The sequence below is a fragment of the Myotis daubentonii genome, chromosome 12 (genome assembly GCF_963259705.1).
Source record: "Myotis daubentonii chromosome 12, mMyoDau2.1, whole genome shotgun sequence".
NCBI lineage: Eukaryota > Metazoa > Chordata > Mammalia > Chiroptera > Vespertilionidae > Myotis > Myotis daubentonii.
In genome coordinates this window covers 54427253-54715610 of record NC_081851.1, presented here as the reverse complement: position 1 = coordinate 54715610, position 288358 = coordinate 54427253, and the positions used below count along the sequence as shown (strand labels likewise).

General features: G+C 42.1%; 3 protein-coding genes, 1 non-coding gene and 4 pseudogenes across 11 annotated transcripts; 5 read left to right on the top strand and 3 right to left on the bottom strand.

Annotated features, from left to right (window-relative positions):
- Nucleotides 1–60266: 60266 nt before the first annotated feature.
- LOC132213698 (RNA exonuclease 1 homolog) lies at nt 60267–70057 on the top strand. The gene is given in 7 exon segments (XM_059660658.1): nt 60267–60290; nt 60733–60861; nt 62208–63872; nt 64907–65179; nt 65280–65409; nt 66822–66855; nt 70012–70057. Coding segments are annotated over 7 exon segments (2301 nt in total).
- Nucleotides 70058–75116: 5059 nt separating this feature from the next.
- LOC132213697 (protein FAM204A-like) lies at nt 75117–85599 on the top strand (annotated as a pseudogene).
- A 12284-nt stretch (nt 85600–97883) lies between these two features.
- Nucleotides 97884–117507, top strand: MSH6 (mutS homolog 6). 5 transcript variants are annotated; one of them, XM_059659899.1, is made up of 10 exons: nt 97885–98230; nt 103998–104197; nt 107546–107712; nt 110368–112912; nt 114298–114566; nt 115711–115828; nt 116060–116149; nt 116480–116634; nt 116736–116935; nt 117058–117507. In XM_059659899.1, exons 1-10 carry the CDS (start codon nt 97986–97988, stop codon nt 117137–117139), a joined length of 4071 nt encoding a protein of 1356 aa, XP_059515882.1. In that variant the 5' UTR covers nt 97885–97985; the 3' UTR covers nt 117140–117507. The 5 variants fall into 5 exon arrangements, with proteins under 5 accessions (XP_059515883.1, XP_059515882.1, XP_059515884.1 ...); XM_059659903.1 differs by having other exon boundaries at nt 98044–98219; XM_059659900.1 differs by lacking the exon at nt 116060–116149 and having other exon boundaries at nt 97884–98230.
- LOC132214006 (U6 spliceosomal RNA) lies at nt 115189–115282 on the bottom strand (annotated as a pseudogene).
- On the bottom strand, nt 117197–219011 carry FBXO11 (F-box protein 11). Of its 4 annotated transcripts, XM_059659905.1 has the most exons (23): nt 218015–219009; nt 155173–155300; nt 154962–155043; nt 152944–153088; nt 150256–150385; nt 148967–149050; nt 148756–148888; nt 147144–147250; nt 146950–147061; nt 146766–146872; nt 146545–146682; nt 132064–132281; nt 128910–128995; nt 127923–128017; nt 126769–126891; nt 126595–126680; nt 125373–125449; nt 123591–123734; nt 121133–121243; nt 119618–119725; nt 119200–119308; nt 118649–118747; nt 117197–118534 (listed from the first exon to the last, which is right to left on the bottom strand). In XM_059659905.1, the coding sequence occupies exons 1-23, from the start codon at nt 218238–218240 to the stop codon at nt 118405–118407; spliced, it is 2778 nt and encodes a 925-aa protein (XP_059515888.1). In that variant the 5' UTR covers nt 218241–219009; the 3' UTR covers nt 117197–118404. The 4 variants fall into 4 exon arrangements, with proteins under 4 accessions (XP_059515888.1, XP_059515887.1, XP_059515889.1 ...); XM_059659904.1 differs by having other exon boundaries at nt 117197–118747; nt 218015–219011; XM_059659906.1 differs by lacking the exon at nt 119618–119725 and having other exon boundaries at nt 218015–219010.
- LOC132214027 (U6 spliceosomal RNA) lies at nt 135743–135843 on the top strand (annotated as a pseudogene).
- Nucleotides 219012–261479: 42468 nt separating the features above from the next.
- LOC132213988 (U6 spliceosomal RNA) lies at nt 261480–261586 on the top strand. Its single transcript, XR_009448100.1, has one exon. It is a non-coding gene; the product is annotated as a U6 spliceosomal RNA (small nuclear RNA).
- An 8674-nt stretch (nt 261587–270260) lies between these two features.
- On the bottom strand, nt 270261–270768 carry LOC132213696 (small ribosomal subunit protein uS19-like; annotated as a pseudogene).
- Between the last annotated feature and the right edge of the window lie 17590 nt (nt 270769–288358).

The following is a 288358-nucleotide window of genomic DNA, read 5'->3' as shown; positions in this document are numbered from 1 at the left end:
TGCTCTGATATAACCATATAATAAAATATTCAGCAATAAAAAGGAATGAAGTACTTACTGATACATGCTACATGAGTGACTCTTGAAAGCATTATACTAAGTGAAATAAGCCAGTCACAAAAGATGACATATTATATGATTTCCTTTGTATGTGATGTCAAGAATAAGAAAATCCATAAAAACAGAAGTAACTTATTAATTGCTAAGGGCTGGAGAGTTGAGGAGGAATGGGAGTGACTACTAATAGTTATGAGTTTTCTTTTGAGGGTGATAAAAATATTCTAAAATTGATTGTGGTGATGATTGCACAGCTCTGTGAATATGTTAAAAAGCATCAAATTGTATTGCTAAATGGATGGATTGTATGGTTTGTGAATGATATATCAATGAAGCTGTTAAAAAAAAAACAAATACAAATGTGAGCAAATCTTTTTTTGGGGAAAAAAAGAAAATAGAAAATAATTTATCCCCCCAAAAATGATTTCTTTAAAATAGAAATATAGAAACAATTTAATTGTGCTAAAGAGAACATTGATAATGAAACTAAAGGACTTTTCTCCAGAAACTACTTTCTCTCAAAAATTAATCTGTGTTGGTAAAATTTTGATGGAAAATTATGCATTCCAGGTAGCAGATGGAAAATGTCCTGAGTGCTTCTAAACTCTTTGATCTTCCATATGTTAGAACTTCACTAATATTCATTGTCTGCATTACTCATTAGCAATTAGTTGTGCAACAAGATATAATAATTTATATAAATGTCATATATATTATATATAATAATAATAAAAGCATGATATGCTAATTACACTGGACATTTCGGACATCCTTCCTGACAAAGCCGCAGCAGTGGGGGCCAAGGCAGAGGCAGTTAGGGGTGATCAGGCAGGCAGGCAGAGTGGTTAGGGGCAATCAGGCAGGCAGGCATGCTAGTGGTTAGGGGCAATCAGGCAGGCAAGGCAAGTGAGCAGTTAGGAACCAGCGGTCCCAGATTGAGAGAGGGATGTCCGACTGCCAGTCGGACCAGGAGTTGGACATCCCCCAAGGGGTCCCAGATTGCAAGAGGGTGCAGGCTGGGCTGAGGGATCCCCCTCTGGTACACAAATTTCATGCACCGGGCCTCTAGTATGTGTGTGTGTGTGTGTGTGTGTGTGTGTGTGTGTGTGTAGATCTATCTATCTATCTGGAGAAGTTGATTATTTCTATCCTGTGAAGGGTCACTTGAGTTGCCTTCTTAGTTGTGCAAATGCAGAAATCCTCCTTTTTCCATTCTCCTGAAATCAGGGTTTCATAAGACCTTTTATGTCTTCTGTGATTTGGCAAAAATTTCCTCACACCATGTTTTACAGAGCTGAGAGCTGGTGGCTGAGGAGGAGTGAACCAGCTTTTCCTGGGGCCTTCTGGGACAGAAGGAAAAGATGTCTGATCTGTCTTCCTTGAATTCAAATTGGTGCATATGTTTTTTTGAGGTCAGAGCGCTTAGCTGAGGAAAGATATGGGCAGTGTCTAACTCAGCCCCAGAGCTGGGAGAAAGGTCCCTTGGAAAGAAATTATTGAAAAAGAGGAGTCTGACTTGAAGCGAGGCTCAGACAAGTGTCTACATGCTTTGGTGGCACAGGATGTAACTCATGCTGGGTGGCCCATAGGTCCATCTCCCTGGCACTGTGTGGGATTTGAAAACAAGAGCTGAGCCCCTAGACTTATGACCTGAGAGCAGAGCAGCCTTGGTGCCTAAGGTTGCCCTTCATGGAAAAGTTCATCTGAACAGCCGTAGATAAGCGATGACACAAACAGTGCAGAGGCGGTTCCTATAACAGGGTGGCCTTGCTCCTTCTCTCTCCTTTTGACATTTAGAGGAGGTGGTTCCTTTGGACTGAATACAACTCTATTTCCTTATCTTCTATCTAGCTGTTCTACACATTATTAAAAGTGGGTATGCAAGTCTCCAATTATTATTGTAAAACTGTCTATATCTCCCTTCAAATCTCTCAGTGTTGATTAATATATATATATATGTATATATATATATTTTTTTTTTTAAAAAAAACTTATTTTTATTGATTTCAGAGAGGAAGGGAGAGATAGAAACATCAATGATGAGAGACTCATTGATTGGCTTCCTCCTGCATGCCCCCGACTGGGGATCGAGCCTGCAATCTGGGCATGTGCCCTGACTGGGAATCGAACCGTGACCTCCTGGTTCATAGGTTGATGCTCAACCGCTGAGCAACACAGGCCGGGCAATTAAATATATGTTGGGGCTCTGTTATTTGGTGCATATCCTATATAGTAAAAGCCTAATATGCAAATCGACTGAACAGCAGAACAACCAGTGGAATGACCGGTCACTGTGACGTGCACTGACCACCAGGGGGCAGATGCTCAACACAGGAGCTGCCCCCATCCTGCAGGCCCCACGTCAGCCAAGGCGGGTTGCCAGCAGGGGCCCCCCAATTGCCCCGCCAGTTGCCTCACAGATAGACCTTGATTGCCGGCCAGGTCTAGGGACCCTACCTGTGCAAGAATTTCATGCACTGGACCTCTAGTGTTTTTATAATCATGAGGTGACTTTGAGGATAGAAGCCACATTGATGAAATGAGCTTGTAAAACAGAGGAAAGCCCACCTTTAGTCTTCTTTTACAGGAGAAAACGAACCTTCATGTATTTAACCCATTGTTGCCACTAATATCCCAAATATTCAGAAGTTCCAGCTTGAAATCAGTCTGCTGTAAGAATTTAGACCTTCACATGTGGTGAAACAGGCCGGATTCCTTCTATCTATTTCCTTTTTTCCCTCCCATTCCTGAATATCCCCTCTTCTCTCAGGTATCTTATGCTTTGTGGTCTCTTTATGGCTGACTTTGCTGTAAAGTCGATTCTTCCACGTTCTTGCAATTGAGAGAACTAAAATGTCAGCAACTATTCTAATTCAAAAACACTAGGTTAACAGAAATAAAAGCGAAAACAAAGCAGAGAAGGAGGGCAGGAGGAGAAAAATGCTCTGGGGTTGCCACAGCTAATGTCTCATTGTTCCCATGAGTCAGAGGTCTAAGAATATTGAACTGAACTTTCGAGATGAGAGCATTTGTTGCAGCGAGGCCACTCTAAGAAAGAGGACTAAGCCCAAGAGGAGAGAGGAATGGAAGGCGGCATTGGAAACCAGGCAGTTTTTGGAAGCAATTGTTCTCATAACCAAACCATTCTTCATATTATTAACTTGTCTGCAGGTTGCAAAACACAGGCAAAGACAAGAGATTTGTTCATTAGACATCAATTAAAACCCCTGGGCTGAAGATGGGTCACAGTACAGATCACACTGAGCTTAAAGCACTGACAGGAAAATGTGTTAACTCTTTCCCTTGCTGTGGCCCAGAGATGAGCCTTGGTCAGTAGGGATATTGGGGGGGTGGGGGGGGAGTGAGGGTGGTGTCCAGAGAAATAGGATTAATAGAGACAGGCGTGGGGATGGGGTGGGGAGAAGACTCCTGGGGACCCCTTCCAGGTGTTACATAAGTAAATGGGGTTCTGGGGAAACAGTGTTCCTTGTGGAGATAAATTCTTCTCTGCAGATAAACATGAGAGTGTGGTCAGCCCACTTTGATTTCCCCCTCTCTCCTTCCTTCCCTTTCTTCCTTCCTTCCTTCCTTTCTTCCTTCCTTCATTTCATCTATGCAACAAATATTTCTAAACATTTACTTGGTGCCAAGCAGTATGCCATTAAGGATCCTGACTCATTTCAAATTGCCCTTATTTTAGGATGGGGCAGGAAGGAGGGCGGGAGTGCACTGAGGGCCGTCAGAATCTCAGGCCCCTCAGAGAGGCAGTCAGAGCTGCTCACATCCTCAGTGCATTTGCAATCTTTTTTTCTTTCTTTTGCACTTGCATTTGCAATTTTCACCAACCCAAATGCCCACTGGACTGGCTGGGCTTGAAGTAGACTGTATTCTACCTCCATGTGGTCCTAGGCCTTCTCCACCCAATATCTGGGCGCTGGGCCTGGGAACTTGCAGGCTCACCAGACTTCTCAGGTGAGTCTCCTGCACCACGGCATTTGTGGGCTTGGGCCCTTGGATCAATTGAAATGGGCCTTACAGGGTTAGAGTCTGAAAAATACTTGGCCATTTTCCTGTGCTGTGAGGAAGGTAAATGAAATGCAAAGCGAGGTCCAGGGCCCGTTTTACCCCTCACTTGCTATGTGACCTTGGCCAGTCTCCCTCCCCCCTCCCTTCCTTCATGCCACCTATGGGTTATTGCTTGAGCCAGATGTACCAATAAATACCACCTTCTTTGCTGCATAATCATAATCATGACCAAGTAACCTGGATGCTCAGCTCAGGGGCAACGGGGGGATGTCATTAAAACCTTTCTTATGATTGACTCAATGAGACACCTCTTCAGAGTTTGAAGAAAACATCTTTTTTATCCCAGACTCTCCTCCCCTGTTGTCAAGGGGGTTCCTGGAGGCCCAGGAACCCGGGATTTTGGCTCTCCCAGGATTACAGCCATGAGTGTGAATCTGCATCCGCTCCAGGGCCCCTGAGGAGGGCGGCCTGCAGCCCCAGGGAGTGGTAGTTTCCAGACCCTTCTGCTCAGCATTTAGCTCACTGCCTTGTAAGAGAACAATTGAGATGTGAGAGAAAAGTGAGAATGAAAAAGGGAAAGGGAGGGACCAGCTCTGGAAAAGTTTGCCAGAAAGTTCCAGTCTCGCCCTAACCGGTTTGGCTCAGTGGACAGAGTGTCGGCCTGCGGACTCAAGGGTCCCAGGTCAAAAGCATGTTCCTTGGTTGCGGGAGTGTGCAGGAGCAGAAATCTCATCCATGTTTCTAACTCTCTATCCCTCTCCCTTCCTCTCTGTAAAAATCAGTTATATATATAAAGACTGGAATATATATATAAAGTTCCAGTCTCTTCCCTGCTTGTTGAACAGGGAGGAATGTGCTGAATAAATGCCCTCTTGCAGGTTGGTTACAATCTGGGAGGTGTTTTCTCACTATATGAGTCCTCATTATGTTACATGTAAAAAGCATAATATACTATAGCCTGAGAGCAAAAGGCCAGCGAAGCACTGGCTGGATTCACCTGGGGAACTGTGGCTGCCCTTGACATTTCTTCTGAGCAGATTTTATCAGGAGTAAAGCCCAGGTGGGGGCTGGGGAGGCCCCATGAAAATGCCAAGATTCCCGTGACTCTCTCCTCTTCTCCCTGCCCTGCACAGAAACTATATTTCAAGGGGCTCATTTGCTCATTTCTTTTCCCAACAAGTATTATGGGGCACCAATCACGTGCCAGGTATGCTGCTGGGTGCTGGCTATAAGAACCAAATTGTTCCTGCCTTCACAGAGCTTTGGGCCTTTGGGGAATAATAAAAATCACACAAGTATAAAAGAAAAACAAACATGTGACAATAGCTACGAGGGAGAACTGCATGGTTCTGTGAAAATGCAGATAGGGGAGCTGGGCAGGGCCAAGATGTACAGGCACTGACCAGGAGTGGGGTGTGTGAGTGCCGGAGAGAAGCTATCTAGCCCTGGTGTGTCATCTGTAATACAGCCATCATCTGCCTTGCTAAAGACCAAATTTGAACTGATAGCAATAAAAAAAAGTCATCATGTCCTAGCTGGTTTGGCTCATAGGATAGACCATCAGCCTGCGGACTGAAGGGTCTCGGGTTCAATTCTGGTCAAGGATACATGCTTGGGTTGTGGGCTCAATCCCCAGTGGGGGTTGTGTAGAAGGCAGCTGATCGATGATTCTCTCATCATTAATATTTCTCTCTCTCTTTCCCTCTCCCTTCCTCTCTGAAATCATTAAAAATACATCTATTTTTAAAAAAATAAAAGTCATCATTAGGATTGTTTATAGTTAGACTATGACTAAAATAAATTTTCAAACCCTGTCATGCACACGGGCTCATTGGTTCATCATAAAAACCTCCTGGAGAGGGGCTTCCTTTTGGTGGAATGTGCCCTGCCTGGCTGGTGAGTGGCCTAGGGGACTGAGCTGTTGGTCATTTCTGCTGGTGAGGGAGAGGGAATGTGCTGGACATTTTTTTTTAATGTGTGGGTTGTATTTATTACTCTTGTTACTTGGATTATACTTGTTACTCTTGAGTAGAGTGCCCCGTCCCTGGAAACATCAGGAAACACTAGAAGGTAGAGCCATTGAAGACATCACTGTGGCCATTTCAGCAGAGAATAACAAGACAAGCCCCAATTAATGGAGTTGCTTATGTTGACTGCACTTCAAACAACTGACTCAAACTCTCATCTTCAGCCCCAAGAGACCTGTGAGACACACTGTTATGTGGAAATTACAGCAACCTCCTTCACCCCAAGATGTGACAAACATCCTTGTAATGAGAGAATTCTCAGCTGAGAAACTTAAGATGTGCTTTGCAAAAATGGATTGGGGAACCAGTTAGTCTATGAAAAGTTCTGTAAATATTTCTCCTGGATGAATAAGGAAATCCCCACTCACTCATATTACAAAAGAGAATTTCAACCGCATCGCAGACAAATTATGTAAATAATTTGGTGTAAGCTAACATTCTCTTAGAACATACTATATTGCTGGCACTATTCTAAATGCTTTATGTAGATTAATGCATTTAGTCCTTATAACAACCCTATAAGGTGGATATTCCTGTTGCCCAGATTTTATAGATGAGGAAATTAAGGCACAGAGAGGTTAGGCAATTTGTCCAACCTTACACAACCAGCAAATGGCTGAGCTAGAACTTGAACCTACGTAGCTTGGCTCGAGTCCATCCAACAAATGGGGCCCACGGGGCTGTGGTTAGTGGATAGGCAATCAATGGGAACGTGCGGTTTTGGCTGAAACATTCCCAGTGGGGGACACAGCACACAGAGGAAAATCTGCATTTAACAGGATCTCACAGGAAGTTAATTTGTGATTGTAAAAGGTTTTCTGCGGTGCAGTTGCGTGTTTTCCCTCAGAGAGGAGATAGTCTGCATGGACTATTTTCATACATTTGTGAACTGACCAGGTGGGCCAGGGTAAGGGTTGGGAGCTGGTGGGGAATGGAGTGAATGAAGCTTAGTGGGCTGGGCAGAGTGAAGGTTCAGGCATTGAGGACATCGCACTGGAGTCAACATAAGCAACGTCACTACCTGGGGCTTGTCTTTGTTGTTCTCTGCTGAAATGGCCACAGTGATGGCTTCAATGCCTGTACCTTCTAGTGTTTTCACTGTTCAACTCCCACCCCAGCCCCCACACAACCATAGTCTTCATCTGCCTCCTGCCCTTTCCACCAGCACGCTCGGCAGATTCCTCCCCCATGACAGAAAGACTGCAAATCACCTCCCTTGTCCTCTAGAGAGAAGTGCCCTGTTTCTTAGGCAAAGAGCTAGACAGTGATGGTTAATTAAATTTTCAAGTAAGTAGACAGTGGCTTCCTTGGTTCCTGATTGGGGGTGGGGGGGGGCAGGGAGGTGTCAGCACTAATTATTTAAAAAGAGCGTTGTAGAGACTCAGCAAGTAGGTTGGATGCTTGCCTGGCTTGGGCCCAGACAAAGGCCTGGTACCCACATTCTCCTTGCCCGAGCCCCATTCCCACATCCTTTCTTCCTCAGACGCTCAGAAGAAGGGCACTGGAACTCCTGCCCTTTACATACGGTTGATGTTGGCCAGGGGCTGAGGGCTGGGATGGGGGCAGGGGGACAACTACCCGACCCCCAGGCAGTTCCCCACCCCAAGATCCTGAGCTCTGTGAGAAAAGCTCTTTTTTTCTTCTTTCTTTTTTTTATTTTTATTTATTTATTTTTATTTATTTATTTTTTATTGCTTAAAGTATTACAAAAAGTATTACATATGTCTCCTTTTTTCCCCCCGCCCTTGACAATCCCCTGGCCTCCCCTTCCCCCCAGTGTCTTATGTCCATTGGTTATGCTTATATGCATGCATACAAGTCCTTTGGTTGATCTCTTACCCACCCCCCTCCTGCCCTCCCACCCTCCCCGGCCTTCCTGCTGTGGTTTGACAGTCTGTTCGAGGCAGCTCTGCCTCTGTATCTATTTTTGTTCATAAGTTTATAATGGTCTTTATTATCCAGAAATGAGTGACATCATGTGGTATTTTTCCTTCATTGACTGGCTTATTTCACTTAGCATAATGCTCTCCAGTTCCATCCATGACGTTGCAAATGGTAAGAGTTCCTTCTTTTTTATAGCAGCATAGTATTCCATCGTGTAGATGTACCACAGTTTTCTAATCCATTCATCTACTGATGGGCACTTAGGCTGTTTCCAGATCTTAGCTATGGTGAATTGTGCTGCTATGCTTCTTTCTTTTTTTCTTAATTTAAATTCTTTATTGTTTAAAGTATTACATAAGTCTCCTTTTTCCCCCATTGACCTCTCCCCGGCTGCACCCACCCCCAGCACATGCCCTCATCCCCACCCCCCATTTGTGTCCATTGGTTATGCTCATATGCATGCATACAAGTCCTTTGGTTGATCTGAAAAGCTCTTTAGGCCCAGCGACGTGACTCAGTGGTTGAGCTTTGACTTATGAACCAGGAGGTCACAGTTTGATTCCCAGTCAGGGCACATGCCCAGGTTGCAGGCTTGATCCTCAGTAGGGGGCGTGTAGAAGGTGGCCGATCAATGATTCTCTTGCATCAATGATGTTTCTACCTCTGTCTCCCTTTCTGAAATCAATAAAAATATGTTTAGAAAAACACACACAACAAAACAGAAGAAAAAGAAAAGCTCTTTAGGACGGCAGGCCCCGAGGGTTTTGTGCCATGTGGCTTCCCCTGCCCTGGAGACACTCAGGCTCTCATCTCTAAAGCCGTCTGTATCTCCCCACAGAGGTGCCCTTCCCTACAGAAGATGGGCCACAGCAGGCACACCGTGCCTACAAAGAGGACTCCCTTTTGATTGGTTCATTGATTGTGCATGTCAGTGTCAGGAGTGGGCAGGTGTGCAGGAGACCCCTGTCCCATCATTACCCTTATCCCTCTGGCCTCCAAACACTCTGCCAGGTGCAGGGCAGGATAAAGACCCAGAGAAGATGGAATTCCGTGTGTGTGTTTGTTAGGGGAGAGGGGCTGGGGACATCCATTCATCAACCCAGTCAGACCCGTGCAGCCTCCTCTCTGGCCCCTCACTGCTCTCTGTCCCTCGGGCCAGGGGTATGGAGAGATGAGGGCCAGTTTTTCCAAAGGGAAAGAGAGAGCAGAGTCCATCAGACCCTTCCTTCCCACTCTCCACGGAGTCAGGGGTCTCTGGCCAGTGGAGGACCCTCCAATCATGCCGACCAGGAGTCTGTGTTGCCCTTCTGCAGAGGCAAAGCAGGTGACTGCCTATGGGGTATGATTAAGGTGTAGGAAAGGGTCTGTGCCACCCTCAGTCTATGCCTCTTTTGTTCCTGATATCCCATCAGTAGCAGCTCTCACCTTTGGGTTTAATGGTTTAAATGTTTATGGGAAGAGGAGAGTGTAACACTTGAAGACCCCTGTCTTCGGCATTGTGTTTCTCCTCGGGCAGAAAGGCCCTGGGAGGCACACATCTCCCCTCCCCAGGCCTGGAGCAGGGGGGAGTGGAGGCCCCTCGATCGATTGGGGCAGGTCTGTAGGAGACTAACTTATTTTGCTGTGAGTGGCACCGCAGTGCATGAGGAGCAGAGAGGCAGGGGAAAGCGCTAGGCTTGTTGTGAGTGGCTGCTGTGAATTTTAATTCAATCCCGTTTAGCTGGCTTATTGAATCAATGTTGGGGAAACACAGTGCTCTCCTGGGAGGAGAGGTGTTTGTTATAAATAGAAGGTATTATCTCTGCCAGGCAGTGGGGGGACGTCCTGTCACTCAGCAGAGCTCAAGGCAGTCTGGAGCCCAGCCGTGGGCTGCAGGGCTGCCAGTTACTGCTTTCACTTGCTTGTCCCAAGAGAAAGAGCCCTTCCTCCATTCAGGGCTCACCACCAGGGGCCCAAGCAAGCCCAGCACCCTCTCTGGGCCCTTAGCCCCTTCTCTGGTGGGCCCATTGTGCCACCTGCATTCTCAGGGGGCACTTGATAGGGTTCTACCCCTGCCCGTGAACTGACAGGAATCAGAGATTGGTACTCTCCACTCAAACCCTGAACAAGAGTGCCTCCCCTGACACGCCACCGTGTTCTATATTTATTTATTTAGTTAGTTTTAATATATATTTACTGATTTCAGAGAGGAAGGGAGAGGAGGAGAGAGAGAGAAACATGAGTGATGAGAGAGAATCATTGATCGGCTGCCTCCTGAACGCCCCTTGCTGGGGATCAAGCCCACAACCTGGACATGTGCCCTTGACTGGAATCAAACCCGGGACCCTTCAGTCCCCAGGCCGATGCTCTAGCCCCTGAGACAAACCAGCTAGGGCCATGTTCTAGATTTTAAATAGCTTTATTGAGATATAATCTAAAAAACAAGCAACTCACCCATTAAAGTTTATGATTCAACGTTTTTTAGTATATTCACAGATACATGCAACCATCACCACAATTTTAAAACATTTTATCACCCCCAAAAGAAACATTGTACCTTGTAGCTTTTACCTGCCACCCACCCCCACCCCCCATCTCCGCAGCACTCTCTCTATAGATTTGTCTAATATGGGCATTTTGTGTGAATGGAATTGTATAATGTGTGGTCTTTCTGCCTGGCTTCCTTCACCTGCAATAAGTTTTCAAGGTTCATCTATGTGGTAGCATGTGTCAGTGCTTCATTCCTTCCTACGGCCAAATAATATTCCATTGCCGGATACACTACATTTTGTTTAATTTGTCACTTGATGGACAATTAGGTTGTCTCTACCTTTTGGCTATTATGATCAATTCTTTTTGTGCGTGGACATGTGCTTTTATTTTTCTTGCCAACATATCCAGGTGTGGAATTACTGGGTCAGGCGGCAACTTTATGTTCAGTTGTTTGGGGAACCCCACCATGTTCTTAACAATTGTTGTCCATAGTTAAACGAGGGCCTGCTAAGCAATCATTCAAGAAATACTTATTTGGCTTTTCTCTGTTCCGAGCACTGTTCTGGAAGCTGGGGAAACAGCACTGAGCAGAGGTCAGTGGGAGCTTTGCCACTGTAAGGACTTTGGCTATTACTCTGAGTGGAATATAGAGAACTTGGGGGTTTCCCCCCAAAAAAAGTTATATCGAGGTGTAATTTACAAACAACAATCTGTACACATATAAAGTGTACAACGTCATGACATCTAACATGTGTATGTGCCCATGACATGATCACCACAGATAGTGAGCGTCATCCCCCAGAGTTTCCCTGTGCCCCTTTGTAATTCCTCCCTCCTTTCCCTTCCTCTCCACCCATCCCCAGGCAACCACTGATCAAACTACAAATTAGACACATTTTCTAGAATGAAACAGTGTGCTCTTTAGTGTGGCTTCTTTCACTTAGCATAATTATTTTGAGGTTAATTTATATTGTTGCTTGTACTAATAGTTTATGCTTTTTTATTGCTGGATATATATGGCTTGTCCATTGAAAGGATGTATGACAATTTGTTTATCCATCCCCAGTTGATGGACATTTGGGGTATTTCCAGTTTGGAGCTATTATAAATAAGGTTGCTATGAACATATGTGCACAAAATAAGGCTGCTATGAATATATGAATATTTGTGTGTGTGAGCGCACAAGTCTTTGAATGGACATATGCTTTGGTTTCTCTAGAGTAAACACCTAGGAGTGGACTGGATCTTATAGTTTAACTTACCAGAAACTAGCAAGCAGTTTTCTAAAGTGATTGTACCATTCCCTACACCCCCACCAGCAGCGTATGAGTGGTCTAATCACTTCACATCCTTTCCAACACTTGGGATGGTCAGTCTCTTTTACCCATTCTAGTAGGGATGTAATGATAGCTCATAGTGGTTTTAATTTGAATTTCTCAAAGGCTAGTGATGTTGAGCATCTTTTTATGTGTTTATTTGCTATCTGTGTCTTCTTTGGAGAAGTGTCTGTCCAAATCTTTTTTATTTTTTTTATTTTTTTTTATTCCTCACCTGAGGATATTTTTCCATGATTTTTACAGAGAGTGACAGGGAGGGAGAGGGCGGGGGATTGAGCCTTCAACTGGGTATGGGCCCTTGAGCAGAACTGAACCAAGGACCCTTCAGTCCACAGGCCAAAGCTCTATCCACTGAGCCAAACCGGCCAGGGCTGTTCAAATCTTTTGCCAATTTAAAAAAAAAAAAAATGTGTCGCTTGTTTTCTTACTATTGAGTTTTTAAAGTTCATTCTATATACCAGATATAAGGCTTTTATCAGATATATATAAATATTTTCTCCCAACCTGTGGCTTATCTTTTCATTCTTTTATGTGTCTTTCAAACAGAGGAAAATTTTTATTTTGATGAAATCTAATTCTTTTGTTTCTTTCTTTTTTGTGTCATGTTTTTGGTGTTAGAGAAAACTTTGCCTAACCCAAGGCACGAGATTTTCTCCTACAAAGTTTCTAGTTTTTTATGTACATTTAAGTGTGTGGTCAACTTTGAGTTAGTTGGTGTGTTTTTTATATGGTGAGAGGTATGGAGTGAAGTTCATTCTTTTGCACCATTTGTTGAAAAGACTGTTCTTTCTCCTCTGCATTACCTTTGCACTTTTGTTAAAAATTGCTTGTCCTTATACATTTAGGTTTATTTCCGGACTTCCTATTCTGTGCCGTTGATCTATTTGTCTATCTTTATGCCAATACCACCCTGTCCAGATAAACTTTATAGTGAACTTGAAGTCAGGCAGCTTTCCTCCAACTTTCTCAAAGTTGTTTTGGTTATTCCATGTAAATTTGAGAATTAGCTTGTCTATTTCTACAAAAGAACCTCCCAGGATTTTGATTGGAATTTCATTGACTCCATAGAAAGATTTGGGAGAATTGACATCTTAATAACACTGAGTCCTATGAGCCATGAACACAGTATATCCCTCCATTCGTTTGGATCTTTGATTGCTCTCAACCATGTTTTGTAGTTTTCAATGTGCAGGTCTCTGCAGGGTATCTGTGCTCTCACATATCTTAACATGGGATGGTCGCCGACTAGGTAAGCTCCAGGTCTGTAGCAATAGTTATTCTGGTGACTGATAGAGCAGAACACCTCTGGGGCCACTTGCTAGGAATAAACATGTGATATCAGCAACTGCCCATTTTCCTTGCCAGAGAGCACTCTGGGGCTGCCGCTTGGGGATTGATGAGCCTTTCTGGCTGCCATCCTGCAGAACTGCAAGATCAGCCTAAATTCCTTGGAGCTTCATACCCAACCCAAGCCTGGCGCTCTGATCCCCAGAAGCAGGGCTGAGCCTGTCTTGCAGAAAGCCTGCGCCTTCCTCACAGTCAGCTTTGTGTACATCTTTCCTGACACGGGCTCGTCACCTCAGATCTGCATGTGTCCACTGAGTCATTTTCTTGGAGACGACTCTAAGTTTTTCCAGGAAAACACCCACAGATGAGGAATAGCCAGATCAGTGCCGTTGATGCCAAAAGCCAAGAAGTGGTGTTAGAGCGAGTCTGGAGCCCAGAAGAACTTCTGGGGATTCTTCCACCAGATGTTTCTAAGATGAATTAGTTCCCCTCACCCAGGCCCCATCAGCTCATGATGGGTTAAAGCCACAGATGCCAGGCTGGCCTCCTTGCCTCTAGACTCTCAACTGAAAATAATTTCTGCGTCGAGTGGGCTAGTTTTATCCTTATACTTCTTATGTGCATGAAATTGATCTTCTGCTCAAGAACCATCTGTGACTCCCCAGTACCCTCAGGGTAAGGTCCAAACTTCTTGGCCTGGTAGTCAAGGAAGCTCAACATCTGGTCCTTCCCCATGTGCCCCAAATACTCTGTTCTAGCTAGACCAGTGTTCTCACTGGCCCCGGCATGCTCCCACCTCTAAGCCTTTGCTCATGTGTGCCTGTCCTGCCTGTCCCTACACTCAACTGCCCAAATCTCATCTTTCCTTAAAGATCAGTAGACAGGGTTTGGGCTGATTCTATCGCCCCAGCCGCAGACCCTGCTCAGCCTTCTGCAGGTCAAGCCATCAGCATTTGAGCGTGTGTAGCTTCCCATATGCAGGCTCTGCGGGGGTTGGGCTTGCACCCTCTCCAAGGTTGTACTGCCTGGACTGGGATTTTCTCTGAGTGTGAAGCTGCAAGAAGCTGCTTGAATTTTCCTCCTACTCTCTTTTGATTCCTGAACGTCCATGCGAAAAGTGTCAGCCATAGGTGCGAAGGCTGATTAAGTCTGGGGCTGGTGCTAATACAGCACCGCGGCTAGATGATACTGGATTAAATGAGTGCTGCGGTCCTCTGCCGACTTGACACCAGGAGGAGCAGGTGACAGCTTCGGATCTTCTGGAGAGCACTGCCCGCCCAGGTGTGAGCCCCTCTTTCAGCTTTCCTACCTGGAAAGCAATCCCCAGCCATTCTTGCCAACCTATTCACTTACTAAGCCAGAGAACATATTTTGTTATGAGGGATTTGAGCATGATTTTCTGCTCTCAAAGGGCCTCCCACATCAAGTCCAATAACTGTCACCTGAACCCCACCAATGAGACGGCAGCGGGTCTTTTTGGTAGAGTAAGGCACTGCCCTCTCTATGCTCCTGGTCTAAGTGCCTACTGGTAGCTGTGAGGGTGGTGAGTTATAATCTCCATTTACAAATAAAAATACTGACACAGCTCCGCCCAAGTCCACCAGCTTCCTCTTCAACCAGATGGCTCTTCAAGCCCTTCTATGTAGACATCCCTGAGCCACCTCCAAACCTCAGTGTACATGAGTTTATCTGGCCTTTCCCCGGGTGGGAGACAGGTTGCAGGCCTGTTCTAGTTGCTGGGTTTCTGCATCTCAAGCTCTGGGCACAGAGGTGATGTTAAGTTCGTCACCTATGTCCTGAGCTTCTGTGTACCTGGGAGCAGGTGTGCAATGAACAGCCGCAGGCCACCGCTGTTCGCCCCTCTCGGGCAGCTGGTAGACTTTGCATCGTGCATCTGGCACTGGCTTAAGGAGCTATGTGGGGGATAGATGCCAAGTGCTGCAGTTGGCTTGAGGTCTCCCAGCCTGGAAGAGCTACTGGCATGCGTCCTCCCTGCTGCCTTGCCCTGAGTGTGACCTGAGAGTCAAGTGTCTTTACTGGGCGTTTCATTTGTTTCCAATTCTTACACTATTATTATGAATGATGCAGCAAGGGTCATCTTTGTGCATGCTGTCTGTCTTTGAAATGGCCTCAGTGAAGCCAGACAAAGACAGGAGGGATGTTCAGAATCCAACTGAATTTAAATATATTCGAGAGGTGTGGCCCTGCCAGCTTGGAAGAGCATGAAAAGAATTCAAAATAGCATTACAGGAATTGAGGAAGGAATAGGGGTGGGGGCTCAAACCAAACTTGGTAATTAGGGAAGGTGTAATCCAGGGCCCACAAGCTGAGACCACCCATTAGAGGGTGTGAACTGGGAATCACAGTTTAAGCAAAGCTACTGTATAATTGGGCTCAAATTGTCCCTATTGTCATGAGAAAAATCTCCTTAGGAGTCCATAGCTCCAGATCTCATGTTCCAGCCCCAAATGTGGTCTAGGGGTAACCTCAGCCTAGCAAGAAAGCCATCCCAGTTTGCATGGAATGGTAAAATCATTGTTCCTTTAGTGAGTTAGAGTTTTTAACCCAGGAAATTCTTAGAATTAAGTATGACCGTGAAAAAGCAAATCAAAATCATGCATTAGTAACCTTCTTTTATTATAAAGTTTGGACATAGCCTATGTCAGGGGTGGGCAACCTTTTTGTGAGTGCGTGCCAAAGCCAGCAAAATCTCTGACTCAAAATTCTTCTGCATGCCAATCCTAATTTTTTGAGAACATGTTACGCCTACTTGATATCTCTTAAGGTGTACATATGTAAAGAACCTTGAAGAAATAATAAAATTCATTCGAGCGACAAAAACACAGTATATGATGATGAAAAATACATTTATTTTTTAATGTATACATGTACACTGATAGTCCGACAGAAAACTTTATGATTCCGTTTGATATTATCAGTGGGACTTTTGCTGCTGCATCACTGATGACAGAGATTTAACATCAGGTTTATATTTTGTGACCTTCAGAGATTTGCACGAGCTACTACTTTCATCTGTCAGGTTACTCCTATTATGAGACTTAACAAAATTCATCACTGAGAACAAAGATTCACAAGCGTATGTGGATAAAACCAAAACACTGGTCGGATCTAGGAAGGCAGGGAGAGTTAAGGCAGAGGCATAGAAATTGCTCTTCCCCTCTCTCGTCAATCCATGTGTATGGTCTTTAAGATAACTTGTTATGTAGCCGAAACCGGTTTGGCTCAGTGGATAGAGCGTCGGCCTGCGGACTGAAAGGTCCCAGGTTTGATTCCGGTCAAGGGCATGTACCTGGGTTGCGGGCACATCCCCGGTGGGGGATGTGCAGGAGGCGGCTGATCGATGTTTCTCTCTCATCGATGTTTCTGATTCTCTATCTCTCTCCCTTCCTCTCTGTAAAAAATCAATAAAATATATATTTAAAAATAAAAAAGATAACTTGTTATGTAAAATTATTTATTTATCTCAGATGCACCTACACTGAATTTATCTGAAAAATAAAAAAGTCAATATTAAGAAAAAAATTGTAAATGGAAGATTATAAGAGAGGGTTTCGTGTGCCAGGGGTTGCCCACCCCTAGCCCATGTATATTTGTGGGTTTCTTTTGTTTGTTTGTTTTAAATATATTTTTATTGATTTCAGAGAGGAAGGGAGAGGGAAAGATAGAAACATCAATAATGAGAATCATTAATCAGCTGCCTCCTACACACGCCCCCCTGGGGATTGAGCCACAACCTGGACGTATGCCCCCGACCAGAATTGAACCCGGGACCCAACATAAGCTAAAAATCAACCACTTTTTATTTGGTTTTTAAAGTGTTTGCTTAGCGTACTGATAGATTAGCCCATGAGTCAAATCCCCTGCCCCTCCCCTACAGTAGCTTTTAAAAAGTGACAGTGTTAATGTTGCCCTCTTCCATCAGGCGAACGGGGGGGGGGGGGGGGGGGGCTGCTCATTTCAAGGGGAGGAGCGCGTGGGACTGGAAGCGCTGCTGGGGGCCGCCAGCTTGCCCTGACAGTCCCTTTGAAGCTATTTAGGTTTTTATTAGCTGTTTCCTCCAGGTCCTTCCAGCCTCCATCCACCACCCAGTGCCAACGTTCCATTTTTAGGCTTTTATTATGTAGCCCCTTTCACGCAGGCACCTTAATCTAAATCAGGTAGCTATTGCTGCACAGTAAACCATCTGTAAACATAGTAGTTTAAAGCAATGACCACACATTTTTCTCATGAGTCTTTCATGTAGGCAGGACTTGGAGGGACAGCTCATCTCCTCTGCACTTTGTGTCAGCTGAAGGCTGACATGAAACCCCCTGGAGGCTTACTCACTCTCATGTCGGGCAATGCATCCCATCCGGCTGCAATGCATCCCCACTAATTCATCCATACCGTCTCCCTGTGGCCTGGGCTTCCTCGCAACCTGGTGGCCGAGTTCCAAGGCCAGTGAACAGAGAGAGAGGCAGATGGGAGCAACATTGCCTTTCCTGGCCTAGCCTCATCCATCACACAGTGTCACTTTCTCCACATTCTGTGATGAGGTCCTCACTGAGGCCCGCCCGATTTCAAAGGCAGGGGAGGGGAAATAGACTCCAGCTCTCGGAGCAGCCATACGGTTCCCAAAGACCATGTGGGACCAGAGATGTTGCTGTGACTGTTTTTGGAAACTGTAATCTTACCCATTTCTGCCCGGGTCTGTCATTGGCTATGGGCTACCCCAGGGGGATGCAAACTTTCAGCTGGGAAAAGTAAGGACCAGGGCTGTCTGCCTAAGATAGTCACTGGTGGGGGCTGTTCAAGTAAAGGCACGTGGAAGTTGGGGACGGGGTGCACAGAAACTCCTAAGAGTAGGTCTAGGAACTCTGAGAAGTGCTGTTTCAGGATAATAATACAAACAACCGATGGATCAGAAGTCGAGGTGAATTATATGCCTATCCCTTACCTCATGTGATCACAGGCATCTCAGCCTTTCAAGGAACACTAAGTGACAGAAAATGTGAACCCAAGATCAGCTAGAGGCTCATTTGTAACCAAGAGCTGGCCTGACCTGGCATGTCCATCTCTTAAATCGGATGGTCTCTGACCACTGAAAGGATGGACCAGTGGCCCTCCCTTAAATCATACTGTTACTCAACCATGACTCCTTTTGATCCGACATAAGCTAAAAATCAATCACTTTTGCCCTAGCTGGTTTGGCTCAGTGGATAGAGCGTCAGCCTGAGGACTGAAAGGTCCCAGGTTCGATTCCGGTCAAGGGCATGTACCTTGGTTGCGGGTACATCCTCAGTAGGGGGTGTGCAGGAGGCAGCTGATCGATGTTTCTAACTCTCTATCCCTCTCCTTTTCTCTATGTAAAAAATCAATAAAATATATATTTTTTAAAATCAACCACTTTTTTTTTTTACTCATGGCCCTACATGCAAGCAAAATGAAGCCTTTGTCCACTGTACATGTTGTTTCAATAAGGTTTTGATAATAGCTAACAAGATACAGATATGTTTTCTCATGTTGATCTCACAATAACTCCTATGTAGAGTGGGTCTTACCCCCATTGTACAGATGAGGAAAGTGAGGCCCAGCAAACAGTTTGTCTAAAGTCAGTCAGCCAGTAGCAGACACAGCTGGGACTGGAAGCCAGCTTGGACTGGACCAGAAGCTGTGAGGATCCAAGGCAGAGGAGAGAAGGGGGCCAATAGTGTCAGAGGGAGGGTGGGAGGACGCAGACAGCAGGTGTAACATCATTAGGCTGTGAGCAGCCCCAGGATTTGACAGAGAAGCTGCTCCAATTTACCCTCCAGGCCTCATGTGTGCTGCACAGTGGTTGGTGCTCTGAAAATAGAAGGAAAAAAATCTAGAGCAGTGATTCTCCATCTTGGGTGTGCCTCAAGGGCTTGTTGAAGCACAGGTTGCTGGGTCCCATCCCCACAGTTTCTGACTCAGTAGGTTTGGGATGAGGCATGAGATTTGTAATTAAAACAAGTTCCCAGCTGCTGCTGCTGCTACTGATGCTGATGCTGATGATGCTGGTATGTGGTCCTCACTTTGCAAACCACTGACTTACTATGTGTCTCGGGACAGGATATGCACCTTTAAATGAGCATAGAGAGCTTTGTTAGATGGGAGTAAGAAGAGGCTGCTGTGATAAAAAGACCCAAGGAGAAATCAATGGCTTAAAGAACACAGACATTTCTCCCATCGTGACAGCTGCAGTGGGTGCTGTGGGGCACCCAATCCCTCCTTCAGGACTGAGGTGCCATTTCCCGTTTCCTGAGGAGGCGTTGGTTGTTGAGGGCTCATAGGTCCCTCTCTGGGAATTGCCCTTGGTCAAAGGAAGCTGCCTCATGCAAGCTATACCCCTTGCAGGGGCAGCTTGCATGTAAGAAGGACTGGTAGATATGGAGGACAGAGTCCCGCCCGCCTGTCCCAGTCTAGGACAACTCTGAAGGCATCTAGCTCCAGAGCTCCCTGCTGGGCCAGCTGAGGCCTCTCATCTCACTTCATTGCCATTCAGCTTCTGCTCTGCCACTGGGGGGTGCTGTCCCTGACCGTGCACCCCCGTAACCTCCAGAGCAGAATCTGTTCCTGAGACACCGTCCGAGGTGAGCATTCCTGGTCGGCAGGTTCTTTCCATCTTGTTTCTTTACCATCCCCTTGGCTTTGCCTTTGGCTGCCGCCGAGCTGCAGGCCTCTCCATGCTCCAGTTTGTAGGAATTGGAAAGAGAACGTGGAGGAGGAGGCTCGAGTGCCTTCCACCGCCAGCCTAGAAGGGCATGCCTCACGTCCGCCACGCCACTAAATCTCTTAAACTTAGTCACATGGCGACACACCACCCCAGGGATGCTGGGAAGGAGCATGCAGCCACACCGGGCAGTAACTCCTACTTTGGAAGAAGCGGAAAAGAGATGGCGGTGGACAGTCAGGAGTCTCCATGACAACCTCTAATTATGAATATGTGTGGCCCTAACTCCATGCCCCATAAAACTCGGCAGCAGGAGCAGCACAAAGGCCCCTAAAGCATTGCCATTCACAGGGACAAAAGCCCCAGAGTCACTTGGATGTCGCTCAGGGCGAGCTCTGCCTACGAAGCTACACTGCAGATTTTGTGCACTATCTGGAGTGCTGGCTGTAACCCGTCATTTCTCTCCCGTTCAAGAAAGCTTAGCCGAATGTAAGTGAGATAAAGTGACCTGATGGGAATAACCTCCAATAGGCTCAACGAAAGGAAATTCATTCCCGGGCTTCAATTTTTCATTATTAGCCACAAATGACTTGTAAAAATCTCCCCTATGGTCACGACACACAGTTGCCTGCTTTCGCCTGTCCCCTCCCCCTCCAGGAAGCGGGTAGGAGGGTGGCCTTGACAGTGCTCAGGTGAGGAACTGGCTTATTGCACTTGGATGGGGCAGACGGTCCTCAGTGGTCCCGGCAAGTCTCGCCGATAGGCCTGGGGCACAGGGTCACGTCATACTGATGCTGCCTCTCCTTCTGCCCCCGCCCCCACTCGGCCTAGAGTTCATGGCCCATTTATTATGCTTCGGTTGCAAGTACCCTTAACTTCCTTGCCTCCCTCCCCCCTGTTACACCCTAGCTCCTCCACCCTGTGCTGGAGAGGCCGAATGCTGCTGGGAAAGATCTTATACTGGGGCTGACCGTGCTGCCTCTTTCTGTTTAATGATCCCAATCTCACATATGCGCTCAACGCCATCAGGCAGCCTGTCCACCTTCCTCAGGGATCCCTGTCCTGCCCGCCCACACAGTGTGCCACCCCTCCCTCTGCTCACATCCGTGTTCCCTCTCCTCCCCAGTCCTCAGAGGTGCTCTGTCTTCATACAGGAAACACACCTTTGGAGGGAACTCCTCCACTGACCCAATGCCACCAGCGCCCATCTGCCCCCACCTGCCACAGCTGGAAGAACTATCCCTGTTCCTGTCTGAATAACAGCTTACCCCCACACTTAGCAGCTTAAAACAGCAAACAGGTGTCACTTCACCCTGTTGTGGATAGGCGGGTATTTGGAAGCACTTGGTCTGGGTGGCCTGGCTCTGGGTCTCTCCGGAGGTTGTCAACATGTGGCTGAGGCTGCATCACCTGAAGGCTTGACTGGGGCAGGGAGACCCACTTCCATGATGCCTGCCATTAGTACAGTCTGTTGCCTAGTAGCTTCAGTGCATCACCACGTGAACCTTTCCATAAGGCTGCTTAAGTGTCCTGACCCTTAACCTGGCAGCTGAACTCCTCCAGAGCAGGCGATCAAGAGAGTACGAACCGGAAGTCCCCATGTCTTTTATGACCTTGCCTGGGGATTCGCACGATGTCGTTTCTGTCCCATCCTAGTGGTTGCACAGGTCAGCTCTACCTATTGAGGAAGACTAATGGGGGAACGAGTACCAGGAGGTTAGGATCCCAGGGGGCTATGGGCGAGGCCAGCTACCAAGTGCTGAGGTCTAGTGACCTGTATGTACATGTGAATCCAGAGAAGGGATGAATAGGATGGGTTTTACGGGAGAGGCTGACTTGCTCTGTCTCCTGAAGAATGACTAGACATGGGAGAGTTGTCGATGAGTGGAGGGAAGGCAGGCCAGGTGGGAGCACAGCATGAACCAAGGCCCCGAGGCAGGGCCTGGGCATCAGGAACTTGTGGATCGAAGAGCAGAGTGGTCTGGCTGGGGCAGAGAGTGCACGTAGTGAAGGAGAGGTCTGACGGTGCAGTTGGGACACTGAGTTAAAGAGAGCTCTGGGAGCCAGGCAGTGGCATTCGCTTTGTTAATAAGGAACAATGGTGAGCGCTGTGATGACCTACTGTGATGAAAGCAGAGCTTTAAGGAGCCTAATCGAGGGGCAGCGTGTGGATGGCTTGGTCTGGGGAGAGACTAAAGGCAGCGACGTGAGCCTTGGCCCGGTGAGAACTGCGTTAAGACGTTGGCATTAGGAGTGGAAAAGGAGGCAGAGTTTTCGGTGTTGTTACAAGAAGAATCAACACTACCCAAAACGCCCGGGAAATAGAGGATGAGGCAAAGAGATGGGTCTGGGCCTCACTTTTCATGTACAAAGGGAGGGTTAGCATCTGTCCCATCTGTCCCCAGGACTGAGTTGAGCATCTTGTGATACGATGGATATGAAACCACTTTGATAGAAGAGAAGTTGGAGATGCTGAAAAGATTACTGTGGTTGTAGGAACGATTCACTTGGTGGGCGCAGTGTTTATTTTAGGACAGAAGGAGGTAAGGTTGGGAAAAGAATAGAGACTATTTAGGGACATGTCTGCCCAACTCTCCACCCGGATAGATCTAAACCCCAGCACATCTCTCTTCCCCTCTCTTTGTGCCCCACTGTTCTCCCAGTTACCCAGCTGCCATCTGGGTCCTTGACTCCATGTGTCCTGGGGTACTAAAATCTTCCCCTTCCCCTCTACCACGCAGCCCTCAGCAGATTGTGCCAGGGGACCATGGCCCTGGCCAGCCCAGCCCAGCCAGCTACTATTATTGGCTAAATAGCCTGAGAAACTGGGTCTCGTGGACCCTGAAGCTGTACCCAAAGTGGCCTGCTCAGAGGAGAGGCTGACCAGGCCAGCCGACTCTGACCTGCAGCATCTTAGCCTCCACGTCGGCCTCATCTCTCCTGGCCCACTTAGCTCCTTGCCCCAAATTCATTTGCAGAGAAAACCAAGCTATTTCCTCCTTGCTGTGCTCATTGCACAGAGTCCTGTGGTTACTTATTCTCATTATGTTAATAATAATGAGATTCTGAATTTGTATTGTCCCTATCAGTTCCAACTACTTTCACCAACATTGACACTAAGGGGCATATAACAAAGGATAGCACCTTTGTGTATTAAGCACCAGCTTCACAACTTACCAATTGGTTACTTTTGTCCTGTAGGCCTCAGTGTCCCCATCTGTGAAATGGGATAGCAGCGGAACCTACTTCATGGAGTGACTGTGAAAACTGAATGAGGCTGGGGTGACTGACAGGTCATGGCCATGGTGCAGAGCTCCCGTTCAAAGTGCCTACAGGCTGCTTAGAGAGACATGTGCAAAGGAAAAAGTCTGCTTTTGGGGGCTGCCTAGGCTTTTGTTAATAAATTTCCAGTAGGACGTTTCCTCCACTTGCCTTTTTTTAGAGACAAGAAGAAAGAGGAGAATTGAAAACATTTCCTATGTTGAAATGAAAGGTACTATTTAATCTTGTCACCATCTGCCTTCACTCCAAGCTGGGAGCCCATAGGCCCATCCTTGTTTCCTAGCGACAGGGCAGGCACACCTTCCCCATTAGAGAAAAACACCCACTTTGGAAATGCTCTTGCCCCAGGCAACTGCAATTGAGAGACACTCCAGACCAGGGCGGGGCCCTGCCTTCCCTGGATGTGTGTCTTCAAACAGGTCACCCTGTTCCTCCTGCCCAGGGTCACCCTGCAGCAGGGCCAACCCTTCATTTGCACCCTGAGGTACCTGCCCCTCGGTGCCCCAAGCCCTCTCCTCTTCCTCAGCAAAACTCACAGGCTCTCTTCGTTTCCTAGGCTTCCATAACAAAATACCACAGATGTGGGGGTTGCAACAACAGAACTTTATTTTCTCACAGTTCTGCAGGTCACAGGTCCAAAATCAAGGTGTTGGCAGAGCTGCTCCCGTCCTGAGACCGAGGGAGAGCCCGCTCCATGCCTGTGTCTAGTTCTAGTGGCTCTGGCACCCCTGACGTTCCTCGGCTTGTAGAAGGCATCACTCTCGAACTCCATCCCCCTCTGTCTCTGTGCATCCTGTCTCTTTTATAAGGACACTGGTCTTTGGAATTAGGGCCCACCCTAATCTAGGATGATCTCATCTTGTGATCCTTACCTTAGTATATCTTCGGAGACCCTCTTTCAAAAAAAATAAAATTGCATTCTGAGGTTCAGGTAGACAAATCTTTTTTGGGGGGATGGGGCCATTAGTCAACCCCCTGCAAAGGTGATCATGTCACCAGGGCTCCTCCTGTCTGGTGTGATAAACTACAGTTAGGAACAGCATATGGGATGCCTCTCAATCCACAGCCAGGGGGGTGTATATTTTGAAAGTGGAGCTCAGGACAGGGTGACCCCTTAACCAAAGAGGACGTTGCCCTCAAGGCTGCATGCAGGGATCCCCCAGGGAAATGCTCTCCCACCAGGTATCTTCCTGGTGACTCTGCTTAAGCCAGCCCCGGGCAGCACCCTGCCTGTGCAGCTGTGCAAATAGCAGTCACACCTGCACTGTCCTGGCAGGAGGGGCTCCTGCACCACCTCCCACTTCCTGCTGGGCTCTAGGAGCCCTTCTTCCTGGGGTTTTGGGGGCTGGGGAGTAAAGGCCAGTGCAGTGCCCCACCAGTGGTTCTGGCCCACGGGGAAGGGGGTCCCCTTCCCAGGCTCTTCAGCTCCCCCTCTAAAACAAGACAGCCACCTGCAGATCTGGGAGGGTTTCCAGTTCCCCAAATATCCCCCTGACTGATGGCTGGAACCTGACCACCGGAAATCTATTCCTTTTAGTTTTTATTTTTATTTTTTAAAACATCATATGCAACAACAAAAAACTATCACAGGCATTTTTATAGGTGATATATTCTCCTAGTTCCAGATTCCGGAGGAACAAAAGGATATTCTGTGAGAATTCTCCCTCCCACTCCCGCCTCCCATCCACCCTGTTTACCTCTCCAGAAGCCACTGACGTTTCAGTCTTATGTATTCTCCAGAAATACATAGATAGTCATAGATCTTTCCCCCTCCTTTCTGCATTTTTAAAATATCTATATTTTTTATTGATTTCAGAGAGGAAGGGAGAGGGAGAGAGAGATAGGAACATCAATTGATCAGCTGCCTCCTGCACACCCCCGATTGAGGATTAAGCCTGCAACCTAGGCATATGCCCTGACTGGGAATCCACCCGTGACCTCCTGGTTTATAGGTCAACACTCAACCACACTGGCAGGGCTTTTCTGCATTTTTTAAAGCAGCTGAAGTATCCACAGTATGGAAGTACCACAGCACATTAGCCTGCTGATGGACATGGCCTGTTGCCTATGCTCCCTGCTACTACAAACAAGGCCATAGACCTTGTGTATGCATCATGTCGCATGTGTGGGACCACATTTCTAGGGTAAATTGCTTGAAGTAGCACTGCTGGGCTCCCCGTGCCTTTGCCATAAACCTCCCAGGCTCTTCAGTCCCGGACTGAGTGGCGCAGCCTCCAGGGCCTGGCTGGTTTATTTTAAGATAATGCATGCTCTGCAGGGGAATGTGAAGCCTGCCTGGGTGAAGTTACCGATGCAGCATATTAATTTGGGTGCGTGGAGACCGTAGAATTTTTATACTGCTGTTGGACCTGCCACAAGTTCCCGAAGCCTTCCTCCTGGCACAGCCTGTGTAGAGGACTGGGGCCAGGGAGCGCAGGTCTGGGGCCTGGCTCTGCTTCATGTGACCTGGGCAAGTCACGCCCCTTCTCTGAGACAGTGGTTACCTCAATTCCTGTCACTCCTTTTTCAGACTTGAGAATGGATAGGAAAATGTTTTCCAGAGCTCACTGCAAGCCATACCCCAACAGCAACCACACCCTGTGTATTAATAATAACCATCCTATCTGATAATAGACAAACATGGTAATTGACAGTACCTTCGCTATGCCTCCCATCGGCTAATCAGCACGATATGCAAATTAACCGCCAACAAAGATGGCGGCTAATTTGCATACTGCAGGCGGGACCGGGCCCCGGACCCCTGACCCGGCGAGGCGGGGCTGGCAGCGCCTGATGCTGCCTGCGGGATCAGAGCCTTGGATCCGTGACCTGGCGAAGGAGCAAAGTGGCTGAGAAGGGAGAGAGCCCAGGTGGCAGAGAAGGGAGGGAGCCGAGGGCTAAGCAGCGAAGGGAGGGAGCGAGGCAGCGGAGAAGGAGCGCAGCCTGCCTCGGTGGGCTTCGCTCCCTTCTCTGCTTCGCTGTGGTCTCAGGAAGCCCTATTCTTTCAGGAATCTTCCTGCAATGGGCCTTTAGTGTTTATAATAAAAGCCTAAGTGACCGTTAAGGCAGAAGGACCAGAACAACCAGTTGCTGTGATGCGCACTGACCACCAGGGGGCAGATGCTGGTGGGAGCCTCTTCCGCCTCCCCAGCAGCGCTAAGGAGCAGCGAGCAGGCAGGCGGTAAGGAGCAAGGGGTCCTGGACTGTGAGAGGGCACAGGCCGGGCTGAGGGACCCCTCTGCCCATGCATGAGTTTCATGCACCAGGGCTCTAGTATTTAATAATAATGGCCATGAAATAGAATGAACCCCACTTCAGCCTTCCACTGTGTATTTATTTCCAATTTTAGGTCCTTGGCTCTCTGAGAAGGAGATGTGGTTGAGGGAACATCTTCCATTCTGGGATTACCTGGCCTGCCAGGGCAGTGCAGACTCAGGCGGACAGATCTGTGGGGCCCGGCCCTGCAGACCGTGAGGGGAGGCGGAGGGTTGTGTGGGAGCTGTCAGGGCAGGTGAGGGGTGGGGCATCTGTGAGAGAATTTGCTACCTGGAGGCCTTGAATATTGACAACTAACATTTTCCTGGTACTTTACAAAGTGCTTTCTCAGTTAATGTATGACTCAGTCAGATTCTTAGTAATAGCCAATTTAAGCAGAAAAAGAATCTAGTGACTATGTTTAGGGGCAGCTCAGAAATCAGGCGGGAACTCATGGAAGACGAAGCAGCCAGGAACTCAAATCACTCCCCAGGAATGAGGAGGGGAGGACCCCACAGCCTCCAACACTAGCTGTCATTACAGGCAACAAGGCTACTCCAGGCTGGACACAGGACCCCAGAGGCTGAGGGGACCTGCCACCACAGACTGTCATCAACATTGCCCACCTCAGCCACCATGGTGGGTAGACTCTGTGCCAACTCTTTTAAGTCACTGACCCCATAATCAACACCCCTTCTTCCCAGGATGCCTGGAGTGAAGCCTGGGTCACAGCCCCCACCCTGGCCACCCAAGGTGGAAGAAAGTGCGTGGTCTTTTCAGCTTCTTGAGTGGAAAGCCAGCCAGCTGCCATAAAGGTTTGTGGAGGGGGACCCCTCCATCCTAAGGAGGGGAGTCAGACATAAGGCAGCAGAAGGCAACTGTTCACAGCTGTCTGCACTATCCTTGGTTTGGGCAAGCACGTCCTACTAGTTGAGGGATGCTGGGGATGGGGGCTTTACCTGACTCATGGCTACCAGGATCTTTACATCCAGAGCTCTGTGTGGTTCTGTCCTGGAATTGTCATTTATTGCCCACAATCAACATGCCATGAGGGGGTTATTGGCTGATGCCCCATCTTTTCACCATCCTTTCCAATGTTGCTAATGATGGTGGAGCCTGGAGCACAACCCACATCCATTTGAAACTTACACCCCTTAAACTGTCATAACAGCCCTCTTTAAGCAGGAAAATGATGCTAGGTTTGTTTGTCCTTTGCAAAATATTGGCTGGGAAACAAAGACCCTCAGTCGAAAAACAGGACGTTAGAGACCCGGGAGATGCAGCTGAGGGACATCTGGCAGACTGCTGCCTGGGGCTCGGCCACTGAGGGTGGTGGTCACTCTTTCGGGCTCAGCTTCGGCACCACCTGGAATCAGCTCTGTGGGAACAGCATGGGGAAGGATGTCTGCGCTTCACTGTGCCGATGAAAGGACACAGCTCTGTCTGCACTTCATGGGCCCCAAAAAGAGGTGGTGGCAGGGGCTTCTGGGGGTTAAGATGGGTAGAGCCTGCCTAAGAGGGAGACAAGGAAGGAGGCAGGTGGGGAATTGTGGAGCAAAGGCAGGGAGGCAGCAAACACTTTGTGTGTTCAGGGCTGAGTGATTTGATTGAAGGTGCCAGTTTTGGGGGGGGGGGGTTGGTGAGGGGCAAGTGGGGAGGGCATGGTGGGAAGTAGCTTGGGGTTACCTTCTGGAGGTATTTCAATGCCAGGCTAAGGGGTGTCTCCTTGGATCTCTGGGCTTGAGGAAACTCTTCACCATGAAGGTGTGTGAGGTCATCAGTGTTTTAGATTTTACCAGGCCTGCCTGCCTCCTTACCTCTCCTTCTTTTCATTGACTCTTCCCCACGGAGAACCCCTACTGAAAATCAGTCTTGATGGAGGTTGCAAAAATCACATTGAGACCCAGACCCACCTTCTTCGACAGGGGTGGGCAAACTTTTTGACTGGAGGGCCACAGTGGGTTCTGAAACTGGACCGGAGGGCCGGAACAAAAGCATGGATGGAGTGTTTGTGTGAACTAATATAAATTCAAAGTAAACATCATTACATAAAAGGGTACGGTCTTTTTTTTTTTTAGTTTTATTCATTTCAAACGGGCCGGATCCGGCCCGCAGGCCGTAGTTTGCCCATGGCTGTTCTAGGAGCTCACATCTGGCTGGAGAGATCATAGGCAATAAACACCCTTTAATGTGGTCTAATGGGAGCACAAAGAGGGAACCCCCAAATTAGCCAGGCTTCTCAGAGCTGGGGTCACTTGGACTGAGTCTTGAAGAATGAGTAGGTAAAGCCCCCATCCCTCAATGAAAGAACTAGAAAACATGTCTGATGAAGGGAATGGTCATTGTCAGGGTTTCTGAGACCCTGTGGTGTGTGCTTATGGACGGGGTGGGTGGGACAGTGGAGATCAGACTAGAAATACAGAGCAACATCCGATGGTAAAGGGCCCTGAATGCATCAGAAGGGACTCTGCCCTTATTTGTAACCCATCAAGGTCAAATACAGACCTTTCCCTTTTGCCCTTCACCAACTTCTCAATTCTTTGTCTCATGAATGATTAGCTAAAATTAGAACTGTTTGTCCCCCTGACATTAGCTAGAGACAGATAAACACTGCCTGTTCAGCTGAGACTTCTGTTGATTGCACAGCTTCAACTATGAATCAGCTATAACTTGTCCACTCCTCCCTATAAAAGTCTAAACCACTGAGACACTCTGATCTTTGCATCCCAGGTGCTCTGTCTTGCTGCAATAGCCTAAATAAAATTAATCTCCTTACTTGTCTGCTTTTTGACCCCTGTGGTATGCTTTTTCCAATGTCCTATCATTTTACCTTCACTCCTGGGAGCTTCTGAAAGGGCTCCTAAGAGATGATGAGATCCGGGCTTCATATTTTAGAAGTGCCAGCAGACTTATGAGGTTTAGTAACATATTCAAGGTCACACAATGAGACAGGTCTTCCATAGAACAGGGTGAGCAGTGGTATTGAGGAAGACACCTCAGGAAGAGATGTGACCCCTGACCTTGCAAATTACCTCCCAGCCTCTGGATCAGCCATTAGAACACGACTTTCTTTTGGCCCCGCCCAACCCATTCCTACCAACCTGTTCTCAGGGTTTGGAGGAAACTCTTCCTTCTAGTTGGCTAGTTCAGCTCACTCACATAAGCTACCTGGCATCTCCCAGGCCCACAACTGCAAAATGGGTTCTACCTATACACATACCCCTCAAGATGAAGGACCGAAGGACGCTCTCTCTCTGTCTCTCGAGCATGATGGCACCTTTCCCCTTCTCCTTCCCCCAGGCACGTTACCTCTGCTTTCTTTCTCCTGAGTTCCAAGGGCCCTTCTTTAGCCTCTGTAACTTTTTCCTGAGTCCATGCAGCCCAGCTGGCTCACTTCTTTCATGGCTCACGTCTACCTCTGTGACTTTCTAAATAAACTTTTGCTTGTATTTGAGTCTTGGCTCTGAATTCTTTCTTAGCGAGAACACAAGTACTGAGGTTGCTGAACCAAGGCCCAATCACCAGTAACATTCTGGTGCCATTTTACTGCTAAGAGTTTCATCACTTGCCTAAGATCACACAGCTGGTGAATCAGCACTTCAGCCCAGGCAGTCTTACTTCAGAATCCCTGTGCTTGACCACTGAGCCTGTGCCACCTAACACCCCCCCCCCCCCCTACTGCCATGAGATTATAAACTCTGCCTCTCTCCTCAAGAATATAGAGAAGCCATGGGCAGGGCCAGCTGTGGAATGGGATTTCAAGGCCATGATAAGATGACTCCTTAGGCTAGAGAGTGATCTCAGTTCACACCTGGTCTGTACATTGTCCCGTGCCCTTTCCCCAACCAGGCACAATGTGGCTTTGCTAAATAATACTGCGCCCGAGCCCTGGCTGGTGTGGCTTAGTTGATTGGAACATTGTCCCATGCACCGAAACGTCTCAGGTTCAACTCCTGGTCAGGGCACATATCTGGGTTGTGGGTTTGATCCCCAGTTGGGGCACATAATAGCAGACAAACAATCAATGTCTCATCTCTCTCTCTCTCTCTCTCTCTCTCTCTCTCTCTTTCTCTCTCTCTCTCTTTCTCAGATAAATGAAACATATCCTCAGATAAGGATTAAAAAAATAACAATAATTTAATCTAGTTGTCCAGGAAGTAGACAGAAATTATTGCCTCCTTTATGGATGAGGAAATTGGGACTCGCAGAGCCTGTGGCTTGCATGGGTTACCTAGCTGGTAAGTGGCAGAATTCTGAACTGGAACATGAGATTTGTTTTCTTTCTACCCCACTCATCAAGTTAACTACTTTAAAAAGCATTACCACCGCCCCCTCAAAAAAGAGCCCACTCTCTAATTTTCTTTCCATGTTGAAAGCACAGGCCCATTTGCAAACAGCCATGAGCTGAAAATAGCACAGTATCAGGATAATCTCATCGGGTTCCAGGGCAGGTCTCCTCTGCTCAGGCATTAACCACTACATAATCTTGGGTTTGTCCTTCCGGAAAAAGGACTCTGGTCTGGGTAATTGTTGCATATTCATCCCCAAGGTCCTTTGTATATAAATACAGAGTCAAAGGCCAAACTCTCACTGTTCTTATTAACACTGTTCCTCACAAAGAAAGAAAACAGCCTTGGATTAGCTTACTCGGAGAGGCGAGTGCAATCAAAAACCACTTCAGCTATGGAAGAAACAGATGGAACAGAGTAATGATCTCCCTGATCCTAACTGACTTCTTTTCAATTTCTCTTTTACTTAAGGACCTCTTCCTTGCAAGTGACTGATTGATGTCACTGCCTTGTATCCTGGGACTTTATCAGCACATGCATCCAAAGCTCAGAATTGAAGGGCACCCGTCCATCTATTGCAAGGGGGGGGTTGTGGGGGGTGCTGCTTCTCCCATAAAACCTGAATTGAGCACTTACTGGTTCCCATGCTAGGGGAGGCCAAGACATGGTCCCTGCCAGCAAGGAACTCACAGGCAAGCATGGGGGGATTGGGCTGAATCCGTGTACCGGGCCTCCGACATCCCCCGAGGGGTCTTGGATTGCGAATCCATGCACCAGGTCTCTAGTTCCTTAATAATGGTTAAACCACCCATCTCAACCTGCCCATCTGATTCTCTAAATGTGTTACCGTCATCCCCAAAGTCCAACTCCTAGACCAGACGGAATGAGCCGGCCGGGTGGGAAGCCCTTCTTTTCCCTCAGCATCTGCCAGGACCTGGCCTGCTGGGCTCTCACTTGCCTAACAGCTCCAGCCCACCCCTCCCTCTGAGCCATCTCCCAGACTCTCCCAGAGGAGCCAGGCACCAAGCACAAGAGCCTCTGACAGCTCAGAGCCAGGTTTGAAAAATGACAGAACTGCCCAAAGGGCCTTCTCCTTCCTGCTTCCCAGAAACTTCCCTGAGATCAATGATCTGACACGCAGGACCGTAAGCCACGGGAACACCCAGTCCCAGAGTCCAGAGAACATCATAGCTCTCCTGAGAGGCCCAGGTTCCCAAGGCCAGCTGCGCAGGATTCTGCACCTGGCGGTGCAAAACAAGTGTTCTTGTTTTCATGTGAACGACATCACCTCTCTGTGTTGGCTTTGGAGGGGTATTGCCGGAACAGAAAGAGCATTTAAGTCAAGTCTCGATGCACCTTGATCGCTGGCCAAGGGCACCTGGGTGCTAGTTCTGTTCACTGGGGAGAAGGTAGAAGACAGAGGGGAAGGAAGGAGGGTAATAGAGGGAACTGCCCTCCCACCAGAACCTGCAATTCCTGTGCTGAGTGTCATTCTCAGTCTTTCTTCCACCAAGGATGCCTCTCTAGAAGGCAAATTGGATTTTTTCCCCTAATATTTTGTTTGCTTCCAAGTTTTAATTACCCAGTCCAAGCTTCTGGGGAGTATGAGATGAGCAAGATTGTCACACAGACAATGTCATTCCAGCAAGAATTAAGAAACTGAAGCTTTAATTAGCAGTAGAGCCTCATCTCAGAGCAACTCAAGCTTCTACTTAGGCGTTTTCAAATATTGTATAAGTGGGGCCAGTAACACCCCCACCATGTTCACTCCAGCGCTTGCCCAGGGCCCAGTTTGGGAATCAGTGCCTTAACTCTAAGAAGTGCTGTTTGTTTCAGGCGAGACGAGGAGACCTCAGTTCTTGTCTTCTTGAAGGAAAGATTTCAATGAAGAGACAAAGTGTAGAAAAGCAAGAAAGAATTTATTGACCGCAGCAAAATATACTTAGGACAGTGAAACAAGGAAAGGCCTAGAAGAAGCAATAGCAGAGCCTAGGCTGGGCTGCTTTGGCTCACTGGAAAGTCAGAGCAAAAGGGGGCCTTGGAAACAGCTTCAAGGAGTTAGCCCGGGACGAGCTGCCACTGCCCATGGCTTCGCTGGTTGCAAGTCTCATGGGGTCCCTTATAGGTTAAGAGATGTGTGCCTGTGGGGGGAGGAGAGGGGAAAGGAATGGCAGGGGCGTGCTCCCCAGAGGGGGAGCACTCTGGAACCTTCATTTTCAGGGGTTGTAAAGGCTGGGCATTTAAGGGAGGTCTTAGGGGCAGATTAATCTAATATTTATCTGCTTTATGCTGATGTACCAAATGAGATTTATTCTCTTCATATGTCTGTCCTTGGGTATGGCTGGCAAATGGCACTTAATTGGATTTCTGTATCTGTTTCCCTGAGTAGGGTGATTTAAGCCATCTACCCTCTGGTTGGGGAGAAGGGCAAATCATTTACTCTTATGTGTCCTTGGTTTAGGGAAGACAGGATCTACTAGGTGGCTGCACACTGCTGTTTAACTATCTGTCTCAGTTTCCCTATTCCGTTTGCCCTGGAGTTTTCCTAGCTTCTTACTATGCTATAACACTTCGAATATTCATGGTGTCCTAGGGTCCTCCAACCGTCTGCCTCAGGTTGAGTCTTGACCTGGGGTGTCCCATTCCTATAAATTCCAGCAGGTTCTTCATACCCTCAGAGATGCTGGGAATGGGAAAAGTAGGTATGTGTGCAGTTGAGGGGTTCGGGTTTCTTGGTAAAGCTAATTTTGTGACTAATCAAATCCAAAAAGATGTGGAAAATCCTAGTACTGATTGGCAACACTCTTTACAATATTCCTCACACCTTTGGGTTTCCCAGAGTGCTGTTTTTATAGGAAGAGGAGCAAAGCAGGCTGGAGATTTTCTCCAGTGAAAGGGAGTAAGGATGCTTGCATTTCAAGTTCCTGCTCCTCCCTTACTTACTGTGTGACCTTGGGTACATCACTCAACCTCTCTCAGAGCCCCATTTCCTTACCTGAAAAACTGTGTTCTTTATAAAATCAAAGGAACATTTCTTTAGAACATTTAATCTCTCAAGCAATATTAGCCATTACTGTGTGTTTATTACATACTAGAGGCCCGGTGCGTGAAATTCATGCATGGGTAGGGTGCCTAGACCTGGCCGGCCATCAGGGCCAATTGGGCCCTTCCTTCCTCCAGCTGCCAGCCAGGGTCTTCCTTCATTCTGCTCCACCCCCTGGTGGTCAGTGCACGTCATAGCAAGCAGTCGAACTCCCACTCAGTCGAACTCCCGAGGGGACAATTTGCATATTAGCCTTTTATTATATAGGATAATGTTCTTTACCTTCCCCTTTGGACCAGGGCTCCTGCAGAGCTGAGGAGATGGCCTCTCCTTCTTTACTGTCACCCATGCTCACGCCTTCCCTCAGGCCCAGTGCCAGGCTCAGTGTGATGATGAAGGGGTTCAGACTATGCCACTGTAGGGGCAGAAAAATAATTTTCCCTCTACCCTTCTGAGTTCTTGGCAGATACCTCTGAAATAAAAGACAGATGAACAAGAGAGAAACAAACAGAAGTTTATTAACATGCATACTCATGTATAAATGGGAGATATGCAGGAGAAAATGAGTAACTACCTGAGGTGGCTTAGTATTTAGGTTTAAATACCATCTTTGTAGAGAAAGGGCAGAGGGAAAGTAGGCCTCTTGGGGGAGAGTAAATGATTTGTAGGGAAGATGAATGGGCCTTTAGAAGAATAGATGGGCGGTAGTTTAGGATAGTTTATGACAGTTGTCTGGGTGTGCTGCCCACCTCTAGTCTCCTCTCCTGTGATGAGAGTCGAGCTTCCCTGGTTGGTGAAACTCCCAGGGTGGAGATCTAGGACATAAATTGAGTTCCTTCTGGAGGATGACTTAAGTAGATAAGGGAGTTCAGAGAAAGCCTCTCCTTGTCTTTACTGGTTTTCAAGTGCCTACAGCTCAGAATAATCAACATCCCAAAGCAGCATATTTGGGGGGTAGTATGTTCTTCTGCCCTTCACCATAGTGGCATGAGGATTATTTTGAGTGAAGATATTTGAGAATGAATAGCTTCAGGAGGAAGCTTTTTCTGAACTTCCTTTATCTTCCTAAAAACAGTCTCCCAAAAGAATTCAACTGTCATAAATCCCCTCCCCAGGACTTTTATAACAGGGAAGATTGACTTTGATCACTAAAGGGAAGAAGTCAGCACAAGTCAGCACCTGGATAAGAAATCACCTAAACAGACAATGTGATAAAACAATCACAGCTCCCATCTAGTCTCCTGAGGGCATATTTATTTCTTCAACACTCCTTTGTTCTCCCAGCAGTGTCCCTCTGCCCCTCCCTCTACCCTATTAAGATGGTATACGAGCCCCAGCGTATAACCACTCCTCGAGTCACATTTTTTGTGAACTCCCTTATATAGAGAAGTGAATAAAAATCTACTTTTTAATGAGGGAAGAAGTGAAATGGTAAGACTGATAAATTCTAGGGATCAGGGCAGGTAAGGTAGAGATGGAAGGGAGGTGGGTTGGCTATAAAAAGGCAAGGGGAAGGATTTTTTTAAAAATTTTTAAATTAAATCTTTATTGTTCAGATTATTACATTTGTTCCTCTTTTTTCCCCCCATAACTCCCCTCCTCCCAGTTCCCGCCCCACCCTCCGCCCTCACTCCCCATCCACTGTCCTCATCCATAGGTGCACGATTTTTGTCCAGTCTCTTCCCACACCTCCCACACCCCTTTCCCCCCCCAAGAATAGTCAGTCCATTCCCTTTCTATGTCCCTGATTCTATTATGATCACCAGATTATTTGTTCACTTGATTCTTAGATTCACTTGTTGATAGATGCATGTTTGTTGTTCATAATTTGTATCTTTACCTTTTTCTTCTTCTTCCTCTTCTTAAAGGATACCTTTCAGCATTTCATATAATGCTGGTTTGGTGGTGATGAACTCCTTTAGCTTTTTCTTATCCGTGAAGCTCTTTATCTGACCTTCTATTCTGAATGATAGCTTTGCTGGATAAAGTAATCTTGGTTGCAGGTTCTTGCTATTCATCACTTTGAATATTTCTTGCCACTCTCTTCTGGCCTGCATGGTTTCTGTTGAGAAATCAGCTGACAGTCGTATGGGTACTCCCTTGTAGGTAACTGAGTTTCTTTCTCTTGCTGCTTTTAAGATTCCCTCTTTATCTTTTGCTCTTGGCATTTTAATTATGATGTGTCTTGGTGTGGTCCTCTTTGGATTCCTTTTGTTTGGGGTTCTCTGCGCTTCCTGGACCTGTAAGTGTATTTCTTTCACCAGGTGGGGGAAGTTTTCTGTCATTATTTCTTCAAATAGGTTTTCAATATCTTGCTCTCTCTCATCTTCTGGCACCCCTATAATTCTGATGTTGGTACACTTGAAGCTGTCCCAGAGGCTCCTTACACTATCTTCATATTTTCGGATTCTTTTTTCATTTTGCTTTTCTGGTTGGGTGTTTTTTGCTTCTTCACATTTCAAATCTTTGCCTTGATTCTTGCGCTCCTCTGGTCTGCTGTTGGGAGTCTGTATAGTATTCGTTATTTCAGTCAGTGTATGCTTAATTTCGAGTTGGTTCTTTATCATAACATCGAGGGTCTCATTAGATTTCTTGAGGATCTCACTACATTTATCGGCGGCTTCTAGACAGTTCTTAAGAGAACTTAAAAGTGTGGTTCTGAACTCAATATCCTCCATTGACAGTTTTGTCCTGTTTCTTTGTCTCCGCATTTTTTATGCTTTCTTGGTGCACCCCCTAGTGGTCTTTGTGAGCAGTCTTGTTGTAGTTAAGCCTTGATTGTCGTCAGCAATACTGGGGGTGATTTGACCTCCAGGCTAACTGGCTATGAGAGTCAGCTGTGTCTGCAGTGGGAGAGCTTCTGTGCTGGATCTCTAGGGCGGTGCTAATCTAGCGTTTGCCTGAGGCTATCTGGCAAATGGCTCTGCTCAGGGCTTGGGCGGGGCGGGTCCCCGGGGATCTACAGGGCGGGCCGGAGTGAGTAGTTATGGCTGCTCTCAGTTCCGTCCCTAGGGGCTCTGCCTCACAGAGTCCCAGCAACTGCTGCAAACCTTGGAGAGAAAGCTGCCTTCGAGTTCCGACTGAAGCCAGACAGTCCCGCTTCTCCTGTTTGAGTCTGGGTCCCTAGACACTCGCCCGGATCTGGAGCTCAGAGTCTGAAACTCCCTCCTGATTGAAAATAACAACCACGCCCTCTGCCTCCAGCCTGCTCTGCATGCACTCCGCACCTGCGTATTTCACTTCAGCCCTGCGCCTCCTCTGAGTCTGGGTATGATATTCTCTTTCCTCCTAGTTGTAGAATTTCCACTCAGCCAGCCTTCCTGTGGTTCTGGATGATGTCCGTTCCGTCTTTTAGTTGTTTTTTGAAGTGGTTGTTCGAGGCAGCAATCTCCGGCGTTAACCTATGCAGCCATCTTGGTTTCTCCTCAAGGGGAAGGATTTTTATGGTGATGGATTTGTTCTGCATCATGATTGTATCAGTGTCAATATCCTGGTTGTGACAGAGCACTATAGTTTAAAAGATATTACCATTGGGAGAACTGGATAAAGAGCACATGGAATCACTACTGTTTCTTACAGTGGCATGTGAGTTTACCTGTAGTGATCTCAAAACATGAAGTTGGATGTTTATAGACAATTTAATAAAGAAACGTTAGAATAAGATTGCCGAGTTATATATAAAAATTGCTTAATGTCCTATGGGGCAATAAATAATAACATTTGAGGATATTTTTTCTCCTATATGTAAATCATACACATTTCTACTGGACCCAAATCTTCAGGTTAGTATGCAACTTCACAGACCATGAGCCCTTAATTAATAGTAAATAGCAAAACCAAATAGTGGTATATTTTCTTTAAAACTTTAATCTTTAGTCCTGGCCAGTGTGGCTCAATTGGTTGAGCATCAGCCCATGCACTGAAAGGTTGCCAATTCTATTCCCAGTCAGGGCACATGCCCAAGTTGCAGGCTCAATCCCCGTTTGGAGTGTGTGTGGGAAGCAGCTAGTTAATGTTTCTCTTATATCGATGTTTCTCTCTCTCCACCCCCCTTCCTCTCTCTCTCTCTCAAATCAATACAAACATGTTTTTTTTAAAAAAACAAAAAAAAAACAAAACCAAAACAACCTTTAAAAGAACATGCTATCATCAGAGAGGAAAACCTTTTCCTCCACCCTCTTAGGATCACTCTTTGGGGGCCTCTGAATTAAACTGGCAAATGGCAGATTAGAAAGAAAAACATTTTTATTCATGTATGAATGTGGGAGTTCATAGAAAAATGTGACTCGGAAGGTTAGAGTTCTGGGCTTATATACCATCTTAATAGGGGAAGTGGATAAGAAAAAAAAGGGTACTTATGGGAAAACAAATGACTTTTAGGAAAGGTGAATAGGTCATCAAGAGAATAGACAGAAGATATGAAAGCTTTGTGACAGTGTCTGTGTAGGTGATTTTTTATCCCCGATCACAGAGCTCCTAGAGGAGGAAATTTATAACAGCTGAATTCTTTTGGGAGGCTCTGCTTGTACTGTAGGAAGATAAGGGAGTTCAGGAAAAAATAACCTCACAGTAATATATTCTAGATCCTTTTCCAGTCATCTTCTTGGCCTTAAACAAGTTTAAAATATAGTATATGCCTGGCCGGTATGGCTCAGTGGTTGCTGGGGTCCAACCCCAGCAGGTCCAGGGGTCCCCAAAGGTGTGGACAGAGTCGGTGAAGAGGGAAAGACTCAGAGGCAGCGTTCAGTTCATCAGCATAGTTGGGTTCTTTTGCCTGGTTCTATCCAGGATCTCCAGCCAAGTTCTGGTCAGGATCTCCAGCCAGGTTCTGTGTCCATGTTCTCTTGCTAGGTTCTCCAGCTAGGTTCTGTCCAGGTTCTCCTGCCATGTTCTGTCTAGGTTCTCCAGCCAAGTTCTGTAGCCAGGTTCTGTTCAGGATCTTTTGCCATGTTCTCTCGCTAGGTTCTGTCTCTAGGTTCTGTGTCCTATTGTCTTGTTACATCTGTATTTATACCAGTTGATTCCAATCCTATCAATCCCTATTCCAAAGGTTAGGGCGTTTCTTATCTCCATTCCAGGGAGTAAAGATTATGTAGCTTAAGCATGATTGTTCATAGTTAAAGTGATTAACTACCCGCCTGGCACTTAGTTAAGGGGTTTTATTCCCTCCCTAACTTCAGGGAAAAATCCCTACCTGGGGAAACAACCTTTCTCGGAGAGGTGACCTTGGTTAAAACACATAGCACCAAGAAGGTGAGAAAACATATTAAGAACAGTATGCCATATACGCCAGGTCCCTTGAAACATATGCTGTGCAGATGTTTATTCCCTGCAGCGACTGTGTCAAGCAGCAAGGATGGACCGGCTCCCAGCAAGTGGTTGAGCATTAACCTATGAACCAGGAGGTCAGGGCACATGCCTGGGTGATGGGCTCAATCCCCAGCAGGGGGCATGCAGGAGGCAGCCGATATCGATGATTCTCTCTCATGATTGATGTTTCTATCTCTCTCCCCTCCTCTCTGAAATCCATAAAAATATATTTTTTTAAAGTATACACACACACACAGTAGTCTCCTTATCCATGGTTTCAGTTACTCAAAAATATTAAATAGAAAATTCCAGAATTAACCTGTAAGTTTTAAATTGTGTGCCATTTTGAGTAGCCTTATGAAATCTTATGCCATCCTCTCATCCCTTTATCCAGCAGATCCTCACTGTACACCAGCCCTACCCAGAAGTCGCTGGGTAGCTATCACAGTATCTTGGTTACCAGGGCATGACTATCAAGGAACTACAGGGCTTGTGTCCAAGTAACTCTTACTCTACTTACTAGTGGCCCCAAGTGCAAGAATGGCGATGCTGGCGACTCGGACATGTCGAAAAGAAGCCGTAAGGTGTACGTGTGCATAGGAAACAAGGTAGTACGTATGAGTAGGGTTCAGCACTGTCTGCAGTTCTAGGTGTCCGTGGCGGTGTTGGAACACACCCTCCACAGATAAGGGTAATACTGTGTGTGTCTGTGTGTGTGCAGGCGCACGCGTTTTTCAAAACATCAAGTCCTGAAATTCCAGCTTTGAGGACTGCCCACGCCTAGTGATTACAGGCCCAGCCCTGGCCCGCACGGGCCAACATTCCCTCCCACCTGCGCTCATCACAGCCCTATTATGTTCACCCACAGGTGACCCTCCTCAGTTGAAGTCTGTCTGGTGGTGGGGCTGGGTACCAATAGTCCTCTCTCTGCACACACCTTCTATGCTCAGGAAAGAGAAACTGGAACCCTTTTCACTCAGTCTCTCAAAACAAAGGTAATACCGATCCAGCAAGACATGCATTGCCCAATTTCCACGGGGAAGATTACTACACAGAAATCATTCCCTCACTCTGCTCCTCCCTCTCCCCCTCCCTTCCTCTCCGTCCCTCCCCTGCCCTTTCAGGAAAGCCCACTGGGCTCTCTGTCTGCCCTGCATGACCCTGGGCGTCCTCATCACTTCTTCCCAGACTTGCCCACACTGTCAGCTCTCCCCAGCGTCCAGATCAGCGCTGGCTCACTGGCCTCTGGGCACCCCAGCCTTGAAATCAGAGAGAATCTGTTAGAAAAATTAATGTGTCCAATAACTGCTGCCTGTATTTTTATTAGAACAAACTTGCTCAGGAGTGGGGAAGCTGTCCCTGCAGGCAGCTTTTCCCGACAAGTATACTGTCTCCATCTTGTTTCTGAGATTAAAGCGGCCTCTTTATTAGAAAGAGGTGATTCCAGTAGAGGTTTTTCTTCCTCGGGCACTGCTCAGGTCCAAAAGGTTCCAGTTACCCTGCGTCCACTCCTCTCAGACTTCAGAAGGGGAAGGGGCGTGGAAGCTCAAGGGTGCGCCTCCTGCCGGGTGATGAGTCCTGAACCCCTGGCCAGCCTTCTGTGCACCCAGGGGCACTGCATCCTCCCTGGATCTTGCTCAGGGCCTGGGGAACAGTAGGCACTCACCAGGGAATGATATTCAGACTTACCTGATCTGTTGTACCCAATCCATTCCTGGATTCCCGACACAGGTCTCTGAGATTCCACCCTCAGCGTGGATAAATAAACAACACTTCTCTTTTGGGGGATTCTATTGCTGGTATAGGGAAATGTACAGGGTGATGTATACATTCATTATTTTGATCATGATGGTGGTGTAGGGGAGGAAAAAGATTCCCTCGAATATTCGTAGGGTCCCTGGCTGGGTCTGAAAATTTAACTGACAAAGACAGATTCACTGGAGAAAAGCATACACATTTATTTCTACAAGTTTTATCTGACAGGGGAGCCTTCATGAGGAAAAGACGACCCAAAGAAACAGTTAGGCCTGAGAGTCTTTATTGGAGAGGGGCAGTCAAGGTTTCCCAGCATCCGCTAGCCACCCTCACAGGAATATAAGTCAAAGTATGACATCAGGATAGGAAATCCGGGGAGACTGAGCGAGGCTGCTCGCTAGGATTTTCCGAGTTCCTGTGTCTTAGGAGACAGGATGCTCCTTCCCTCCAAGATAGGGAGGGCACCCCTCACACTAGGATTTGACCTATTCAGGAAGAAGGGTGCCATTTTCACCAACTCCTTCAGTTTAAAGTATTCAGTGTGCCAGGGTGCCATATTTAGAGGTAGCATGTCCTGAACCCCATCAGTGGCTTCAGGGGCATATACAGGTAAGAATGATCAATCGGAACACTTTAAATATATGTCAGTTATACCTCAACAAAGCTGTTTTTTTTTTTTTAAAAGTAAGTATTGCCCTGGCCTGTGTGGCTCAGTTGGTTGGAGCATCGTCCCATTCAGTTCCCAGTCAGGGCATGTTGGGGTCCAGCCCCAGCAGGTCCAGGGGTTCCCCAAAGGTGTGGACGGAGTCGGCGAAGAAGGAATGACACGGAGACAGCGTTCAGTTGATCAGCAGCCTAGCCAGGATCTCTAGCCAGGATCTCCAGGCAAGTTCTGTCTGGGTTCTCTTGCCATGTTCTCTCGCTAGGTTCTCCAGCCAGGTTCTGTGTTTTATTGTCTTGTTACATCTGTATTTATACCAGTTGATTTTAATCCTATCAATTTCTATTCCAAAGGTTAGGGCATTTCTTATCTCCATTCCAGGGAGTAAAGATTATGTAGCTTAAGCATGATTGTTCTTAAAGTGACTAACTACCCGCCTGGCACTTAGTTAAGGGGTTTTATTCCCTCCCTAACTTCAGGGAAAAATCCCTACCTGAGGAAACAACCTTTCTCAGAGAGGTGACCTTGGTTAAAACACATAGCACCAAGAAGGTGAGAAAACATATTAAGAACAGTATGGCATTATACACCAGGTCCCTTGAAACATATGCTGTGCAGATGTTTCTTCCCTGCAGCGACTGTGTCAAGCAGCAAGGATGGACCGGCTTCCGGCAAGGTCACTCATGCCGTATGAAAATGGCTTTACTGTATCCCTTGAAAAACAATGTCTGTGCTTACAACTTTGATAACCTGCTTTTTAGGATAGAGAGGTAGAAATGAGAGAACGAGTCTGCTTTGAACAGATTTGCCTTTCCAAGAAGCAGCTTTCTAATCTTCATCTTGTAGCCTTTGGCCCCAGTTTATCCTGTGCAGGCAGCACATTTAAACGCCCTCCCTCACTTCTCTACCAGAAATAATAGAAGTTAATCACTGAGATTACTGTAGACCTTTATCAGCCTGGAAAAGGCCCTAGAGGAGCTGACATAATAAATTTTACTAACTAGCCCTTATCTTCCATTAGTTCCCCCATATATTTACCTTTCCAAAATTTGCCACCCCTAGAAACTCAAAGTCCTTTGTCTTTGTCTTGTCACTTCTCTAAAAATGTATTGTTCTTTTGTTAAGATGCTACATAAGCCCAAGTTCTAACCACTCCTTTGAGTTACTCATCACTAAGTTTCCTCCCACACGATGTGCGTTGTACGTGTTATTAAATCGCTTGCTTTTCTCTTGTTAATCTATATTTTGTCAGTCTCGTTTACAAGGCCACAGCCAAAGAACCTAAGGTGGGTGGAGGAAAAAGAGATTTTTTTTTCTCCCTGACATCACTGACTTCCTTTGGTACTAGGGCAAGTCCCTTGAGCTCTCTGGGCCCTACCTTCCCTACTTCCCAAATGACACAGCCTGAGTGAGATCCATGCAAAGGTCCCTTATAGCTCTAGGGGTTCTATATGCCTGAGAACTTAAGGAGAGAAAGGGGCTTATATTATATTGTTATTATTTTGGTGACCTCGTCTCCTGCATTTAAAAGAGCAACCACAGCAGATGCACCAGGCCAGAATCCTGATGTTTTAAACTTGCTGATTCCATCCCAGATAAGTTGGTCCTCCTACTATATTTTTTGCCCACATTATTGCTTCTCTCTCCATTAATATTAATTTGACCAACTTACACTGAGTGCCTACTACGTGCCAGGCACTGGGATGCAAAGATGAGGACTCTCAGGTCTGCTTCGGAATTCATCCATGGGACACGACCCATCTACGCACAGACAGCTGCAATGCAAAGTGAACAAGTTGGTGAGAGATCTCTGCTTGGGTAATGGAACAGCAGAGACCAAGCATGGGCTAGGGGTCAGGGAAGGCATCCCGGTCCACTTCCTGTTTCATTTTCCTGGCCTCCCACTTCCTCCTTCCTGGGTCAGTGAAAGGGCTAATTCCTGTTTGCAGCCTCTTTCGGACTCCAGCCTCTGTTCTCTGGCTGAATTTCATGCCTCCCACCCCCACCTTCAAGTCATCAGCTATGATTCACCTGTGGGCTTCTGAACGTTGCAAGCTTCCATGGTGAGGCAGGAAATGAGTTCTGAGTAACTGGGAATAGTCCCCAGCTCTGGGATTTGGGTCAGGAAGCAACCGTTCTGTCTGATCGTTGCTTCCTCTGGACTGGTAAATTATTCTAGCAAACTCCAGATGCTCTGCAGTGAGATGTTCCAAATGATTAGTATTTTTTCAGAAATTACCTTTTAAAAGTATATGTGCCTTTAGTGGCTTTGTGGCCAATTTCCTCCCCCAGCAGAAGCCATGTATAATTTTAGATGAAAGTAGGAAGGAAATTATGATTCCATAATCATAAGTCTAGTTTTAGCAATGGACCTACTTCGGAGAATCTCAACCTCCCTGAAGCAGGCCCTGGGTGCACAGAGCAAAGCCACTGAGTCCAGGCAGGATTTGGGCAGGATACGCACAGAATTCTGGCAGGTGACTGTCTCAGGCCTGAGATATGTTCCAATGTTTGGAAAAGGAGAGCTATGGACAGATCTGCTGATTTTGAAAGTGTACAGACAGATGGGGCACAATTAGCATAACCACTCAGGTATTATTAGTCCACTAGAGCCCCGGTGCATGACATTCATGCACTGGGGGGCTGGGTGGGGGGAGGAAGCCCTCAGCCCACGCTGAGCTCTCTCACAGTTCGGGACCCCTCAGGGGATGTCCGCCTGCTAGACATCCCCCAAGGAGTTCTTAGCGCTGCCATGGAGGCTGGAGAGGCTCCCGCCACCACCGGTGCGCTCGCCAACCATGAGCCCGGCTTCTGGCTGAGCGGCGCTCCCCCTATGGGAGCACACTGACCACCAGGGAGCAGCTCCTTTGTTGAGCGTCTGCCCCCTGGTGGTCAATGTGCATCATAGCAACCAGTCATTCGCCGTTCGGTCGATTTGCATATTAGCCTTTTATTATATAAGATGATCATTCCATTTTCTGTGGCAACTTACTTCCCTCTGGGTTTCCTCTCACCTGAGTGACACTGTCAAGGCCTCACTATGTCCAGAAATCACAGCACCATCAGTACTCACTGAAACAAACTGGCGGTTTCCTCCCCATTGGTGGCTTCCCATCGCTAACCAAGGGAGGGACCCAACAACTATTCTAATGTCCACAGATTGATTTTCGGGCGTTTTTGTTGTTGTTACTTGTCATTATTATTACCTTTGCCCAAGGGGAAAGAAAAAGGACCAACTATGTACTGAATGTGTCCTTCCCCCAAATTCATATATTGAAGCACTAACCCCCCAATGTGACTGTACTCGTAGACAGAGCCTTTACAAGGTAATTAAGGTTCAATGAGGTCATAAGTGTGGACCCTAATCCAATAGGGCTGTTGTCCTTATAAGAAAAGGAAAAGACACCAGAGTGCTCTCTCTCCACCAGGTGAGGACTCAGCGAGAAGGAGGCCATCTGCAAGCCAGGAGGAGGGCTCTCACTAGGAAACAAACCAGCCAGTATCTTGGTCTTGGACTTCCCAGGCTCCACAACTGTGAGAAAATTAATTTATGTTGTTTAAGCCGCCTAGCCTATTATTATGGCAGCCCGAGTAAAGGAATACAGGGCCATTTTTTCTTTCAGTCTCTATCTACTGAGCATCTTTTTTGAGGCAGTATGAGGTCTAGCTTTGCAATAGACAGACCTGGATTGAGTCCTGTAGGACAGGAAAAAACATTTTCTCTACCCTCCTAGGTTCTGTGGCTGGAGGCCTAAAAATCAAACTGACAAAAGACAGTTTAAACAAGAGAAAAACAGAGTTGATTAATGCAAACAGTATGCATATACATGGGAGAAACTCAGTGATGAGTGACACTGAAGTGGCTAGAACTTGGGGTTTATATAACAACTTAACAAAGTTGTAGAAAAGTGACAAGACAAAAGAAAAGATGTTTAGGCTTTTAGAGATGGCAAACTGTGTGAAGGTAAATATATGGAAGGAAACCAGTGGAAGATGAGGGCTATCTGAGTAAGATTTCTTATGGAGATTACCTTTAATGCCATCTCTGGGCTGATAAGAGTAGAATTATCTCTGGTGATTAAGAGTTGCAGGCACCTCCCCGGTGGGGAGTGTGCATGATGCAGCTGATCGATGTTTCTTGCTCATCGATGTTTCTAACTCTCCGTCCTTCTCCCTTCCTCTCTGTAAAAAATCAATAAAATATATATTTTTTAAAAAGAGTTGTCCTCCTCTTCTGGTATGGAAAAGAGAGACACCTTTACAAATGGAAATGAGTATCCTGCTTTTAGCCAGGTAGGAGGAGGGCAGAGAGCTTTTTTCTCCCTGTGGCTGCTGTTTCTTAATTGCCTTCAACTCAAAATAATCCTCATACCAAAGTGACATATTTCTAGTTCTCTTTGTTCCTGACTCCACCAGCTAAGTGATCTTCACCAGTTTATCTGGCCTATCTGAGCCCCGGAGAGGTTTATAAAATGGATTAAATTGGAGTATTTTGTTCACAGAGCTGTAATGAGGAGTAAATGAAATATTGCATGGACACTTTTAGAACAGAGCCTAACATAGTTTGTTATTTTGAGAGGAAGGATGGTGCAGAAGTTAACATGGCTTGAACCTCAGCTCTGTCACCATGTGACCTTGGGCAGATTACTTTACCTCGCCAGGCCTCAGTGTCTTCATCTGTAAAATAGAAAATATACTTCATAGGGTGTTGAGTTATGTAAAAAGTGAATATATGAGCCCGACTGGCATGGCTCAGTGATTGAGTGTCGACCTATGAACCAGGAGGTCTTGTTTCCATTCCTGGTCAGGGCGCATGCCCGGGTTGCAGGTTCAATCCTCAGTGTGGAGTGTGCAAGAAGCAGAAGATAAATGGTTCTCTCTCATCATTGATGTTTCTATCTCTCTCTCCCTCTCCCTTCCTCTCTGAAATCAATAAAAATATTTTTCAAAAAGATATTTTTTTAACAATTAACTAATTAATTAATTAAAAAATGTATATATGTAAAACATTTGAAACAGGACCTGGAGTACAGGAAGTTCTATGGAAGCTTTAGCTGGTCCCATCATCCAGGGCTCAGGGGAGGGGAAGTCAGCCAGCAGCAGTGATAGGTGGACCTTTCTGGCTGAGGTCAGCGGAGAGGACAGCACCCCCTGCTGTGAGTCAGGATCCCTCAGTGACTGTCCCCACCTGCCACCCAGGGTGTGACCTTGAGAGTCAGTCCCTGGTCTCATCTTGCCTTCTGTGAACTGTGGGGACTGGTTGAGAGGGTCTCAGAGATGGGGCTCTCATCTATATATAAGTAAAAGCCTAAGCGAACATTTGACAGTTCAACCGTTTGACCAGTAGCTATGATCCGCACTGACCACCAGGGGGCAGACGCTCAATGCAAAGGCATGGAAACATGGAGCAGACTGATGAATCTCAGAGGGAAGGAGAAAGGAGGAGGCGGGAAGAGATTAACCAAAGATCTTATATGGATACTAGAGGCCCGGTGCATGGATTTGTGCACCAGTGAGGTTCCTTCACCTGGCCTGCGGAGATTGAGCCGAAACCAGCAGTCCGACATCCCCCAAGGAGTTCCTGATTGTGAGAGGGCACAGGCCAGGCCGAGGGACCCCACCAGTGCATGAATTTGTGCCCCGGGCCTCTAGTATTCAGTGATGGGACAGAAGCAGAGACAGGGACTAAAACGACAAAGCAAAAATCCAAGTGATGTTTTGAAGCACTCAAAGGTGGACCAGTGAGCAGGAATGACTGCTGGCCTGGTGACAGCCACCCACTCACGTTGCTGGGAAAGGTTGGGTGCTCCAATGAGGGATCTCATTTCTGCATTGGAATGAAAGAGATGAGATGCCCCATCCTCTCCCATCACCTCCATGCCCCAGCTCTTGACCAGCACGCAGCCGTGTGGCACAGATACTCCTTCCCTGCTGTAAAGATCTAGTTCACTGCAGGAGTGTAAAATATTCATGTTGTGAAAGGCCTGGGAAGCGGCAGTAAATGCCTCCCAGCGGATTATTGGTGCCAGGGGCTTGAATTTGGGGGTGTGAGGGGGGAATAAACTGCCTCTTCCTCTGGGAAGCGATGCTGGGAGAAGCAGGACAACTCTCAAGAGGACCCAAGGCCCAAGACAACTCTGAGCGGTGGCTCCCTAAGGAAGGGCCCAGAAAAAAGCCAGTCGAGTGCCACAGGGATGGGTTGTGAGAGGTCTTCTGAGATCACACTTCATGGTAACCTGGAGGACCCAGGAGAGAGTGGGAGGTGGCTGCCTCTGAAGGGGTTAACCTGCCAGCTGAACCAGGAGGCGGCAAGAATTAAGTAATATATTAAATTAAATTAAAGCTGGGGAGACCCTCCCCTGGAGAAGGAGCAACCTGGAGGACTAGAATGAATCCAATTCATTGCTTTTACAAGGACAGAGCCACTTGCTGGATATACAACCAAAAATAAAATGCAGCCCTTGTCCTCCCCAGATAGATTAAAAACACCGTCCCAGACAAACAATTAAAATACAACTCAGTCCAGTGGCAAAAGACAGCACCGAACTAAATGTCCAGCAAGAGAGGACTGAAGTAATAACCTCTGTGCGCCCACCCAGAGGAACACCAAGCAGCTGTTGAAAGAATGAGGTGTCATATCTGCAAAGATGTACAAGGCCCCTGAAGTGGAAAAAGCAAAGGATGTAATGATTTGTAGAGCAAGGTTCCATTATGGAAAAACAAAAAAGAACATATGTGTGATATGTGGGCTGTGTGTGTGTGTGCGCGCGCGCACGCACATGGCCAGGGATATAATATTTCTTAGAAAAATCACAAGAAAATTAAAATGGTTATCTCTGAGATGGCACCAGGTTGTCTAGGGAAGAACACTGTAATTTCTCATTTGTACCCTCCTTCATTGCATGAAGGTTTTCATCACCAACAAATTGTCTTCATCTACTCGAGTTCCTATAAGAGAATATCATAGGCTAAGTGGCTTATAAACAACAGAAATTTATTTCTTACTGTTCTGGAGACTGGGAAGTCCAAGGTCAAGTTACCAACAGATTTGGTGTCTGGTGAGAACCTGCTTCCTGGTTTGCACATGGCTGCCTTCTTGCTGGGCCCTCACATGGTGGGAGGGATAAGAGAGCTCTCCAGGGTCTCTTTTACAAGGACATTAACCTCACTCATGGTCTCATCATCTCCCAAAGGTCCCACCACCTAATACCATCACCTTGGGGGACAGGAGTAGGATTTCAACTTATGGATTTCGGGGGGGACACAAACACTCAGACCATAATACATATCACTTTAATAATTTTAAAATAATTTAAAATATTAAAATGTGATAAATGCAATGACAGAAATGTACACAGAACACTTTTGGGGGGTACAGAAGTGGGAAGTAGAGGGGCTGGAGTCTGTAAAAGAATTTTTCTATAAATTGAAGAAGTTGGGTAAGAGCTTCAAGTGAGGAAGTTTTATCTTCTTTTTCCCCTGGTATTAAAGAGGTTGGGCAGGCAATAATGTTTGGAGAAGCCAGGGAACAGGGCATGGAAAGGTTACCAACTTTTTCAGGTAAAGGAGTTTTTGAAGACCCAAAGACACACTGGACCAGGGTCACAGATACCTGTAGGAGCATCAGGATGCAGATTACAGTCAGGACCAAGGATGCTTAGGGCTTTCTATTTTAATCCTCATAGCAACCTTTAGAGATAGGCAGTATCTTTGTTCATCAAATGATATCATTAAGAAAATGAAAAGGCAGCCCAGCTGGTGTTGCTCAGTGGTTGAGCATCAACCTATGAACCAGGAGGTCTCGGTTAGATTCCTGGTCAGGGAACATGCCCAGGTTGTAGGCTCATCCCCAGTAGGGGCTGTGCAGAAGGCACCCAATCAATGATTCTCTCTCATCATTGATGTTTCTCTCTCTCTCTCTCTCTGCCTCTCCCTTCCTCTCTGAAATCAATAAAAATATACTTTTTTTAAAAAAAGAAAGAAAATGAAAAGGCAAGTCATGGACTAGGATATGTCTATATCCTACTCCATATTTGTAGCTCATATTCTGACAAAGGATTTATATCCTGATTATATAAAGAATTAACTCATACATCAATTTTTTTAAAAAACACAATAAAAATAGTGAAAAGACTTAGACATTTCCAAAAGATATGCAAAGGGTCAATAAGCATTGGTATATACATCATTAGTTATCAGAGAAACACAAATTAAAACCATTTTACACTCACTCAAACTATTAAAACTCAGACTGACAATAACAAGTGTTAGCAAAGATGTAGAACAACAGGAATTCTCATAATTGCTCATGGGAGTGTAAAAATGGTATAACACTTTGGTAAACAGTTTGCAATTTCCTATAAAGTGAATCATACCTACTCTATGATCCAGCAATCCCACTCCTAGGCACTTACCCAAGATAAATAAAACTATCCCACCATAAAAATAATTATGGCCAAAGGTTGATAGTGACCTTATTCCTACTCGCCTAAACCTGGAAACAACCACTGCCCTTCAGCAGGTAAATAGAGAAACAGATTGTGGTACATCTATACAACAAAATACTAAACATTAAAAAGGAACAAAATGTTAATATATGCAACAACATGAAGACACCTAAAAAACATGTTGAGTGAAAGAAGGTAGAGACAAAAGAGAGCATAGTGTATGAATCCATTTCTATAAAATTCTACAAGACACAAAAGTAAATCAGATGATGGAAATCACATCAGTAGTTGCCTGGAAGGGGGAGAGGGGTGTCATAGATTGACCACAAAGAGTCAGGAAGTAACATTCTAGCGTAATGGGAAAGTTCTGTATCTTGATTGGGGGTAGTGTGGATGACATGGGAGTATGCATTTGTCAAAATACAATGAGTATATACTCTAAATGTTCATGTTATTGTTTGGAAATTATACATGAATAAGTTTGATTTTATAAAAAGATGTGTTGAGCATCTACTTGATTCCAGTTTTGTTAGCTGTGAAGAAAGAATGAACAATGAGGAACTAGTAAAGACATACAAAAGAAATAAAAATAAATAACTGACAGGGTTCCCACAGAAATGAGAAGGCAGGAGACCCAGAGCCCAGATGGAGGAGTTAGGCATGGCCAGTGCAGTAGACAGAGAGGTAGAGTAATGGAAGAGAGAGCTGACAAGAAACAGGTAAAAGTCCCTGGCCCTTTGGTTCAGTGATTAGAGTGTTGACCAGGAATGGAACCCACAACCCTTTTGGTTCTCGGACCAAAGGGTTGCGGGTTCCATTCCTGGTCAAGGGCACATTCCTGGGTTGTGGGTTTGTTCCCTGCCCCCATGATAGGTGTGTGCAGGAGGCAACAACTCAATGTCCCTCCTCCCCTCCCCTCTACTGTCTCTGAAAAAGCAATGGAAAAAATATCCTCTGGTGAGGATGAACAACAATGAAAGAAACAGATAAAAGGATTGTCAGGCCATGCCACTCACCCAGCTGAGCCTGGCTACCTGCGACCTGTGATCTCCCCCAGGACGGGCTTCCCCAGCATTGCCCTGTAACCTGAAGGAAGAAGCAGGGAGAGGGTACAGATTGGGATCTGTAGAGCAGGTGGCTCAGAGGGGAAAACTGGTCAGAGTTGAGGGCAGTAGTTGAAATGATACACAGGGGCTCACCTGGAAGAAGAAGGAAGTGAAGCTCGAGGGCAGCAGACTGAGAAGGAGGCTGAAGGGGCAGGTGGAACACGGGCGTGGACTGAGGCGGGAGGCTGTGGTCGGGCTGGATTGGATGTGAAGATGTCTGACCTGCTCCTCTTTCGCTTACGGACAAATTACTTACGATTTCCTTGACACTGTTCACTTCAGTGAACTCCCCACATTTCTTGAACGCCTATTGTATAGTAATCCAAACTGTCTTGTAAAGGGAAGTGTGTGTAGGCTGCCTCCGCCTAGCAGAAAATAAATTCTCACGAGGCTGTATTCATACGGCTGTCTGCCCACCTTGGCAGCAGGCTTTACGCTGCATTTTTAAATGGAGAACATAAATGCCCACCCCAAATTCAAGTTCTCATGCCCTTTTGCAGCAATTTCTCTTCTAAGAATTTTTTCTTACTGGTGTGCTTGCACGTGTGTGCAAACCCTTCTGTACAAGGCTACTCATGCTGCTGCCATTTGTAATGGCAACTGTAGAAGGGATAACATCACCCAGAGGCAGGTTAAATACGTAATGGTCCTCCCATGCAGTGAATTACCTCTGCATCCATAATAAGAGCAGAAAAATTCTTTAAATACTGATATAAACTGATTTCAAATATGTAATATTTAAAGTAAAAATGAAAATAAGTGGCATTTTACCATTTATGTAAACGTTTAAAAAGCATATGCATGTAGAAATTAGAAGTTAGTTACTCCTGGGGCAGGTCTGTGCATGAAGAACGGAGGAACACTTGCTTTTTCCTGTATGCTCTGTATACCTTTACTTTTTTGGTACATCTTTTTTACATTTATGATTTTGTGTCACTTTATTCTTAACATTTTGAGAGAATGGGAGAGAGGGAGAGCGGGGGGGGGGGGGGGAATAATGAAGCCCTTGTTAATGTCTGGAGAACAAGGGGGAACTTCAGCTCAGGAATGAAGCTCTAATGGTGGAATTTTAGGACTTAACCTTCCCAGGACCCCTCAGTAGTAACTGTGCTGCTTCTGGCCTTTAATTTTCTCCTAGAACAAATGCAGGACATGTCTCCAGTTCTAATTAACTGGACAGCAGGAGGCTGGCCTCTGGAAATAGAGTCTACAACTTGTCTCTGTACAGATACCTAACCTACCCATTACTCAGCTACTTGGCAACGTCACTACTCAAAGCTCAGGTAAGCCCAGGCCCGTGTGGTTCAGTTGGTTGAGCGTCACCTTGTGTACCAAAAGGTTGTGGGTTCCATTCCCAGTTAAGGCACCTGCCCAAGTTGTGGGGCCTGGGTGCATATGAGAGGCAACGGATGGATGTTTCTCTCTCCCCCTCCCTTCTTCTCTCTCTAAAAAAATAAAATAAAATAAAAAAATCAACAAAAACATTTAAAGAAAAAAAGAACACAGGTAAGAATCAGAACATTATTTCCAGGACTGAAGCATCACCATAGATGTCACTAAAGCTCAGGCATTTCTCCGAGCCTCACCCAGAGCCCATTTCCCCTTTGTGGAGACCCCCTTGACCCCTCTCCAGAGCTGGTGTGAAGATTATTTTCAATGGAAAACAATTGAGATAGAGCAGACGAGAAAGAAGCCTTTCCGGGGCTTCTCTGTCTGACTGAACGGCAGAACCTTTGGAAAATGAAGCTGCGTAAGTCCGCTCCCTGTGGGAGCTCCACTCCGAGGAGGGCCCACCACTCTCACCGACGAGAAACTGCACCAATGAGCATCATCACAGATTGTCAGGCCTCCCACTTTCCCCCTGAAAGTCCATTTGTCTAACCCCACAAAACACATAACCCTTTGTTCTTCCCCTAGAAGTCCTTCCTCCCCCTTCCCTCCCCTATGAAGTTGGTCTGTAAGCCCCTATTTCTAATGTCCAATGAGCTACGGCCATACCACCCTGAACACACCCGATCTCGTCTAATGTCCAATGAGCCTCTTCATCTCAATGCTTGTGAGTAACCCTGTTCTCTTTTCTCCTGTTACTCTGTCTACGGTCAGGCCCCTGACCTCCGGACCTCAGTCAGCAGAGAAAAAGTTTTCCCCCAACACCTTCCTTGCGGGGGAGTGGGGGGGGGGGGGGGGAGTGTGTTTCACCAAGCTTACCTAACAGTCTCCAAGCCCAGAGTGGGAAAGAACCATCAAATGACAAGGGGAGAGGGGTGTTATCTCAGACAGAGAGAGGCCTTCCTTCAGCTTAGCTTCACAAAATTGTAGTGGACAGCCTAACTGTTGAGGAGACAAAATTATCTATCATATATATATATATATTTTTAAGCCTAATATGCAAATTGACCAAACTGCAGAACAACCAGTCGCTATGACACGCACTGACCACCAAGGGGCAGATGTTCAATGCAGGAGCTTCCCCCAGCCCGCAGGCCCCAGGCCAGCCAAGGTGGGTGCCAGCGGGGGCCCCCTGATAGCCCTGCCGGTTGCCCCACAGATTGGCCCTGATCACCAGCCAGGCCTAGGGACCCTACCCTTGCATGAATTTCATGCACCGGGCCTCTAGCTAAAAAATAAAACAACCTCTAAGAAGTCCAGGTCATTGACCACTACTCCACACATCTTCTTGGATGTCACGAGGGCACCTGGAGTTGCCCCGCAGCCCAGCCACTGGTGTCTGTAACCAAGGCTCTCATTTAGCACAAAGAGCTACACTCTCCTTGGGGTTCTCTGATGGAGGAGACCGAGGCAAGAGCAGTGAGTGCACTTCAGAAGGTCTCTGTGCAAACTTTTAAAGCTGCCTGAGGCTTAAGGGATAAACTGCATGGCCTAGAAGTCTTGGATTTTATAGAATGACTTATTCCTCCAAGATTTCACATCAGATAAATGGGAGGGGGCAGGAAGGCATGTCAGTGCTTAGAGATAAGATCACAGAAGGAGCAGCAGCAGCAGCAGCTTGCCTCGTTGGGGCCCGCCAAACAGCCTGGCCAGGGAGGAGACCATCCTGCCCAAGCGGCTGAAAGACAGGGTCCCAATTCCTGCTCAGCAACAACCCCGAGATAAACAGCCACTTAACTCTCTGGGCCTCTGTTTATCTTCCGCGCCACGGGAATAACAGCCTTTAAGCTTCCACTGTTGCCAAATCATTGTCATGATTTAATTCAATTCAACTCATTGTAACAAACATATGTTGAGAATCTACAGTGTGCCCTGCGAGCGGCCAGGCAAGCCTCGTAGGGAACAGAAAAATGAATAAAACACCGTCTTTAACCTCAAAGGGCTCGTAATCTGGCGGGACCAAATTAACAGGTGGGAAAGTGCTTTAGAGAGGAAACCCTTCTCTACAAAGGAGAAGTGTCCATCCTTTTTTCTGGAAGCTCAGCGTTCGTAGTGATATGATTATCAAAGGAGCAGCATATTGAAGCGGCACTCAGCAAATCAAGGCCCCTGCCCCTAATCCGGCTCACAATTGCTCTGCGCCCATTCACTCTGTCCGTGGCTGCTTTCACATTCTAACAGCAGAAGTGAGTACTTAGTACAGAGATTGTGTGGCCCTAAAAGCCCCAAATATTTTCTATCTGGCCCTTTACAGTGGGGAAATAAACACGGTGGGTCAGCTGCCATCACGGTGATTGGCAGAGACTCAAAGGTGGGCAGAGGAAGCAGAAAGCTTCCTGGGGGAGAAGGGGAGTCTACAGGTGTGCTCGAATTGGAGCTTGTTGCCATGGGAGGCTGAAGATGAGCTAATGAGGAGTGGCAACCTATGTGACTGGTTAGGGACTTATATTTGGCTTTCTATGGTTGGTTGTCAATTGGGAGCAGGGACAAAAATTAGGGAAGCTGCCAGTTAAGAATCCGTCTTTGATCTGTGGGGTCATTGTTGCTGGATGATTGTTTGGTGGGTAGAGGTAGTGGTGTAACTTCCTACTCGTCTGACTTATTGATAGCAAGCTGGCTTCCTGGGCTGGTTACTGTAGACAATGAGTTGGTTTCCTTGGCTGGAGGCTGCATATAATGGGCAGGAGGTCTACTTTTATACATGGTCTAGCCATTGTCTATTTGTATAGTCTCTCAACAGAAAATATTCGCCTACTTTGGAGTTTAGGGTAACTATTTAAGTGAGTGGGTTCTGGATACTTGAGTAAGTTATTTAGGTCTCTGTGCCTGAGTTTCCTCATCTATAAACTGGGGGTCATCACAGTTCCTACCTCACAGGGTTTTAGAAAGATCAAGTCCACATAAAACGCCGAGTGCCTGATGCACAGTGAGTCCCAGTGAATGTTTTCCACTGTATTATATCATCTCACAAAACTTAGAGCTCCCTCAAGGCAAGGTCTATGGCTTTTGTTCCAATAGGCCCAGCAGAGGGTTGGCACATAGTAATTGTTCAATAAGTATTTGATGAGTGAATGAATGAATCATGGGAAACAAAGGCTGGAGGGGACATTGGTAGCCCTTCTCAGAGAATAATGTCTCTGGTTACTTTAAAAAGTTACTAGTCTTGGGGTCCCCCATTTCCACCCTGAAATCCAGGCTGCTCAGGAGATTTCTGTCCTGAAGCTCAGGGGAGTCTGCTCCCCACCCATTCCACTGAGGAGGCCCAGTGAGTAGACAGTCTTGACTCTCAGTGATAGTGACTTTACTAAATAACTCAGGTGTTCTCTTAATTACCAAAGGTTTTATCTGCCTCTCTGTTTCTTGGGAGCCTTCCCACTCCTGCAGTTGGTCCTGTGGAAATTGGTGTTAATATTTGCAATCTGACCCGAAGCTGATAAGATCCTTCACATGAACAAGAAACAGCAGGCAGGCAAGATGTCTCTTTGACCTACATCTTTGACCTTGACAGAGCCTGTCTTGTAGGGAAGTGGGGCCTTGAAATTCAGCAGCTACTGCAGGACTCTCTCCAAACCTCCCTCTGCCTGGGAGCAGCACCCCGTCCAAGCCTGCCACCCAAGATTCCATCTTTCTTGTAAACCCTCCACTCTCTAAAACTAGACTACTTGATCCTGCCGATTCCATCCTCTTAAAGCCTCAGGTATCAGTCCCCTCCTCACCAGCCCTCAGCCTTTGCCATATTTCAGATCCTTATAACTTCTCCCTCGGGCTACAGGGATGTCCAATTTTCAGTCTTCCTCTGCTCCATCCAGGTCCTGGTCCAGGTCACCTTTCAGCCCTCCAAAGACTTCCCATCGCCTACAGCAGTGGTTCTCAACCTTCTGGCCCTTTAAATACAGTTCCTCATGTTGTGACCCAACCATAAAATTATTTTCGTTGCTACTTCATAACTGTAATGTTGCTACTGTTATGAATCATAATGTAAACATCTGATATGCAGGATGGTCTTAGGCAACCCCTGTGAAAGGGTTGTTCGACCGACAAAGGGGTCGCGACCCACAGGTTGAGAACCGCTGGCCTACAGGTTAAAGTCCAACACCCCTAAATGGCCTCTCCAGCCCTTTGCTGAGCTCTCCTAGCTTGCTTAGCCCCTTTTCCCTCCCTGCCTTACAGATACTATCTAGAGCTGCTACACTGTCCAATATGGTAGCCACCAGCGCATGCAGCCTTTAAATGTTAATTAAAATAAAATCAAATTTTAAATTTAGCTTCTCAGTTGCACTATTTACATTTCAAGTGCTGAATAGCTATACGGTACATAACGGACAGCATGAATAGGACATTTTTCATCAACGGGGAGAGTTTCACGGACAGCACTCCTCTAGAAAAACCCAAAGGTTTGTGTTTCTCTGTGCACATCATGCTGTTCCACGCTGCCGGGCCTTTGCTTATGCCTCTGCCCAAAAAACCCCCTTCCCACCTGGGTGATGCTTCAAGACTCAGCTCAGCTGTCACGGTTCCTGCCCTGGAGGAACTCAGTTTCATAGAGGAGCACATGTGTCAGCTGCCCCAGGCTAGGAAAGTGCTGACACATCTGTCTCCCTTATGAAACTGTGAGTTCCTCTAGGGCAGAGACCGTGTCTTCACGGGCCCTGTGCCCTCGGTGCCTGGCCCAAAGCAGGTGTCCATGTCCATTGTCTGAACTCACCTGAATGGAACTCTCAGTGCATGACCACGGGGAGTATTTAACTGTGACAGTGAAGACCCAGGTAAAGAGACACTAGCCAACAGGAAAGGTTACTTAATGGTTCAGTAATTGGAGAGTTCAGAAGCGGTTCTTGCTTTCTGCAGAATTGGAGCCAGGGGCTCAGAAGATGTCATCAGGGCCCCCTAGTGGTCAGCACACATCATAGCAAGTGATCAAACTCCTGGTGGGTGGAACTCCCAAGGGGACACTTTGCATATTAGGCTTTTATATATATAGATAACGTTTCTTTGTATGGATGCACCACATTTTATTTCTCTATGCTCTGCTTGAGGGGCACTGGGTTGTTTCTAGTTTCTGGCAATTATGAATAAAGCTGCTATAAACAGATTTTCATTTCTCTTGGGATTTTGGGATGGTATAGTACAGCCGTGGGCAAACTACAGCCCGCAGGCCGGATCCGGCCTGTTTGAAATGAATAAAACTAAAAAAAAAAAAGACCTTACCCTTTTATGTAATGATGTTTACTTTGAATTTATATTAGTTCACACAAACACTGCATCCATGCTTTTGTTCCGGCCCTCTGGTCCAGTTTAAGAACCCATTGTGGCCCTCGAGTCAAAAAGTTTGTCCACCCCTGGTATAGTAAAATGTTTAACTTTATACAAAACTGCCAAACTGTTTTCCGTTGAGGCTGTATTATTTTGCATGCCAACTAGCAACATAGGAGCATTCAGTTGGTTTGCATCCTCACCGGAACTTGGGTTCATTAGGCTTTTAATTTTAGCCATTCTAGTAGGTGTAGTGGATCACATTGTGGTTTGAATTTGCATTTCCCTAATGACTACTTATGTTGAACATTTTTGCATGTGCTTTTTTGCCATCCACATATCTTTGGGGAAGTGTCTGTTCAAACATTTTACCCATTTTTATTTTTTTTTTAATTAAATCTTTATTGTTCAGATTATTACATTTGTTCCTTTTTTTTTCCCCCCATAACTCCCCTCCTCCCAGTTCCTGCCCCACCCTCCGCCCTCACTCCCCACCCACTGTCCTCATCCATAGGTGCACGATTTTTGTCCAGTCTCTTCCCACATCTCCCACACCCCTTTCCCCCCCAAGAATAGTCAGTCCATTTCCTTTCTATGTCCCTGATTCTATTATAATCAACAGTTCATTCTGTTCATCAGATTATTTATTCACTTGATTCTTAGATTCACTTGTTGATAGATGCATGTTTGTTGTTCATAATTTGTATCTTTACCTTTTTCTTCCTCTTCCTCTTCTTAAAGGATACCTTTCAGCATTTCATATAATCCTGGTTTGGTGGTGATGAACTCCTTTAGCTTTTCCTTATCTGTGAAGCTCTTTATCTGACCTTCAATTCTGAATGATAGCTTTGCTGGATAAAGTAATCTTGGTTGTAGGTTCTTGCTATTCATCACTTTGAATATTTCTTGCCACTCCCTTCTGGCCTGCAAAGTTTCTGTTGAGAAATCAGCTGACAGTCGTATGGGTACTCCCTTGTAGGTAACTGAGTTTCTTTCTCTTGCTGCTTTTAAGATTCCCTCTTTATCTTTTGCTCTTGGCATTTTAATTATGATGTGTCTTGGTGTGGTCCTCTTTGGATTCCTTTTGTTTGGGGTTCTCCGCGCTTCTTGGACCTGTAAGTCCATTTCTTTCACCAGGTGGGGGAAGTTTTCTGTCATTATTTCTTCAAATAGGTTTTCAATATCTTGGTCTCTCTCATCTTCTGGCACCCCTATAATTCTGATGTTGGTACGCTTGAAGCTGTCCCAGAGGCTCCTTACACTATCCTCGCATTTTTGGATTCTTTTTTCATTTTGCTTTTCCGGTTGGATGTTTTTTGCTTCCTCGCATTTCAAATCATTGACTTGATTCTTGCGCTCCTCTGGTCTGCTGTCGGGCGTCTGTATAATATTCGTTATTTCAGTCCGTGTATGCTTAATTTCTAGTTGGTTCCCCAATATAAGATCGAGGGTCTTATTAGTTTTCGTGTAGATCTCATTAAGTTTATTGGCAGCTTCTAAACAGTTCTTGAGAGACCTTAAAAGTGTGGTTCTGAACTCTATATCTTCCATTGACAATTTTGTCCTGTTTCTTTGTCTCCGCATTTTGTTATGCTTCCTTGGTGCACCCCCTAGTGGTCTTTGTTCGCAGTCTTATAGTTAAATCTTGATTGTTGTAGCTAATTCCAGGGAGGGTTTGACCTCCAGGCCAAGTGGCTATGAGAATCAGCTGTGTCAGCAGTGAGAGAACTTCTGTCCTCTAGGGAGGTTCTAATCTAGCCTTTGCCTGTGCAGGGCTTGGGCGGGGCGGGTCGCACAGGATCAACAGGGTGGGCCGGAGAGAGCAGTTATGGCGGCTCTCAGTCCTGTCCCCAGGGGCTCTGCCTCTCTGAGTCCCAGCACCCACTGCAAAGCTGGGAGAGAAAGCTGCACTCGCTCTGACCGAAGCCAGACAGTCCCGCTTCTCCCGTTTGAGTCTGGGTCCCCAAAGACTCGCCCGGATCTGGAGCTCAGAGTCTTCGACTCCCTCCCGATTGAAAACGCCAACCGCGCGCTGCGCCGCCAGCCCGCTCCACGCACTCCGCACCTCAGAATTTGACTTCACCACTGCCCATTTTACCCATTTTTAAAAGTTGAGTTGACTGGGTATTTTTTACTGTTGAGTTTTATGAGGTCTTTTTTTAAAATATATATATATATATATTTTATTGAGTTTTTACAGAGAGGAAAGGAGAGAGATAGAGAGTTAGAAACATCGATGAGAGAGAAACATCGACCAGCTGCCTCCTGCACACTCCCCACTGGGGATGTGCCCGCAACCAAGGTACATGCCCTTGACCGGAATCGAACCTGGGACCCTTCAGTCCGCAGGCCGACACTCTATCCACTGAGCCAAACCGGTTTCGGCATATGAGGTCTTTATATAACTGCCCTGCACAGTTTTCTCAGTGGTTGGAGCATCAGACCATGGATCAAAGGGTGGAAGGTTCCATTTCTGTTCAAGGGCACATACCTCGGTGGTGGGTTTGACCCCCCGCTTCCAGGCAGGGTGTGAGTGGGAGGCAGCCAATCAATATCTCTCTCTCTCTCTCTCCCTCTCCCTCTCTGTCTCTCTTCCCTTCCTTCCATCCAACTCTCTCTAAAAATCTATAGAAAAAATATCCTCTGGTGAGGATTAACAAACAAAAACTTAAAAATTAAATAAAATTGCCAAATGGTCCAGCAGTGCCACTTCTGGGTATATACACACAGAAATGGAAAGCAGGGTCCTGAAGAGATATTTGGGCACCTGTGTTCACAACATCTCAGATGGAAGCAGCCACTGAGGAATGTGCCTGGAGAGATGAATGGATAAGAAGCAAAATGGAGCCTAGACATGTACCATGGAATAGTGTTCAGCTTTAAAAAAGGAAGGAAATTCTGACACATGCTCCAATATGGATGATGACCTTTGAGGATATGATGCCTCATGACATCAGCCAGGCCCCAAAAGGCAAGTTCTGTAGAAGTCCACTTCAATGAGGTGGTCAAATTCACAGAGACAGAAAGTGGAATGTTAGCGGCCAGGGACTTGGGGGAGAAGGAAGGGAGAGTTATCCTGTTTCATGGGTTCAGAGGTTCCGTTTAGGAAGATGAAAAATTAGGAGGGACCCTTATGGAGGGATGACCATGTGTTTCAGCCCCCCGAAGAAGAGAAGGCGGAGGACAAGGAGCCATTGTGTCTGGCCACTCTGTCCCCTGGGCAGGAGACATAGAGGACCTCTCATCTCACCAAGCAAGGCAAGGAGATTCAGTCCCACACACCCGGGGTCCTGGCAGACAAGTGCCGGGACCCACATTCAATCAGAGTTGTGCTCCATGCTGGGTCGGTAGATCAAAAGGGACAAGAACAGGGAGAGTGAAATTCGGGTGTCCCCTCCCACAAGGTCACAGTGCCTGATCCCTGTCTTGCTCCCGACCTGAGCTGTGTGGTCTTGGACTCTCTGAGCCTTGGCTTCCTCCTCTTGGCCCAGAGACAGGCATGGTTGTCGGGTCACTCTGGAGCACTCAGTTGTTGGGGTCCAGCCCCAGCAGGTCCAGGGGTTCCCAAAGGTGTGGACGGAGTCAGCGAAGAATGAAGGACACAGAGGCAGTGTTCAGGTGATCATCATAGCCAGGTTCTGTGTTTATTGTCTTGTTACATCTGTATTTATACCAGTTGATTTTAATCCTATCCATTCTATTCCAAAGGTTAGGGTGTTTCTTATCTCCATTTCAAGGTTACCCTATTGTTCTATTAAGCTACAAGGAAGTAACTGAAGGAGATTATCCTAAGTAAAGATTATGTAGCTTAAGCATGATTGTTCATAGTTAAAGTGATTAACCACCCACCTGGATTTAGTTAAGGGGTTTTATTCCCTCCCTAACTCCAGGGAAAAATCCCCAGCTGGGGAAACAACCTTTCTCGGAGAGGTGACCTTGGTTAAAACACATAACGTTAAGAAGGGGAGCAAACATATTAAGAACAGTATGCCATATACGCCAGGTCCCTTGAAACATATGCTGTGCAGATGTTTCTTCCCTGCAGCAAATGTGTCAAGCAGCAAGGATGGACTGGCTTCCGGCACTCAGTGACCTGGCACTAGGAGAACTAAGCAGGGGATGGGGCTCACCCTCTGCACTCAGAGCTCCCTCCTATTGATTCGGTCCCGAGAGAGCTCGGGATTCTAGAAGCCAGTCCAGAGAATATCGGATTAATTAGGGTGGGATCAGTGTGTGCATCTGATTCGAGGGGCCCTGGCTTCTGAAAACCAATCTAGAGAAGATGAGATCAAGTAGGACTCATTGGCTTATCGAGTTAATCTGCTTGGAGACAGGCTTTCTGCTTATATAAGGGCTGAGGGCACCCAGCCTAGGCCATTAGACACCAGAGCCCAGGAGAGCAAGGACCATGTCGCCACCCGGGAGAAGTGAAGCAGTGCGAGCTCCAACCCTCCTGAGGGCCACGGCACCGAGCTGGTTTCCTCCCGGCCATCTGCAAGCTCAGGAGGCCGAGCTGGGTGCCTCCTGCCCTGCCCCAACCCTGGTGCACCGGCCTTCCTGCCAGTGGCCCTGCCATCAACCTATTGGCCCTGGTGGCCTGCTCCCGGTGTCCCCCACATACCTCATCAACCAGCCAGAGTCCGTGAGGAGAGGCCTGGCCCCCTGCACCCGGCTACCTCCCGCCCAGGAGCTGTGTGACCTGCTGCAGGGAGCAGACAAGCCTCCCATGGAGTCAGCCAGCCTGCCCCAGGCTGCCCAGGATCCGGCCCCAAAGTGCCCTTCCATCCACCGCTCAGCTGCCAGAGACAAGAGGAGGATTGCCCGCGTCCTCATGCCCTGCCTGGCTGCAGGTGCCAAGAGGCGCTTCCCGGCCAGCAGCAGCAGCCCTCCTCCCAAGGCCCAGGGGTTGGGCAGCCAGCTCCCAGAGGCCCGCGCCCTATCAGGCCAGGCGTCCATGGCCACCAGCACTGTGCCTCCCAAACTCGTAACCCGCGGCCCACCTGAGCAGAGTTCTCAGAAGCCGGTTCCTCCAAAAGAGTGTGGGGGCAAAGTGCCCGCCATTACCCGTCAATGCCATCTCAGCCTTTTTACGGACGAGGGTCTCAAGTTCTGCTCCTCCACCCAGGATGCCACAGAGAAGGAGCTGAAGGAGGAGAAGGCGGCCGACCACCAGAGCCCCAGCAAGAGGATGGACCCCGACGTGGCGGCAAACACCTTCCACAAGATGCAGGGCCTGGAACCCGGCCCTGGAGCCGGTCTTCACAAGACCCGGGACAGAGGGGCTGTGTCCCAGGAGGTGGTGCCGGGGGGCAAGTTGGCCGCCCAGACCAGCTTCTCACTCCAGTGCCTGAACAGCCCCCCTGAAGAGGATCCTTTGCAAGGGGCTGCCCTGTACCAGCGCCTCAAGGAGCACCTGCTAACCCAGGCCCAGCTCAAGGAGAATGGCTACCCCTTCGCGCACCCCAAGCGGCCCGGGGGCGCTGTCCTCTTCACCGCCCAGGAGAAGCCGCCCCAAGATGCCTCCTGCAGGCTGTGCTGCCGCTGTGGCACCCAGTACCTCGTAGCCCCTTCGGGCCACTGTGTGCACCAGGAAGAATGTCACTACCACTGGGGGCGGCTGCGCCCCACTCCAGCGGCTGGGGGCTGGGAGATTCAGTACACGTGCTGCTCGGCCCCCATCGGCTCCCCTGGCTGCCAGGTGGCCCAGCAGCACGTGCAGGACGGCCGCCAGCAGGACCTGCAGGGCTTCGTGCAGACCTTGGACAAAGAGTTGCCCCCAGGGGCTCACCCCGGCATCTATGCCCTGGACTGTGAGATGTGCTACACCACCTCTGGCCTGGAGCTGACCCGCGTCAGCGTGGTGGACAGCGCCCTGCGGCTGGTGTACGACACCTTCGTCAGGCCGGACCGCGACATCGTCGACTACAACACCAGGTTTTCCGGAGTCACCGCGGCTGACCTGGCCCACACCAGCACCTCCATCCGCGACGTCCAGGCCGCCCTGCTGACGCTCTTCAATGCCCACACCATCCTCATCGGACACAGCCTGCAGAGCGATCTGCTGGCCTTGAAGCTCATCCACGGCACCGTGCTGGACACAGCGGTGCTCTTCCCGCATCGCCGCGGCCTCCCCTACAAGCGCTCCCTTCGCAACCTCGCCGCTCACTACCTCGGACACGTCATCCAGGACCGGATGGACGGCCACAGCTCCAGCGAGGACGCCAGCGCCTGCATGCGCCTGGTCATCTGGAAGATGGGACAAGACGCCGAGACTCAGCGCGGACGGCAGCCCAGCATTGTGTGGACAGGACTATGACTTTGGAAAGTGCTTTGTGATCACATCTATCTCTTGCCTCACATGTCTAACAATAAAGGAATGGTTCGGTAAACTATAGTACATCTGTTGTGTTATTTGTCATCATGTTATTTCCTATCGACTGCCATGGCTCTGGGTTTCATTTGGATCCAGGAACCTGCCTGGGTTGCGGGCTCCACCCCCAAGGTGGGGCATGCAGGAGGCAGCCGATCAATGATTCTCTCATCATTAATGTTTCTATCTCTCTCTCTCCCCCTCTCCCCTCCTCTCTGAGATGTAATTTTAATATATATATATTTTAAAATCATAACGATGATAAAATCTAATTAAACTTAATAGCCCTGTCCAGTTATCTCAATGGTTGGAGCATCAGCCCACGGATCAAAGGGTGGAGGGTTCCATTTCCACTCAAGGGCACATACCTCGGTGGTGCTTTTGACCCCCAGCTTCCAGGCAGGGTGTGTGTGGGAGGCAACTCTCTGTCTCTCTGTCCCTCTCTCTCTGTCTACCTCCCCCCTTTCCTTTCCCCTCTGAGATACTATTTTAATAGTAGTAGCCTGGTGCACAAAATTCCTGTACTTTGAAAGGGAATTAATTAACAGAAATATTTTAATATTGCTATTTACCCTTTCTCTATAATAGAAGTGTGAGAGATGAAAGGAAATTAGTAAACTGTATATGAAATAATATATAAATTTATTAATAAACAGTAACAAAATGATATAACAACAGAGGCAAGTGAAGCAGTGCGAGCTCCAACCCTCCTGAGGGCCACGGCACCAAGCTGGTTTCCTCCCGGCCATCTGCAAGCTCAGGAGGCCGAGCTGGGTGCCTCCTGCCCTGCCCCAACCCTGGTGCCCCTGCCTCCCTGCCAGAGACCCTGCCATTGCCTATTGGCCCTGGCGGCCTGCTTCCGGTGCCCCCCATATACAGCTGGGCCCCCAAATGTCTCATCATCCAGCCAGAGTCTGTGAGGAGAGGCCTGGCCACCCCGCACCCGGCTTCCCACTGCCCAGGAGCTGTGTGACCTGCAGCTGCGAGCAGAGCAGGCTCCCAGAGAATCAGCGTGCCCCCCGAAGTCCCCCTTCATCCACCTCTCAGCTGTCGGCGACAATAGGATTGCCCGCATCCTCATGCCCTGCCTGGCTGCAGGTGCCAAGAGGCGCCTCCAGGCCAGCATCAGCAGCCCGCCTCCCAAGGCCCAGGTGCTGGGCAGCCAGCTCCCAGAGGCACCCTCCCCGTCAGACCAGGTGTCCATGGCCACCAGCACTGTGCCCCGCAAGCTTGTGGTCCGCGGCCCACCTGTGCAGAGTTCTCAGAAGGCTGCTTTCTCAACGCCATCTCAGCCTGTTTATGCACGAGTCTCTCAAGTTCTGCTCCTCCACCCAGGAAGCCACAGAGAAGGCACTCAAGGAGGAGAAGGCGGTCTACCACCAGAGCCCCAGCAAGAGGATGGACTGGCATCTGGCCACCAACACCTTCCACAGACTGCACAGCCTGGAACCCGGCCCCGGGCAAGGTCTCTGCAATCCCTTCCTCTCTGAAATCAATAAAAATATATTTTTAATTCAAAGAGGAGGATCCCAGTGGAATTACAAGAATGACAGCAGGGCCCTGGCCGGTGTTTCTCAATGGTTAGAGTGTCAACCTGCACTCTGAAGGGTGGCGGGTTCGATTCCCAGTCAAGGGCACATACCTGGGTTGCAGGTTTGATCCCTTGCTCCAGTAGAGGCACGTGTGTGAGCCAACCAATTGATGTGTCTTTCTCACATCAATGTTTCTCTCTCTCTTTTTTCTCTCTCTCCCCCTCCCTCTTTCTTCATTTCCTTCCACTCTCTGTAAAAATCAATGCATAAAATATCCTTGGGTGAGGATAACAACAGCAACAAACAAGAATGACAGCTGGGCCGTCGGGAAGCTTTCTGTGTCTCTCAGGTCTCAAACCTTCGTAGAAACCTGGTTATTTGTGTATCTGTATACATTCTGGATCAATACAAAATCCAATTGGGAACATGATCTCTCCCTCTTGCACCCCCCCCCGCGCCCCCCCCCCCATTATCCTGAGAGGGATGTGCTCAATTCTATTGCATTAAGAAAAAAAAAAATTAACATCTCAAAAAATTATTGTTAGAACAATGTCTACCAACAGAAATTGCTTCAATAATGGAACCCAAAATAGAATGGACAAATAAAGCTGTGAGACGTCTATGGATTTAGTTTCAGCAAGTGTTCCCCACTATTTAAAAGACATAAAAATGATCTTTGCAATGAGTGAGTAGTGTTTTATTTCCGTAAGGGAAGTATTTATCATTTAACCCATTTTATTTCCTTTATGAAACAGGAAGCAAACCTCTCTTTCGGAGGGTGGTAGCCACATAAAAAGGCATTTGAGTGTAAATGTGAAGCTATTCTGTTCATTACAGTTAAAAGTTTGAAATCTGAGCTAATGTTTTAAATGTAAGAAAGGAGAATTGAGCCCCAGCCTCTGTGGTTCAGTTGGTTGGGCGTCGTCCCATGGGCCAACCTGCATTCAGGGGACATGCCCAGGTTGCAGGCTCCAGCCCTGGTGGGAGGCATGCAGGAGGCAGCTGATGGATATTCTGCTCTTGCACCCATGTTTCTCTCTCTGTCCCTCTCCCTTCCTTTCTCTCTAGAAATCAATAAGAATATTATAAAAAAAAGAAGAAGAAGAAAAGAGAATTGATAGTACAGACAATGTGCTTCAATTCAGTCTTCAGTTCTGAGGTCGTCCAGAATGTATTTAGGGCCTTTACAGCACAAAGGAAGTTTACATTTCATCACAATTTGGAGCTGGAAGCCAGTCAGGACCCAGCCAGGATGCTGCTCACTCTTCTCTTACTGTCTCAGGACCTGGTAGATGAGGGAGAAGCCCAGACTGTAAGCCCCTGGTAATTTTCCATTCTCCTACAGACTGCATTCCCAGCTGCTACGCCTCTAATGCCTGGTATCTGCCTATGAACAGGAGGAAATCATTATTTTCTCCTATATGGCAATGTTTTCCTTTTCATTCCTTATTGAGCTATCAAGTCCTGGTATTTTCTGGGGAAATCACTTTAATCTCTTTGGGGATGTCTTGCAAGCCCCTGGAGGTGATTAAAGTACATCCAGGCAATATTTCACCACTGAATCAAAAGATGAGCTGCTAGGAAAACTCATTAGCTGTTTCACTTGAATCTCTCTCTCTCCAGCAGCGGCCCTTGGCTGCATGGCCTGGCTGACAGGCACGGCCTCCTGCTGCCTCTGAACAGCCGCCTTCCCTTTTGTGCTTCCACTGGCTGACTCCTAATTCCTGCTACTGTCTCAACGGCTGGTGGCCAGAGGCTCTGGGGGACCGCAGTGGAGCAGGACCCCCTTTTCGGGGGTTTCTGCAATTAAAGACACAAGAAAATCCTGTCGGAATCAAAGTGGGAAAATATCTTTTACTTTCCGCCCTTCTGGGTTCTCTGCCGGGTCTCTGTAACAAAGGACAGATTAACAAAAGAAAAGCACACACATTTATGTCGTGTGAGTTTTAAGAGAAAGGGAGTCTTCCAAAGGCAATGAAGACCCAAAGAAGCCTTAAACATCGATCTATTGGCCACCTCTCCAACGCCTGGCTGGAGATCGTCAGGCATATACATCGACCAGCAACCCTTCAGGGCCCTGTATGACAAGGCACAACCAGCTGACCCAGTCCGCCAAGGCTCAATTATATTTAAATGAGCCAGGGCAGGGAGTTGGAACTCCCTGGGTGAACAATGGGAGCCATTCCTGGCCTCCCTATCATCAGAATGCCCCCCAGGGATAGAAGGGCAGCTGTGGTGATGGGTTCTGCCCATTCTGGAGGTCTGGGCCTGCCTGGAGGCCTGGGCTTGGTCCCCTTTCCCCTCGCCCCTTCACGCAGGAATGGAGACCCGTGAGCAGCCAACCTTACAACCAGGGGAGGGAGGAAAGGTGCCTGTGGGACACTGGCTCCTTGAAATGATCGCTGAAACGATGTTGAAGACCATGTTAGGTGGCTCAGGAGGCGGCGTAGGAAACAAAGAGAGTCGAGTCAATAAGAAAGAGAGAGAGAGAGAGAGAGAGAGAGAGAGAGAGAGAGAGAGAGGAAGGAAGGAAGGAAGGAAGGAAGGAAGGAAGGAAGGAAGGAAGGAAGGAAGGAAGGAAGGAAGGAAGGAAGGAAGGAAAAGTTTTAATCTGCATCCCGGCGACCCACGAACCCCAAGGGCAGGGCCAGTGGATTCGCGCCAACAGGGAGGGAGGGGCTTCTTTTTATACAGTTGTTTGGTGAGGGGCGGGGGGATGAGCTGAGGAAGTCCCCCCCCCCCTCCCCCAGGGGTCAGCAGGGGTCCGCTCGGTATTCAGGAAGGAGTCAGTATCTGTGTGGGGGTCCTTGTGGATTCAGGGAGGAGCCGGTATCTGTGTCTGGCACGCTGATCTGTTAGAAATTCCAGGGAGGGTCCATTATCTCGTCACACATCTGCATGCACCTGACCCTGGGCTCCCTCGACCTAACAGTCCACATTAAGTTTGTTCTCACTGTGTTGAGGCAGACTCTACCGGAGTCTCTGGAGCATCTTGGAGGAGGGAGGCCAAGCCTGGCTGAGGTGGGTATTCTCATGTGGGGACTTGATTAGAATCGAGTGAGGATCATGTTATCATAGTTAAGAACTGATGAACCCAGCAAGGCTAGGATTTTAAGGCAAAGATTTTAAAGAGTCTTGGGGGAGTAAACGGCCTCTTGAGGTTTCAAACTGCTAAAAAATAAAATGAAGCATGTTAAAATTTAAAAATTTATTTGAATAAAATGGATTTGATTGGGCAGTGCCAAACCAGAAGTGGTTAGAAGCCTTCCACAGCTGTGAGCGGAAGGAAAACTTTTATAGGAAAAGTAGAAGCAGACTAAGGAAATTCTTGATTGGCTAGTTATTACTTGTGATTGTTGTTCTTAGGTTTCCATTTCACAACCTTGAGGCATTTACTGGCTTAGATTTCGCTTTGATTATTCAGGACTCCTCAGCATTCCTGCCACCTCAGTCCACTGGCTTCCTCTTTTATTTATTTGACTTCTCACTATTGAAGAGTTTGACATCCATTTAAATCGGAGTTTCTCAACCTCTGCACTTTGGACTTTTTGGGGGTGGCCTGTGCCCGGAAGGATATTTAACACAATTCCTCTAGCTTCTAGATGCCAGTAACCCTTCCCACCCACAGTCATAAAAACCAAAACTGTCTTTTGCATTGCCAAATGTCTCCTGTGGGGTATGTAACTTTAAATGGATCTTTCAGGAAGCTCCTAGCATTGACAATGAAGTTATTTGTAACTTTTATCCTCGTTGGCAACCCCTAGCCTCCAGGCTCCTGCAGTCTCCTTTATGGTCAGCTTTTAGCTAGAAGATATCACATCTGTCAAGTCAAGCTTCAGTGGCATCTAAGGAATGAAAAGAAAACATGCTAAAGTTTATTGAGCCCATACATGAACACCATAGACTTTCTATTACCCCACGAAGAAGTGCCATGACCCATTTTATAGACTGAAAAACTGAGACTCAGAAAAGTGAAGAGGATTGCTCCAGAGGCTCAATGAATGGTGAGGCTGGAATCTGATTGCTTGGGTCTGCCTCCAGATTGGGTGGCCAGATTTAGCTAAACTTTGTGTGGGACATATTTATTCACAAAAAGTGTATCTGAAATTCGAATTTAATTACGTTTTCTTGTATTTTACCTGATAACCCTACTTCAATACCCTTTCTCTGATCCCACAGCATCAAGGCAAGGAGGGTGGGAGTGCTGGCAGCTGAACTGTTGGGTGGAGGACAGTCCCGGGAGCCCAGGAAGCTTTGGCAAGAGAGGAGGTGGGGTGAAGCCCGGCCGCGTGCTCTCTGGTTTGAGCGCCTGGAGAGGAGTGACCCCTGGTGGCCGCGCGGCGCCCTGCAGCCACAGCCAGCCCAGCCCCTGCACTGTTTCTAACCTCTATCCCAGAGCGGAGGGTCTTCCAGGGACCATGGGAAGGAAGCCAGGAAGGCCCACCTCGCTAAGACCCACCTCGGTGCTTTTTCAAGCCATGCAGTTGGACTGGAGGTCCATTCCCGCACTGAGCCCGCCTCTCTGTCGCCCCCAGGCGGCTGGTCTGCAAAGAGCAGATCCTCAAGCCCCTAGAACTTTAAGGACCAAATGAAGGGCTGCTGAAGTCTATGCCTCCCTACGCTCTGCCCACTCCAACGAGTGGAGAGTCAAATCCAAACTGAGGGCGGCACTGGAGGGGAATTCCTTATTAAAATCAGCGGGAGGCCGTGTCTAGGGGGGAGTCCTATAGTTACCTTTGTGTAAATCTGCTTTTTAGTAGATGTGTTTACTGCCATACAAGCTCCACATGTCCCCTTGTGGGGACTCATTCCTGCCCCAGACTTTCCCGGTGCCAGGGTATGTCCAGCGCTGAGGGTCGCAAACATGATCCACTGTGGCCTGCTTTCCTGGCTGTGAGAAGACAGGCCTGAGCGCAGTCACAGCACACGGGGGCCTCCCAGCCAGGCCCTTCCCTCTGAGAGCTGCAGAGGCCAGAAGCACTTGGGAAGGTGATGGGGGTGTCTCCACAGGAGCCCCTCCTCTGCCTGGACCCGCTGACCTTTTGCACTCTTTGTGTATTTGGCCAAAGGCCTCACGGGCAGTGCTAGCTTGGCCAGGACGCATCCTGCTGTGTATGGCCCAGGCTCCACAGGGCTTTGGAGGGCCCACACTCAGTGCCCATGCTGCTCCTTCTCCTTCCCTTCACATTCCCTCTCATCCTGCTCTGTGCAGGAGGCTGACCGCCTCCCCAGGCCTCCCTCCTCCTCTGGCTGCAGATTGGCTTCAGCCTGAGGGGTAAGAGGGTAGGCCCCCACCTCCTCACTGCTAGTCTGAGGGTTGGCAGTGGCTGTTTCTCTACCTGAGGCCACAACTTTATGGATGACCTCTCCTGCCTCCCCCATTTCTGCTAAGGACTCTTTTCCTTACCCCTTTTAGAGATAAGGGGTAAAGAAAGGAGAGGGTGCTTAGTTAATCAGTAACCAGGAGAGAACAATGAGCCTTTCTAAAATCCGTTACTAGGACAAGCCATGGGGGCAGTCAGGTCTGTGTTCCACAGCTTCAACACCAAAGATCAATGACTATAGAAAACAGTGCCTGTTCTGAAGACATCCTGATAAAAATCACCTCAAAGAGTTTTGAAGTGATTTAATTATTCCTAAACCCTGTCCCCAGACTCCCTGATGCCAGGGGGCCCAACGGCCCAACCTTATCTTCCCCGTACATTCCTTGCACTTGATGTACAACTGTTCATCTTTGAACCATATGTACCTCAATTGGTTCACACCAGATGTACTTTTGGCTTACTCCTCTGCCTATGTAAGCACCCCAACATTTCCAAAGTTTCAAGGTTTCTTGAAACTCTGCTCTTGGGCTATAGTTCTCAGTTGGCCCAAATAAAAACGTTCTAATCTTTTCAGAGATTCACGTTTCTTTTTCTTAATAGGGGTAGTGGCTTGAGAAGAAACAAATACTCTCTCAGGTTAAGTTCCTGAAGGCTTGCCAATTAAATTTTTTAAAGGTAGGGAAACAGTCACACAAGTTTTATTAATATTTATATGCACAGGAGTTCACAGAAAAGAAACATGGAGGGAGGGGAGCTTCAGAACAAGCCACCCAAAGCTGTGCTTCTGCAGTTCTAACATAAGAAATATTCAGCTCTAGTCGGTTTGGCTCAGTAGATAGAGTTTGGCCTGAGGACTGAAGGGTCCCAGGTTCAATTCCAGTCAAGAGCACATGACCAGGTTGTGGGCTTGACCCCCAGTGCAGGAGGCAGCCAATCAATGATTCTCTCTCATCAACTGATGTTTTTGTCTCTCTCTCCCTTCCCGTCCTCTTTGAAGTCAATAATATATATATATATATATATATATATATATATATATATATATATATATATATACATACATTTTTTTAAACTTGCAATCAAAGGAGGAGATGTAAGTGGGTTACAAGAAATCCATTAGTGTTAGATTACGGAGGTGGGGGGGGGGCATGGGGGGAGGTGGAGGGTACCTCTGGGATTGGATAAAAAGTAAAATGATAGATAAATGCTTCTTTTATATAGGTGGGCATAGTATAGTTAACAGTCAACAATTAACATGATAACAGTAACAATGAGGGAATTTGTGGTCTTTAGCCCTGGTGCCATTTGTTGTGCCCTGAGGGGTCCAGAAAAAGGGAAGTTACAAGTTACCCTGACATTCCACAGGTATGTTATCTTTTTTAAAAAATATATATTTCATTGATTTTCCACAGAGAGGAGGGGAGAGGGACAGAGAGTCAGAAACATCAATCAGCTGCCTCCCGCATGCCCCCCACTGGGGATGCGCCCGCAACATGCCCCTGACCAGAATCGAACCTGGGACCCTTGAGTCCGCAGGTCGATGCTCCATCCACAGAGCCAAACCGGTTAGGGCAGGTATGTTATCTTAAATGCAAAAAGACAATAGTCTCTGTAAAGATCGAAGTTGATTTTTGTTGGGGGAAGATACTGGCCTAGGACATGACTACCCACTACAAACTGCTTTTTTAATGAAAAGGTTTCCATTTCAGACCGTCCTTGTGGTTACTTTAGGTCTCTGAGTTTGCAAGACCCTCACGCAGGCCTCTCGAGCTAGTCAGGTTAGCATGTGGCCCCTTTCTGTCCACAGTGGTATGTGGATTGTTTTGAGGTAAGAGCAATTTTAGTTTCAGGCTGAAGAGAAACTTCTGCCCCTCCCTTTAATTACCTAGAAGACTTGAATGATGGTCCTTGTCCATAATAAGGGATGATCAGAGATAACCTTTTTGACACACCTTATATGACAGGGAGAACATTTATTTACTAAATATCTGCTCTTCTTATCCTGCAATGACTCTTTGCAGGCCCCAAGGCACCTTCCCTCTTCCCTAGCTCAGGGTGTCTTACAGACAATGTTCTCTCTCTGTCTCTGAACCTCTCGTGTATGTGGGATTTCCATGTATATGTATTAAATTTGGTTCTTTCTCTTGCTAATCTGTCTGGTGTCTGTGTGATTATTAGACCAGCCAAAAGAATCTGGAGGGTAGAGGAACATTTGTTTCTCCCCCACAAGTGAAACTCAAAGAAGTGGTTAGCTGTGTGTGTGTGGGGGGGGGGGGGTTTATATACCATTTTAACAACGGAAAGAAGAGGGTTTGGGCTTGATGGGATGAAAAATTGTGGGGAAGGGACGAGGAAATATATGAGGAAAACCAGTGGATGATAAGGGGTATTTTAGTAAGTTTTGTTTGTGCAGATTCATCTTAGTGCTGATTCTGTCTCTGGTGATGAGTCACTCTTTTCCTGGGAGAAGGATACCTTCACGAGGGAAATGTATGGCCTTTTAGGCAGAAAAGAGGGCAGAGAACTTCCTGCGCCTGTTGATTCTCAATCGCCTTCACCTCAAAAACATGCGTCTGCTAAAGTGGAGTGTTTGGGGATAGAAGTGATGCCCTTCACTTCTTTTCCCTTCTTTTTTTATTTTGAGAGTACGTTTATTAAAGCTGGGACAGTGAGACAAGGAAGGGCCTAGGAGAGAAGAAGCAACTGGAGGGGGGGGGGGGGCCTGCTTTGGCTCCCTAGAAATGTCCTGGGAAAGAAGTGAGCCACGGGAGAGTCACAGAAAAAGGGGGCCTTGGGGACAGGTTCAGGGGGTTAGCCCAGGACAAGCTTCCACTGCCCATTGCTCCCCTGGTTGCAAGTCTCCTGGGGTCCCTTAGAGGTTCGGAGATGCGGGCCTGTGGAGGAAGATGTGTAATGTGTGTGTGTTGGGGGCGGGGTTCAGCCATGCCCATTCTCCCACCTTCCAGTGCTGTAGAGGTGAGTTTCTTCTCCCACCTTTGTTCTCTGGGGACCAGCAAAAGGTGTCCCTTCTAAGGTCTTAGGATCTGAGCAGACCTAAGAGGCTGCCCTCGTGAGGCTGTGGCTGGTTTAGACTGGGCCAGCTGGCTGCCTGCAGGAAAGAATGGCTTCCGGAGAACGCGGAGGAAGTGGGAGCCAGGGGCTTGCTCAGGCCCACCCACAGCTCTGCAAATCCCACTGCTGCCTTCTGTCCTCTTCTCCTCCCAACATGGTCAAATCCTGTCAGAGGCTCACGGAGAGCAGCTTAGAAAGGGAAACGGAGACGGGGAGGGAGTGGGAGGAGGGCAGCGAGACATCTGCTCCTCCTTTTTTCCTTCTTGCTGGAGGCAGGACCCCAGACTGACTCAGGGGAGCGTCTCACACCCCATGTTATTTCCCCCATGAGTGTGAGCAGAACCTGTGACTGTGAGGGAATATCACTCCTGTGATGAGGTCGCTACTCCACTGACCTTGAATTAAGCGGAAGGAAGACCATCCATCATGGGCATGCCCTGCTCAGGTGAGCCCTTTAAAGAAGGCGACAGTCAGAGAGAGCCTCTCTCGCTGCCTCAGGAAGGAAGCAAGCTACTGTGTTGGGAGGGGGTCTCTGGAGGGGGCATGTGGCAAGGACCTGGGGCAGCCTCTGGGAGCTAAGAGTGACCCTCATTGCCAACAGCCAAGGGAAAAGCAGGGACTTTAGTCCTACAACTGTGGGCAACTGAATTCCGCCCATAATTCAAGTTTGGAAGAGAATCCTGAAACGGGTGAGATCACAGCCCTGGCTGACAAGAGGCCTTGATTTCAAAGGGGTGAGACTGCCAGAGGGCACGGGCACCTCACAGAAACTGTGAGATAGTAAGTTTGTGTTGTTTTAAGCTGCTAAGTGTGTGGAATTTGTTAGGCAGCAACAGGAAATTAATACAGGCAGTGTCCATGGGCCTTACTATCATCCTGGGTGCCTCCATTTTAGAACATTCCCACTAACTCCTGGCTTTCTTCTTAGCCAGAAAGAGCAGGAGAGCTAAAAACCCACAGAGAGCTGCCCTTCCTCCCCCCCCCCCCACCAGAACCCCGACATGGGATCTGCTGAAAGGTCCCCTCAGCCCAAAGGAATCTGCCTTATCTCCTGCCTGGCTCTAGTGTCTAAAACTCACCAGTACTCTCGTGGCCAACAATTATTCATTGAGTGCTTTAGCAGTTATCTATTTTCACAGTCATGCAGTATAATAAATTACACAAAAACATAGTGAGCTAAAGTCATAACTAGTTCTTATTATCGGTGAGTCTGTAGGTTGGCTTTTTGGTTTTTGTGGTCTCAGATGGCTCATTATGAGTCTGAAGTCCGCTGTGGGTCAGGTAAGTGGTTCTGCTCCTCTTGACTGGCACATCTGGGAGTCAGCTGGCCATGGATGGCCTCAGCTGGGCTGACTCAGCTCTGCTCTACATTCCTCTCACATCCCCTCAGCAGACCAGCAGGGTATATTGTCATGACAATGGCAGAACCCAAGAAAAATAAGCCCAGTTGTTCAGGAGGACAAGTGGGAGTGCATATGTGCTTTCCAAACCTCTGCTTGCAGTCATGTTTGCTAACATCCTATTGGCCCAAGCGGGCACACGTTGACCTCAGGCACAAAGTGCCAGGGGCCTATACAATTACAGGAAGAAAGGAGGCCATTGAAGCAATCAACATGCCACAAAGGCCAAATATACACAGGCATTGTTCTGGGCTCTGAAAGGCAAAGACTCTGAGTGTAGCTGGCAAGGCGTTGTGCAGTGAACAAGGACAGTGAGGGCCTGAAATAAGATTGGAGAAGCAGCAGGACCAGTGACCGGAAAGTTGGATTGTTTTCCAAGTGTGATGGGAATCCACTAGAAAGTTGTCATGGGGGTGGGGTGACCATGTGATCTGATTGTGCTTTTCCCTTTGGCTGTTACATTGAGAGTGGATAAATGTTAGGGAGACAAGAGCAAAGGCAAGGAGGTAAGTTAGTGGAGGAGGGAGGGGAGTGTTTTGCACTGTGTTTGGAGGCGGAGCTGGTAGAAATTACTGAGGCTTTGGCTGTGGAGATTAAGGGAGGAGAAAGAATCAAAGTTCCTGGCTTGAGCAACTGGGTGACCAGGGAGGTGCCACTTATAAAGACCGAGTAGAAGCACAGAACAGGTTGGGAGGAGGGATCAAGAGTTCAGCTTTGAATGTACTGGGTGTACTGGTTAACGATGCAGATACCGGTTAATAATGTGGATTGACCCTTTACCGGTTAAAAGTTCGAATTTTATAATCAAAGAAAACATGGTAATTTCAAGAGAAACATCAAAAAGTGCTTTATTTAAAGTAATGTCCATCGCTAGCTACACATTTCCCTCATCTTTCAGGTAATTTGTGGATATTGTCCCAATAGAATTTTTCTTGTTTTGAGGCAGACCATTCAGAGACCCAATTTTCCACATCCTCGTATGTTTTGAAGTGCTGCTCAGAAAGCGCATGTGCCATTGATCGGAATGTAATCTGAAGGGGCCTTTGAGGAAGGCAATCAATCAATAAATCTCTCTCACATCAATGTTTCTCTCTCTCTCTCTCTCTCTCTCTCTCTCTGTCCCCCCCTCTAAAAGAAATGAGATATATATATATTACAGCTTGCTCATCAAGACTTTCAATACCCTTGCCTCCAGGACCCACCAATCTATTAAGTCAAAAATTCTGCCCCACCCAACTAGTTTTCTGCCTTGCAAGACCCAACCTCTGGGCAAGTCTTCTTTCTGAAGTTCTAGACCAGTGATGGCAAACCTATGACACACGTGTCAGAGGTGACACACGAACTCATTTTTTTGGTTGATTTTTCTTGTTAAATAGCATTTAAATATCCTATCTAATAATAGACAAACAGGGTAATTGACCATACCTTCGCTACGCCTCCCATTGGCTAATCAGCACAATATGCAAATTAACTGCCAACAAAGATGGTGGTTAATTTGCATACGTAGGCTCCAAGTGGCAGAGCGAAGACTGAAGGTGAGCCGGAGCCGTGAAGATGGAAGACAGAAGGTGGCTCCGGCCAGGTCTGCGAAGACAGAGGATGGAAGGCGGCTCCAGCCAGAGCGAAGGCCTGGGTCCCAGTGCCAGAGGAAAACCGATGCCGGCAGCCAGGAGAAGGGAAGGCTTATTGCATGAATCTCTTCATGCAGCAGGCCTCTTGTATAAAATAAATATCAAAAATATAAATCTTGCCGAAACCGGTTTGGCTCAGTGGATAGAGAGTCGGCCTGCGGACTGAAAGGTCCCGGGTTCGATTCTGGTCAAGGGCATGTACCAGGGTTGCGGGCACATCCCCAGTAAGAGGTGTGCAGGAGGCGGCTGATAGATGTTTCTCTCTCATCGATGTTTCTAACTCTCTATCTCTCTCCCTTCCTCTCTGTAAAAAATAAATAAAATATATTTAAAAAAAAATATATATATATATATATAAATCTTTGTTTTACTATGGTTGCAAATATCAAAAAATTTCTATATGTGACACAGCACCAGAGTTAAGTTAGGGTTTTTCAAAATGCTGACATGCCGAGCTCAAAAGGTTCGCCATCACTGTTCTAGACCCATATGTCCAATGGCCAGATTGTCTCACAAGCATCTCCTACTTAGTACAGTCACATGTTGCTTAGCGACTGGGATATGTTCTAAGAAATGCATCACTTGGTAATTTCATCATTGTGCGGACATCACAGAGTACACTTACACAAACCTAGATGGTATAGCTTGCTACATGTGTAGGCTATATGATATAGCCTCTTGCTGCTAGGCTACAAGCCCATACAGCATACCTATAAAACAACACAAGATTAAATCAGGCACCAAACACAGAGCATTGTCTTCTTTCCAAAGCAATTTGGCCCTGCAGTCGGTGTTGATGGGTGACCTGGATCAACCCATGACTTCGTGCGTTTGGGATTCTCAAAATAAGTCCACTTTTCATCACCAGTTGCAATTCGATGCAAAAAAAGACTTTCTTTCGTGCCGTTGAAGCAACATTTTACTGATGACTTTTTGGTTTTCCATTTGTCTTTCATTCAGTTGATGTGGCACCCATTTTCCTTTCTTTAAAATCTTTCCCATTGCTTGTAAAGGATCAGAAATAGTTTGCTGAGCAATGTTTAATCTTTCTGCAAGTTGTGTTTGAGTTTGACATGCATTTTCATCCAATAATGCTTGTAATTGTTGGTCTTCAAATTTTTTTGGTTGACCTGAACCAGTGGTTCTCAACCTTCCTAATGCCATGACCCTTTAATACAGTTCCTCATGTTGTGGTGACCCCCAACCATAAAATTATTCTCCTTGCTACTTCATAACTGTAATTTTGCTACTGTTATGAATCGTAATGTAAATATCTGATATGCAGGATGTATTTTCATTGTTCATGACCCACAGGTTGAGAACCGCTCAACTTTAGAGCCTTATCTTTTTTAGGAGCTGATATTTCCTGGAGCAAGCAGCTGAATTATTTTTGCTTGGTCCTAGTATTATTTAACACAGGGACAGGAAAGTGTGTTCATTCAGTTCTCATTAAGTAATGGAGTATCCTCAGGCAAGAGCTTTTTTAAAAAAAACGAAACTATTATATTGTGTTTATTCTGCTGGGCAGTTCTCAGTACTTTATGGATATTAACTCATTTAATTTTTACAACAACTCAGTGAAATGGCCACTGTTATTTGCCCCATGTTGTAGATGTTACCCTTTCAAACACAAATTAAGTAGCCTGTTTGAGGTCACACAATTGGTAAATGGCAATGAATCTGGGCCCCAGAGTCCAAACTCTTAATCTTTCTCTTGTTTAGCTGCTTCACTTCTGTTTTTCCTCATATACAATGAGGGGGTTGGCCCAGATGATACTGGCTGGGAATTGGGGGGAAGGGGAGGTATAAAGAAAGAATCACTCATGACACTTGTGAAAGTTGGTAAGGCAGACTTTAGTCAAGATGGGCTATTATAATGGTGTTTGGTAGTAGGGGAAAGATCCTGCTCAACCGTGAACACGATAAGGAAAAGTAGAGATTTATCACCCAGGTGTGGGTGGGTGGGTGGGATCAGTGGGTTGAAAATTACTAAGAGGCAGGGTCATACTTTGCTTAAATGACAGGCAAAACAGGGTAATTGACCGTACCTTCCTGCCTTATTGAAGGCAGGCCACAGTGAAAAGGTATCAAGGTGGTCAGACAACAGTGGGAGGTTTCACTAAACCGACTCAGCAGGATTCTTGATAAAAGTGGCAATACAAAGATGAACTGCAAACCCAAAAGTCAGGGCCTAGTTGAGAAGAGAGTTCAGAGGAGTCTGACTAGAGTTTGGTCAAGGAAAGAATCTTTGTTAGGAGGAAAAACTTCCTCTACCATCTGATGTTAAGAGATCAGGGCCTGCAGCTCCTGGGCAGCAGCTCCTGACTGAAGAGAAGATATGGAGTGGGCGCTACCTCCTGGCTTAAACGAAAGTGATGTTGAGTTGAATTCTGAAGATGAAGACACATTAGACTCTGGACTTCACTTACAGGAAGATAAGGAAGATGGCACCATTTCAAAAGCAGAGATCTCAGATTTCCCTACAGATGGACTAAAAACTAAAGCAGAAGCAAATGTAAATGCCTATACAGAGTGTTCTTCTGGAATTCCCTTTCTTATGTGGAATAAATTTCAAGAATTCATAAAAACATTGTGAACTTCAAGATTCAGAAGGAAAAAAAAGAAAATGCTCTAGAAAAGGTAAATTGAAGAATCTCATAGTGGACAGTCCTCAAGTGAAACCCAGTGAAAGGAACTAAGAATTTTAGAGTCAATGGCAGGTTTGAACTTACTGTTAAAAAGGAAAATATTGAGCCCTAGCTGGTTTGGCTCAGTGGATAGAGTGTTGGCCTGTGAACTGAAAGGTCCTAGGTTTGATTCCGGTCAAGGGCACATGCCCAGGTTGTGGGCTCGATCCCCAGTTGGGAACTTTCAGGAGGCAGCCAATCCATGGTTCTCTCTCATCATGGATGTTTCTATGTCTCTCTCCCTCTTCCTTCCTCTATGAAATCAATAAAAATATATATATATTTTAAAAACCACACAAATGTATTTAAAAAAAACTATTGAGAAGTTGGGCCTTGAAAAGAGCATAAACCAGGCTATGGATGAGTAAAATATAGAGAAGGCTGAGGAACTGAGCCACCAACTATTTACCCAATAGCTTGATGTAAAAATTGCCAAAGTGATTGCCTGCCACAAATTTGTAAAAGTCCAAAGGGAAGTTGAAAACTCACAGGTTGCTGGGGGGAGGCGGGGGGGGGGGGGGCCGTGGAGAAGAAACTTGCATGGGGAATTTGAAGCAAAGAAGAGATGAGAAACCAAAAGCAACATGGGATATATGTCACTTGCCAGAGTTCTTAAAGACATTTATCTGAGTTTTTACTTGAGTCTTCAATTGCTCAATTTACTGAAAAGATTTTACTGCTTATGTTACATACTAGGGGCCCAGTGCACGAAGATTCGTGCACCGGGGGAGGGGGGGATCCCTCAGCCTGACCTGTACCCTCTTCAATCTGGGAGCCCTCAGGGGATCCCTCTCCAATCCAGGAGTTTCTGTCTGTCTTTGCAATCATATGAGCGAATTGTCTGAAACCCCCAACCCAGTTTGGTTTGTTGCTCACAGCATAATAGAGGCTTTATTTTTTCTTTGCTTCATTGGTGATGATTTCCTGGAAGTTTTAGGATATCTTCCCTTTATTTTTCCTAGACACTCTGATTTAACTTATGTCTCTCACCTTTGCTTTCTCTCCATCCCCCACCACAACAGTAACTTGCTCCAGGCTCACTTTGCTCTAGTGTCTAGGAAATCCGTCTGCCACCAGAACTGATTCCCAGCATTCCTGATGTTCCCCGCACTCTGGGCTTCTGCTTCTAGTCCTGGGGCTGCCACTAGAACTACTATTCCCAGAATTCTTGGTGCTCCCCGCACTCTTGGTTTTCCTTTCCTGCTCTGTCTCCGTCCCACGACCTCCCACTCTGCCAAGTCCTCCAAGCCACCAGCTCTCCCTCTCTGCTCTCCGTCTGGTGGCTTGGGGAGCCAAGTTCCCCAAGCCACTCCACTCTCCGCTGGCTATCCCGCTCTGGTCTCTGCCTGGCACCTTGGGGGAGCGACCAAGGAGCCACGTCCCCCAAGCCACTGGCTCTCCCATTCTGCTCTCCACCTGGTGCCTGTGTATCCAAATCAGCCTACCATCTTTGTCAGGTTAATTTGCATACGCACTCCTGATTGGCTGGTGAGCATTGCAGAGGGACGGTCAATTTACACGTTCCTCTTTTATTATATAGGATGTCAGGAAATTGATAGAAGTGGAAAAATTAAGCATAAAATTTGAGAGTTAATTATCAAATCTTTTCAATCTTTTTCTAAAGAGTTCATTCTTTTGAAGTGAATGGAATGGAGTGTGCTGTTATTTGTACAAGGCATCTAAGTACATATACAGGGAAGAAATAGGATTTTATTTAGTTATTTATTTATACAGTGTGGGGCAAAAGTAGGTTTACAGTTGCTCATATGGCAAATAATACAATAACACAATAATAAATACTATAAGAATAAACTGTTTTGTGTACTGACCTACAGTATAAAATCAATTTTACTTTCCATCCATTTGGTATAGCACAGCCAATGAGTTCATGTACTTTCTTTTTTTAAAATATGTTTCTTTATTGATTTCAGAGAGGAAGAGAGGAGCGAGAGATAGAAACATCAATGATGAGAGAGAATCATTGATCAGCTGCCTCCTGCACAACCCCCACTGGGGATCGAGCCGCAACCTAGGCATGTGCCCTCGGCTGGAATCGAATCTGGGACCCCTCAGTCCGCAGGCTGACGCTCTATCCACTGAGCCAAACCAGCTAGGGCGTTCATGTACTTTCTTATCTATACTCAGTGTAACTGCACTTTTTTTTGGAATTGTGTTTTTAAGATTGGCATTTGTTTATAATGGATTAATCACAGTGCAAGAAGGTCTCAATTGATACTATCTTTACAAGTGACTATTTTAATGTTACAAAAGTAATCTTTGGTTCTTTATTGGATGCAGTAGAGTCGATACTTCACAGTCACATAATAAAAGCAATTGATTTATTTTTGTGTACCTTCAGAGAAAATATCACAGAGAAGAGAGAGAGAGAAAGAGAGAGAGAGAGAGTGGGGCAGTTTATTTACGGCTGGATCACATTCCCATGGGCATGCTCTGTGAATGACTCAAAGGAGTGGTTAGAACAGAGGTTCTCAATCTGTGGGTCACAACCCCTTTGGGGGTTGAGCGACCCTTTCACAGGGGTCGTCTAAGACCATCGGAAAACACATATATAATTATATATTGTTTTTGTGATTAATCACTATGCTTTAATTATGTTCAATTTGTAACAATGAAAATACATCCTGCATATCAGATATTTACATTACGATTCATAACAGTAGCAAAATTACAGTTATGAAGTAGCAAGGAAAATAATTTTATGGTTGGGGGGTCACCACAACATGAGGAACTGTATTAAAGGGTCGCGGCATTAGGAAGGTTGAGAACCACTGGGTTAGAACTTGGGGCTCATCTAACTTAGCTGGGAAAAGTGATGGGGAGAAAAGGCTCCTATGGGAAGAACAAATAGGTTTCTTTAGGAAAGACAAGTGGGTTTTGGGGAGAACAAAGGGAGATAAGAATGTTAGCTTCTGTAGGTGCATGTGTTCTCTCTGTCTTCAGAGCCATAAAATATCCCTGGAGAGGGGATTTATGGTACATTTGCTCTTGTTCTTTCTCCTGGGAGCAGACTCACCCGAAGGAAGGAATTTATGGCAGTCCTCACTTCTCAGAAGTTTTTGCTTTTAGTTAGATAAGAGATGTTTTGAGAAGGCTTCTATCTGCTTCTGTTGACTCTCAAATGTCTTCAGCTTAAAATAATCTTTATATCAAGTCTGGGGTTCCAAGTGGGTCCCCATAGGGCTTATCCAGTTCCATCTTTCTTTGGTTCACCATGAAATGGCAAATGACAACCTGAGATATGTTGCAGGACCAAATGCTGGGGCCACAGCTGGGAGGCTGGGACCTGAAGAGGCTGTTCTTTGAAACTGAAACTCTCCTGATGGGAGAGGGGGTGTGTTCAGAGGAGGGGCTGGGCTGGGCAGGAACTTCCATTGAGCTCTGAGGCTTTTTGGATTTGGATTGGTGAAGGGAAGTGGGCAAGAGCATTGCAGGGGCAGAAACAGCACCAGGAGGGAAGGGATTTACACTTACGGGCACACAGTTTATGCTTGGTAGCCATCTATACTTCATCTCATTCTGTCCTCCCAATAGTCCTGTTGCCAGTTCAAAGTCCATGCGCCCCACACTTCAAAAGGCCAAAACTCAAAATGTCAGAGTTTGGAGTAAGGGAATGTTTGTTATCAAGAAGGCACCAACAGAGAAGATAGGAGCCTTGATCCTCAAGTCCATCTTTTAAAAGTATGGAGTTTAGGATTCTTTTATATCAAGGGGAAGGAAAATGGGAAAGGCTGTTTTTATAAAAACCCAAACCTGAAACACACACACACACACACACACACACACACACACACACACACCCCCAAGCCTGAAGCTTTAAAGATTAGCACCTCTAAAGAAGGAGCTATTGTGCCCTGGGCAGTTTTGCTAAGTGGTTAGAGTGTGTGATTCCCCATCCAGGGCACATACTTCCCTTTAGGCACTTTCTTGTGCTCCATTATGCTCTGCTTGGGGCTCTCACCCCTCCCAGCGACTGTCCTGTTATTCTCATTATAGGTCTCATGATTTACTGCCTTCGGCTTCCAGTAAACCACCTCACCCAGTTTCCAGTGGACCTTCTACCCCTGTCCCCCACCTGCACCTGGTCTGACCGGTTACTCTGACTGACCCTTACAAGAGATATAAATATCCTGTTCCCCCTACTCTACCTTCTGATGCCAGTTAGGTCTCAGCCTTTCTGCTAGTGTAACTGGGCAATCAATGGGTCCTTACTGCTGTCACTACTTGAGCCAATTAAGCAGAGACAGGGTTGAATCATGTATGAGTGTTTATTCCAATACTGCTGGCAGTACAGGAGAGCAGCAGGTCAGCCACAAAAGTCTGCTCTGCACCACACCTTAAGCCAGCTGCTTATATTGCGTAGAAGGACAAAGATTACATGGGGAAGGAGCCAGAAGGGTATGCCAGATGGACAGTTTACAGATATGGGGATTTGCAAAGGCCTGCAGGTATGCAAAGGCTGGGGTGCCGGGAGCCGGTCCATCCTTGCTGTTTCAAGGGCCTGGCATATATGGAATAGTGTTCTTAATATGTTTGCTCACCTTCTTGGCACTATGTGTTTTAACCAAGGTCACCTCTCTGAGAAAGGTTGTTTCCCCAGGTAGGAATTTTTCCCTGAAGTCAGGGAGGGGATGAAACTCCTTAACTAAGTGCCAGGCGGGTAGTTAATCACTACAAACAATCATGCTTAAGCTACATAATCTTTACTCCCTGGAATGGAGATAAGAAACGCCCTAACCTTTGTAATAGAGATTGATAGGATTGAATCAACTGGTATAAATACAGATGTAACCAGACAGAGAGACAGAACTTCAGACACAGAACTTAGAACACAGGGCTTGGAAGACAGGACCAAGAGAGACAGAGCCTAGGCACAGAACCTACACAGAACGTTCTCTAGGGACAGAAGAACTTCGCTGGCGAGAGCATGCCGGAGGATCCTGGACAGGGACTGGCCTCGGAGCCTGGAGGCGGAGCCCGGCGAGAGAGCATGGCAGGGCATCCTGGACTGAACCTGACTGCGGAGATTGGCAGGAGAGCCTGACTAGAACCTGGTGACTGAACCTGACTGGAGAACCTGAGCAGAACCTCTCTGGAGATCGAGACCAGAACTTGGCTGGAGATCCTGGCTAGGCTGCTGATCAACTGAACCCTGTCTCCGTGTCCTTCCTTCTTCGCCAACTCCGTCCACGCCTTTGGGGACCCCTGGACCCGCTGGGGTTGGACCCCGGCACTGGGGGTCTTCAAAAGGCTGCTGGCTCTGGTTTCTACAACAAGGTTGTTAATCTTTCCATGATAATGGGCAGCTCCCAGTTGGAGAGGATGGGCCTAATTTCCAGGTGAGCTCCCAGTCCCAGGTTCACTCTCTCTAGAAATCAATGGAAAAAAATATCCTTGGATGAGAATTAAAAAAAAAAAAAGGAAAGTGCTATTATGAAGGCCCTGGGAACAAAGAAGTCTTGAATAAGATGGAGCCAGAGAGGCCGAGCATTTCACTCTGTTAACAACCCTGTAAGGTAGATATTAGTTGAGTCCCATTTATCAGATTTGGCAACCAAGGCACAAGTGCAAGCAATTGATCCAGGTTGCCAGAATCAGTCGGTGAGGTCAGCAGGATTGAAACCAGGTCTGTATGGCTTCAAGGTGGGGATTATCCCAGAACAGTGAAGACAACGGGCAGGGATGCAGTGAGCTGGGAAGGGAGACTGTGGCCAGACCTTGGAGATCAGAGGCTGAGACCATATTCAATGTCAAAGTGCCACTCTAGTCATTAGAAAAGCACCTGGCAACTCCACCCAGGATTTCTCTGAGAGCCAGAGACTGGCTGGTGCTAGTTCTCCCAATACAGGTGTTCACTGTGGTCTGAGGTAATATGGAAGTTCCCAGGAAAGCTAGCCAGAAGCCAGAGAAGAAGGTGGGGGGTAGGGAAGGGGAGTGCCTCCAGGCTGTGAAAGCCCTCTGGCCTGTCTTTCCTCTCTCCAGGTGATCTAGGCCCTGCCCATCTGCCGGGAGCCGGTCCATCCTTGCTGTTTCAAGGGACCTGGCATATATGGCATACTGTTCTTAATATGTTTGCTCACCTTCTTGGCACTATGTGTTTTAACCAAGGTCACCTCTCTGAGAAAGGTTGTTTCCCCAGGTAGGGATTTTCCCCTGAAGTTAGGGAGGGAATAAAACCCCTTAACTAAGTGCCAGGTGGGTAATTAATCACTTTAACTATGAACAATCATGCTTAAGCTACATAATCTTTACTCCCTGGAATGGAGATAAGAAACGCCCTAACCTTTGGAATAGAGATTGATAGGATTGGAATCAACTGGTATAAATACAGATGTAACAAGACAACAGGACACAGAACCTAGAGACAGAAGAACTTCGCTGGAGAGAACATGGCAAAAGATCCTGGACTGAACCTGACTACAGAAATTGGCAAGAGAACCTGACCAGAACTTGGCTGGAGCTCCAGACCAGAACTTGGCTAGAGATCCTGGCTAGGCTGCTGATCAACTGAACGCTGTCGCTGTGTCATTCCTTCTTCACCGACTCCGTCCACACCTTTGGGGAACCCCTGGACCTGCTGGGGTTGGACCCCAGCACCCATCCCCAGCTGGTCACTCAGAGCACCCACCACACCGTGGGCACTGGGGGGTACACAGGCCCCTTTGCTATCGGCCTCCTTGCTGCTGGAAAGGCGGGCTGCAGTTGACATCTCCTCCTACCTGGCTGCCACACAGTTCCTCCCCTCCTTCTTTCTTGGGACTGAGAGAATGAAAATTAACAAGAAATGAGAAGTTAAAAATATGCCCTGCGATTCATTGGGCTGGGATAACAAATATAAGGCCAGCTACAGTGTAAAACAGGAAACACCATTTTCTCCCAAGGACAAGCTGCAGCTGCAAAGTGTCATGAGAACTGCTTCTTTCTTTCTTTTAAAATTTTAATTGAATTTATTGGGGTGACACTGGTTAATAGATTATATGTTTCAAGCGTACAATTCTATAATACATGGTCTGTATTATTGTCTTGTGTTTTCACCACCTATTGCTTTCTTTACTCACTGAGAAATCTTGCTCTCTAAAATCACAGACAGAACAGAAACTTCGCTGTTTGGAGCTGTATTAGTGAAACATCCCAACCTTGCCTGGAGCCCCTAATTCACTTTGACACAGAGAAGCAGCTTCAAATTACAACCCAGGTAGACAACGTTAGATAAGGGATTTTTGGACCCTCCCTTCCACATCTATCGTAACATTGTAGTTGCTAAGGAAATGGGACCTCAGATCCACTTCGCAATCTAGATTTGACTACACACAGCTTTGCTTTGAGCCTACTCCACCCTGTCCCAAAGCACACAACTTTTTCTTTTGTTTCCCTTCAGTTTGGCCAGATGCCCCAGGGCTCCTCACTGTGCTATAGAGTGTCCTTTGCAACTGACCAAAACAACCTGCCTGCCTTTGTCAGACTGTAGGCTTCTGCCGGGGTCCAACCCCAGCAGGTCCAGGGGTCCCCAAAGGTGTGGACGGAGTCGGCGAAGAAGGAATGACACGGAGACAGTGTTCAGTTGATCAGCAGCCTTGCCAGGATCTCTAGCCCGGATCTCCAGAGAGGTTCTGCTTCGGATTTCCAGCGAGGTTCTGTAGCCATGTTCCCTCGCTAGGTTCTCCAGCCAGGTTCTGTCCAGGCTCTCCAGTCAGGTTCAGTGTCCAGGTTCCAGTCAGGTTCTCCTGCCAATCTCTGTAGTCAGGTTCAGTCCAGGATCCCTTGCCATGTTCTCCCGCTAGGCTCTGTCTCTAGGCTCCGAGGCCAGTCCCTCTCCAGGATCCTCCGGCATGCTCTCTCCAGCGAAGTTCTTCTGTCTCTAGGCTCCGTGTAGGTTCTGTCTTCTTGATTCTGTTCTAAGTTCTGCGTGTTTCTGTCTTGTTACAACTGTATTTATACCAGTTGATTCAATCCTATCAATCTCTATTACAAAGGTTAGGGCGTTTCTTATCTCCATTCCAGGGAGAAAAGATTATGTAGTTTAAGCATGATTGTTCGTAGTTAAAGGGATTAATTACCCGCCTGGCACTTAGTTGAGGGGTTTTATTCCCTCCCTAACTTCAGGGGAAAATCCCTACCTGGGGATTCAACCTTTCTCGGAGAGGTGACTTTGGTTAAAACACAGCGCCAAGAAGGTGAGCAAACATATTAAGAACCGTATGCCATATATGCCAGGTCCCTTGAAACAGCAAGGATGGACCGGCTCCCGGCAGGCTTCTGCCTGTGACTAAGGGCTGACTGGGCTAGGACAGGACCCTCGCACAGTACCTGTTTCCAGATTTGACTTTATCTCCCAAGGCCCAAGGAAAAAGGTTGTTAGGTCAGCCTGTTCGTTGGACAGGTGGAGAAGGAATGCAGAACACACTGCATTCTTTTGGAAACCCGCAGTTTTCTTTATAGAACTCTCTCCCCTTTATCTGGTGTTCATGGTGGGGCAGGCATTGGGCTGAGGGCTTTAACAATGCCATTTCACTCAACCCTCATCACACCTAGGTGAAGAAACTGAGGCTAGGGAGAGGTTAGGAAACTTGCCCATCAGTCATGCAGCTAGTAGGCAGCTCAGCTGGGACTGGAACACATGAAGTTTGGATATAGAGCTTGAGGACAGAATTTGCGTATAGAGCTCTTAACCACTAGGCCAGAAGCTCCTAAACCTCAACCTCTGGCGCTCTTAATATCTCAGTACTTTCCTCACTAAACGCCCAGGCCACAAGAAGTACTTAATAGTTTCATTCATTAAGTGTTAAGTTCATATAATTTAATAAGCACTTATAATAATTTAGTAGCTGTTTGAAAAAAAAATACATATAAATTAAAAGAAAAAATATTTTTATTTCATTCTTAAGTTACCCATACATAGTGTCAACCAATGGTCATCGATTCCAATTCAGCCTCAGCAGGAATCCCCAATTTGGGATGCAGCAAAGAAGAAAACTTAAGTGTCAACAGCTCAGTTGTGATATAGCATAGCTATGGAACAGCTCATTAGTGTTACAGCTCAGTTATGAGGCTTCATGGCTGTGGAACAGCACTGCTGTGAGGTTGCCCCTGGGCAAGGTGGCCCTACCCTGATCTGCTCTGTTCCACATTGGTCTGCGCCTCTCCACTCTGGTCCAGTGAGGCTTCTTCGTCCTTTCAGCTCCAGAGGAAGAAAGACGTCTTTCTTCCGTGTGTGCTCCCAGAGCCAGGGGGCAGCTGGTTTAAATAGACAGAAGCTCCTAATCCTTGAAGTGTGATGAGTCCAAACAGCACTGTCCTGACTGGCAGAATGAAGCAGTCCTGATTGGTTGGTGAAGATGCTGATGGGGGGAGAAGGGGGGGGGGGGGGAAATATAGCTGCACAACTCTGACTGGATGGGGAAAGTCTCGGTCCTACTGGTTTAAATACAATTCCAGGAACTCCTTTAGAAGGGCTGGCTGAGATGGCAGGAACACAGTGCAGGAAGGCAGTTCAATGCAGGCTTCTCTCTAAAGTGTGGATTGGGTGAGAGGCTCCTGGTTGGAAATGATTGCGAGGCTCTTTCTAAATTTGAGCCCAGTTAACCACCAGGAGCCCTTCTTGGTAGGTATCTCCTTTCCCGGTGTCCATAACAGTAATGGGATGAGTGAGCTGGTTGGGCACTGCACAACTTCTCAAACTTTGGAATGAGATTTGGATACCACACCCTCATCCCACATTCATTTTTCTCATGGTACTTGCTTTAAAAAAATTATCTTTATTGTTGAAAGTATTACAGATGTCACCTTACTTTTTTGTTTTTATCCCGTTGACCCCCTTCACCCTGTACCCACCCCTCCCTGGCTGTGCCCACCCTATTGTCTGTGTCTGTGGGCTATGCATATATGCATATAAATTCCCCAGGTTAATCATTCCTCGCTCCCCGCACCTCTACCTTCTCTCTGAAACTAGCTTTTTATCACAGAAGCACCAAAAGCTCAGCTTCACAAAGATATCATGTTAAGGGGACCCACTCAGAACTCTAGATTTGTATAAAGATTATTTTAAACTGAAGACATTTGAGATTCAACAGAACTTCCTTTATCTGAGTAAAAGCAGCAACTTCTGAGAAATGAGAACCACAAATCCCAGAGGAGTTTCATGGCCACAAAGAAGACAGAAAGACCACTCATACCTGCATAAACAATTATCACAAACTTTTTTGTCGCCAGTTTGTTCTCCTTAAAACCCATTTATTTTTCCTAAAGAAACCTACAGGGCACAGCCGGTGTGACTCAGAGATTGAGCATTGGTCCATGAACCAAGAAGTCACTGGTTCAGTTCCCAGTCAAGGTACATGCCCAGGTTTCCAGCTTGATCCCCAGTGGAGAGGAGTGCAGGAGGCAGATAATCGATGATGTTTCTCTCTCATCGATGTTTCTCTTTCTTTCCCTCTCACTTCCTCTCTCTCTAAAGAACAACAACATTTTTTTTAAAAAACGAAATCTACAGGGTGTCCCACCCCCCAAAATGTATATACTTTTTTAAAAGAAAAATATTTTTTCCCCATTCTTTTTTTTTTTTATTGCTTAAAGTAATACAAAGGGTATTACATATGTGTGCATTTTCTCCCCCCCCCCCGCCCTAGACAGTCCCCTAGCCTCCCCTATCCCCCAGTGTCTTCTGTCCATTGGTTATGCTTATATGCATGCATACAAGTCCTTTGGTTGATGTCATTTGTTGATTTGTTGATGATAGCCAGTCTGACAGGTGTAAGAAAAATATTTTTATTGATTTCAGAGAGGAAGGGAGAAGGATAGAGAGATAGAAACATCAATGATCAGCTGCCTCCTGCATGCCCCCTACTGGGGATCGAGCCCACAATCCAGGCATGTGCCCTTGGCCTGAATCAAACTTAGGACCCTTCAGTCCGCAGGCCGATGCTCTATCCACTGAGCCAAACTGGCTAGGGCAATATATATACTCTTTAACAGTTAATAGCTCAATTTTGAAAATGAAATGTATTTTAATAAACACTACCTTTATAACTATTCAAAGTGTATGTATACATTTTTTGGGACACCTTATATTTGTCTTTCCTACAGAAGCCTTTTCTTCCCACTCTCCTTCCTGTACTAACCTAGAGATATAAGCCCCAAATTCTTTTTATTTTAAATTGTTTTATTGCTTAAAGTATTACAAAGAGTATTACATATGTCTCCTTTTTTCCCCCGCCCTTAACAATCCCCCGGCTTCCCCTACCCCCCAGTGTCTTATGTCCATTGGTTATGCTTATATGCATGCATACAAGTCCTTCGTTGATCTCTTACCAGCCCCCCTCCCGCCCCTCAACCCTCCCCGGCCTTCCCGCTGTAGTTTGACAGTCTGTTCGAGGCAGCTCTGCCTCTGTATCTATTTTTGTTCATAAGTTTATAATGGTCTTTATTATCCATGAGTGAGTGAGATCATGTGGTGTTTTCTCTTCATTGACTGGCTTATTTCACTTAGCATAATGCTCTCCAGTTCCATCCATGACGTTGCAAATGGTAAGAGTTCCTTCTTTTTACAGCAGCATAGTATTCCATCGTGTAGATGTACCACAGTTTTCTAATCCATTCATCTACTGGTGGGCACTTAGGCTGTTTCCAGATCTTAGCTATGGTGAACTGTGCTGCTATGAACATATGGGTGCATATATCCTTTCTGATTGGTGTTTCTGGTTTCTTGGGATATAGTCCTAGAAGTGAGATCACAGGGTCAAATGGGAGTTCCATTTTTAGTTTTTTTGAGGAAACTCCATACTGTCTTCCATAGTGGCTGCACCAGTCTGCATTCCCACCAGCAGTGCAGGAGTGTTCCTTTTTCTCCACATCCTCTCCAGCACTTGTCGTTTGTGGATTTGCTGATGCTAGCCAGTCTGACAGGTGTGAGATGGTACCTCATTGTTGTTTTGATTTGCATCTCTTGGATGATTAGTGACTTTGAGCAAGTTTTCATGTCTCTTGGCTTTCTGAATGTCCTCTTTTGAAAAGTGTCTATTTAGGTCCTTTGCCCATTTTTTGATTGGATTGTTTATCTTCCTTAAGTTGTATGAGTTCCCTATAAGTTTTGGAGATTAGTAAGCCCCAAATTCTAACCACCCCTTCGAATTACTCATTACTGAGCACTCCTGCATGTATTGGTGTTACATTCAAAAATAAACTTTTTCTTTTGTTAATCTGTCTTTTGTCAGTTTAATTTGCAGATTCCCCAAACTGAATCTAAGAGGGTAGAAGACATGTTTTTTTCCTTCCCAACAATGTCATCAAAAGCAATGTAACATGATTTAATATTGAAATTGTCAACTACATGAAGTTAGTAGTTTTCTGCAGTGCCCCACAAATATCAACGAGTTTTCCTTGAAATTTAAATATGCTATACTCGAAGGTGTCCCTGTGAATTTACTCTTGTTCACTGGGGTGCCTTGGTGCTCAGTTTGGGAACCATGGTACTGTCCTAAATCAAAGTAATCTAACATAATCTATGAGTTCGCTGGGACTGCCATGCTGTAACTGCTTGTTTCTCAGCAGTCTCCATCTTCTCTGGGTGTATCTGTCTGGTTCATGGCTGTCTCCCCTGTGCCCACATCAGTGACTGGCACAACTAAGAACTCAGTTGAAAGAAGTGTCACTTGAGCGTGGGGAGCACAGGTGCAGATCACACACTGAAGAGATGTTTCACCCTCCCAACTCACGAGTCACCCCAGAGTAAGTGTGTCCAGACTTTTGGATATAAATACTGCTAACTCCTGCTCTTCTGGCTCCTTTCCCCCCAGACTTTATGGAGACCACATTCTCCCTATTTCCACACTCTTTTTTGTGTAGAGAACAATACATCTGAATTAGGTTACTGTTTATTATACTACAGTCTATTCTCAACACAGCAGTCTGCGTCAATTAGGTCACACATCTGTTCAAAACTTGCAACTGCTCCCCAGTTTACTCAGAGTCAAAGCGAAAAGTCCCATAAGGACTTGGATGAGCTGCCCTTGACTTTCTTCCCTCAATTCATGTCCTGCTGCTCCCCCAGCTCATTGTCTCTCAGCTGTTTGGGCCTTCTTGCAGTTCCCAAACTCAGGATGTTTACTCTTCACTTAGGAGTTGTTTTCTCTCCCTGGGAGGCTCTTCACAGGGACATGTGGAAATAGTTAAGACCACCCAGGGAACAAGCAAAGGCTGTTTCTTCAAAGCATGCTACAGCAAGGGCGTCAGCACCATCATTTGTGTTTGGCAGTGACTCAAAGGCATTGCTACAGGGGTTGTTGTTTGGCTCCCTAGACTGGTTGCTACAGACATGGCTGAGTTCCTGAGCTAGCTGCTGCAGACTGAAGCCAAACCACCTCTGCTGCAACCAGTCCAAGAATGACTCGTCAATGACTGGTCAGCTTCTTTATATTTTGTTCCCACTTCAAACTCAGGACCAATCAGAGAAAGCGAAATATGCTCCCCAAACCAATCACAGAGCATGCTCCCCTTTCAGTTGGCCCACCAGCAGCCATGCCAACTGCCTCCAATTAGGGCGCACCTGAAGCCTTCTCTGTGTTCACTATGAAGCTTTCCTGCTCCTCTGCCTGCCTTCGAGTCTGCCAAATGCAAGTGATAGTAGCGGACTTTCTTGCTGTGGCAGGCTCTGAATACGTATCTTGTTCTGTTCATTTTTATTTGGGTGCTGCTTATATCTATACACAGTATATACCTCTGGAGTTGGCTGGGTGATCTTGCCTATTAAGGGATTGTGTGTTTGATGCCTTATCAAAGAAGAGGTTCAGGCTATAATAAAGAACAAAAGGCATTTATTTGAGCAAAAAGATTGGCATTTATTAGTATTTGGGCAACCTAAACTGCATTCTGGAGAGGACAAAGAAAGGTAGGGTTTATGAAGCCAAAAACCACAAAATGTAATTCTTCCACATAAATGAAGGATTGCAGAGATTGGTTAGTTCTAATATGCAAATAGAGGAGGGCTGCAACTACAAGAAAGAAAGTTAAGTCCACATATGTCCAGGAACAGTTGTTGTGCCAGATGTTTATGGCTCCAGGATGTTTATGGAGCCGAGTTTGGCAACTTAATCGTGGCTCTGAGAACTGAGGCTCAAGGTGTGCATAGGCCCCTAATAGCCTCCTATTTTAAGTGACTCTCTTAAAGATTTTTAAAAAATTGATTTTATTTTCTATTATTAGCGAGAGTGGAAGGGAAGGAGAGAGAAACATCTATGTGAGAGAGACACATCGATTGGTTGCCTCCAGCACGTGCCCCATCCAGGACCTGCAACCTGAGTACTGGTATGTGCCCTGACTGAATTGAATCCGCGAGTATAGGAGGAAGCTCCAACCAACTGAGCCACATTGGCCAGGGCCTTTAAGTGGCTCTCTTAGCAATGTTTATTCCATTTTATTTTCTGCATTATCAGATGATTCTAAGATATATAACTTCTTACTTGTCTAACTCTTTAATAAAACTTGTGGGAGGCAACATAAGAAACGTCCAAACCTGTAAGAATTTTTTTTAAAAAATATTTTTATTGATTTCAGAGAGGAAGGGAGAGAGGCAGAAACATCAATGATGAGAGAGAACCACTGGGGACCGAGCCCACAACCTGGGCATGTGCCCTTGACTGGAATCGAACCCAGGACCCTTCAGTCCACAGGCCGACGCTATATCCACTGAGCCAAACCGGCCAGGGCTATTTGGTAGCAAATTTTGACGTTAGCTGACCTGAGGCTATTTATATCTATATGGTTAAAAAGAAACAACAACCCTGGACAGTTGCACAGTGGTTAGGGAGTCAAGGACCAGAAGGTCACGGGTTTGATTCCCAATCAAGGGCACGTAGGTACCTTGGTTGCAGGCTCAATCCTGGTCTAGTTGGAGCACATGTGAGAGTCTCACATGCATATTTCTCTGTCTCTCTTCCCTTTTTCCCTCCCCTCCACTCTCTCTAAAGAAATCAATGGAGCTAAAGGAAGACCAGCCCCTGGCTTCCATCATGGTGATGGACCAGGAAATGCAGTTCAAGAAATAATGATTCCAGCTAGGGCTCCATTGGCTCAGTAGATAGCGCATCAGCCTGCAGGCGAAAGGGTCCTGGGTTCCATTCTGGTCAAGGGCACGTACCTCGGTTGCAGGCTCCTCCCCGCTCTGGTCGGGGCTCATTCAGGAGGCAACCAATCGATGTGTTTCTCTCACATTGATATTTCTCTGTCTTTCCCTTTCTCTAAAAATCAATGGAAAAATATCCTCGGGTGAGGATTTAAAATAATAATAGCCCTAGCTGGTTTGTCTCAGTGGATAGACTCTGTGGTTCTCAACCTTCTGGCCCTTTAAATACAGTTCCTCATGTTGTGACCCAACCATAAAATTATTTTCGTTGCTACTTCATAACTGTAATGTTGCTACTGTTATGAATTGTAATGTAAATATCTGATATGCAGGATGGTCTTAGGTGACTCCTGTGAAAGGGTCGTTTGACCGCCAAAGGGGTCACGACCCACAGGTTGAGAACCACTGGAATAGAGTGTTGGCCTATGGACTGAAGGGTCCCAGGTTCGATTCTAGTCAAGGGCACATGCCTGGCTTGCAGGCTCGAACCCCAGTAAGGGATGTGCAGGAGGCAGCCAATCCATGATTCTCTCTCATCATTGATGTTTCTATCTCTCTCTCCCACCCTCCTTTCCTCTCTGAAATCAATAAAAGTATATTAAAAAAATAAATTAAATACATTAAAATTTAAAAAAATCAATGGAAAAAATTTCCTCAGGCAAGGATTAAAAAAAAAGAAACAATAGGCACAAAATGCAATCACTTGTGTTAAGCTCCACGTTAGCAAACCAAGGCTTACTACTTAACCTAATTGCAATTTCAGCCTTCCCCAGGAATGTAATCTTAACAAAGCAGTCTGAAATTGTCTGGTCAGTAGAATGACGTGATCCTCCTAATAGACCGATTGTCCCCCAAAGAAGATGAATAATCCTTTTTCATTTATGACATCCTTTTCTCCATTCCCTCGCTGTTAAAAACCTTTCCCTTTCTGTAGTCCTCTGGAGCTTTGTACTTGCTAGATGGGATGCTGCTCAATTTAGGAATCCTCCTATCTAATAATGAGTGAATATGCAAATTGACCATCACCACTGTCACAAAGATGATGGTGCCCACAGTGGAGGCGTGGTTTCCGTAACACAAGATGGCTGCACCCACAGCAGAGGCCCAGTTCCCGTAATGAGCCTTAATGAGCAATCAGCAGGGACCTGAGGCTGCATGGTGCTGGGCGGGTGCAGAGGACCTGAGACTGCGCCCCCACTCCAGCACCAGGCCATGCCCCGCACCCGGGGGGCGGGGGGGGCTTGACAGGGGACCTGAGGCCACACCCCCTGTCCGACAGGGCTTGACAGGGGACCTCAAGGTGCGCCCCCCGCCCCAGTGCTGGGCCAGGGGACCTCAGGCTGCTCCCCCCGCCCGGGGGGACCTGAGGTTGTGCCCCCTGCCCAGTGGGGCTTGACAGGAGATCTCAGGCCGCGCCCCTTGTCCCGGCGCCGGGGGACCTGAGGCTGCGCCCCCCACCCTGCGGGGCTTGACAGGGGACCTGAGGCTGCGCCCCCTGCCCGACGGGGCTTGACAAGGGTGGGGCCGGCCGGGTCTGGATCTCGCCCAATAGGGTGGGGCCAGTTGGGTCTGGGTCTCGCATGATTTCAAGGTACACGCAGGTGGGAGGGGACTTGACTCTGGGTCCTGCAGCATGCCCCAGACTCTGACAGGAGGAAGATTTTCATGTGTATTTTACTAATTTTCTTTCATCTCTGACACTTCTATTATAAAGGGCAAGTAGCAATATTAAAATATTTCCTCTAATTAATCCCTTTTTAATGTGCACAGATTTCATGCACCGGACTACTAGTCATTCAATAAGGCAAATGAAATCTTTAAAATTTACTGGGTTGAATTTTTAATATACTTTTTCCATCACCACTTATCCCTCCCATACCCTTTTCCACCTCCACCCGTTCCCCACCCCTCTCTCCCCCATCACCATACTACTCGGTTTAATTTTTGTTAACAATATTTATCTCACTTAGTGTGGATCAGCAGAAAGGTTTGATTGCAGGGTGTTGCCCCATCTCTCTGGGGGTGTCACATATCTATCCATGGAGGGGAGAGTACCTCTCAAATGTATGTGAAACAAACCTGATTTTATTATTTGCTTAGCAAAAAAACCAACCAACCAAACAAAATAACGTGTGGCAGAACACAGCTTCCCCTAACAAAGCAAAGAGCTGACTTTACATAGGTTTTTATCAAAATACAGCTGTTGCTGATTGCGGTTTCCCTGAATTCTGGGTTCCATAGTTATTAACTTACAACTTGGGATTGCCAGTCTTCTAATTTCTTTCTCGAATTTGGAGGTTAGGAACTTTTTATTCACGCCCTGTTACTTTTCTAAAGCCTGAGAAAAATCTTGCCGTCTGAGACACACATGGCCCAAAAGGTTCCGATAAAGGTCTGTGGACCTGAAGTACTATAGTATTTACCTCCTAGGTTGAGAGGATTATGTTCCCAGAAGAAAGCTAGCTGGCAGGTTTTATCATAAACACGTAAAGGACCTGCTATTTGGGATTCATTTAACAAATATTTACCAAGTGCCTACTATGTGCAAAGCTTTGAGAATATAACGTGAACAGGTTTGACCTACTGCTGACCAAAGTCTGAGTCTTATTTTCCGGTTCCAAGGGCAGGATTTTTCAATTCGGCGCTGGTTGGAAGGCATTTCCCTGCAAGGGTCTCTTCCGCGGCCCTTCGGTTTGCGCCCAGGACCTCAGCCACTCTCGCCTTCAGGCGGTGAGGACACTAGGCACACGCGAGCCAGCCTCCAGCCTCCAGCCGCCAGCCGCCAGCCGCCAGCCTCCAGCCCGCAGCCCGCAGCCCGCAGCCCCCACGACCATCGCTCCCCTGGCGGAGAGGAAAGGCTTTTCGCGACCCGTAGCCCTGCTAACGGCGAGGTGTTCCAGTCCAGACCAGCCCCCCGCGTCTGCGCGCCAGGCTCAAGGCCGTTCCCACCTCGGGGGCTGGAGCGGGGATGGGGTCGGGGGTCAGGGGGTGGGGGTTGGGGGGGACACATGGGTAACGGCGCACAGCGCAGCGCGCCGGCCCCGCCCCTCCCCACGTCGCCTGGAGGGGGCGAGGCCGGCGCGTCACCGTGACGCCGCCCGCGCACAGCGAGGCGCCCGCCGATTGGCTGCCGAGGCCCGAGTTCCTCCAGCGCAGCGCGCGCCTCCCCCCCAGATTTCCCGCCAGCAGGCGCCGCGCGGTGGATGCGGTCCCTCTGGTCGCTCGCTCCGACGAGAGCAGTTGGGCCTCGCCGTCTGTCGCCATGTCGCGACAGAGCACGCTGTACAGCTTCTTCCCCAAGTCTCCCGCGGGGCTGAGTAATGCCGGCAAGGCCTCGGTCAAGGCCTCAGGTGAAGGCGGCGCCGCCGCTGCCGCCGGGGCCTCCCCTTCCCCCAGCGAGGAGGTGGCCCGGAGCGAGGTCGGGCCTGGGCGCTCCGCGTCGCCGTCCGAGGCGAGGAACCTCAACGGAGGGCTGCGGAGGTCGACAACTCCTGCGGTTTCCTCCAGGTAGCGGGGTGGGGGTGGGGCCGAAGGTGGGGGCGGCGGCGAGACCACGGCGCTCAGGGAAGGGAGGCTCGCTCTGGGGGCCTGGGCAGAGTGCGGCCAGACCCTGGACTCGGAGGAGGTGGGGCTGCACGCTGGGCTCGAAAGTCTGTCGGGGCTGAGTTTGTAGCCTTGGGGGTATAGATGGTAAACAAGGTCGGAGGAAATGGGCTGCAGGAGGAAGGCGGGGGAGGGGAGACGCGCCGAGTTGGAAGGAAGAGGTTGGGGGTCTGGGTGGAGGAGAGGCATGGCTAGCTGCTCGGGATGCGGGGAGAATGGAGAGATGGGAACACCGGGGGTGAGTCGGAGAGAGGGAGGGGCTCTGCATGCTCCTTTTCGGGGTGCATACCCCGTACGAGGCAGGGGGTGGTGCCCGCCCGGGGCCAGGGAGGCGTGACGGGGGCAAAGGAGTGCCTGCGGGAGGGGGAACGAGCATTCTGCAGGGTGTGCGGCGCGGCGTCCAGCGAGTGGGGGCCGGGAGGAGGCTTCCCCTTCAAAGCTGGGACAGTGAGTGGGGCTCCAGTAGACCTTCGGGGCACTCAGCCTGACGTTTGGATAGGAGGCTCCGACGCCAAGACGCTCTGGGGGCGATGGGCTCGCGGCCTGGTGGTTGAGTGTGTGTGTGGTGCGGGAGTTCGGCGTCGGGCGGCCCTCCAGCCGAGCGCGCCGGGGGTGTGTCACTCCGCACAACCGGGGCCTGATTGGTCCCCGCGAGGACTGCGAGGTGTAGGGACGGGACGGGGTTGGGGGAGCAGAAAGTGCTGGGATCCGCCTGCGTTATCCCCTAGGTAGGTGGCGTGTACACCAAAACAAGTGAGAAATTGGGAATCTGTTAATGAGAAGAATATTTTTAATCCTCACCTGAGGATATTTTGTAATTGTTTTACAGAGAGAGTGAAAGGGAGGGAGAGAAACATCAGTGTGAGAATGAGAGACACGCTGGCTGGTTGCCTCCTGCATGCACCCTAACCAGGGCGGGAGCGAATCTGCAACCCAGGTACCCACCTGCCTGAGACCGGGAATCAAACCCTTGACCTTTGGGTGCGCAGGCAGATGTGTGACCACTGAATAACACAGGCGAGGGTGAGAACCTTTTTTTTTTTTTTTTTTTAGATTTTTTAATATATTCTATTGATTTTTTTTTTACAGAGAGGAAGGGAGAGGGATAGAGGGTTAGAAACATCGATGAGAGAGAAACATCGATCAGCCGCCTCCTGCACATCTCCCACTTGGGGATGTGCCCGCAACCAAGGTACATGCCCTTGACCGGAATCGAACCTGGGACCCTTCAGTCCACAGGCCGACGCTCTATCCACTGAGCCAAACCGGTTTCGGCGAGAATCTTTTTTTAAAGATTTTTTTAAAATTGATTTCAGAGAGGGAGGGAAAGGGAGAGATAGAAACATCAATGATGTGAGAGAATCATTGATAGGCTGCCTTCTGCCCGCCCCCGGATTGAGCCCACAACCCCGGACGTGTGCCCTGACTGGGAATTGAACTGTGAACTCCTGGTTCATAGGTCGATGCTCAACCACTGGACCACACTGGCCGGGCTAATTTTTATTAATTTAATTTTTCCCCCATCACTATTTATCTCTCCTGTACTACCTCCTCCACCTCCACCCACCCGAGAATCTGTTTTGATACATGGGATGTATGTGTCGAGTTGAAGAAAATATAATTTTATAAAATAGTGCATTATTTGTTGACGGTTCCATGGGAGGATGGGATACCGTAATTTTTTTGGAGTTGAGTGAGTCCGTAAATACTTGATCTGGCCCTGGGTAGCCATATACCAACGGGATTGTGGGGAAGCCTGCCTGGAAGTGTCCTGTTTTCTGGGCAGTTCAGTGCTATTCCAGGGTTTGGCTGCCCTTTTGTCAGAGTAGAGGGTGATATTTTGAAAAGCTCACATTTACTGTATCCCAGGTGTTTTAGGCCTAAAGTGTAATGGTAGCTATTTGAAAGTGAAGAAACAGAGGTTCAGGGGATATAAAGTGTCAACAAATATTCAAACCTGTAGATAATTTTTGTGAGTTTATTTGAGCCAAACTATCCACAATTGCCAGGAAGCAAAATCTCAACTGATTGAGATAATGCTCCAGAGAAGGACAATTTTGCACCTTATTTTATACATTGCAATTAAGAAAAGCATGTGGGTTACATGAAATCCATTGGTGAAAAATTAGGGAGATGGGAGAAAGCAAAGTGGGGAAACCTCTGGGATTGGGTAAAAAGCAAAATGACAGACACCGACTTCTTTTACATAGGTGGGTATAGAATAGTTAACAGTCAACAATTAACTCAAGCCTGGCCGGTGTGGCTCAGTGGTTGAGCGTGGACCATGTAAGGAGGTCGTTGGTTAGATTCCCAATAGATTTTGGGCTCCATCCCAGGCAGGGAATGTGCAAAAGGCAGCCAATCGATGATCATGGTTTTCTCATTGATGTTTCTATCTCTCCCTCTCCCTGCCTTTCTCTCTAAAATCAATAAACATATTAAAAAACACACAAACATTTAACTCAATAACAATGGGGATTTGTGGTGTGTGCAGAGCGGTGCCTGTGCTTTGATTGGTCTGGAAAAAAAAAATTACTTTGACATTCCAAAGATACGTTATTGTAGATGAAAAAAACAAACACCCCACAATAGACGACTCAGTTAAGCTACTGACCTTTTATCAGGGAAGATACTGGCCTAGGACATGGCTATCCACCATAAACTGCTTTAAGTTAAAAAATTTTAATTTCAGACCATCCTTTGTGGTTACTTGAGATCTCTTGAGTTTGCAAGGCTGCCACACAGGCCTTCCCTGAGGTTAGCATGTGGTCCCTTTTCCTCCATCAAAGAACTCCAAGATCGGAGAGTTGATCAGTGGTTCTGAGTAGTTAATTTGAAATGTCTTAAGTTTTTGATGTTCTACAGCTTTTTCCATAGTCCAAGTGTAATTATAGTGTTGCCCTCATTTAAGCAACTCTTTCGAAAGTTTATATAGTTATGTGAAGAGTAGCAGGATGTGCCTCCTCAGAATATGCGTCTTTAGCATAAAAATTATTTTGATCTGATTATTTTTGAGAAATAGACATAAGAGAAGCTAGAAGTTACTCATCTGTACAGGAAATTTACATTTATAAAGGCAATCTCCATTTGTAAGGATATTTCCCTCTGTGTACCAGTAAGAAGGATAACTAAATTACAAGAAGCTGTTACTGGAGAAGGCACCGGCTTAAATCTGCATAACAACCTTACCCTTGTTAACTGTTCTTTTCCTGGTAACTTTCCTTAATTAACTGCCTCACAATCTTTCTTTTGTCTTTAACTGCAGGTGATATTTAAGGTGGTGACTTGGGCTGCCCCTGGGAGTTACTGAGTTTTCCTTAGTATCTCCCATGAATACAGGCGGTCTGCATGTTAATAGTCTTTTGTTTACCTTTCTTTTGTTAATCTTTTATTACAGAAGGTTTCAGCCAAGAATTCAGAAGGGTAGAAGGGACAAATACTTTTTCCTTCTCTACATATGCATCCTTATTAACAGACAATTTACTTGAACATGAATAGATTCTTCCTGCGTCCATGTTAAACAGACACATTTATTGTATGGTTGTGCTGTGTGTATTGTGTAGGGAGCATATGCTATTTTTTCTTAAAATTATAGGAAAGTTTATTTAGAAAGTTAGAGAGATAGTAGAAGTGAGCCAGCTGGGCTGCATAGGCAGAAGAAGGGCCCTTGGAACTTGGAGAAAGGCAAGGTAACACACCTGGGGGCACGGAGAGGGGCAAGGGAAAGTGAGAAGAGAGGGAGAGGGAGCCGATTTGCTTTTTGAGGCCTGACCTCAAATGTTAGGAAGGACGTCAGGAGACCTTTAAAAGCATAAACAATGTAAAAGCATAGCATTATTTACACTTGACCTCCTACTATGGAGACCATTTCCACAGTACTTAAGAAAGATGGGAATTTGATACTAGATTTTTTAAAAAAATGGTTCTTTAAATATTGATTATAGAGAGAGGGGGAAAACACTGATTTGTTGTTCTGCTTATTTATGCAATCATTGATTGATTGTAGTATGTGTTCTGACTGGGCATGCAACCCAGAACCTTGGTGTATTGGGATGATGCTTTAACCAACTGAGCTACGTGGCCAGGGCAGCTTGTGGTTTTCTGATACTAGGGTGATAGGCTTTATGGTTAAGTGGCTTTCTGCCTAAGTTAAGGGAAATCCTGCTTGACTGTGGGGAGGCTTGTAAACAAACCATTCCTTACAGTGATGCACAGTGATAAGGGTCTTTGTCTCTTGTTAATTAATAGATATGTTAGTAAGGAAGAAGCTATGATAAGAACTTTGAATTGTACAGACAGAGCTTCCTGTTTGAAGATGACCCATGTGGTTAGCTTGGTGGCAATATTTATAAACTATAGGTAGCTATAGATTTCTATAAATTGAGAAAAGACTATATGTATTCATAAAGGCCTTTGAGACAAGTACTAGCTGAAGTTATGCTCTGGTTTCTTTGCCTACATATTTTGAAGAAAGGAACACATTAATTTCATGATTGGGTCTGAATAAGGTGGCCTCAATTGACTAATGATCACTTTCTAAAATGTCTAAAATGTTAAAAAAATAAAAAATAAAATGTCTAAAATATTGTTTGTAATGTGCTTATTCTAGTAGTTATTCAGTGAAAACCGTTAGGCAGGGTTTAGTATTTGAGCAGGGTTTACCAGCTTTGTGGCCTCTACATCACTGAGGGGCTCTTCTGTAGTCTGTTAGCTACATTCTTCTCTCCCCTTACTCTTCTCCCTTTCGCAGGAAGTTTTCAGGGATAAATCAGTTTTTGTGAAGATTGAATCTATTTTGCTTCTGTAGGCATCTGCATTCTATATTTTGGGCACTTATCTGTTGACTTTTTCCCCATAAAACTAGATTTTTAATAGCAGGTGGGCAGTAGTGTGCTAGGTAGCTGTTGTAGTGTTTGGAATATAAAGGAGCTTAACTAAAGAGCACAAGCAAAGTCTAATAAGGTAATAGTTAATATAATTAGCAAATTACATAGTGGGCATGTTTGGTATTTTATTAATAAATACGGTGGCCACTTCCTGACATATACCATATTGGACTATAGGTATGATTTGTAATTTGGAGAACAATATGTACATTGAATCTATACCTTTTTCTTGCCATCAACATTCTACCAAAGAGTCTAAGAAAGTTTCTCATCTTTTTTTTTTTTTTTAATATATTTTTTTGATTTTTTACAGAGAGGAAGGGAGAGAGATAGAGAGCTAGAAACATCGATGAGAGAGAAACATCGATCAGCTGCCTCCTGCACATCTACTGGGGATGTGCCCACAACCTATGTACATGCCCCTGACTGGAATCGAACCCGGGACCCTTCAGTCCGCAAGCCGACGCTCTATCCACTGAGCCAAATTGGTTTCGGCAAGTTTCTCATCTTAATACCAGAATTCATTATACTTGTGTTTGGCTTATGTCTTATGTATTTGCTTATTGTTTAAGCAAGTGATATTTGCTTATTGTTTAAAAAAATAACTTGAAAATTTGATTTTGAAAAATCATTAAGTCTAGAATTTCTATGCTTGAATGTTAATGCCAGAAGACTTCAGAGGAGTTTTAGCAATACCTTCCTTAGAATTGTTTATTCATAGGTAATTCCCTTTAATGAAACTTAACCAAATATTAACCAAGTTATGTATTTCCTTTTGGCAACAGTTCTTGTGACTTCTCACCAGGTGATTTGGTTTGGGCCAAGATGGAGGGTTATCCCTGGTGGCCTTGCTTGGTTTACAACCACCCTTTTGATGGAACATTCATCCGTGAGAAAGGGAAGTCTGCCCGAGTTCATGTACAGTTTTTTGATGACAGCCCAACAAGGGGATGGGTTAGCAGAAGGCTATTGAAGCCATATACAGGTAAGAGAGTCACTTTGAAAAGTGAGAGTGTATGTGTGTGTGTTTGTGTGTGTGTGTGTGTAGGTATGAAAATGACAGAGCCCATACATGTGAAGTGTCAGCATCTCGCGTACAGTGAAGTTAAGTGTATTTTATTTCAATGAATTGTAAGAGTGGTGGGGCAAAGGTTTTAGTATGGGAAAAGGATTAAGATGCATCTGCTCTTCAACTAGTTGGTGTGTGGAGTGGAATATTTGTGTCCTTTAAGTGACTTATAGCAATATCATTCCCCCTCCCCTCCTTTTAAATATATTTTTATTGATTTCAGAGAGGGAGAGAGACATCAATGATGAGAATTATTGATGGGCTGCTTCCTGCATGCCCCCTACTGCCCTGACTGGGGATAGAACTGTGGCCTTCTGGTTCATAGGTCAACACTCAACCACTGAGCCACACTGGCTGGGCATATCATGCCCTTAAAGGAAAGATGATATCATAATTGGATCTTATGATTTGGACCAAAATATCAAATTCAGACATGAAAAGAGTAAATTAAACAGTATGCTCATCTTAAAGGATGAAAAAGAAAGGCAATGCAATCAGGATACATAGCATATAGATCAGCCGTGGGCAAACTACGGCCCACGGGCCGGATCCGCCCATTTGAAATGAATAAAACTAAAAAAAAAAAAAAAAAAAAAAGACCGTACCCTTTTATGTAATGATGTTTACTTTCAATTTATATTAGTTCACACAAACACTCCATCCATGCTTTTGTTCCGGCCCTCCGGTCCAGTTTAAGAACCCATTGTGGCCCTCGAGTCAAAAAGTTTGCCCACCCTTGATATTGATGAACGGCATTCTCTAGGACAAATGGAGATGTATGCTTACCTGGCCTTCAGAATCCTCACTTATGCCCTGGCCGGGTAGCTCAGTTGATTAGACCATGGTCCTGATACACCAAAGTTGCTGGTTTGATCCCCGGTCAGGGCACATACAAGAAATAACCAAGGAATGCATGTATATGTGGAACAACAAATCAATGTCTGTCTCTCTCTCTCTCTCTCTCTCTCTCTCTTCCTCTTCCTCTTCCCCTTCCCCACTTCTCCCCCCCCCTTCCCTTCCTCTTTTTGTCTCAATTTAAAAAAAAAAAAGGGTTAGAAAAAAGTCTTCACCAGTGAGCACATCTGAGTTCACTCTCATATCAAACTTCTGGAACTTGAACTTTCTCTTCTCAGGTCCAGCCATATTTCACAGATACCAGCAGACTACAAGTGTGTAGCTTCACTTGGGTTAGTTGTGTGCACCCTGTTAAATCTCTTGAATTATATAGCGCATGCATAGTAGGATTGCATAACACAGTGACTATACACTCAAGCATGAACAAGTCTTTATCCTCAGAATTTCCAAGCTAGGACTTTTTTTTAGAGAGGGAGAGAGAGACAGAGAAACATCGATATGAGAGAGACATTGATCAGTTGCCTTGCCCATGCCCCAAGTGGGGCTTGAACCGGCAACCTGGGTATGCATCCCAACTGGGAATCGAACCCACCTTTGGTGTACAGAATGATACTCCAACCAGCTGAATCATACTGGCTGGGGCCAGCCTAGGACATTTTTGAACTCATTGTTTTGGAATCAGAAGAGGCAAGAAGATTAAGTAAGGCCCAACAATTTGGGCAGCTTGTTAATTGCAAGACCATACCTTCCCTAACCAAGGACACTTAAGAGCATATGGTTGGTTTGTACCCTCCTTCCTAACCAGAAAATACATAGCTTAAGTCACCCTGGCCTGGGAAAATAGAAAACAAAGACTCAAGGCCATTTGTGTCAGCTAAACCCAAGGACAGATGAAGTTGGGGAACAAGATCCCCATTAAAGCCAGAGAGACCTAAGATATAAGTAAAACAGGACACACAATTATCCAAAACACCCCAATATACTCATTTTGATGCATTAGCATATTAAAAATGCATCTGGAAAGCTGATGAATAGTCTACTGAAGCTCTTCCCTAAGATTCTTGCCTGCAGGAAAAAAAAAGGATAAAAAGCCTTCAGGACAAAGAATCAATGTGGACTCATACAAGAGCACACCTGTGGCCCTTCCCAGGCATGAACTTTTTATTTCTAAAGGTCCCCGTGAGACTCGTAGCCAGAGGAGCAGTGGGCAGCGGCAGCTTGACTTGAGGCTCACCCCCTGATCCTGTCTTCAAGTCCTTCTTTTCTCTGACTTCTTCCCAGTGAGCTAAAGCAGGAAATTTAGTCTGTTCCACTAATTTGCTGTACCATCTCGGTCAACCAAAGTAATTTCTTAAACATTTTTTAAAATTGACTTTTAGAGAAAGGAAGGGAGAGAGAAAGAAACATTAGTGTCAGAGAGAAACATCAATCAGTTGCCTCCATATGCACCCCAACAAAGGATCGAACCTAAAACCTGGGTATGTGCCCTGACTTGGAATCAAGCCTGCCATCTTTTGGTGTATGGGAGACGCTCCAACCAACTGAGCCACAGTGGCCAGGGCCAAAGTAATTTATTTCTGATACTGTTTACTCATAAAATGAGTGAGTTGGACCCTATGTTGAATGAGGTCTTTTTCCAGGAGTAATTTTGAGATTCTAAACACAGCTTTGGCAAATGAATTTAGATAGGTGAGGGGTGAATACAACTTTGGGGAAAGTTCAGAGCCTCTTTCCAAATGAATTAGATTGCATTTAACCTTTTTGCTCAGTGAATATTACAGCTTTAAAAAGAAAAGTTTTTATTGATTTCAGAGAGGAAGGGAGAGGGAGAGATGGAAATATCAATGACGAGAATCACTTATAGGCTGCCTCCTGCATGCCCCCACACTGGGGACCAAGCTTGCAACCCGGGCATGTGCCCTGATTGGAAATTGAACCGTGACCTGCTGGTTCATAGGTCGACGCTCAACCAGAGCCAAGCTGGCCAGGCCGGGTAAACTTATTTTTAATATCATAGCTTCATTTAACAGACAGTGTGAGTAGTCTTTGCGTTCCTGAAGTAATTTTTTTTTAAAAGGGTCTCAAAACAAATCCCTTTACATCTCATGCCTCACTTGAAGAGGTATACCTTACCTGTTTGTTTAGGCTATAGTCCCAGGTCATTAGAAGAGACTACGTGGTCCTGGGTGATACAAGTGCAAGAAAGTAAAATAGGTAATTGCAGTTTCATTGGTAGTTTTACCCTGAAGATAACTTCCTTGTTATCTCAATAAAGATCTAGCTATATTAATAAAAATAATGGTATAGTAAAAGTTATACTTGATTGTTGTTATTTTTCATTTGGGCAGGTGTTGTAGGTTGAACCAACTATCTAGCCAACAATTCTTATTTATACATATATATTTTTAGGTTCAAAATCAAAGGAAGCCCAGAAAGGAGGTCATTTTTACAGTGCAAAGCCTGAAATACTCAGAGCAATGCAACGTGCAGATGAAGCCTTGACTAAAGATAAGATTAAGAGGCTTGAATTGGCAGTGTGTGATGAGCCCTCAGAACCAGAGGAGGAAGAAATGGAGGTGAGACATTGCAAACAGTTATTTCTGCTAGGAGAATGATGGAAAGGGGTGGCATATTAAAGTGACATTCTCTTGCTTTACATTTGCATGTACTTTAGTACTCATGCACACATACATCTGTGCTTCCCTGGATTGTAGGGTAAGTTAGATTACATAGTCTCTGCAGCCCAGCACCCCATTATATTAGTGTCCTCAAGCCTCTGGAAGACACATGCTACAAGAGGTGGCAATAAGTAGAGAGCTAGGGCTGGTAAGGAGGTAGTGATAAAATTGGTCATGTTGTCCGATAGCAAGCTTAGGAAATTCATTAAATCATTTACATGCTCTAATACTTTTTGTTGTATTTTGGATTAATAAGGATAGAGGTTGAGTAACCTTGAAGTACAACCTTGGTTTCAAATGTTAATGGTCATTATTTGATGGAATTAAATCCAGTTAAGAAAATGAACAAGTAATTTGTTCATTTAAAACAAATAACTTGTCCATTTAAAACATTTTCTAATTTAGTAAATTAATGAGGTATTTGTTTAAAAGAGATGCATCTGTAAGCTTTTTGTTTTATTCTGTTTTATAGATGAGGGAATATGTGAGTTAACATAATGAGTATTTTAAGAGAAATGAAAGAAAAGCTTTTAATTTTAATTTTGAGGTTGAGACCAGGGGGTCATAACATTAATCAGGTTTAGAACTGGATGGATAGTAACTACAGAGATCACATAGCCTTATGCATGTGATAGAGATCCACAAGTAGATGTGCTTTGCCTAAGAAGATACTGTTGGTTTGTGGAAGATCAAGGGGCCTAGAATTAGTATAGATTACTTACTGCTTTATTATACTAAATATATAAAGAGGCCCAGTTGGTTGGAGTGTCGTCCTGTGCCGGGGTCCTGCCCCAGCAGGTCCAGGGGTCCCCAAAGGCGTGGACGGAGTCGGCGAAGACTAAATGACACGGAGGCTGAGTTCAGTTGATCATCATAGCCGGGTTCTCTTGTCAGGGTCTGGTCAGGATCTCTAGAGAGGTTCTGCTCTGGATCTCCAGCCAAGTTCTGGTCTCGATCTCCAGAGAGGTTCTGCTTAGGATCTCCAGCCAGGTTCTGTGTCCATGTTGTCTTGTTAGGTTCTCCAGCCAGGTTCAGTCACCAGGTTCTAGCCAGGCTCTCTTGCCAACCTCTGCAGTCAGGTTCAGTCCAGGATCCCTTGCCATGTTCTCTCCAGCGAAGCTCCTCCATCTCCAGGTTCCGCGTAGGTTCTGTCTTCTGAATTCTGTTCTAAGCTCTGAGTGTTTCTGTCTTGTTACAACTGTATTTATACCAGTTGATTCAATCCTATCAATCTCTATTACAAAGGTTAGGGCGTTTCTTATCTCCATTCCAGGGAGAAAAGATTATGTAGTTTAAGCATGATTGTTCGTGGTTAAAGTGATTAATTACCCGCCTGGCACTTAGTTGAGGGGTTTTATTCCCTCCCTAACTTCAGGGGAAAATCCCTACCTGGGGAAACAACCTTTTTCGGAGAGGTGACCTTGGTTAAAACACAGTGCCAAGAAGGTGAGCAAACATATTAAGAACAGTATGCCATATATGCCAGGTCCCTTGAAACAGCAAGGATGGACCGGCTCCCGGCAGTCCTGTACATCAAAAGGTTGTGAGTTTAATTCTCAGTTGGTACATACGTAGGTGGTGGGTTTTTTTTTTCTTTTTTAAATATATTTTTATTAATTTCACAGAGGAACAGAGAGGGAGAGAGAGAGAAGCAACAATGATGAGAATCATTAATTGGCTGTCTGTCTCCTGCACACCCCCTACTTGGGATTGAGTCCACTACCTGGGCATGTGCCCTGACTGGGTATTGAACCGTGACCTGGTTCATAGGTTGATGGTCAATCACTGAGCAACACCGGCCGGCTAGGTTGTAGGTTTGATTCCCGGTCGGGGTGTGTAAGGGAGGCAAATTGCTAAATGTTTCTCTCCCCCTTACTCTCTGTGAACATACCCTTTGGTGTGGATTGAAAAAAAAAAGTATATAAAACAATAAACATCTTAATGTTTATCTGTTGAAGAGGAAACCCTGGAAGATAAACAGAGGGAGACTTAAAGATTTTATTTCTACAGCTGTGACTAATGAATACATCATTTATGGGCATTTGTGATATATATGGTCATGTTTCATCACTATTGTATAGGGTAGAACTGTCATGACAGAATTGCTTAATCTTGTAGTGTGATACTTGTTTTAATGTTAGGTGAAACAAATCGATATTCCTTAAAGAGAATTGTTTATCATTTTTGAAGGTTAGTTTTTGTGGAGAGCGGCCACAGCATTTGGACAGGTTCAAGCCTCAGACTGATGAGAGGGCATGGTCCTCTTGTGGCAAAGCCACATATAAGTCCCAGCTTGGAGGGCAAAGCCCTCCCAGCACAATTAAAGACTTGGCTAATAGGCTGTGTCACTGTTTCCTCATCCAGGCGCAGTGGTCCACCTGGCCCCAACTATATTCTCGTGTCTGTTTTCTTTAATCCTTCACTGCCCCCCCCCCCCCCCCCCACTGGCGGTGCTGGATGCAGTTCATTGGCACCCAGCTTTGCCACAAGTTTTCACAGCAGTACTGTACTTTTCCAATTTTTGTTTTTACATGCTCTTTCCTTGCCTGCCAGGTAGGTGCAACTTATCCATCAGATAAGAATGAAGAAGATAATGAAATTGAGAGTGAAGAGGAAGTGCGGCCTAAGGTGCAAGGATCTAGGCGAAGTAGCCGCCAAATTAAAAAACGGAGAGTCATATCAGACTCTGAGAGTGACAACGGTGGCTCTGATGTGGAATTCAAGCCAGATGCTAAGGAGGAAGGAAGCAGTGATGAAATAAGCAGTGGAGTGGGGGATAGTGACAGTGAAGGCCTGCATAGCTTTGCCAAAGTTGCTCCAAAGCGGAAGAGAATGGTGACTGGAAACGGCTCTCTTAAAAGGAAAAGTTCAAGGAAGGAAATGCCCCCCGTCAGTAAACGAGCAACTGGCATTTCCTCAGAAACCAGGAGTACTCTGTGTGCTTTCTCTGCCCCTCAAAATTCTGAATCCCTAGCCCACATTAGTGGAAGATGTGATGATAATAGTCGCCCAGCTGTCTGGTATCATGAAACTTTAGAATGGCTCAAGGAGGAAAAGAGAAGAGATGTGCACAGGAGGCGACCCGATCATCCAGATTTTGATGCATCTACACTCTATGTGCCTGAGGATTTCCTTAATTCCTGTACTCCTGGGATGAAGAAGTGGTGGCAGATTAAGTCTCAGAACTTTGATCTTGTTATATTTTATAAGGTGGGGAAGTTTTATGAGCTGTACCACATGGATGCTCTTACTGGAGTCAGTGAACTAGGGCTGGTATTCATGAAAGGCAACTGGGCCCATTCTGGTTTCCCTGAAATTGCATTTGGCCGATACTCAGATTCTCTGGTTCAGAAGGGTTATAAAGTAGCACGGGTGGAACAGACTGAGACCCCAGAAATGATGGAGGCAAGATGCCGAAAGATGGCACATATATCTAAGCATGATAGAGTGGTGAGGAGGGAGATTTGTAGGATCATTACTAAGGGTACACAGACGTACAGTGTGCTGGAAGGTGACCCCTCTGAGAACTACAGTAAGTATCTTCTTAGCCTTAAAGAAAAAGAGGAAGATACTTCTGGCCACACTCGAGTATATGGTGTATGCTTTGTTGATGCCTCACTGGGAAAGTTTTTCATAGGTCAGTTTTCAGATGATCGCCATTGCTCAAGGTTTAGGACTCTTGTGGCACATTATCCTCCAGTACAAGTATTGTTTGAGAGAGGAAATCTCTCAACAGAAACCAAGATGATCCTGAAGGGTTCATTATCCTCTTCTCTTCAGGAAGGTCTGATACCAGGCTCCCAGTTTTGGGATGCAGCCAAAACTTTGAGAACTCTTCTTGAAGAAGAATATTTTAAAGAAAAGTTAAATGAGGACAGTGGGGTGGTATTACCCCATGTGCTTAAAGGTATGACTTCAGAGTCTGATTCTCTTGGGTTGACACCAGGAGAGAAGAGTGAATTGGCCCTCTCTGCTCTAGGTGGTTGTGTCTTCTACCTCAAAAAATGCCTTATCGATCAGGAGCTTTTATCAATGGCTAATTTTGAAGAATATATTCCCTTGGATTCTGACATGGTCAGTGTTAAAAGACCTGATGCTGTTTTTTCTAAAGTCAATCAACGAATGGTGCTAGATTCTGTGACATTAAACAACTTGGAGATTTTTCTGAATGGAACAAACGGTTCTACTGAAGGTACCCTACTAGAGAAGATTGATACTTGCCATACTCCTTTTGGTAAGCGGCTCCTAAAGCAGTGGCTGTGTGCCCCACTGTGTAACCCTTTTGCTATCAATGATCGTTTAGATGCTATCGAAGACCTAATGTTTGTGCCTGACAAAATCACTGAGGTTGTAGATCTTTTAAAGAAGCTTCCAGACCTTGAGAGGCTATTGAGTAAAATTCATAATGTTGGGTCTCCGTTGAAGAGCCAGAACCACCCAGATAGCAGGGCTATAATGTATGAAGAAACTACATACAGTAAAAAAAAGATTATTGATTTCCTTTCTGCTCTGGAAGGATTCAAAGTAATATGTAAAATTATAGGGATTATGGAAGAAGTCATTGATGACTTTAAGTCTAAAATTCTTAAGCAGGTCATTACTCTGCGGACAAAAAATCCTGAAGGTCATTTTCCTGATTTAACTGTAGAACTGAACCGATGGGATACAGCCTTTGACCATGAAAAGGCTAGAAAGACTGGAGTGATTACTCCCAAAGTAGGATTTGACTCTGATTATGACCAAGCTCTTGCTGACATAAAAGAAAATGAGCAGAGCCTCTTGGAATACTTGGAGAAACAGCGCAGTCGAATTGGCTGTAGAACCATAGTCTATTGGGGAATTGGTAGGAACCGTTACCAGTTGGAAATTCCAGAGAATTTCACCACCCGTAATTTGCCAGAAGAATATGAGTTGAAATCCACCAAGAAGGGCTGTAAACGATACTGGACCAAAACTATTGAGAAGAAGTTGGCTAATTTGATAAATGCGGAAGAACGGAGAGACGTATCATTGAAGGACTGCATGCGACGACTATTCTATAACTTTGATAAAAATTACAAGAATTGGCAGGCTGCTGTAGAATGCATCGCAGTGTTGGGTAAGATTTTCAACAAGCTTCTAAGGCTCTGGTTAGTAAAGTTCTGTGTTCCAGTTGTGCATTAAAATTTAAGTCCATTGGAGAGTCCCCATTGATGCATATCCCTAAAACAAGGTTATGTATACTTTTGACAAGTATAAAATATACTTGCCTATTCACTAGGCAAAATGAGTAGGTTGGCCATAGTCATGTAAGTTGTTCACTGGAAACCTATTAGTAGCCTTCTGGCCTCCAGCCTTAAAAAGATTTTGTGTGTTAACCTTCATCTGAGGATATTTTTCCACTGGTTTTGAGAGACAATGAAAGGGAGGGAGGAAGAAAAACAGATTTGAGAGGGAGACACATTGATTGGTTGGCTTCCATACATGCCCTGACGGAATTGAACCCAGGCCATTCTGGTGCATGGGATAATGCGCTAACCCTTGAGCCCCACTGGCCAGGTTTGAGACAATTTACATCGGATTTCATGAATACCGTTTTTAATCTATTTTTTGTTGCATTAATTTAAAACTATCCCTTAACGCATCACTTAATTTTTTTCATGACTTGCATTTTCTGTTTTTCAGTGAATCTTGACATGCCTTTTCAAAAGATTTTAATCTTTCCTTTTTCTTAGAAATTGTAGGAAAGTGACAATTTGGGCTAAGAGCCCTAATTTATGTATTTGTAATTTTATAATAGCTTCATAAATTTTTCTTTGTATTTCATGGCCAACTTATTTGGAGTCCTACTGTTTAGGGGTGTTTTTTGTGTGTATAAAAAATATAGCTACCAGTTTACTTAAATTTGTAGCATAATTGTGATCTGAACCCAACTGTCAGAAATAGTATATTTATGTATTGTGTGTGCCACATTTTTTCCTTAAGCCAATACAGTTTCAAACAGTTTGGTGGGTATATTAAAATCCTTCCTTTCCCTGGCGTGTGTGGTTCAGCTGGTTGCAGTGTTGTCCTGTGCACTGAAGGATCATGGGTGTGAGGCAACCTATTAATGTTTCTCTTTCTCTCCTCCCTTCCTCTCTCAAATCAACTAAAAGAAAAATCCTCCCTCAGTACCGGTGTTCAAAATTGGTGAATTTTCTTCTTACAATTGTACCTATGTCAGAATGTTGTTTCTCCCCAAAAGTGATAATTTAGCTTCAGAATTATAAAGTCCATATGAAGCCACATACTATAACAGATTAACACTCAGGAACAGTTAATGAAAGCATGGTATTGTGCTGTTACTGATAATGATGTCACTACTGTTTGTCTAAACTGGAAGGAAGTAGAACATAGCACCCCCACTGAAAAAGCATTTTTGGAAGACATTTTATAGAAGTTGGGTTTTGATGATCAAGAAACCTCAAAAGTGATGAGCCTCACTCTGACTCTTTCTTTTAACAGATGTCTTATTGTGCCTGGCTAACTATAGTCGAGGGGGTGATGGTCCTATGTGTCGTCCAGTAGTTCTATTACCAAAAGAAGACACTCCTGTCTTCTTAGACCTTAAAGGGTCCCGTCATCCCTGCATTACGAAGACTTTTTTTGGAGATGACTTTATTCCTAATGACATTCTAATAGGCTGTGAGGAGAAAGAGGAAGAAAATGGCAAAGCTTCTTGTGTGCTTGTTACTGGACCTAACATGGGAGGCAAGTCTACACTCATGAGACAGGTAAACTGACTTCAGGTTTTGCTACAGAAAGTTATTTATAACAGTTTAAGAATGAATGTATTTACCACATGAATTACATAGGACTCAATCAGTGACTTAAAGGGAAACTCATTGTGCTATATAAAATTGAGAATTGTCTTTTTCTCATGAACCAGATATCTATCTGCCTGATGTTAAGGGAAGAATACATTAAAAAGGCAAGGAAGATTTTAGGTCATGGTTTCTTTATAAGATTTTTGATTTGAATTAATAGATGCATATAATGAATGAAAATTATGCAAACGTTTCAGGCAAGCCCTTCAATTAGACTAATTTATAGGAATTCTTAAAAAAGAACCATGATAGACTTAGACAGAAAACCAAATAAAATTTGTGACCTAGTAACTGTTGGGAACTGCTTTTAGGGAAGACAAATATATTTTTGTCTTCCCACCAGGGATTGGCCTATGTGATAATTTACATTTTTAATAGGTTGTAGAAAAAATGAGTGTGTGACAAAGACATTGAGCCCTTGACAGAAATGTTTGCTGACCCTCCTGCTCTCCTGTACTATATTATACTACGTTCACCAGATTTGCTAACTAGAGAGACATACAGTGTAGTATAGTGGTTTTCAACCTTAAAAAAAGTGAACAACTTCATTAATTTGCATGTCATCCTTGTATAAGGACCATGCTAATCTCTTGTTTCAACTTTAGTATCTGTTGCCAAAGCACTTTTATTTTTAATTAAAAAAAATCAAATCACTTACAGAGTAGAACAAAAATGTACAGGGAGGATTCCATCCTCTGAAATGAATTCATTTGGTTTGGAATTGGTTCTAGGCATTGGTAGTTTAAAGATCGTACAGCCAGAGTTGAGAATCAACTAGTGTTGTGGGTTAATATACAAGCTCTGAGATTTTAAAGTCAGTCAGGCCCCTAAGCCATTTTTTGCCTTCTAAGCCTCACTTTTCCTACTTAGGATTTTGAAAATTTTTCTTTTTTTATAGTGTTTGACTCTTCCTACATGATGTTTCTTAGGAAAGATTGCTTAGCTTGGCTGTCTTTTGTGTATCAATAGAGATATATTTCTCTGTATGTCTATTTATCTTATGATATTCTTTAAACCAGTTATAAAATATCTTTTCCTCCCTCATTCACAGGCTGGCCTATTAGTTGTAATTGCCCAGATGGGTTGTTACGTACCTGCTGAAGTGTGTAGGCTTACACCAATTGATCGAGTGTTTACTAGACTTGGTGCCTCAGACAGAATAATGTCAGGTGAGGTTTTTTTATTTTTCTGTGTAAGGCTTGTTGTTATTTGATTATTTTTCTGGTGTTATGTGAAGCAGAATGCTTTCAGGCTATTCAAATAGTAAATTACTTTTAAGTAATTTCTTGAAATTTAACTGGACAGCTCACGATACATTCGAGTAATATGAATTTAAAAGATGAATTTACTGTTGCAGTAGGATTCTCAAAATGATCACCCATTTGTTTCCCCCCCCCAAGGTGAAAGTACATTTTTTGTTGAATTGAGTGAAACTGCCAGTATACTTACACATGCAACAGCACATTCTCTGGTGCTGGTGGATGAATTAGGTAAGACATTAAAATTTCCATCTGAAGGCTATCTTTAAAACAAATTTTTAAAAACAGTATTAACGGACTCACTTTGTACCTTAGACCCACAACTGGAGATAATGTGAAAAGTCTGATTATTAAGTTTCTTAATCCTATTCAAATTTAGTTGTGATAATACGGGGATAATGAGACTAACAGGAAGTTTCTGAAGATCTGTGATACTTGAGCAGTGCCACTCCAAGGGCTAAGAGACCTATTTGGCCTAAATACAGAAAACTTTTAATTGATGTATCGTGATTTTTTTTTTTTTGCATTACTTTGTAATTTATGCTTATTTTACTTTCACAGGAAGAGGTACTGCAACATTTGATGGAACAGCAATAGCAAGTGCAGTTGTTAAAGAACTTGCTGAGAATATAAAGTGTCGTACATTGTTTTCTACCCACTATCATTCATTAGTTGAAGATTATTCTCAAAACGTTGCAGTGCGCTTAGGACACATGGTATGTGCAAACTGCTTTTTCAGAAGTTGATTAGGTTTCTGAGAGAATCAAATTGGATACTTCCATTGCTAGCATGTGAATGTAATATTTCTCATTTTTAGGCATGCATGGTAGAAAATGAATGTGAAGATCCCAGTCAAGAGACTATTACCTTCCTTTATAAATTCATTAAGGGAGCTTGTCCTAAAAGCTATGGCTTCAATGCAGCAAGGCTTGCTAATCTTCCAGAGGAGGTTATTCAAAAGGGACATAGAAAAGCAAGAGAATTTGAGAAGACGACTCATTCACTAAGATTATTTCGGTAATTATAATTGGATATAATTTTGCCACGCAGCTTACCTTATTAAAACAATAAAGAGGGATGGATTGATGCAGTGTGGAAAATGTGAACTAAACCCTCCCCCCCCTTTTTTTAATTTTAAGGGAAGTTTGCCTGGCTAGTGAAAGGTCGACTCTAGATGCTGAAGCTGTCCATAAGTTGCTGACTTTGATTGAGGAATTATAGACTACAACAGAAGCTTTGAGTTGGCTTTTTTGACAAAGGTGGTAAATTCAGACAACATTATGATCTAATAAACTTTATTTTTTAAAAATGACCATTTTTCCATTTTCTTTCTAGGAAATTAAACCCTTTTAATTCTTACCTACCTTCTACATAATGGTTATTGAATACTTCACAATATATTAAGTCTAGATGTTATGGTACATGCATACACTTTCAGGCTGTTTATACCCACTGTCACCAATACACATAAATGGGGGAGGGAAGCTATGAAACTGTATAGGGCTGTATATATACTTGTCTCAGCTTAATGCAGGAAATTGTTTTAATTTCCAGCAGTTTGTCTAAACTGTTCAAAAAAAAAACAAAAACTATGAACAGAGTTCAAATACAGGACTGTTTTGAAGAGACTTTCTAAAGTGTACTTTAAAACATAGTAGTTTTTACCTTTCACAAAACTGAGTTACAAGAATACTTTTGTTTTACAGTGCATCCCTTCCTAGGAAGTCTCATTAAAACACTCACTTTTCTAAGGGTGATTTTGAATGCTGCACAGGGAAGGGAAGGAAATAATAGTCTTAACTTTTCTTAAAGGATACCAGAAACATTGCTGGATATAATTTAAGATTAGTGTTTTCTCTTTCATAGAAAGAACGTACATACTGGGACATGAGTACAGTTACAGCAAGTCTAGGTGTGCTAACAAAACAGGGCACATTCAAGTACAATAAGATTTTGCTTGAAATTAAAAAACAAACTACATGAGATTAAAGCATTAAAATCATATTTTTCTCAATCTGAATACATGTTAAAAAAAATCAAAAGTAACGCAGAAGTGCTAGCTCACATTTTTTACCATATTACAAAAAGCAATTGGTACCCATGTCCATAAAGGCAGCAACAAAGCTGCTTGTCTATTGATGAGAGTACTACTGCAAATTGGACTGCATTCAATGCTAGTTGTAAAAACACCAGCTTTTTTTTCAGAAGTTGGTATCTGTACAAAATTGCAGCTTTTTTTTTTTTTTTTCACTTCTGTCCCTTCAAATGTCTTTACACAGTAATGCTAAAACACCCAGCTTTGAGATCCTGAGTCAATATATTGCCACTTTCTTTTTGGTAGCTTGAGCTTCATAGTGTCAACTGACCTCATGTATCCATTTTTAATACAGTCTCTTCCTGTAGCATGGGCAAATACTAAATCTTCTTCCAAAAATGTTTTAAGTTATGATGTTAGAATGGCAGAACTTTTTCTTTAGGGAAGGAATTCAGTTGTGCTGCAATGTATTAGATTCTATAGGTGGAGCAGAGTCATATAGTGTATCTGTATCATGTGTAGGCTCACCAGCTAATGTACAAGGATTAGACAGTGTTCCAGCACCACAGTCACAGAAAAACCTAAAGCAAAATGAAAACCCAAAAATTAGGAAGGGGGATAATTGGGTAATAGAATAGGCAAGAAGGGGGAGGGGGGTATAATTGGGTGATAAAACAGGCAAGTATGCTACATACCTATCATGTCTAATAAATTCTACATCATGTCCCTGATGGCACTTCTTAATGCAGTTCACACATATGGCATTTCGATCTGTGGTGTTACAAGTGTGACATCTAAAAAGTAAAAACATGTTAAAATAACTATATTTTGTTTATATATATTACCCTATGAGCTTTGGCTTACAAAAGAGGACTAAACATTTTTGTGGCTCTAGCCTACAATTCTGTAGAGACTAAAGTGGATTAAATGGATTGTCTGTTCTGTCTTCTGAGGAAAACAATTATAGAAAGGCCATTGAAACTTGCCTATTAAGCACTACTGAATTATTTTCGGGAGAGGAATTAACACCCACTCGACACTTAAATAACTTGTGCTTTTCTGATATTTATGGTCTCAAACAGGATCCTCTAATAGATTGATCATAGAACTCAATGTGGACAATTAAGTTATATTGTTTTTCCACTGGTAAATACCCAATTTACTCTGTCTTTACTCACACATGTAAGGGTGGGGGGGGGGGGGAATCACCATCTTTTCTGGACTAACAAATAATTTAGAAATATACCTGTAGAAGTCATGCATGGGATAGCTGGTATAACTTGATATTTTATATAAACATTGGCCTCTACTAACAGCCTTTTCTATGGCATCTTGATTGTTCATTATTTTGTTATCTGTAATAAAAGAAAAAAACAAGTAAAATTCTAGAGGACAAAGATTTAAGATAAAAATATAGATTACAGGATTATTCTAATAAGTCAAAAGAGGTTAATGAAGTAAATAAGCTAAGCAAAGTAAGACTTCCCTTGTATAAGATACTCCAACTAGAATAAGTCAAAACTTTTCTTTGAAAATAGTTCTTGAGCTGTCGTAACTTTGTAGAGTGACAGAAGGAATTAAGTTATCAAAGAACAGTGGCTTTTGAATACTGTCTTCATGGCATAGTTCATGTATTTATAAGCAGAATGTAGACTCCAACATACCTTTCATTGTCACATTAACACCAGATGCTAAAAATAAGCCTCCAAACCGGTTGTTAAAAATCTGATTGCCTTCTAATGTTGCAGTTGCATGATTTGTAATTTCAATACCTGAAGTAAAATTTAAACAGCAGATGTATTACTTTATCTAGTTTCTTAAAAGAAACTGAACTCTTAATGGGAATAAAGTGCAAATGTTTATTTGAATCACCGACAGTAACATTTTCCACTGTTAATAATGGCATTAACGACTTATTACTTTTAATATTTTAAAATTTCTTTGCAAATCAAGAGAACAGTACCTAGAAATATGATTAGCAGCTGGTTTATATGCTGAAAAGGCACTAGATGGTTATTTGAAGTATTAAAAGTGTCTGCACTAGCAAAAAGTTGAAATATATATGAACTAAAGGCCCAGTGCATGAATTCATGTACTAGTGGGGTCCTTTGGCCTGGCCTGTGGGATCAGGCTGAAACCGGCTCTTGGACATCCCCCAAGGGGTCCTGGATTGTGAGAGGGCACAGGCCAGGCCGAGTGACCCCACTGGTGCACGATTGGGGCCTGGGAGGGATGTGGGAGGTTGGCCAGCCAGGGAGGGACCACAGGAGAGCTCCAGGGCATGTCCAGCCCATCTTGCTCAGTCCCGATCTGCTGGACCCAAGCAGCAAGCTAACCTACCAGTAAGTTGGAACATCTGCTCCCTGATGGTCAGTGCAAGTCATAGCAACTGGTCAACCAGTCAACTGTCTGCCCCCTGGTGATCAGTGCACATCATAGCAAGCAGTTGAATGGCCTTAGCATATCATTAGCATGTTACTCTGGTTGAATGGACAACTGGACACTTAAACACATTGCGTACCGCATAGAAATCTCTTAAGATATATGCCAGGGACCGCACGTTTTTGGGCAAACTGCACGTTATTTAAATCATAATGCATTTTAGGTGTTGTTTTTCAATAATTACAACGTTTTTATTTACAAAAACAAAGTTCCTAGTACTTTCTTAACGTATGGTACTGCGTAAAACATTTTCCTCTATGAAGAGGGACCAAACAAAATTTACATAAGTATCTAGATTCGCTCTTTTTTCCATGGGCGTGAAAAACGAGAACACTCTTGAGCGGGCCTTAACAGATGGCACGCAAAACACGAGAAAACTGAGCGGTACGAAATGTGTTAACATATTAGACTTTTACCAAGATGTAAAAAAAATGTGTTTGTGAGGCCAGAGGGCTAGAATTTTTCTGTATTCTTAATAGTAGTACAAAGCCTGCATTTATTTTATCCCAATTAATGTTTCATAATTACTGAACAGCAAAGAGCAGTATTTCTTACAGGTTTATGGAAGAATCCAGAACTTGGATTAGGTACTCTCATTGTTAACAGATAGGCATTCTGCCACGTTGGCAGCACACTTGGCACACCTTTAGTTATTAAGCAAAAGATAATATACTAAAAACCAACCATTTTTAATTTATAGAAAAAAAACGCTACAGGTAACAGAAGAAAATACAAACCTGCAGCAAATCCATCAAATATTCTGTTTTTCCGTAAGACTGGATGACTATTAGTGCTGATGAGAACACCTGCTTGAGCATTCCTGAAAATATCATTTTCTTCAAGGAGACCTATAATAAAATATTTTCTCAGATTAAAGCTAATGCATATAATAAATTTTACTAGCCTTTTTGGTGGCATTTAGGGTTTTTTTTTTTTAAGTTTCTTATTTAACTGCATTGTAAAATTCACAGGATTTTTCAGCCAAAAAGAAAGTTCATTAGTAATTCAGCATTTAAGGTAAGGTTTAGCCAAAAATTGCAGGTAAACATTCTAACTAATAAACTTCAAATTCCATGGTTGCAGGGACCATGTCTAGTTTACTCACCACTGCATCCCCTGGCACATAGATGATTTTCACTGAACACTGCTGAATTATAATTAATTCCTTTGAAATATTTTTAGAACTTTTGTACCCTCAAAAGTTTCAGTTCAAGTTCTGATTATTTCTGGCCATTATTACTATGATTCTTTGATCAATTTCCTTTACTCCAGTCTCAGCTGTCCCAGGTTCCTACACCTCTTATCATGTCCCTTCTCTGCTTAAAAAAACGTTCATAATAAAGTATTAAGTTAACTTGCCATTAAATGCTTTTGAAAATATTCCCCCGCCCCCCAAACTACTTGTCTCATTTACCTATGCTCTGAATATTTTAACCCTTAATACCTTTGGTTTATATTATTTCCTCTTCTGGAATGTCCTGTACTCTATTCTTGCTAATGTCACTTCCTCTGGGAAATTTTCAGTTTCCTTTAATCAAATTTATTATTAATTCTCTTGACAGTTTAACAATTACTAAGAGTCAGCCAGGAATCAGACTTCAGGTCTTCAAATATTGACTCCACTACTTAACTAGCTCTGAGTGGGCAAATAACTTCCTTCTCATGGTCTCAGTTTACTTATATTTAAAATGGGCACAATATCACCTACCACATACAATTGTTATAAGGATTAAATTAATATATATAAAAGTACATTGCACTAAGTAAGTATTAGCTAGTATTGCTCCTATAAAACCTACTTATGTACAATGAACTATAGTTAGTTGTGAACTAATGTTTCTCTGCTCCCTAAAGATATGAAACATGGTCTTATTTTTATAGATATCTGACCCACCTGGTATTGACCCCTAAATTCCCTTTCCCCTGAAAAGAGTGTTCCAAGTTCCTGTCTCTATTCTTACACATGTCCACTAACCTCAATTGTTACTGCATTGCTAAGATCTTGTCCAAACTCCATACTGCATATAAAAAAGCCTTTTATGACTTGGGTCCTGCCCCCTCTCTCCAGCCTTAACTTCCAGTACCTCTTGTCTTACTAAAGAGACCACTTTCAGTTTCATTTAGACGTTTGTTTACAATGTGCTACTCCATTAGACTGTAAACTTTCTGGATGTAGTACTGTTTTATTCACCATTATATCTTTAGCATCTGTATCACAGTGGTTGGTACAGAGGTGTTCAATTAGGAATAACAAATGAAAGAGTGAAAGAATATTTTCTATACCTGGAATGGCCTGCTTCCCACACGCCCTCCCACCTCCATTTTCCTGTGAATACTCAATTTTCAAGAGACATTTCAAGAACGATTTTACTCCATAAATCTTTTCTCAGCACCTTGCAAATAAAACCACCATTCTGTGTTGTTTCCTCATTATATCTTTTAAAGACTCCTATCAGAGATATGTTACTTTATTGAATTACTAGACTGTAAACTCCTGGAGAGTCTATGTCTTTAAGAAAATCACCCTTGCTTGGTTGCAGTAGTAAATTTTGTTGATTAAATCTTGGTATGTCATAGTAATAACTAGCTATCTTTCCACATAAGGTGAGCACACAATGTTGGGTCACTGATATTTCAGGTATGGCGATAAATTTGCATTAGACATTCTTTCCCAGTCTTTATGAACATGAATTTTCAAAGGGCAGGGACTGTGGAACTTTTGCCTCAATACAAAGTGAATTGGCCTTTATGGATACCAAACCCAGCACACCATAGCTTCATTAATTCCATTATCCAACAAACATCGTTGTAAAATAGATACAAAGCAATACTTATTACAGACATTTCATATATTTACAGACCAATTAAGTTCTCACACCTAGTTCTATAACTTGACTTTGAAGTTTATTATATCACTCTTCTGAATAATAAAAAGTCCAGAGAGGCTGTGAACAAATTCTGCTACCCTAAGAAAGCCTTACTAACAAACTGGCACACTCATGGTGGTACAGAAAGAAAAGAAAAATACTGTAAACATTTGTTTCCTTTAACTCTAGTGCCTAAACCATCTCAAGACTTGATAAGAAAAAAAAAATTGAGATTCGTGTTAACTGGCAATGCCATTGATTGTTAAAGATATAGAAGAAGAAGAATTGAAAATTGGAGTTTTTACTAATGCAAAATTAACAACAATACCTCGACCCCCATTAAATATACAGATGCCACCATCTCTTCCATCATGGATTTTATTTCTTCTTAGTGTAGGGTTACTATCTGTCTTAATCCAGACTCCAGCCATTGCATTGTCAAATATTTCATTGTCTTCTATACAGCCTAGACCTATAAATGCAAAAATTTAGGTTATGTTATTTAGAAAGTATATTCTTTTTTTTTTTTAATCTTTATTGTTCAGATTATTACATTTGTTCCTCTTTTTTCCCCCCATAACTCCCCTCCTCCCAGTTCCCGCCCCACCCTCCGCCCTCACTCCCCACCCACTGTCCTCATCCATAGGTGCACGATTTTTGTCCAGTCTCTTCCCGAATCTCCCACACCCCTTTCCCCCCCAAGAATAGTCCATTCCCTTTCTATGTCCCTGATTCTATTATGATCACCAGATTATTTGTTCACTTGATTCTTTTTTTTTTTTTAAATATATTTTATTGATTTTTTACAGAGAGGAAGGGAGAGAGATAGAGAGTCAGAAACATTGATCAGCTGCCTCCTGCACATCTCCCACTGGGGATATGCCCGCAACCCAGGTACATGCCCTTGACCAGAATCGAACCTGGGACCTTTCAGTCCGCAGGCCGACGCTCTATCCACTGAGCCAAACCGGTTTCGGCTGTTCACTTGATTCTTAGATTCACTTGTTGATAGATGCATGTTTGTTGTTCATAATTTGTATCTTTACCTTTCTCTTCTTCTTCCTCTTCTTAAAGGATACCTTTCAGCATTTCATATAATACTGGTTTGGTGGTGATGAACTCCTTTAGCTTTTCCTTATCTGTGAAGCTCTTTATCTGACCTTCCGTTCTGAATGATAGCTTTGCTGGATAAAGTAAACTTGGTTGTAGGTTCTTGGTATTCATCACTTTGAATATTTCTTGCCATTCCCTTCTGGCCTGCAAAGTTTCTGTTGAGAAATCAGCTGACAGTCATATGGGTATTCCCTTGTAGGTAACTGAGTTTCTTTCTCTTGCTGCTTTTAGGATTCTCTCTCTGTCTTTTGCTCTTGACATTTTAATTATGATGTGTCTTGGTGTGGTCCTCTTTGGATTCCTTTTGTTTGGGTTCTCTGCGCTTCCTGGACCTGTAAGTCTATTTCTTTCACCAGGTGGAGGAAGTTTTCTGTCATTATTTCTTCAAATAGGTTTTCAATATCTTGCTCTCTCTCATCTTCTGGCACCCCTATAATTCTGATGTTGGTGCGCTTGAAGCTGTCCCAGAGGCTCCTTACACTATCTTCGTATTTTCGGATTCTTTTTTCATTTTGCTTTTCCAGTTGGGTGTTTTTTGCTTCTTCGCATTTCAAATCTTTGACTTGATTCTTGCAATCCTTTGGTCTGCTGTTGGGAGTCTGTATAGTATTCATTATTTCAGTTAGTGTATGCTTAATTTCTAGTTGGTTCTTTATCATAACATTGAGGTTCTCATTAGATTTCTTGTGGATCTCATTAAATTTATCAGCAGCTTCTAGACAGTTCTTGAGAGACCTTAAAAGTGTGGTTCTGAACTCTATATCTTCCATTGACAATTTTGTCCTGTTTCTTTGTCTCCGCATTTTTTTTTATGCTTTCTTGGTGCACCCTCTAGTGGTCTTTGTGCGCAGTCTTGTTGTAGTTAAGCCTTGATTGTTGTAGTTAATACTGGGGGGATTTGACCTCCAGGCCAACTGGCTGTGAGAGTCAGCTGTGTCTAGAAAGTATATTCTTAAAGACTATTAGCACTGCGAGACAGATGAAGGATTATACATACCGGAATTATAAACTAGAATTCCACCATTCTGTCCTCCCCAGATTTTGTTGCGCCTAATTTTGGGGTTGCTTCCAGTCCTATGAATAGAAAACAATGCCATTTTAATTGCTTCTGTTCCTATATCCCATGAGGTAACAGTGAAAAAGTACACATTAATCATAGAATTAACTATAGCCTGGCTGGTGTGGGTCAATGCTTGAACGTCAACCTATGGACCAGGTGGCCATGGTTCGATTTCTGGTCAGGGCACATACCTGGGTTGCAGGCTATAGCCCCAGTGTGGGGTGTGCAGGAGGCAGCCAATCAATGTTTCTTTATCATCACTGACGTTTCTATCTCTCTCTCCCTTCCTCTCTGAAATAAATAAAAATATATTAAAAGAAAAGAATTAACTATACAATGGAGTCCTTCAAAATGCTCTGAAAGCCTGTCAATAAAGAAATTTGTTTAATTTAGCTTCTTTTTTTCCTTTTTCTTTTTTTAAAAAAATATATTTTATTGATTTTTTACAGAGAGGAAGGGAGAAGGATAGAGAGCTAGAAACATCGATGAGAGAGAAACATCGATCAGCTGCTTCCTGCACGTCCCCTAGTGGAAATGTGCCTGCAACCAAGGTATAAACCCTTGACCGGAATCAAACCCGGGACCCTTCAGTCCGCAGGCCGATGCTCAATCCACTGAGCCAAACTAGTTAGGGCTAGCTTAATTCTATTTCCCACAGAACACATTTAACTATACTTTATGTTATTACTATAGAGTTTCTTAACATGTAAACTAAATGGAGGGGGTAAGAATAAATATTATTATTATGTACTCCCCTTATGTAAAATGAAGGGCTGAATTATATGATTAGGACTACTATAGTTCCAAAAACTGTTAAAATATAGGGAAGAGGGGTGTAAAAGACTATTAATTTTGCACAAATAGCATAAAAACAAAAGCTTCCATTTACGAGTACCTACAACATGTCAGACATAGTTCACCAGTATTATATATAGCCTTCCATACTATCCAAGTATGATGGAGTACACTGAATGCTGTCCTCAACTAGTCCAAGAAAAGTTACAATCTGACAATTTAAGCCAAGAGTACGACAGAGTGTGAATTACAGACACACAAAGGAATAAAGACTGAGCACTGAATAACAAGAAAATTTCTTTTACGGACTCCACATATTCCTCATTCCCTCCCCCCAAAAAAGCCAAATGTGAAAAACATTTACCTTATCTGAACCCCTGAATACATATGATTATAGATATCATTGTCTTCTAGCACTCCATGTCCATTGTCATAAAAATAAACACCAACCTAAAATTAAAAAAAAAATTTTTTTTCATATGACAAAAGTGTTGAATAAAACCATGATTTCTCATACAGGAATCCAAGGCCATCTTACCTGCTTGCCACTGTGTATCCTGTTTCTTCTCAGTACTGGAGTGCTGCCAGTTGTCACCCAGACTCCAGCCAGAGTATTACTATAAACTTCATTCTCTTCTATTACACCTTGTCCTTTCTCATGCTAAATAAAAGATACATTCATTAGAATATCCATTTTGTATCAGGATAATATAGTGTGTTCCCCTCTTTAAAGACAGTTTTAACAAAATTTTAAAAAAATTTTGTTCTCTAGGTAAGGAGGCAATGATAACATTTTTATGTAGCCTCTAAGTTAGGCTTCTAAAATGTTTATACTGTCCTTTATGTGGTTATATACTCTTAAATCTATTATAGTAAAAGTAGTAGCATGCAATTTTTTTTAGCAAAATCATTTATTTCATCCTAAAATATACAGCAAATTGAAGATCTCTCATTTAGTAAGTTAACAGTTATTTCACATTAACACTGGTAAAGTCACTTCAAAATGATAAGGTTTCAGGGTTGCTAAAATTTTTATTTTTAGCACATTAGAGACATGAATATTTCTAGAACTGTAAATAAAAATTAGAGTCACAAAAAACGTTCACAAAGATCTTTCAGAAATTAGGATCCTATTATTTTCTTACTTGAATCTGTTGTAACAGTTTCAGATACCATGGTGACAAAGGACATACACAGGTTTTAAAATTTTGGGAGATGTTCGATTATTTTACAACATAAATTCAAAAGAAAATTGGCCTTTTCAGAAGATAAAAATATTTAAGTTTACTGATATTAGTATTTTCAGTGTTACTACTTTTGGAAAATTTCAGAGATTGATACAGTAGTCACAGTGACAAAATTCCAGTGCAACAAATATAACTCAAGACTGACAATCAGTTGTTACTTCGTATTGCCAATTATAATAAAAATCTTTAATAGAAAGATATATTTCCTATGCCTAAATTTAGTCAGTTGATTAAATTTTATAGAACACTACACACACTATAAAATTAAAAGTCTTTTATATATACTGGCAGGGAGAAAAGTGTTTTATTCATTGTCTAAATATTAAAGACAGTTACAGATTCATACTCTAAAAGCTGGACTACCTCAAGCTAAACATAATTCTGCCCCATCGCCCCTACTCTGGTTTTGATGTATGAAATTCTAGAACTGTATTCATTAACTTACCACATAAATCCCACCATGCTGGCCATCATGAATTTTGTTATGTCGAACAATTGGACAACTGTTTGTCCTAATCTGAATTCCTGCTAATGCATTTCCTATTTAAAAGTAAAGGTTATAATATCAACATATGGAGCCTAGCGAAACATAGTAAAAGTTTTACATTCTGTAGTAGCTAACATTCTTACTAGAATTTTAGTAAAAGCACAACTCTGTGAAATATGTAATATTCAGAAAGATACTTATGGCCCATGAGTAATACAAGACAAAAATGAAGGATCTAAGTGTAAAAAAAATGCCAAGGATTGTAGGCATTGTAAGTATAGTGGTTAAGGGTAGAGACAACTGGTTAGGCTGCATAGTTTTAAATCCCAGGAATTCTATCTACTTCCTGTGTGATTTTGAATAAGTCATTGAACATCTCTGTACCTTTGTTTCTTGATCACTAAATGGAGATATTTAATAGTATTTACTTCACAGGGTTGATGTGAATATTAGATGACTTAATTTAGATAAGGTGCTCAGAACAGTGCCTGACACTGAGTAAACTTTATGTAAGTATTATCAGGTGTTAGCAAAGGAGAAAATCCAGGAACATATCAGTGTCTAGCACATAGACATCCAGTAGTTTGCTGAAGTTTTAATGAGGATTAAGTATTTTCCCTTCCTAGCAGTACCAAAGTACCAAACTACCATAGCAATAATTTATTAATTATTAAACAATGGAATAATTTAAGGAAACTGTAGATACTCCTTGAATCTATTTATCTACCTTATTTATATTTTGATCCCTGGTATCTGGCATAGTGCTAGGTACATAGTAGGTATTTAGTAAATGTTTGTAGGTGAATAAATATCACAGAAAATCTTTAATGAGAATTTAAAAAATTGGATCAGTTCTACTTGGATAGCGTCAAACTGTTCCATTTTGCTAATGTGAGGAAGAGAAGTTAAACTCTTAAATTTTATAGAACAAAGCCACATGCTTACCATAAATGTCATTTCCTTCAATAAGGCCTCGTCCATCACCAAAGATGTAAACTCCCCCTTGATTTCCATTAAATATAGAATTCCCCCTATAATTACATGAAATAGTAAAAATAAGAATCTACTCAGCAAGCTTACTTATTTTATACAATTAATTGTAAGGTCACTCATGGTCATGTGGCCTTGGAAAACTATTTAACTTCTACGATCCTGTTTCCTAATCCATCAAATGAAGTACTCAGACTAGATGATTTCTAAATTCCCTTCTAGTTCTAAGACCTAAAGCTTTGGAAAAGTCATCTAACATCTGAGAAAAAATAGCATTCTTAAAAATTCCCCTTAAAACAGCTAACTCATTCAAAATAACTTTCATAAAACTGCTCTAGATGTATTTGTTGAATACTAACAAGAAGAAAACGCCATATTCTACTTTCAATGAAAACCAGTGGGAAAAAAAATTTGACAAAAATATATCATGGTCTTTACACTAATAAGAGAGAAAGATGCTAATTGACCGTATCTTCACTATGCCCCAAGCCATGCCCACCAGCCAATCAGAGCGACTATATGCAAATTAACCCAACCAAGATGGCGGCCGGCAGCCACAGAGCTGGAGCAAGCAGGCGGCTTGGTTGCCCGGGTGATGGAGGAAGTCAAGCTTCCCATCTGCCCTGAGCCGGCTGTGGCCTCCGCTCATGGAAACAAAGTTTCAATTATAGAAGACAAATAAATCCCAGATACCTGCTTCCAGCCAGCCTCCACTGGGAACTTAGGTGGCTGGGGGCCGTGGCCAGCCTGCAAACAGCCATCAGCCCCTGACCCAGGATGGCCACACCCTCATGGGGTGAGGGTCCCTGCTGGGGGGCTAAGCCAGCCTGAAAACTGCTCTCAGCCCCTCACCCAGGATGGCCAGGCACCCCAGTGGGGACCTCCACACTGAAGGGGCCATGGCCAGCCTGCAAATAGCCATCAGCCCCTCACCCAGGCTGGCTAGGCACTCCTATATAATAAAAGGGTAATATGCAAACTGACCTTAACAGCAGAAAGACTGGGAATGACTGGTCACTATGACACACACTGACCACCAGGGGGCAGATGCTCAATGCAGGAGCTGCCCCCTGGTGGTCAGTGCGCTCCCACAGGGGGAGCTCTGCTCAGCCACAAGTCAGGCTGACGGCTGCCAATACAGCGGTGGTGATGGGAGCCTCTCCCGCCTCCTCAGCAGCGCTAAGGATGTCTGACTGCAGTTTAGGCCTGCTCCCTGCTGGCAAGTGGATATCCCCCGAAGGCTCCTGGGCTGCCAGAGGGATGTCTGACTGCCAGCTTAGGCTCAATCCCCCAGGGAGCAGGCCTAAGCCAGCAGGTAGTCATCCCCCGAGGGGTCCCAGACTGTGAGAGGGCACAGGTCGGGCTGAGGGATGCCCCGAGTGCACAAATTTTTGAGCACCGGGCCTCTAGTTAAATTATAATAGCTCTGTACAACAGTCTTAACCCAATGCCATTAAGACTGGATCTATTGCCCTAGTTGGTTTGGCTCAGTGGTTGGAGTGTTGGCCCATGGACTGAAGGGTCCCAGGTTCAATTCTGGTGGTCAAGAGCACTTACTTTGGTTGCAGGCTACATCCCTGGCCCCAGTCAGGGCATGTGCAGGAGGCAACCATTTGATGTTTCTCTCTCTCTCCACTCTCCCTTCCACTCTGTAAAAATCAATGGAAAAAATATCTTCGGATGAGGATTAACATAAGTAAGTAAGTAAATAAATAAGACTGGATCTATTTGTTTCCTTACTGTGGCCAGAGGGAGTGGCAGAAACTATTAAAAAAAAGCGACAGGCCTGGCTGGCGTGGCTCAGTGGTTGAGTGTCAACCTATGAAACAGGAGTTTCACAGTTTGATTCCCGATCAGGACATATGCCCAGGTTGTGGGCTGGATCCAAAGCAAGAGGCAGCCGATCAATGATGCTTTCTCGTCATTGATGTTTCTGTCTCTCTCTCCCTCACTGAAATCAATTAAAAAAAAGAAAAGAAAAGAAAAAAAAAGCACGTCAGGTTTAAGTTTTTTTTTATTATTCTTAGTCTCTCTGATCAAAATCTTTGAGATAATTAGATTCCTGAGTTATTCTATTGGCTGACTCTTAAGAAAAACCAACCAACCAACAACAACAACAAAAAATGCCCTGGCTGCTGTAGCTCAGTTGGTTGGGTGTTGCCCTATGCACAAGGAGGTTGCTGGCTCAATCTCTGTAGGGGGTGTGCAAAAGGCAGTTGATTAATGTTGAGCTTTCACATCGATGTTTCTCTCTCTCTCCCCCTTTCTCTAAAAATCAATAAACTCTTCTTAAAAAAAAAAAAAAAAAAGAGACAGGTCATTCTGGTTCTAATAGAAGGCCACAGCCCTTTATACTCATCTACAATGCATTGCGATGAATTTAAAGTTAAAATCACACCATTTAGAACTGTTCAGAAAATGGTATCCTACATGGCTTATATCATTAATAAAAAGTGAACAGGACACACGCAAAAAATAAATGCAATAGCTATGCTCATTAAGATGTACAGACTTGCCGAAACCGGTTTGGCTCAGTGGATAGAGCGTCGGCCTGCGGACTGAAAGGTCCCAGGTTCGATTCCGGTCAAGGGCATGTACCTTGGTTGCAGGAACGTCCCCAGTGGGGAGTGTGCAGGAGGCAGCTGGTCGATGTTTCTCTCTCATCGATGTTTCTAACTCTCTATCTCTCTCCTTTCCTCTCTGTAAAAACTCAATAAAATATATTAAAAAAAAAAAAAGATGTACAGACTTTTACTAGGAAAAGTTATTTTATAGTAGTCAGGTGTCTAGAAAAAACATTAAGAGTTAAAGCTAAGTATCTTGATTTTTTAAAAAAGTATATTTTTATTGATTTCAGGGAGGAAGGGGGAAGGAGACAGAGATAGAAACATCAATGATGAGAGAGAATCATTGATCGGCTGCCTCCTGCATGCCCCACACTGGGGATTGAGCCTGCAACCCAGGTATGTGCCCTTGGCCGGAATCAAACCTGAGACCCTTCAGTCCGCAGGCTGACGCTCTATCTACTGAGCAAAACCGGCTAGGGCTCTTGACTTTCCTTACAAAACAAAGTAAAAAAGTAATTTCCATTCATAATACATATAAATACCTTATCGTTGGGTCACTATTTGAGGTAATCCATACACCCGCAAAGTTGTTTGCATAGATTTTATTCTCTATGAACTGTCCTCTTCCTTTTTCGTGGACATATATTCCTCCAGTCTGCCCATGATGAATTTCACATCGAACCACTGTGGGGTTAGCATAGGCTTTTACTTCAAAGCCTGCTATCCTGTTTCTGTGTATGTTGCAACTTTCAAAGTAACCCTGAAGAAATACAGAAATTAAACCTGTAGGTAAGGCTAGTTTTCTAGAAGAAAAATTAAAAAAAACTCCACATTTTTAAATGTTCATGTCAAAATTAAGTATCAGAGATGTTCAAGAGTAGGAATAAAACAAAGATATTCACTAAATTTCAAATGATAAACATGGAAGGAAACATTTTAATTTCAGTACAATAGAACTACAAATACTCTAATTAGTCTGAATATATTCAATGCCAGGAAGGAAAAATAGGTAAGCATGCATTTCCTTCAACAAAAGATTTATAAGTATTAAAGACCCTAAGACCTTGTAGCCTTAAAAATGTCTCAAGAAACCAACTTCTAAAAAGCTGACCTAGAGACAACCAAGATGGCGGCATAGATAAACACCTGAATTTGCTGCCATGCACAACCACATTAAAACTACAACTAAAAGACAAAACGAATATCATCCAGAACCACAGGAAGGCTGGCTGAGTGGAAATTCTACAACTAGAAGGAAAGAGAAAAGCGTATTGAGTCTGGTAGGAGGTGCAGAGGTGTGGAAGTGTGGAAGTGTGGAGGTACAGAGGCGTGTGCAAAAGGGGCTGGCAGCCGGGTAATGCTGTTATCTTTTGCAATGGGAGGGAGATAAAAGCTCCGGACTGCTCTGAACTCCAGTTCCAGGTGAGAATTTGGGGACCCAGACTCATACGGAGAGAAATGGACTGTCTGGCATCAGGTCGGAACGTGAGGGGGGCTTTCTCACAGAGGTGCTTGTAGAGTTTATTGTTCCTGCATGGGGCACGGGACACAGTTCCCAGGACCTCACCTAGGCAGAGCAGACTGGCAGCCATTGCTGTTTGCTACGCCCTGGTGATTCCCTGAGACCCTGCCCCACCCAATTTACAACCCCACCCAAGCTGTGCAGAGAGGCTTTTGCATACTAATGGCCTGGCCTTTCTCTGCCTAAAAACCTGTCAAACTGTAGCTGGGTCAGAAAACCCCAGAGCTTCCAAAAGAAGGCCTAAGGCTTGTCAGCAGCTTCACAGCTGCGCCTCATCTGGGCACCCCCAAACCACAAACAAACAGGAGGAATCTTCAGAGCTCTCTGTAGCTCCTGCTGGGTGGCCTCAGGCAGTGGCTGACTTTGCACCTCCTTGGAGATCCAAGAGCCAGTCTACCCAGTGGTCAGAATGTGACCATCCAGATTACAACTCTTCACATCCATAAGACCCACACTCAGGGGGCAGACTCAGTGGGAGCCAAAGTCCTGCCTCATAAAGGTGTCTCCAGCACAGAAGTTCTCCCACTGCAGACACAACTGGTCCTCACAGCCAATTGGCCTGGAGGTCAATTCCTCCCAGTGATACCAACAGCAATCAAGGCTTAACTACAAGAAGACTGTGCACACAGCCCACAAAGGGGTGCACTAAGAGTGTCCACCTCAGGTAATTAGGGAGGCTGAGCCACTGGGCTCTATAGGACACCTAGCACACAAAACCACTCTATCAACACAGGGAAGCAGCCAAAATGCGGAGACAAAGAAACAGGTCACAAATGAAAGAAATGGAGGAAAGCAAACTACTGGATATAGAGTTCAAAACCACGGTTATAAGGTTACTCAAGAATCTTCTAGAAACCTCTGAGAAATATAATGAGACCCTCAAGGATATGAAAAAGGACCAATTAGAAATTAAGCATACACTGACTGAAATAAAGAATAATATACAGAGATCCAACAGCAGACTAGAGAATCCCAAGAAATCAAGTCAAAGATTTGAAATATGAAGAAGCAAAAAACACCCAACTGGAAAAGCAAAAGGAAAAAAGAATACAAAAATAGGAAGATAGTGCAAGGAGCCTCAGGGACAACGTCAAGTGTACCAACATCTAAATTATAGGGGTACCAGAAGAGAGAGAGAGCAAGATATTGAAAACCTATTTGAAGAAATAATGACAGAAAACTTCCCCCACCTGGTGAAAGAAATAGACTTACAGGTCCAGGAAGCGCAGAGAACCCCAAACAAAAGGAATCCAAAGAGGACCACACCAAGACACATCATAATTAAAATGCCAAGGGCAAAAGACAAAGAGAGAATCTTAAAAGCAGCAAGAGAAAAACAATTAGTTACCTACAAGGGAGTACCCATACGACTATCAGCTGATTTCTCAACAGAAACTATGAAGGCCAGAAGGGAGTAGCAAGAAATACTCAAAGTGATGAATACCAAGAACCTACAACCAAGATTACTCTACCCATCAAAGCTTTATTTAGAATTGAAGGTCAGATAAAGAGCTTCACAGATAAGAACAAGCTAAAGGAGTTCATCACCACCAAACCAGTATTATATGAAATGCTGAAGGGTATTCTTTAAGAAGAGGAAGAAGAAAAAGTAAAGATAAAAATTATGAACAACAAAGTGACAACAAATAAGTATCTATCAACAAGTGAATCTAAAAATCAAGTGAATAAAAAATCTGACCAACAGAATAAACTGGTGAATAGAATAAAATCAGGGGCATAGAAAGGGAGTGGACTGACAATTCTCAGGGGGAAGGGACTGTGGGAGGTGCAGGAAGAGACTGGACAAAAACCGTACACTTATGGATGAGGACAGGGAGTGGGGGATGGGTAAGGGCAGGAGGTGGGGTGGGAACCAGGTGGAGGGGAGCTATGGGGTGAAAAAGAGGAACAACTGTAATAATCTGAACAATAAAGATTTATTAAAAAAACAGTTGACCTAAGGATATAATCAGAGCCTACAGAAAAAGACACACAAAATAATTTTCATCCTAGCCTCATAATAGTAAACTAGCTAAATAAAATGTTTTTGAAGACTTATGCTCAAGGTTTACACACTATCACGTTAAATGAAAAGAACAGTATATGCTTCAAGGTAGTATACATTAAATATGATCTGAATTTTACTAAAGAAAAATAACCTGAAGGATTAAACAAAAACATGAAGGTATGACCATTTGAGTAGTGATATTATCAATGATATTTGTATCCTTTATAACTGCTCTGAATTTCTTAAATTTTCTACAATGGATGTTTTACTTATTCTGTAATGAGAATAAGAGTACTCTAACACTGCCCTGGCCTGTTTGGCTCTGTGGACAGTACATTGGCCTGTGCACAAAAGGATCCTGGGTTCGATTCCGGTCAAGGGCACAAACCTCGGTTGCAGGCTCCTCCCCGGCTGGGCTCTGGTCAGAGCATGTGCAGGAGGCAACCAAAAGATGTGTTTGTCTCACATCGATGTTTCTCTCTTGTCTTTCCCTTTCTCTTCTACTCTCTCTAAAATCAATGGAAAAATATCCTCGGGTGAAGATTTAAAAAAAAAGAACTCTAATACTGATATCTTAAATTCTAAGACTCAATCAATATTGAGTATTACAAAAAAATAAGACTTATAAGATGGCATTTCTAAAAAGCCATTTTATTTCCCTTGTCTATCCCTTCAAAAACTGAATGTGTTCATGCTTGTTTTGGCAGCACACATACTAAAACTGGAATACAGAGATTAGCATAGCCCCTGAACAATGATTATACAGAAATTTGTTAAAAGTTCCATATTGTGCAGTGCCCCAATGTCCTCACACCCTTTGATTAGCTCAGAAGAAATAATGTGTGGCACTCAATAGCAAAATTGTGACTTTTCACCACACACATACACTAAACGTGCTCCCTTTAGCATTAAGTATTTTTTTATGCTACCTTCCATGTATTGGCCTGTACTGTTTCTATATTTGTCATATCCATTTGTACCTGATCAAAAGCTCCTGAAGAGAACTACCCAACTATACAAAACATTACAAACACACAACAAGCACTCAAGTAGGATGTGAAAAACTTTTTGGCATAGAAATCTAGAAGAGTTTAAAACAGGATGTAATTTTGAATACTGTTGTACAATACATATTTAATGCTTTAAAAACATGGTTTTTTGAGCATAACATTCAGAAGTAGCTTTCAGGTTTCATTTTACAGAGATAAAGTGTAAATTATTTTTAATTTACCACTTTATATTTGGATTATAATTTTTTTAAAATTGAGGATTACATAAAAAATAGCTTCTTTAAATATAAGAGTTTTTTCTTCTTTGATTTTATACCTAATAAATGTTAACTGGGTGAAGATACAGACTATTATGGCAAAAGTGAGCATCAAAGAAACAAAACCAAATTTAAAAAGAGGCTAAACTAATATAACTTAATGTTCTATTGAAACAAACATTTTTCTGATATTTTTATCACTGAGAAGGGAGCTCAATTAGTCTCTCAGTCTCTCTCTGCCTAGAGTTAAAATGACTTACCTGATTAGTAAACCTGTGAAAGAATAAACTGGGTATGCTCAATTCAGCTTCACCCTTTTCCTCATGGAAGAGAGAAGGTAGTATGCCTTCCGCTACTACTCACAAACACTGCCTATGACTAAGTGGGTAAGCCTATTTAATTTTGGGGTTCAGTTAAACAGACCCAATTTGGTTTTCATTCTAAGCATATCTTCCAATTTAACTTTTAAGAGCAATAAAGATAATATTTCAGCCTACTCTTGCTACTTCATGGCTTTATTTCTTAATTTATTAATGTAGCAGGTAAAGGTATCCTATTTTAAAAAAAACCATATTTTTATTGATTTGAGAGAGGAAGGGAGAGGAAGAGAGAAAAAGATTAATGACAGAGAATCATTGATTGGCTCTTCCTGCAGGCCCCACACTGGGGATCAAGCCTGCAACCCGGGCATGTGCTCTGATGGGGAACTGAACTGTGACCTCCTGGTTCATAGGTCAATGCTCAACCACTGAGCCACGGCAGCTGGGCAGGGAAAGGTATGCTATTTATCGGGCTTCCATGAAGATTCCAATAGCAGTCTACTGTCATGTACTAACTATCCTAGTTAAACATACAGTAATACTACAAGTATGCTTTGCTGTATATTTACTAAAAAGTATTCAAATGTGGGAAAGCTCTTTCTCTGTTTCCTTTAGGCTTTAATTTTGTACAATGAGAAACAATGGATCTCAAGCAGCATGACTACGTGAACTCAGACGAGCACTGCTTCTTCTCACAGAAAGCAGAGAGAGAACTACATAACTAAACACCTGGAGAAGAGAGATCATGGTGAAACAAAGAACCAACCCACATATGAAAGAAAAACAGGCATCATCAGAAAAGGAAGTAAACGAAATGGACGCAATGGAGGCAAGCAACCTGTCAGAGAAAGAATTCAGAGAAATGGCCATAAGGTGGATGAAAAGAATGGAAGACAAATTCAACAATATGTGTAAGAACCAAGAGGAAATGAAGAAAAACCAAGAAGAAATGAAAAATGACATCACTACTATAAAGAACTCAATAGAAAGCATCAACAGTAGACTAGAAGCAGAGGACTGCATCAGCGAGCTAGAAGACAAGGTAGGAAAAAATACCCAAGCCGAACAGATTGACACTTTTCGAAAGAGGACATACAGAAGGCCGAAAGACATATGAAAACATGCTCAAAGTCACTAATTATACGAGAGATGCAAACCAAAACAACAATGCATTATCATCTCACACCTGTCAGAATGGCTATCATCAACAAATCAACAAACAAGTGTTGGAGAGGATGTGAAGAAAAGGAACCCTTCTGCACTGCTGGTGGGAATGCAGACTGGCGCAGCCACTGTGGAGAACGGAATGGAGCTTCCTCAAAAAACTAAAAATGGGCCTTGACTGGTTTGGCTCAGTGGATAGAGCATCGGCCTGCGGACTGAAAGGTCCCGGGTTCGATTCCAGTCAAGGGCATGTACCTTGGTTGCGGGCACTTCCCCAGTGAGGGGTGTGCAGGAGGCAGCTGATCGATGTCTCTCTCTCATCGATGTTTCTAGCTCTCTACCCCTCTCCCTTCCTCTCTGTAAAAAAATCAATAAAATATATATATTTAAAAAAAAACAAAAACAAAAAAACAAACACACACACACACACACACACACAAAAACAACAAAAAAAACTAAAAATGGAACTCCCATTTGACCCAGTGATCCTACTACTAGGAATATATCCCAAGAAACCAGAAACGCCAATCAGAAAGGATATATGCACCCCTATGTTCTTAGCAGCACAATTCACCATAGCTAAGATTTGGAAACAGCCTAAGTGCCCATCAGCAGGTGAGTGGATTAGAAAACTGTGTTACATCTACACAATGGAATACTATGCTGCGGTAAAAAAGAAGGACCTTTTGCCTTTTGCAACAGCATGGATGGAACTGGAGAGCATTATGCTAAGTGAAATAAGCCAGTCAGAGAAAGATAATTACCACATGATCTCACTCATTTGTGGATTATAAAGAAAAAAGACTGATGAAAAGGGACAGATCCAAAGACTGAGAAAGAGCAATCAGGCTATCAAGCCCCAGAAGGATAGTAGGGGAGAGAGGGGGTAAGGGGAAGAGATCAACCAAAGGACTTGTATACACGCATATAAGCCAAACCAATGGACATGGACAATAGGGTAATGGGAGCATGAGTGTGCGGGGGGGGGGGGGGGAGGGGGGTTGGGGGTTAATGGGGGGGATGAGGACACATTTGTAATACCTTAACTAATAAAAAAAAAATTGTACAATGAGAGAGTCAACTAGATTCACAAGTTTATTTAGGCAAACAGCAAACCACTCTCTTTATTTTCCCTCACCCAGAGGCCTATACTTTAAATTCTTTCAGCTACCTCCATTTTTTTTTTTTTTTTGGTTAATCCTCACCCGAGAATATTTTTCCACTGATGTTTAGGCAGAGTGGAAGAGAGAGGGGAAGACAGATAGAAACATCGATGTGATCTGAGAAACACATCGATTAGTTGCTTCCTGCACATGTCCCATCCAGGGCCTGGGACAGGGAGGAGCCTGCAACTGAGGTATGAGCCCTTCATCAAACTCGAACCTGGGACCCTTTGTTCTGCACGATGACACTCTATCCACTGAGCCAAACTGGCTAGCGCAATCTAGCATTTAATTTTTAAGTAAAGATTTGTATTACTATATCTTGAGTTTTCAGTATTAGGTATTATTTACTGGCTTCCTATTATGGAAGATGAGAATTTAACTTTCCTATATTTCTATTGCTCATCACAAACATCCATATGCTCTTCCAATGTAGTTATATCATAATTTGGTTAGATTAGTGTGCTAGTCAGAGCTGAGCTGTCAAGTTTAACTATATATTCTTTGCTGCACAACTCTTTATTTTCCCTGTAGTAGTAATTTTGTTCTTCTTTGCTTAGATCTTTAGTGATAATCTATCCTAAACTTGCTACCAGTTAAATTACCTAACATATATACATTCCACTTAGGTTTACCAACTTATCTTCCTAAATACAAGCAGGTTTTATAACCTGCTCTAATGTGGACTGGTTGCCCTGGTAATAGGCACAAGGTCACTTACCATATTTAATTTATTTTAATTTTATTTATTGCTATGAGAGAGAGAGACAGACAGACATAGAGAGATATGGATTTGTAGTTCCACTCATTTATGCATTCATTGGTTGATTCTTGTATGTGCCCTGACCGAGGATCAAACCCGCAACTTTGGCATATCAGGATCATGCTCTAACCAACTGAGCTACCCGGTCAGGGCCATATTTAATTTAGATTATGGTTAAAAATGTCCCCTACATCTATCAACAATGGAGTTTGTAATGTCTATCTATTGTTTTAGGGTAACTTTCAAGAAAAGCAGCAAAAACCCATTTTTTTCATGTCTTAAAACCATAAGCCTCTACTATAACTGTGACTTTATTACATTCAGAAAGAACCACTGGTTGACTTATAGTTTTATAATTTTACAAGGAAACCTATCTCATTATTATTCTGGGTCAAAGGGATCAATTAATGTAATTATGCTTTAAAATACATTTTAATGAAATGCATGTGTTTTGTTAAGAGATGCCTTTAGTGCAAAATGGTCTAATAATACAGACTGTAGGTAGAATTTAAATGCAAATCACAAAAGCTCCAATATTTATGCATAACTCCAAAGGCATGAACATTTTACCCCATTTATAATGTGATTTACTGCCCTACCAGAAGATACCAGATTACTAATAGTTTATTCTATATTTAAAATAAAAGCTCATAAACTTCTAGGCAAAAGCAATTCTAAATTTCTGCCAGATACATTACTGCAAATTATCATCCTATCAATTTAAAACTTAACATTGATATAAAAATAAAAGATGAGACTAAAGACTTAAAAATTTTTTTGAAATGAAATATTCTTTATTAAATATAAAGGCACTCAAGTATTTCTCTTTAAAATTCTCCAAACCCAATGCCCAAAAGAACAAAAAGGAGAAAAAATATGCTATTTTCATTGAAATAAACTTCTACAACTTCAAACTATAATCTATAAAATACCTGCCAAATACTATGAAATCTGGATAAGTAAGAGCAGGGTGCTGAGAGCACAAATGTTACCTTAAAGATTCAGCAAGGCAGTTTCTCCTAAATAACTGAAGGTTCTAATATGATCTACTAAAGTGATGGTATCTAGTGGGGCATGAGTAGAACACGGGAGAAGAGGAAACAGTAATATTTTCATAGAAATAACTTCAGGCATAAGAAGTAAATCTGAAGAAAACACTACATTATGTGTAATTTCTGTCATATAAAACTTAAGTTTCCTATCTAAGGAAGACTATCCAAAGCAAAGTGAGAGGAGAAGGGAAAGGATGGCCAGATTTCAACACAGAGAATCTGTCATAACTTAAATTCATAAACTTAGAATAACTGTCTCAAAAACTTTATTATTTTTATTGATTTCAGAGAGGAAGGGAGAGGGAGAAACATCAATAATGAAAGAAAATCAATGATCAGAGGTCTCTGCATGCCCCCTACTGGGGATCAAGCCTGCAACCCAGGCATGTGCCCTGACTGGGAACTGAACTGTGACCACCTGGTTCAGAGGTTGACACTCAACCACTGAGCCATGCTGACCAGGCTGCCTCAAAAAATTTATATCAATTTGGCATCATTATGGCATTTTAATGTTATTGAACAAAAATAACACTCTGCAATGGATTTAATATTAAACAAAGATAATTGGGGAACTGTGAACATTATTATTATTTTTAAAAAATATATTTTATTGATTTTTTACAGAGAGGAAGGGAGAGGGATAGAGAGTTAGAAACATCGATGAGAGAGAAGCATCGATCAGCTGCCTCCTGCACACCTCCTACTGGGGATGTGCCCGCAACCAAGGTACATGCCCTTGACCGGAATCGAACCTGGGACCCTTGAGTCGGCAGGCCGACGCTCTATCCACTGAGCCAAACCGGTCAGGGCGTGAACATTATTTTTAGCAGTGAGATTGGCATTGTGAAATTGGTTATGTGAAAGACAGAAAAAAGAAAGAATCCCTAGTTTTAAAGATACATGCGGAAATATTTACAGATGGGATAATGATGTCAGCATTTGCTTCAAAATAAACCAGAGAATAAAGAAGAGAGTAAGAAGTGAGCATAGAGGTATAGATTAAACAGAGATGGCCATGAATTGATAGTTGTTGAAGGTGGAGGTGGGTATATGTAGATTAATTATACCATTCTTTCTGGTTTTATGTATGTTAAAAAGATTCCATAAAATAAAAATTCATTAAAAAATTAGAGATAAAAACCAACTGAAAACAAAACAGAAAAAGAGACAAAATTATGGATATAATAAAGAACACAGATTTGAAGAAATCACACAAAACTTAAGGTAAAAGATCACAGGACTATAGATAATAGAAGATAGCTACGTTTCTAAAGAAAAGATATGAACAGAGAAACAGTACAAGTAAAACACAACATTAACAACAACAAAACCCATATCTGGATACTGAAGCAGAAAAGCAAATCTCGACCAGAAAGGGAAAACACCCCCTCCAAAAACCTTGGACTTCTCTGCCACACTTAATGTTAGAAATATAAAAACGACTACAGAATTCAGAGGGAACGAAAGTACAGGTATAATAAAAACTAACCACTCAGCCAAGTTAAAAGTTAATGGATAGGCCACTTTCAAGTGGCAAGAATTTAAGGCTACAATACCAGAAACTGGTAAAAAATAAAAAACGGCTAGTTCTAGCTGATTTGGCTAAGTGAAGAGAGCAGTGGTCGGCAAACTCATTAGTCAACAGAGCCAAATATCAACAGTACAACGATTGAAATTTCTTTTGAGAGCCAAATTTTTTAAACTTAAACTCTATAGGTAGGTACATTGTTATTAACTTAATTAGGGTACTCCTAAGCTGGCCTTTGCTAAAAACGTCCTCAATCTGAGGGGTCGACCTCAGCGAACGTAACCCCACTTCTTCTAACGCCACTTCTTCAAAATAGACTTGCCCAGGCCGAAAACCGACTTCTGCGCATGGGCCACGAAGTTTTAATCACACTGTACATGCACACCCGCACGTGGTATTTTGTGGAAGAGCCACACTCAAGGGGCCAAAGAGCTGCATGTGGCTCGCGAGCCGCGGTTTGCCGACCACTGGGATAGAGCATTGACCTGCAGACTGAAGGGTCCTGGGTTGGATTCTGGTCAAGGGCACATGCCCGGGTTTTGGGCTCAATCCCCAGTAGGGGCCATGCAGGAGGCAGCTCACCAATGACTCTCTCATCACTGATGTTTCTCTCTTTCCTTCTCCTTTCCTCTCTGAAATCAATAAAAATATCTAATCTAATAACAGACAAACAGGGTAATTGACCGTATCTTCGCAATGCCTCCCATTGGCTAATCAGCAAGATATGCAAATTAACTGCCAACAAAGAAGGTGCTGAAGGCGGCTCTGGACAGAGCGAAGGCCTGGGTGTTGGGTGCTGGAGGAAAACCGGTGCCGGCAGCCAGGGGAAGGGAAGGCCTATTGCATGAATCTTTTCGTGCAACAGGCCTCTAGTATTAAAAATAAAATAAAATAAAAAATGGCTAGATCACAAAGCTCAGCCATTCCAAGAATAAATCAAAATAAAAATTCAGGAATGGAGAAACTCTGATTAAAGGTCTAAAGATAAATAAATATAGAGTAAACATAGAGCCATAAGTATAAATGTTATAAACCTTTACAGAAGACAAATGAGAATATAAATAATGGGGTAGAGATAGGTTAAAATATAAGTATGTTTACTTCCCCATTTTTCATAGGGGCAGTTCATACTTTACTCCAAAGTTTAAACATGTAGTTAATAATGATAAATTCTGGAGTCTTCCCTTTTGAAATCCTAGAGGTGGTTTTTTTTAAAAAATATATTTTATTGAGTTTTTACAGAGAGGAAAGGAGAGAGAGAGAGAGAGAGTTAGAAACATCGATGAGAGAGAAACATTGACCAGCTGCCTCCTGCACACCCCCCACTGGGGATGTACCCGCAACCAAGGTACATGCCCTTGACCGGAATCGAACCTGGGACCCTTCAGTCCACAGGCTGATGCTCTATCCACTGAGCCAAACCGGTTTCGGCTAGAGGTGGTTTTTACAAAAAGATTAATTTCTTTAAAAAGTTTTGAAAATCTTTTATGATTCATTCTTATAAGTACAGAAATTTAAATCCTAAGTATGTTAGAGACAAAAACAATTTCAGAGAATAAAAATATAAGTATAATTAAATAACATATTTAAAGATAGAGGAGAACACAAAAACTAATAAATGTCTATTCTGATGTTCTTTGAAGTTCTATAGAAACAAAGTCAAATTTTAAAAAGGTTATTTTTTTTTTATTAAAAAGGTTATCTTTAGTGATGTCCTACCAATTATAGGGTGCAATACAGAGAAGACAGCCTTAAGAATATAGTTAAGTCCTTACTGCAATTTTAAGCAAGATGACATATAAAGAAACCAATTTAACTACTGGCTGACATAAGCAAGAGTTAAGTTCCAACAGCATATTTCTGGTTACAAAAACATCATCAAATTTCTAAATTAAGACACAAAACATTTACTTTAGACACTGAAGTAAATGTGAGCTATACATACATTTAAGAAAGGTTAATAAAAATAAGATGATTATTTTCCAACCTGCTTGTTCCAGTTTAGGGTCACAGGTGGCTAGAGCCTATCTGCAGCTCATGGAGCAAGGAAGAACCAAACCTGGACAGGATGTCCTTCCACCTCAGGGCACACTCACGATTTAGACACTGATTAACCTAATCTGCACACCTTTGGGACATGGGAGGAGAACCCATGCAAATATGGGGAGAACATGCAAACTCCACACAGACAGTGGCCCCAGCATGGAATCTCCCTTGCCCCCTCATCAACATTACAACAAAACAACATTATGCGAGGACCTGCCATATCCTTGGAATAGAAGAACATTCTATCGAAGGATTTTAAAGGATTGTATCACAATACTAAAACATACAACAGACCCAACATATACTTTATTTTGACCCTTCCCTTACAAATCTGTATTATCTTAACAAATCTCTTTATTAATCCTTAATGGGAATATCTATCTGTAGCACTGCCTAGAGTTGTTTAAAAACAGTTATAAAAATTTCAAACCCAAATTTATAAAAAATAAACTGTATGGGGGTGTGTGATGATGAATAAATGATGACGATGAACTTTAGTAAGTAAACATAATCATAGGTCTTTTAAAAATGAGGAAATTTATCCAGGTTAAAATTATCTTGGTACCTCAAATTATTTGTGAATGAGACCAGGGGCATGCATAAATATGGTACTTGAATAGTATGTAATTCTGGGGCAGTCTAAAGGCAACAAAGGCAAATAAATACTAGCATAGTATAGTTCCATTACAAAATAAGAGACCATTTAGGAACTATAAAAACCATGCAGGCCTCTAAGGGAGGGCAGAGTCTCAAGATTCTTATGTTTTGACATCCTCTAAACCTTTGCTCAAATCCCCCAATCCCCACATCCTTGGAGAAAACAGTACAATTTGCAACAAAATATCAGTTTCTTTATTCTAGTTGGAAAGGGCAAACAGTAATCTCCACTCTGCTTTTTTATCAACAGGTCCATGCTACAACACAAGTTGTAAGTGAACTGTTTCTCTCAGGTTACAGTTACCCCACAAATGATGACGAACTGAATGGTCTGAAACCATTTACCAGTAGTTCAAATCAGAACTTGATAAAAGGGTAACTTCTTATAGTCTAGTTCAGTTTTAAAAAGAGTTCTGCATTAGAGTTTTAGGTACAAATGTTGAAAAAATTTCCTTCATTAACTGATAATTTGTATAAGTGCATCCAATGTTCCCAAGTTGCTTGACTCATCTATACTAATAAAAGGGTAATATGCTAATTAGACCAGACGTCTTCTGGACGTCCTCCCAGACAAAGCCACGGTGGCGGAGGCCAAGGCAGAGGCGGTTAGGGGCGACCAGGCCAGCAGGGGAGGGCAGTTGGGGTGACCAGGTCGGCAGGGGAGGGCAGTTAGGGGTGATCAGGCAGGCAGATAAGCAGTTAGGAGCCAGTGGTCCCAGATTGCAAAAGGGTGCAGGCTGGGCTAAGGAACCCCCTCCTCCCTCTCCCCGTGCACAAATATTGTGCACCAGGCCTCTAGTACTATATAACAGAAACAAAACTTCACCATGATCCTATGTATCATCATGTCACCACCCACTCCGCTCCCATTTCATAAAAAATGCTGCCAATGCTATAAGTAGGACTTGAAAATTACCTCAATGAAAATTAGACATTAAATGAAAACAATATCCAACAGACATCCAAGAACATTATTTTGACATTGTAGCCTAAGAGAGCTCAAAAAGGCTGTCCCTAGAAAATTGAGTAAAATGACATAGTAGTATTTAAAACATATTATCCATAGAGCTGCCTAATTAACTTTTGCATAACAATATTATAGCTAATATTTTATTATCACTGTATCTCTTACTAACATTCTGCCAGTTAAAATTTTTTTAAGAGGAGTAAAATGGAAGTCAAATTAATAATGTAACCATTACTTTTCAAAGTGTAGTTGATAAACAACCTGTATTAAACTCACTTATGATGCTTATTAAAAATGCATATACTGGGTCTGATCCTTGAAAATTCTGATTTATAATATATGGATGATTTTTCTGCACACTTAGGAATCCATCTTTTCTATATGATTACAGTGTGAGAACCATAAATTTATAGAATATTGTATATTGATTTTAAAATATAATGTTGAAATTGCTTTTAAACCTATACCATATGATAGAAACAAATAATTTGGTGGTTATAAAATCTTGAAACCCATTTGAAATCTAACTAATATGAGGTCAGCATTTCCATTAAAAACGTTCTTACCATGCCATGATCAAATGTGAACACACCAACATCACGTCCATGATGAATATGATTCCGTCTAATAATTGGGTTTCCATGATTTTTAACCCAAATCCCAGCCAAAGCATTATTGGAAATTTCATTATCTTCATATATTCCCTACAACAAATAATCAGAAATGAACATTAGTAAAACTTGAAAAAATATTTTAAAAGAATAAAACCACAAAGTTAAAAAAATACCTGTGCATGATCTGTTATATAAAGTCCAACATTTTCACAGTCGCTGATATTACAGTGCTTGATAGTAGGACAGGCTCCTTGACCACTAACACATACTGCAGAGCCAACTGTAAGGAAAATACTTTATTTAAAAACCTATTGGGCCAGAGACTCATTTTATAACAAAATATGAAGAAACACTAACCTGTACATGTACTTCTGATGATACAGTGATCAATAATAGGACTACAATTTACTGTAATCTCTAAGCAGTGGTGTGCATTGTGGTGTTGAGCAGATTTGTCATCAGGGTTAAACTGCAAAGTAGAAATTTTGTTAAATAAACAACCACTGCTTTAATGATTTCAACATATAATTTTAAATCTAAAAATTTCTTACCCTTATTGTCATATATCCAACATAAGCATCCTCAGAACCTTCCATAAAAACAAAGGTTGAATCTCTAGTGTTTTCAATTATAACTTTGTCTGCTACTTTTCCAGGTGCTGTGGAGAAGATATTTAAAGCATATTACCTTTATCAGACAGATGAATAGAAATTTAAAAATAACTTTAAAAAAATACACTTTAAAAATACAGTAATACTTTGCTACAAAACTAGTAATATAGAACATTTTTATTGTTTTAAGTTGGGTATTTTTTGGAGGAAGAACTTTTAAAAGTTATTACTTTTAAATACTGAGAAGAGAGGACTAATACTCATTTAATTGATAACTATATTTCACTGGCCTTTACCACAGGCAGTCATATTTAATGTAGATATTATTTGAGTATCATATTGAAATCCATATATAATACTTCTAAGAAGGTTCAACTGCAAATAGTATTTAATATCCAAAAGAGACCACTTTATTGACATTTATTTCCCAAACTGGCCTTAATTTGGAAAGTAATAAAAATCTATAGGCAGAAATTTTCTACACCCTCCCTCCTCACTTTTCTTCATGGTAGAAATGGGGGAGGAAAGCAGAAAGGGTAGTAAATGCAAACTTTATTAACAAGTAATAATTATTAGCTATCTTAAAATGGTCTATGTACTATATCCTTAAGAAATAAGAGAGCGCCCAGCTGGTATGGCTCATTGGTTAAACACTGATCTATGAACCAGGAAGTCATGGTTTGATTCCTGGTCAGGTCACATGCCCAGGTTGCGGGATTGATCCCCAGTGTGGGGTGTGCAGGAGGCAGCCAATCAATGGTTCTCTCTCATCATTGATGTTTCTCTCTCTCTCTCTCTCTCTCTCCCTCCCTCCCTCCCTCCCTCCCTCCTCCCCCCCTCTTTCTCTCTCTCTCTCTCTCTCTTCCTCCCTCCCTCCTTCCTCCCCCTCCCCTCTCCCATCCTATTCCTTCCTCCCTTAAAAAAAATAGCATAAATCTTCAAATGACTGATCAGTGCTCAATAAATATTTTATTACATTTATTCTTAGAAACTTGAGCATAAAAGCAGTTTTTATATAGCCCAAAAATATTTAAGATAAAGCTAACAAACATTTTTTCTTTCCTTAATGATTAACTAAGGCAGTTGGACAAAGTAGTGACCAAGAAACATACCCATTTAAAAAAATTATATTTTTATTGATTTCAGAGAGGGAGGGAGAGGGAGAGAGATTTGAAACATCAATGATGAGAGAGAATTACTGATTGGCTGCCTCCTACACGCCCCACATTGGGGATCAAGTCCGCAACCTAGGCATATGCCCTGACTGGGAATCAAATCGTGACCTCCTGGGGTTCATAGGTCCATGCTCAACCACTGAGCCATGCCAGCTGGGTGAGAAATATATACATCTTAAAAAGAAATAAGACACATCCACAATTTCTGAATTCTCATGTTTTCATTTCTATCACATAAAATATGCATATTTAATTCTTATTCTTTCCTATCATTAAGCTATTGTCAAAGTTACCTAAATTTTAAGTCACTAGCATTTTATAAACCCATTATGTAAGTAAAATTGGTAAAATTCTAATAAAAATGCATTTTAAAATACCTGCACCAATCATGGTGATTGGAGATTCAATGTATATCCATTCATCAGTATATATTCCAGAATGAACAAAGATAAGTCCATCAAAATGAGCTTCTTGTACCCCACCAAGGGCATCTTCAATTGTATCATAATACTAGAAAAAAATAAAAGTGTCACTATAGAACTGAAAAATTACTATTTTAAATCCCATAAAAATACAGATCAAACATACCAACATATTTTCTCTTCCTTTATATCTTGCAGGGTTACTGTAGAAATGTTCAGCAAATCCTGGCTTTACATGTGCACCTTTATACTTAATGTCAAAAAAAAAAAAAAAAAAAAAGAGGACATTACATTTTAAACTATTTTAGTTCTGTATGAATATTTTAAATTAAATATATTAAAAAATCAATTATTTCAACTAATTTTCTGTTGCACAGTGCAATGTAAAAGGTGTTCCAGATTTTACATTATTCAGTACTATCCAGTAAGAAAGGACAAGGATTCTCAATTTCAGCACTACTAATACTTTGGAACAGACAGTTCCTTTGTTGTGGGGGTTGTCCTGTGCATTATAGAATGCTCAGTAGCATTCTTGGTCTCTACCCACTAGCTACCAGTAGCATCCTCTTCTCCAGTTGTGATAATTAAAAATGTCCCCAGAAGTTGTCAAATGTGCCCTGTGGAGCAAAATCATCCTAGTTGAGAGCCATTTGTAAAGGACTACATAAAAATTACGCTAAAAGTGAAACTTTAAAACAACTATTGAACACCAATAATTTAAACAAGAGTTCAAACAGACCATAGAAAGTATTAACTGCTTCTAGGCTACTGATGTTTACTGTCAATGTTTAGACTATTATGTCAGCAGTGAAATTGTTGAGTATTTTGTTGGTTGATAAATGTGCACTGGCTTGAAACCTATTCTTGAAATTAATTAAAAAAACACACCAACAAATTTAATTAGCTCGACTGGCGTGGCTCAGTGGTTGAGCGTCTACCTATGAACCAGGAGGTCATGGTTTGATTCCCAATCAGGACACATGCCTGGGTTGCGGGCTTTATTCCCAGTGGGGGGTGTGCAGGAGGCAGTCATTCAATGGTTCTCTCTTATCATTGATATTTCTCTCTCTCTCTCTCTCTCTCTCTCTCTCTCTCTCTCTCTCTCTCTCTCTCTCTCTCTCCTCCCTCTCTGAAACCAGTAAGAAAAACAAAAAACTCTTAATTATTTTATTTGATGTCAGGTTAAATGTCTGTGTTTGTTCAGTGATAAATATTCCTTTGTAGTATCTATTACTTCATCAGAGTCATTACACCTGTCATCATGACTGCAGCAAAATGTCTCTCTCAGTAAGTCATGGAATACCTGGAACATTCCCCTTTTTCATAAGGTTCACAAGATAAGTTTGTATGACAATATAAATATCTCCCTGCATGAGTTTAAATTTTTTAGAAAGGAAATTTTATCTCCATAGATATTAAATACATAAGGCAATATTTTCTATTTATACTTCATACCAACTGCTGGAAACTCTCTTTCCAAGGATTTGGATGTTCATATTCTTCTGGATTAATCTGGTAGAATTTGCCAGGTTCAGGATGCATCATAGGACGGGTATATTCAAATACTTCCATATATAATCGTTTCCTAAAGGTGGGAAAGGAATTAAAAGAGTTATTCATAAGTAGCCTTTTAAATAACTACAAAAAATTATTTGAGGACTAAAATAGTTTACCTTTAGCACCACACAAGCTATTGTAAAACACAGAAAAGTACAAAGAAGGAGATAACCTACACTTCCAATACATTATTATTAACAGCTTACTATATTTCCTTTCAGTCATTTTTCCCCCCTTTCAGTTATTTTTATCTACAGTTAGTTTCATTTGTTACAGTTGTGATTTATATAGCATACAAAAACAAAAATTTGTATCCTGCTCTTTTCACTTTTTATTTATTGGTTTTATAGAAAGAGAGGAGAGAGAAAGAGGAGAATGAGGGGGAGGGAGGGAGAGAGAAAAAGAAACACTGATTTGCTGTTCCACCCATTAATGCATTCATTGCTTGTTTCATGTATGTGACCTGACTGGGGATCGAACCTGCAATCTTGAAATATCAGAACAACACTCTAATCAACTGAACTACCCAGCCAGGGAACTTTTCACTTTTTACAACATAGCATTTTCTCATGCTATTAAAAACTGTAAAAAAAATCACTGTTCATGACTATACCCCAACCCTCCAAGCAGACATTATATTGTGTTCACTTAGCCCAGCCGTGGGCAAACTACGGCCCGCGGCACGTTTGAAATGAATAAAACTAAAAAAAAAAAAAAAGTCCGTACCCTTTTATGTAATGATGTTTACTTTGAATTTATATTAGTTCACACAAACACTCCATCCATGCTTTTGTTCCGGCCCTCCGGTCCAGTTTAAGAACCCATTGTGGCCCTCGAGTCAAAAAGTTTGCCCACCCCTGACTTAGCCCATTTCCTTATTGCTAGATCTAATTTCTAATCCCCCCCACTATTAACTATAACATTATGAAAAATTTGTACATAAGGCAAAAACATTTTCAGAAGTGGAATTACTGGGTCAAAGGGCATGCATAGTTCAAGGTCATGAATATAACTATCGAAGTATTTTCCAAAAGTGATATATAACATTCACTAAACTATCAAATTTAATTAGCTGTTTTAAATTAGACTTAGTTGAGTGTTTTGTTTTTAAAAATATTTTTATTGATTTCAGAGAGGAAGGAAGAGGGAGAGAGAGAAACATCAATGATGAGAGAGAATCACCGATTGGCTGCCTCCTGCACGCCCCTTACTGGGAATCAAGCTGGCAACCTGGACACATGCCTGTGACCAGAATGAAACCTGGGGCCCTTCAGTCCACAGGCTGACGCTCTATCCACTGAGCCAAACCGGCCAGGGCCTTAGTTCTGTATTTTTTTAAAAAAATATATTTATATTGATTTCAGAGAAGAAGGGAGAGGAAGAGACAGAAAATATCAATGATGAGAGAGAATCATTGATCAGCTGCCTCCTGCATGCCTTATATTGGGGACTGAGCTTACATCCTGGGCATAAGCCCAGACAGGGGAATTGAATCGTGACCTCCTGGTTTATAGGTTGATGCTCAACCATTGAGCCACACCAACCGGACTTAGTTCTGTTTCTTAAAAGCAATTAAATGAAAAACATTTTATACACTCAGTTGCTATTAACTGATAAATAGCAGAGAAAGTACTTCATTTATTGTTTTACTAGGGGCCCGGTGCACGAAATTCGTGCACTGGGTGTGTGTGTGGGGGGGAGTGTCCCTCAGCCCAGCCTGCCCCCTCTCACATACTGGGAGCCCTCAGGCGTTGACCCCCATCACCCTCCAATCACAGGATCGGCCCCTTGCCCAGGCCTGACGCCTCTGGCCTAGGCGTCCAGCCCGGGCAGCGGGGACCTGCAGTGGCAGCGGGGGGCGCCGCGATCGCGTGGGCTCCGCCCCTGCCCCTGCAGGAAGCCTCTGGCTGAGGCGTCCGGCCCGGGCAGCGGGGACCCACAGCTGCAGCGGCCCCGCGATCGTGGGCTTCGCTTTAGGCCCAGGCAAGGGGCCCCTAACTCCTGGGACTGCCAGCTTCGACCGTGCCCAGCTCCCATCGCTGGCTCCACCCCTACTTCCTGTTATCACTGGCCAGGGCGGAAAAGGCACCTGATTCTCCGGTCATGGCTGGGGGGCAGGGCAAAGGCGGCCCCAGGGCCACCTTTGCCCTGCCCCCCAGCTCTTAGCTCCCCCCTGGGTTTCCGATCACTGTCAGTGGCAGGGGGCTTCTTCCTGCATTCCCTTTCGCCTCCCTGCATTGTGCCTACATATGCAAATTAACCGCCATCTTGTTGGCAGTTAACTGCCAATCTTAGTTGGCAGTTAACTGCAAATCTTAGTTGGCAGTTAATTTGCATATAGCCCTGATTAGCCAATGAAAAGGGTATCGTCGTACGCCAATTACCATTTTTCTCTTTTATTAGTGTTGGTAAATATTACCTAAAGTGACAACTCACATTTGTGATAAACAGGTAACTTAGAATTTACAAGCAATCTAATTTTATTCTTATTTAATTATAATCAACACTTCAACCTCCCTAGCATTTCAAGCATTTTGGGCACCAAATAATATATCTCAAGATAATAAGAAATAAATTTTCACTTACCACAAAATTGGATCATTAGCAAGCTCACTGAAGCGTTTACACACACAAGCTGCTCTACAAAGATCCTGTTCCAGCAAGTAAGAGAAGATTTTTAGAACCACTTCATCTGGCAGTTTCTCCTGAAGATACTGTTCAGCAGGTGCTGCTATAAAGAGATTAACAAATAAAATAGAAACAACTTATTTATTGTGTTAGTAAAGACTTCCCCATTTTTTAAAAAGCATAATTTTCACTCTGGCTAGTGTAGCTCAGTTGGTTGCATTGTTCTGTGTACTGAAGGGTGGTGGGCTTGATTCTAGGTCAGGTCACACACAGGAAGCAGCCAATCAATGTTTTTCTCTCTCTCTCTCCTTCCCCCCACTCTCTAAAATCAATAAAAACATATCCTCGGGTGAGGATTAAAAATAAAATAAAAAGCATAATTTCCATTTTATCTAACAAGTAGCTTTTATTTTGTGATGACAATCTTTTTTTTTTTTTTTTAAATATACCATTATTGATTTCAGAGAGGAATGAAGAAGGAGAGAGAGATAGAAACATCAATGATGAGAGAGAATCATTGATTGGCTGCCTCCTGCTACCCCCACACTGGGGATTGTGCCCGCAAACCAGGCATGTGCCCTTGACCGGAATCGAACCTGAGACCCTTCAGTCCACATGCAGATGCTCCTCCTACTGAGCCAAACTGGCTAGGGCGGCAATCATTTTATAAACATTTTTTTTCATAGATAGCACATTTATTTTTGTTTATCTTGACATAAGTATTCTCTTTTAGCTATTACGTACCATTTCAGAAACTGGTGAAAATATACAAAAGGTTTTTAATTTTTGGTTGAATTCTTACTCAAGGATATTTTTTTTCCATTGATTTTTTTTTCTTAGAGAGAATAGAAGGAAGGGAACGAGGGAGAGAGACATCAATGTGAAAGAGACACATCGATTGGTTGCCTCCCATACAACCCCGATGGGATTGAACCTGCAACCAAAGTATGTGCGCCCTTAACTGGGAATCCAATCCTTCCGTGGGCTGGCCGACGCTCTAACCACTTCACCACACTGGCCAGGGCACAAGGCATATTTTATTAAAACACTTTTTTTCTTTTTTATTTCGGAGAGGAAGGGAGAGGGAGATAGAAATATCAATGATGAGAGAGAATCATTGATTGGCTGCCTTCTGCATGCCTCTTACTGGGGATCAAGCCTGCAACCTGGGGAAAAGTCCCTTGACAAAAATTGAACATGGGACCCTTTAATCCATAGGCAGACGCTCTATCCACTGAGCAAAACCGTCTGGGCCACAGGTGTTTTTATTTTTTAAATATATTTTTATTGATTTCAGATAGAAAGGGAGAGGGAGAGACAGAAACATCAATGATGAGAGGGAACCACTGATCAGCTGCCTTCTGCACGCCCTGCAACCCGAGCATGTGCCCTTGACTGGAATCGAACCTGGGACCCTTCAGTCTGCAGGCTGACGCTCTGTCCACTGAGCCAAATCAGCTAGGGCAACACAGGTATTTTTATATAACAAAGACAAAGAGGGAGAAGTCAGAGTTGTCATGTTTATCTATAGATATAAAAGCCTAAGTGACCAAACGACTGGAGCTGCCCCCGGGTGGTCAGTGTACTCCCACAGCGGGAGTGCCGCTCAGCTGACTGACGGGTGCCAGAAGCAGGGTTCATGGCTGGCGAAAGCTGCTGTGGCAGCGTGAGCCTCTCCCAATCGGGGCTGACTGGGCACAAGCCTGTGGCGGCAGGTGCAGCAGGGCTGGGATGAGCGAGAGCAGCAGGCAGGAGTGGCAGGTGGCGTTGGACTGCAGGTTTTGGCCCAATCCCCGCAGGCCACACCAACGGACCCCACCGATGTATGAATCTGTGCATCGGGCCTCTAGTTCTATAATAATCATTTTCTCAATCCCAAATGTAATATTAAAGTACATTTAATTTTAATATTTTGGTATCAAACAAAATAAAAAAAGTTACTTGACCATGTCCCTTAGTTTTCCCATAGGAAATACCTGCAAGATCTTGTGTTTTTCCAGATACCCTTGCACGTTTTGCACGATGACCAAAGTTTTCTGTCGTTGAAGTCGAGGCACCCTTCAAAAACAAAATGAAAACTAATTAAGCAAATATTTTTATTACTTCTAAAAAATGACATTCCCTTTCCTTTTTTGTTTGTTTCCTAACAATTTTTTCATTACAAAAAGAAAAGCAGTGACAATTTACCTCCATACTGCTCTTTGTAGGACACGCTGTTCTTTTCGGCAAAAGAGTTTTTCTACGAAGCTGGTAAGGACTGTTTTGTGCACCAGGACCTGATTCTTCTGCAACCATATCTGCAGGTACATCATCATCTGTTATAAACAAAAGCAATTATGAAAAATGACATTCTATATAATAAAAGGCTAATATGCAAATTGTCCCCTCGACCGGGAGTTTGACCGGAAGTTTGACCAGGGGGCGGGGCCAGCTGGCCAACCGCTCGCAGACCCTCCCCTGGCCAGCCCTGCTCCCAATAGCCCGCCCCAATTGGGGGCGGGGCCAGCCGGCCAACTACCGGCGGCCCCTCCCCTGATCGCCCCTCCCACCCCAATTGGGGCAGTTCAGCCGGACCCCACCCATGCACTAATTCATGCACCAGGCCTCTAGTCTATTAAAAAAAGAGCTCTATGGATGCAGTAAACTTTTTATTTTATTTTTAAATATATTTTTGATTTCAGAGAGGAGAGAGACAGAAACATAAATGAGAGAGAATCACTGATCAGATGCTTCCTGCATACCTCCTACTGGGGATGGAGCATGCAACCCGGGCATGTACCCTTGAGCGGAATTGAACCTGGGACCTTTCAGTCCACAGGCCGACGCTCTATCCACTGAGCCAAACTAGCTAGGGCTGCAGTAGACTTTTTAAAAACTTTAAAAAAATCTTTTTTTGTGGTGGTGGTGGTGGGAAATACAACTTTTATATAAAATTCCAGCTAACTAGATAACCATCTGAGTGAAATGTTGGCTTTTTATTTTATTTCTTATTTCAAAATAAATTCCAAAATACACCATATATTTAAATACAAAAAGGAAACAAAAATCACAAGAAGAATATAGAAAAAAATTATTTTTTTATAACACTAAAGTAGAGAAGTTCTTTCAAGGTTATGACACAAAACTTGGAAGGCATTAAAAAGAAACAGGTGAGGAGGATGTTCACTTGATCAGAGGCTTGAGAAGGGGAGTGAGTCATGGTTAGAGCCCACGAGGGATGGGAAGGGCAACCAGGCAAGGGGTGTCAGAGACAAAGCGGGTGAGTGAGGAAGATGTCGACAGATGGACAGCTTGATATAAAATATCAGATACCAAGAAGGATGAAAAGAGCATCCACAAAGAGTGTGGTCTGGCGCAGGGTGTTCGAGTTCAAGAGGAGAAAAAAGAAGTCTGCACGGAGGGCAGGGTGGCCCTGGAATGAAGAGTCAGAGAGAACAGGGAGAAAAGGGTGTCTGTCACACAGCAGCAGGAATGGTAGACCTGGAAGACTGGTTACATACAATACAGGAACTAAGCAAATAAATAAGATAATGGAAGCCAGATAGCTTCTGTCAGAGAAGAGAGTTAAAATTAAAGAGAGAAAACTAGAATAAACTCTATGTTGTTAGACTAGAACTGAAGGTATCAACATAGAACTCATGATTTCTAATAGATATAGAAATGATTATAGATCTAAGTGTTTGGGTGTGTGTACGTATATATGTTCCCTAGCTCTGTTCACTGAGACAGCGCAAACCTAGAAGCAGTGACACTTCAATACCAATGAGCGTGAGTAGCATTTGGAGCTTGGCTTCTGAATAGCATTTTCTTCTTCTTTTTTTTAAAAAATATATTTTTATTGATTTCAGAAAGGAAGGGAGAGGAAGAGAGAGACATAAACATCGATGATGAGAGAGAATCATTGATTAGCTGCCTCCTGCACGCTTCCTATTGGGGATTGAGCCCACAACCTGGGCATGTGCCCTTGACCGGAATCAAACCCAGGACCCTTTAGTCCGCAGGCCAATGCTCTATCCACTAAGCCAAACTGGCTAGGGCTTCTTTTTTTTAAAATTCTAACCTGAGGATATTTTTCCATTGATTTATTTTTTTATTTATTTTTTAGAGAGAGTGGAAGAGAGAGGGAAAGACAGAGAGAAATATCGATATGAGAGAAACACATTGATTGGTTGCCTCCTGTATGAGCCCTGACCAGGGACTGGGCTGGGGGGGGGGGGGGCCTGAAACCCAGGTATGTGCCCTTGACCGAAATCGAACCTGGGACCCTGCGGTCCACAGGCTGACACTCTATCCACTGAGTCAAACCAGATAGGGCTGAATAACATTTTCTATAAAAGAAATAAAAGTTCCTTGGAGAAATGGCAGATTCCAGATTGGGGGAAATATAAGATGAGCCTGAAATACCTTGTGGTAGAAATAAGAAAGTGCTATAAGAATGATGAGGACATGTCAAAAGGACTCAGAAGTTAGCCTGAATGCTCACCCTCTAACAAAATTATGTTACAGCATCAAAATTCATGATAGTAAAGGAATTATAACCCACTGAATGAACAGCAACCCATAAATTCATACTGCTATAAATAAATGAATAAATTGAATAAAGAATGGGATGTTTAGAAAAAACTTTAGAAAGGGGAAAACAGTAACTCTATAGTAGAGATGTCAACCAGATAGTACCTTAATCAAGTGATCAAAATGAGTATCATCATTAGTAGGACAAACTGAAATGGTGTGCCACCTGATAGCAGCTATATTCCGCAGCATAACCCAAATCTAATTGTGAGGAAACATCAGACAACCCAAATTTGTTCTAATTTATTTTGAATCATCTTCAAAATTGTCGAAGTTATGAAAGTCAAGGAAAGTCTGAAGAACTGTTTCAGACTGAAGGATAGTAAAGAGATATGGCAACTAAATGCAATGTGTGGTTCTGAACTAGATCCTTTTGCTGAAATGCGGCTATTAGGACCAATAGTGAAACTTAAATGCGGGGTCTAAAGAGTAGAAGACAATAATTTGTCAATGATAACTTTCTGACTTTTATAGCTATAAAAGTATGTTTATTTAGAATAATATCCTTGTTTGTAGGAAATACAGACTAACAATAGGAGCTGACAGGACAACAGGTTGGCACTTATTCTGGAAAGAATCAGGGGGGAAAAACGAACTCTTCTCTGAGTTTGGATTGTTTTTAAATAATACATTTGAGTAATATATAAGACATTAAAAATTCTGCTTGGAAAATTAACACCATGAACAGTTAAAAGAAGCAACACAATTAGGAAAAAAAATTGCAACAAACGTCACACAAATGGGTAATAATTTCCTTAATTATATATGAGCGTTTACAAATAAATAGGGAAAAGATAAATAATTCAATAGAAATTTGGGCCAAGGCAAGGACATGAGCAGATAATTCAGAATTAAGAAACTAGAAATGAAATGCTAACAGAAATGAAAATGAGATATTTTTCATATAGCAAATTATCAAAGATAAAAAGTTTGGTCACATATTAGTATTATGAAAGGATAATATGAAGGAAAAGAGTTCTTAATTGCTCTAAGAAGAGCAATTTGGAAATAGCTATTATTACTTAGCAATTCCATTTCTAGGAATTGATTCTGCAGCTATATTCACACATGTGGACAAAGAAGTATGGACCAAGATTTTTATTGCATACTGTTACCAATACTAAAAGGTAACAATCAAATGTTCATCAATAAGGGTTTGTTAAATAAACGATGGTCTAGCTAGCTATACAATAAACTATTATGTGGTAATTACAAGATATAAAACAGTTTTATATAGACTGATAAGGAACTATCTTTAATATATAGTAAGTTTAAAAACCGAAATACACAGTTTTTAGTATGTGTGGTTTAAGGTTATACATACATATTCTTACATGTGTATATATTTACTAAAATATAAACTCCATGATGTAAGGAGCCACCCACTGGCCAAAGATGGGACAATTTGAACTAAAAGAGATATATTTAAATCTGTGAGTTTATAATGATATTTTAAAAAAAAAGGTTACTTTCAAAGATGTTACTAAAAACCAACTCATCTTCTGAAAATTGGAAAATAACAGTAAATAATCAAATATTTTACTTCTTTTCTTATATAAACCGAACCATCAAGTAACCAAGTAAGAAATGAGAGGAAGCTTCTCTACAGAAACATTCTAGCAATAAATAAAGAAGAAATAAGAAAATTAGAAATAATCTGCAAACTCTAAAAGAGTTCATGGATTTAACCAATGAGTATTAATAGGTCCATAATATCATAAAGAGAGTAACAATCAGGCACTGTATATCTCCTGATGAAAGAACACATCACCACCTCTTTGACAAAACATCAAATCTGAATCTGATTAAACCTGTAAGGAACTTTAAGGTCAAACTATACAGTACCAGTTTCATCAACTAATAAATTGCATGGGAAATCAGTGGGGGAAAAATAAGCAAAACTAAAGCATTCTGTTTATTAGGTGTACCAGTTAATAATGTAGACTTTTTTTCAATAGATGGAGTTACACATATACTGATATATATTCGATTTGATATGTATGCTATTTTGTTGTATTGACAATATGCTTCAAAACTTCATATGTCAAATCTACTGAAGGTGTTAACATCATAGACATTTTTACACTTAAAAATTTCGTGCAAAAAAAGAGCATTTGCGGGAAGTTTTAATTCATTATTTTGAAGAAAAAGTTATCGTATACTTCGGGAAGCTTATGGTGAACATGCTCCATCTCAAGATACTTGTGAACGCTGGTTTAAAAGCTTTAAAAGTGATGATTTCAATGTGAAAGACAAAGAACGTCCAGGTCAACCGAAAAAGTTTGAAGACCAACGATTACAAGCATTATTGGATGAAGATGCGTGTCAAACTCAAAAACAACTTGCAGAAAGATTAAACGTTGCTCAGCAAACAATTTCCGATCCTTTACAAGCAATGGGAAAGATTTTAAAGGGAGGAAAATTGGGTGCCACATCAACTGAACAAAAGACAAATGGAAAACTGAAAAGTCATCAGTAAAATGTTGCTTCAACGGCATGAAAGAAAGTCTTTTTTTGGCATCAAATTGCGACTGGAGATGAAAAGTGGATTTATTTTGAGAATCCCAAATGCACAAAATCATGGATTGATCCAGGTCAACCATCAACATTGACTGCAAGGCCAAATTGCTTCAGAAAGAAGACAATGCTCTGTGTTTGGAGGGATCAGAGAAGGTGTGGAGTATTATGAGCTTCTAAAACCAGGTGAAACCATTAATACTGATCGCTACCGACAACAAATAATCAATTTGAACCACGCTTTGATCGTGCAACGATCAGAATGTTCCAGAAGACATGGCAAAGTAATTTTGCTTCATGATAACGCACCATCACACACTCCAAAACCAATTAAAGACATGTTAAAAGATCTTGCCTGGGAAGTATTAACCCACCTGCTGTATTCACCAAACCTTGCTCCTTCAGACTACCACTTGTTCAGATTGATGGCACACACACTTTCTGAGCAGCACTTCAAAACGAAAGAAGTGGAAAATTGGGTCTCTGAATGGTTTGCCTCAAAACAAGAAAAGTTCTATTGGGGCGGTATCCACAAATTACCTAAAGATGGGGGGAATGTGTAGCTAGCGATGGACATTACTTTGAATAAAGCATTTTTGATGTTTCTCTTGAAATTATTGTGTTTTCTTTGATTACAAAATCCGCATTAGTAACTGGTACACCTAGTAAGAATGTACACTTTGGCACTAAAATTACTTTTTTAAAAAAATGATTATCATATGAATGCTTTTTTGGGTGTGTGTGTGTGTGTGTGTGTGTGGGGAGGGGGGGAAGGATGGAGTTATGATTGGAATGGGGCACATAAAAGGCTTCTGCAGTGGCTGGCAAAGTTCTATTTCCTGACCTGTTGGTATTACAATACCAATCTTAGTAATAATTCTAAACTTTAAGAGTAATTCTTTTATGTGAAATTTCTCTACCTAGCTATATTTTACAATAATAGAGGTGTTTTTAAAAGATGAGGTGTTATAACAATGTAATATTAAAAAACAGAGGTTTTTCCAACAGCAGACCTTGGGCAAAATAACATTTTTAAGCCTACATTTTTTCAACTATTAAAGATGAGAACAGTATTTTGTAATTCCCAGGACTACTGGCTACTGAAAGGATATAAATAGAATAATATATACAAAACACTCAGCAGTATGTCTGGTTCATATAAAGTGTTCAATGTTTTAGCTCTTATTTCACTTAAATATTATTCTATTAACATCACTTTTAAACAAAACTTGGAAAATTAAATAAGTTTTCTATATACTGCATGCAACATAGTCAGAAAATATAGCCAGTATGATATGACTGGATATTTGTGGAGTCATCCCTTTGTAGTTTAATACATGGTTAGTTTCTATAAATGTTTCATGTCTGCTTGAAAAGAACATCTACATTCTATTTTTAAAGTTTAAATATATCTAAAATATCCAGTCTATTAATTGCTTGTTCAAATATTCTATACCTTTAGTTTTGTTGTTGCTGGGGCAGTGGTGGTTTCATTCGTCTATTGTCTTTGGAAGGAAATTTCCTATAAAACTTCCTGCTCTATCTGTAGATAATCCATTTAATTTAAGTATGTAAATTTTGCTGTTATTTGGAAATACAGGGGCAAAATTATTATTTCCTCCAGGTGAATTACTCCTTTCATCATTATGCTTAATAATGCCTTTTGCCTTAGAAATCTATTTTTGGCTGATAATATTTTCCTAACAGCTTTTAGCTTTGTTTTGTATCAGCACTTTTTTAACCTTGTATCTTTAATGTTTACCTTTGGGTCCTTACAATTTATTTATTTGTTTATATTTTATTTTATTGACTTTAGAGAGGGAGAGATAGAAACATCAATGATGAGAGAGAATCACTGATAGGCTGCCTCCTGCATGCCCCCTACTGAAGATTGAGCCCAAAAGCTGGCATGTGCCCTTGACCGGAATTGAACCTGGGACCCTTCAGTCCGCAGACTGGTGCTCTAATCACTGAACCAAACCAGCTACGGCTAGGTCATTACATTTTAAATTCAGTTCTTCTTAATCATTTATTGCTAGATTTTCTTTTCCTTTTCGGCCAAAGCAAGAATAACTGTCTAATCTGGTATTTAATCCACCTGATGCCAATTTCTATGATTACATTTTTAATTTCAAAAGTTGCTTTGGCCTTAGCTGGTTTGTTTCAGTGGATAGAGTGGCCTGCAGACTGAAGGGTCCTGGGTTCCATTCCCGTCAAGGGCACATGCCCTGGTTGCTGGCTCGATCCCAGTTGGGGGCATGCAGGAGGCTGCAGATCAATGATTCTCTCATGACTGATGTTTCTTTTTTTTTTTTTTTCTTTTTTTTTTTATTGCTTAAAGTATCACAAAGGGTATTACATATGTGTCCATTTTATCCCCCCGCCCTAGACAGTCCCCTAGCCTCCCCTATCCCCCAGTGTCTTATGTCCTTTGGTTATGCTTATATACATGCATACAAGTCCTTTAGTTGATCTCTTACCCCCCTACCTCCTGCCCCCCAACCCTCCCCGGCCTTCCCGCTGCAGTTTGACAATCTGTTTGAGGCAGCTCTGCCTCTGTATCTATTATTGTCCAAAAGTTTATAATGGTCTCTATTATCCATGAATGAGTGAGATCATGTGGTATTTTTCCTTTATTGACTGGCTTATTTCACTTAGCATAATGCTCTCCAGTTCCATCCATGACGTTGCAAATGGTAAGAGTTCCTTCCTTCTTAGAGCAGCATAGTATTCCATCGTGTAGATGTACCACAGTTTTCTAATCCATTCATCTACTGATGGGCACTTAGGCTGTTTCCAGATCTTAGCTATGGTGAATTGTGCTGCTATGAACATAGGGGTGCATATATCCTTTCTGATTGGTGTTTCTGGTTTCTTGGGATATATTCCTAGAAGTGGGACCACAGGGTCAAATGGGAGTTCCATTTTCAGTTTTTTAAGGAAACTCCATACTGTCATGACTGATGTTTCTATCTCTCTCCCTCTTCCTTCCTTTCTGAAATCAATAAAAATATATTTTTTAAAAAGTTGCTTTGGTTTTCCTTTTTTAGGTTTATTGTTTGTTTTACATACTGGTCTGTTACTTCACCATACTTCCTTTTAAAATTTAAAAATTTTTAAATTTTATTTTCATTTTCTTTTTATTCTCTTGATCATTTTACAAACTCATTTAAATTCTTTTAGATTGTTTTATCATTGGACACTTTTTAAAATCCAAACACAATCAGAGAAGTTGTTTCATGTTGTAGGCTGCACACCTTGGTCTTAGTGCTACCTGTATTCAGAACAGGTCCAAGACCACATTTCCTATCCCTATATGTGTACTAAAATTCCACCAGAGACCCATTAGGACAGTGGTTGCCAACTGGTGGTCCGCTGCATTAGGACATATATCCAAGACCAAAAGGTCCTGTGCTATTTTATATAGCAGTACCACCTCCCTCTTACTACTTTGATTTGGTATCTCTCATTTCTACACCTAGGAACTTCATTCACTTCTTTCCTTCCTCAGGGTTTAGATATGCATTCACACTTTTGCTCTTGTTTTGTGTTAACATTTCTATGTTTGTAGTGTGTATGCATGTGAGGATGATATCTATCAGCTTTGTTTTATCGTGCTGTGAGTTATCAGTCAGTGAGCCAGTCAGTTTCATTCTCAAATTTTTCATCCCATACAACCCTCTCTCATTCCACTCCAACTTCTGTTTAAAATTGGTAATTATTAGTTCCCATAAATATATGAAGCTACAGTAACCTCAATTTCCCATTGATAACCAGTTCTGTTCTAAAGCATTCGAAGTTCAGTTTTGTAAAGCATTACATTAAACTCTTATTTGTGCTGAGGTAAAGAATCTATACTAAATTTCTATACAATTCTTATAATTAATTACTTCTGAGCCCTGGACAGTGTGGCTCAGTTGAGTGTTGCCCCATTCACTGAAAGGTTGCTGGTTTGACTCCCGGTCAGGGCACATACCCAGGTTGCAGGTTTGATCCCTGGTCTTGGGTGCGTATGGGAGGCAATCGATAGCTGTTTCTCTCTTGCATTGATGTTTCTCTCTCCCTCCCTCACCATTCCTCTCTAAAATAAAAACATATAAAAAATAAAAAAAATATATTAACACTGACTATAAGGTACAGTGCCAGAAGGTATTTACAAAGGGGTCATTCTGCTATTTTTTTCCTAATTAAAATAAAAAGATTGATTTTAGAGAAAGAGAGGAAGGGAGAGAGGAACACTGATTTGTTGTTGCACTTATGCATTCATTAGTTGATTCTTGTATGTACACTGACCGGGGTTCGAACCTTCAACCTCAATGTATCTGGACGATGCTCTCATCAACTGAGCTACTGGTGAGGGCAGGAGTCATTCTGAGAAGATCACCTGGCCACTATTGTAAGCAAAGGAAAAAGTTAAAAAACAATCTGTAGTCATTAGTGTCTTCATCTTTGGAACTCCTGTAGCACTGTATATATGCCATATATTCTTTCCATATCATATCATAGCTACCTTATGTTGTTGATTACTTTTCTGGTATATGCCTTACTTTCCTAACAAAATTATAAGCTCATAGGGTTAAGGCCCCCTCCCTCTTTTATATTCTTCCTCAGTGTTTAGCTTGATGCCCAATAAATATTTAATAAATGTTGGTTCTCATCTATGGAGACCTTTTAATTTTACTCAGTTCAAGGAATTTTTCCAAGAAACCATCACTACTGGTGGGCTATGATGACTTATATACTACTTTATAGAAAATAAAAACCTGCCGAAACCGGTTTGGCTCAGTGGATAGAGCGTCGGCCTGCAGACTGAAGGGTCCCAGGTTCGATTCCGGTCAAGGGCATGTACCTGGGTTGCGGGCACATCCCCAGTAGGGGATGTGCAAGAGGCAGCTGATCGATGTTTCTCTCTCATCGATGTTTCTAACTGTCTATCTCTCTCCCTTCCTCTCTGTAAAAAATCAATAAAATATATTAAAAAAAAATAAAAGAAAAGAAAAACCTGACAGGTACTGTTTCACTTCTTCCTACCTCTGAATTCATTTACATGTACACCCACTATTTTTTGTTTCTTTCTAAAATTATGGAGGAGTATTCCCCAGAACTGATTTGGCACATCTGAAGCAAACAAAATGTTTGTTAAATAATCCATGGTAGCTTATTTGGCTACTAATCAAGAACCAAGAAATCAGGATTGGTTATGGTTTGTCCCAACAACAAAGTCTAAAAACAAGCCCTCAACATAATATTTTATCAAAATTTTTTTAATTTTATAGCTTTCACTTTTACACGTAATATAGAATGCTAATATTTAGATGTTAAGCTGTAATATAAGACTAATAAAAATAAATCTCAACATTCAATTTCAACCATAACTTATAGAAAATTTAATTTTCAGTTAAAAATGTTCTTGAACGCAGTATCTCAATAGAAACAGAACGTGATCCATATTTTGCAATTTTTAATTTTTTAGTAGCTAAGTAAATTTTAATGTGATTTAACCCACTATATATATATATAAAATTTACCATTTCAACATGTAATATAAAATTGAGATATTTTACATTCTTTTATCTTCCTATTAAATCTTTAAAATAACGATGTACTTTTAACACAGCATGCCTCAAATTCAGACAAGCCGTATTTTAAGTGCTCAATAACCACATGTGGCTAGTGGTTAACTTAAATGGATGGACACACACACACACACACACACCTTTACTAAATTCTTATTGGTCCTCTTAAATAATAAAAATTATCATGCAATTTAAATGGTTATTATACTATATATGTCAAAATTTATTTTCAAATTTTTTTGTTTAAATATAAATCATGTAAAAATATACTAGAGTCTTCACTATTACTAGGAACCACAGTGGAAAAGCAAAGGCTTCTGGAGAGTAAGCATTCTTTCTTTACTAAAAATATTTGAAATCTGATATTAAATAACATCATTTGTTGAAATAAATCCTTTCAACAAAATAAGCGACTTAATTCTATACATTCTTATTTTTGGTGTATAGGATGATGGCTCCAACCGAGCTACCCAGCCAGGCTAATCCTATACATTCTGAAGTTAGTACTAGTAGAATACCTTAATTTTTACATACCTTTATAACTACCTCAAAGATTTATAAAAGACTGTACTATTGGCTGGAGTTTAAAGTCTATACATTTTAGGGTATAGAGTAATCTAAAGTTAGAGGATGGTTTATGGAATTTAATTTACAAAGGTACCCCCCCCCCAAAATATTATACAAATTCCACATTACTTACGCATAGCCACAGATCAAATTGGAAACGTAGGCAAATCTGTGCTAGTAACTGTGCTTAGAAACAGCACCCAGTCTCAAGGTGTAAAACACCACACTTGGCAACTGTTTCTAACACAGTTGGGAACTACCACAACTTTTTAACTACCAAAAAAAAAATCCAAAAATAAACTGAAATCAAGTTTATTTTAAATGCTTTTAACCCTTTGCAGTCGTATTAAATTTGGGCATGGGTGTCGTACTGGTCGGAATTAATTTCCATTGAAAGAGCAGTGATACATAAAATGCAAGATTATGAAGGATAAACAAGATTTATTAATTCTTTTTTGGAACTACGTCACTACTAGTAGAATCACTACAAACGTTATCACTTTCTACGTCAGAGTCAGTATTCAAGGTGCCAAAATAAAACTCTTCATCGTTACTTTCAGATTCGCAGTACACTTCTTTCGGTAACTTTCTTTTTGCCATTTTGGAGTATTATTTTGAAATAACAAGCGAGAATGCCTAATTACAGTTAAACGTAATTTGTAAAGCTTTATTTGAAATTCTGCTAAGTATCTCCGGAGCTTGTCTATTTCTTCTCTCTCAAAAGGCGACTGACTCGCCACGGTGTTTTGCATGGCGAGTGTGGAACGACCGCGTTTTGTTTATATTGAGTTTCGATAACTCCGATTTGTCGGGGCAATGTTTTGGTTTGTGACAAGGTCGCTTAGACACTTAAGAGCTTTCAGAGAAATTATGAACTGATACATGAATGAATAGAGTTAAGATTCGTACGGTTCCTTGCTGTGGTGACTGAGAGCAGACATACAACCGGAACGGTAAAAAAGCTTTGGTGGCTGAGAGTAGACAAACGACCGCAAAGGGTTAAAATATTTCACTTAAGGCTTAAATATTTTACTTTAAAAATTTACTTAAAGATTTTAAGGTAGGGAGTCCAATAGTAAAGTCATTGTAAAAATCTGCTTTATAAAAGTTTGACTTGCTATGAACAAGTCTAATCTATATATGTAAAAGCCTAAGCAACCGAACTGAAAGGCCAGTCGACTGGTTGCTATGATGTGAACTGACCACCAGATGGCAGATGCTCAATGCAGGAGCTGCCCCCTGGTGGTCAGTGCGCTCCCACAGCAGGAGTGCCGCTCAGCTGACTGACTGGTCCCGGTGGCCCACCAGCCCAGCGGCAGCCACTCACTCCCCCAGTAGTCCTGCAGTTCCAATCTCTGGAAAATGGGCCAGGCACTGATGACCGGTGCCACCAGCACAATCCTGACAGCGCTGCCGGCCTCCTGGAAGTCAGCCTTGGGCACTGTGGCCGCTTCCAATCCCTAGACCAGTGGTTCTCAACCTTCCTAATGCCACGACCCTTTAATACAGTTCCTCATGTTGTGGTGGCCCCCAATTTCATTGTTACAAATTGAACATAATTAAAGCATAGTGATTAATCACAAAAGCAATATGTAATTAGATATGTGTTTTCCGATGGTCTTAGGCGACCCCTGTGAAAGGGTCGTTCGACCCCCAAAGGGGTCGCGACCCACAGGTTGAGAACCGCTGCCCTAGACGCTTCGTAAGGAAGAAATGATATAAAAGCGGCATGAACTTCAGCGGGATGGATCCGGATCCCTTGCTGGCAAGGGTGTCCTACAGCCCGCCCACCCGGAGCCAACTGCGTCTTGCCCCCTCCACCCCTTCAGGATGGGAGCCAGATACAGGGTTCACAGCTGGAGAGTGCAGCTGTGGTGGTGTGAGCCTGTGGCAGGCGCAGGAGGACTAGGATGAGCAGGAGTGGTAGGCAGTGTTGGACTATAGGTTTTGGCCCAATCCCTGCAGGCCACCCCAAGGGACCCCCCCACATCTGTGCATGAATTCATGCACTGGGCCTCTAGTACTGTACATAAAAATGTCTGTAGGTGCCAGAATTGACAAGAATTCATAACTCTAGCTTGATGAGAAATAGAAAACCAACCAACTACTAATTCAAGGATTAACATCCTTTGGGAATAGCTTAGCTTTATTTTCATTCTTTCCTGCTACATATCACATTCCATTCTCCTAAGACATCCCCCTGCCCATTGCTTTCAGGAAAGAGTATAAAATAACTTCACCCCCAAATGGAACATTTTAAAATTCTCTCTTCTAGTCTCATATTTTTACCTCTAGTTTTCATTTTCAGTATTCCCTAAAGTGAGAAAATTCAAAAAATAATACAATTATTTTTCACAAGAAAAAATTATTTTTAAAGTCAGTAGCTTTTATAAATTATAAGTACTTTTAAGTTCAATTGAACAACACTGTAACTCAAAAGTAGCATTACATCCAAAGTAGAAGCTAATATGACCAGAGTATCAAGTGCATCATTAATTCAAGTAAGAATAACCATGGCCACAAATCAACAATTATAACAAACCTAATTCTAGTCTAACCTAAGATTCATATAAATCATTTGCTAGTCAATATAAACATCTGCCACTGAGAGACTTGATCTAGAAGGGAAGCTAGATATGTAACAAATATGTGAAGCAATACAATATGTGCTAAAGACACCCACAAGGTATTAGTAAAGCATAAAATAGGACACACAAATGAACATATGCACAGGGCTTAAGAGAATACAATTTAGCCTGCCCCTAATTTTATTTTCACATGAAATTCAGAAATTTGTTAGAAATGCCTTTTTTTATTATATTAGTTCAGCTTTATGGGGAAGGAATAGGCAAGACTAGGAAGGTAGAGCATGAAGATAAAAATGAGAATGAAACTCTTATACTCTTACAAACATTAAATGCTTAATCTTTTATGTGAATTTATCTCAGAAACTTTTAAAAAAATGCTTTTATTGATTTTTAAAAAGAGAAAGAGAGATAGATTGAGATAGAAACATCGATGAAAACATCATAGATCCACTGCACGCCCCCTACTGCGGATCAAGCCCACAACCTGGGCATGTGCCCCAACCAGGAATCAAATCAGTGGACCTCTTGGTTCCTGGGTTGATGCTCAACCACTGACCCACAATGGCCAGGCCCATAAACTATGTTTTGAAGGAAGGAAAATGGACAGAGATAGGGAGGAAGGAGAGAGGGAGGGGGAGGCTGAGCATTATCAGTTCTCTTTCTTTCTCGTTACATAGACCATCATTTCTGGGACTGCATGATTCCTAGTAATATTTTACAGATCAAGAGATCACCTGATAAGAAAAATATTATTAACCTGTTTTATTCAGGCCCATTAAAGTTCAGTGAAATGCTGAAGGTTAGAAAGCTAGTAAGTGGTAGCAAAATAATTTTTAGGTCAAGTGACTCCAAATACAACATTTCATTTATTTTTAACAAAAAGTAATCTAGATGCCTCAAAAAAGTTTATGAGAAATATAAACAATGATGATAATAATTATAGTAACTGGAATAAGAGTAGTAGTACTAGTAGTAGTACCTAAAGACTGAAAACTTAAAAAGTGCCGGCACTAGTGTTTTATATATGTATTAACTCATTGAATCCTTGTACCAACTCTATGAGAGCATACTATTATTCCCATTTTTTTAAAAAAATATATTTTATTGATTTTTTACAGAGAGGAAGGGAGAGAGAGAGAGAGAGTCAGAAACATCGATGGGAGAGAAACATTGATCAGCTGCCTCCTGCACATCTCCTACTGGGGATGTGCCCGCAACCCAGGTACATGCCCTTGACCGGAATCGAACCTGGGACCTTTCAGTCCCCAGGCCGATGCTCTATCCACTGAGCCAAACCGGTTTCGGCTATTATTCCTATTTTATAGATGAGGAAACTAAGCAAAGAGATTAAGCATTTTGCCCAAGGTCACACAGTATTAAGTAGCAGAGGCAGTCTAACTCCAGAGCACCACACTCTTAACCACTGTGCTATCTAAATACAAATTAGTCTTGCTAAATACTACTGGATATACTTATTACTAGAAGTATCTATAATAATAAAAGCATAATACACTAATTAGACCAGACGTCCTTCCGGATGAAGTCGGGGCTTCGAGGGAAGCCCAGGTCCCAGGTGCCAGAGGGAAGCTGGTGTTGGTAGCTGGGGGAAGGAAGGCCTACTCTTTTTTTTTTTTTTAAATATATATTTTATTGATTTTTCACAGAGAGAAAGGGAGAGAGATAGAGAGCCAGAAACATCGATGAGAGAGAAACATCGATCAGCTGCCTCCCGCACATCTCCCACTGGGGATGTGCCCGCAACCCAGGCACATGCCCCTGACCGGAATCGAACCTGGGACCCCCTAGTCCGCAGGCCGACGCTCCATCCACTGAGCCAAACCGGTTCTGGCAGGAAGGCCTACTCTTGCACGAATTTTGTGCACTGGGCCTCTAGTATTAGTATAAAAATGAATAACCATGGAATGGAAAATATATGACTTTTGGAAATGCTTAAAAAATTTAAAAAATATTAAATCATACTTTCTCATGTCTTATTTTATTCAAAGTGTTAATGAGTTAACATTTTATACAAAACCACCAAAATGTAAACATTAGACCCTTTGTATTTTCATAATGGGTATCTCCTTAGATATTTTTGTATTGTAAATATCAATAATATTTGGAGACAGGATACAAAAAGAAGCAAAATTGAGGAAACTACTGCCTAACAAAGCATGTTAGAGGCTACAAAAGAAAAGGAAGCCATCAAGTTCCCTTAAAACCTCAAAGAAGCTTTGAACTTTGAAAGTAAATACAATAAAAAATAACAGTAATATGTGGATCTGAAAACAATAATGTTCTTTGTATATCAATAAAAAGAAATCTTTTTATGAAACAAGAGTGAAAGTAAAATAAAGAAATTTCTAAATATGCAGACTTACAAAGTTATCTCCCTATATAACCTTTCTTAGAAAATTACTTGAGGACATTATTTCAACAAAACTCGGGAATAAATACAAAAAAAAGAGGAAGACTTAGAATGTAGTAATTAATAAAATCATCACAGAAAAACAATAAAGGGAAGAAATTTCAAGACAAACGGTGTGAAGCAGGCCCATAGATTGGAACCAGGCTCAAGAGGGCAGTAGAAATAAAATTTCCTGGACAAAAGAGAAATCAATAGGTTAAACAGCAGGGAGCTTATAAAAACTTGAGGACATGATAAAGGCAATACATTAAATGTATAAAGTAACATCAGAACTATTAGGAATAATCTCTTTTGAGTGACCTAGAAATATTAGGTAGTAGAAAGAAGTAGAATCTAGTACATACTTGGCTCTACTGAAAAAAGTATCTCCATATTCATAACACAAACACAGTTATTATTTTCAACATTTAGAATCAACCTAATGCAAATCACTCAAGAAAATACTTAATTAACAATATAAATGTTATTAACCTTGATAATGAAAATGTAGTATTGAAACAGCTTAGTGGTGGAAAGGCAAGAATCATGGTATCATCATCTTATACATATACACTAGAGGCCCAGTGCACAAAAATTTGTGCACTCGGGGGGAGGAGGGGGTTTCCCCAGCCCGGCTTGTGCCCTCTCACAGTCTGGGACCCCTCGGGGGATGACCACCTGCTGGCTTAGGCCTGTTCCCCGGGGGATTGGGCCTAAGATGGCAATCAGACATCCCTCTGGCAGCCCTGCAGCCCTCGGGGGATGTCCACTTGCCAGCGGGGAGCAGACCTAAGCTGCAGTCAGACATCCTTAGCGCTGCTGAGGAGGCGGGAGAGGCTCCCACCATCACCACTGTACTGGCAGCCATCAGCCTGGCTTGTGGCTGAGCAGAGCTCCCCCATGTGAGAGCACACTAACCACCAGAGGGCAGCTCCTGCATTGAGCGTCTGCCCCCTGGTGGTCAGTGTGTGTCATAGTGACCAGTCATTCCCAATCTTTCTGCTGTTAGGGTCAGTTTGCATATTACCCTTTTACTATATAGGATAGAGGCCTGGTGCATGGGTGAGGGCTGGCTGGTTTGCCTTGAAGGGTGTCCCGAATCAGGGTGGGGGTCCCGCTTGGGTGCCTGGCCAGCCTGGATGAGGGGCTGAGGGCCGTTTTCAGGCTGGCCTGCGACTGAAGCTCCCAGCCTCTCCTTTTTTTCTTTATTCTGGGATTTATAATTGAAACGTTGTTGCCATCACAGGCGCTCCCAGCTCTGAGGCCATGGCCGGCAGAAAGCAGTTATCTGGGGTTTGTTTAGCTTCTATAATTAAAACATTGTTGCTTTCGGGCTCAGAGCCGGACCGCGGCAAGTGGGGAACCTTGGCTTCCTCCATCACTGGAGCAAGCAAGCCTCATGTTCGCTTCAGCTGCGTGGCTGCTGGCCGCCATCTTTGTTGGCAGTTAATTTGCATATTGCCCTGATTAGCCAATGGGAAGCGTAGCGGAAGTACGGTTAATTACCTTTTTGTCTTTTATTAGATAGGATATTATTCAGTTGAGGAAATATAAAATTAAGCTTTAAGTATGTGGTTTAAAATTATATTGGGATGAGGTGGGTGGAGGGAAATGTTATAAGTAAACCATCACAGCAGAAACCAAGAAATCAACAATGTTTAAATTTGATAGTGAAATAGGAGGCTAAGTTTTGGGCAGCTAAATAGACATCATGCTACTTATGCATAGCAATTCTTCCACTTTACTCAAAGTTCACCACTCAGGATTCAGTTATCTTTACTCTGGACACAATTCTTCTAATTAGGGCATCAGATTTTCAGGTCTTCATACGTAATTGTGCATGCAAATTTATTATCTAAACATTACAAAATCAGTAAATTGTACCACTCAACAACGAACATGCCATTTGTTTAGTGAGAAAAGACATATATGATAATTAAGGAGCAAAACATGCTATTTATCTACCTACCCACCTACTTACCTACCTATCTATATCATTATGCTAAAGTACCAGATCATGTGAGACAATTAGAGACTATTAATAGTGTATATTCATATATATTTTATACTCACACATTTTACTAAAATAAGATGTTGCCTCTGTGCAAATAATTTATATAAATGAAACTACAGAAAAGCAATAAAAGTAAATGTAGTTCAGAATCATAGGGGAAGATTTCACAGAAAGAAAAGAAATGGGGCTTGAGGATAACATACGAGCAGACTATGAAAGATGAAATACTAGGTGTTCATAAAGAAGAAAGGACATAAAAAATAACAAGAAAAACTAAGTAAGCAGTCCAGTGAATCTGTCTTATTCAGGAGTTTTTATGGGAAGACAAAAGAAGCTAGAGAAGGAAGCGTTCAGGAACTCAGAGGCATTGAATGAAAATATATTTTAGCATCAAAATTACAAGATAGCCTTGGCAGTTACAAATACAAGAAACATAAGGCTTCTCTAGCAGACTATTTAAGAAGTCCCATTATTGTACTTTATATGAGTGAAGAGAAAAAAAATATATACATATTTGAATCTACCTACAACAAGCATGTCAAACTCAAAGGCTAACACGGGTCAAATAAACAAGGTTTAAGTTTATGTGGGCCGCAAAAAATCAAAAGCAATAAAGACATGCTGAATACAAAGGGCTGAAATAAACAAGTAATCGTTAACATAGAATAGAACATTTTAATAAAAATTAGTATTTTTTCTTGAACATTAATTTACCAGACACCCAATAACTGCACAAATTAATAAGCGTAGCACAAATAAACCTATTTTTCTTGTTCTCCGAAAGCGAAATATTTCCTGTTGTGCACACCAAACAAGTGACGTGGCAATTGGCTGCTAAAATATTGGCTGCTAGTATTAGTGGAGAGAAATGGTGCACCCGTGTGCAAGGTGCGTAAGAGAAATGAATGCAACACGATTATAGTAATCAGTCATTAGCAAACGTGGTAGTTCGTTATTAATAATTATGTATAACAGGATATTGTAAAAATGAAGTTACGAAATTTTTATTAAGACATTTCTTACATACCGTTATATTGGCTGGGTTGCAAAAATATTTGTTGTGGGCCACAATGCAGCCGAGAATTTGACATGCTTGATCTACAAGCTTTACTGAAGTAAATAAAATATCACATTAAAGAACAGCAGATGGCGCCAAAATATGTTTTGCCACATTGCCTTGGGTCACATAAATGATTAATTGAAATCAAAAGGAAAAACTCTTTGTATTAGAACCGAAGGGTGTAAAAACATTTGCTGATGTCAATAACAATGATCTAGAGCACCAATACTTATTGAAAAATACAAGGATACATCAAATACAAAAAACAACTACTGAAAAGTACTTTTGGTTTTACTAAAAATGTAACTATACTTCTTACAAAAGAGCTACTTAGAAAAAGTACTAATTATCTGCAAAATTAAAGGTACTGATATCAACATTTATATAATAAACTCCTAATTAATGACACTAATAAAATTGATCTGTAATTTGGGTAATTAAAACTACCCTTCACAGAAATGTGTTTCCCTTCTTGATTCTAAGATGTGTAAGGGGGAACAATACCTCAATAAAATATACCTGCTGATCTCAAGTTCATCTAGGGTTCAAAATATTACAATGTAAAATTTTTTAAAAAGGGGGATTTGGGGAACATTCTGTCAACATCAATGGTTTACTTTTTAAAAAAATAATTCTGTATGGTTTACTCTTTTTTTCTTAATTTATTGGGGTGGCATTAATAAAATTATACAGGTTTCAGGTGTACAATTCTGTAATACATCATCTGTATATTGTATTGTGTATTCACCACCTCAAGTCAAGTCTCCTTCCATCACCATTTATCCTCCCTATATCCTCTTCTATATCCCCCTACTCCCCTTTCTTTCTGGTAATCACCATATTGTTTGTTGTCTGTGTCTATGAGTTTTATTTTGCTTAATCCCTTCACCTTTTTCACCCAGCCCCACAAACCCTCCTCCCTTTTGAAGCTGTCAGTCTGTTCTCTATAAGTCTGTTTCTATTTTGTTAAGTTTATTTTGTTCATTAGATTCCATATATGAGTGAAATCATATGGTATTTGTCTTTTTCTAAGTGGTTAGCATAATGCTCTCCAGGTCCATCTTTGCTGTTGGCAAAGGGTAAGATTTCCTTCTTTGTGTGTGGCTGAGTAGTATTCTATTGTGTAAATGTACCACAACTTTTTAATCCACTCATCTACTGATGGACACTTGGGCTGCTTCCAAATCTTGGTTATTGTAAACAACACTACAATGAACAAGGGGGTGCATATATTCTTTTGAATCAGTCCAGATTAGGTTAAGATCAAAGTAATTTGCACTGATTGAAGTGGGGGAGAGGGAGCCAACTTGGCAATATTTAAAAGTGATAGGTACTAGATGATTTACACAGAGGGAAAAAAAACAGTACATTTCCATAAATTAATCAACAAATGAGACCATAAGAAAGATTCTGGTCCAATTCCTTGTGTACAAATAGCTAAAGCTTTACTGTGTCTTTCATATCTGTAAACCTCAAAGTGTTTTCACAGCTACTTTTTCAGGATAGCTGAAGACTTTACATCCTTTTTAAGCACCCAAAACAGAATTTTAATTATTCTAATTGAAAATATTTTTTGAAATGTTTTTATTGATTTCAAAAAGGAAGGGAGAGAGACTAGAAACATCAATGATGAGAGAGAATCATTAATTGGCTGCCTCCTACATACCCCACACTGGGGATTGAGCCTGCAACCTGGGCATGTGCCCTGGCCAGGAATTGAACCCTGACCTCCTGGTTCATAGGTGGAACCTCAACCACTGAGCCACGCCAGCTGGGCTTGAAATTATTTCTAAAGTAAATTTAGCCTTTAAAAGAAAATCCCTAAAAATAAATAAGTAAATAAATAAAAGAATATAATTAAAATAATATAACCCTTTCTTGATTATAAGATGATAATTAGGATCATGAAATTAATCTATTGTTTTGTAATACGATGAGACCCTGAGGACTCATTTATTAGTACAAAGCGATTTTCTGGAATAAGTTGTCCTAACTGCTGGTTTTCTTGTATTACTTCTGCAGCTTATAGAATTTTTCCCTCACCTCTTGCTGTCATCTTGAGACTAAACTACAGACTCCTCTTTTCTCTGACAAACCAAAGAAATAGCATGCCAGGTATATCTGTTTTAAACATAAGGGTAAACAGGCACCAAGTAGGAGCTTAGGAGACTTTTCCAAGAATGAAGTAGATAGGTTTTAGAACTATGTAATGCTGCTCAGAAGTCTTTATGCTGCTTAAGAAGTCTGCTTCTTAGCGTTAAGATAAATGAGATTGCTAGACAACTTTATTCCAAATAGTTTAAACACTTCTTTTTAATGTTGTGCCCTGAGTGGTTAACTCATTTGCCAGACAGCACAAAACTAAAGGATCCCTGACAGCAGCCACTGCATTAGAAATTGGCTATATTTCACGATTGGTTAATAAATTTTAATGACATTTATGGATATAAGTTTTTAATCCATATCCTTAATTAACATTTATTTTACCCTGGAGCCTCAACCAAGGTTAACCAAAACTGCAGCCTCTTGTCCAGCTCGTGTGGCTCAGTGGTGGAGCGTCGACCTATGAATCAGGAGGTCACAGTTCGATTCCCGGTAAAAGCAATATTCCCGGGTTGCGGGCTCAATCCCAGGTGTGGGTTGTGCAAAAGGCTGCCAATCAATGATTCTCTCTCATTGATGATTCTATCTCTCTCTCCCTCTTCCTCTCTGAAATCAATAAAAATATATGAAAAAAAACCTCACTAGTTAATTTTATAGGTGTTCTGCTTTAAAAACCAATGAAGAACAGAATTAAATAAAAACATTTTAATTTCTGTAAGTGTTCTTAAATAGCTTACTTATTATTTTTTAGTTACAGAAAACTTCTCAAACCTATAACCAAATAAGACATTAATTTAATAAATTGTTCAAAAACAAAGGATCTATAAACAGCCCCTAAATCATGAATTGCCTTAAGTTATAACTTTATTTCAAAAGTTTCAGACATTATTTCATTACACTTAGTATTTTGGGGTTGTGGCACAAAAATTTTCAAAGATACTGGCTGACTTTGAAAAAATAGAGCATCTTCTATTATAGCATAAAGATATTGTAAACCTAATGCTGAATTTATGATTTTATTCTACTATTTTTGCTAACTGGCAAATTTGCCATAATTTTACATCCTTTTAAATTAAAAGTTGGTAATCTGGTCATGTTTACAAAGGCATGTGACTGTGCTGATTTTCAGTTTTTAAGACTACAATCATAACTAAGATAAACAGAATCCACCCTAAACAAATGAGCCTATTCATTAAATATAAAAAACTTTTATTAAGTACTGATATTACTTCATGAGAAGCCATATAAAGATAGTGAAACAGAGATAGAAAATACCTTTGAATAACTAATTCATAATTAAAGATAACAGTATAAATATTAAGTATCTAGATTTAATAAACTATTTATGTAATGTATAAGCAACAGTGTCTTTTGTCAAGAGGAATAAAAGTCGTTATAGAGCAGCGGTTCTCAACCTGTGGGTTGCCAACCTGTGGGTCGCGACCCCTTTGGGAGGTCGAATGACCCTTTCACAGGGGTCGCCTAAGACCATCGGAAAACACATATATAATTACATATTGTTTTTGTGATTAATCACTATGCTTTAATTATGTTCAATTTGTAACAATGAAAATACATCCTGCATATTAGATATTTACATTACGATTCATAACAGTAGCAAAATTACAGTTATGAAGTAGCAATGAAAATAATTTTATGGCCGAAACCGGTTTGGCTCAGTGGATGGAGCGTCGGCCTGCGGACTGAAGGGTCCCAGGTTCGATTCCGGTCAAGGGCATGTACCTGGGTTGCGGGCATATCCCCAGTGGGAGATGTGCAGGAGGCAGCTGATCGATGTTTCTCTCTAATCGATGTTTCTAACTCTCTATCTCTCTCCCTTCCTCTCAGTAAAAAATCAATAAAATATATTTTTAAAAAAAACAAAAGAAAAGAAAAAATAATTTTATGGTTGGGGGGTTACCACAACATGAGAAACTGTATTAAAGGGTCACGGCATTAGGAAGGTTGAGAACCACTGTTATAGAGGTTAGGTATATCACTAACTCACGTACTAGGGAAATGATATGCCTATCAATTATGTGTTCTATCCAACAAATGGTGGAAATAAAAAAAAAAGAAAGGAAAGCCTTGACATTTAATTCTACTTTTTAGACTCCCAAATGAATTCACATGTATTATTATTATTCATACTCTATTTGCTATGTGAGACAGGAATACTCTTTTCTCATTTTTTTTTGCCAACAATATTTTATTTATTTCAGAGAGGAAGGGAGAGGGGGAGAGAGAGAGAGAAACATTCATGATGTAAGAGAATCATTGATTGGCTGCCTCCTTCACGCCCCCACATTGGGGATCAAGCCCGCAACCCCGGCATGTGCCCTTGACTGTAATCAAACCCAGAATCCTTCAGTTTGCAGGCTGATGCTCTATCTATCCACTGAGCCCAAACAGCTAGGGCTGAATAAATAATTAGAAACAAAAATTACATCGCTGTGACAGAAATTGTTATCACACCAAATCTATTCACCTCTTCTGTTGACAGACCCTAGACTTTCAGTTGAGCAGATGACCATACAGTCCACATTTCTTAGCTTCCCTTATTGTTGCGCCGGCCACCTGACTAGGCTTTGGCCAAAGGGATATAAGTAGAAGTTTCCTGGTGTCACTTCTGGGATAGGTTTAAAGGGAAGGAAGAGAACCTTCTGCTTCCTGCTAGGTAGAATGTTGGAAAAGGAGCACATATTTTGAACCATAAAATCAAAAGCATATGTTTAAGGATAATGGAGTAATAAAAAAGGAGCTTAGGTCCCTTATAGCCTTGCATGGTAGAGCCTTTGAACCAACCTTATATGCTTACCTCTAGACTTCTATCACAACAGAGATGATTGAAAAATTTTAAAAAATATTTTTGATTTTAGAGGAAATGAGAGTGAGAGAGAGAGAGAAAAAAAAACATCAATGATTAGAGAGAATCATTCATCTGCTGCCTCCTGCACGTCCCCCACTGGGGATGGAGCCTGCAATCCAGGCATGTGCCCTTGACTGGAATTGAACCCAGGACCCTTCAGTCCACAGGCTGACGCTCCATCCACTGAGCCAAACCAGCTAGGGCGAGATGAATAAAATTTTAAATAACTTTTGCTTTGGGTTTCCTGTCACTATGACAAAAATCTAACTTGAACTAATAATCACACAAAGCAAAAATTCTCTGCATTTGTGTGAGAATCTTAAATGCATTCAAGACATTAGTGGAAACAACATGGGCTATTAGAGTCAATAGAACTTGTTCATAGCCCGGCTCTGCTTACTTAGCTATATGACCTTGGGCAGATTACTTTGCCTCACTCACCACAGCTGTAAAAAGGCAGAAAAATATCTGCTTCTTAGAATTATTATGAGGATTAAATATAATGAATAAGGGGGCAAATGAAGAAGCAAAAGAAAAACAAATGTCAACAAAAAGAGCGAAGAAAAGTATTAGGTGGGAAAGGGAAAGCAAAATGGTATTTTAGCTGTGGCTGGAGTTGTTCAGTGGTTAGAGTGTCGGCCTGAGCACCAAAGGGTCTTGAATTAGATTCCTGGTCAAGGGACAAGTACCTGGGTTGCAGGCTTGCTACTACCCTCTCCCCTACCCCCAGTTAGGGCATGTGCAGGAGGCAACCAGTTGATGTCTCTTTCTCACATAGATGTTTCTCTCTCTCATCCTTCTTCCCTCCCTTTCATTCTCTCTGAAAAAGAAATAGAAAATTATCCTAAAAAAGGGTATTTTAAAACCTATAAGTAATGTACATAGTAGGTAATCCCAGCATGTTTATTTCATCCTATCTAATAAAAGAGAAACATGGTAATTAGCCATACGTCCGCTACCCTTCCCATTGGCTAATCAGGGCGATATGCAAATTAACTGCCAGCCAAGATGGCGGCCGGCAGCCAGGCAGCTTGAAGTTAACATGAGGCTTGCTTGCTTCAGCGACGGAGGACTCCAAAGTTCCCCGCCTGCCGCTGCCGGCCTCTGAGCTTGCAGTTTGAAACACTGTTACAAATATAGAAGCTAAACAAAAAAAACCCCAGAAACCTCCTTTCAGCTAGCCGGGATCTCAGAGCTGGAGTTGATACAGTGTTTCGATTATAGAACCCAAACAAACCAGACACCTGCTTTCAGCAGCAGAGGCCTCAGAGTTGGAGCCAGAGCTAAAGCTGGCCCAGAATAAAAAGAAAAAAAGGAGCAGTTGGGAGCTTCAGTCACCCACCAGCCTGAAAACAGCCCTCAGCCCCTCACCCAGACTGGCCAGGCACCCCAGTGGGGACCCCCACCCTGATCCAGGACACCCTTCAGGGCAAACCGGCCGGCCCCCACCCATGCACCAGGCCTCTATCCTATATAGTAAAAGGGTAATATGCCTCCCAGCACCGGGATCAGCAGAGCCGCGAGGCCTCCCGGCACTGGGATCAGCGTGACAGGAGGCAGCGCCCAACCCCCCTGATCGCCCTGCGGCTCTGTGTGTGACAGGGGGCGGGGCCACAACCTCCCTATCTGCCCTGCTCTGTTCGGGACAGGGGAAGGCGCCCCAACCCCCTGATCAGCCCTGCTCTGTGCCTGATAGGGGGGAACTCTGCAACCCCCTGATCGCCCTGCGGCTCTGTGTGTGACAGGGTGCGGCGCCTCAAACTCCCCCCGCCCCCCCAACGGGCCCTGCTCTGTGTGTGATGGGGTAGAGCCATAACCTCCCCATTGGCCCTGCCCTGAGTGTGACAGTGGGGGCGCCTCAACCCCCTGATCGGCCCTGCTCTGTGGGTGATAGAGGGCGGCACCCCAAACCCCCTCTCCCCCCGCCACAGGCCCTGCTCTGTGTGTGACGGGGTAGAGCCATAACCTCCCCATCAGCCCTGCCCTGAGTGTGACAGGGTGCGGCGCCCCAACCTCCTGATCCGCCCTGCTCTGTGAGTGACGGGGGGAGCTCCCCAACCCCCTGATTGACCCTGCTCTGTGCGTGACCGGGTACGGAGCCCCAAACCCCCTGATGGGCCCTGCTCTGTGAGTGACAGCGGGTGGCGCCGCAACCTCCCCATCAACCCTGCCTTGAGTGTGACAGGGGGAGGTGCCCCAACCCCCCAATTGGCCCTACCCTGAGCATGACTGAGGGTGGCATCGCAACCTCCCCATCTGCCCTGCTCTGTGCATGACAGGGGGCGGCGCCCCAACTCCCCAATCGGCCCTGCTCTGAGCCTGACCAGGGGCTGCACCTAGGGATTGGGCCTGCCCTCTGCCACCTGGGAGCAGGCCTAAGCCAGCAGGGCGTTATCTCCCAAGGTGTCCCAGACTGTGAGAGGGCACAGGCCAGGCTGAGGGACCCCCCCCTCCCCCCTGAGTGCACAAACTTTTGTGCACCGGGCCTCTAGTCCTATATAATAAAAGGCTAATATGCAAACTGTCCCCTCTGGAGTTTGACTGGGAGTTTGACCTCTTGCTATGATGTGCGCTGACCGCCAAGGGGTGGTGCGGAACAAAGGAAGGCCGGCAGCCAGGGGAAGGAAGTCCCTGATTGGCCCTCTTTGTTGGCCAATGCATGAATTTTATGCACCGGGCCCCTACTCTTTTATAACATAACATCTATAAAATAAGATTACTGTATTACATGATATCTAAGTAATCTCCACATTCAACACTACCTCATAAAACTGTGTTATGTCACAAATATCTATTATCTATCCAGCAAGGCTGCCTAAAAACATTCAGCTGTAAGCCACTTGAGAAAACACACACACTCACCCCTTTGATAACAAGCAGAATTCTTCATAAGCCTTGAGAGAGGGAGGGAGAGAGAGAAAGATTGATCGGTTGCCTCCCATATGTGCCCCAATGACAGAGAATGAACCTACAACCCAGGAATTGGACCCACAATCTTTTGCTGTATGGAATAATGCTCCAACCAACTGAGCCACCCGACCATGGCTCTTCTGATTATTTTAATGTACTCTGCAGTGTTCCATGATCTGATGTATCTTATGTATATTCTCAGAGTAGCAATTTCTAAGAATTGATGACACAACTTATAAATAAGAGTTATCCTAAAGACTTAAAATAATTTTCTAGTAGCTTACAGATTGCACATTAACATAACTGCCTTTAATTAATTGCTTCAATTAATTGGTTAATCACATCATTCTTCACTTTATTGGTACTTTGTAGTATCAGTCAGATAGGCTAGATTAAGTTGCAGTAAGAAACAACTCAAAAATCTCTACTTTAAAACATTAAAGATTTATTTCTTGCCCACTCACTGTCACTGGTTGGTGAAGAGCTTTGCTCTGTAAAACTGTTCTCTGGAATTCAGACTAGGAAGCAACTACTCTCTGAAATACTGTTAGTGGCAGCAGAAGAAAAGAGGGGTCTGGGAGGTCTCATGCTGGCAATTAAATGATTGGCCTGGAAGTGACACATTCATTTTTATCTACAACTATTTAGTCAGAACTATTCACATGGCCCAGTGACAAAGGGGTCAGGAAGAAACAGAAGAGAGCCAAACATATTTAGTAGGTATAAAGGAATGCCCCAAGTGCCCATCATAATGACACCGAAAGATGCTAAGTAAACATTTTTTCAGTGATATAGACTTGAGAAATCATTAATTCCTTTAGTCATATAATCACTTAACAAAATTAGGACCTTAAAAAACACTGAATTTATCAAGATTCTTCCTACAGAAACTACTAGATTCCAGGAGAATCCATATGAAATGCTTTGAGCCCTAGCAGGTTTGGTTCAGTGGACAGAATGTCGACCCTTGGACTGAAGGGTCCAGGGTTTTGATTCTGGTCAAGAGCATGTGCCTTGCTTGCAAGCTAGATCCCAGACCCTGGTAGGGGTACTTGGGGGAGGCAACCAGTCAATGTGTGTCTCTCAAATCCATGTTTCTCTCTTGTCTCTCCCCCTTCCTCCCACTCTCTCTAAAAAAATCAATGGAAAAATAAACTCCAGTGAGGGGGGGGAAAAAAAGAAAGTGAAATAAGAGTAACAGTAAGAAATGGTGGAGGATGCAGAGAACTGGAGAGTTTATGGCTCATACAACCCTTACACGATGTTAAACCCTGGCCAACTGTTGCTATGTTGGAATTCAAGCTAGTGATATCAGATGATCTGAAATGTTAAAGGAACCTGGGAATCAAGATTATGTACTAGTAAAATTTCACAAACACTATGTAGAACAAATAAAACAGTATACTGACCAGATCAGTCTGTTGGATACAAATCTGAAATCTTGGGCTGGGCAAAAGTCAAAGACTTTTTGTGCACACATCTTTTGGGAAGGTGTCCAATTTTGAGTTGACTCAGAGGCATCTTAGAAAAATAAACCCTTACTTCAAGGCAAGGGGTGAGGGATGAAATTGAGGTAAACTAGGAGTCTGATAGAACAGACCGATTTTATACAATCTGCTTTTAAACTTATTTAAAATACATTAACTTAAAAATTACTATAAGAAAAAAATTTAGCAGAAGCTCCTAGTTACAAAGTACTATTTTAATGAAGTATAAAGGTAATTTATATTCAAAGAGATATCCCCAAATCCAATTAAAGAGTTCAGATTTTTCTGAAATAAGTATTGTCCTTCAAATACAATTCTACACTATGGAACCCTAATAGGCATGGCTTAGGGCTCTTTTTTGGGAGGCTTGGGGTAAAGCTGTAGATATTCTACAGTTCACCTTAATAATGATGCTAGGGATGTATTTGCAAGTTTGCTTACCCAGAATTAAGAATAAAGTTTTCCTATATGAAATTAATTTACATGATTTTTGCTTCATTTACCACTGTTTTCAAATTAAAAACTTCCAGACATACACCCATCATAACTTTAGAACTATACTAAAGATACTGTGCTACAAAATTTAATTAATAAACTAGGAAAACAGTTTATTTTTTCCTTTAATCCTTCTATGAGAGAGAATAGTAAAATTGCTCTTTAAAAACAAATAAATTATATATGGGCAGTCTTTAATTTCATGCTTTATTAAGAAACAAAACTTCCAAACATTTATAATTATTCTATACAGTTATGTAAACAAATGGTTATATCAGATTATAAATGTCATGCATTATAAGTATATTTATATTCCATACATTTATATTACCACCCTTAGAGACAACTTTGCAAACTTAAACTTCAACCTATAAAGACTGAGTTGTTACAAGATTTTTCTGGCCAGTAAGTCAATTTTAGCAATTGTCATCGTATTTTCTGTACAGGAGTATTTATTTATCAGATTATTTTATAGTAGAGTTCTTCTAATTGTGCTTAGGGAAATGTAAATGCCAAAGAGACTTAAGTAGAACACAGATGGAAAGGAAGAGGAGACTGAGGGTCTATATTTAATAATTATTAAATATGAATAATCATTATTAGTAATTATTACTCTGTCCTCTTTACTTGATTTTTGTTTCTTCATAGCATTTAGCATTTATCTTACACTACACTGTAAACTCCACGAAAACAACAGGACTCTGGTTTATACACTGCCATATATATATACACACACACACACACACACACACATATACACATACATATACATACACTAGAGGCACGGTGCATGAAAATTCATGCACTGGAGGGGAGGGTGTCCCTCAGCCCAACCTGCCCCCTCTCTCAGTCCAGGAGCCCTCAGGGGCGGGAGGAGACCCGGCGATCAGGGGAAGGCGACATTCCATCACACCTCTGCAGCTGCCACTGCCAGCAGCGCAAGCCTCGGCTGGCCCTGGTTACCTGAGCCTCGGGTGGCCTGGGCAGCTGGGCAGCCGCCATCCAAGGCTTCCCTGGGCCTCAGGCCGGCCCGGGGCAGCTGGGGGGCTGAGCGCTGCCATCTTTGAGGGTGTGGCAGTCAATTAGCATATTCTGTACTTATTGGCTGCGGGCGCTGCCATATTTGAGAGCAGGGCAGTCAATTAGCATATCCCCTCCTTATTCGCTTTGGGCGTTGCCATCTTTGCGACAGCGTGAGGGTCAATTAGCATATCACCTCTTTATTAGATAGGATATGGATATGCGTGTGCGTATGTGTGTGCATGTGCGTATGTATGTTTTTTGTTTTCTTTTTGCTAACCCTCACCCAAGGATATTTTTCCAATAATTTTTAGGGAGAGTGGAAGAGAAGGAAAGAAATATCAGTGTGAGAAAAACATATCAATTGGTTGCCTCCTGCATGTACCCTGCCAAGGGCCTGAGCTAAGGAGGAGCCTGCAACCAAGGTACCCGAATGGACAACAGGCCGACGCTCTGTCCACCGAGCCAAACCGGCTAGGGCTATCCACTGCTATATTATTAATGTCTACTTCCTGGTAGATGGTGGATACTCAGTATTTACTCAATGAATATGTTAAATGCTTTCTTCCCCTTTAATTTGTTGCAAGTAACAGGTTACATTAAGAGGTTTTCTGTTATTATACCAAACTTTGTATTTCTGAAATTAATACCAATTGATTGTGATGTATTCTCCCATCCAAGTACTAACCAGGCCCGACCCTGCTTAGCTTCTGAGATCAGACGAGATCGGGCATGTTCAGGGTGGTATGGCCGTAGACTGATTGTGATGTATTCTTTCATTAACATAAGCTGGGTTTAACTTGCTAATTAAAAATTTGGGCACCCCTATTTATAAGAACTTTTCCTATACTGCCACTGGTTGTTTTGGGTATCAAATATTGTATTATTTCACTAACGTATATAGTATAAATGTTATACAAATACTTGTTGAATGATTAGTCTTTTAAAATAGACAATTCTTGCCCTGCAGGTGTGGCTAAATGGTTGAGTATCAACCTATGAACCAGGAGGTCACGGTTCGATTCCTGGTCAGGGCACATGCCTGGGTTGCAGGCTCGATCTCCAGTAAGGGATGTGCAGGAGGCAGCTGATTGATGATTCTCTCTCATCATTGATGTTTCTCTCTCCCACTCCCTTCCTCTCTGAAATCAATAAAAATATATTTTAAAAAATATATTTTCTCTTTTTCTGTATAAAATTTTGGGGTTTGGTGTACTTTTGGTGGGGAAGGTAGTGCAGGGTAATTTGTTTTGGTCTTCAGATTAGCATTTACTGGTGATTATTAGTATTACCTATTGCTAAAGTCAATTTTGACAAATTACATTTTTCTAAAGAATTGTTTATATTATCTAACTTATTGGCATAAAGTATGCATAGAATTATTTTAGGATTCTTAAAATTCTCAATCTATCGGTGGTCATATTTTTTTTATTTTAATACTAGAGGGGTGGGGGTTGTCCCTCAGCCCAGCCTGTGCCCTCTCAAAGTCCAGTAGCCCTCGAGGGATGTCCAACTGACGGCTAGGTCTGCTCCCTGCAGGGAGGCGGGCCTAACTTGTCAGACATCCTTAGGCTGCTGCGGAGGCGGGAAAGGCTCCTGCCACCGCTGCTGCACTCACCAACCATGAGCCCAGCTTCTAGCTGAGTGGTGCTCCCTCTGTGGGAGCTCACTGATGACCAGGGGGCAGCTCCTGCATTGAGCGGCTGCCCCCTAGTGGTCAGTGCACGTCATAGTGACCGGTCGTTCCGCCATTAGGTCTATTTGCATATTAGCCTTTTATTATATAGGACTGCTTATTTATGTTTTTCCTTCATCACTCTTGTTAGAGGTTTGTCTATTAGTCTATATACTGATCTAATTATTTCATTAATCTCTACTTTATTTTTATTGTTTCTTTTGTCTTTATTTTCTTTTGTTTTCTAGTTCTAAGAGTTTAAGACTTAATCACTTTATATTCAATCTATTACAAATCAGTATTTTTAAGGCATCAGTTGTCTACCACATTAGTTACAATTCATAAGTTCTGATGTGTAATGTTTGTATGTCAAAATATTTATAATTTCTAAAGTGATTTTTCTCTTATAAGTTATCTGTATAGTTTTAAAATGTAATTTTAAAACCCATTGTTACAGCTCTGGGTGATGTTGCTCATTGTTAGAACATCATCCTGTGCACTGAAGCATTACAGGTTTGATTCCCAGTTAGAGCATGACCAAACACATACCCAGGCTGTAGGTTCAATCCCTGGTCTGGGCACATGCATGAGGCAACTGGTGGTTTCTCTCTCACATCGATGTTTCTCTCTCTCTCACTCTCCTGTCCTCTCTTTCTAGAATCAATGAAAAACATAGCCTTGAGTGAGGATTAAAAAACAAACAAAAACCCCAACTGATTGCTGCTTATTTCTCATTTAGTTGAACTGAGGTCCAAGAATATGCTCTAAATCAGCGATTACCAACCTTTTGGACCTCATGGACCACCAGTTGTCCGTGTACCACCCATTGGCGACCACTGCTCTAAATGATATGGATTCCATGAAATCCGATGATATTTCCACTCTAACTTAATACAAATTTAACTTTTCTAACTTGAATTTTGTATGCTTGGAAATAATGTACAGTAGGTCCTTGACTTACGCTGGAGATCCGTTCCTACAGCGCAACATAACACGATTTTCACAGTAGGCCGGAACCCACCTACATAAGCACTTACGTCACTCACATGGAGCACATACACAGAAGTTAATGAAGTGAAACAGTAAAACAAATTTCAAAGAGAGATAACAATTCCTGACCTTTACTGTGGTAAATAAATAATAAAAAAACATAAAGCACATATGTACATACGTCGAAATGACGGAACTTTTTTTTTTTAATAAATACTGTAAATGGGAGATGGCGACATAACCACAAAATGATGTACATCCGACGTAACCCGAGGACTGCTTGTGTATGCTCTACTTGTATGTATATGTATGAGTACATATCTTTTAAACCAAGTCTGTCAATTGTACTGTTTAATCTTCTATACTGTAAGTTTGTGAGATATGACTACGACTGTGGACTTGTCCAATTTTTGGTACTTTTTGGCTTGATACTTTTCTTCATATATAGGCAGTCCTCAGGTTATGTTGGACTCAACTTATGTTGTTTTGTGGTTACGTCGCCATTTCCCATTTATTTATTTAAAAAAAAGTTCCGTCATTTCAATGTATGTACATATGTGCTTTATGTTTTTTATTATTTATTCACCACAAGTAAAGGTCAGGAATTGTTATCTTTTAAATTTTTTTTTACTGTTTCACTTCATTACTGCTGTGTATGTGCTCCATGTGAGGGATGTAGGTGCTTATGTAGGTGGGTCTGACTTACGGCGAAAATCGTGTTATGTCGCACTGTAGGAACGGATCTCTGACGTAACCCGAGGACCTACTATGTTTCAAGGGTATTACACTTTATTCTACTTCATACATTGTTGACAGTATGCCTAAGTAATGAATTGTAAAGTAGAAACAATTTTTACTCATATATGTGCATTGCTCAAGTGTCTTTCAGGTTTATTTTTGAGTTCAATGATATTTTGACTCCAGATCATTGGTATGACTTTTCTCCCCTCTCTAAGAACCACTTAGGTTTTTCCCATTATCCCTGGATGTCCTGAAATTTCATTGTATCCACAATGTAAATCTTTATTATTCATTGTCATCAATGCTCAGTGGACTTTTCCAATTTGCAAATTCATATCCTTTAGTTTTAAAAAATTTTCTTGAAATATTTGTTTAAATTACTTCCTCTCCATTTTATTTTTCTGGAACTCCTTGTATTTGAGAACAAGACCTCTCAGACTGACAATTCTTTACTTTTCCCACCCAAATTCCATATTGTTAGTATTTTGATTCTAGTTTCTTGGAAATGTCCTCAACTTTAATGATTTTAATTGTATAAATTCTTGTATTTATTGTCCATTTTTATTCTCCTTATACAAAGACAACTATTATAAAAATTATGAATCTTTGGATAGGGATGTCCACTTTCATCACTCTTATTCGACATAGTACTGGAAGTCCTAGCCACAGAGATCAGACAAGAAGAAATAAAAGGCATCCAAATTGGAAAGGAGGAAGAAAAACTCTCTTCATTTGCAGATGACATGATATAATACATAGAAAACCCTAAAGACTCCACCAAAAAACTACTAGATTTAATAAATGAATTTGGCAATATAGCAGGATACAAAATCAACACCCAAAAAACAATGGCTTTTTTATAGACCAATAATGAATTCTAAGAGAAACTAAACAAACAATCCCATTTACCACTGCAACAAAAAAATTAAGAAATATAGGAATAAACTTAACCAAGACCGTAAAAGACTTGTACTTGGAAAACTACAGGACTTTGTTCAGGGACTGGTAGAATCAACATCATTAAAATGTCCATATTTCCCAAGGTAGTCCACAGATTCAATGCAATCCCTATTAAAATACCAACAGCATATTTCACAGACCTAGAACAAATACTCCAAAAATTTATATGGAACCCATAAAGACACTGAATACCTGCAGCGAACTTGAGAAAGAAAGACAAAGTTGGAGAAATCATAATGCCAGATATCAAGTTATACTACAAAGCCACTGTAATCAAAACAACCTGGTACTGGCACAAGAACAGACATATAGATCAATGGAATAGAACAGAGAACCCAGAAATCGACTCAAGCCATTATGTCCAACTAATATTTGATAAAAGAGGCAAGAGCATGCAATAGAGTCAAGAGAGTCTCTTCAATAAATAGTGTTGGGATAATTGGACAGATATATGCAAAAAAAAAAAAAAATGAAACTAGGCCACCAACTTACACTATACACAAAAATAAACTCAAAATGGGTAAGACTCAAATGTAAGTTGGGAAACCCTAAAAATTGTAGAAGAAACCATAGGCAGCAAAATCTCAGACATCCCTTATAGCAATATGTTTATGAATACATCTCGTAAGGCAAAGGAAATAAGGAGAAAATAAACAAACGGGACTACATCAAAATAAAAAGCTTCTGCACAACAAAAGAAACCATCAACAAACTGAAATGGGAGCCCATGGTATAGGAGAACATATTTGGCAATGATACATCTGATAAAGGGTTAATATCCAAAATATATAAGAAACTCATATAACTTAACAAAAGACACATAATCCAATTAAAAATGGGCAAATAGACATTTCTCCAAAGTGGAAATACTGATGGCCAAGAGGCATATGAAAAAACTAGAGGCCTGGTGCACAAATTCATGCATGGCCGGGGGGAGGGTCTGCGGGTGGCTGGCCAGCTGACTCCGCCCCCTGGTCAAACTCCTGGTCAAGGGGATAATTTGCATATTAGCCTTTTATTATATAGCATGCTTAACGTCACTGATCATCAAGAGATGCAAATTAAAACAACAATGAGGTATCACACCTGTCAAAATGGCTACCATCAACAAATGACAAGTGCTGGCAAGGATATGGAGAAAAGGGAACCCTAGTACAGCTGGTGGGAATGCAGACTGGTATAGCCATTATGGAAAACAGTATGAAGTTTACTCAAAAAATTAAATATGGAACTGCCATTGATCCCATTTCTAGAAATATACCCTAAGAAACCCTAAACACCAATCAGTTCAAACTGTTCATATATGTTCATAGCAGCACAATTTATAATAGCTAAGACTTGGAAACAGCCCAAGGGCCCATCAGTAGATGAGTGGATAAAAAAGCTGTGGCACATTTATACCATGGAATAACTATGCAGCAGTAAAAAAGGAAGAATCTCTTACCCTTTAAGACAGCATGGAGGGACCTGGAGAGTATCATGCTAACTGAAATAAGTCAGTCAGAGAAAGACAATATCTCATGATCTCACTCACACGTGGAATCTAATTAACAAAATAAACTGATGAATGGAGTGGATTCAGAGACATGGAAGCATGGAACAAAGTGCGGAATCTCGGAGGGTAGCTGTGGGAGGGTCGGGGAGAGGGAGGTAATCAAGCAAAGACCTTGTATGCATATATGCATAACTCATGGACGCAGACAGTGAGGCGATGAGGGCCTGGGGCAGCGGGCAGGGATGAGCTCGATAGGGAAAAAAAGCAGACATATGTAATACTTTCAACAATAAAGATTTTTTTAAAATGAAAAAAATCATAAATATTCATCATAAAATGAACATTTGTTTGTACTTGTGGTTTGATGAAAGATCTCGATTGCCTTACCCTTTCACAAGATATCACACTGGTCCATTATACTGACTGGACCTAGATAGCAAGTAATACCAACTACCCTAGACTTATTGGTTAAATATGTATGTGCCAGGAGGTAGGAAATAAATCCGACAACAATTCAGGGGCTGTTTAACTTCATTGAAATTTCTACCAGTTCAGTGGTGCAAGGATGTTGAGATATCCCTTCTAAGGTAAAAGATAAATTTTTCATCTGGTCCCTCCTACTTGGCCTCTTTGGATTTTGGAGGCAACATATTACTCATTTGGGTGTGTTACTCTGGCAAACTTACTAAATAAATCCAAAAGCTGCTGGTTTTGAGTGAAACCCCAAACAAGAGAAGGCTCCGAAGTAGGTCCAATCTACTGTGTAAGCTGCTCTGACATGGGCCATATGATCCAGCAGATTCAATGGTGCTTGAAGTGGCAGACAGGGATGCTGTTTGGAACCTTTGGCAGACCCCTACAAGAGAACTGCAGCACAGGCCCTTAGGCATTTGGAGTGAAACTCTGACTTCCTTTGCAGATAACTACTCTCCTTTTAAAGAAACAGCTCTTGGCCAGCTAGTGGGCCTTAGAGACTGAACACTTAACCATGGGTCATCAAGTTACCATGCAATGCGAGCTGCTCATCACAAACTGGGTGTCATATGACCCACCAAGCCGTAACATTGGGTGTATGTAGCAGCATTCCATCATCAAATGAAGTGGTATTTATGAGATTGGTCCTGAGCAGGTCCTGAAGACACAAGTTACATGAAGATGTGGCCCAAATGTCCATGGTGCCTATCCCTGCCACACTATTTTCTCTGCAAGCCTGCACTTATAGCCTCATGGGGGGGAGGGGAGAAGGGGTTCCCCACTACCAGTTGACAGAGGAAGAGAAAACTCAGACCTGGTGCGGACAGCTATGGCACTACAGCCTCTTTCTGGGACATCTCTAAAGGATAGTGATGAAGAAAAATTTTCTCTATGGGTAGAACTTTAAGCAGTGCACCAGGTTAATTCTGCTTGGAAGGAGAAACTGCCAGACATGCAATCATGTACCAATTCACTGGCTGTGGTCAACAGTGTGACTAGATTGATAAGAGGTTTTCAACCCATGTGTTGCAAGAATTTTTATAACATGCAATACCTGACTATTTAATTAGGGGCACTGACCTCTTTTCCCTTAGACCAGTGGTCGGCAAACTGCGGCTCGTGAGACACACATGCGGCTCTTTGGCCCCTTGAGTGTGGCTCTTCCACAAAATACCGACTTCTGCGCATGGGCCACGAAGTTTCAATCTCACTGTATATGCGCGCCCACACGTGGTATTTTGTGGAAGAGGCACACTCAAGGGGCCAAAGAGCTGCATGTGGCTCACGAGCCGCAGTTTGCTGACCACTGCCTTAGACTATCAAATAAAAAAAATGACAGACCAGCTGGCATGGCTCAGTGGGTGAGCACTGACTTATGAACCAGGAGGTCATGGTTTGATTCCTGGTCAGGACACATGCTTGGGTTGCGGGCTCAATCCCCAGTGCGGGGCATGCAGGACGCAGCCGATCAATGATTCTCTCTCATCACTGATGTTTCTATCTCTCTCTTCCTCTCTGAAATCAATAAAAATATTTTAAAAAATGACAACAGCCAACAGAACAACAGCCATCCAGTGTGAATAAATAAAAATTATACCTATTTTTTTTTGGCAAAAAAAATACATTTTTTGTGTGCTTTAGAATTTTAATAATTAGTTTATGTGTGCTATGGATGAAAAAGGTTGAATATTGCTGGGCTAGATGGTCAGGGACATTGGAAAATTGGTGACAAGGAAGCCTGAGGGACAAGTATGTGGTTAGACATCTCTGAATGGGTAAAACATTAAGATATTTGTGTCCCATCTCAATGCCCACCAAAAGGTGATCTCAGCAGAGAAAGATCTGAGTAATCAAGTGGACAGGATGACCATTCTGAGGGTATCAGTCAGCCTCTTTTTCCAGCCACCTCTATCAGCCCAATGGCTTCATAAACAATGTGGTCATGATGGCAAGGATGAGGTTATACATGGGTTCAGGAACATGGACTTACACTCACCAAGGCCAGCTTGGCTACAGCCATTGTTAACTGCCCAATCTGCTAGTAGCAGAGACCAACACCAAGTCCCCTATATGGTACCATTCTCCAGGGTGATCAACCTGGTTGGTAGCAGGTTGATTTCATTGGACCTGCTTTCATCATAGAAGGGGCAGCATTTGTTCTTACTGAAATACACTTACTCTGGGTAGGGATTTGCCTTCCCTGCATGCAATGCTTCTGCCATCTGTGGACTTGCATTATCCACCCTCATGGTACTCACACAGTGTTACTTTTGATCAAGGGAGTTCATTTCACACAAATGAAATGCAGCAATGGACCTGTTCTCATGGAATTCACTTGTACCATGTGCCTTACTGTCCCGAAGCAGCTTGCTTGACAGAATGGTGGAATGGCCTTTTGAAGACTCAGTTATAGCACCAGCTAGTTGGCAATACCTATAGGGCTGGGACAAGGTTCTCCAAGAGGCTGTAGATCTCTGAATCAGCATCCAACATATGTTGCTATTTCTTCCATAGCCTGGATTCACAAATACAGGAATCAAGGGGTGGAAGTGAAAGTGGCAGCCCTCACTATCACCCCTAGTAATCCACTAGCAAAATTTTTGCTTCTTGTCCCCATGACTTTATGCTCTACTAGAGGCCTGATGCATGAAATTCGTGCAAGAACAGGCCTTCCTTCCCCTGGCTTCCAGCACCAGCTTCCCTCTGGCTCCCAGAACCCAGGCTTCCCTCGAAGCCCCTACTTCATCCAATCTAATTAGCATATTACACTTTTATTATTATAGACTGGCTTAGAGGTTTTAGTTCCAAAGGACGGAATGCTTCTATCAGGAGACATAACAATGATTTCACTAAACTGGAAGTTAAAACTGCCACCCAGACACTTTAGACTCTTCATGCCTCTGAATTAACAGATAAAAGTGTTACTGTGCTGCTGGCATGAGTGAACCAATGGGAAGTTGGACTATTACTCCACAATGAAGGTAAAGAAGAATATATCTAAAAAACATAAGATCCTCAAGGGCACCTCTTGTATTATCATGCCCTGATATTAAAATTATTGAAAAACTACAACAATTCAGGCAGGACTACTTAATGACCCAAACCCTTCAAGAATGAAAGTTTCGGTCACTGTACCAAGTAAAGAACCATGATTAGCTGAGTTGCTTGCTGAAGGTCAAGATAATGTAGAATGGGTAATGGATGGCCTTGGCTGGTGTGGCTCAGTTGGAGCATCATCCTGAACACTGAAAGATCGCAGGTTCAATTCCAAGCCAGAGTGTGCACAAAAGGCAACCAATCAATGTTGTTCTTTCACATCGATGCCCCCCTCCTCTCTCTAAAAAAAAAAAAAAAAAAAAATCAATGCAAATGTTCTTGAATGAGGATTAGAAAAAAAGAATAGTGTATGAAAGTAGTTATGAATACCAAGTTACAGAAATCAGGACTATAACTGGCATGAGTTATTTATTTTGTTATGAATATGTCTACGTTGCATAAATATCTTTGTTTTTCTTCCCTTTCTTAGACTCTTATCACTTAACATAGGATGTACTGACTTTATACCATAGTATATAAGCTATATATAAGTGTCACAATATTTAAGTTACAGGGATAGCAAGAAGAGTTAAACATCATATAAGGACTTTGCATTTTCCTCTGGGGAAAGGGTTTGTGTGCTTTTGGGTTGTACAAAGGATAGTTGTATTATGTTAGGTAGAAGTATGACCTTGTTATTGTCTTTATTTGGAGACTAAGTATGATTTACGAAGATGTTTATGGTATCAGTTTGACAAGAGGTAAACTTGTGATGGTTTTGTGTGTCAAGTTGGAGGGTATTTTGGACAAGATTAAAACAGTAAACTTTGAGTAATCCATAATGTGGCAAGTGGCCTACCATATTGGACAACTCAGGTCTACAATGCTAATTTTTTCTTTGCATTTATTTTCTGATCTATATGTCCCTTATCCTCTTTTATACCATTTCAAAGGATGATGCAATACTTGACAAATACAATTGAAAAATTGAAAAATGACTATTTCACTATTGCATCTTCCTTCTAGGATATCCCACCATTCTTTTTTTTAAAAAATTAAATATTTATTTAATTTTTTAATCCTCACCCGAGGATATTTTTCCATTGACTTTTTTAGAGAGAGTGGAAGAAAAAGGAAAAGACAGAGTGAAATATCGATGTGAAAGAAACACATTGATTGATTGTGAGGAGACTGCAATCGAGGTATGTGCTCTTGACCGGAATCGAACCAAGGACCCTTAGGTCCACAGACAGACGGTCTATCCACTGAGCCAAACCGGCTAGGGCCCACCATTCTTACCTTATTATTTTAGTTACCTTTTTTCTTACCGTTTTTTTTTTTTTTTAAGCATAGTAGGAATTGGTGGTAATGATACAATTCCTAAAATTAAATAGCAAAATATTTGAAGATACAGAAAAAGTAAGATCACTAAGACCCTATTAAAACACCTTAGATTTATAGAAAGGGTCTGATGGACTCATATGGTAATTTCAAGATAGAATAATTTTTTTAAAGAGTAAAATTTTCCTGTTCTCTGAAGATTTCTATGAAAGAATAAGTCTTAAAAATACCAACCTTGATAAGTAGTTAGAACTGCTCGAAAGGAAAATAAAAAACTAAAATTAGTCTAATCCTGATGGTATACTGATTGTTAAGCTTTTTTTAAATTTTTAATTTTAGTTCTGTTGGCCTGGAAGCCATTGATTTTATTTCCACTCTTTTTGTGGTTATCCTTAAGTTAAAAAAGAAAAAAAAAGCAGCATCAGCAAACATATATCGAATGCCTATATAGATTGTTCTAATGGCTTTATATGTATTTCACTTAATCCTCACAACACTATGAGATATTATTGTCAGCCCCATTTATAGATAAGGAAATTTACATACAAGAAGGTGAGATTACTGTAATGTTACACAGCTAGTAAGGGCTAAACTAGGATTCCATCGAGGTAGTCTGACTGCAGAGCCAAAAACAGTATTTATTTTTGTAAGATGCCCTAAAGTTAGTATTTCTTCCTGTACTCACTTCTCACGAATAATAGAATTAACTCAATGTAATCATTCCCTCCTTCCAACTTTGTTATTCTCTAATATTTTAGTTCTACTTTAAAAAATATACTTCTTTACAATCAATAATAAACCTGATTTAGTAACATTTAAAAACCAATTATTTGCTCATGATGTATTCCTTTAAACCCAATTATTTCCCTAGTTTACTATTCTTCCTACTCAAGTATACCCTTTGATTCTTGCATATAAATGACTAGAGGCCCAGTGCACAAATGCACTCGGGGGGTGGGGGGGGATGGTCCCTCAGCCTGGCCTGTGCCCTCTCACAGTCTGGGACCCCTCGGGGGATGACCACCTGCTGGCTTAGGCCTGCTCCCCGGGGGATTGGGCCTAAGCTGGCAGTCAGACATCTCTCTGGCAGCCCGGGAGCCCTCGGGGGATGTCCACTTGCCAGCAGGGAGCAGGCCTAAGCTGCAGTCAGACATCCTTAGCGCTGCTGAGAGGCGGGAGAGGCTCCCATCACCACCACTGTACTGGCAGCCATTAGCCTGGCTTGTGGCTGAGCAGAGCTTCCCCTGTGGGAGTGCACTGACTATCGGGGGCAGCTCCTGCATTAAGCGTCTGGCACCTGGTGGTCAGTGTGTGTCATAGTGACCAGTCATTCTCAGTCATTCTGCCGTTAGGGTCAATTTGCTTATTTACCCTTTTATTATATAGGATAGAGGCCTGGTGCATGGGTGGGGGCTGGCTGGTTTGCCCTGAAGGGTGTCCCGGATCAGGGTGGGGGTCCCGCTGGGGTGCCTGGCCAGCCTGGGCGAGGGGCTGAGGGCTGTTTTCAGGCTGGCCAAGCCTCCCCGCTGACGGAAGCTCCCAGCCTCTCCTTTTTTTCTTTTTTCTTCTGGGATTTATTTACCTTCTATAATTGAAACTTTGTAGCCTGGAGTGGAGCTCAGAGCTGGCCAGGATGGGCCTCCTGCTCGCGCCAGCTCCGTGACCATGGCTGGCTGAAAGCAGGTGTCTGGGTTTATTTACTTCTATAATTGAAACTTTGTTGCTTTGAGTGGAGCTCAGAGCCGGCCGCGGCAGCTGGGAAGCTTGGCTTCCTCTATCATTGGGGCAACCAAGCCTCCTGCTTGCTCCAGCTCCATGGCTGTCGGCCGTCATCTTGGTTGGGTTAATTTGCATATAGTCGCTCTGATTGGCTGGTGGGCGTGGCTTAAGGCGCAGTAAAGGTACGGTCAATTTGCATGTTTGTCTTTTATTAGTGTAGATGTGTCTACCTTTACTTTAGGTTTCATTCTTGCTGATAGCTGAGAGTTTAAATAGGTACAGAATTGAGGGAAAAGTTATATTTCTTCTACATATTGAGGAAAAAGTATCCCATTATCTTCTGAAAATTACTGTTCTGGTAAAACTATATTGTTAGTATAACTGATATTTTGGTGTAGGCATTCTGCCTTTTTATCATTTTAATGAACTCTATTTTTTATGTTCTACAATTTCATTATTAAGCATTTAGAAGATTTTTTATTTATCCTGCTAAGCAATTGTCCAGTAATGTCCACTTTCAATATGGAAACGTAAGTTTTACTTCAGTTCTGAAAAACTTACTCATTGTCTCATTAAATACTGTTTCTGTACTATTGTAATCTGCTCCTAAAATTTCTTTTGGATAACTCTGCATTTCTCTATTTATTTTCTTATCTTTCACTTCTCTTTTGCTACATTCTGTGTGAACTCAGTATTATGTTCCAAATCACTAAATATTTATTGTCTGTGTTCAGTCTAGTATGTCTCATCTGGGTTCAATAAATGAGTTCAGTGTTCTCTTTGAATATCCATTTGTTAATTAACATCTACTTAATTTTGGTCGGCCTTCCTTCCTCCTTCCTCCTTCCTCCTTCCTCCTTCCTCCTTCCTCCTTCCCTCCTTCCCTCCCTTCCTCCCTTCCTCCCTTCCTTTGTTAATCCTCACCCAAGGCTATTTTTCCATTGATTTTTATCTTATTTCTCTCTCTCTCTCTCTCTTTTTTTTTTTTAAAAAAAAACTAAGGAGTCTGCTCTGTGGGAGTGAGAGCTTGGTATCCTTCAGAGAGTACCATTTGGAGCTGTACGGTTGCTATACGAGACGAAATGAATTTTTGTTGTTGCTGTTTTAAAAAATCAATTAATTTTATTGATTTTTGATAGGAAGGGAGAGGGAGAGAGACTCATTGAATGTCTGCCTCCTGCACACTTCACACTGGGAATGGAGCCTACAACCCGGGCATGTGTCCTGACTGGGAATCGAATCTGAGACCTTTCTGTGTCCAGATGATGCTCCAACTAACTGAGCCTCACCCGTCAGGGCAATTTTGGTTTCTTTTATGGCTATTATTCTTTCTTTTGTCTAGTTTTAAAACTACTTTGTAAATTACCTCAATAAGAACTGTTACAATGTTATTCTTCATATCCAGAAAACATGGTGCGTCTTTTCATTTGTTCAAGGCTTGTTGCAATTAAATACTTCTTACTAATGACGTTTCCATTTTCTCTTACTTTCTGTAAATTTCGGCTTAGCCTAGGTTGTTGCTATTGATATACAGACACAGTTGTTGAACTTACATTAAACTCTTTAAAAAATAAGTATCTTCTTTTTAGTGTGAAATCCATCTTGTGCATTAAGATCATGACATCCTAACCCTAACCCTAGCCAGTTTGGCTCAGTGGATAGAGAGTGAGCCTATGGGCTGAAGGGTCACAGGTTCAATTCCAGTCAAGGACACATGCCCGGGATGGGGGCTCCATTCCCAGTGTGGGGTATGCAGGAGGCAGCTGTTCAATGATTCTCTCTCATCACTGATGTTTCTATTTCTCTCTTCCTCTTCCTTCCCCTCTGAAATCAATAAAAATATATTTAAAAGATGGGCAAAGTGAACAGAATTTAGGGTATCATTACATTTTTTAAAAAATGTATTTTTATTGATTTCAGAGAGGAAGGGAGAAGGAGAGAGAGATAGAAACATCAATGATGAGAGAGAATCACTGAACGACTGCCACCTGCAACCTGGGCATGTGCCCTGACCAGGAATCAAACCATGACCTCTGGTTCATAGGTCGACACTCAACCACTGAACCACACTAGCCAGGCACTTTGCCCATCATTTAAAATGTTAACTTTTCACAATCATTTTGTTGTAGGTGTACATCCTACATAAGCCTGGAATCTAATCTAAAGATCTTTTTCTTTTAAAGGTGACATAGGCCTATTTATATCTTTTTATATCTACAATATGTTTGATCTTAGTATTGCTTATTTTGTTATGTGTATGCCTGTCAGTATTCTTTTACTATATGATGTTTTCTTTTTGACTAGTTTATAGTTCTTTCCATAATTTAGTAAGATTTATACTTTTGTTCAAGTGGTTACTCTTATAATTTTAACTTAGCAGAATTCCCCTAGATTTCCACCTCTTTAGATGACTATTAGTTCCTTATTATGAACAATGTCAAAATAACATGTTTCCTTTTCCTCCCTCCACTTGATTTAATCAATAGTGTTATCTGTAGGGCTTCCTTTAAAGTGGTAAATATGTTTATACTTCTATTACTTGATTTGTGATCTTTACTAATACATATCTTTTTGATTACCAGTAATTATAATGTATAATCCACAAATTTCCTTCTCTCAAATTTTATTGGGTTTTATCAGTTCTATAACACCAGGGTCTATAACATGTCCTGTCATCATGATCTCTACATTTGTTTTAGACTTCAGGACTATTTTGTGTGTGTGTGTGTGTGTGTGTGTGTGTGTGTGTGTGTGTGTGTGTGTGTATTCAATGCTTACTACCAATCCTTTCCTTAGATGTCTCTTGGTTGGCTGAAGTTTATCCTTTAGTAGTTTCCTCCAGAAGTGTTCATGTAAACAATATTCCCTGAGTTCTGTTTGTTATCTTTTATACTTCAAGAATGACATGACTGGATATGAAATATCTGGTTCCCACTTTAATTCTTTATCTTACAAACATCGCTCTACTGATTTCTGGTATTGAATGTTGTGGCAAAATCTGAGGCCAGTCTGGTATCAACCCCTTATAAAGGATTTTGTGCAGGGGATGAGGAAGATGTTTGGTTGCCCAAAGGAATCTTTGTTTATCTTTATGACAATTCTGATTAGTTTTCTCTGGCACAGGTGCCCTTTCAATATATAAATTTCAGTTCTGTGACATTTTCTTTTTCTTTTTTAAAATATATATTTATTTTATTGATTTTTTACAGAGAGGAAGGGAGAGAGATAGAGAGTTAGAAACATTGATGAGAGAGAAACAATCGATCAGCCGCCTCCTGCACATCTCCTACTGGGGATGTGCCCGCAACCAAGGTACATGCCCTTGACCGGAATCGAACCTGGGACCTTTCAGTCCGCAGGCCGACGCTCTATCCACTGAGCCAAACCGGTTTCGGCGACATTTTCATTGTACTTATAACAACTTGTTTTTGCACTGAATTTCTATTACACAGGTTTCACTTTTAAGTGTGTTGGATCTATATCCTTTTGTATCATTTTCTAACTCTTAAAAAATCCTCATTTCCATTTCATTTTGTCCATCTTTCTTATTTTAGCCTTATGTCCTTTATTGTGCTTTCCTTGGGTCTAGCCTGCTCCTTGGGCTCCTTCCAATTTCATCTGCATTTGCTAGTGTTTGCTCTTCAATTTTTTTAAAAAATTCTCTCATATTTCATTTTCCTGTTACCTTGTCATCTCTTCCCAGAGTTCCTGCATTTCTGCTTCATGTTCTCCTTTTGTAGAGAACTTTTAAAAGTTTTTCTCAACTCTAAATAAGTGTATGGTAAAATGTTGGGTCACAATTTTCATCTGCTCTGTAGTGACATTTTTCTAATGAGTGTCCTTTAGACACTCATTTTTGAGTTTTGCTGTCGTGTCATTTTCTTTTGTATTTTTAATAATAAAGTAAGTTGGATTTTCCTGAACCAGCTATTTACTGATGTGGAGTGAAGGAAGGACAGGCTTCACAGTTCATGGACTCCTCCTTTGATGCTATATAGAGAATACACAGAAAAGTTGGTTCTTATACATATGGCTCTGTATGCACGTAGCTCTACCTTTTCAAACCAGGTATTTCTGTCACCAATCCTGCCATTATAAATAAGAGATTTAGCTTTTGAACTTCAAGTTGAACACTTCAGTAAGTATATTTAAGCTCACAGTTTCTGCCCCTTCTCAGATGCTTTTGACAGCCCTTAAAATAAAATTTAGAGTCTACATATGTCTTTCAGTTCACTGAAAATGGGAAGTTGAAACATTTTTTCTTCTTACTTTTTAAAATGAGTTCTAAGAGGGGAGAAACTTATGTAGCTATATTCATGACAAAAGTCTGATTATCAATTGTATGTGCTTGTTTAATCATTGTTGTTTGAGAGATGGGGAACCTCAATGCTGGCACTCACAGCACTCATCCTGATTACTTCTCCTTACAGTGCAATGTATAATAGAGAAAATTTAGAGATAACCTCCTTGTCAGTCAATGGGAAAAAGATAAAATGAACTCAAGTACATACATAAAGTATATTAAGTAGCCAGTGAGAATCATTTTCAAAGAATATATACATTTATGCATATGTATTTCTAGTGGGAAAACAATATATGTTAACAAAGGGAAAATATAAAATGACATATAGCATGATTTCAATGAAAATATTATATGTAATTTTGCATGTTTCTATATATTATTTTTATAGCAAAAGAAATGCCTATTTTCTATTTGGGTTTATTGCTAATTTTCAATTTCTTTTTATGCTTTTCTGAATTTTCAAAATTTTCTTGGGAAACATATAATTTACTACTCCTGCCTTCCAAAAGCAGGTAATTGTAGTGCAATTGGCACTCATTTTCATGCAACAAATATATCCTAAAAATTATGTATTTAAAAAAACTTGTACATGGGAGATAATGATACTGAATACATGGATTCTAACCCTACAGTTGCCATTTACTAGCTCTTGTTACTTAAATTCTCTAAACTTGTTTCCTCATATGTGAAATGGGTATATTATCTACATATAGGAGCTTCTGTAAGAATAAAATGAGCATTTAGTGTCTACCTAGAACAGAGTAATCAATAAATTTGGCTGTAAATATTACAACTACTAAGGAGTAATTATAATTATTACAGAAATTCCTTGTGTTGCTTTCCCATGGATATCTAGATAGCTTAATTGGTACTTGATTGCTTACAAAAATATTTTCTTCTTATTATGCTTAATATATAAATTATACATCATTTCTATTGTATATTACAAGTCCATACACCTACAGTAGATAGCTATTAATAAGAAAAAACATATTCTGGTGAGTTTCAGAAACTTAATTGCCAAACAGTATTATAAACAAAACATTTGGAATATAGAACTTACTATATAAACTATCAAATATTTGCTGATAATCCTTCACACATTAAGCAACAACTGCAAATAATAGCAAGCACCTGAGGTTGGGATGTAGGCAGCTATCAAGAAGGCATGGGGGCATAAAAGGAAGTGACCAAATACTGAGGTCAAGCAACAATTACATGCAAAATTTTACATCAGAGTAAAAAAAAAAAAATGCACGCGTACACACACACACACACACACACATATGTGATAGCAATATGTATGGTTCATTCAAGAACAATATGTAGATTAGTCTGTCAAAAGAAAAATCATGTAAAAGAAAAACAGGAAGCCAAAGTATAGAAGACTTTGAATTGGGGCTAAAGAATTTAGATTGTTCCACAATTGGTAGAGTAAAGCCCTGAAGACAGAAGAGTGCCTAAATTCAACTTTAATTTCCTTTTTGGAAAAGAAACACCAACATAAAGTGAACTGAGAAATGAACAGAGCATGATGACAGAGTAAAAATTCTGTTCTGGTAACTCTTCCAATGCCCTTTGTCTGTCCCATTTCCTCCTACTAAGAATACACACCCCCAATCCCCTTTGCCATCTGTGACATACTCATTCTTCAAGATCTAGTTTAAGTTATCCATTTTCTCTGGGAAGTCTTTCTAAACCATCTCAGCCCTTAGATTAGTTTCCCCTCTACTTTTTTCTTTTTTAATTTTATTTTACTGATTTCAGACAGGAAGGGAGAGGGATAGACAGAAACATCAATGATGAGAGACAATCATTGATCGGCTGCCTCTTGCATGCCCCAACTGGGGATGGAGCCCACATCCTGGGCATGTGCCCTTGACTGGAATTGAACCTGGGACCCTTCAGCCCACAGGCTGACACTCTATCCACCGAGCCAAACCAGCTAGGGCGGAAGGTACTTCTTTAAAAAGAGTAAATTTTAGCTCAATAATTAAATATTTTGTCTCTAAATTGTTCTTCATGAAAACTCATGCATTATGTGAATCATTCATATGTTTGATGAGGTGCAATTTTTTTTCTTCCAGTCTGTCATTTGCCTTAACTTTATTAGCACCTAAGTCAATTTCTTGATCATTCCTTAATGATTTTTAATTTACTTTTTACCTTACTTATGAAAAAGTATGTTCATCTAATTCTTTTATGATTTTTAAAAACTGTTGAGTTGTTACTTGGAGAACATTATGCTAAGTAAAATAAGCCAGTTACAAATACCACATGATTCTACTTATATGCAGCATCTAAAATAGTTAAATTTATAGAGACAAAGTAGAATGGTGGTTGCCAGGGGCTGGGGGAAGTAGAAATGGGGGGTTGATATTCATCAATGGGCATAAAGATTCAGTTATACAAGATGAATAAGTTCTTGAGACCTGATTTATGATACTTCACCTATAGTTATCAATACTACTAATATATTATACTCAAAAATTTGTTAAAAGAGAACCTGTTAAATGTTCTTATTACAATAAAAAATTTTAAAAATGTTGAGCTCTTTAATCATTTGCAATATATTTCTTGGTACTGAACAAAGTAGGTAACAATGTTTTTGCAAATGAATAATCAATTTGCAATTATCTTTTTTTTTTTTTTGGTTAATCCTCACTCAAGGATATTTTTTTCCATTGATTTTTAGAGAGTGGGAGGGAGGGAGGGAGGGAGGGAGGGAGGGGGAGAGAAAGCCATAACTTTGAGAGAGACACATCCATTGGTTGCCTCCAGCACTTACCCAGACCAGAATCGAACCCACAACCCTTTTGGTGTACAGAATGACACTCCAACAAACTGAACCACCAGCTACAGCTAGCTTGTCCCTCTTTAGGGTAACACATTTTTCTAATAGGCATATTTTCCCATCCATTTTAACATTTTACAAATCTTATTGCTATGATACAGTGTACCATGTATTTACATGGGCACACACACTTTAGAATGACCCATTTAACTATAGTCCATAGCTCTTGCTGCTATATTTAGTTCTGGCTAAACATCTCTAAGTGACTACTCTTTTTTTTTTCCTCTTATTTCTACAAAGATTAAACCACATTTGCTTTTTTTAATTTTATTTTAAAAAACAGGCTATTCAAAGTAATTTGATTTTGATTCTATTGTTAAAAATTATTGCCCATGATCTTAGTTTTACAGGTACTTAACTTCATACTATTTTTAAAATCTATGGAAGTTAATATGATTAGTAACAAATTAGTAATTACATGAACAAATCTGGATACAGAGAAGTTGAAGGGAAACAAAAACAACTATTTACTAAATGTCTATTTGCAAATGGGTAGCACTGTTTTTATAAGCTGTAGCTTCCACCTAACACAACTTTAAAAAATTTTCTGCCAACTGTCACAACAAGATGACTGCTTCCAAAAAGAATAGAAACTTTATTTACATCTGGCATATGTTGCTCCTGTCCCCTGTTCAGCTACCAAAAAGTCACTGTTTCAGAAAAATACTGTAAATACTTGTAATCAGCTCTTCATAAAACTGTTATTACTATCTAGAATTATCTAGATTACTTCTATCTGGAATTACTATCAAATCAAAGACTGATTTGCCCTAAACCATACCAGTAGCCCCTATTTTAAAAACAAAATAAAAAAACCACAGTTCACCTCTTTTAATAAAAGTTTTTAATGTATTTTTTAATAGAAAAATGTTTGTTTTCACTTGGTTTAGGTTTATAGTCTTTAAGTAAGATAATCAGAAGACTAGTTGAGTGTGAGATAAATTAATTGCAAATCTAATAACTAAACTTAAGCTTCAAAAGCCCATTTTTTAATAATCATTGCTACGTTCTTATTTATTCCCAAACACATAGATCTGAGTCCATACCATACCAAGATACAAAAGAAATAGTCACCTGTTGTGATCAAGTGAATTTCTCTTTTCTAATTATCCAATTGTTTGCACAATAAATTTCCATCTTTCATCATTCAGTCAGGCATGTAATTAAAATACTATTTGTACTTACTACCATAATCTATAGTCACAAACTTATCCTAGAAAGACAGAATCATTGGCTCAAAGTTCAAATATAAAATTTTGTTTTAATTCTGAGTTCTGATTTTTTGATAACCAATTATCCTATAAATGATAGGATATTATCCTAAAGTTACTGTGAATACAAAACTAAGAATTTTCATAAATACCCACTTAAAACACAATAGCATTGAAAAATGGAAAGTTTTAAGCTTTTATTCAAACTTAAAATGACCTATGTGGAGACTACGTCATCAAACCAAGCAATAATATAAGTTCACATCACAATCAGAACTATTAAATTCTTTTAAAAAAAATACAAACCTCCCTTCTTCCAGAGTCCATATAGTATTTGAAAAAAAAAATGTAGAAATAGTAACAAAAAATCACCTTACCTCCACCATCACAAGGCACTACTGCTAACATTTCACCAAAATTTTTTAGACACTTTACAAAATCAAGAGTGCATATTCCATTTCTGTGTGTGTGTGTGTGTGTGTGTGTGTGTGTGATCAATGTATGTCAATGATTGGTATCTGACACTTTCCTAGACCTCTAAAATCACACAACTTTGCAGACCCTGTATAAACTCATTACACCCAGATCTTCCAGCTCAGTTTTTCAGCTTTAAAGATTTTAGCTAAGAGATTCTCAAATCAAATGACTCAGAAATACAGAACAGGTTCCCTGTTAGATGTAGCAATAAAGATACTAAAACAGAATTAGAAAAATTCATAAAGGTACCCTGAGAGTTATAATTACTTGGTATGTGGGTTTACAGATGCTATGAAGAACCTTAAAAGTGTTGTTTTATCTCTGCAATTGAGTTTAGATTCTAGCAACATGTAATCTAACTTTAATCTGTCCTCCTACTTTATTTCTGGATATAAGGGCAAAACAATGACTATAATGAAGAAGGATGATATTACGAAAACAAGATGAATGACCCTAACTCTGCAGGTAGATTCCTTTACTAGGCACATGTTTCTTTCTTAATCACTTATATAAGAATGCTATAACTTAGCTTAATCTTTGGGCTGAAACAAGTTTCTAAGTGTGACATAAAGGTAATTCAATGAACAATTAAAGGGTAGAACATACCAGATAGCAGGGGGTTTAAACAAACCATCTTAATCGTGTTTCACAGAAAACTCTCTAACAGACTCTGGTCTTACAGTCTAAGGAAAAGGTTACAAACAAAGGAATCTCTCTCTCTCTCTCTCTCTCTCTCTCTCTCTCTCACATCAGAAGACAATGAAAACAATATCAACAATCAACACACTTTTTTGCAATTCATCTTGATCTTAAAAGTTATTTAAATGCAGTCTCTATCTCAAGTATAAGTTCCAAAAGGCAAGAACAAGATCTCACTGATTTATACTAATAACTCAAATGATACAGAGATTTAGAGCAACTCAGTTTCCACCTTATTCAAAATCCCCTAATTTAGAAATGAAATTAATATACCACTCAAGAAGAAAAAAGAAAAGCAACTATGAAAAAGCTTTGGCTCCTTATGCTCAAACTTTACAGCAACATTTGCTGAACGTGGCTATGTTTTAAAAAAAGAAGAAAAAAAGGTGGCAGTCTCTTCCACACGGCTTGTCATAGACAAGAAAGAACTGCTTGCACTAACACTGGACTACTTAGTGCTGGAAGAGCACACGTGAAATACTGAAATCTTACTCTTTTGGTATCTAAGGCTACCATATCATCAGCTTCAAGCAAGTAGTTCCTTGAGAACAGAGTTCCAGCTGTCATTCTCAGGGGATACAAGCTTATAAGCCACTAGCACTTAAGCACAAGCTTTCACTTGAGGAAGAACTTATGATGCTACCAGTGGCACTCCTACACGTTCTTCCCATACACAGGTAACTGACAGATCTGCTCAAGGACTAGAAAAACAACTTTGAGAGCAAAATGTACTCCAATTTTTTTCTGTGAAAGTTTTATAATTTTAAAATAAACTGAATGTAAGATAATAAAAATAACCAAGGTATGCAGAAAAAGAGAAATAAAATGAAACCACCAACCACACAATAGCAAAGTCACAGGAGTTAAAAGGATAAGCTTAAATGTAGTAAGAAAGAAGGTTCCAAATTGAAATGAAGGAACAATAATATTTATGGCAGCAGCAAAAAGAAACAAGTTCTGTATTTATTGAAAGATCTTCAATAAATTAAATCACTACCAAGTTTCTTTTAGGGTTTTTTTTAAATGAAGGCTCAGAATCACATATTAAAGGCCACAGTGTTTTTAAAAATTCCGTAGTATAATAAGAGATTTCCTCTCTCCTCCAAATAACCCAAACCGTGATCTTTGGGAAAAAAATAAAGTATATTAAGTTGATGGGTCAACTTCCTGACTAACATTGAACTGTTAAAGGATGCAAATGGACATACCAAAAGACTTTAAAAACACACACACTCATTACTATCTGAAATAAAAATCACCAACTGTTTCATCAACATAATCATGAGAAGCCATATTTATATCTGTCTTAGAGCTATTTCATCTTCCATTTCTTGTAAAGTAAATGAAAGTTTTGCTTTGGGAAAAGATAAGCAACGGTAGGGAATGCGTGCATATGTGCACCTAAAGATATATATAAAATGGTCATAGTAGCACTATTTCTGACAACCAAATAGGAAAACAACTCTATCTGTAGGATGGACAGATTATAATGTCTTCATACAATGTAACATTATACAGCAACAAGAATGAACAAACTATTGCTACAAGCAACAACATGGATGGAACTCCTAAATACTAGTGAAAGAAGTCAGACACATAGGAATACATATTGGGTGATTACATTTACATAAGGTTCAAAACCAGGTAAAACTAATCAAAGCTGTTAGAAAGACAGAGTTGGGGGTAGTGACTGGGAAGGGGGGGCATACGCTTATAGTGTTTTATTTCTTTCCCCTTTTTTTTGTTAATCCTCACCTGAGGATTTTTTCCCATTGATTTTTTAGAGTATGGAAGGGAGGGGGAGAGACAGAGAGAAGCATGGATGTGATAGAGACACATTGATTGGTTGCCTCCCACATCCCCTCTCCCCTGCCCCCACCAGGCCTGCAACTGAGATACGTGCTCTTGATTGGAATAGAACCCTTTGCTTGGAAGTCTAATGATCTAACCACTGAGCAAACCGACTAGGGCATTATTTCTTGATCTAGGTTTTATTGGTTACATTGGTTTTATTGTGAAAAAGTCCTAAAGCTGACTACACCAATTTGTGCACTTGTATACTTTCATTACAACCTTAGTTTAAAAAAGACCAAATTTATTTCCATTATTTAAATAACTATATACTTATATATAATATATATATACACATATAGAAATAATTATATGTAGACTATTTCTAATTCAAATGACCACTACTAATTTAAATGACCCATAATACTGGCACTCCTACCTGATCTAATTCCTTCTCTTCTCTCTATCCCAATCCTTACCCAAAATTAGTCTTTTGGAAAAAAAAAAAAGAGCGAAACTTTAAGAAAAATTTTAAGTTCAGAAGTAGATAAGGAAAAACAATAAATGTGTAAGGTAAGTCTTTTTTTTTTTTTAAAATATATTTTATTGATTTTTTACAGAGAAGAAGGGAGAGGGATAGAAAGTCAGATCGATCAGCTGCCTCCTGCACGCCCCCCAGTGGGGACGTGCCTGCAACCAAGGTACACGCCCTGGACCGGAACCGAACCCGGGACCCTTGAGTCCGCAGGCCGACGCTCTATCCACTGAGCCAAACCGGTTCGGCAGGTAAGTAATTCTTGCAAGAATTTTCTACTTTCTCCCTCCCTAACATGCTTATTTTGCCTCTGAGGAAATACTCCCCCAAAAAGTCTTTATCCAAATCACTAGTTTCTCTTACCTTTTACTGGTCCTAAAATACCAAAACTTGACTAAGTAATCAGTTTCTGAAAAATGCAAATGCAATTCAAATGACTATGAAGATATCAGTCATTTCTACACAATTGTGAATTACTCCTGTGGCTACTTTCTCCACCCATCGTCATTTCTTTCAAACCAGTCATTTTTCCTCTCTGCCAATCCTGGAAGACTCCTACTTTTCATTTGTTAAATTGTACTAACTTCTAATTTTCCTTAAAGCCTGTTTTTATTTTTTAAACAAGATATGATCAATAGTGTGTGAAGAAACAATTACCAGTGACATTATTATGTACTGTATACCAACCCTGCCCATCTCAAAATATAACAGGTGAATAAAAAATAGTTATGTTCTTCCTCTTCCCCACTCCCTTCCTCTGAAGTGTTAGATTCTCATAGTCACATCTTATATGTTATATACTATGTTACAGACCATGTGTGCAAAATCATACTTGAATGTAAAAAGGAATTCTCAGATCTAAACTCAAACAGAGTTGGCAAGCTAGCAAAGGCTAAACTGATTCAAGTCAGTTATCAATACCTGGTACTAAAGAAACCAATACCATAGGTTGAACCCACTTAATAGCCAATTAATTTCATACTAATGAAAAAGTTTCAAGTGAAAGATTTTGACACAACCCAACTCGGCCATCTGGAAAATGAGTGTTGTGGTACACTAAGGGAAAATATTGAAATGAAGATTATCACTGTTACTAGAAAAATAATTTTAAAATATGGACTGCTACTCCATTTCTATCACTAAATAATTTTTGAGCTTTGAGGAAATAGAAAAGTAGGCTCTCTTCAGAAAATAGATGAATGACACCTCATCTCTCATGAGATGTGGAAATATTCTTTTATGTTTTTTAAGGCTTAGCCACCATTTGATAGAATAGCATTATTTTTTTCTCCTTTTTTAAAAACAGTAACACAATTTTCCATTGTTTGAAGGGCAGAACATTTGACAATTGTATTTTCAGAAATTGGGAGAGTAAGCAACTAACATACAGAACTTACATTTGCTTTATACAAGCTATCTTATTTTGGGTGTTTTAAAATGAAAAAAAAAACACACACACACACACAGTGCATTCATTTTCAAAGTAAAGTAAATATTTTCAATATTTGCCTTCAACTAAAATAAATTATGTAAAGGAAGTTAGTTGGTTTCATTTCCCTATTTTCTAAGGATTAAGTTTAAATACATATCTTGTATTAACCAAACATATACAAAATCCCAACCTATGCATGTAAAAACACCAAACTATAGTGAGGAAAGAATTAGTCCACAAACCTGTCAAAATTACTGCTGAAGTCTAATTTAACTCACATTTTTTCCTTTCTGAAACAGTCCAGTTTATAACTATGAGCTAAAATGACCTAACATCCTTTATTCATAACTTATGAGCAATTCAAAGGAAATCTACCCCTCTTTGTACAGTGAGTACTTAGTGATCTCATCAACAAGCTAGAAAACATGCTGGCCAATCAGTGCAATCTCTTCAGGAGATAAATTTACATGAGAGGTGAAATTATAATCAGAAGGTTAACTCAGAAAATGTGAAACCAGATGATTTAACAATAAGGGCATCAGATCAGTCTCCAATAGGATAGATGGGATAGGATAGGGGACAGATGTGCTTTCCAAAGGCTAGGTTATTTCCTCCCGAAAAGTGATGGAGACATTATGCCAAATGCATTTTGTTATCTCCTCTTGTTTATGGAAAAACCAGGTGACATAAATCAGTTTAAAAATTCTTCTCTGCTACATACTGTGCATATTCACTGTTGTGTAATGTCCACCTTATGGAATTGTTAAGGGTTAAATGAGATAGTACCTAAGAAAGTGTCTGGCAAAGACTCTTCTAGGACATAAGCAAAAACAGTCAATGTTTATCACTATTCTGTTTTTTCATCCTTTCTTTGAAGAATATTTCAATTCATTAAATGTAAGATTAGTGATTTACAAGTCACCTAGATTGCATATTGGGGGATGTCAGAAACTCTTAATGACTCGTGCACATTTTTATCTCCTGGATTTAGTTTTATATACAGTCCATTCCATTCCTTTACTATTAATATTTAAAAGAACTGCTATTTATTGAGCATCTACCATGTGCTGGGTACTTTACTATCTCTTATTCTCACAATTTTCCCATAAAGCAAGTGTTATCAGCCCCATTTAAAATATAACAAAGACTCCAATATATTGCTTGCTCCATGTCAAACAGCCCAAATGTCTCGTCCCTTATATTTTACTTCTTTATAACTTTACTAGAGGCCCGGTGCACAAAAATTTGTGCACTCGGGAAGAGGGGGGGTCCCTCAGCCCGGCCTGTGCCCTCTAGCAGTCTGGGACCCCTCGGGAGATAATGACCTGCTGGCTTAGGCCTGCTCCCGGGTGGCAGAGGGCAGGCCCAATCCCTAGGTGCAGCCCCTGGTCGGGCACAGAGCAGGGCCGATTGGGGAGTTGGGGCACCACCCTGTCACACTCAAGGCAGGGTCGATGGGGAGGTTGTGGCGCGACCCCCTGTCACGCACAGAGCAGGGCCAATCCGGGGGTTGGGGCACTGCCCCCTGTCACACACAGAGCAGGGCCCATCAGGGGGGTTGGGGCTCCGTACCCTGTCATGCACAAAGCAGGGCCCATCAGGGGGTTGGGGAGCTCCCTCCTGTCACGCACAGAGCAGGGCCCACCAGGGGGTTGAGGAGCTCCCCCCTGTCACTCACAGAGTAGGTCCGATAGGGGAGTTGGGGCACCCTCCCGTCACACACAGAGCAGGGCGGATCAGTGGGTTGGGGCGCCGCCGTCTATCACCCACAGAGCAGGGCCGATCAGGGGATTGGGGCGCCGCCACTGTCACACTCAGGGCAGGGCTGATGGGGAGGTTATGGCTCTACCCCGTCACACACAGAGCAGGGCCCGGGGGGGGGGGGTTGGGGTGCCACACCCTGTCACACACAGAGCAGGGCCGTTTGGGCGCTGCCCCCTGTCATGCTGATCCCGGTGCCAGGAGGCCTCTCGGCTCCGCTGATCCAGGTGCTGGGAGGCATATTACCCTTTTACTATATAGGGTAGAGGCCTGGTGCATGGGTGGGTGCCAGTTTGTTTGCCCTGAAGGGTGTCCTGGATCAGGGTGGGGGTCCCCACTGGGGTGCCTGGCCAGTCTGGGTGAGGGGCTGACGGCTGTTTTCAGGCTGGGGGTGACTGAACTCCCAAACGCTCCTTTTTTCCTTTTTTTTTTTTTTTTTTTTTATTCTGGGCCAGCTTTAGCTTGAGGCTTGGCTCCAGCTCTTAGGCCTCCCGCTCCTGAAAGTAGGTTTCTGGCCTTTGCATACAATGTTGCGAATCTGCTGGCTGAAGTCAGGTGGTATTTGTTACAATGTTTGAAACTGCAGGCTCAGAGGCCTGCAGCCGCAGGCGGGAACGTTGGTTTCCTCCATCACTGAAGCAAGCAAGCCTCATGTTAGTTTCAAGCTGCCTGGCTGCCGGCGCCATCTTGGCTGACAGTTAATTTGCATATCTCGCTGATTAGCCAATGAAAAGAGTAGCGGCCGTACGCCAATTACCATGTTTCTCTTTTATTAGTGTAGATTTTTAGAAGGTAACAACCACAATTTGGGGGTATCTTGAGCTAGCAATCTCAGATTAACCAGAGTTCTCTGGAAGGCAAGAATGCAATTCAAAGGGCTGATAAACTAGTGAAATGAGAAGTCTAAATCAGAATAACCCTTCAGAGACCCGTGGGACAAGACAGACACAAAATAAGAGTAACCTTTCAGTAATAAATAGGAACAATAAGATAACTCAAGTTCAAATAACTCATTATAGATCATTTATAAATTTTCAAAGTTAAAACAAATAGAAAAAAAACAACACCTAAGAAAATACTCATTAGCCTTGGATTCTGCCAATCTAAGTCCAAGGGTCCTCACTAACAAGTCAGGATCTATTGATGGTTCTTGCCTTACCTGGTGTCTCCAAGATTGCTGGCCAGAATTTCCAGTAAAGAGAAAAGCAGTACATGCACAACCCTTAGGACTAATCAGCAGAACTTTGACATAAGCACTGTCATTATCCCATTTGTATTCCTCAAATAATTTATAAGTTTTGAGAAAAGAGGCTACACACACACACACACACACACACACACACGGTATCACATCGTTGGGCAGCATCTTTCCTCAAATGGGAAGTAAATATTTTGAAGGTTTAGTTACCAGATGGGAGAATAGTAACATACAGTACTTAATTCCTAAACAGGAAAAATCATGTTCCTTACCCAGAAATCTATCTAGAAAGGTTGCAGAAGTTCCTTATTCTACAAGTAGTAAGAAAATCTGAAGGTAAATGATCATGGGCCAGAACAATCCCACAGACAGTATAATTAGCATGCATAACTAGAACACTAAGGAGTTTCCTGGCTGCTGCATATTATAAATATGTAGCTCCATCCGGAATATTTCATGTAATACTATACTGATTTCCAAAAATTCTGTTAAAAAAAAAAAAAAACCTCTTTAATTTCAGAGTCATAGGTGATATTTTTATCCTACAAATACATAAGGGATTGAGAGACTGATTAAGTTTTTACTTTCTACATTCATTTCAGACTAGACAATAACAAAATCCATTTATATAATGTTATTAAGTTTCTTGAACTATAAATGATCACAGTTAAAATATCAGCACTTCAAAACAATCTTATGAATTTTCCAATAACTGGAACAAAAATCACACCCATTTTCAAAAACTTCCATATCAAGATTATTTTCAGATGCCAAATTTCATTTTTTATTAAAACGTGATAAATGAGGAACTAATAGTATTGATCCCAGGTAGGAGAATATGGTAGCAGAGGGCAGGTATATGCATTTATTACTTATTCAAAGTAATAAATTTTAACAACTAAAAACTACATAGCACTTCTGCAGACTTGTAAGCTTTCCTTATACTTCTAGAAAATCACTACCAACCAAATAGATAAATTCAGAATAAGTTGTAAACACTAAAATCCTTCTAGCATTTTAAAAGAAAAATATAAAATATTCAACCCCACACTACTTTCAGTTTCATTGACTCTGGAATATATTATCAAAGTCCCTATGTGGAACACAAAGTATTTTCTATTATCTTAAAGTGGTATGTGAAATCCTAAATTCAGGAATTTAAATTAAAAAATTAAAAGAACTAATGATTTGGTTGACTATTACTGTAAGAAATTCTCTCCCATGGAACACTTTGAAAAGTCCTCATAAGCTTTCACTCTATGAGGTTGTTTCTTCTTCAAACATTGGCTTGGCGTGCATGCCATGGTGTGTGTGTGTGTGTGTGTGTGTGTGTGTGTGTGTGTGTGTGTGTAAGGATATGTCAAGAAAGTTTTCGGGCCAATTAACCTGTGGGCAAAGAAGCAACTAAAAACCAGTTCTGACAGAATTTTTGCTTGAAAAGCGTACTATACCTTGTAACTATTTTATTACCGTTAAAGAGTCAAAAGCTCATCCTTTATGTAAAATAAGTGATTTTATATAGGTTGAATTAACTTGTCTTAAAACAGTCTCACTTCTTCAATTCCCTTCCTGAAAAGGTGTCTGATCCACTAATAACTCCATCCAAGGCTCTTAATGCAAGAGCTACATATCCATTAAGAGCTAGTAAACACACACGCACACACGCACAGGCACACACCATGTTAGCTGTAGTTCCTTAATTGCCTTGTCAAAATTATGAAACCCAGCACATTCTTAAACAACAAAACCTCCTATCCAAACCAGGAATGGTGATACTTTGCATGCTCCATAAAACTTTTAAAATAAAAAGTATTCTTGGTTAACTTCTGATCATTATGTGAAATGTACATTTTTTAAAAATGTAAACAAAACACTATTTTTCAAAGAGTTACATTTTTACATAAGGTAACAAAATATTATTTTTAGTCTTTTAATTCATCTTTGTTTTCTTCATTTTGAGGGCATTTATTTGCCCTCTAAAAGATCCACAGCATTTTCCCTGAAGACTAATCAGCAAGTTCTTTTCCCTTCTGTGCCAACATAGAATCTCCAGAACAATTTCTACTAGCTGCAGCAAGGCAACAATTCTACAGTGAATTTGATTTACCATTTGGTTAGATACATACTAAAATTTTGATTCATGAATATCTTAGTCTGCTTATGGACATTAATGAAAAGAAAACTGACACTCTGGCATGTGACTACCAACAACCCAGCCAACTTCAAAAGGAAACAGACTTTAGTAGCTAATAACTGCACACAAATGAAGTGTCCAAGAGAAAAGTACCTCAGCTAAGTTTGACATTACAAATTATGAAAAGGAGATTCAGAACAAACATTTAAAAACACATAATGGGAACTAAATTAAGTTTGGCAGAAAGAATGTGACTCCGTGCTAATATTATTAACAAATCGGTACAACCTGAAAAAGCTTTTCATCTAGCAACAGAGTATTATGCTAGGATTTCAATCCAGTGTCACTGTTTTCTCAAAAAAAAATTGTCAATTCTATTATGGATAGTGCCAATTCTAGAAGGAGACTTGAATATTATTTGAATGGAACACAGGCGAACCCTAATATGCAAATGAGAAAGGAAATGATGAAACTACAAATATTTTTAACTTACAAAAAAATTGGTAAATGTGTCAAAGAATAATTAAAACATATTTATCAATAATGTTGCACAAAACCTCTACCTGGCTTGAAACATCACATTCTTTCAAGCAACATACAGCAAACTGCTTTCTCAAGGTCTATCTGTACCAGTGACTAGTGAAAACCCTTTAAACTATTTTTCAGATTATCATCTCCCTTTCATTTTAATTATTCCGATCAAGTACAACAATGAAACAGTTTTTAAGGAAAAAAGGTATAATTTTTAAAAAGCATTTAATCTCAATTGCCTTCATCCAAGGAGGTGTGACAACCAACGCATGTGAAATTAACCTTAATCTGCCAATGAAAACACGCAAAATGTCTCCTAACAATTCCCCTCCTCCTAAAAACAACAACCGGGCACATAAATATGGTATTGACCTCCACCCCACTGAGAGCAGCTAACTAATAAAGAGAATAGTTACGTTTCGAGACCAAGGTGTAACACCCAGCCTCATAAATCTCCCAAAATAACCACATCGTCCAAGTAGAACTGAACATTATTTTTGCTAAAGCAAGAATCCAACCCCCGGGAGCCTCAGCCCTTAGACAATGGTGGTTACCAGACAGAGCGGCACAGTTGGGTCCAAATGACACATTTCACTAGGCCTTGGGCACAACACACACACACACACACACACACACACACACACACACACACACACACACACACACGGCCAGCTCTATGGAAGGGGCGTCCAAGCCCCACTAGGAGGTGGAGGGTAGTACGGCGGCGGCGTGGGGTTCACTGGGGGAGAGCCGGCTAGGGGGTGTCGACAGAACGTTAAGGGTAACTGCACTGCACGCGAGGGAGGGGGCTGGAAATGGCCGATGGATTCTGTATCTATTTATTGAAAGGTCTTCATTTAACGGGTCCTGCCAGGGGTTCTGTAACTAAAGCCAAACTGCGCAGCAAACATTATGGGGCTGGGAGAGGAGTCGCTGCTCCCCCTACCCCGTGACTAGGGCGGGGGGGCGGGGGAAACAAGTTCCCCGGCCCACACCACGGACCACTCCGATTCCCCCTCTCCCCTCCTCCACAGGAAGGGGGGGCTGGCGGAGAAAAGGGGGAAAACAAGTTCCCCAGCCAGCCCCGCCGCCCGAGCACTCCCGGCGCCTTCCCCCACCGCCCCTCGGGAAGGGGGAGACTGAAGCGGGCACGGCGGCAGGAAGGGGGCGAATCGCCACCTTCACCACCCCCGCCCTCCACAGGCTCCGGGGGTCCGTGAGGCAGCCTGGAAGCCACAGGGGAGGGTGGGGGTAGAGGGTGCCGAGCCCCGAAACCAAACAAAGCGCGGCCTGAGCGAGAGCCCGGGCGAGCGGGGAAGCCGCGGCTTTTCCTGCCGGCCGGGCCCGGGGCGGCTGACACTGCGGCACCGGGGACCCCCCTCCGGTCGGCCTCCGCCTCCCACCCCCGTTCGCCCGGCCTCCCTCCCCGCGGGTCCCCAACGGCCGGGCGCCCGAGCCGCGGGCGGCGGGGAGGAGCGCGGCCTTACCCCTCTCGCCGGCGTTGTTCCGCTCCTGGGGCAGCGGCGGAGGCGGCGGCGGCGGCGGCGGAGGCTGCTGTTGCTGCGGCGGCGGCGGAGGCTGCTGCTGCGGCGGCGGCTGCTGCTGGGGCGGCTGCGGCGGCGGCTGCTGCGGGGGCTGCTGCTGCTGTTGCTGCACCGGGCGCGGCCGCGACACTCGCCTGGGTCTCCGGTTGGCGGCTCGGACGGAGTTCATTTGCCGGGCTGAGGTGGCGGCGTTGGCGGAGGGACACACACACGCACACGCACCGCGAGCTCCCGGGCCGGAGAAAGGGGTGGGGAGGAGGGGAGGAAGGAAAGGGAGCGAGGGGCAGGGGAGGCGGTGAGGGCGGAGGGGCCGAGCGAGCCCCCGAAGACAGAGAAAGGCCCGCGGAGACGAAGACCGAGCGAGGCCGGGCGGGCGGGCCTGACGCACGGGGAAGGCCGAGGCCGCCGGGCGGGGCGGCCGCGAGGGACGGAGACCGAGAGACGGGCAGAGCGAGAGAAAGAAAGAAAGGGCGTCCGCCCGCCTGGGGCTCCGAGGCGAAGCGCGGCGTCGGCGGCGGAGGAGACAGACCCCGGGCCCGCCGACTCCAGAGCGGCGTCTCGGGCGGCGGGGGCAGTGGGCGGGCGGGCGAGGAAGGGAGAAGGAGAGGGAGAGGAGGGAGGGAGGGAGCAGGGGGCGCCCGGCTTTTTTTCTCTCTTCCTCCCCCCACACCCTCTGAAAGATTTCGGAGAGGAATTTTTCTCTCTCTTTCTTCGGCCTCTTCTCTCCTCCCCCTTCTCTCCTCAGCGAAGGGGAAATGAGTATGAAAGGAGGAGATAGGGGGAAAAAGAGGCGTCGTCGTTCCTCCTCCTTAAAGGAACCTTCCTCCTCCTCCTCCTCAGCCCCGTCGCCGCGGCTTCTGCTGCTGCTCCGTGGCAGGAGGAGCCATTGACACCGCCGGAGCCTCCACTCGCCCAGTCGGTCCCTCCCCGTCGCGGGGCTGGCCAGGACCGCGGGGGAGGGCCACGGGCCGGCGGGGGGAGGGGCGGAGGGGCGGGGAGGAGAGGGGCGGGGATTCCGGCCAAGGAGCCAATGGGACGCGCCCACACAGCCTCTGGGCCAATGGGGCCGCCGCCCTTATCGCGAAGTCCCTTCCTTCAACGCCCGGCTTCCTCTCTCGGGTTTCCTCCCTTCCCTGCCCAGGAGGGGGAAGGAGGAGAGAGGGAGTGTGGCGGGCGAGTGATAATGGGGAGGTATGGGGCATATAATAGAGCAGGGGGTGGGCGAAGGGAGCGCTAGTGCGTAGCGACGATTCGAGGAGGGGAGGTTCTCGGAGGAAAGGGCGGGGGCTGCTGATGTAATGGGGAGAAGTGATTAATCCTTGGGTTCGGCGTTTCAGCTTTTCCCCCAGCACCCCACCTTCACCCGATTTTTTAAGCGGAAAAAAAAAGTGGAGCGAAGGAGCCGATCTTTGGAAACTTGGGTTTTCTGTGGTAGGTAGGTTCAGAGTCTGAGCTGTAGGGAGCGCTAGAGACTCTGTGCCCTTTAGCCGAGCCGAGGAGAGTTACAAACCTTGGAGATCCAGTTTGCGCATGGTAACCGAAGTTTTGCAGATGGTTCCTAATCATCGTCTTAAGAGGAGTCCTGTGTGTCTTGAAAAGGTTTTGGTTAACAGGCAGTAGTAGACCTTTGGTCAATTTACTTTTTGGAGACGTGGTCTACGTAATGGTCGGGGGAATATGTGAGAAAAGGTGTTTAGGTTATGTGTTGGATGTGATTTAGAAAATGTTTTGAGCCCACAAACTCAAAGGAAAAGGAAAAAAAAACCACCCCGAGGAATTATGGTCCCCTCAGTATGATGTTTTTCCCAAGAAAAACGCTTTTTATTCCCTAGTTGTTGTTGTGATGACTGAAAAAGTACCCTTTCTCAATTATCTGTTCTCTCTTTTGTTTATCGTTTTATGGATGTGGTAACACGGGCAGTTTACCTGACTCTGGTTTTCAGATCTTTGGGTGGTTTCTCTCTCATTTGAATTTGATCAATTGCTCTCTATGTTTGAGATAATTAAGCGGTTACAAAGTAAGATAAAGTAAGGCAGAGAGGGAGAAAGTGTATTTTGGGAGGAAGGAGAAGGGCAAGGAAATGTGAATCAGTATGGTGTAGGGTGTTTGAATCCCTGATTTGATATGTGCCTAGGCAGATTACTTTACCTAGGGATATTAGGGGGCCTCCACCTTTAATAAGGACTTATTTTTGGACTATATAATCCTGTTTCTAATTTTTAAAATTCTGTAATTTTTCAGATGATTTCTCTTTGGTTCTGAAGATGGAGACCACTTAAATCTAAGTTTCCTTCTTAAAAAAATATTTGAGGAGGAAGGCTGTTAGGAAACAACTGAAGAACTCTGGATTTTTATGGTTGTTAGCCAGGTACAAATGGGTACAATTTTAGATTTGGTTCAAATAACTATAGGGGGAAAAGGAAGATTATATACATATAAGTGAATTTATAAACATGATCTCACTCATTTGTGGATTATAGAGAACAACATAGACTGATGAAAAGGGACAGACCCAAAGACTGAGAAACAGCGATCAGGCTATCAATCCCCAGAAGGAAAGTAGGGGAGGGCGGGGGTAAGGGGAAGAGATCAACCAAAGGACTTGTATACATGTATATAAGCCAAACCAATGGACATGGACAACAGGGGGATGGGAGCATGAGTGTGGGGGGGGGAGGGGGAGGTTGGGGGTTAATGGGGGGGATGAGGACACATTTGTAATACCTTAACTAATAAAAAAAATTTATTTTTTTTATTCAATATGCACTTATTGGTTACTTCTGTGTATTACTATGTAAGGTGCTATGTGAAATACCAAAAAATAAAAGGCAAAATCTTTGTCATAAAGACTTCATATTTTGGTATGACAGATTTACTTTATTCAGGTACATAGAAAACAACGTATTTTCTGTAATTTTTTAACCTCAGGTCCTCACATTATATCTTTTTTTAAAAACATAAATGCTGAATCTTTTATTTTTTTATTTTTTTTAAATATATTTTATTGATTTTTTACAGAGAGGAAGGGAGAGAGATAGAGAGTCAGAAACATCGATGAGAGAGAAACATCGATCAGCTGCCTCCCGCACATCTCCCACTGGGGATGTGCCCGCAACCCAGGCACATGCCCTTGACCAGAATCGAACCTGGGACCCCCCAGTCCGCAGGCCGACGCTCCATCCACTGAGCCAAACCGGTTTCGGCAATGCTGAATCTTTTAGATTGTATTTTCCTACCTCCCTGTCAATCCAAGATATGTATGGGATCAAAGGTTGCTATATGAGGTATAGATGGAGTGTCTTTCACATCTCTGGCACCTTAGATTTCTAAGTTATTATGACACTTCTTTGGCATGCGGCAGTAAGATACCTTGTTCCAACAAAACCAATATATTAAGACAATTTTCTGATGGAAGTAAAGTGTCTTGAGAAAGGGTGTTCTTTTTTCACAATGACTAGTGGGTTGGTAGCAGACTTGAGGGATGGGAAAGCTTATATGGCATCAGGGAAGGGCCAGTCCTTGTGTTGTCCAATGGTATGGAGTGATTGGTATGGTCTGAAAGCAAGACTGCTTGCCCCCGAGGTAAAACTAGTCATTTCTGTCCTTTACAGATGTCATACTGGTTCTCTTGCCCTATATACTGCAACTTCTGTACTGACCACAGATCTTGGCAGGTCCATTGATTCTCACTGTGCCACTCTCTCTTCCAATGAGTCATGTGGGAACTTCTGGATTGATGAACCAGGAGCCTTGCCCTGGACTCCTATTGAGCCACCTTCCTCCACCAATGTTGCATCATTCTCCCTACATCATGCAGAGCATGCTGTCAAGCAGAAAGAGTTCATAGAGGACTCAACCTCTCACAGGCATACCCAGGGAAGCAAATCACTATCCCAAGTGTTCTCAGAATTCCCCATTTCTATGTGAATACTTAAACTGTATACCTCCAATTCTAGTTTTCACCCTGAGAAAGGATAGAAAGTAAACACTGACTCTGATACCTCTTCCCTGTCCCATTTTCTTCTTTACATCATTCCTCAGGGCTACAAGAAATGGATTTTTCTCTTGTACTATATTCCTTACATATCTTATCCTCTTCATTCTTGTGATGGCATCTACTCTGCTCCCTTTCTTGGAGCCACACTGATTTGATGGGGTGCTCGAGAGACTAGTTTAACAATAATGGAACATTTATTAGGAAATATTGAATACTAGAGGCCCAGTGCACAAAATTTGTGCCCAGCTAGGGTCCCTAGACCTGGCCGGCAATCAGGGTCAATTGGGGCCATCTGGCTGCCAGCTGCTGGCTGGGGCCTTCCTTCGTTCCACACTGCCCCCTGGTGGTCAGTGCACATCATAGGGAGTGATCAAACTCCCAGTCTCCTGGTCTAACTCCCAAGGGGACAGTTTGCATATTAGACATATATATATATAATCCTAACTTCATATAACTGGTTTCTACATATTCTTACTGTATCTTATGAGATTAAAAGATAGAATTTTCTTTGTGCAAAAGTGTTCAAAGCCATCTTAACTTAAAATTGTGGAACTTAGGAATTGTTAGAACAGGCCTGGGAGATCATTTAATTCTCATTTCTGTATTGGCCAGACTAGGAAACTAAAATTCAAAGAGCTGAGGTGACAAAACCAAATCCCATAAGTACTTAGTAGCAAAGTTAACTTCCTGCCAATCCAGTATCTTCTCTGTTAACAAGTATTATAGACTCTTATTTTTTCTAGTGAAAACCCAAAATATTCCAGATGGTTTTATCCATCGCAAGTCCACCTGTGTTAGCAAATAGTCCTGTCAATGAGCTGTCATAGAATTTATGTGTGAGAGAAAACAAAGGGGATTTTTCTTTGGGGTAGGAGTCTCCCAGAATGATTTCAGTGTAAACTTTGCATAATTTCAGAGGACTAAATTCCCTTAGGGTCTGCTCTCTCTTTAAGAACATTTGTGTTTGTTTTTCTCAACTAATTACTGGTGCTTAACAGGTTAGTGTACTTAAAATTATTTGTTTATAAAACCTATCACAATAAGAGTGTGGAAAAAATAAGCCCTTTAATCATTTTAATACCTGGCAGGTGATATTTACTGTGATTTTTAAATGATAATTTTTACTATTTCAAAGATTCAGCTTCCCCTTTCTCTGTCATTCCATCATTTAGTCCCAAGCTGTCAGCACTCAGTCATTACATAAGACACCTCAAAGCTGCTCACTCCTTTTATGTCACTTAGAAAATTAGTTTGATCTGAATATGGTTTTCCTGAAGGAATAACCAGTTCGGTTTAAAATATCCTTGTTAGAGTATGAATGGCTTATCTCACTAAGCTGCAAAAATTCATTCTTTAGTACATGCTCGGATAATATTTATCAGTTAGGCAGTGAAAATTAACTTGGAACTAAGGATTTAAATTTAATGTATATGTGGGAAAACCTGGTAAGCATACAGTCCAATGATACTCATAATAGAGGTTATCTTTAAAGAATTATAGAATTGAACTTTAATACCCATCCCTGTGAATAGATAGCACTATTAAAATAAATTAATTATATTCAAGATATAAGATGGCTATGATAGCTGTAAATCTTTATTTTTGCTTATTTATTTATTTTTTGTTAATCCTCACCTGAAGATATTTTTCCATTGATTTTTAGAGAGAGTGGAAGGGAAGGGGAGAGACACACAGAGAGAAACATTGATGTGAGAGAGACATTGGCTGCCTCCCGCACACACCCAACAGAGCTGGGGTCCAGCCTGCAACCGAGGTACACGCTGAAGTATAAGCCCTTGACCAGGATTGAACCCAGATCACAGGTCAATGGTCTATCCCCTGGGTCAAACCAGCTAGGGCTATTTTATTTACTTTTTGAACAGAACCCAATTTCCAAGCATTCTGAGGATACTAGGCCAAACCAAAAAAAAAGTGTTATATTGTGGAAAACTGGTAGGTGAACAGAAGTATGGGCAGATGTCAGAGTGGAGGACCAAAGGAATTCTGCCACTTATTGGCTGTCTGACTTTGAGCAAATTACATAATCTCTCTGCACTTCAGTTTTTGTATATATAAAATGAGGGTAATAATAGTCCTAATTTAATCAGATTTTTGTGATGATTAAGTAAATTAATACTTATAAAATGCTTAAAACAGTGCTTGGTGCACAGTAGGCACTCAGCAAACTGTTAGCCATTATTGTTATTGCTGTTGGTATTATTTCAGGCCTTACTTGATGATTAATAAGATCACACAGACATTACATGTAAGGAAGCAGGTATGGCTTTTGTTATAAGGAAATATGCCTAGGAAATGAAAGGCATTTGAAAAATTTTGAAAGGGTACAGGGAAGACAACCCCAAAGGAATGAATCAGGCAGAACAATAGGTAGAGATCAGGCATGGGCTGAAACTGATGGGAGAAGACCTCCTGTGTTCAAGCAATACAGGGTGGGCAAATGTAGACTTACAGTTGTGAGTACACGAAACATAGTTTATTCTTATGTTATTTATTAATTATTGTATTATTTGTCTTATTATTATTTCATATCCTTTCTTATGATTTATCTTTTTGGTAATGATGGCTGGTCATTTAACCAACGACCAATGAAAGTGAATACTTAAAACTTACTTTTGTTTACCCCTGTATTCGAACTGAAAATCTTGTGGCAGATGCAGAATACACTGGTATTTTTTCACTATGGGAGCCTCTCAAGAGAGAGTCTAAGGAGTAGGTCAGGAAACAAATACATAGGCTGAGGAAGAAAGAAGAAAGAAAGAATGAGAAGAAAGAGAAAAAAGGATAGTGGAAGAATTAAGTGCATTTAAGTAGCAGGTTAAAATTTAAAAACTCACGTGGGCCTCCTTGAAAGAAATAGGAATGACAGAAAGAAGTAGAACAGGAGGGGATAAAGAAATGGCAGAAAGTAATACAGAAAGTAGCACACGTTACTCAAGCACTGAAGAATCTGAAATCTAAAGGCAGTGAGGTTAAGGGGGTAGCACATGGAGGACATATTAGACCCCTCTATGATCCTGAGATTATGGCTTTTGGAAGCAGCACTAGAAGCTTCAGATTCAGGAATCTGTTGAGAGTGATAATTCAGCTAAGATACATTTCAGGAAAGAGGATCTTGGAAGCAAGGTTAATAGACCTAAGGAGTTTCAGAGGAGGAAAAAGGGACAGCAGCTTGTGAATTTAATGAACAAAATAAACTGACGAACAAAATACAAACACAGGAATGGATACATGGAACATACTGACAGCAGTTGGAGGGGAGGAGAAGGGGAGACTGGATGAAAGAAGGAGAAGAGATTAACCAAAGAACATATATGCATAACCCATAGACACAGACAACAGTGTGGTGATGACCAAAGGGAAGGTGGGGCTGAGGCTGGGTGGAGGTGGGCAAAAGGGGATGGGGAATGGGGACATCTGTAATAGTGTCAACAATAAAAATAAAGTTTTTAAAAAGCACTTTCAGTGAACATTAAAAAAAATAAAATTTCTTTCTAGCTCTTTTTATTTTCTCTATCATCGTACAGATAGATCATATATTTGCCTTAGTTTGTCCAAAGTCTCTGATTGTCATCACATCATTTTTAAATTAAACTATTGTGATGTAAAAAAAGTTTTCAGACCCTGCTGGAGATGGAAAAATACCCAGAGAAGATCAGCTGCAAGGATATAAGCATGGGCTGAAGAGTTGCCTATTATAAATGTGGGGTGCTGTGTTCACACATGGAAAAGGAAGCTATATGACTTGACAGAGACCAGGCTCATTTTAACACTGGGCTGGCTTCCAGGCCAGAAACACCAGACTCAAAAGGGAAATGGAAATAGAAGTGTTCAAAACATGGGAAAGATACCAAGAGAAAGAAGGGAGATTTGGGTGTAATCTAGATAAGATACTACCACTGAAAACCCCCGCATGTCTGTTTGTACCTAATTGGCCTTATGCCCATTCTTAAATTAATCTCTGGCAAAAGTGAGGGGATTCCTCCTAGACCAATCAGAATTGCCTCTGTAGCTTCAGATGTGGTCAGCTGGACAGAGAAAATAAGGGTCCCTAGAAAAAATGAGTTTTGGGTGGGGGACAAGGAGGAAGATGTTTTGTAGGAAGTCACTATGTCCTTATTGAAAGTTATGCCCATGGTTAGCCTCTTGATGGGAAATTTATCCCAACTGAATTTAAATTCCCATAGTTGGAAAACATCTTATAATAGGCATCCTGGCAAGGCTGAAACAAACAAAAAAGATGTTCTCTCTTCACCTTTTGTTCCCTGTGTATTTTTCCCCTTACCCCAGATAACACCAAGTCTGTTGCATGCTGATAGGCAGCAGCAACCAGGGTCTATATACTAGGCTCTATGAACATCATTTTGTTTGCAAAATGCTGTTACTGCAGGGGCCATATTTGCTTCTACATTTATGATATGAGAGATTTAGGTGGATTACTTCAATTTTGAAGGCACTGAAGTGCTGCTGCACCCAATGTAATGGAAGAAGGCTCAAGGTGTAGTGGTTGCTGAAGGAACCCAAATCACAAGACATTTGAGGGAGAATCCTCCTACAGGGGCTGACAAGGTCAGTAAATTAGGGAGAATAGTAATTGGACTTTAAGGTCTTTGGAGTTAAATTTATAGAAGGAAGATAAATTTATTTTGGATGTGGGAAGGGCTTTATCAACGGGAAGGGTTTCACCTTGTTCCATTTTTAGCCATTCTGTGTTGTTTTATTTGGACTTTTAAAAAAAGTAATATTCTCAGTTGACCAATTTTGGACAAGATGACTACGCATGATTTCAGATGGGAAATAAACTAGGGAGTTTACTTCACTTTGGCCCAAGTTGCAGTGTGGCCTTGAAGTTAAGTTGATTAATGACCTGCTATGACCCATTACAGAAAGTCTCAGAGGACCACCTAAACTGTGCATCTAGTGGTCCCAGGAAGTTAGAGTGAGGAGCAGGGATAATAACTGAGGGATTTGATAACCGGTCCTAGTTGGACAAACTTGGCTGAACAATGATTTGATTAATAAGTCCAGTTGTTAACAGAGAAAATAAGTGATGGGGAATGTGAGGGATTGTTCAGCTTCTCTCCCTGCATTTCTGCCAGAATTCATGAAGGAGGAAACATCCACCCAAGCTTCTGTTTATATTTACCCTCTTATTAGATCTTCCTCATAGAAGTGACTAGTCTGGTCAGAGACGCTGGGGACACTTCACTAGAGAGAGATCATCACATTGAAAGACACTCAATTTTCATTTCTTACAGGCTCTAATGCAGTGATAGCGAACCTATGACACACGTGTCAGAGGTGACACGTGAACTCATTTTTTTTAGTTGATTTTTCTTTGTTAAATGGCATTTAAATATATAAAATAAATATCAAAAATATAAATCTTTGTTTTACTATGGTTGCAAATATAAAAAAATTTCAATATGTGACACAGCACCAGAGTTAAGTTAGGGTTTTTCAAAATGCTGACACTCCGAGCTCAAAAGGCTCGCCATCACTGCTCTAATGCCTGCTTTTAATTTCCTACCCTTAGGAGCAGCAGGCTGTTTTGCACATATTCTCTCCATGTTGTAAGCAAATGGAGAGGTATGTGAGGGTAGGGGAATGGGGGTGGGCTACTTCTGGTAATGAGACTTAATCTTCCTCCTCCTCTCTTTGTTTCCAATTCCATGGATCTGGCAGGCCAACCTTATCCTGGGACCTGGTCAGATAGGTGGACTTATGCTCAGCTATTAATACCTCTGTACATGAGTCTTGTTCTTATCTCCACTCTTCCTCTTCTCTCTTTTGGCACACTTGAGAGGGTCACAGGATTTAGATTTTGGGTTAGAAAGTCAGAGGCCTCACTTAGACCTCCTGACCTCCACCTAGTCTTGACCCAAGCTTCACTTTAAGTTTGGACATTTGCTTGCTTACTCATAAAATGGTACTGGGGTTCTCCAGTTGGGAGAAGGGCTGAGAGTAAGATTTGAGTTTGGAATTTTACTTCAAATTTCTAACACCATTTTTAAGGGACCTATGCTTACTTTCTACATTTTAAAGCCATGAGTGTCTTTACAGAAGTTGTCTAGCTCAGATATTCCCAAAAGAAAATGAAGAAAGAACAAGAACTTAAAAAAAAAAAGTTAGTACTGTTTTTGTCACATATAAACTAGAAAAATACCTTATAAATATATTTGGAGTAAGATTTTGTAGCTGTAATTTACTTCTATGTTTGGTGACTAACTATTGCCGTTCAAAGTATAAGTGATGTGAAAAATGTGAAATGAAAGACAGTTCCAAATAAGTAGAAATATTGTTATATTCAATGCATGTAATAAATTCTTTATTTTAACCATAAAGAGCTATACATTTTATATTAATAGAAAATGAATTTCTCTTTGTCCCCAGCTACTTAAAGAATATTGGTTTGAAGGGATGCCAGATTATTGCTTTTCCCAGGGCTCCTACATGACTTCAGCCAATCGTTTCTCAAATTTTCACTCTATTATTTATCTAATGTTGCTTAATTTGTGCCATCCACCACACAGCTCTCAAACTCCGTGGCTACTTCTGAAAAGATAAGCTATTGCAAGGGGTGGTGGGTGTAGAGAGGAGGCCAAGGGTAAAATCTGAACAGATAAGAAGACCTACTAACACATCTATTAGAATGGCCAAAATTCAGAACATTGACACCACCAAACACTAGTGAGGGGGGAACTCTCATTCATTGCTGGTGGGCATGTAAAATTGTACAGCCATTTTGAAAGACACTTTGGAGATTTCTTACAAAACTAAACATATTCTTACTGTATAATCCAGCAATCACAAGCCTTGGTATTTACCCAAAGAAGTTGAAAACTTATGTTCATGCAAAAACCTGCACACATATGTTTACATCAGCTTTATTCATAATTGCCAAAATTTCGAAGCAATCTTCAGTAGGTGAATGAGTAAATAAAGTGTGATACAATAAATAAATAATAATGGAATATTATTCAGCACTAAAAAGGACTGAGCTATCAAGCCACAAAAAGACACAGAGGAACTTTAAATGCATATTACTAAGTAAAAGCCAATCTGAAAAGGCTGAATACTATATGAGTTCAACTATCTGACATTCTGGAAAAAGCAAAACTATGACAAGGTTCAGTGGTTGCCAGGTATTAGGGAGGAAGGAGGGATAAGTAGGATTTTTAGGGGAGTCAAAAACTATTCTGTAGGATATCATAATGGTGGATTCATGTCATGATACATTTGTCCAAACCCATAGAATGTACACTATCAAGAGTGAACTCTAATGTAAACTGTGGACTTTGGGTGATAATGATGTCAATGTAAGTTCATCAATTGTAACAAATGTACCACTCTGGTAGGGGATGTTGATAATGGGGGAGGCTAGGCATGTAGAGGCACATATATGGGACATATCTGTATTTTGTGCTCAATTTTGCTGTGAACCTAAAACTGCTCTGAAAGAAATAAAGTCTATTAAAACACACACACACACACACACACACACACACACACACAGCAAACATTTTTAAGAAGAAAAAATTTCAGTTTTCTATATTTTATTTTCCAAAAAACTATATAGCCAAGCAGACTGTCCACACATATGATATACAATCCATTCTCATAACTTCTCATCCTCTACTTCAAGACAGCCTCTGACACTGTAGAAATTCACTTACGGAAATTGAAAATTAGGGAACTGATCTTTTTGTGTAAGTAAAACCCTCCAAGCCACTACTTACCTAGGATCACAAATGAAAGGAGTCAGACTTTTTAAAACAAACAGATCAACAGATTAAACACCCTGTAGAGTTCTAATAGCCCTAGTTAAAAACCCTTAGTTAAAAAGTAAATAAGAGATACTCATCAAAGGTGGATAGCTTTTAGCATAGAAGCTTGTAATTTTTTTTTTAGGGAACACTCCTTGGAATCCATCTTGTTCTAACAAGAAGGCAATAGAGTTTTCCAGTCATTAAAGACCTCATTTAAAGAACCAGGCCCCACTACAGGTTGTGTTTCTCTCTTGATATGGATCAACTTTATTATGTGACTTATTTTAACAAATGCTTAACACAAAATTGAGGGTATTTTTGTTTTAAAATATGGTTTGCTATTAGTCTTCAGGCCAGAATCCTTTGGATAAGTAAGTTGCCAGGGCAAGAACTATTTGCCTACAATCCAGGGTAGGGTGTACAAATACAGCCAGATATTCTTGCAGTCTCCACTGATGAGCCCTTTTCAAATTCTACTTCTTGAACCTAAGTGGTTTCCCTTATCTTTTTTGATTCCAACCTTTAGGGTCTGACCTTTGATGACTTGGATTCTGATCACTTTTTGTTCCTTGCCTGGTTTCCTGTTTGCTGGATCTGTACCCCCAAAATCTTAATCTGGCCTGGTAATTTGACCAATATTCCCTGTTTCCTTGCTTGATAATTAACTTGGCACTATAATGAAGTAGAAAAAACCTGGGCTTTACAATCAGGTAGACTTGGGTTTAAATCTCACTTATTAGGGAGGAAGGAGGAATGGTGGTCTGATTTGGGTAATGTACCCTTCTGAAAATCAGTTTCCTTTCTGATAAAATGAGGATATTCATACCCATCTCAAAATATGGTTGTGATTGGAAATAGGTAGTGATAATGGTTGCACAATATTGTGCCACTGAATTGTAGCCTTAAAATGTTAAAATAGGAAATTTTATGATATTTTACCAAAATTAAAAAAGAAAAAATATGATTGTGAGAATTAGTCTTTGTAGAACACTCATTACAATGCCTGGCACATAGTAGGCTCTCAATAAATAGTAGCTATATACCATAAAATATTTTAAGTTGCAAGTAACAAATACAGCACAACTCAAACTGGTTTAAACACTAAGAGAATGTACTGGCTCATGACATTTAAAAGTTCAAGCCTGAGGTAGGGCAGGTTTTTGGTTAGTTTTACATCACTAAGGATTGTTCTTCTCAATCACTAAGGGTTCAGTTTCTTTCCATCTTTCCACTCTGCCTTCTGCAACACCAGCTTTATCCAAAAATACTGGCAACTCTCATGATCATAAGATGGCTGCTAACAACTCCAAAAAGTACCTGTTCTGTCATCCACACCTAGAGAGAATGACTTGGTCCTACAGTCCAGCAAGTATCCTTATATTTATTTGCTTAAATGACATGTCTGTCCTGGAACCAAAAGCTGTGCATGAGAAGATGGAATGTGATGCTTGGCTTACACTAACCAGGCAGGAGGTCAGCTTCTCTGTGAGCACATGGTTGCATGGGGTGTGGTGGATTCCTTAAATGAAAATGAAGGTACTATGGAGGAGAGAAGACAGGACTAGGACGATGAGGAGACAACCAACCAAAGTCTATTTTCATAGCTATTATCATTATCATTGGCTTTCTTGGCCCTCAGCCCTTGGCTCTTAGCTATTTCTTTGGAAATCATTAAAAACAACAACAACTAAGTACTTATTTTGAGTAAGTGTATTCTTTCTAGCAAAGAAAGATCAATAAGTATAAAGCCAAGTTTAATTTAACTGTATGTTAGGCATCTGGAACAACAGCCAAACAAGCAGCAAAGTGCACTGAATAAAGAGGTTTCACAGGAATGAATGTCAGGGATGGAGAGCGGGAAGGAAGCTGTAAACATGGTAACTTGATAAAGAGTCAAACCCAGAAGGATGAAGTTAGTTATTGGCTTGTCCTTTACTGAAGCCAAGTTAGAAGTCAGGACAAAGGGACCAATTAACAAGGAGAGGGGGAATTCCCCAAAGCAGAGTTGACAGAAGAAAGATCTGATCAAAACCTGATTTTGAGCCCTAGCCAATTTGGTCAATGGATAGAGCATCGGCCTGAGGACTGAAGGGTCCCGGGTTCGAATCCAGTCAAGGGCACATGCCTGGGTTGCGGGCTTGATCTCCAATAGAGGGCATGCAGGAAGCAACCGATCAATGATTCTCTCTCATTATTTATGTTTGATCTCTTTCTTCCTCTCTTCTCCCTTCCTTTTTGAAATCAATTTTATATTTATATATATATATATATATATATATATATATATATATATATATATGCATATATATATATATATATGCATATATACATACAAAAAACAAACAAAAAAACTTGATCTTGAGCCCTGGCCTGTTTTGCTCAGACCTGCGGATTCCAGGTCAAGGGCAGGTACCTCTGTTGCAGGCTCAATTCCCAGTGGGAGGCAACCAATCGATGTGTCTCTCTCACATGAATGTTTCTCTCTCTCTGTCTCTCCCCTTCCCTTCCACTCTCTCTAAAAATCAATGGAAAAATATCTTTGGGTGAGGTTTAACCAAAAAAAAGACCCCCCCCCCCCCAATCTTGACTGCTCTGCCTGCTTCTTTGAAGTTTTTACCTGATCATCTATGATATTCCTGTTTCTCTTTTTGACTCAGCCCCTATCTAATGACTCACCAATTTCTGCCAGTTTTATTTCTGTCCCTTCTGCCAAAAAGGCTCTTCCGCATTCTTTTGCTGCACTTCAACTGGCTAATTCCTACTCATTGGCTAAGACTTTGAATTCGGTGTTTCCTTTCCAGGAAGGCCTTCCAGAACACCATTGTTGCACCACCTCCCACCCCAGGGCACATACCACAGGCTGATTTAAGTAATTCTGTTTGGTATTCCTTATCTGTAACCAATACCCAGTAGCCTAATGATTTGTTTACTTGTCTGATCCTGATCCTGGTCCCCTTCTGAAGAATAGGGACTTAACCTTAATCATCTTTGGTTCTATGATGCCCAGCACACTGCCTGGCACATAATAGGAGCTCAATGAATGAAGGAGGCAATTCCTTTGGCTACCATCTGCTATACTTTTACCCAGGGTTTAGGAAATAGAACAAGTAAAAACCAAAGTGTTCCCCTTACCTAGAAAGAAAGAGTTAGGAATGAGGAATAGAAACACATCAAATATGTCCTGTAGCAGTTTGTACTCACGTAGACTTCAGAAGTGCTAGAAGTGCTTGAAGACAGAATCAGAACTGCCAAGAAGGCCCTGACTGCCTCTTTTTCTTTTCTAGTCTCTGTCTTCAAACACTGTTCCTAGTCCCAAACTGTTAGAGGATATTTATATTTATTTTCCCTATTGAGTCACATAGTTTTCACAATTTTTATGTTGTTTTTTCCAGTCGAGAATCGGGATGCGATTATGGCTTGTAAGTGACCATTATAATAGTTCAGACTTACAAATGCTAGTTATTGGCATTTACAGAGTGGAGCAAATCACCTGAATTAAATACCAGTTGCTCAGTAAAGTTACTGTAATACCTCATTCCTCGTTACAAAGAGCTCATATGACCTTTATGTAGGGAATTTGTTTTCTGTTTAATTTATTTTTCCTTTCTGAAACAGACATTCATCCATTATAGGAAAGGAGCCAATTATTGGGCAAACACAGTAACACCTAATGACTCTACCCTCTGGTTTTTTAGTCTCAAAATATTTTGCATTTCTTCACAATTAAATTAAAAATATTTTAACATTACACTGAAAATGCTAATATAATTTTAAATGTTCCAGGAGGCACAACACTCAGCCTTGTTTCTCAAGAAAGCTAACTGAAAGGTCTTGTGCTTTCCCTGGTTGTTAAGGTATTTTTTTGTTTGTTTTTAAAATATATTTTTATTGACTTCAGAGAGGGAGGGAGAGGGAGAGAGAGCTAGAAACATCAATGATGAGCGAGAATCATTGATTGGCTGCTTCCTGCACACCCTACATTGGGGATTGAGCCCGCAACCTGGTCATGGGAATTGAACTGTGACCTCCTGGTTCATAGGTCGACGCTCAACCACTGAGCCATGCCGTCTGGGCTGGTTGTTAGGTTTTGACAATAAACTAAGGGAAGAAGTTATAGAAGTATGGGCTCACCTTAATAACTTCTTATGGGTTCCTGGTTATTTAGAATTATTTGGAGGCACAGTCAGCTATAGGCAAGTTTCCTGATGTAATGTGTCTTTATGCTCCACTGCAGCATGACCTCTGATGGCTGCCAAGGCCGCTTCTCCCCACTCTTGGTGTCCTGCCTGCTAGGTCCTAATTTCTCATACTGTGTCTTTATGACCAGAACTGAGGGCCACCATACTATTCCCACATAATTACTCACATGTACAACTTTTTCTGACTTCGTCATCCCCTCAGCATCCCATAAGAATGATAATAACTTTCTTAATTCTGAAGTACACTTTTAAAATGCTAATTTTAGGGTTTTCTCAATTCTAAGGCATACTCCCTCACCACACCCCTCCCCTCCCCCCCAACGTTTCTGAGATGGGAATTAATTTGAGAGTCTTTTTTTTGTTTTCCTAAAAAAGTGGTTACTATATTTTTAGTCAATCCTACAGTCAAAAGTGTCAGAATTGAAGAATGTGCTATGAATATACTTTACTGGAGTTAAATTTTTTCAAGAGTCAGAAAATGTTGCTTCATGTGGAGATTTGAGCTATCACATAATTAATTCAAACAGACAAAGGACTTTGGGTAGGAATATGTGAGTAGTTTAGACAAAACAAAATAATTGTTGAGGGAGTAGGGACTGGGTAGAGGTGGGCAAAGGGGGAGAAAATGGGGGACATCTGCAATGATGTCAACTAAAAAATTTAAATAAAAATATTTAGTTGGTTATCTGGATGGTTGTCTAAATAATTATCTCAATCCCTTCAGTCTTTTACATTTTTTTGTTTGGGGATTGGATGCAAAGGAAATATGAAGCTATATGTCCCCATCAGATAGGGGATCTTAAACTTTCTCTCTTCACAAATTGTCTTAAAGCGTAATATTTATATTGAATAAGAGAGGTTGGGGTTGCAAACAGAATTCTCTACAGAACATCCTTGATATGGATGACCAGTTATCTCAAAATACTCCTAAGGTCTTTTCTGAAAGGGTTGTTACTTGATCTCATTTATTCTTGCTAAAGAGATGATGGCTTTTTTGGTCACTGGTTTGTGGCAGGGGCAGAGAGTCAACACAACCATGAACACACGTGGCTCCTGTCTTGGGTTAAATATTCAGATATGTCTGAGCCCCATATGTGATATTTAGCAAAATTATACAATGCTTCCCTGGCCAGCGTGGCTCAGCAGTTAGAGCATTGGCCTGCAAACTGAAGGGTCTGGGATTTGAGTCCCAGTCTAGAGTGTGTACCTGAGTTGCAGGTTTGATCCATGTCCCAGGTCAGGGTACGTGTGGGAGGCAACCAATCCATGTGTCTCTCTCACATTGATGTTTCTCTCTCTCTCCCCTTCCACTCTCTCTGAAAAAAAAAAATCAATGGAAAAAAATACCCTCACTCCTTGAGTGAGGATTAATTTTAAAAAATTATACAATGCTTTTCTAAAATGTTTGTAGCACCAAATAAAAAAATTATTTCCTACCATAGACCACAATTCCTTATTTGAGGATCTTCTGTTGTTTCATTTAACTATCCTAGTGCATCTCACTCTCATGTCTAAATTAAACTGCTCTAACATTATTTTAAATGGCAACTCCATTGTTAACTCAGAGTGTCTGGGAGGTCAAATTTGATGTGTTTAATCTGAGTGAGATCCAGAAAATCTATATATATAAAAGCCAAGCGACAGGAACAATAGAACAATCGGAACGACCGGAATGACTGGTTGCTATGACTTGTACTGTGGTGGCCAACTGGCCTGATCAGGGCCCCGATCAGCACCCCCAACCGCCCGCCGCCCCTTCCCCTGGCCGGCCCTGTCCCTGATTGGCCCCCATCGGGGCGGGCCAGCCGGACCTCACCTATGCATGAATTTGTGCACCAGGCCTCTAGTATTGTATATACTCTTTGAATCACTCCAAAGAATGTTGTTACTGTTGTCAGAATTGAGGGGATGTCTCTTAGGAACATGTTGGTAGATATTTAATAAATTTGTGTACATTTGTGTTTGTGATATTCAGGGCCCTTTGAAGTACAGGGCTCAGGGGGAGGGCTCCTCTTGCCTGAATCTAAGAATGGCATTGCAGACCAATAATAAATATATCTATATATATAAAAGCCTAAGTGACTGGCTGACCAACCAACTGGCCGACTGCCAACCAGCCAACCAGCCAGTAGCTATGATGCACACTGACCACCGGGGGGGGGGGGGGGCAGACGTTCAATGCAGGAGTGAAAACCACAGGCATGGAAACATGGAACAGACTGATGAATCTCAGAGGGAAGGGGGGAGGGGGAAAGACGGGAAGAGATTACCAAAGATCGTATATGCATACTAGAGGCCCAGAGCATGGATTCGTGCACCGGTGGGGTCCCTCGGCCTGGCCTGCGGGGATCAGGCCAAAACCAGCTTTCCGACATCCCCCAGGGGGTCCCAGATTGTGAGAGGGTGCAGACCAGGCTGAGGGACCCCACTGGTGCATGAATCCATGCACTAGGCTTCTAGTGTATTAATAATACCTTATAACATGCATGTGCTACTACATTTTTTGAAGTGCTTCTACATTTATGATTTCTTTTGATCTTCACAATAACCCATGGACTACATAGAGCAATTAGAGATGAGAGAGGTCTAGAGAGGTTCAGTGATTTATCTAAAATTATACATCTAATTAGTGGTAGATCTAAGAGTAGCACCTAGGCCTCCATACACAGGTCTTCTTATTGAACTCTGTTCTACCATGCTGTCTCCTTAATGTTTCTAAAACAAAGAGACCTGAAAGTTGGACAGGTTGCATCCCAACCCTTTTTATACCTTAAAATGCTTTGGATTTTAATTTTTAAAGATTTTAAATTGATTTTTTAGAGAGCGAGAGAGGAAGGGAGAGGAAGAGAAACATTGATTGGCTGCCTCCTGCATGCCCCCTATTGGGGACTGAGCCCACAACCTAGGCATGTGCCCTGACTGGGAATTGAACCAGCAACCTTTCTGTGCACAGGACGAGGCCCAACCAATTGAGCCACACAGACCAGGACTAAAATGCTGTGGATTTTAGAAAAAGGAATAAATATGGGACAATGAATTTTTTAGAAAGCCATATGTTCTTTCATATCTGTTAAATCCATATGGGACCAATATATATTTATTGACCAATGTTTCAGAAACTGGAGATTTATCTTTTTCCAGGCAAAGGTTCACTTGAGTAATACAGAATAAATCTTCCAATGGGTGAGGATCATATTCCTAACCTATGCATAAGGTACTAAGTATAACTCTGGGAACATAAACTTTGGGAGCATCTTCTGAGAACCAGGGATTTTTGAAATGCTTACATCTTAGTGCAATATAAGCACAGAGAAGTACAAACATTAGTATGAAAACGAGTATAGTCCTCTTTTAATCATGCAAGCCAGATTTTTTTTGACGATTCTCCTATACAGTTCACTCAGGACTACCTTGGTGCTTCTGCCCTCTGCTTATATAGACCAAAGACGTCAAGTGCTTACTAAAATCCTCTCTCTCTTTCCACTTCTTAAAAAAATATTTTTTACATGTTTTTATTGATTTCAGAGAGAGGAAGGGAGAGGGAGAGAGAGACAGAAACATTAATGATGAGAGAGAAGCATCATTGATAGGCTGCCTTCTAGGAGCCCACAACCCAGACATGTGCCCTGACCAGGAATTAAACTGTGATCTCCTGGTTTGTGGGTAGACAGGCCAGGCAGGAAGTGTTATTTTTCAAAAGTGTCTCTATATTCTTCCCTCAGGCATATAGAGCTTTAGGCTTTCTGTTGTCAAATCTGTTGATCTACCTAAATACTGTGTAAGTAGGTAAAGAAAATCACTTCCCAACTTGCTGCTAAATTAAATATATTACTGAGTCAGGCTGTGAGTAGGGGGGAGTTTAAAATACTTTTTTTTTTTAGTACTTAAATTGGAAGGAAAAAACTGTCAATTAAAATCTGGTCTTTAAACTATGATATTATGTTAATATAGAGGAATTCTCTTTGGGAGAGTGTTCTCACTTCCTAAAGCTCCATGGTGAGAAATTGAGCATATTTTTTTTATAAGATCTGGTACATGAATAAAAATAAAAATATTTTGGCAACTCATGGAATGGGAGAAAATATTTGCATATCTGACAAGGGATTAATAGCTAGAATATATAAAGAACACCTACAACTGAAAAACAACAAAAAACTCAAACAACCCAATTAAAAAGTGGGCAAAGGACTTGAATAGACATTTCTGCAAAGAAGAAAACAGAAATCCAATAGGCACATGAAAGATGCTCAACATCAGTAATTGTTAAGAAAATGCAAATCAAAACCACAATGAGATACCATTTCACATCCATAGGATAGCACATATATACATATATATGTATATATATGAAAAAATATAAAATAACAAGTATTGGTGAGGATGTGGGAGAATTTAGAACCCTGTGTTGATAGGAATATAAAATGATGCAGCCTTTGTAGAAAATAGTTTGGAAGTTCCTAAAAAATTAAACATACAACTATCATATGACCCAGGAATTTCACTACTGGGTGTCTATCCAAAAGAATTGGCTCTAGCTGCTTTGGCTCAGTAGATAGAGCGTCGGTCTGCGGACTGAAGGGTCTGGGTTAGATTCTGGTCAAGGGCACATGCTTGGGTTGCAGGCTTGGTGCCCAGTTGGGAGCATGTAGGAGGCAGCCGATCAATGATTCTTTCTCATCATTGATGTTTCTATCTCTCCCTCTCCCTTTCTCTCTGAAATCAATAAAAATATATTAAAAAAAAGAATTGAAAGCAGGACCTCAAACAGATATTTGTACACCAATGTTCATAGCAGTATTATTCACAATAGCCAAAAGGGGGAAACAATCCAAATGTCCCCTAACAGATGACTAGATAAACAAAATATATATACAATGGAATATTATTCAGTCTTAAAAAGAAAGGGGTTTCTGATATATGCTACAACATGGATGAACCTTGAAAATGTTATGCTAGATGAAATGAGCCAGACACAAAAGGATAAATATTGTATGATTCACTTATATGAGGTACTTAGAGCAGTCAAATTCATAAAGACAGAAAATAGAATGGTGGTTGCCCGAGGTTGGGGAGAGGGAAGAATGGGGAGTTACTGTTTAATGGTTAGAGTTTCAGTTTGGAAAGATGAATAAGATTTGGAGATAAATGGTGGTGATGATTGCACAACACTGTAAATGTACCTAATACCACTGAACTGCACACTTAAAATGGTAAATTTTATATGTATATTTTAGCACAATTTTTAAAAATCGACATTTATTTAGCACTTTTTAAAAAAATATATATTTTATTGATTTTTTTACAGAGAGGAAGGGAGAGGGATAGAGAGTTAGAAACATTGATGAGCGAGAAACATCGATCAGCTGCCTCCTGCACACCTCCTACTGGGGATGTGCCTGCAACCAAGGTACATGCCCTTGACCGGAATTGAACCTGAGACCCTTTGGTCCGCAGGCTGACGCTCTATCCACTGAGCCAAACCGGTCAGGGCTATTTAGCACTTTTTAAAAAAGCACTTTCACTCGCAGTATTTTATTTTTTCTTCATGACAACCCTGAGTGATAGGCAGTGCAGTTATTATTATTCTCATTTTATAGTTAAGGAAATGAATGCTCATATGGTTTAAGTAAATAGCCAACGCACACAAAATTAAGTGGTAAGGTCAGAATTAGGGCCCAGAACCTTAGTACAGTGCTCTTTCTTCTGTACCAAACTGCCTTTCACCGAATGGTTCTGGACCTTGACAATTGACACTGACATTGAAGTCACTGGCAAATGCCCAGCTTTCACTTGAAGTGCACATATAAAGCTTGATTTCAAAGAACAGTCTGGAAAGGGCTTTCTGGAGAATGTGGGCAAAACAACAGGCGCAGAAAGCATTAACAATGTGTAACTTTCCCCATCACAACAATAATATTGTGAAGGGCAAGACAGAAATATGAGAACTGAAGCAACAGCCAGGAAATGCTCAATAGCCATGTGTTAATTTATTATCACCGCTCTAGTTCCTTTCTAAATAATTTTTAAGGGACTCCTTGTTAGATTGGACTTTTTATCATGTCACATATTCCTTAAAGTTCATTTGTAGGCTGTAAGATGATTCTTGAGAATGTTTTTATTATGGCTTAAAATGAGCTAATAGTTGCCATGTAATACAGTTTGATCTGTATCTAAGAGCCTCTTTGAAAAATAGTTATGATTAAAAAAAATATAGAGACATGAAGAATAACAAAACAGACTTTTGTCATACAACTGCGTGTTTGCATTGTTAATTCAGTCTCATAAAATCTTTCCAGTAAATTAATTACAGCTAAGAATCAGAAGGGGCCATAAATCCAAAGCTGCAGAGGAGTCACAGCCAGCTGTTCTTTAAAAATGGAACGCTGGTTTTTATTTTTAAGTATTCAACAAACAGCCCTGAAGCACATCCTCAAGAGTCTTAATCATATATTGTTGGTGTACTATGAAGTTTTGTTTTGTGTACTGAAGAGAAATTTCTGTCACATAATATTAATGTATTCTAGTGATTTAAGGTTATTTTCATGGCAGGCTGAGAGTTGAAATGTTGTGGTGCTAAAAAGTTTGAAAATTTACAATATAATAATAATTATACAAAGACAAAAATACTTCAAAATTTTATTTTTTTAAATCATTTAAAAAATTTTCCATTATAGTTGACATACAATATTACATTAATTTCTGCGGCTTCTAGACAGTTCTTAAGAGACCTTAAAAGTGTGGTTCTGAACTCAATATCCTCCATTGACAGTTTTGTCCTGTTTCTTTGTCTCCGCATTTTTTTATGCTTTCTTGGTACACCCCCTAGTGGTCTTTGTGCGCAGTCTTGTTGTAGTTAAGCCTTGATTGATGTCGGCAATACCGGGGGTGATTTGACCTCCAGGCTAACTGGCTATGAGAGTCAGCTGTGTCTGCAGTGGGAGAGCTTCTGTGCTGGATCTCTAGGGCGGTGCTAATCTAGTGTTTGCCTGAGGCTATCCGGCAAATGGCTCTGCTCAGGGCTTGGGCGGGGCGGGTCCCCGGGGATCTATAGGGCGGGCTGGAGCGAGCAGTTATGGCTGCTCTCAGTTCCGTCCCTAGGGGCTCTGCCTCACAGAGTCCCAGCAACCGCTGCAAACCTCGGAGAGAAAGCTGCCTTCGAGTTCCGACCGAAGCCAGACAGTCCCACTTCTCCCGTTTGAGTCTGGGTCCCTAGAGACTTGCCCGGATCTGGAGCTCAGAGTCTGAAACTCCCTCCCGATTGAAAACAACAACTGTGCCCTCTGCTGCCAGCCCGTTCGCGCGCACTCCGCACCTGCGTATTTCACTTCAGCACTGTGCCTCCTCTGAGTCTGGGTATGATATTCTCTTTCCTCCTAGTTGTAGAATTTCCACTCAGCCAGCCTTCCTGTGGTTCTGGATGATGTCCGTTCCATCTTTAGTTGTTTTTTTGAAGTGGTTGTTCGAGGCAGCAATCTCCGGCGTTAACCTATGCTGCCATCTTGGTTTCTCTCCAATATTACATTAATTTCTGACAGGTCCTTTTTCACATGTTTGACATTCTTACTAAGATCCTTGAAAGTCTCACTAAGTCCCTTGAAGCTCTCATTAAGATCCTTGAGTAACCTTATAATCATTGTTTTGAACTCTGTGTTTAGTAATTTGCTTGCTCCCATTTTTTTCATTTGTGGCATGTTTCTTTGTCTCATTTTGGCAACATACCTGTGTTTGTTCCTATGTACTAGGTAGAGCTGCTACATCTCTTGGGCTTGGTAGAGTGGCCTAATGTAGTTGGTGTCCTGTAGGGTCCAGTGGCACAGCCTCCCTGTTTACCTTAGCTGGGCATTCCAGGTGTGCCCCCCTATGGGGGCTGTATATACCCTCCTGTTGTGGTTGAGCCTTGATTGCTGTTGGCACATAAATGGGAGGGATTTATCCCTAGACTGATTTGCTGAAATGACTGGCTGCAACTGTGGAGGATCAGTTGTGCAGGAGCCCACCCCACGGAGCAGGACTCACTTCACCAGGGCTCGGGTGCCCACTGAGTCCACCTCTGGAGTATGTCACTTGTGGAGATGGTTGGATGGTTCTTTGACGTGGTCTGAAGCTGTCCACTGGGTGCACTGGCTTTGGGGCCTCCCGGGAGGTGCAGGACAAGGTCAGCCTCTGCTTGTGTCTGCCTGGAGACTCCTAGCATGAGCTATAAAGCATTCCACAGATGGCTGTTACTTGTGCTGGGCTTGGAGGTGCCCAGGAGAGGCCAAGCTGGGACCCAACACTGGCTGCTATTAGTGACAGGCCTGGGGCCACTTAGCAAGTGGCATAAGACATGCTGAGGCCAGATGATACTTTTTTGAGAGATTTTAGGCAAGTCTGAACTATAAGCCAAGACAGGCCATTTGTATGGAAAAGCCAATGGAAACAGCTTGGGTGAGCCTGCAAGTTGGTGGGGCCAGGTCTCAGGGAATCACCAGGGCAGGGGACAATGTGAGCCTGGTTGATAGAGACTCAGATATGGCTCCTGCCTGCTAGCTTTGTCTTGATGTGGCTTTATATCCTTAGCTATAGGGCTTCGATTCAGCTACTTCAGGTAGTTCTGAATGATGTTGTTTTTTAGTTTATTTGATGTCATTTAAAAAAATATTTTAATTTGAGAGAGAGAGAGAGAGAGAGAGAGAGAGAGAGAGAGAGAGAGACATCGATTAGTTGCTTCTGGTATGTGCCCTGACTGGGGATCAAACCTGCAACCTAGGTATGTTCCCTGACCAGGAATCAAACCCACAATTTTTTGGTGTCCTAGGTGACATTCTAACCAACTGAGCCATCCTGCCAGGGTGTTACTTCAAATTTTAATAGTTATATTCTTGGGGGTTTGTCCACCTCACATGACTAATTTTCTCTTTTTCAATATTTTACATATTTTCTACAATGAGCATATCTTACATCTACAATGCAATAGAATAAAATTTATTTTAAAATAATGGTAATTAGAGAATCATGCAGGCCAGGTCATTGGGGCAGTTTTTTATTTTATTAAAATGACTAGAGACCTGGTGCAGAAAATTTGTGCACGGGGCAGGGGTCCCCTCAGCCCAGCCTGCACCCTCTCACAATCTGGGACGGCTGGCTCCTAACTGCTCACCTGCCTGCTTGCCTGATCACCCCTAACTGCCTTCCTTGCCAGCCTGATCACCCCTAACTGCCTCTGCCTGCCAGCCTGGTCATCCCCAACTGTCCCCCCTGCCAGCCTGGTCACCCCCAACTGCCCCCACCCTCCGCTGGCCTGGTCACCCCCAACTGCTCTCCCCACCCACTGGCCTGGTTTCCCCATGCAGTCTGCTGTTCAGTTGTTTGGTTGTCCCTCCCTAAATCCCTGCTGGCCTGGTCGCCCCACGCAGCCTGCTGTTCAGTCATTTGGTCATCCCTCACTAACCCTCCTGCCGGTCTAGTCACCCAACTCAGCCTGCTGTTCAGTTGTTTGGTCATCCCTCACTAACCCTTCTGCCGGCCTAGTCACCCCACTCAACCTGCTGTTCAGTTGTTTGGTCGTCCCGCACTAACCCCCCTGCCGGCCTGGTCGCCCCATGCAGCCTGCTGTTTGGTCATTACTGTGACGGCATCCTGGAAAATTTGCATATTCCTCTATTGTTAGTATAGATACCGGAAAGGAACCAAAAGGTAAACAGTTTGTTCACCAGCTTTCAAATGGGTAAATATATTATTAGTTCCATTTTATAGAAGAGAAGAGTGAGGCTTGGGCTAAGTTCACTCAGCTAGCAAGCAGCAGGAGAACAAGAAAACCCGACCTTCTGTCCTGCTAGTAGGAAGGTGGTTTGGTGGAGAAGATTGGTAGTTCACTTTACTACACAGCTTACATTCTGCCTGGTAATTTTGAGTGGGATGGGAGCACTTCAAGCTCAGACATTGGTTTATCTCTGTTTGATAAACTTGCATATAATTAAAGAAGCTCCAATATCAGAGAAATATGGTTCATTTACTCAGAAGCAAAGCCATAATTCATGGACTGCAAATAACTCATGCCAACAATGATTTTTCATATATTTTGTAAAATTTAAGTATCATTACATCTTGTTATCTATGTGTGCATTTCTGTAGTACCTATCATCAAGGCTGTTAAGGCCTCATTTATCCTCTTTCTTATCTTGGTTTAGCTATTGCTAAATCGTGTGATTGTAGGTCTTAGTTTTGATTATATATCCCACTTCCTTAAAGTTGTCTGCTAGTTCCCTTTATAGGAACCATCAAATAAATAATGATTTCTACCACTTATTGAGTGCATACCATGTACCAGCCATTTTATACCTTAATATTTCTAATCCATGATATAAACTCTGACTACTTCTGCAATTTCATTTTCATAATATTTCTAATCCATGATATAAACTCTGACTACTTCTGCAATTTCATTTTCATTGTCCTGGCTACACAGCTTGTTTATGCTAAGTTAAGACTATTGGTGTGTGGAGAAAATCCTTTTATTTGTTTGTTTTCAATCAAGACCTGTAAGACCTGCTAATTGGTGAAGTAGAAAGAATTAATGATCTTTAATCACCGTTAGAATGAAAATGCCCTTATTGTTTTCCTGTCTCTAAATAACTTTTTCCCACCTGTGTCTAGGGAACAGTCACAAATCAGCTAAGTAAAAATCTTTCAGTTGTTCTTTAAAAACATTGACTTCAGTCTGGCTGCTCCACAAGGAGCTGGTGGTGGGGGTTGGGTGAGGCTGCGGGTGATGTTGTAGCAATGGATTTTTGCAGGAAGGCTGTGTATGGAGGGAAACATGCGAAGAAAGCCTGACCTCATCCTGAGATATCTACACTGAATCACTTGTTCAATTAGATTGTAATTAAACATTGATCATTTTGCATTCTCTTCCTAGTAATTTCATGTACATTTTGTTAAACAAAAAATTTAACTTTCAGTGCTGAAAGTCTCTCTTTTTATTTTTTAAAATATATTTTATTGATTTTTTTACAGAGAGAAAGGGAGAGGGATAGAGAGTTAGAAACATCGATGAGAGAGAAGCATTGATCAGCTGCCTCCTGCACACTCCCCACTGGGGATGTGCCCGCAACCAAGGTACATGCCCTTGACCGGAATCGAATCCGGGACCCTTGAGTCCACAAGCCGATGCTCTATCCACTGAGCCAAACCGGTTAAGACTCTCTTTTTATCTTTTAAACATTTTTTATTGGTTCTTCAGAGAGGTAGAGGAAGGGAGAGGGAGAGAAAGAGTTAAACATCCAGTGGCCACCTCCTGCATGCCCCCCCACCAGTGATTGAGCCACAACCCAGGCTATGCCAGGGTTGGAATCCAACTGGCAACCCTTTGGTGCACGGATGACACCCAACCAACTGAGCCACACCAACCATGGTGGAAAGTCTCTTTTTAAAAGAAAGGGTTTATTAAGCCATTGGTAGTATAAAAAGTCCTGGGGCATGAATTCTGAACCACCAGCAGCATGGCTAGGTAGAAAGACAACATACAGTGGGGCCTTGACTTACAAGTGTCCACACTAACGAGTTTTTTGAGATACCAGCTGTCTCTCCGCTGATTTTTTGCATTGAGTTGACAGAGTAATTTGAGTTAATGAGCTCCTTAACGAGCTCGGTCTCGGAACGAATTAAACTCGTAAGTCAAGGCCCCACTGTATTTACATCCTGGATTTGTTGAGCATTTTTATGCATCAAGTTAGGTCAGGGGGCAGGAGAAGGATGTAATTAGTTCTGAAATAACTTAACATGAGCCATTGACAAAAGGGAGTGGGAGAAGCTGAAGTGGGGCCAGCTCTGGGATAGGTGCAGAGCCTGCAAGAAAGAACTGTCCACTCCTGTGGATTAACTGTGGGCAGCAGATTGGAAAATTCATGTGTAAATAAGAAGTGGAGGCTCCTGGGGTCAGGATAATGGTGGCTTCTGGGCTTCAAGGGCACCTAGCTAGTCTCTCTTTAGGAAATAGCCACCTGGAAATTAATCCTAAATTCCAACAGTTGCACAAGAATGTGAGTAGCCTTTTGTAAGAGCTGGTCCATAGTTGTTAACAGGCTAACTGTTTTGTGTCTATCTGTTATTCTCCTGCCATGTTAATCTAATTTAGAACATCTCAGAATTTTTTTCTTGTAAATTTTTTTTTGAGTCTCACATATGCATGCAAGGTAGTGAAGGCATTACCTCTGATTTACAATTTACAGGTGGATATAGTGAGAGTAAGAGGTGAAGTGACTTGCCTAAAGGCAGTAACTGATCAGGACAATAACTCAGATACCCAGTCAATGCTCTTTCTACTGGCCCTTTCTTCAAATTATCTGCTTGCTCCAAGATTTTTTTTTTTTTTTTTTAAGTTGCAAGTGCATAGGGAGAGAACTAGAAATGTTTTATGTGGCAGTGACATGGAGTGTCTGCTTTGTGTTCAGCAGTGAAGTAGATACAAAGAAATAGAAAATACTGTCTTTGTCCTTGAGAAATTTATAGCCTAGTTGGGGGAAAGAAAATTTAAGCCTACCCCTCTCCCCAGTATTGTAAAGTGAAAAATATAAGGTTACAAACGTGTGTATGCTAAAAATATTATATATTTTTTCATTTTGCTAGAATCATAAGATCTAATGAGTATACTGCTCTCCTGAAAAGCAAGAGCATGTGGCCTCTTTCTTTCTTCTTTTACTTTCTACACACTCCCTTCTTTCCAACTTAAGTTATCTCAATGTCCTCCAGATTAAAGAGTCTCTAGTGATTTAACAGTCCATTTTGATTTCAAATGCTCTCTTACAGGTAAATATTAATCAATTCAAAGTTCAGTTCCCTACCAAGGCTGGTTTCTTCCCCGCCCTCCTCCTTCCCAAGGTAGTGTCCTATGCATGGGGATATTCACCGTCCTCATGGCATTGGGTGGGGGCGGGCTTCCACTGCAGGGCAGCAGGTCTGGTCAATGTACACTAGCTGCTCCCTAACTAATGCTTGTCTAATTTTTGGATTTCCCCTGGAGGGGTTTCTTCTATGTCCCAGGGGAGCCAAGACCAGTTTGGGATTGCTGTTCTGCCTAGTCCAGTGGAAGGCAAACTGCGGCTCGCAAGCCACATGTGGCTCGCAAGCCACATGTGGCTCTTTGGCCCCTTGAGGGTGGCCACGAAGTTTCATTTGCACTTTACGTGCGCTCCCGCACGTGGTATTTTGTGGAAGAGCCACACTTAAGGGGCCGCAGTTTGCCGACCACTGGCCTAGTCTATCTAGTCACATGCCACTACTGTTCTGCTATTGTTCAACACCCAACACATCCTAGGGTGGGATCTCCTTGGGCAGCAGTCTCCTTCTAGGTCTCTTTTGGGGGGCAGGGCAAAAGCTCTCTTGCCTTCAGCTTACCCCTCCAACTATTCAGTATGCTTTGTCCTCTGGGAACTCAGTCCAGAGAATAGTGGTTCAGAATACATCTGATCCTCTGCTTCCCTTCCCCCTATTTCCTGTCCCTGCCCCCCCATAACTCTCTGAGTGAAAGTTTCCCATCTTTCCCCCAGCCTCATGCCCTCCTCAAGTACACTTCCCTCATCCTGTGATTTCTCTACTCCTGGCTTTTAGTAAAACTCTGTGATTTAGTTGTCCGGCTCTATCTCTCCTTGTGTTAATAAGAAATAAAGTCATTGAAATATCTTTTTCTCTGTTTTCAAAGTTGGGCTTTCAAAACTCTTAATGACTATTCAAAAATCTTATTTTAGGCCCAACTGGTGTGGTTCATCATTGACCTATGAAACAGGAAATCACAGTTGGATTCCTGCTCAGTGTACATGCATGGGTTGGGGGCTAGATCCCCTGTAAGGGGAGTGCAGGAGGCAGCCGATCAATGATCCTCATCATTGATGTTTCTATCTCTCTTTCCCTCTCCCATCCTCTCTCTGAAATCAATAAAAAACATATTTAAAGAAATAAAAAAATCTTATTTTATAAGTAAAAACTGAATATTGGCTCTTTCCACTGTTTGTATTTCTGCTGTAAGAATGCTAAAAGTTTAAGAAAAAAGTATGCTTCATACAGAATGAGGGGTAGTGACATACAAGGACGTGTAAAAGAGGAAAACACATTAATATACTTTTAAAATATTTTTCCTGTTGGATATGCACAGGAAAATGATCTGGAAAAATACAGACCAAAATGTTAATAGTGATCCTCTTTGGGTGGTGTTTATTCTTTTTTTGATATTTTTATTGATTTCAGGGAGAAAAAGAGAGAGGGATCGAAACATCAATGATGAGAGAGAATCATTGATTAGCTGCCTTCTGCATGCCCCTTACTGGGGATTGAGCCTGCAACCCTGGCACATGCCCTTGATCAGAATCGAACTTGCGACCCTTTAGTCCGCAGGCCGGCACTCTATCCACTGAGCCAAACTGGCTAAGGCAGGTGGTGTTTATTCTTTATGTCCTCTTGTATTTTCAGAATTAAAAAACCCCACACATGTGTATTGTTTTTGTAAGTGGAAAAGCCAATAAAAAGATTTCTGTTGGTGTTGGGCACAGGTTACTAGAATAGAACTATACATACATAAAAAAAAATCTCAAGACTATGTCCCCAAATTAATTGCTAAATAAGTTGTTTGGGAATAATTGTGATGAATCCTTTCTGAGTCACATGTTTTCTTTTTCTTCTTTTGTTAATTGAGATTTAATTCATACATTATAAACCCACTCCTTTAAAGCATACAACTCAGTAGGTTTTAGTACATTCACAATTATCACCACTATCTAATTCCAAAACATTTTCATCACCCCAAAAAGAATCCCCATAACCATTTGCAGTCACTCCCCAGTACCCTTTCCTTAGCTACTGGCAACCATGAACCTATCTTCTGTTTCTATGGATTTGCCTATTCTTGACATGCATGCAAATAGAATCATGGAAAATGTGGCCTTTTGTGTTTGTTTCATCCACTTATCATGTTTTCAAGGTTCATTCATAATGAATCATATTTTTATCTATCTAACTAGAGGCCCTGTGCATAAAAATTTGTGCACTGGGGGGGGGGGTCCCTCAGCCCAGCCTGTGCCCTCTCGCAGTCTGTGACCCCTCGGTGATGACCACCTGCTGGCTTAGGCCTGCTCCCCGGGGGATTGGGCCTAAGCTGGCAATCAGACATCCCTCTGGCAGCCCGGCAACCCTCGGGGGATGTCCACTTGCCAGCGGGGAGCAGACTTAAGCTGCAGTCAGACATCCTTAGCGCTGCTGAGGAGGCGGGAGAGGCTCCCACCATCACAGCTGTACTGGCAGCCATCAGCCTGGCTTGTGGCTGAGCAGAGCTCCCCCATGTGAGAGCACACTAACCACCAGAGGGCAGCTCCTGCATTGAGCGTCTGCCCCCTGGTGGTCAGTGTGTGTCATAGTGACCAGTCATTCCCAGTCTTTCTGCTGTTAGGGTCAGTTTGCATATTACCCTTTTACTATATAGGATAGAGGCCTGGTGCATGGGTGAGGGCCGGCTGGTTTGCCTTGAAGGGTGTCCTGGATCAGGGTGGGGGTCCCACTTGGGTGCCTGGCCAGCCTGGATGAGGGCTGAGGGCCGTTTTTAGGCTGGCCATACCCCCTTCAGGGTGGGGTCCCCCCTGGGGTGCCTGGCCAGTCTGGGTGAGGGGCTGAGGGCCGTTTTCAGGCTGGCCTGCGACTGAAGCTCCCAGCCTCTCCTTTTTTACCTTTTCCTTTTATTCTGGGATTTATTTATCTTCTATAATTGAAACTCTGTTGCCTTCACTGGCTCTCCCAGCTCTGAGGCTGCGGCTGGCTGAAAGCAGGTATCTGGGATTTGTTTAGCTTCTATAATTGAAACTTTGTTGCTTTTGGAGCTGTTGCTTTCAGAGCTTAGAGCCGGGCCGCGGCAGGCGGGGAACCTTGGCTTCCTCCATCACTGGAACAAGCAAACCTCCTGCTCACTTCAGCTGCGTGGCTGCCGGCTGCCATCTTTGTTGGCAGTTAATTTGCATATCTTGCTGATTAGACAATGGGAAGCGTAGCGGAGGTACGGTTAATTACCCTTTTTGCCTTTTATTAGATAGGATTCTCTGAAAAGCTTTTCCCTCACTGCTGTAATATAACTTATACTGGTCCTTTAACCTTTCCTGTATAGTCCATACAATGCGAAAAAGTCAGACTACCTCCTGCCCCAAAGTTGCATTACCTGCTCTATAGGCTCAGTAGAATGGAGAATAAATCATAATTATCCACTAAAAATTATATTTGGCTTTGGAATACATTATAATATGGGAGTAGAGTGAGGTAAAGAGCAGCAGTAGACTCAGTGACTTAGTTTCCTTGGAATTTAATGTTGATATTAGTAAAAACTTATGGGAAAAGTAGCCCCAGTACATGCTAATGATTGTAAACAGATTTGAGTCTATATTTTATTGTGGATAATAAATATTTTCAGGTGAACATGAACAATATTGGATAAAGAAAATGAGATCAACCAAAGGACTTATATGCAAGCATATAGGCCTAACCAATGGACACAAACAACAGGGGGGTGAGGGCATGAGTAGGGGGCATGAGGGGTAATGTGGGGATAAGGACACATATGTGATAACTTAATCAATAAAAAATTTAAAAAAAGAAAAAAAAGAAAATGCGTGTATAATTTTGAATCTTTTATTTCATCATATTTGTTAGTATTCCTAGATATTGGTCACGTCTTTAAGTAGGAATAAAGGGAAGACTGGAATCCCCCATCTTGAAATTTCTTATATTTCTACAACATAAGAACACAAGGGTCTCTCCAAGTCAGTAGTCTTTACTTGTTTGGGGGAGTCACATATTTAGTCCTTTGAATCTCTAATGAGAACTATGGATCCTTTTCGAAAAACGTTAGTTATAATTTCCAAGAGTATCTAAGTCCCTCGAAAAATCCAAGGTATCCACAATGTTTTAGTCAACTTGTGCTGCTATTACAAAATGCCATATCCTGGGTGGCTTAAACAACAAACATATTTATTTTTCACAGTTCTGGATGAAGGCTGGAAAGCCCAAGATTAATAAGCCAGCAAATTTGGTGCATGGTGAGGGCCTTCTTCCTATTTTGAAGATGGCTGCCATATTTGTGTCCTTACATTGGGGAAAGAGAGCTCTCTTGTGTCTCCTTTTTTTTTTTTTTTCTTGTTAATCCTTACATGAGGATATTTTTTCCATTGATTTTTAGAGAGAGTGGGAGGAGGGAGAGAAAGGGAGAGAGAGAGAAACATTGATGTGAGAAAGACATCCTGCATGTGCCCCAACTGCGGCCAGTATCAAACCTACAACCCAGGTGCATGCCTTTGACTGGGAATCAAACCCATGACCCTTTGGTGTAGGGCCCGATGCTCTAACTATGGAGTCACACTGGTGAGGGCTGTTTCTTCTTATAAGGGCACTAATCCCATCATGAAGGCTCCATTCTCATGACCTAATCTAATTCTAAATACCTACCAAAGGGTCCACCTCCAAATTCCATCACACTAAGGATTAAGACCGCAACATATGAATTTTGGAGGGACACAAGCATTTAGTTCACACCATAGAGATAGCCCCAACATTGAGCATCTACTCGGAAAATTCCCTTCTTTGTTTTACCAACTACGGTTTCAGCCTCAGTTTCCAATCTAGTTTCTCATTCTGATGAACTTGGTGGGACAATATAGCTTTTAAAGACTTCTTGGCCCACTAGAAAGGCCCATATGTCTTCTGAATCCTACTCTAGGAGTAAGAGGCACCCCTAGGTGCCTGTTTGAGATATACCACCCAGATGATGTAAAGAAGAGTGAATAAGACGAGAATTTTGACATCACCCCCTTGTGTTCTATACATTATGTTCTACATGTATCCTTGATTTCATCCTTGCTCCTCATCATAGTTTCTGTCCCTTGGGAGTGGAGCGATATGAAGAAAAGCATTAGTTCCTTAGTGTGGGTTGGAGAAAGGCTCTTACTAAACAGTGGATACCTCCAACAAGATTCATGAATAAATTGAGCACAGATTCAGGGTCAGCAAGTAGGAAGTGACTCTGGAGGACAAGAGGAAACATCTGGAAAGCATGGACTTGAACCTGAGCAGCAGATCTTTCTCAATGGACAGCTCAAGTCTTTGAATTCCCTCTGTTTTGGGGTCTGGCCAAGCTCAAATTTTTAAACCTTTAAAGCATAAGTTAAGCATTTGTTTGGTGTAGTTACAGTGAAGAGATGAAGGCATTTTCTCAATAAAAAAAGAGAAAGAGCTCTGTTTTCTTAGTGACTGCATTGGTTTGTCCTATTTATATGTAGTCCTCTTCTGCCTTACTTTGGCATGGCTCCTAGGAGTGGCTGAATGTGTTTATTATCCCATCTCCTTGGTAATCAGTTGAAAGATTCCTTTTCCATTTTAGCTCAGAAAGAATATGCAGGTGCATATCATCTGCTGGAGAGTAAGGCTGGGTTCAAATCACCAACTGACCTTGTCCTGACTACTGAGTCATGGGTAATGCATGAGTAAGACTCAGCAGGATTGAAAACTTGGAACAGGCTCTGATGTTGAAACTACTAGACATTATTTTATAATATGAACAAATATGTAGTGCCTATTGATGTAAAATCTCTCTTTAATCCACTGCAAGAAAAATTGTCAAGGAAAATAGTGATCTACATTTTGCTAAGTTTGATGATTTTTCTGCAGCCCTCACCTGACTTGACCCAACACAGTTTATTATTAAAGTACTTTCTTCTTGAAGTACTTTTGGTACTCAACTTTGGGGATATTCCACTTGCTTGATTTCCTCCTATGCTATAGGCTGTTCCTTTTCTACTTCCTTTATGGTTTATCCTTACCTTCACAAGTCTAGACACTTGATATATTTGTTAAAAATACTGGTGCCTAGTTCCTACCCCAAGAAATCCTCATTCCATTTGGTTGGAGCCCAGATATTTATTTTTATTTTTTTCAGATATATATTTTTAAAAGATGGTTAAGATGATAAAATTTGTTATGTGCATCTTAACACAATTAAAAATAATTTTTAAAGTTCCTTAAGTGATTCTTATTAGCAGTCAGGATAGAAACTTCTGATTTACCTGTTAACATTATTCAAATTTATATCCTTATACTTCTCCCATGAATGTCAGAATCATCTATCTAACTGACAGCTTGATATCTCTACTTGGATGTCTAACAAGTTTCTCAAATTTAGATGGACATAAAACAAATTTCTGATTCCCTCATCCCACACCTACTCCTTCCACAGTCCTCCCCCAAATCCTTGAAACCATTATTGACTCCTTTCTTCTCACATTCCACACCCAAACCATCAACAAATCTTGTTGGCTATGTCTTCAAAATATATCCAGAATCTGACAATCTTTCACCACCTCCACTACTACTCACCTGGCCCAAGTCATCATGAACTGCCACCTGGATTACTGCAGTAGCTTCTTAATTGGTCTCTCTGCCTCTGCTCTCACCCTTAGTCTTCGTAAAATTTAAAACAGATAACATTATTCTTCTGTGTCACATCCTTCAGTTGGTTTCTCTTCTCACTTGGAGCAAACCCAAAGTCCTTAAGTTCTGCCCCTCAATCCTTACCTCTCTCATCTCTTCCCATGTTCTGCCTGCTACCTGTGCTGCAGGAACTCAGGCCACCCTGCCCTGACTAGCATGCTCCCATCTCAAGGCTTTTGCTCTTCCTGCAGCCTCCCAGGCTTTGAGTGGTAGTTTGTCCAAGGCTGGGATTCCAACCCACTTCTTGTTCTAAATCCAATGCTTTTACTTATTGTACCATGTGGCCTCTCTACTGTACACAGTATTCATTCAATCATTCAAGAAGTGCTGTTCTAGGTGCTGAGGATACAGCCAATAAGAAAAAGTCCATAATTGAGTGGAGCTCACATTCTAGCTGGGAGAGATAAATTAAATACATTTAAAACACAGTATATCAGATGATGTTCAGTGTTACCGAGAAAAATAAAGCAAGGCAAGTGAGATATAAAATTCAGGGCAGGAGCTGCTATTTTATTAATCTATTGATGGTCAGGAGGCCCCACAGTAAAACAGCATTTGAACACAGACCTGAGCAGAGAAGGAAGTGTGGGAATAAGCCATAGAGATAGAAAAGGGGAAAGAATTCAAGTGATAGAGGGAAGCCAAAGGAATTCACATTTTAAAATTTATTTTCCATCTAACTAAGTAACTACGGCTCATCTGTGTTTTGAATATTTTTGAAAGTGGTATGGATGGCTTACTCTTGTCCAGACATGCTTGTGATTAAGCAACTGATAGTTCAGTCTTACAGTGGAAACAAAGTCCTTCTGGCCTATAGAAGCAGTGGACTCTAGAGTTAGATCACATGTATGAAAACCCCAGCCCTACTATGTGGACTGTTGATATGATCTAGAACAATTTACTACCCTATCGTAAGATGCAGTTCCAAAATCTGTAATGTAGGGATAATCACTAGTTGTTTTAAACCAGTACACATCTATAGTATGCTTTGTCTGTTCTAATTGGTTGGCCATATCAGTTGTTAATTATTATATTGTTAGTATATTTATAAGTATTATTTTTGTCTAAACAAAATAATAGGTCATAGGTCAGCTAACTATGGCCTGCAGACCAACCTTAGGACCCACCATCTTCATAATTTTTGTAAATAAATTTTTACTTAGAGCACAGCCAGGCCCACTCATTTATATATTGTCTCCTATGGCTGTTTCTACATTACAAAGGCAGAGTTCATTTTGTGGAGATGGACTGGACCTTTCTTGAAGGAGTTTGGTAACTCCTGGCCTAAATGGAGATAGAATCCTACTTCTGCTTCATTGAAACATGGTCTAAACAGCTCTGATTTGTACCAAGATATTCACATTTTCAAGCAGTTCCTTATAGTCAAGAAAGGAATTGTGCTCAGGACAAGTTGCTAGGAATCCCCTTGGAAGTGAAGGAATTCCCTCCCAATTTCAAGATTAGGCTGTTGAGGAAAAGGGTCCCCAGTGAATTCTGAAATCAAATTTCCAGGAATAAAAAGCCACATGTGGTCCTGTGACATTCAGGAATACAATGACACGCATTGTAGATGCATTGCACAAAGTGTGCCCACTTTCTGTTTTCCCCTTGCTCTCTAGTATCCTATGCTGGTGTCGGCCCTTACTTTGCAATGTTGGATCAAGGCAGGGGACAGAGAAGTGTTTCCAGGGAAAGTACAGGGAGAAGATGTTTTCTTTGCCAACTTGAGTTGGGATCTGGGTCAGATTTACTCTTCACAACACTTGGGTCTTTCAAACAATGATTTGGGCCTTGGTTTTGATTTTGCTTCTTTAGAACTAATAGGTGCTTTAAGCATTTTAGTATTTTAAAAAAGAGTTAATTAATTTCATTTCTGTTTCTTTAAAGAGTGGACATAATTCCAAGCCCTCAAATAAATCTGGCGGAGCCCAGAGGAAATCAGGTAATGGTCACAAAATAATAGAAGTCAAAAACCAAAACACAAGAAGTTCATGTACTCCTTTTTATTCTTCTTTAGTTTGACTTGCCTCTTGTTGGAATTTGTGTCTCTGAGAAAGCCGAGAGGGTATCGGAGCTCTTGGTAATAGTCTCATTTTTCTTCAGAAACATGCAGCAGAGTAAGAGGGAATGGAGTCAATAAATGTGATTACTTGATCAATGCTGACTACATACCTACTATGCACAAAACATTGTGTTCGTCTAGGTATTTTATATGGGCTCAAAGAGTTTTTAAACCTATATGCAAAGCTGTAGTGACTCTGTGTCCATAATTCAGCTTTAAAAAATTATGACTTCAGTCTTTTGAAAAGAGAATCTTGAAATGTTTCTTAGTTAATATTTATTTGATCTCAGGAGAAAACCAAATGTATTTTCCTCTTATTTAGGATATGATTAACCTTTATCCTTGTTTATAAACTTGTAATATTGTTTTCCTAGGAAAGCAGATCAGTTGTTTCATAGAAATTGAGAGACAGTCAGAGGTGTATGAAAACTCATCTCACAGTGGTGGAAGTAGTATGGGTGTGCCTTTGCCTAGATTGGACGACAAAGAGTTGACAGGGCCCAGGAAAAGCTGAGCAGCTGAGCAGCTGGGCCAGGATGAGGTCTTAACACCATCTTTGGAAGCCTTTGGCTCTCTCTGCAGAGGCAGTACAAGATGACTTCTCAGTCTTGAAGGACCCTGAGTGTGTGTTCCTGCCAGGCTATACCTCCTTGTCAACTGGTTTTTCCCTAGTATTTCCCTTTCCAAAATATAGTTTTTAATCCTTACCTCAACTTTATCCTACTGTGTAAAAATTCACTTATCTTGTTGGAAGAAGGAAGAAGGCATCAAGCAAATGTATATTTTTGAAGGGTGTATACTAGACAGTATTATGCCTATTTTCTAGTTGTGTCACAGGTTCTGTCCCTTCTCCCTGCTCCTTCCATCTTCCTTCTGAGCCCCCTCAGTTGAGACTAGATCCCAGCAGAGCATATATCTTCTTCCTGTTAAAAGAAGCCCTGGAGAGGAGGCCTGGCAAAGTCATTCATACTAAGGTAACAATGATTAGTATGAACCTTTAAGAGAATTTGCATTTTATCTCAGGAAAACCTCATGAAAAGATGAAACTCCAGTTTTTTGGTGGTAGATGGGGAACTTATTCCTCTGCCCCATTAAAATAAGCCTAGAAAGGCTGCAGTTTATTGTAGTTGCTCTCAAATATGAGATTGTATGTGAATATATGAACATAATTTTAAGAAGGAAAAAAGCTGTTGCCATCTAAACTGGATTTTTCAAAAGCTAGAAATTTGGAGTAAAACAGTAGAGCCAAAAAAGATAATCATCTTTTATTTTTTCAGAAGAAGATTTCAATCCCTTTTGGCTTTCTTCCAAGGATATCTGAACAGGACATCAAGTGGCTGAAAAGCCAAAATTTCCAATGTTTCATAACTGCAATCAGTCCTATGCATTAATTTTGGGGAAGGACTTAAATGATAAAAACTTTCACATTAAGGCAAGCAGCATTGTGGCTCTGTGGGTTTTTCTTTTCTCCTTCTCCTCCTCCTATTTTTTTTTTTTTTTTGTGGGAGGAGATGAGAAATTTTGTTTTAGTTAATGTTTTTGTTTTTGTTTTTAAAACGATGAAAAAGAAAATGCTTCAACTGGCACAGAGAAAACTTTCCCATAAAACTCTCTTTGGCCATGGACTAAGTACAACACACATAGTGCCAAGAGGGGTTTTATGGCTTCCCCTTGTTTCCCCTGCAAAGAAAAAAAAGGAGCACAGGATCAAAATAAAGCTAGAATGAAAACCACATTTCTGCCTCGGTTGGGCTTCTACTTTGACTAAATTATCACTACAAGGGTTTGGTTTTGTCAAAAAGAAATCAAATAATAATCGACCTTCTTTCTCCCTGTACTTCCAGAAGAGACATTAAACACAGGGAAGTGTGGGAGTTGAAACGTCACTGCTATGTTGGTCAGGCATATTTATAAACCTCACTGATTTGGTCCATAGCTCCTAGGCAACTTCCTGTGAACCACAGGGTAGAGACAGTTCTTTTGAAGACCAGGATATTGCCTTGTCCCAGCAACTCTTGATTACCTGAGTTCTGACCACTTGTGGGCTCCTGCATGGCTGTCAGCCTCAGTTCCGTTCATTGAAACCCGGGCTCACTAAATCCTTCTGCAATTCACTCTGCTAATTGGACAATCACCTGCTCAGAGAAATCAGATGAAACAAGGGGAACTTTCCCCCCCACTTTTCTACCAAGGGTAACTGACCCATGAAGATGGGATTCAGGGACATCAACAAATACCTTCTCAGAATTTTCATTTTCCTAATTTTTTTTTTAATTAAATCTTTATTGTTCAGATTATTACATTTGTTCCTCTTTTTCCCCCCCCATAACTCCCCTCCTCCCAGTTCCCGCCCCACCCTCCGCCCTCACTCCCCACCCACTGTCCGCTTCCATAGGTGCACGATTTTTGTCCAGTCTCCTTCCGCATCTCCCACACCCCTTTCCCCCCCAAGAATAGTCAGTCCATTCCCTTTCTATGTCCCTGATTCTATTATGATCACCAGATTATTTATTCACTTGATTCTTAGATTCACTTGTTGATAGATGCATATTTGTTGTTCATAATTTGTATCTTTACCTTTTTCTTCTTCTTCCTCTTCTTAAAGGATACCTTTCAGCATTTCATATAATACTGGTTTGGTGGTGATGAACTCCTTTAGCTTTTCCTTATCTGTGAAGCTCTTTATCTGACCTTCCGTTCTGAATGATAGCTTTGCTGGATAAAGTAATTTTGGTTGTAGGTTCTTGGTATTCATCACTTTGAATATTTCTTGCCACTCCCTTCTGGCCTGCAAAGTTTCTGTTGAGAAATCAGCTGACAGTCGTATGGGTATTCCCTTGTAGGTAACTGGGTTTCTTTCTCTTGCTGCATTTAAGATTCTCTCTCTGTCTTTTGCTCTTGGCATTTTAATGATGATGTGTCTTGGTGTGGTCCTCTTTGGATTCCTTTTGTTTGGGGTTCTCTGTGCTTTCTGGACCTGTAAGTCTATTTCTTTCACCAGGTGGGGGAAGTTTTCTGTCATTATTTCTTCAAATAGGTTTTTAATATCTTGCTCTCTCTCATCTTCTGGCACCCCTATAATTCTGATGTTGGTACGCTTGAAGCTGTCCCAGAGGCTCCTTACACTATCTTCGTATTTTCGGATTCTTTTTTCATTTTGCTTTTCCAGTTGGGCGTTTTTTGCTTCTTCGTGTTTTGAATCTTTGACTTGATTCTTGCGCTCCTCTGATCTGCTGTTGGGTGTCTGTATAATATTCTTTATTTCAGTCAGTGTATGCTTAATTTCTAGTTGGTTCTTTATCACAACATCGAGGGTCTCATTAGATTTCTTGAGGATCTCACTACATTTATCGGCGGTCTCACCAGTCTTTTTGAGGGCCTTACTAAGTTTATCGGCAGCTTCTAGACAGTTCTTGAGAGACCTTAAAAGTGTGGTTTTGAGCTCTATATCTTCCATTTCTGACATTTGCATCCTGTTTCTTTGTCTCTGCATTTTTTTTATCTTTTCTTGGTGCACCCCCTAGTGGTCTTTGTGCGCAGTCTTGTAGTTAAGCCTTGAATGTTGTCGGTAATACCAGGGGTGATTTGACCTCCAGGCTAACTGGCTATGAGAGTCAGCTGTGTCTGCAGTAGGAGAGCTTCTGTGCTGGATCTCTAGGGCAGTGCTAATCTAGCCTTTGCCTGAGGCTATCCGGCAAATGGCTCTGCGCAGGGCTTGGGCGGGACGGGTCCCCAGGGATCTACAGGGTGGGCGGAGCAAGCAGCTATGGCTGCTCTCAGTTCTGTCCCCAGGGGCTCTGCCTCTCAGAGTCCCAGCAACCGCTGCAAACCTCAGAGAGAAAGCTGCCTTCGAGTTCCGACTGAAGCCAGACAGTCCCACTTCTCCCATTTGAGTCTGGGTCCCCAGAGACTTGCCTGGATCTGGAGCTCAGAGTCTGAAACTCCCTCCCGATTGAAAACAACAACTGCGCCCTCCGCTGCCAGCCCGCCCCACGCATGCGCGCACTCCGCACCTGAGTATTTCACTTCAGCACTGCGCCTCCTCTGAGTCTGGGTATGATATTCTCTTTCCTCCTAGTTGTAGAATTTCCACTCAGCCAGCCTTCCTGTGGTTCTGGATGATGTCTGTTCTGTCCTTTAGTTATATCTCTGAAGTGGTTGTTCGAGGCAGCAATCTCCGGCGTTAACCTATGCCGCCATCTTGGTTTCTCTGTCCATTTTCCTAATTTTAAGCAGGACTGATTTCCCCTTGTCCTCCCCAAACTTCAACTTACTATTATAGCAAGTGAGGAGGGTTATTATTTCATAGAAAAAGATATTTATTTGTATGTAGTTACACAGCCTCCAAATGGTGAATGCAAACACTACATTTAAACTTAATGGAGATTGGGAAAAACTTTGTAAGATTAAAAATAGTGAGGGGGATCACAAACTATCAATAGACCACTTTTTTTTTTAACACACTTATTTGGGTATGATTGACTTACCAAAAGCTGTATGTATTTAATGTATGCAACTTGAATTTGGAGAGAAGTATACACCCGTGAAACCATCACCACAGTCTACAAACATCTCTTTTTAGCAACAAAATGTTAGACATGGTCTCTTTAAAGTCAAGAACAAGAAAAGAAATGGGAAAAAAAGAGGGACATCTGTAATAGTTTCAACAATAAAGATAAATTTAAAATAAATAAATAATCCATGAGTAAGCCTTTTGAAGTAAACATTTTAAAAATGGATATTTGGAAATGTTTTCAGTGCTATGTGGTTTCTGTTGCCAAAATCTATAAATACTCACATAGCCATATAGTTTAAACTTAGAAGTAAAATGTCCTAATCTGCTTGAAATAAAAAAGAATAAGAAAAGAATATTCAATATCACTGCTCCTATTAAATACAGGATTGGACAAAAGTAGGTTTACAGTTGTCAGTACACAAAACAGAGTTTATTCTTATATTATTATTTATTAATTACTCTATTCTTTTCTTTTCTTTTTTAAAAAAATATATTTTATTGATTTTTTACAGAGAGGAAGGGAGAGGGATAGAGAGTTAGAAACATCGATGAGAGAGAAACATCGATCAGCTGCCTCCTGCACATCTCCTACTGGGGATGTGCCCGCAACCCAGGTACATGCCCTTGACCGGAATCGAACCTGGTACCTTTCAGTCTGCAGGCCGACGCTCTATCCACTGAGCCAAACCGGTTCCGGCTAATTACTGTATTATTTTCCACACAAGCAACTGTTAACCTATTTTTGCCCCACCCTGTATTGTATTAAGTCTTAGCCAATGCAATTAGAAAGGAAAAAAATAAGGTAAAAGGGTTAAAAAGAAAGAAAAAAACCTGCCTGTATTAGTTTTTATGGTGCTGTTACAAATTACCAAAATCTTGAGTCTTGAAACATCACAAATATTTTATCTTACAGTTCCACAGTTCAAAAGATCCCATTGAGCCAAATGCAGGCGTTGGCAGGGCAACGTTCCTCTCTGGAGGCCCTCGGGGAAAATCAGTGTCCTTGCCTATTCTAGTTTCTAGTGGCTGCCTGCATCGTTGGCTCTTTCCTGCACCATCAAAGCCAGGAACATCAGGCCAATTCCTTCTGATGGCCAAACCTAAACTGCACTTTTTAAGAATGTAATACTCCTCTATGGCAAGAGAAACTACAAATACTATCAAAAGTCAAAGGACAAAGGGAAAGATATTTAAAACATAAGTTTTAAGGATTAAATGCTTTACTAATAAGGAATTCTTACATAGCCATAAGAAAAAAATCCAAATATCCTATTATAAAAATGGTCAAATAAAATAATCTTGAGGAACAAGCTATAGCAACTAAGACATTGTGATATTGGTGCAAGAATACACAAACAGTGCTCACATCAGCAGCACATGTACTAAAATTGAAATGATACGAAGAAGATTAGCATGGCCTATGTACAAGGATGACACACAAACCAATCAACCAACCAATGGAACAGAATGGAGAAAGAGAACCACATATAGTCACCTGATTAATGACAGTGACAATACATATTGTAAAGCAAAGGGCAAAAGATGGTTTTTCTATTAAATGGTGTTGGGTGAATTGACTATCTGCATGGAATAAAATGTGTCTGGATCTCCACTTCATACCATGCACAAAACTCAATTCCAGCCCAGCGACGTGGCTTAGTGGTTGAGTATTGACCTATGAACCAGGAGGTCACAGTTCGATTCCCGGTCAGGGTACATACCCGGATTCCCAGTGTGGGTCGTGCAGAAGGCAGCTTATCAATGACTCTCTCCCTTCCTCTCTGAAATAAATAAAAATGTATTTTAAAAAATCAATTCCAAATGGATTACAGATCTAAATATGAAAGAGAAAACAATAAAACTTTGGAGGAAAACATAGAAGACTATTTTCATGGCCTTGGAGTGGGCAAAGATTACTTAAACAGTCACAAAAAGCATTAACCATAAAAATTTTTTTGATAAATTTACCATATTAAAATAAAATAAAAACTTCTGCTCATCCAAAGATACCATTTAGATAGTGAAAAGGGAACAAACAAGGTGGGAAAAGATATTTGCATACATATTATTAACTCACTGGATAGAAAAAAGACCAGAGATTTCAACAGGCACTTCACAAAGAAAAAACTAAATGGCCAATAAATAAAAAGAAACAATAGTCATTAGAGAATTTCAAATTAAAACTACAATGAAATACTGTTACACACCCACCAGAATGACTAAAATTAAAAAGACCGACAATACTAACTGTTGACAAGGATGTGAGGTAACCATTACTCTCATACATTGTTGATGGGATGTAAATTGGTATGACCACTTTGGAAAATTGTTTTATATGAATCAATGTTAGGTGAAAAGTGTAGAATAGAAAATTATTTATATGAGCACACTCCCAGTTATAATCATATATATACTTTTTTTGGGACAATATCTCTATCTCTATTTCAGAAGAAAACATACTTTCTGATCATTTCTGTGACATGGAATTACAGAGCATTTATATTTTCTTCTTTTTAAATTTTTCCATGTTAGTCTCTGTCATAGTCTTGAATTTATTACTAAATATGACTCAATACCTTTTGTTCCTTGAACTTATTACTAAATAAGACTCAATACCTTTTGTTCTCCTTGGAGGAGTCTATTAGGACCAAATGCTGATTTTTTTTTTTACTAAAGATTTTGCAGGAAAGACAGAAGAGAATTTTATACTGTACAGTTCACAGCACTTCATATATTTCCCTCAGATATACTTTGTGATGGTTACTTTTATGTATCAACTTGACTGGGCTGTGGGATGCAGAAATACCTTGTTAACATTATTTCTAGGTGGCTGCCTGCATCCTAGCATAGGAATAATGACCCCTGCAAGCACCCCATTTGGGAGAGAGCTGCCCCCAAGTTCCTGCCCCAATGCCAGACAATCCAGTTCCTCCCCATATGTCCCTTGTTCCATGTAGCACTGGAGCTCAGAGGGAGTAGACCATGCAAGTTCATGCGCCAGCCCTTTAAGAGGAATTGCCTGGGGCTCCAGCAGCCTCCTTGTCTCTCAGCCACAATCCCTTCTAGTTTTTACAGCCTGAAGTTATGGGGACTTCTCTTCCCAGCTCTGGAACCTTGGGGTGTGGTGTGGGCTGGGACCCCTTTTGTCTCATGGGAAGCCTCTGTAGTGGAGATATCCTTCCCAATCAAAAAAACAACAACAAACATACCAGGTGTGGGTGTTAAACCAGTCTGTTCCATGCCTCTGGACCTCCTACCAGTTTCATGTACTTTCTTTTTTACTTCTCTAGTTGTAGGACCTCCATGAAGCCAGATTTCAGATGATTCTGAATGATGGTTGTTCTGTATTTTAGTTGTAAATTTGATGTGGTTGTGGGAGGTGGTGGTTACCGGTGTTTACCCATGCTACTATCTTGGTTCTCCCCTCAAATAAATTAAAATTTATTAATTACAGCCTGGCTAGTGTGGCTTAGTGGTTGAACCAGAGGGTCACAGTTTGATTCCTGGTCAGGGCACAAGCCCTGGTTGCAGATTTGATGCCCAGTAGTGGGTGTGCAGGAGGCAACCAATCAATGATTCTCTTTCATCATTGATGTTTCTATTTCTCTCTCCCATTCCCATCCTCTCTGAAATCAATATAAATATTTTAATAAAAATTTATTAATTTATAAAGGAATTAATTAATTAACAGAAAACAGACAACAAATTAATCTAAAATGTTATGAATTTTGATAAGAATTTAAAATTTGAAATGACCCCATGATAAAAGTGTCCTAAATTTTGATTGTGATGGTAGTTATACAACTGTATGAATTAACTAAAAATCTTCTAATTCTGTGCTTTCCAATTCGGTAGCAATTAAAACCACATGTAGCTACTAAATTTAAAATTATTCAAATGATATTACTGCAAAGCTACAGTTATCAAAGTAATGTGGTATCGGCACAAGAAGATGAATATCTATATGTCTATATATCTATATATCTATATATCTATATATCTGCCTATACCAGTGATGGCGAACCTTTTGAGCTCGGCGTGTCAGCATTTTGAAAAACCCTAACTTAACTCTGGTGCTGTGTCACATATAGAATTTTTTTTGATATTTGCAACCATAGTAAAACAAAGATTTATATTTTTGATATTTATTTTATATATTTAAATGCCATTTAACAAAGAAAAATCAACCAAAAATATGAGTTTGCGTGTCACCTCTGACACGCGTGTCATAGGTTTGCCATCACTGGCCTATACTAATAATAGGGTAATATGAAAATTGGTTGGGATGCTGTCACAGTAATGACTGATCATCAGGCTGCGTGCACAGCAGGTGCAGGTGGGCAAGGACTTGCAGTGTTGGGGGTGAGGCTGTGGCAGAGAGGCTTCTCCACGTGCTTGCGCCCAGGTCCTCAGATGTGCGGAGAGGCCCCTCTGCTGTGGGCCTGGCTGGAGGTCTGCAGGCGCGGAGAGGCCCCCTCCACCATGGGCCTGGCCCGGGGGCGGGGCCGTGGTGGAGAGACTTCTCCACCACAGGCCCAGCCAGGGGGCCTCAGGCATGCAGAGAGGCCCCTCTGCCGCAGGCCTGGCCAGGAGTCCTCAGGCTCACAGAGGTCTGAAGGCCTCCGCCGCAGCCTGGCAAGGGGGTGGGGCCATGGCGGGGGCTTCCATATGCCTGCACTGGGGGTCCGCAGGCCTCCCCTGACTCCAGCCTACCTCTTTGGGGAAATCCATTGAGGAGCCCCAGGTGGGTGGGCATGGCCTACCCCTTTGGGGCAATGGATTGCAGGGCTCCTGCACTGTGACAGGGCACAGGCCAGGCTGGGGGACCCCCAACCTGCCCCAAGTGCATGAATTTTGTGCACCGGGCCACTAGTATATTTATATATCTATATCTATATATCTATATATCTACCTATATATATATATCAGTGAAATAGAATCGGTCCAGATTCAAGTCATAAATCTATGTTCAGTTGAATGTTGCCAAAACCATTTGAGGAGGAAATAATAATTTTTTCAACAAATGGTGCTGAGACAACAGCATAGCCACATGCAAAAAGTAAGGTTGGACCCTTATTCACACCATATACAAATATTAACTCAAAACAGATCAAAGACCTAAATGTAAGAGTTAAAATTATAAAACTCTTGGAAGAAAACAGGGGTAAATATTCATGACCTTGGATTTGGCAATGAAGTTTTATATATGACACTGAAAATATAAGTTCAAAAGAGAAAACAGATAAACAGGGCATCATGCAAATTAAAAACTTTTGTGCATCGAAGGACACCATTAAGACAGTGGAAAGGCAATCAACAGAATGGAAAAACATATTTGAAAATCATATATCTTATAATGGTCTAGTATCCAGAATAGATTAAGATCACTTGCAACCCAATTCCAGAATGGGCAAAGGGCCAAATAGACATTTCTCCAAAGAAGATACACAAGTGATCAATAAGCACATGAAATGCACTTAATATTATTAGTCATAAGAGAAATGCAAATCAGAACAACAATGAGATACTACTTGACATACACTGGGATGGCTAAAAAAAAGTAAAAGAAAATAACAAGTGTTGGCAAGGATGTTGATCAACTGGAACCCCTGTACACTGTTCATGGGAAAGTAAACTGGTACAGTTCTATGAAAAACAGTTTTGTATTTCAAAAGTTAAACATAAAATTACCATATGACCAAGCAATTTCACACCTAGGTATCTACGCCCCCAAAATTAAAAACAGATATTCAAACAAAAGTTGGTATGAATGTTCATAGCAACATTATTTACAATAAACAATATGTTCATCAGCTGATGAATGGATAAACAAAATATGATCCTATATAATATGAAAGAGAAAACAATATGCAAATTGACTGAACGGCAGAACAACCGGTTGCTATGACACGCACTGACCACCAGGGGGTAGATGCTCAATACAGGGGGAGTGCTGCTCAGCCAGAAGTCGGGCTCACAGCTGGTGAGCGCAGCGGCGGTGGCAGGAGCCTCTCCCGCCTCCACTGCAGGCGGGTGGTAAGGAGCGAGGGGTCCTGGACTGCAAGAGCCCCAGACTGCAAGAGGGATGTCTGACTGCTGGCTTACGCCCGATCCCCTGGACTGAGGGACCCTCCCTCCAGTGCACGAATTTTGTGCACTGGGCCTCTAGTATATTCATAAAAAAGAATGGAGTACTGACACATGTTACAACATAGTTGAACCTTGAAAACATTATGGAAAGTGAAAGAAGTCAGATACAAAAGCTCACATATTGTATGATTCTGTTTCTGTGAAATATCCAGAAGAGGCAAATCCAAAGAGACAGAAAGCTGATTAGAGGTTGCCAATAGCCGAGGAACAGGGAGAAGGAGGGTTACTGCTTGATGGGTTGGAGTTTCCTTTGGGGTCATGAAAATATTTTGGAACTATATAGAGATGGCTATATAATATTGTGAATGTAATAAAAGCCACTGAATTGTATACTTAAAAATGGTTAAATTAGTAAGTTTTGCATTATATGAATTTTACCTCAATTAAAATTAGTATATAAAATAAAAAATATACTTCCTAGGTTTCACTAGCCACATTTTGGGTGCTCAACAGCCACATGTGGCTAGTGCTGCTGATTGGAATTAGCATATTATAGAATATTGCCACCATGCACAAAATTCTATTGGACAGTGCTGATATAACTGTACACTTACAATGGGTAAGTTTATGGTATGTAAATTATCCTTTGGTAAAAAGACAGGGCAATTTAAAAAGAATTATTTCAAAGGCAAATACAGATATTTTCAAAGAACCAGCTTTTGGTTTCACTGATTTTTTCCTACTATTTTCCTGTCTTCAATCTCATTGATTTCTGCTCTAATTTATATATTTCTTAACTGCTTGCTTTAGGTTTATATTGCTTTTCTTTCTCAAGTGTCTTAAGGTAGAGGATCAACTTTGGTAGATCTCTTTCCTTTTCTAACATTTGAATCCAATGCTGTGAAATTTCTTCTTAGCATTGCTTTCACTGCATCCCACAAATTTTGATAAGTTGTATTTTCACTTAGTTCAAAATATTTAACATATTTTGAGACATTCTTTGGGCAATGTGTTATTTAGAAATGTATTGTTTAATCTCTAAATATTTTGAGATTTCCATCTATCTTTCGGTTACTGATTTCTAGTTTAATTTCATTGTGAGTTGAGGGCCTACGTGTTATGATTTCTGTCCTTTTATTTTTTTTTATTATTTTTAAAAAAATATATTTTATTGATATTTTACAGAGAGGAAGGGAGAGAGATAGAGAGTTAGAAACATCGATGAGAGAGAAACATTGATCAGCTGCCTCCTGCACATCTCCCACCAGGGATATGCCCGCAATCCAGGTACATGCCCCCGACCGGAATTGAACCTGGGACCCTTCAGTCCGCAGGCCGACACTCTATCCACTGAGCCAAACCGGCCTCGGCGATTTCTGTCCTTTTAGATTTGTTACCGTGTTTTATAGCCCAGAGTGTGGTCTGTCTTGGTCAATGTTCCATGTAAGCTTGGAAAGAATGTTTACTTGGCTGTTATTAGGTGAAGTATTACATAAATTTCAATGACATCCCATTGATTGTTGGTGCTGTTCAGTTAAACTATATCCTTACTGATTTTCTGCCTATTAAATCTGCAATTACTAATAGAGGGGTTTAAAATTTCCAACTATAATACGGATGCATTTATTTCTCCTTGCAATTCTATCAGTTTTTGCCTCACCTATTTTGGCACTCTGTTGTTCAATACATACACATTCAAAATTGTTATGTTTTCTTGGAGAATTGGCTCTTTTATCATTAATAATTTTCCTTGATATTATTGATATTAATATTACTAATAATAATATTATTTATATTGCCATGATAATTTTCCTCGTTGTGAAGTTGGCTTTGTCTGAAATTAACAGTTTTTTTCAGCTTTCTTTTGATTAGTGTTACCATGGTATATCTTTCTCTATATCTTTACTTTTCATCTATATATATCTTTATATCTAAAGTGGGTTTCTTAAAAAAAATAATAAAGTGGGTTTCTTATAGACCAAATATAATTTTTATCCACTCTTTATCTCTCTTTTAATTGGTGTGTTTAGACCATTCAAATTTAAAATGACTATTGATATAATTGAATTAATATGTACCATATTTGCAACTGTTTTCTATTCATTGTACTTGATCTTTGTTTCTTGTTTTCCCTTCCTTTTCTGACTTCTCTGTTTTGATTTGCAATTTTATACAAATATGATTCTGTTTTCTCTAAGCACATTAATTATACCTCTCTAAAAATTTTAAATATTTTCTCTAGAGTTTGCAATATGTATTTACAACTAAGTCTATGTTAAAATAACCTTGTTACTGCTTCATAGGTAGGAGATGACTTATAACAAAGTATTCCCAATTCCCAAGCCCTCTTGTAGCTTGTAATATTACTGTTATTCAATAGATTATTGCTGTTATTTTTAGCTAGCTATTAGATCAATTAAAAAAAACAAAAATACAATATTTTATTTTACCTACATTTGTTTCTTCTCTAACATTCTTCTTTTTTAAATGTAGATCCAAGTTTCTGATCTATATGATTTTCCTTTTCTCTGAAAAACTTCTTTTAATATTTCTTACAAGGGTTTACTGTGACAAATTCCCTTGCTTTTGTTTGTCTGAAAAAGTCTTTATTTCTTCTTCACCTTTGTAGGATAATTTCACTGTATAACAAATTCTAGTTTGGTATTTTCTTTCAATACTTTATATCTCCTCTTGCTTGCATGGTTTCTAAGGAGAAGTCTGATGTAATTCTTATCTTTGGTGCTCTGTAATTAAGGTAGTTTCTCCCCCTCCGGTTTCTGTGAGAATTTTTCTCTTCTAAAAGCAAGTATCAGATAGATTTGTCTAAACAACAACAAAATAATTTTTTATATGATTAAGAAAGACAAAGCAAAATGAATGCCACTAACAATGATAAAGACAACATGGAAAAATACTTGCAATAGTAGACAAAGTGTTAATAGTCTTAATAGGTAAGGAGCTCTTAATAAATAAGCTAAGCTAAATGTTGTAAAAGAAAAGTGGGCAAAAAACATGAAAAGGAAACTCACAAAAGAAATTAAGATGGTCAATAAACATACAGAATAAAAAATCTTTGGTAATTCAAAATGAAATTAATTCAAGAAGGAGATAAAATTTTTAACATTTCAGATCAGTAAAGATTAAAAAAATGGTTTGTTGCATATGAGGAAAGGGTCAGAACCAGCTGATGGTATGAATAATGTTACATTTCTGGAGGGTAATTTAGCAAATTTTATTAAATTTCTTCAAAACATCAATTTCTTTTGATTCAGCAACTTTACTTCTGGAAATTTATCCCTAGAAAATAATTGGACAAATATACAAAGATGTGTGTATAAAGATTATTAATATGGTAGTATTTTTGTAATAGTGAAAAATTGACTTAAATGTCCACATTTATTTTTACGTTGATTTATGAGAGATGAGAAATGAGAGAGAAAAAACTAGTTTGAAATAGGCAAACAAGTTTTTATAATAAGTAATTGTCTCCTTAAGTGGCAGTGTCTTTCACAAATAAAGAATGGGAGGAGCAGAATGTAATGTGACATCCTGTACATATGATACCCTTACCTTTCTGAAGACCCAGAAGTTTGCAGTCCTGACAAGATGGGGCTTAGTTCCTTGGTTCCACAAACACCCATCACCCTTTCTCCTTCTTTAAATTACCCATCATTTCCTTTGATGACTGGAAATATAGTTCCTTCATTAGAAAACATCTAGTTGGACAATGGAAGAGGGTCTCCATCTTTATCAGTCTGACCTTGAGAAAATTGATTACAGCAGAATTTACTTCTCTGGGCATGGGAGTTGGGAAAGGGAAATCAGATACTCGATAATAATAATAGATACTCGATAAGTCCTTGGAGGCAGCCAAGAAATCTAGGATATGACCTCAGCATTCGCAGTTCCATCCTGGTTAAGGGGTTAAATGAAACTGACTACCTACAAAAGCTGGGCCTAGGAACTCAGGGCAAAGCCTATATACCTGTAAATCTCCCATTATAACTTCCAATTTTGTTTTGCCTCTATTATTTATTTATGTATTTATTTTAGGTAAGTCTGTGCTTTTTATTAACTACTTGAGGAGGGATGAAGCGGGAGGAGTGGGTGGCTCCGATGCCAGGCCTGCGGCGCTTCACTGGCTTGTACATGATGGAGAACTCACCCAGGTAGTGGCCAATCATCTCAAACTTGATTTCCACCGGATTGAAGGTCATGCCATTGTATACGCCAACCATGTTGCCCACCATCTCCGGCAGGATGAGCAAGTCCAGGGGTGTCTTCACCACCTCCGGCTTCTCCATAGGCAGGGCCTCCTTTTTGGCCTTGCGCAGGCGCTTCAGAAGCGAGTGCTTCTTCCTTCAAAGGCCCGGGTTTAGCTGCCGCTGCCGGGCACTGTACAGCTGCACCAGCTGCTCATAAGACGTCAAGCAATTGATCGAGATGCACGCCGCGGTAGGTGAACTTGTGGAAGGTCTGCTGCTTCTGTGCTCCATTTCCGCCGTCTTGTCGGTTCTTCGGGAAACCTGTTCTGCCTCTATTGCTCATAGGTGTCATATTCCCAACCCTCTGACTTTCATTTAGCTTCAAACTCTGGCTTGTGTGTCTGACATCAGGTGGCTATGGAGACCTTTTTCAGGCAAGCCACTCCAGCCTGGCTGGACCGCCTGGCCTCCTGGCATTTCCTCCCCAGCATTAACCAGGGAAACTAGAATGTGCCACAGCCATTTTCCTCCCCAGTCTCGGTAGGCTCACATTCTTCACTCCATCTTTTCTACCCAGGATGGAGGGGTCAGAAACCAAGGGATACAATTACTAGACCAAAGAATGTTAGAATTAGAAAGGACGATTTTCATCATTTAGCTAAAGAAACTTCATTTAAGGTGAAATGACTTGTTCCCGGTCATACAGCAAATTCTAGGGTAATATGGCGCCTAGATACACAGATGAACCTTCTTATTATGGTTGTTATTATTATTACCAATTCTTAAGGTTCCATAGGAAGATAACATTCTATTTGATCTATAAGTACAGTCAGGTGTGATTCAGCCTAAATGAAAATGGACCACAGGTCTAGCCCATGTCTTTGTTACTACTATATGGAGGAAGGAAATGTCACATTTCTTTTTTCAAAGTTCTCTGCTACCTGCTTGTTTCGTCCTCCTTCTGGGAAGAAGAAAGCAGGCCTAGTGTTGATACCTAACCTGGAAGTTGATACCTAGGGTGACTAGGAGGGAGAGTGAAAGTAACAACACATTTCTGAGAAAATGCTCCAGGTACAGCCAGCAGAGCCCCATCTCTTTATGAAATGGAGGCAGAACCTAAAGTCAAAGGCCAGGTAAATATAGGAACAGACGTGGCCATTGGGGCTGTGGGTTGTGGAGAGAAGGGATTTGACAAATGGCAAAGGGGAATTGAGGTGAGAGGAGCTACTTGGTGAATGGATAAATCAGGCTGGAGTACAAACTCATTTATGGATGCTGAAAGTGTGGGATGAGTTGACCTAATTAAAAACTTCAGAGGGAAAACCACATGTGGAAAACCACCTAGTTGTAACCTCCCACCTGTAGTCAGAAAATGCAGTAAGACCTGATGACCCAATGGAATGTCTCACAGAGATCAGTTTTGCAGACAGTTACATAAAGGCTTTACAGTCAGTGAAAAAGATTCTCCAGACTTCTTCCCACAATGCCCTAGAGAGGTGTAGGCACAAGTTCCCCCATAATCCCTAAGGCAGTGTACATCTCATCATTCTTTCTGACTCAACCATGGAAAATTTCTCATTATTTTTCCTGAAACCAAATTCTCTAAATATCTGTACCACCAGTGTTAAGTCACCCTACTCAGAACCCTGGAGTCAGCTTTGAATTTCATTAATCAGTTAATTCATTGAGAAAATATTATTGAATCCTTACTACATCATGGATACTGTGCAAGGTTCCAGGATACCCAGTAGCCAATAATTTGCCTCATGGGACATATAGTCAAGAACTCACCCAATCTTATTACATCTACTTTCATAATGACAGTCATATTTATATCTGCTTTTTCCTACCACCATTCTGTTTAGTTTTCCAGCACCCTGTACCAGAACTTTTTCAGTAGCCTCCTGCCTTCCTGTTTGCATCATTGCCTGCACTCTAATCTATTCTATATTCATTCATTCCTAAATATGATAGAGTGTCAGAAACACATGAGACTTACAAATATAGATTACTGGACTCCAAACCTACTGAATAAGAAAAATGGTAGGCCCCAAGATTATATATATATAATCTCCTATATAAAAGCCTAATATGCTAAGTGACCGGTCGCCCAGTCGCTCGTTCAACCAATCAAAGTGTAATATGCTAATGATATGCTAAGGATGCTCAACCACTCTCTATGATGTGCACTGACCACCAGGGGGCAGATGTTCCAACTGGTAGGTTAGCTTGCTGCTGGGATCTGGCTGATTGGGACTGAGGGAGACGGGCTGGACATGTGGGCCGGACACGCCCTGTGGAGCCCTCCCACAGTCCCTCCTCAGTTGGCCAACCTCCTGCATCCCTCCCTGGCCCTGATCATGCACCAGTGGGGTCCCTCAGCCTGGCTTACACGCTCTTGCAATCTGGGATCACTCGGGGGATGTCAGAGAGCCAGTTTCAGCTCTATCCCGCAGGCCAGGCTGAGGGGCCCCACTGGTGCACCAATTTGTGCACCAGGCCTCTAGTGTGTGTGTGTGTGTGTGTGTGTGTGTGTGTGTGTGTGTGTATCTATATCTATATCTATATCTAATCTATCTATCTATCTATCTATCTATCTATCTATCTATCTATCTATCTATCTATTTCAGAGAGGAAGGAAGAGGGAGAGAGAGATATAAACATCAATGATGAGAGAGAATTATCTATCAGCTGCCTCTTACATGCTCCCTACTGGGGATCGAGCCCCCAACCTGGCCATATACCCTGACTGGGAATCAAACCGTGACCTCCTGGTTCATAGGTTGATGATCAACCACTGAGCCATGTTGGCTGGGCTATATTTTTTAAGGCTAACTCTATGATTCTGATACACAGCCAGGTTTGGGAACCATTGCTATGTCACTTACAAATACAATTACAATTGCTCAAAAATTTTCAAGAAATTCTCATTGTCTACAGAATAAACTAAAATATTAGCCTGGCATACACTATTCCGATCTATCCTAATTTTCTTTTACAAAAATTCTAGCCTGCTTTTAATTATGTAACCTTGAGAAAAATCACTTAAATTGGTAAGTACAAAATCAAGGACACAGTCTTTAGTAGCTAGCCTGTGCTACAAAAACTCTTCTGTAAAAAAAATTGAAGAAATAATGTATTTACTTCCTTCTCCAAATACATTTTTGGTGATGAGTTTTGTCCCCCATTCTTTGTTTCTTTCCTCTCCTGTTTCCCTTTCCTTCTGCTTTATGGTTTTCTTCTTATTTTTTTTTTCTTGTTTAAATTGTCATACTCACACTTGCTAATGCAAACTAGTTCATTTTTATGTTGTAATCACAAAGTAATACATGTTTGTTTTAAAAAATTAATTACAAGAGAAAAATACAATAAAAGTGAAACTGACCCTCCTCTTCCACTCTAAGACTGCTCCTTGGAGGTGACCCCTATTAATGTTTCAGTGACGCAAAGCACATAAACATTTCTTACATTTTCACTTTATTTTATTATTATTATCTTTTATATTTTTATCACTTTCAGAGAGGAAGGGAGAGGGAGAGAGAGAGAAACATCAATGATGAGAGAGAATCATTGATTGGCTGCCTCCTGCATGCCCCACACTGGGGATCAAGCCTGCAACCTGGGAGTTGAACTGTGACCTCCTAGTTCACAGGTCGATGCTCAACCACTGAGCCATGCTGGACAAGCACATTTTCACTTTCCATAGGGGTTTTGCACCTGTCTTTGGATTGGTCCTACCCCCAACCCCCAACCACATCTCTCTCTGTGTTGGCTCAGATCAGGTTTTTTACCCACTGGTTCAGCACCCTTGTCTTGCAAACCCACTTGAGGATGCCCAGGACAATTGCTTCTCTCACACTACCTTCTTTCTGACTATAAGAAGCAGATTAACTAGTCATGCACTATTATTTTCTGGACCTCCTTTCAAAAAGTATTTTAGTTGCCATTAAAGCTCTTTTTTCTGCTATCACTTATTTTGGGGGTCCATGTTGCTTTTAGGATACAGCATACAGTTTTCTGCAGTGCATTTTACTTACACCTAGAGAAGGTGGCTGTGAGATGATTTCTTGAGTCCTCGAAAGATTTCTTTTCTGTCACTTCTCCTCCCATATATTTCCTCTGCCAGAGGCCAAGGTTTGGAATCCCTCCAAAATTATTTGTGCAACAGCATTATTGATATATAATTCACACACCATACCTTTAAAGTATACAGTTTTAGAGAGAAACTAAGATGGTGGCATAGGGAAACACCGAAATTGCTGCCTCCTACAACAACTTCAAAACACAATAAAAAGACAAAACGGACATCATACAGAACTTACAGGAAGGCTGGCGGAGTGGAAATTCTACAACTAGAAGGAAAGAGAAAAGCACATTGAGGGTCAGGAGCTGCGGAAGTAAAGTGCAAAGGTACGGAGGCTCGAGAGTGCGTGGAAAGGGGCTGGTACCTGAGGACGCGGCTGTCTTTTTGAATTGGGAGGGAGTCACAAGCTCCCGACTGCTCTGAACTCTGGTTCCGGGAAGTCTCTGGGGACCCAGGACTCATACGGGGAGAAACTGGACTGTCTGGCAGCGGGCAGAACTCGGAACTCGAGGGTGGCTTTCCCTCAGAGGTGCTTGCAGCAATTAAATTATCAGGACACTGAGACGCGCGTGGCCCCTTAGGGCAGGGCTGAGAATCCGCCATAGTTCCTTGCTCCTCCCTTTGATTCCCTGAGACCCCGCCCCACCCAGGCTGCGGCAGAGGCTTTTGCATATGAATGCCCTGGCCCTTTGCAACCTGAAAATTACCTAACAAACTGCAGCTGGGCCACAGACCCAGAACTTCCAAGAGAAGGCCCAAGGCCCCACAGCAGCTTGCATTGCTTCACAGCTGGGCCTCATCAGGGCACCTCCAAACTCCAAAAAAGGAAGGGGAATCTGCAGTTCTCTTCATAGCTCCTGCTGGGTAACCTCCAAGAGCCAGTGTACCCAGTGGTCAGAGGGGGACCATCCGGATTACAACTCCTCAGATCCATAAGGGACACACCCAGGGGGAAGACTCAGTGAGCACCAAAGCCCCACTGAAGCAAGTCTTGCCCCATAAGGGTGTCTTCAGCACAGAAGTTCTCCCACTGCAGACACAGCCGATTCTCACTGCCAATTGGCCTGGAGGTCAATTCCTCCCAGTGATCCTACAACAATCAAGGCTTAACTACAGCAAGACTGTGCACAAAGCCCACAAGGGGGTGCACCAAGAGTGTCCACCTCAGGTAACGGGGGAGGCTGAGCCACTGGGCCTTACAAGACACCTAACACACAAAACCACTCTACCAACACAGGGAAGCATAACATATGCAGAGACAAAGAAACAGGTCACAAATGACAGAAATGGAGGAAAGCAAACGACTGGATATAGAGTTCAAAACCACGTTTATAAGGTTTTTCAAGAATTTTATGGAAACCGCCGATAAATTTAGTGAGACCCTCAAGAAATCTAGTGAGACCCTCAAGGATATGAAGAAGGACCAACTAGAAATTAAGCATACACTGACTGAAATAAAGAATAATATGCAGAGATCCAACAGCAGACAAGAGGATCCCAAGAATCAAGTCAAAGATTTGAAATACAAAGAAACAAAAAATACCCAACCGAAAAAGAAAAAAGAAAAAAGATTCCAAAAATATGAAGATAGTGTAAGGAGCCTCTGGGACAACTTCAAGCGTACCAACATCAGAATTATAGGGATACTAGAAGAAGAGAGAGGGCAAGATATTGAAAACCTATTTGAAGAAATAATGACAGAAAACTTCCCCTACCTGGTGAAAGAAATAGACTTACAAGTCCAGGAAGCACAGAGAACCCCAAACAAAAGGAACCCAAAGAGGACCACACCAAGACACATCATAATTAAAATGCCAAGAGCAAAAGACAAAGAGAGAATCTTAAAAGCAGCAAGAGAAAGAAAGTCAGTTACCTACAAGGGAGTACCCATACGACTGTCAGCTGATTTCTCAACAGAAACCATGCAGGCCAGAAGAGAGTGGCAAGAAATATTCAAAGTGATGAATAGCAAGAACCTACAACCAAGATTACTTTATCCAGCAAAGCTATCATTCAGAATAGAAGGTCAGATAAAGAGCTTCACAGATAAGAAAAAGCTAAAGGAGTTCATTACCACCAAACCAGCATTATATGAAATGCTGAAAGGTATTCTTTAAGAAGAGGAAGAAGAAAAAGGAACTCTTACCATTTGCCACAGCATGGATGGAACGGGAGAGCGGATAAATACCACATGATCTCACTTATTTGTGGAATATAATGAACAACATAAACTGATGAACAAGGACTGATCCAGAGACGGAGAGGCATTGATTGGACTGTCGGGCCTTGGAGGGAAGGTAGGGGAGGGTGGGGGTAAAGGGGAAAGATCAACCAAAGGACTTATATGCAAGCATATAGGCCTAACCAATGGACATGGACAACGGGGGGGGGGGGGGTGGGATTTGAGGGCATGAGCCGGGGGGGGGGTTAGGGGGTAATGTGGGGATAAGGACACATATGTAATATCTTAATCAATAAAAAAATATATTTAAAAAAATAAAGTGTACAGTTTTAGTACATCCACAAACTTGTGCGACCATGATTATGGTAAATTTTAGAATACTTTTGTCACCCCCAAAAGAAACCCCATACCCATTAGCAGCCACTCCCCATTACCTCCCATGCTCTCAGTCTTAGGCAACAACTGATTATTTTTCTCTCTTTGTGGGTTTGCCCATTTTGGATATTTCACATAAATGTGAAATCATACAATATGTCTTTGTGTTGGATGTGTGTGTGTGTGTGTGTGTGTGTGTGTGTGTGTGTGTGTGTGTGTGATGTCTTTCAGTTACTGTAATGTTTTTAAGGTTCATCCATGCTGTAAGTGTGTACCAGTATTTCATTCTTTTTTTATTGCTGGAGCATATTCCATCATATAAATAAATCACATTTTATTTATCCACTTGTCAGTTGATGGACATTTGGATTGTTTTCACTTTTTACCTATCCACACTAATAAAAGAGAAAAATGGTAATTGGCGTACGACGATACCCTTTTCATTGGCTAATCAGGGCTATATGCAAATTAACTGCCAACTATGATTGGCAGTTAACTGCCAACTAAGATTGGCAGTTAACTGCCAACAAGATGGCGATTAATTTGCATATGTAGGCACAATGCAGGGAGGTGAAAGGGAAAGCAGGAAGAAGCCCCCTGCCACTGACAGTGATCAGAAACCCAGGGGGGAGCTAAGAGCTGGGGGGCAGGGCAAAGGCAGCCCTGGGGCCGCCTTTGCCCTGCCCCCCCAGCCATGATCGGAGAATCAGGCGCCTTTGCCGCCCTGGCCAGTGATAGCAGGAAGTAGGGGTGGAGCCAGCGATGGGAGCTGGACATGGTCAAAGCTGGCAGTCCCGGGAGCTAGGGGTCCCTTGCCTGGGCCTAAAGCAGAGCCCACGATCGCGGGGCCGCTGCAGCTGCGGGTCCCCGCTGCCCGAGCCGGACGCCTCAGCCAGAGGCGTTAGGCCTGGGCAGGGGCGGAGCCTGCAACCGCGGGGAGCTGGGGGTCCCCTGCCCAGGCCTGACACCTCTGCCAGAGGCCTCAGGCCTGGTCAAGGGGCCGATCCGGTGACTGGTGATCGGAGGGTGATGAGGGTCAACTCCTCTGGCCGAGGCATCAGGCTTGGGCGGGGGGCTGAGCCAGGGATTGGGGGGATATGATGGTCCCCTTGCCCAGGCCTGAAGCCTGGGTCAGAGGCGTCAGGCTTGGGTGGGGGGTGGAGCAAGTGATCAGAGGGAGATGGGGGTCCCCTGCCCAGGCATGATTCCTGGGCCAGAGGCCTCAGGCCTGGGCGGGGGCCACAGCCAGTGATCGGGGGGAGATGGGGGCCCCCTGTCCAAGCCTGACACCTCTGGCGGAGGCGTCAGGCCTGGGCAAGGAGCCGATCAGGTGATCAGAGGGTGATGGGGGTCTACGCCTCTGGCTGAGGCATCAGGCCTGGGCTGGGGGCCGATCCTGCGATTGGAGGGTGATGGGGGTCAACGCCTGAGGGCTCCCAGTATGTGAGAGGGGGCAGGCTGGGCTGAGGGACACTCCCCCCCCCCACAGACACCCAGTGCACGAATTTCGTGCACCGGGCCCCTAGTCCTCTATATAAAAGCCTAATATGCAAAGTGTCCCTTCGGGAGTTTGACTGACTGGGAGTTCTATCGCTCGCTATGACATGTGCTGACCACTAGGTGCAGCATGGAATGAAGGAAGGCCCTGGTCAGCAGCAGGCAGCCACTAGGGACCCTACCCGTGCACGAATTTTGTGCACTGGGCCTCTAGTTATAAATAATGCTATAAACATACATGTACAAATTTTTGTTTAGACATATGTTTTCATTTCTCAGAGGAGTGGAATTGCTGGCCGGGTTCTTTTGCTCATTTTTAATTGAGTTATTTGTGTTTTTCTTATTGAGTTATTGAAGTTCTTTTTATATTCTAGATACAAGTCATTTATTAGACATATGATTTGCAAAATTTTCTTTCATCCTGTCAGTTGTCGTTTTACTTCCTTGATGGTATCCTTCAAAGCACACAGGTTTTAATTTTGATATTGTCCTATTTAATTTTTTTGTTGCTGTATTTTTGGTGTCATATGCAAGGAACCATTGGCAAATCTAAAGTCAAGAAGATATACACCTGTTTTTTATCCTAAGAGTTTTATACTTTTAGCTCATACATGTGGGTCTTTGATTCATTCTGAGTTAATTTTTGTATATGGTATGAGCCACATTCTCTTGCATGTGGCTATTCAATTGTCTCAGCACCATTTGTTGAAGAGATTGTTTTTCCTCACTAAATTGTCTTGGTACCCCTCCAACAATTAAAAAAGACAGAACACCATAAAATTTTATATTTTTAGAGTTGGAAGGGACTTTAGGAATCTGTACTGGTCAGAATTTTTAGTTGCAGACTGCAAAATGAATTTTAGCTATTTTAATTGGAAAATAATTTATTAAATCATTGTTGGAAGGAAAGAGGCAGAAGCTTGAGGTTAGAGGTTCTCAAACTTGGTTGCACATTAGAGCCAAGCTAATGCTCATATTATACCCCATGCCATAAACCACACTGTTGGGTTAGAATCTAGGCATTAGTGTTTTTAAAAAATATATATTTTTATGGATTTCAGAGAGGAAAGCAGAAGGAGAGAGAGAGATAGAAACATCAATGATGAGAGAGACTAACTGATCTCCTGCACACCCCCTACTGGGGATTGAGCCCGCAACCCGCATGTCCCTTGATTGGAATCGAACCCAGGACCCTTCAGTCTGCAGGTTGACACTCTATCCACTGAGCCAGACCAGCTAGGACTAGTGTTTGTTTTTTAAAAAATATCTTCTCAGGCGAACCCAAAATGCCATCATTGAGAATCATGCTCTTGAGCTTCTAGGAATAACATCTAGAACCACACTGCTGAACTTTCCTGGTGAGAGAGCTGCTGCCCAGAAAAACAGAACAGACCTCAGAACAACACAGCCTCTGCCTTAATTTGCCAGCTGCAGCATCACTGACACCCCAGAAACATGCTGCCTCTGCTGTCACTTGTACTAGCAAAAATGAACTCCCAGTGCCCAGGCAATTTCTGAGTCTCACATAGGTGTATCTGAATGGTAGAACCTGTCACACCCTCACATCTTAGCAGTAAAGGAATCTGGGAAAATCGTTTATTTGGATTTTTCATTGAGAAGGTGAGATTCACTATGTGGAGAACTATTAAAATGTGGTCAGCATGTTAAAAAATTTTTTTTGGAGCACCCAAGAAAGGTAAATGTCCATTACAAGGTCAATTGTTTGGTTATAAATCTGGACATGCATCAGAGCCACATGGGGGAATTTTGCAATAATAAAGATTCTCAGACCACACCCCTGGAGAAGATGATTCAGTAGGTCTATTTGGGTTCTAGATTCTGCCAGGTTTAATGTATGCCCCTTAATCAGAAGCCTTTCACTTTCAATCAGACATAAGCTTAATCCTAACATATCTCCAGAGAAGCAACAGAGTGATATAGACTCGTACTGAAGTGTAAATGACCAATAGAGCCTCAGGCTAGGATTTTAATCACAGAAATGGTGAACAGAAGGAGAGCAGAAAAGGGATTTAGGCTAGTAACTGTTAGGACTATGGTGTTTCTCAATCCTCTAGGATGGCCATTATCCACCTTTGGGAGAACTGTATAGAAAAGTCATTTTCAATGTTTGAAGACATTTGGCAGATGAAACAATCTCTTACTATTTTCATAATAAAAACAACTGCAAGTAATGCTAGATAAAAACTCCCAGGCAATGAGGGTGTGCAGAAGGTGATGATTTCTAAGTTGAATATATATAGAGGCTGTCAGAAACTTTGTGGGAGATGTGTATGAGAGTTTTATATTTATTTAAATATGGCATTGGTTTTTTTTAAATTTTGTTTTATTGCTTAGAGTATTACAAAGAGTATTACATATGTCTCCTCCCCCGCCCCCTCCCTCCCCGCCTTGACATTCCCCCGGACTCCCTACCCCACAGTGTCTTATGTCCATTGGTTATGCTTATATGCATGCATTGTTCAAAAAGGTTGGGTAAGGCTGCCCTAAAACCACTGATTCTTCCTTTTAGGGGAAGACAGGATGTAGATTCAAAACAAAGCAGTAGGGGAGCCCTCTGATGGCCATGTACTCTGACAGCTGCCCTTGTGCCCAGCAAATGAAGTGCCTCTTCCACAAGATTATAATTTTAAGGTACTCCTTAGAGTCTTCAGCATAGAATTTTTACAAATTACTGGAGCCACCTGGCTGTACCCCAGGTGACCATCGCCTCTTATTTAATGTGCTGTTTTTCACCAGGTCCTGGGTCAGGGCTACTTCAAATCACACCTTCATGGAAGGCACATCGCTTTTTATCAATTGCTTGATTTATGATCAGCAAAAATCCATAGCCCTCTGTGACCTTCTAAAAAAAAACCCACCGTTCATAGTGTGTCCTCTTCAAAGGGAATAAAACACCCTCATTTTTTCTATCAGTGCATTGGTTAGAAACACTACCTGGACCAGTGGTTTATGTGAGAGAGACTGTGTTCAGGGAGAGAAGCCCTGCAGATAGAGAGCTGATTTCACAATGCCGAGAGCAATATATAATGGCCTGTTCTCTGCCGGGAAAATGGGAATAGGAATTTGTACACATTTGTAAAGGCAACCTTAGGCAACTAAGGTTCAGCATGTTCTGAATCTTACTGGTTCTCATAACCTCTCTCCATATGTTTTCATAACCTCATGACTATTATGCCATAAGGGTGGAGGCAGGGGAGGGAAGATTGGCCAGAAGAATAAATCAGGTAATTAATTTGTTGGGAAAAAATTCCTAGCCATCTGATAGGTCATCCAACATCTATTAAACTGAATCTTTAAGACAGAGAAAGAGTTACCTATGATGCGGTGTTTCTTCTGAATCTGGCTAACTGTAAATCAGGCAGATAGCAGGGAATCAGAATTGAAAGTAATCCAAATAAAACAGAATCTCTTCTATCTCTCATGGTTGCTTGGTAAAGTTCACATTATACACCCCAAAATCAGTGTTAATTGCAGAACGGGGGTATAAGAAGGCTTTATTTTATATAGTCAAAACAGGAGCCATGGTGAATTAACTTTATTATTTTTGCATATTAATGTTTTAATTTATTTTTTGACCTTCTGTAACTCTTTGATTTTATTTTTTTGTTTTTTTTAATCATTATTTTTTACTTTTTCAATTACAGTTGACATACAATATATTAATTTCAGGTGTACACCCCAGTGATTAGGCACTATAAAACGTATTAAGTGATCATTCCCCAAATTCTCTTACCTATTTGACACCTTACATAGTTATTAGAATATTATGACTATATTCCCTATGCTGTACTTTATACTCCCATGACTACTCTATAACTATTAATTGTACTTCTAAATTCCTTCACCTTTTCACCCATCCCCACTCCCATCTGGCAATTGTCAAAGTATTCTCTGCATCTATGAATCTGTTTCTGTTTTGCTTGTTCATTTATTTTGATTTTTAGATTCAATTGCTGATAGATATGTATTCATTGCCATTTTAGTATTCATATTTTTTCTCTCCTCCTCCTCCTTCTTCTTCTTGTTCTCCTCCTCCTCCTCCTCCTCCTAGACCCTTTAACATTTCATGTAATATTGGTTTGGTGGCAATGAACTCCTTCAGCTTTTCCTTGTCTGGGAAGTCTTTTATTTGACCTTCAATTCTAAATGATAGCTTTGCTGTGTACTGTAATCTTGGTTGTAGGTTCTTACTATTCATCACTTTGAATATTTTTTGCCACTCCCTTTTGGCCTGCAAAGTTTCTGTTGAAAAATCAGCTGACAATTGTATGGGTGCTCCCTTGTAGGTAACTAACTGCTTTTCTCTTGCTGCTTTTAAGATTCTCTTTTTGTTTTTAACCTTTGGCATTTTAATTATGATGTGTCTTGGTTTAGGCCTCTTTGGGTTCATCTTGTTTGGGACTATCTGTCCTCCTGGACCTGTGAGTCTATTTCTTTCACTGGGCAAGGGAAATTTTCGGTCATTATTTTTTTCAAATAGGTTTCCAATTTCTTGCTCCTTCTGGCACCTCCATGATGTGGATGTTGGTACACTTTAAGTTATCCCAGAGGCTCCTTACACTCTCTTCATATTCTTGGATCCCTTTTTCTTTTTGCTGTTCTGATTGGGTGTTTTTTGCTTTCTTATATTCTATATTCTTGATTTGATTCTTGGAATCCTCTGTAAATTATTCTTTATTTCAGTTAGTATATATTTAATTTCTGACTGGTACTTTTTTATGTTAATGTTCTCACTAATTTCCTTGAAGTTCTCACTAAACTTCTTGAAGTTTTCAGTAAGTTCCTTGAGCATCCTTATAACCATTGTTTTAAACTCAGTACTGGTTGTTTTCTTGGTTCCATTTCATTTAGTTCTTTTTATGGAGATTTCTCCTGTTTTTTTTCATTTGTGACATGTTTCTTTGTCTCCAGATTTTGGCTGCTTCCCCTGTGTTTGTTTCTATGTATTAGATAGAGCTGATATGTCTCCTGGACTTGGTAGAGTTGCCTTGTGTAGTAGGTGTCCTGTAGGGCCAGGTAGCTTATCCTCCCCAGTCACCTGAGCTGGGCATTCCAGGTACACCTCTATGTGAGCTGTGTGCACTGTCCTATTGTAGTTGAGCCTTGATTGATGTTGGCATCACTTGGAAGGATTGACCCCCAGGCCAATTGGTTGTTAGGATTGGCTGCAACTACAGCCGAAGAGCTGTTGTGCAGGAAATGCCCCTATGTTGCAGGACTTGCTTCAGTGGGGTTTTGGTGCTCACCGAGTCCACCCCTTGAGTGTGTGGCTTATGGAAGTGGTAGGATTGTAATCCAGCGTGGTCAAAGCGGTCCACTAGGTGCACTGGCTCTGGAGCCTTCAGGAAGTGCAAAGTCAGCTACTAGTATATGTGCCCTACCCAGGGACACCCAGCATGAGCTACAGAGTGATCTGTAGATGGCTGCTACTTGTGTTGAGCTTGGAAGTGCCCAGGAGAAACCAAGCTGTGAGCCAGGGTAAGCTGCTGCTAGTGCTGGGTCTTGGGCCACTTATTGAGAGGTACAGGGCATGCTCATGCCAGCTGCTGCTTGTTTGAGAGATTTTAGGACAGTCTGAAGCATGAGGCAAGAGAGGCCAGTTGTATGGAAAAGTCACTGGAAATGGTTTGGATAAGCCTGCAAGTAGGGAGGGGCAGGGTCTCAGAGAATCACCAGGGCGGAGTGAACAGTATGAGCTGGGTTGATGAAGATTCAGATATGGTGCCTGCCTCTTGGCTCTGTGGTGGGGAGGATTCAGAAAAGGAACACTGGCCTCTGTCAGCACTTCTGCCTGGGAGAAAGCTGCCCCTCCAGCTCTCACCCTGATTCTAGACAAGTTAGTTTCTCTCCAAATGTCCCAGGTTCCTTTTAAGCTGCTGCCCCAGTGCTGGAGCTCAGAGGGAGTGAGTCCAAGTAAGTTTGTGCACGGGCCTTTTAAGAGGAACTGCCTGGGATTCCTGCAGCTTCTGTGTCACTCAGCCACAATCCCTGCTTGTTTTTACAGCCATAAGTTATGGGGACTTCTCTTCCCAGCGCTGGAACCCTGGGATGGGGGACATGGTGTGGGGTAGGGCCTCCTTGCTCCTCAGGGAAACCTTCACAGCCAAGATATTCCTCCAGATTTTAAATCACCACACATGAGTGTGGGACCAGCCAGTTCATAATTCTGCCCTGTGTCTCTGTCCCTCCTACCAGTTTCTCTGTGCCGCTTCTTTAACTTCCTAGTTGAAGGACTTCTGTTCAGCCAGATTTCAGGTGGTTCTGAATGACGGTTGTTCTGTATTTTAGTTGCAAATTTTGATGTGGTTGTGGGAGGCAGCGGGTACCACGTATACCTATGTACCATCTTGATCAGAATTTCTGAGTTAACTTTTAATTGCTTGTGAATAGATAGGGAATTTGAACAAGGGAGCAAGGTAAGGAAGTGGAAAGCTAGTTAACTATTAAAGGAGAAGCCATGGCGGCCTGCATACTCCTGACTGTTGCTCTGAGAGCTAGGAGGTTCAGGTAACTTGTGACCAATCCTGTTCCTACAGAAACAGAGGAAGGGAGCTGCCACCTCTGGATAAACTTACAACAGTATTAGAGCATCTCACAGGTATAGAAACCAAGCACAGCATTATAGGAGACCCTGTAAAATTTCAGGAAGGATTGATTGGCAAAGACTGAAATGGATGCTAACGCTCACATTGGGGAAGATGTAGTGACATAGGCATTTTCATATAGTGCTAGTGGGAGTATAAATTGCTATAGTCTTTCTAGGCGCTTAAGCAGTTTTTTTCCCAAAACTTTAGATGTGCATTTCTTTTGACCTAGAAATTCTATTTCTAAAATTTTCTTTAACAACTTAACAAAGATGTATGTACCAGGATGTTCCTGCCAATGCTTTTATAGTAGGAAACTACCTAAGTAGAGAATATTTAAGTAAATTATAGTGCATTGATACAAAGGAATACTATGTAACTATTATAAAGGAGACCTGGAAAAGATACACAGAAAATGTTAGAAGAGATTTCCTCTGGAATACAAAATTTCAGGATGATTTCTAAATATAGGGAAAGGAAACAAATTCAGGAAGAACTCCTTGCCCTCTAATAAGGGCAAAGTAAAGCTAGTTTTCTTTTTCCGTATTAGGGCTCCACCTTTGAGGCACCTAAAGAAAGGAAGTTGTTTCATTTTTCCCATTTAGAGGAGAAGCTTTGAGTAATTATATTTCAACCAATGAAGTCAAGAGGCCATTAGAGAGTTTTTCTAAGGGAAAACTTTCTAGAGAATCTGTGTTTAACCAAGGCTTAGAGTTATTTTGCTAGCTGTGGCTGTATTAAAGTTATACATAGAATAAATGGTCACGCAATAAACAAATGAATAAATGAAGTGAATGCTTTTAGAGGTAGAAGGGGCAAGAGAAACTGTCCAAACTCTCACTCTACAAATGGGGTGCTCAGAGTCAGCAACTACAGACTCACAGCTAGAGACAGGTGCACACAGCTGGTAGTTGGTAGATCTAAGACTACAGTCCAGAGCTCCTAACTAGTGCACTCAACACTGCTAAGGTCCATTGTGACTTCACAAAATCAAGAGATCTGTGATTCCCTTCCATCTCCAAGGAGAGATGGTCCCCAAGTTCTGTAAGGGCTACTTGGATGTAATCACTAACTATTGGCAGAATACTGTTTAAGGCTGTGGTTTCACTTGGAGCTGCTGATAATTATAGTATTTTATACATGGGTTGTGCCCAATAAATGCTTGACCACTGGTAATCAGGATGAGGATGCGGTTTCTTTTGCTCTCGAAGGGACACTCTCAGTGTCTCCTACTCTATGTCTAGCCCCCTGTGACTATAGGTACAGTCAGGGTGGGGCAGTGGTTTGCAGCTGAGGAAGGACAATTTTCTCTTTCCTCCTGAAGAACCTGCCTGCAGCAAAGTTGTAGAGTATGTGTTTTTAGACTCCTTTTGTCTTCTTTTCCAGTATTCTTCTTATCCACCTGCTGCTTTTCTTCTCCATTTCCTCTTCCCAGGTTTGCATAAACCTCCCAGTCACCTATCCTATGTTCACATTGAAAGACCATAAATGGCATTAGATAAATGTATGGGTTCTAAATCAAATTAAATAGTGTTTCATTGTGGAAAGTTTCAAATATACACAAAAGTAGCATGATGCCTATGTCCCCATTACTTAGCCTCATCAATGCCAAAATTTTGCTAATCGTCTTTCAACTATTCTCCCTCTCAACTTTTTTTTGAGTATTTAAAAGTACTTCCCAGACATCATATTATTTCATTCATAAATACTGTAGAATGAATTTCTGAGAAAGAATTAAAAAAATCCAACAATCCTATGCCATTAGTTCACAAGAAAATAACAATAATTCCTTAATATTATCTAACAATTCATGTTCAAGCTTTCTCAATTGCCTCAAAAATGTATTTTTAAAATTACTTTGACTCAGAGTCAAAACAAGGACTGTACATATTATTTGGTCACTATATTTTCCAAGTCTGTTTTTTAAAAACATATTTGTCTGTCTATCCACTTATCCACCTATCCATCTACCCATCTATTTTTTTTTATTGTGGTAAAATTCCCATAGCATAAAATTAATCATTTTAAAGTGACAATTCAGTGGCATATAGTGGAGTCACAATGTTGTGCAGGCACCACCTCTATCTAGTTCTAAAATATTTCCTAATCCCAAAAGGAAACCTAGAGTCCCCTTCATCAGTTGTTCCTCATTCCTCCCTCCCACCAACACCTGGCAGCCACCGATCTGCATTCTATCTTTATGGATTTATCTGTTTTGGCTATTTCATAAAATGGAATCATTCAATATATGACCTTTTGTGGATTTTCCCTTTAGGATAATGTTTTTGAAGTCCATTCAGATTGTAGCAGATATCAGTACTTTATTTCTTTTTCTTGCTAAATAATATTGAATTGTATGGATATACCACAATTCATTTATCCATTCATTTGTTGATGGAGATTTAGGCTGTTTTGACTTTTTTTTTTTTTTTAGATTTACTTACTGTAAGTAATTTTTTTTCTTTTCACCTTTTGGCTATTGTGAATAGTGCTGCTATGGACATGTGGGTGTATATATTTGTTTGAGTACCAATTTTCAATTCTTTTGGGTATATATCCGGAGGTAGAATTGCTGGGTCATATCGTAAACTTACTAGTATGCCTAACATTTTGAGGAACTGTCAAACTGGTTTCCACAGGGGCTGCACCATTTTCCATTCCCACTAATGTATGAGGGTTCCAATTTTCCCACATCTTGACAGCACTTGTACTTTCTACATTTTTTATTATAGCCATCCTCATGGGTGTGAAGTGGCATCTCATTGCTGTTTTGATTTGCATTTCCCTAATGATGAATGATGTTGAGCATTATTTCATGTGCTTCTTGGCCATTTGTACACTTTATTTGGAGAAATGTCTATTTAAGCCCTTTGCTCATTTTAAAATTGGGTTCTTTGTCTTTTTAGTATTGTTGTCTTTTAAAATTTAATAGTTTCTCCACCACCCTTTCCTGTTTTATGCTTATTTATTTGTTGAACAAACTGGGTCATTTGTCCTGTAGAATTTCCCTCATTCTGTTTTTCGCTGACCATTTCCATATGGTATAATTTAACTTGTTTCTCTATCTCTTTATATCCTGTAAACAGATACTTTAGAACTAGAGGCTTGCTTAAATTTATTTTTTATCCTGGTAATTTTTTTTTATTGTTGACACTATTACAGATGTCCCTCATTTCCCCCTTCTTTGCCCACCTCCACC

Excerpts from the sequence above, each read along its gene's own strand:
- MSH6 (XM_059659899.1), top strand. The coding sequence starts at position 97,986 with ATGTCGCGACAGAGCACGCTGTACAGCTTCTTCCCCAAGTCTCCCGCG. Across the intron at positions 114,567-115,710 it reads AGTCTACACTCATGAGACAG|GCTGGCCTATTAGTTGTAAT; the intron begins GTAAACTGACTT and ends CCTCATTCACAG. Across the intron at positions 116,635-116,735 it reads CAGTGCGCTTAGGACACATG|GCATGCATGGTAGAAAATGA; the intron begins GTATGTGCAAAC and ends TCTCATTTTTAG.
- FBXO11 (XM_059659904.1), bottom strand. The coding sequence starts at position 218,240 with ATGAACTCCGTCCGAGCCGCCAACCGGAGACCCAGGCGAGTGTCGCGG. Across the intron at positions 123,735-125,372 it reads AATTCTAGTTTATAATTCCG|GTCTAGGCTGTATAGAAGAC; the intron begins GTATGTATAATC and ends TTGCATTTATAG. Across the intron at positions 119,309-119,617 it reads TGTTAATGTGACAATGAAAG|ATAACAAAATAATGAACAAT; the intron begins GTATGTTGGAGT and ends CTTTTATTACAG.